Here is a 278,695-nt window from a genome sequence, read left to right on the forward strand (position 1 = left end):
TGTGTGTCCCTCTCATTGCCCTGCGCTGGACTGGTGTCTTGGCCAGTGTGTGTCCTGCCTTGTGCCCGCTGCTTGCTGGGATAGGCTCCGGCTCCCCTGCGGTCCTGAACCGGAAAAGCACAGTTTGAAAATGGAGGGCTGAGTCATCGCAGTTTCCCAGCCCCCCCCCCCCCCCCCCCCCCGTCCATTCTGCACAAGCCAGCGATGACGGTGGCTCTCGCCCAGTGCCATCCAGAGAGGAGCAAAAGGATGTGTTTTTTTTTTTCTTGGACATGCGATTGTGAGAAGGTTTCTTTTAAAGAAACCCTCCGCCGTAGTCGGCCCCTGGCCGCCCGCCCCCGCCTGCCTTCCTTCCTGTCTCATTAATGCGCCAGCCTGCTGCCGTGACTCAGCCAAAGGGTGTGCAACGGGTACTTTTTTTTTTAAAAAGGAGGAACAATTGAGCGCCAGGCACCTGTTTCCGGTACAGCTTTGACCTGGAGCGCACACCACAGTTCCCGCGTGTTGGCCTGTGGGGCAGGGGCTGGCCAGCTGGCCCTGTTTAACTTAACTCTGTGTTTTCCTGAGTTTCACTTTCATCAGCAACACGGACCGCAGAGTGGACTAGATCAGACAGAAAGAGCTGCGTGTCTCGCAAGGAACAGGTTTAATAGTGCATTTTAAGTTTTAAGAGCAAGCAGTTGCTATGGATTGCGTTATGGGACTGTAAATGTCAGGCTGAGGGGCGAAACAGTTATGCAGGTTAATATGTAACGTCAATCAATTCATCTTTTAGTTTGCGTAAGTGTCCTTTGCCACACACTGCCACAGAGCCCTTCCGCAATTATAAAACGTCTGACAATGTTGAACAGCAACGGAAGACCAGGTGGGCACGAAGGAGAGGAAAACACTCTGGGGTCCCGGGTTCGATGGTTGCACCAGTGGGCACTGCCAATTGGCTTGTGGTGCAGCCATCCCCTGTGGCGTGAGCCGTCTCTGCGCTCCTGGGTCTGTCGTCGGGGTCATCCGAGTGAAGTAGTGGATCCCTGCTGGATCTGCCATTCCCTGGGTCCAGCATTCCAGGTCCGGATTTTTTAAAAATCAAAATATACTTTATTTCCATAGCAACACCTCACAAAAGAAATCTTTTCACGAATTTGGTAAACATTCTGACTAGGTATGCACTTCACATGCAATAAAAACATTCCAAACGGGGGCGATTGTCCATTATCAATCCGTGCAAGTGGATGATGGGGCCGGATTTGCGCAATTAAAGGGTCCCTCCAGGCCCCACCACTTGCTTTTGTCCACGAGTCCCTGTACAGGGGCCACAGTCCCCTCCAGCGCTCCCTCGCCGTGGAGAAGCCCCATTTGGCCACGTCGCAGTTCGTCCACCCTCTGAGGTCCGCCAGGATCCTCTCCTCCAGCTCCGTCGCTCCCCACTATCCTGTGTGCCGGATGAGAGTGGTCCTTGCGTTCCACAGTCCTTCTAGGTCCGGACGCCACAGGATTGCTTGGCATAAGATCGCAGGGCCGTGACCCACGATCCAAGCGGTTGGGAAGATGGAAAGATGGGACAGGGTTGATCGCCAATTCAGTTACAGGACACCAGTGGGAGGAGACCCCACAAACAAAGGACAACAGTTTTATCATACAGAGCTGGGTGGTGGGGAGCGGGGGGGTCGGTCCTGTTCAGGAATGGGGTGCAGCGATGATGGGGGGGGGTTGGGGGTGAACCCCAGTTCTTCACCCCACCACCACCTCCGATCCCTCTCATCACTCTCCTCTGGCACGAGCGGTCAACTTACGGAATCTTGGAAAATCCCCATGAAATCCAAACTGGGAGGAACAAAATAAATGGCAGTTCCTGGAGCTCCTTCCTGGATATTGTGTGTGTCCAGGAGTGACGCACAATCCTGCTGGCTGTTCCAGAGTTGTGTGGGAACACTGACTTTTCCTGCAACGCCTCTGGGCTGTGGGAAGATTGACTAACTGTGGAAGGGCAAACAATGGACACCCTGTTCCTTTGGACAATAATTCCACAATAACAGGACTAATGGAGAGGGGGCCAGTTTCATGTTGAGAAGTGCTGATCAGCTCACATCTATATTCAGGTGTGAGCCTGGCCAGTACCTGGATGGGAGACCTCCTGGGAAAGCTAAAGTTGCTGCTGGAAGAGATGTTAATGGGACCAGTAGGGGGCACTCACCCTGCAGTCTGTGTGGGTCCTAATGCCCCAGTATAGTGACGGGGACACTATACTGTAACAAAGAGGCTCTCCTTTGGATGAGCTGTAAAACCGAGGTCCTGACTCTCTGTGGTCATTTAAAATCCCAGGGTGTTTCTTGAAAAGAGTTGGGGTGTTACCCGGGTGTCCTGGCCAAATTTCCCCCTGGTCTTTACCAGTCATGGCCTCCTAATAATCCCCCTCTCTGAACTGGCTTCATCACTCTGTTCTCCTCCCCACTGAGAGCTGGTGTGTGGGGAGAGTACTGGTGTATCATCCAGGTGGGGCTGCACACTGGTGGTGGTGGAGGGGAGCCCCCATTACCTGTACAGTGCTTTGAGTGGAGTGTCCAGAAAAGCGCTATATTAGTGTAAGAGTTGTTTATTATTATTAGCATGAGGTTAACTAAGTAACCAAGGGACGCTGAAGGTATCCTGTGAGCCGTGAGCTGTACGAGTTAGCACATAGATTTGACCAACAGCTCAAAAGACAGTTCTGTGCTCCTTTTCTTTGTTTTCAAATTTCCAGTTCAGTTCGGGAATTTGCATGTTTGAAAAAAAGGCGCTCGAGAGTTCTTTCTCCGGACCTCTCGGTATCGACCTCGCTCGCTAACAACATCAGTTTATTGTCATTACCGTGTTCCTTGGGGGTGTGTCTGGGATGGTGCCTGCTTCCCTTGAGGGCACCCTATACACAATGGGCAGGAAACAAGGACGGGGAGGGAGGGGGCGTTAAAAATTCATTTGAAAAAAAAAAAGGCAAGAGGAAGCTCCCATTGGCCAGTGGCCCGATGACCTCACACCTGCTTCCTAGGCGGACAACCGAGGTGGAGGTGCAAGTGCATGCTGGGAACAGGATGTCACGAGGCCCATTGGACCCATCCAGCACAGCCCACCCTGTGCGGGGAGCGCATCCTCTCAGAGCCGTGGAGTCACTGTCGGCTGACGCCTTCGTGTCCTCACAGAAGAGGGGGGAAGTTTTACATCGGTGTTCCACATCAGAGCATCACCGAGGCCCACGTGAAGAGCTCTGAGGGTGTTGATGAGCTACGAGGGAGAACGAAATGTGACTGACAAACAAACTACAAACGGGCGGCGCGGTGGCACAGTGTCTGAGCACTGAGGCCCTGGGCTTGACACCAGGGGTGCTGTCTGTGGGGAGTTTGCATGTTCTCCCCGTGTTTGCATGGGTTTCCTCCTCCTTTTGCTCCAGGTTTCTCCCACAAGTCCAAAGACACGATGACAGATAAACTGGATTCTCAGCGAACCGGCCCTGGTGCGAGTGTGTGTGTCCTGTGATGGGCTGGCGTCCCGCCCAGGGTGTGCCCGGATTTGTGCTCCAGCTGGGATGGGCTCCAGCTCCCCCACCACCCTGAACTGGAAAAAAAACAGTTTTAAAACACGGACTGGTGGACAAACTACAAAAGAGAAGAGCTCTGATGGGCTCACAGGTCGGACTGGATTGCTCCTAGCTCATGCACCTGATAATCTCGTTCAGCTCTTTCTTCGGGGGTTCCCTGGTAACACAGCTGTCCCTACAGTCATTAATACTGAGCTGGCTTTACACAGAGTGTGGTGGGGGTGTGGAACAAAGGGCCTGCCCAGTGGTGAGGCCAGCAGGAGCAAGACCAACAGCCTCCTCTCTCATGCAATAAGACAAGGAGGACACCACCCCTGGTCCCTGTGAGCCAGCAGGGCCTGCAGGCTGTGGAGACTTCGCACGCACCGGGGGGGAACAGCTGAACAAGTCACTCAGTCACGCCATTAACAGCCAGTTGAGACCCCTAAGTGCGACAGGGGATGGGGACTTCTGTGTCAAACGATCTCTGAACGGACTTTATCGACTGGGCAAATTACTTGCCTGAGCGACCCAGACGGATCCGTTCCCGAGGGGTCGGGAGCTGGTGAGCTGAGGGCGGACTGTGCTGGAGATATGCTGGAGGCTGGGCTGCCAGGACGTGTGTTTCCATCGCCATCTAGCGGCCCGGGCGCGAACTTACAGCTCTCGGACAACAGCTGTAAGCGGCCAGCCTGGTCAATATTCACAGCCTCTTTGTCCGTCACTGGGTCAGTCAGTGAAATCCAGTCCCGCTGCGGAGGTATAAGCCGAGCGCAGACGAACTCATTGTTGTTCCAGTGCGTTCTGTTGAAATGATGGATTCACTGGTGCGAAGACGATCTACAGTATTTTAGTATTTCAATCGTTTAATTACATACATTAGAAGCAGGGACATATAAATACTAAGACTTTTGCTGTGCTTTTATACATAAACTCTCCAACGACACTTCAGAAGGAAGTGAATATATAATATTAGAGTACGAAGTGACACGGTTACTAAAAAAAAACTGTTCACTTAACTAATTCGTTGTACCTTTTTATACCATTTGCTGTTTATGGGTTTGGGAATTTTTTGGTGCATTCATATGATATGAAAGTACTTCCGACAAACCCCATCACCCGAATGTTTTACATCACTTCACCAAGAGGCCGATGAGTTAAAACGCATCATTACTGCCGGTGTCTTCTGGCTTCCGCGAGAGCGGCTCGCAGGTTCCCCACTCGTGAGCGCGCGGCGGCCGGGGCTCACACGGGCATCAGGCGCCGGTTGGGGCTCGCGAGGCCCGTTCAGGGGGTTGAAAGCTGTCGTGAACGCCTTGAAAGTGCCCCCCTGTTCTTTTTTTTAAATTGTATTTTACAAAGAGACCTACCGCTGCCAAAGGCCCTAGTCGCCCTCTAAAAGAAACAAAAACAACAAACTGTGACGAGCTTCAGAACAAATCACGAGCGAACGCGTGGACCGGGTCACGTGACCCCCTTCCTCTTTCATTTTGCAAACCTTGTGTGTGAAAGAGCAGCGGCGGCTCGCCTGTCGCGGCTGGCTGCGGCCGCCGACCCCGCTGGTGCAGGCGTGCAGACAGGTAAGGGGGAGACGGGGGTGACCGTGCGGTGAGCGTCTGACGCGTCTGGAACAGTAATGGCGAGCGACCGTGGTTCGTGCGGGCAGTGCCACGGGCAGCTGGAGTGGCGTTCAGGCAGCCCTGCTTGCGAACGTGTGCAGTCGGGCGGTATTTTTATTATAAAGAAGGTGGAAGGTTTGGCTTGTTGGGTGGCTAGCCCCGGGCACAGGGCGCCTAGGCTTGAAGACTGGGGAAAGTGGGGTTAGCAAATGACCCGCAACATTTGATTGAACAACCAGAACGGGCCCGGACACCTGAAATATCGAGCGAGGGTAGTTCTGGTTGCGACAGCGACGCGCTCGGCTCAGCCGGAGGGAACAGGACCATCTTCCTCCCGCTGCCTAGCAACGCCGGAACGCGCCGATCGCGCGCGTCCGCCAGCAGAGCCGCGTAACACATTATTGTATCCTTTGTTTTTTTTTTAAAAGGAAATGTGCGTCGTTTTATTGCGTCGCATCCTTTTTTTAAAGAAACTTTTACATCTCTACAAACAAGAACCCCTTTTCGAACCCCTGTGCCCGTTTTCTCTTCAAACGTATGGGATTTTCTTCTACTTAGGCAACGCGATTGTCCAAAGGTGAGCTCCCAGCACGTGTCAGAGCTGGCAGCAGTCCCGCAGCTGGTGTTAAAGAATGCTTTTATTAAGAACAATTGTGGGATTAAGTGGGACGTGGGCTGGAACCAAACCCGGGAGGCGTGTGTGTGTGTGCGCGCCTCCAGGACCAGGACTGGGAAACCACAGTGGGCTCATACGGGCTCGGACCCGTGCCTCCCCGGGCACACCTTCCCTGACCCAGTCACCTGGGGGGAGAAACCTTCACCTTTTTTGGGGGACAATTTCCTTAAAGGGCTCTGGACCAGGTCTGGGAACCAGCGGTTAAATGGGTCACTCACTCCATCACAAGGTAGCAGGACAGGTTCTGCTAGTCCAGATAATAAAGACTCTGCAGCACAAGGCACTGTGCTGAAACGCTCAATCGTCAATTGGTCCCTATTGTCTTTCCCTCAGATATATTTTGATTGTATTTAAAAAATGGTTTGGATGTCTGTGCTCCTCTCGATTGCGAAGGGTCTGTACGGTTGCAGAATCGGGGAAACAGCGGGATGGTTTGCGCTTGTTGTCAGGGGGCGTGCCTTACAAGCTCTGGACGGTCAGCCTATCACAGCACGAGTGACCTGCCAAAAACACACTGCGGGGCGGGGCCGCGAGTTCAGCTGCGCCACCCGGTTGGTCGGTTCGGCGGCGGGGGGAGGGGCTCCGGGCGAGGTGCTGGCAGGGAGCAGAGTTCGACAGAGCCGCTGTCACACCGGGACAGTTTCCTGCCGGCTCCAGCACGCCTGCTGCCGGAGCGCGGAGACCGAGGAGGCAGGTGGGCGGGCAAAACGCCCGACAGGTCTGTAACTTGTTCCCGCTGAAAGGTACATCCTGCTCGCTTTCACCCGAGATTACGTGAGGCTCTTTTTTTTTATATATATATAAAGATTCCGGTTGTGGCGCAGCACGGAGCAATACGATGATTCGTTTTACTTTCCGTGCTCCGGGGAAGCGGTACGCTCGCACAGAGGCGCGTACAAAGAAACAACAACGAAATAAGCGCTACTGCTGTACGTGCTGGAAGAAGAGGGAGGCTCTGGGACCGGCAGGAAAAGCGGTACATGTCAACCTTGTTCAGCCATGGAGAGGACAGGTGGGAACAGCGGAAGACGTGGGCGCAGTTACACTCTCTCTCACTGCGTTAGATAAGATCTCTTTATTGGCCATATGCGATTTCATTAGGAGTTTGTCTTGTCGCAGACCCCAGCTTGCTCTCCATGAGACACACAGACAGGGAGAGAGAAGCTTGGGGTCAGAGCGCAGGGTCAGCCATTGTATGGCGCCCCTGGAGCAGCTGGGGTTAAGGGTTTTGCTCAGGGGCCCAACGGAGTAGGATTCCTCTGCCGGCTGCGGGATCTGAGCCACAGAGCCACTGCTCCGCCCGGAGTTAGTGCGTCTCACTCGCTCACTGAGCCTAGGCGATCCACTGTTGCCCAAAGTGGCGCAAACCGTTTCTCGTTTAAACAGCGCTCGTTGGCCCCGGACACTTAGAAGCCACCGAGAGGTGGGCGCTGGGCCGGCCCGGCTGGTGGCAGCCACAGGGAGCGAGGGCTGGCTGTGGACCCGCAGCGCCAGGCGGCGCCGAGCTCTAACCCTAAAGGGGATGGACTTTGACCCCGCGGTGTCGCGGCAGTGAAGGAAGAGGGGGGCGGGGGAGGTGAGCCGGTCTGAGAGCGGCGCCTGCGGACTCCCTCAGAGATGGAGGGCCTGTGCCACTTGCATGCTGGGATACTGGGATAGGCTCTGGCTTCCCCACAGCTCTGAGGTGGATGAAGCAGTTGGAATATCATTATTATTTCAGGTAGGTAGCTCTGTCAGCACGGTACCTACACCTGAAGGAGGCTCCACAGCTCATCTTTTCTTTTCAGCGTGGAATAAACCTTTACTTGTTCCTTTGCATGATAATAATCATGTTTAGCACGCCAGGCAAGCAGGGTCGTGGATGGGCAGAAGATGAAGATCTCCTTCTGTGTAGGTTGGCGGCGGCTGCCTCAGGCGCTGGACACTGTAAACACGAGCAGCGATGACGGCGCGGTGGAGTTTGGCCCTGGGACGTGCGCAACGCTCGCTCGTGTGGCTGCGGCCAGCTCCTCACAGGAGGATGACGAAACCGCGGTTCACGGGCTCGGGTCACGGGACAAGGTGCACGATTGGTCTTGGCGCTGCCAAAAGCGACCGTGTTCTGCACTCTAGGGCAAAGAGCATCGGATCCCCGCCTCATCCTCAAGTCCGAGCTGGACAGAACGGCTCCCTAATAGCAGCTGGGCTCCTCCGTCCCCCACATCCAGCTCTGGGCTGGCCGACCAGGACCGACGAGGGTCCGAAACGTCGGATAGGACAGCGAGGAAGGCTTTGACCTTCCGAGGCCTGGCGGAGCTCAGCGGAGTGTGGAGGGGCGCGGGGGTGGCGGCGGAGTCCTTGACCTTCAATATGAGAGCTGCGTCGCCGTCGCGGGCTCCAGTGGACGACTCCCAGCCGGCATGATGGGCCCCCTCTCGCGGCCAGCGCCCGTGACAGCCGAGGGCGCGGGGTACACTCCGATGCTCGCCACCAGAGCCTGTACCCTTCGAGCAAGTCTGGGAGAACCGCGTTGAGAGAAAAAGACACAAACCAGCACTGCGCGGGAGCGGGACCTTGCGGGGCCGGTACCGTAAAGAACTGGACCCACGTCTGTGGAGACCAAGGAGACCATGGCGTGGAGGGACTGAAAGTGTGATAGCAGCAGAACAAGACCAGGCACTGAACACCAGATGCCATCAAAAAAAACATCTGAAAGGGCACAGCCAACAGCAGGAGTAGAAAGTGCAGCAAAGCCAAAGAAAATATTAGTCATGTAGCGGTGAGCTGCACAGCGCTGGCACCTCCAGAGGGCGTGACTAGACATAGTAGGCAGCTTATCTGCACTAGTCTGTTGTGTTCAACCTAGGCAGACGCACAGTCACAATGACTTTGCCGAAACCGAAAGCGTGAAGGATTGAATTGCTCGTTAATGTGAGCTGGGCAGTACAAACGGAGCTTTGGAAACACAGTGTGTTCCAGAGGTTTCCCTCGTTCCTTCTCTTTTTTTTTTTTTGTCGTTGCCTCATTGTTTCTCTGCTGTTTTGACGGTTTGGCAGTTACATGGCTGCCCCAGGGAAAACACAGGGTGAAACCTCCACTGCTGGTCTTCCCACGTGCAGTCTTGTGACACTTCTTGTGTAAGGAGTGAGAAGCACTGCTGACGGCGGAGACGTCACTTCCCCTCTGGCCTGGAGTATGAAAAGTTTCCGAAGGAGAAGAAGCGGCTTGGACAGCCGTGTTTGTCTGGGTGGCAGCAGCTTGTCGGTCTGAGTGCCGATTGCTGTCCGACTCCAGCCGCGGAGCTCCGTGGTCACTCGGAGCCCGGGAGCAGCCAGGACAGACAGTCGAGGTGTGAGTCTCGAGTCCGTGTGCGGATTGCGCTGGTGTAATCGGTCACGTGCCGGATGGGGCCTGACCCAGCCTGCCTGAGGGAACCAGCATCGATCTGCCTCTTTATTTGTCAAGGTTAAAACCTACTGTACATTGCTCATTTGCCACATGCGGTCCTAAGATCTTTCTTATGTAAGGAGTGAGAAATACTGCTGACGCAGAGATGTCACCTCTGCTCTGGCCCGCACAATCTCGGCAGAAGTGTCGATTTGGACAGTCATTGATTGGCAGCTTATTGATGTCAGGATCTCATCTAGCTGTTTTTCAGAGGAAATGGCATGGGCCATGTGGCTGAGCAGACACCATCCCAACCCCCCCCTCCCTCCATTGCTCTTCTGTCGGGCTGTCACAGGCTCTGAGCACGCACAGCGCCACTCCAGCTCCCTAGACAGCGGATTCGAACCCAGTCGCTCACAGGCTCTGAGCACGCACAGCGCCACTCAGCTCCCTAGACAGCGGATTCGAACCCAGTCGCTCACAGGCTCTGAGCACGTACAGCGCCACTCCAGCTCCCTAGACAGCGGATTCGAACCCAGTGGCTCACAGGCTCTGAGCACGCACAGTGTCGTTTCCTAGACCATGGGTAACTCGGTCAAACCCCAGGACCTTTTTTAAGCTTGTCTTGCTAGTTGCTAATTAACAGTGGGAGGGAAGGTGGTGACCCACAGTGGGGATGACCTGCCCCAGGCTGTGTTCGGCACAGTTGTGCACTGCCCTTCCAGTCGTCCCAGCTAAAGTTGGCCTGGCTGTAACCAGAGACAGCTGCACTGTAGGCGAGTGGGTGTCTTTGCTCTCTGAGTCACCCTGAAGCCCGTTATAATAATGCCTTTCTGTCTGGAAGGTACTGTAGCAGGCGGTCACCATTGGCTGAAGGTGCCGAAAGTTTTAGGTCGTGAACCGAGAAGATTATGAGGGGACCTGATACAAGTAATTCAAAATCTTCAAAGATGCTGGTACACTCAACCCAGTCTGATTTCTTCAGAAAGAGCAGTGATACACGCACCGGAGGGCAGGAGCGGAAACTACGTGGAAGTATATTTTTAAAACCGAGAACAGGAGGCACTTCTTTACGCTAAGGGTGGTGGGAGTCTGGAACAAGCTACCTGGCCGTGATGCTGAAGCCGATCCCCTGGTTTCTTTCAAGAAACAGCTGCATGAGATCCTGGGGTCGATTAACTAATCGCTACCAAACGAGCTGGATGTGCCCATTGGCCTCCTCTCGTTTCTCGCCTCTCTTCTGTTCTGATGAAATCTGGTGCCCTTGGCCGTGTTGTGCCTGATGATGTTGCATACTGTCGGGGGCAACTCGCCAGTCCCACCGATCAAACTGAAGCTCCCTGCTCCCGTGGGTTGAGCTGTAAAGGACACTGCAGCACCACCGACCGAGGACAGACAGCGGCTGCAGTTGCATTGCTGTGCGAGTCCCGTCTTGTCAACTTTTTTTCTGTTTTCTGTGCTTTGTGCAACCAAGCGTCGCTGTTAGTGAAGGAATTAGGTTACAGGTACAGGGCGGGTGGTACAACTCTCAGGGGAAGCAGATAACGAGGCTGTAAGAAACCGATCAGGACAAAACCCGCTTTCCAGTCGCAGCGGAGTGTCAGCTGTGCTTGATGTGCCCAGATGGCGCCAAGTGCCCATAGATTGTAAAGCATCAGAACTAAGATCCTTCTTTGAGCCAGGGAATTCTTGGCCTGTGTTAGGGTTCCCTGATGTAAACTCATAATTAAACGGAAATATCATGCATTTTATCAGTAAACAAAGATTCTGCCCAAAGCATTATGCAGTATCATTGGTCTTTTCTGTGAGACTTCTGTAGGACGCCGGTGGTACTGTACCCACGAAGAAACGGCACACTAGACTGACCCGACCGCAAGGGAGGACTTCCAGGAATTGGAGCTTAAAGCTGTAATCCGAGTCTCCGAAATGCTTCCCGTCTCCAGCAGGTTCCCTCCCAGCCTCTCGGCCTCGGCGTCAGCTCCCCCGGAGGGCTTGGCTCGGAGTGGAAGAAGAAAAACAAGCCCTCGCTTCTGGCAGCTCTCAAGCTTGGGGACATGTTTGTGAACAGGTTTCTGGTAATTCCGACGAGGGAGAGGTGAGCTGGTGTAGGAGGGTGTGGCTCCTTCCTGGGGGAGGGCGCTCTTGGCATGAGCCAGTCGCTTTCCTGTGCTGGGCCCGGCAGATCTGGAACAGGCCGCACGAGCACTGTATATCCGGCAGGGAAGAAGAGCGGAGGAATGCTCTCTGTCTCCACCTGCCTGCCGGCTGGTGAGGCACATCCAAGCGCAAATTGCCATACAGATGTTTATTTCTTCCCAGATTCGGATATCGTCACTTCCAATTTGCTATTTACTGGGCCAGGAAGCCTCTGGAGTATGTTCCAGCTTTCCGTCACCCTTTGTGTACAGAAATGCAAAGGCTTAAATGCCCTCATCCTCGGATTCATGTTTTGCTGTGGAAACCAGCCCACGGGCCTCCTGGACGTGCGTCAGACCCTCCGGCCGGCCTTCGCCAAGCGGCTGTTAGGATACCTGGAGTTCACAGGGCGGAAGATGGGAAAACGAGGGAAGTGGGGACAACCCTCGCCCCAAGCCACCTCCCCTGGGCGCTTGGACGAGGACGGCAGTGAAGTCGAATTGATGCCGGGTGTAAAAGGACAAACCGTTAACAGGCGATTCATATCCTTGCTAAGCTGCAATGGCTGTGGGGAGTAAAGAACCGTTTGAGAACAAAAGCCAGAGAGGGAGTGGGATTCAGAGCCCATGCTTTATTTATTTAATCCACTAGCACAAAACATCTGATTCTTTAGCCCAGAGTTAGCTCTGGTATTACACGGCAGGTCATGCGAATGGATGCGCTGGTCTGCTGTGGTACCAGCAGGTGGCACTCTTCCCACAAGAGCAGGAAGGCCAGGCCAGCACTCGAGTGGAGGAACTGGGAACACTGTAAGAGGAGCCCATCTGCAAGAGGAGATGCTGCACTGAGGTCCTGACTTCCTGTAGGCAATGAAGGGGCCATAGGCTTGTGTGAACAGAGTAGAGGTTCCAGTCTGGGTCTTTCTCAGTCTGCCCATGTCAGACGTGTCTTGTCCAGTTCAATTAAAGTACTTTTTCCACCTAGTCTGCTGGGTGAAGGAGTAGATGAGCCCCCACCCAGCTCTACAGTATTCCTGGGATTCTGATGAAAGAAAAGGAACATGTAAATGCAAATGATCATCTTTATGTTTAACAGTTTGCACTGAACTGGGTTAAAGCTAGATTTGGATGAAATGTGCAACTTTGGTTTCATAAAAAGGTTTTCATTAAATTAGATGCAAGCGTCACTCACTTGACAGTTGCACAGTCTATTCATTGTTCCTGTCACGGATGTCGGAAGGGATGAACCGTGGAATGGCAGAAGAGCGGAGAAAGATCCTATACGAAGTGGTGGAACGGGGAGTTAGCCGGGCTCAGTAAAGCAGGAGTTCAGAAATTGCCGTATAGAAACCTACGCCATCAGGCCACGGCCGGAGCGGCAACCTGGTGCCTCCCGGGTCTCAGGGCATCCGAACGTCAAGGACGGAAGGACAGCAAAGCAGAGGAAACTAGGGACAGGACAGAGTAGCAGTACCCCCCCATCCCAATGTGCGGCTCCTGACGCCCATACAAATAAATGTGCTGCACAGCACTGGGGGGAGGAAAAACCTCATTTAACTGAAAGGAAACCTCCAGGAGTCCACGGCTGAGAGCTGCCCCCTCCTCCAGGGTAAAAACCTTTATTGGGTAGAGGAAGGGGGGGGTGAAATAGAGCTCCAGAGGCTTAAAACAAAAATAGACATACACCAGCACAAACCACAAAAATAAACCTGGGAGACCAGGGTGACAAACTACAAAAAACAGATAGGAACCAAAAGTTCCACGACACAGAGGTTAGGGGGACCAGAGAGAAGGGGAAACCAGGAAGTGAAAAATCAAAACACCAAGCAAAAACAAAAATACAAAAACCCGGGAAAAACACCGCAGACCGGGCAAAACACGTTCAACATCCTATCACTGATATCGGAATAGACAAGCCGAGGAGAGCCAGGCACTAGACCAGCTCTCAGGCACCGATGTCCAGAGTGATATCCAGCAATAAGGATAGGAGAGCCAGCTCAACATTCAATCACGGAGACAACCCGAGGAAAGCCAGGATTCGAAAGCGGATGTCGGGACGGCATACCACTGAATGACCCGCTCACAGGCACGGAAGTCAGGAATATCATCCCGCGATTAGAATAGAAGAACTGGGAAAAAAAAAGCCCGGCGAAAAAAGAAAAAGCAGTGGAAAGACAAAAAGCGCTGCTCGCGGAGTCGGAGATGGCTCGGCATTCTGTCACGGATGTCAGAAGGGACGAACCGTGGAGAGGCAGAAGAGCAGAGAAAGACCTTATGCGAAGCGGCGGAGCAGGGGGTTAGCCCGGGCTCAGCAGAGCAGGAGTTCAGGAAATGCCGTATAGAAACCTACGCCCTCAGGCCACGGACGGAGCGGCGACCTGGTGCTTGGCGGGTCTCGGGACATCCGAATGTCAATGCTGAGCGAAGGGGAATGAGTGACCCGGAAATATATAGCCCCAGAGAGAGAGACACCAGAAGGACAGCAAAGCACAGGAAACTAGAGACAGGACAGAGCAGGAGCGCTCTCTGGCTGCAGAGGGTGTAACAGTTCCTTAAGCAGATGAATGATCACCTCAAAACGCGTGTAGGCCCATGTGACAGATATCGTCGTGTGGGTCTTAAAATGACTTGGAGGCTTGAGATCGTGGTATCCAGTTTGGTAGTTTTAATTCAAATAAACATAAAGATAAAATGTGACAAGACATCTGGGAAAAAATCAAAGCTCTTGTATTTAATTTGGCAACACACACACAGCTATCTTTAACTTCTTCGATTCAAGTCACGAAGGCTCCCCTGACAGCCTAATCACAGTCGGCCTCTAGAGCAATTAAATAAATGATTTCCCAAATCGGTGAGAACCATTTTCATCCAGGGCTGTCAAGGGGGTCAGTGTGTCTCTCCAGGTCTGTTTAAAGCAGGGCTGTCCAGTCCTGGTCCTGGAGGGGTCAGTGTGTCTGCAGTCTCTCCAGGTCTCTTTAAAGCAGGGCTGTCCAGTCCTGGTTCTGGAGGGGTCAGTGTGTCTGCAGACTCCCCAGGTCTCTATAAAGTTGGTTTATCTGGGTTAAGGGATGAGTTGCAATAAGAACCCACAGACACACCAGTCCTCCAGGGCCAGGACTGCCCACCCCTGCTGTTTAATCAGACTGAATCCGGTTTCGGTATACGGTCACACCAAAACGAAAAAGGTAACAGGTTTGTTTTGGTGGTTTGAGATTAAGCTGTTCATTCTCTCCCTCCTCCCTCCCTCTCGACCACGCCGTCTCCCTTCTCCTCGCCAGCAGCAGGCCGGTGCTTCGCAGGCGCTGTCCTCCCCACCTCCCTCTCGCTGTGTCCCGGTGGGTGAACCTGTGCCCTCGATTTCCCTCTCTCCGTCTGTCCGGCAGGGAGGGGGATGCCCTCTGCTGTGCGGCCCCAGGCCCCCCCGGACGGAGGCTGGGGGTGGGTGGTGGTGGGCGCTCTGTTCGTGGTGTCGGCGCTGGTGTTCGGGGTGATCCGCTCCTTCGGCGTCTTCTTCGTGGAGTTCGTGGATTACTTCGACGAGAGGGCCGGCACCGTGTCCTGGATCACCTCCATCGGAGTCTCCGTACAGCAGCTCGCAAGTCAGTGTGCGCCGTCTGGGGGGGTGGGGCGTGGGAGGAGGGAGAGTGAGTCCCAGCACGTTGCAACATCCATCCACTTTCTCGCCACTTTATCCAGTTCAGGGTCGCTTGGAGGTCGGGGTCTATTCGGGCAAGCAACGGGCACGAGGCAGGGTTCACCGTGGACGGGACGCCTTTCCATCTCAGGGCAGACACACACACTCAACAGTTTTCCCAGAAGCCAGTTCAGTCTTTGCACTCTGGGAGGAAACCAGAGCATACAAACTTGCAGATAGTGACTCAGATCCGGAATTGAGCCCGGGACCCCCAGTGCTGTGCCGCTGTTGCAACTGTTTTGTTTAAACGTAAACTAGCCTCCCACCTCTCCGAGACAGACAGGCTTGGCTTCATTGGCCCCTCTGAGTAAGCCCTTTCTGGTGTGGGGGGCAGCCTGGGGGAGGCTGGTGTTGTTCGCAGTCCTGTAGGACTATAACGAATTAGACCTAAGGGATCTCTGCAGGCTGAAGGGCCTCCCTTCACCTGTGTCTCCCCTGGTGTTGTGAAGACCAGGGCTGATGGACAGAGAGGCCAACACCGCGGGTCACCTGCAGGAACTTTTGTGGAAAGTGGGACAGCGGATGGAGAATGGATGGATACGTAGAAGGATGCATTGTATTCCATTTAGGGCACAAGAGGAGGAAGACCAAATCTCTTATATTAATAATCTAAGGAGAATCCTAGGGAATTTAGGGATTTTATTTTACGTCCTAAGTGATCCCGTTTGTGACAGGACTTCAGAGGAGGCTGGGGGCAGACATTAATCACAGTTATATTATATATGTGTCTGCAGTTTGTAATGTTAATAAGGTCAAGCGATGTGAATACACTAAGAAGACCAGACGGAACAGCGAAGGCAGGTGCAGCCACGTGTTGCTGGGAGAACAGGAAAGAAGGTGTTTTCGGGCGGCGGGATGGCTGGGCTTGGCTGCTCCCCGCTGCCTGCTGCGACAGAGAGGGCACCGGGCCGCGGTGCGGATACGGGGCGGGGCGAAGGCCGCGGGAGAGCGCGTCACTGGCCTTCTGCATGGCCTTGACATCAGCACCCGGCTCACGTTTCCCACGTCTCTGTCTCCCGGCGCTCAGCAGGGTACAGGTTCCCAGGCTTATCAGCTCCCGGGCCGTTACACAGGAAAGCCGGGGCTAACATATTTCAGATTGTTCGAATGCCTTTTGATCCGTCAGAAGCTTGTTTTGGCCTTTTAAGAACCGTAAACAGCTTAAAGCCTCGGGTAACTGGTGTGGGCTTACAAAAGGAAGACATGGAGTGGATCGCACTGCTGTGCAGTTTTTTCATGCCATCGAGGCCGGTCTATTAGTTGTCCTGAATTCCAGACTGTGTTTTCGGAATGACGGGGCACCCGGAGGTCACTCTCCCAGGTTCTGGAATTCCCTGCCTGACCTTAGTGGAAACTCGGAGTCTGGTGGAAGAAAGTGGAGCGGTCTTGTATCCTGTTAGGTCTTGTTTCAAGAGGAAACTTTAAAGAGGAACTGCAATGCTATTTCAATATTGTGGGGTTAGAAAGAATCGGCACCTAGTGCATTTCAAACCACGATGAAAGGACAATGTAAATTGGAGGTTTTACACATTGCTGGGTACATCATAAAATAGCCCAGAGTTTCGAGGTATGCTGTCGTTGTCTCTGATTCAGAATGAGGCAACAAAACGTCCGGTGAGGTGAAGTGGCCCTATAACATTGTCAACAGGCGGGTTTGTGAATACATCTCTTTTAATGCAATAGAAGTATTACTCTCGACTTTTGAGACCGTTTTGCTGACAAATACTACTTCTTAACTCTGCTTGCAGATCACATTGGAGCATTTCTGCTGCAAAACCTGTATTTATTTGCTTGGATGTCACATTACATTGCTTAATAATACTAATTGCTTACACTTATATGAACTGAAGGACGGCGCCTTTTTACAGTATAGCGTCCCCGTCACTATACTGGGGCATTAGGACCCACACAGGCTGCAGGGAGATTACCTCCTACTGGCCCCACTAACACCTCTTCCAGCAGCAGCCTTAGTTTTTCTCAGGAAGTCTCAGGAACTTTTGCCAAGATGGCGAGTATGTAGTGTTTTTCACAGCGTTCACGATTTTGTGCTTAATTTGGAATTTGTAAAATTTTGCAATGCCTCCAATTAATTAATTTGTTACCGAGATTTAATAACTGATCTGAGTTTCCCAGTTGCGGTTCCCAGTTGAATTGCACGCTGCTCTGGGTCGGCGGTGTCTGACATGAAGGTGTTGTTTGTTTTGCTTGCCTGTCAGGTCCAGTGGCCACTGCTCTGTGCAACGCCTATGGGCCGCGGCTGGTGGTGATGGTGGGCGGCCTCCTGTCAGGACTGGGCATGATCCTGGCCTCGCTGTCCACCACGCTCGTCCACCTCTATTTGTCCGTGGGGATTGTCTCAGGTGAGACAGCATTCTTGACCTCCCTCAGATGACCTCTGGCCATAAAGGCTGAGCCTGGCCACCACCGAGCCAGTCCTCTTGACGTTCTCCCTCAGATGACCCCTGGCCTCAGAGGCACGGTAAAGGCTGAGCCTGGCCACCACTGGGCCAGTCCTCTTGACGTTCTCCCTAAGATGACCCCTGACCTCAGAGGCACAGTAAAAGCTGGGCCTGGCCACCACTGGGATGAGAGACCTTCTCCCAAGAAAGCCAAGTATTGGCGAGACCTTTAGGGACGCCAGTGTATCACTGAACCCTGGCAGAGATGAAGGCAGAGAATACGATGATTGAAAAAGAGCCTTTGAGACAGATTACGTGTTTGTGTTTTTGGTTTGATTTGTCTGGAGCCCTGATCTGATCTCCCTTTTTTTTGGATGAGCGCACTTACTCAGCAAATCTTAAAATTCATGGCTTGATCAAAGTTCGTCCCAAATCTCGTGAACTAAACATTAACCGTTCGCACAGTGTGAATTTTGCTTGCGGGAGGCAGAGAGCATAGGCAGGTCACGGAACAGAGCGGTGGCCTTTCTCTGTCCAGGCCAGGGAAACCGATCCCAGGACTCGTTTCAGGCTGTACCAGTCACATCCCTGTCCTGATGAAAGACAGTAGAACAGCTGCGTTTTTAAACGCCTGTTCAGTGGTTCTCAGACAGACTGCAAGCTTGAGACCTCCAGCTTTTGGTTTAAATCCAGGAGGAGGAATAATTGTCAATGTACTGGGGCGTCGGTTTGTAAATTCTGGTCCAGAGGGAGATGCGCACCCTACTGGCCCACCAACACAGTAGAGTGCAGCGATCTCTGCTGTCTAATGAGATCATGCTAGAAGGTGGTAATGCTACTACTAAATTGGTCTAACTGACAACTCTGTAAAACGCTGAATGGATCAAACTGTTTTTGTGGCGGGAGTGTGATTCACAACACTTTCAGACCTGGAGAAGATCAGATGGCTGTGCATCTGCCCCGTTGTCCAGGCTTTGAAGGATGTGTTTCTCCGCACGAGGTCCCGGACTGGGGGATGGTGGTGGATCTCCCTTCGCCTCCCTCTCTGTGGTGCTAATGATGTCTCTTGCTCCTGTTCCCAGGCATGGGCTGGGCCATGGTTTTCACCCCCACGGTGGCCTCCGTGATGCAGTACTTTGAGCGGCGGCGCTCCCTGGCGATGGCCCTGGGCTTCACGGGCGTAGGCCTCTCCTCCTTCGCCTTCTCCCCCCTCTTCCAGCTGCTGGTGGAGCGCTACACCTGGAGGGGGGGCCTGCTCATTCTGGGAGGGCTCTGCCTCAACATGGTGGCCTGCGGGGCCCTGATCCGGCCCCTGAGGCTCCGGGAGGAGGGCGGCGAGGTACGTGCACGCACACGCGCGCGCTCGACTGCAGACAGGAGCCACGGTCCTGCAGGTTTCACAGGCGCTTTTAACGGCTGCCAAAAGCTGCAAAAGGCCCAGAAGTGAAAAACAGAACGGTCCCTTGTTCCACAGGTGCAGAAGAGCCAAAAAATAAATCACAGATTGCATGTCGATGGTGCGCCCCCGTCATGTCACGCGTCTCCTGTCTCCTGTCTCCAGGGCGGCCCCGAGAGGAGGGCGTCTCTGCCGGGGGGCTGCCTGTCCCAGGCCCGCGCTTACCTGGAGCTCTCCCTGCTCCGCCACCGGCCCTTCCTCTGCTACTCCCTGGCCGTCACGCTCTTCAACGCCGGCTACTTCGTGCCCTACGTCCACCTGGTGGCCCACAGCCGGCAGGTGGGCTTCAGCGAGTACCAGGCGGCGTTCGTCGTCTCCGCCACGGGCGTGACCGACCTGGTGGGCAGGGTGGTCTCCGGATGGGTCTCGGACCTGGGGCGCCTGCGGCTGCCGCACATCCTGGCGCTGTGGACGGGGCTGACGGGGCTCTCCATGGCGGCCATCCCCCTGGGCACCACCTACCCGGCCCTGCTGACCATCAGCCTGCTGTACGGCTTCTGCGCTGGCGCCATGACACCCGTGGTCTTCTCTGTGGTGCCCGAGATTGTGGGCATGGAGCGCCTCTTCGGGGCGCTGGGGCTGCTGCAAATGATCGAGAGCGTCGGGGGTCTCCTGGGGCCCCCACTGTCAGGTAAGACGGGTTGGGGTGGTGTGCAGTTAAAGTTGAGATAAATCTCTGTTTAAATTTCCATTTGGAGGAGATCTACCTGGTTTTTAAGTCTGTCTGTACTCGCCCATGTTGGAATTGTTCACACCATTGACTACTGCGCTGCAGGGGAAGAAGGGAGGATTTGCAGAACTGCTCCTTGGTAATGCTGTCCTCCCAGAGACACTGTGAGCTGTCCAGCGCCTGACAGGAGAGGGGGTGCTGCCTGGAGGAGTGGGGTGTCTCTCCCTGACACAATGTGAGCTCCGGTACCTGACAGGAGAGGCGATCCTGACTGGAGGAGTGGGGTGTCAGGGGTGTCTCAGATCAATCAGAGCAGAGCAGATCAATCACAACCCTACCCTAGTGGCACTGATCCAAGTCATTACTGCTTTCATGAGAAGCTCAGCCACAGCTGGCAGGTGCTGTGACCCTGGTTCCAATACAGTTACCTGTCCATCTGCCTGCTGCTGAAGAGACCCAAGGCACTGTGCGGACACAGGACGCTTTTGCAAAACTAAGGTTAAAGCACATGCAAATTAATTATAAATGTACCTAAAGGCACAGTTTTATAAGAGATAACAAAAAGGCCATTGATCAGATTTGGTTTTGCGTTCGGCCGTTTGCGGGAGTCGCCCAGGGTGACCGTGATTTTGCGGTGACTTCGGTGAGAGAGGCGCCGCCCCTGCAGCTCACCCTCTCTCTCCTGCGGGGCACTGAGACGCTCGCAGCCCGGGCAGCCGAGAGGCGGGCCGCGTCCGAAGACGATTCGCCGGCAGAGCTCAGGCGCCGCAGCAGCGAGCAGAGCGGACTGGGTGGGTCCGACACAGAAAAGCAAGTGCATGTAGATGTTAGACAAGAGCTGCGCGCTGCCTGCCCTGACTGGAAGAGTGCGGCTCTGTCCTGATGGCGGCGCTGTGTTGCCCTTTACCCCACAGGCTTCCTGAAGGACGTCACCGGCAGCTACGTCATATCTTTCCTGGTGGCCGGGGGGTTCCTCCTGGCGGGGACGCTGATCATGGGCACGCTGCCCCAGTTCTTCTCCTGCGCCAACCCGCCGAGCCAAGGTCCAGAGCCCGGGTCTCAGGCCAACGGGACCGCCCACGGGAAGACGGAACCGGCCGTCACAAAACCCAAGAGCCTCGTGAACGCCTCGGAACCGGAGCGACCTGTGGACTTCCTGAATCACCAGGGCCAGGACGGGCTGGCCGAAGCCCAGGGGACGACCAGGGCCATCCTCGGTGGAGAGGCGAACTGCTGATGATGGCAGCCAATCAGAGGCAGGACCTACTCAGGGCCAGTAGCCAATCCCAGCCCTCCCTTCCCTCAAAGAGCCAATGGGAACAGCTCGTCAACTACTCAGGGTCCTTTAATGGGGCTATAAAGAGGTTTAATGTGAGGGGAAAGCAGGTTTGATATTTGTAGACAGGGTTGTGGGGTGTGGTAGGGGGAGTAGATTTTTACAGCACTTTAGGAACAAACAGGAAAGCAGGACTGCTGGACAAAAAGGACAACCTCATGCGAGAGCAGTGCAAACCAAGGTTCGGTATTTCATTATTTGGTGATCGGCAAGGGGGGAAAAAAGGATTATTTTAGGAACGTTAATCCCAGGGGGCGACTAATGCAGCACTGAATAATTGCACTATGAAGTCTTTTTCTGCGTCTGCGGCTGAGCGTCTTGTGAATCAAAGTGGAAGAGCCCCCCCGTTCGCACGACCGTCTCTAGAGCGCACAGCGTGCCGCATGCCTGCACCCCTGGTCCGGCCATTCTCCGCACCACCTCACAGCTGTTGAAACGAGGAACATCTGTGTTCTCTCTCTCTCTGCGTACTGTGTGCATCATTGCAATTCCACCAACAACGTGATCGTCTTCCGGGTGAGGGGGGTGCTAATTTTCACACTGGAGGCTTGTCTCAGGGCTCCTGTGTTTGAGATAAATAAGCCCCCATGCCTGATGTTTTTCCCAGCTATCTGCTTCCTCTTGGGAAGGGTGTTTTTGTGCTTTCTCTGGAAGGGGTGGTGTCTTTCCTTCTGTTGAGTGTTTACAGGCGAACATTCAGCCTTAAGAGAAGCAGACTGTCTCTCGTCAAGTGAGGAGGGAATGCTCGACGATATGTTGATGTCTTAAAACTGACTGCTCTTTAACTTCCTGGGAAAAAAAACGCCCGTTTCCATTTTGTCTTATTTCCTGCTGTGGCAGAGCCTTTATAAAGATCCCATTTACCACAAAACATATTCTGCAATATGGTGCACTTACCTAGCAGACCTCAGAAAGATGTGACTGGTCTGTCTGGTATTTTGTTTTGGTTTAACGTGAGCAAACACGTTTGCATCTCCATGCCTGTTTACTGCTGGCTGGATGGTGGTGATGTGATGTCATCAGTTTGTACCCTGCTTGTAGGTGCAGTGATGTCCTTAGTTCAAACTCATATTCTAGTGGGGGGAGGGGGGGCAGGGAGTGGCTTCTACCTGCTATTGAGGGTCTAAAAAAAATCAGCTAAACCCTGGAGTACTCAGCAGTACTCACAGTATTGATGATGGTGTGAAAGAGTTATGGAGGTGCAAGTCCTGTTCTAAAGCTTCAGAACTGACAGTACTGTGACTGGAATACTACAGCAGGGACAGGGTCATACTTCCTGCAGCAGGACGTCTGGACTCAGCTGGTGCTCTCCAACACCGGCAGAACGGCATTGCGGCCCACCAACACTACATCCATTCTCTTGACGATGCACTGGGACATGGGGCTGGTGTAGTAGTGTTTAAAAAAAGCCAACAAACACCCTCTTAATTGTCCCTGTCTGAATCCCAGAGCAAGAATTCACAGAACCAGATGCGTGCCGGAGAGATCAGCCAGCCCCGCGGCTGTAGGGTCCGCAACGAGAACTCCGGCAGCCGCTGTGGCCCGGAAAGGATGCCACTACCTGTGGCCACAGCCCCTTACTGCAAGTGAGGTTCCACGGTGTAGCGGTGATCATGTCTGCTCTACACACAGATGGACCTGGGTTCAAGCCCCAGTGCAACCTCCATTCTTTCTTTGCCAGTGCATTTAATACCAGGAACAGGAAGCACTTACATAAAGAGTGGTGGGAGTGTAGAACAAGCTACGCAGCCATGTTACTGAAGCCAATTCGCTGCCTTTCAAGAAGGGTCTATGCGAGATCATGGGATCAATTAGCTAGTAATTTGTTCAGATGAGCCAACCAGCTTCCTCTTGTTTGTCACCTTTTTTCTGCTCTTATGGGTGTTCTTACTCCATGGCCATTAGGGTCTCGCAGAAACAAACATCCAGAAAAGTGATTTCTTACCTTTTGTAAACGTATTTTTTACTGTGTCTGTAGAAAATAAACCTGACAGTTGTTAAGTCTCGTGTTGCTGTTGACCCTTTCTCCAGTAAGCAAAGCTGTGGAAGACGGGGAGCAGTTCAGCAGAGGGGCGGACGAGTGACTGCATGCAAGTAGAACACAGTGAAGGACTGGCCATAAATGCAAATATTTATTTTTAAAAAATGTACATGCACAAAACAAAACTGACAGTAAAGCTCACAGACAATAAATAAATCAGCAGAACTATACAATGATCAACCGAACTGAGTTCATATAATAACTGTATTGTAGGAGAACTGGGGCCATTGTGGCTCCGGCAGGGTGCCCATACTGTACTCTCCTCCTACTACATACACACGTCGGTGGAGCCGAAATGGCAGACATGGGGCCACAGTGTCATATATTAGTTCTATAAACCAGGGTGGTCCACTCTCGATCCCGGGGAGGCCACAGGTGGTCATTCCAAATCAACTCTCGTGACCTAATTCGGAACATTACGAGCTACTCTGGATCAATTAGGCCCTGAAACCCGCAGCACGAGAAGGTCGATGGGAGACAGTGAGGTCTTGGTCAAGACCCAGACGAATCCATGTGAACTTTGCGGTACGCACTCCCCTCTCAGTTCTCCCAATTTGTAAGAGACAATTTCAGTTTGTTTTTCTGTGAACTTTACACCCAGAAAAATGTAACTGCTCCAGTCTTCCTTGCCGGGACAGCTTTTCATCCATGAGGCTGAGGACCTGACGGCATCTGTAGTAGCTCAGCACACAATGATCCTAATTTCATGAAACCACTAAATCACCTTTTAAAAGTTAGCATTTAGGCCCCTTTGATTCTCCTTTTCTCAATTTCTTCCACGTTCCTGTTTTTCAGCGATTACCTGATTCAGTCGTCTGGAAAGAGTTAACCTTCCCAGCAACTGGTGCAATTACTCACCAGAAGATCTGGGCCTCGTGCTTCCTAAGGAAGAGAGCTGACAGTTAAAACAATGCTGTTTGTCAAGATAGTCAGGCCACACTCACGGTTCTGATAGGGAGGTGAGAGCACAGTGCTCCCTTTATACAGCAAGGGCTGTTTCCAGCCCTGAATGAACCTTAACCCTAGATAACCGCCTTGTACTACGACAATCTCAGCACAGCAGCACGGAACAGTGGTGCTCCATTAGCATTCTGAACGTTACAGAACAGTGCAACAACACCTGTGTTTTCTTTCATTCTCTTTGCATAAACCTGAAAACAACAACAACAAAACAATAAAAACAGCAGAACTCTGATATGTATATACAGTATACAGTGCAGAACTCGCTTAATAAACTTGCTTGTTTTTCACCAGTCTTAATTTTGTAGGATTGTGGCTCTCCAGGACAGGATGAAAAATATCAAGCATTTAGAAGGTTTGTTCGTTAAAAATCCTAATGCCTCGTTGCTGCGTACTCCATGTGTCCACTCTTGTTAAAAAGCATCTTTTGGAACGTCATCTCCTTTCACTGGTCCCACTCAGGCAATCCTAGCCTTCACTTTGGTACGGCGTCAAACTGTTCCACTAAAAAAACTCCCAGGTACAGAATGTGTTCGAGGGTAACACTCAGCAGCTGACACACGGCTCCAACCTGCAGCCCCTCAGAGCTGGCAGAGCCTGTGACATACAGGGTGAGACAAGCTGGGCTCTTCCTCTCTCTTCCAGGACCTCAGCCTGTGCTCCATTTGCATAAGTGATCCTAAATCAACATGAATTAGTTATCTAATACATGTGAGCTTCTGCTGGAGAGGATGTGATAACAGGGGTTAGAGGGGTGGCACAGGGAGTCAGAAGCAGAACCAGAGGGAGGGAGGAGGTTCTGATAATGAAGTGTTTATTTTGACAGTGGGGGCCACAGGGGCTCCTCTGGTTCACAGTTCTGGGCATCAGAGATCCCCAAAGCCTCCAGGGGAGGAGCTGGGACAAATTCTCAATGTAGTGAAGAGGAAGAGCCCAGATCAGCCACCGCCTGCACCGCACGGGGCCATACATCCGAATCTGAACCAAAAACCCAGCAATCTGAACCACCTGCCACGGAGGCAGGGCGGGAGGGGTAGGGGTGTTTGATCAGCAGGAGACCTCTGACAGCCGTCCGATCAGAACGACCTCTACCCCGCCTCTACCCCCACCCACCTTCAACACACACACACACACACACCCCCCCACACACACGTAACCGGGCTAGGGCGTCTTGAGGTCGGTGCTGCGGCGGTTCAGTTTCTCCGGGTTGTTGGAGGCCATCTGGGAGAAGTCGCGGAAGATGTCGTGGTACGTCTCGTCCCCTGCGAGCAAGAAAGGGAGAGATTTAACACCCCTGGCGAGTGAGGACGTTTGCAGCCCAGGGGTAAAGAACAGCGAGGCAGGGCAGGATACTCCCACTGTCTCCGCAGTGTAAGAAACCCATCCTTTGCCTACTCCGACACCGATGCCGAATGTATTTGTGAATATGTAAATGTATGGTTTTTTATACAAATGCAGGGGCGTGTTCTGTCGCCCATGGAAACATGGGTTTCCATGTTTAAAGCGGCCGTGTTTTTCCATTTTTCCATGTTTCTGCCCGGTTCACAGGCATGGCCGGCAGTCCAGGACTTCCTGAGGGTACAGTGCCTAGCTCCCGTCTGCGGGTCTTTAGCGGTGTCGCTGGTTATTAAAGCGGCGCACCAGGTGACCGCTGTCCTGCGGCTCTGCGCGAACGGGGGCACGGGCACATGAGCGAGACGAGCGTCTCCGTCGTGAGACAGGTTAGTTTTACCCCACTGAGGAGGCGCGGTTGCAATGGCCGTCCTGCTCAGTACGAGAGGAGGAGCACGTTCAGACATTTGGTGTCTCTGCCTGGCTGAAGAGCCGTCTGTGGGATTATGACTGAACGCCTCTAGGTCAGAATCCCCCCTTAAACAGTGCTGGTGAGCTGCTGACGGGGGAGCTGTTCCACCTGGGCCAGAGCCGGCGTGGCACCTGTTCAGGGCGCAGGACGCGGGCGGCGGGAGGCGGGAGGCAGGAGGCGGGGCCAAGCGCAGTGTTACCTGTTCGGGACGCAGGACACAGGGCGGCGATGGCGAAGCTCACGAGTGCTGCGGCCGGCAGACATCTCGCAGGCCAGCAGTGGCGGACGCACAAGGACAGACGGACAAGACACACAGACAGCAATAATGAGCGCCACAGCGTCACGTAGCACCGCGAGATCGAGGCCGCTGTTTGCACACGGCGCGCTGTGGATGCACGTACGGAAAATCCGTTACAGGCGCAGAACGCACTTTTTATCAGTGAGCGAAGGCTGGCAGGCAGCAGACACGGCTGGGCAAGCAGCAGGCTCCTCATTCTTCCGAACGGCGCTGTTGTAACAGGAAGCAGTAACACAGTGGCTCACACGTGTATCTACGCCACATGGACGCCCTTATTTTTCAAATGGTCCAAAACTCTCTTAACAAGGCAAGGGGAAGCAGGGGAGGCAGGGGAGGGCCCCCCAGGTTGCATCAGGGATCCTGCGAAGGGCCCAAATGCTGAAGGTTAAAGCCTAAGCACCTGTAGTTTGGGGGTGCTTCTTGTACAACGCTGCCCCCCCCACCCACTGTCTGAGACAGGGAGGAGAACGAGGAGCGCCCATGGATCCATCCCGAGTCCCAGTAGGGAACCCAAACAACAGCAATGCAGGGACCAGATCCCCAGAAACTGGGGCCCTGGGGTGGCAGTCTAAGCCAGGACTGAATCTCATGGGACCTCCCTCTTTAGGGATCCAGCATTTACTAAGCGTTTAGGGCACCCTGTGAAAATTGGAGCCCCCCCCCGTCCTTTTCCAAGGAGGGAGACACCCCAACACCATCCGGCAAAAAGGAGAGTGTTGGGGCAGAGGTGTTACGGGAATCATGTGAGCGATGAAGTAGTGTGCCAGTGTGCCACCAAAAGGCCAATTTGTGCAGAGCTGCAGTGCACTAGGAGCACAAAGCAGTTCAGGTTAAAGTTCGTGACAGCATGAGGCCATACACAGAGCGGAGAGCTTCAGGCAGCGGGACAGTACAGCATCAGAAACAGCATTATCCCAGACAGGCTTTTCAAACTCCAAACTGCTTTGCAAATGCCCTTAGTGTCATAGCTGGTCATGATTATATAAATATTGAAAATATTATACAAAAGCTTTTACAGAAAGTGCAAAATGGATTGTGGGCTCAAACGTTCTCAAAAGTGCAAAGTAAGTTTCCCAAGACTGGGGCGGGACTTGGCATTTCTGTTCCGCGAGCAAGGACATCCAGAACAGAGGTCAGCGGGGAGGCTGACCGGCCCTGACCCCAGAGACAGGCCTTGGCCGGCTGTAACCGTGTTAGCTGACCGCACAGCGGCTGGACGGGTTAGGCCCCGTTTCGTCTGAACAGGAGAAAATAAAAATCAGCCCAGGACTTGAGAAACGCTTTTTAAAAAACTTCTGTTCCTCAGAGGCTCCTGCCACCCACCGAGTGAGTGGGCCGGAACTAGGACACTTTCATGAACAGCAGGCAGCAGCACGTCATGCAGGAAAAAGCAGGGCGATTCTTCTTTATCATCTAGATGTTTCAGACGTTACTGCTGCCCCCCTGGCCATTCAGCAGCTGTGCTATTTCAGCAAAGCATTATGGGTCCGTTCCTGCTATGTAGGACTGTCAGTTTCTCAAAGGATTAATGCTCAACTTTATGCATTGAAAGTGCTTTTAAAAGCCTGAAGAGATCAGGCCATGTGGCAGCTCGGAGTCCACAGCAGAGGTGACTTTGGACTTTAAACACTTAAACACTCACTCATTAAATCATTAAATTTAAATCGCCACATCCAGGTCATCCTGACCCTGACCCCAGATTGCGCCAATTCCCTTTCACCTGCAGACCGAGGTTTCGTTTACTTCAGTCAACCGAGACTCAACTAATTAGCCAGTTTCCTGAAAAGTGATTTTACCTCCCCCCTCTGAGATTTGATGTCACAGAGATGTAGAGTAACAACCGGCACCTATTTTTTATAAAAAAGTTGAAGAACAACCTTAAGGGGTTTCACGTTAAAAATGATCACTGTGAACGGTGAGAACGGGACTCTAAGAGGGGCTGCATGTCACAAGAGTCAGAGCTGGGAATTCCCAGCTGCTCGTGCAGATAAGGATTTGATGAGATTGTTGTGTTTAACTGATGTGAAGCTGCTCAGAGCATGCGCACGTGGAAGCTGAGGGTTTCAGGAGGGCGCAGGGGAACAGCGGTGTTTGTGGGAGTGTGGGGCTAAGCAGAGAGGTAAAAGTCTAATTGCTCAAGCCCCCCATGGTCCATCCTGTCAAATGGTTCCGGAAGGCCTGAAAGCTCTTCCTGGACACACCCCCACCGCTTGAAGGGACCTCCCTCTCCCTGCATTGACCTGATTGGCCGTAGGCGCCTTCCATTTCCCGCATCATTTCCTCCTTCATCTTGGCAAGGCGGAGCCTGTGGGCAGAGAGGGTGGAGTCAGACAGCACCAGTCAACAAGGCCACTGTGATCGGGTAACGCCCACAACACACAGTGTTTGAGAACCAGCCGTCTTTACTTTAACATGACACAGGGGAAGAGAAGCTCCAAGACATTGCTATCAATAAGGAGCCCTCAAAATAAACTTGATACCTACAGTACGTGAAATAGCTGTTATCAATAAAGCCGCTACTTGTTATCCAGCATAAAAGACTGAATTTCAAGTTAAAACATTTAAGCACTTTAAGAAGAGTCAGAGCCAATCCACAGCATGAGTGTGCTGGTTTCCCACACTGGTAACAACTGGTGGAAAACATCTCCCTTAGTTTCTGAGGATCTCAAGGGGCTCCAAACCCTCATCTGACAACCACAGATGGAACATACATCCACACAAGCTGCACAGGTGCAGATAATTTCAGGAAATCACACCTCATTAAAGAACGCATGTCTGTCAGTTGCATTGAGAACATGTTGCACTTCCAGTCCCTGAATAACTCACTGTATTTCATGGAGAATCTTCATTTTTATACTGCATTCTAATGCCTACAACATTCTTACTTTTTTATTTTGCACCTGCCCAAGAGAGTGGCAAGAGAGTGGACACAAAGACACGCCCACCTCAGTAGCCATTCGTTCTCTGACATGCTGCGAGCTCCACCGTGAGCTCTGATTGGAGGGGTAAAGTGTCTGTCAAGTTGCCGTTGGCTGTGCTGGCTGGGCTGCAGAGAAAGAGCCCTGGAGGATTAACTCCAGCCCTGATCCAGCTCACGGAGGGCAGGAGCTGGGCCATCCTGGTCTCAGCTGGACCGGGATGGGTCTCAGGGCTCAAGAGGGAGAGGGCCGTGGAGCCCCTGTTTTGTCACTTTCGCGAAACCTGTGCTGTACCTGTGTTGTAAAAGGAAATCGCTCTTCCCGCAAAACCCCCCCTCGTGCCCTGTCCTGTACCCCCAGCCCCTCCCCCTCCCAGCGCGGGCCACGGCCTGCTCTCACAGCGTGACGATGTCGGCGTTGGCGTTGTCGATCGCGATGGTGAGGGGGTCCTTGTCATCCCGATCGCGGGCGTTCTGGTCCGCCCCCCTCTTCAAGAACAAACACACCAGCCTGCAGGGCGGAGAGGGGGAGAGATGAGGGTGCGCATACACACACACATGCCCACACTCACACTCACGGCCACACACACACACACCAGAGTGAGGGCTGGTAGATCCCAGCATTAAACCTTCTCATTGTCGACACCATATCTTCATCAGCATTCTGGAAAAACATGTTCTTTGCTGATCCCATATCAGCAAAATAATAAACAAAATGAACTCTGTTGGTTCTTTTGAAGCTGTTTTCAGGCACTGTCCCACAGGCACACACATTCATTTAAAGAATTAACTCTGAACCATCTGGACCTAAGGGAACCGAGTCAACCCCTCCCACTGTCGTTACCAGTGGGTGTAGTGCCCCCTGCCTGTCACTGTCTGCACAGCCGTACCCTGTGTGTCCCAGGATGGTGGCATGGTGGAGGGGGCCTCTTCCCTTGGCGTCGGTTTGGTTGACATTCGCCCCGTTCTGAAGCAGGAACTCACAGGCAACAAGGGAATCCTGGGATAGAGGAGGACCAAGACAGGGTGGCTGTAGTTGAGTCACAAACAATAAGACAGAGGAGAAGGGAACAGCCGAAGAATGGAGAGGAGAGGGAGAGATACAAGAGACAGGAGAGAAGAGAAAAAGGAGAGGGGGGTTCTCACAGAGGACACAGCCTGGATCAGGGGGGTACGGCTCTCCTCGCTCGTGTTCACCCAGTTGACATCAGCACCATGAGCCAGAGCGTCGGCCATCACGGGAAAGTTCTGCATCACGGCAGCCCGGTACAGCAGAGCCCCAGGGTGAAGCCCACTGAGGTCATCTTCCTCATCTTCGTCTGGGGACAAGACTGCACTGTCACTGTACATACAGCACTGCACTGTCACTGAGTACTGTATACAGCACTGCACTGTCACTGAATACTGTATACAGCACTACGCTGTCCATGAATATACAGCACTGCCGTCACTGAATACTGTATACAGCACTACGCTGTCCCTGAATATACAGCACTGCCCTGTCACTGAATACTGTATACAGCACTGCCCTGTCTCTGTATATACAGCACTGCACTGCCACTGAATACTGTATACAGCACTGCACTGTCACTGTATATACAGCACTGCCCTGTCACTGAATACTGTATACAGCACTACGCTGTCTCTGAATATACAGTATTCAAAACTGTCACTGTCTACAGCAGTCTGCACACAGTCCACAGTTCACAGCTGGGCTTTGTAAGGACTGGGTGAGCCCTCTCACCTTTCTGGGAGCTTGCCAGGGTGCCGGAGTCCTTGCCGAAGGTCGCGTTGCTCACATCACTCAGGGTGAGACCTGGGGGTGGCGGGAGGCAGAGCATCACAGCGGACCCCCGACAGCCGGCCCCTCCCCTCAGCCCCCTGATTCCCCGCGTTCTCGAGTGCTACTGTGCGGGCGGGCGTGATCACCTGTGAGCCGGGGCAGGGTGGCACGGTTGGGCTTGGGTTTGAGAGGGGGCCGGGCGGTGGTCCTCTCCAGGGTGTTGCCCCGGTTCCTCCGGGCACTGGAGCGGCGCAGGGGGCGCCCCGTTTCCGGGAGCTTCTGGATGAACTTCTTCTCCACGTACTTGGAGCGAATCCACGACTCCTTCTCTTGCCTGAGAGAGTGTTGTGGGGGGGGGGGCAGACAGATGCACAGCAGGGGAAAAGAAAGAGACGAGAGGAAGAGATCAGACAGGGCAGCACTACCCTGCAACCCGCTGATTTATTTTAGAAGCTAAATCTGCATTCAAGTCTGAGAACAGGAGGCACTTCTTTACACGCAGAGATGTGGGAGCTGGGAACGAGCTACCCAGCCATGTTGCTGGAGTCGATACTCTGGCTTCTTTCAGGTAACAGCAGGGCGAGACCCTTGGATCAATGAGCTACTAACAAACCCAATGGGATAGATGGGCTGAGTGGCCTCCTCTCGTTTATAATGGTTCTTGCGGTCCTCGGTGTGCTGGCTAAGCTAAAAATAGGGTCAGTGGATGTGACATCACAAGAGGCCAGGTTGATGCAACACTGAAGGCAACAGCAAACCTGGCTAACTGGTCACTCCAGACAGCCTTAAGTGTAAAATTGGCAGATTGGCAGAACGATCTGTGAACATTTAGAGCAGGGGTGTCCACCTCAATTGCTCAATTCCTGGAGGACCTCCTGGTGTCTACTTGGTTTTGTTCCATCTGAGCTCTCAGTTACAGGGCTCTTCTAATTATTTAATTAACAGCATAGTTTTAGCACATCTAACTAGATTCAAAGATGTTTTACAGGATAGTGTGCATCTTGAAGTGCTCCTTTTCAGGTACATACTGTGAAAGACCTTAAGACACATCCTAGAGTGATCCATCTAAATAGGAAAATAGTTAGGTTAATTGTTTTCATTGACTTCTCAGGTTGGATCAAAAAACCAGAAGACGTGACTCAGCATGACTTGACTCAACTCCGCGGGGCTGAGTCTGAGAGCCCTGGTCTGCTGGAACTGCTGCTGTAATAGGTCACAGCTGCAATCGCCCCTGGTGGTGAACCAGCCCGCTATAAGAGGCATTTTCTCATTTTCTGGGTTTGGCAGTGTACTATATATTAATAGAGCCAGGGCTGAGTGTCGTGCCCGGCACGTCACAGTCTTTAAAATCACAGACCGTGCTGCGATCAGGATCTGCATGCATGTGCTAAGGCACACTGCAACACAGAACCACGCGGTCATGCGCTGCGTTTCCCCTGGAGACGCTATTGTTTGATGCACGCCCTTACCTGCACAGCTTCCTGTCAGGCTTGGCAGGGGGAGAAAGACAGAGGAGAGAAGATGTTAGGAAGCAGGCAACCCGACTAAAAAGATAGAGACCCTCTGGGACACCCATTCCTATAGCTAAACCCAGTGCCGGATTTCCCATGAGGCACTGTAGGCCACAGTGTAGGCAAAGTACCTAGGGCCTGCGAACTTCTTAGGGCCTACGAAGGAGGGAAACACTAGTGACTAATGAAAAACAGGCTGAAACGACACGCTTGTGATCAACTCTAGGTGCTGCAAGTCAGTAATCACGTGCTCTCTCTCAGCTGTTCTAGAAACTAGAAGTATGGAAGTGATGGTCACTCGACTCGCTCCATCAATCACGTGGTTCAGCATGAGAACAGCTGAAAGTGCATCATGTCAATCAACATCATTCAATTGGCATTGACCCCTCTTTTTGCACATTTCGGTGTGCAAGCAGCCATATCACCCTGCAACCCAGCTGGCAGCCCCACTGAAGCTCAGCAGGTGTGAGCCTGGTCAGTACCTGGATGGGAGACCTCCTGGGAAAAACTAAGGCTGCTGCTGGAAGAGGTGTTAGTGGGGCCAGCAGGGGGCGCTCACCCTGTGGTCTGTGTGGGTCCTAATGCCCCAGTATAATGACGGGGACACAATACTGTAAAAAAGGTGCCGTCCTTCAGATGAGACGTAAAACCAAGGTCGCAGTGACGAAAGCTTTTGAGTGATCTTTTAATCATTGACAGGCTTTACACGCATGCAACAAACGTGTGTAACTTTATATCTAACGTATGTATTAAAAGTCACACCACTTCTAATTATGCAATTGATAAGTGACCTTCATGCAAACTGTGTTGAGTGTACTGTCCTGTATATACAGACAGTAATTATAAATAGGGAGGATGAAGAGCTGAAACAGCCCACGTCTGAACCGCAAAAACATCATTCTATGGGCCGTGGCGACACTGACTTTGATACTTGGGGATGAAAGGGAACTCAAGTAATTGGACACAAGAGGAAACATTCTCGCCGTGTGAAACACCCTCTCACGAGGGGCTAGATCGCAATCAGCACTGATGCTTCTCGGGCTCTATAATAAAACTGGGAATCAGTCCTGCTGTGAATTGCATGCCCTATTTAGATTAGCCCCTGTAGATTTCATCCGACATTTCCAATGGCTTTGCTGCGGCTTCTCTGTGTTTTTGATGTGTTTTACCATATCTCTCTAATCCTTACTTCACTTCGATCTGGATTTCACTGTGCCTTACCACTCTTCACTGTGTTTGTATCTTAGATTCACTGCTCTTTACTGCATTTTACTGTCTTTTTACCATGATTAGCTGTGTTTTACTGTGATTTCCCATTATTTCACTTTTTTTACTTACATTATTTTACTACAATCTTTTACTACACTTTACTCTGCTTTTATCCCAACTTCACTGTATTTTACTGCACCTCACAGAGCTTTTACCCTGATTTCACTGTACAGTACTTTACTGCACTTCAATGAGATTTTAACCTGATTTCACTGTGCTGTACTGCACTTCACTGAGCTTTTAACCTGATTTTACTGGGCTTAACTGCACTTCACCGAGATTTTACCCTGATTTCACTGGGCTGTACTGCACTTCACCGAGATTTTACCCTGATTTCACTGGGCTGTACTGCACTTCACCGAGATTTTACCCTGATTTCACTGGGCTGTACTGCACTTCACTGAGATTTTACCCTGATTTCACAGGGCTGAACTGCACCTCACTGATCGTGCACCGTAACCTTGCTGTCAGACCTGGGACTGCTGGGATGTGGTTTCTTGAGGGTGATCTCGTCGATGCGTGCCTCGTAGATCCTGTTGATGGCAGTGTTCCCCAGCTCGCACATTAGCTGAGGGAGAGAGACAGAACCATGCCAGGTGAGTAGCACATCCACAGGTGAATATTCTGTCCCTCCTTACTGTACATCTTACAGAAAGGACTGGGAGGGCCAGGGAAGGTGCAAAAAAGCCCTTTTTAGACTTTTTTTTCACTAAAGGAAAAATAATAAATGAAGGTGCTCGACTGACTTTTAGGAAACAGGGTCCCCAAAATAGCACCTCTGCAGACTCCACCCACAAGTGTTGTCGTATGGGAGAAATGAGAGAGGGATCTCAAAGCACTTGCACTGCAAAACGATCTCCCCCCACCCCTGCTCCCATGATGAGAGGAGGGCCCTTAGAAACTGTTGTCCCCACCTTGATCTCTTCACAATATGCCCATATAATGATGTATAGGTATAGGCTCTGTCTTGGCACTGAAATAAGAGGGGACACCTAGGGGGTTAACCCACTGGAAGCTGAAGAAAAATATCCCACAAAGCAGGACGGAGACGCCCGGAAAAGTACCTTCATCAGCTCTGGTTCCCAAGAGTCCAAAGTCAGAGAACGTACTTTGGAGAAGTGGACCCCTAAACTCCTGAGAAACAGAGAGGGACAGGAAGGAAGTGTCTGTTAAATGACTACTGGAATTATTCATGATAAAAGCAGTAGCAATAGCACTTGCAGCAGTTCTCTTTATAGAAGTAACAGCAGTAGTAACAGGTAGTAACAGCAGCAGCAATAGGTAGTAATAGGTAGTAACAGCACTTCAGTTAGTACTAGCTGTAGTACAGCAGTAGTACTAAGAGTAGTAACAGGTAGTAGTAGCAGTAACAGCAGTAGTACTAAGAGTAGTAACAGATAATAGTAGCAGTAAAAGTAGTAGTACTAAGAGTAGTAATAGGTAGTAGCAGCAGTAACAGCAGTACTGACAGTAGTATTAGGTTGTAGCAGCAGGAACAGTGGTACTTTTCAGTACCAGTAGTAATAGTGCAGAGGTGGTTGGAAGGTCTTATAGGACACTCTTAAATCTCCAAACTGTAAACATCTGGAACCTTTGAGTGGTCATCAACTTAGTAAATGACATGGACTAATTAAATCAATATTGGTTAACTGTGGTCCTTGAGAACTACAGGCCATTGGTATTTACAGTTCAGTGGTGATCTCTACCCTACTTAACAGATCAAATGCTTCCGAGCTCACAACACAGTTGTCTCAAGACTTCAGAAATTCACAGCCACTGAGTGTTCTGGTGAACCTTCCTAGTTAAGGCTGTCCTGGACAGAGACTGTCCACCTCTGAAAGAGTGGATAGCAGTAGCTGTAACTGTACTCAGAGCAGAGCACGCTGTGGGGCCTACCTGTGGATGCCAGAGCAGGTGATGCACAGGGTGATGCCCAGGTTGATGCTGGCCCAGTCGGGATTGGGCTCCCCGCAGTCGCAGCACTGCCCGTTCCCAGGGATCTTCTGCACCTGCTCCAGGGCGGCCTGGTCCACGCTCGGTCTGGGCGGATCCAGCATGTTGCTCGTCGATAAGGTGCGGACCGGGCCCCTCTGAGACACCACACACCGAGGACAAGAGTCAGAGCAGCTCGTGTGGCACGTGTTCCCATCTGACCCCCGTGTCTTACAAGAGCTAGTACGCAGAGGTTCCAGCCTTGGTCCTGTGGGGCTTGTGCGTCTACTGGTCTTCATTCCAGCTAAGCTGCTTATTTCTGGTGCTAACTGATGACTTTCATTGACCTGCTCGCCCATCTAGACTCTTGTCGACTCATTAATGAGTGTCAATCCTTTCTCCAAGTCTCTGAGCCGTCTCAACTTGCTACATAAGAGTGCTCTCCACGATTCCCATCTCAGTGGCTCTCAACAGGCGACCAGTTTCTGCTGAATGGATAGCGGGAGTGAAGTGGTCCCCCACGCTCCTAAAGAAGCGCCTCTCCTTGTCTGGAGGCCCGGCTGGCCACTTGTCCAGCTGACGCACCTGAGCGAGGGCATGTCTGCTGCTTGGGGAGGGGCACAGAGCTCAAAGCAATTCTAAATCCCATTCAACTCCACGAGCTGTGGGCAGATTGAAAAGACAGGCTTCAAATAGAAAATGGAAATCAATCAGCCTGGGTTGAAGAACGTGGTTGGACCAAGAACTAGAGGACACAGGGAACCTCAAGCAACGTTTGTCTTCCCACTCCCTCCCCCCTGCTTCAAACCACATACAGCCCTCACAGAACCACAGGATAGTCAGCACCTGTGTAAAACACTACGTTGTCCAGCACTTCATCACGTGGTAGCCGTGCTGTCAACAACCCTACAGGCATGAGTAAATGAACCAGAAAGAAAGATGCTCCATCTGCACCGGCTGACTCCGAGATGTTCGTGTGTCTGTGTGGCTCACCGGGCCCTGTGGTTCCTCTCGCCGCTCCTGGAAGGCCGAGGCAATGCTGCTCTGCACAGCCAGGATCCAGGCCTGCTGCTGCCGGTCCGAGTCTGCCTGCAGCAGGCAGTTCCTGTTAACACAGCACCAAAGTCACTGCACACATTCTACAGCACAGGGAATCTTCAACATCAAGGGCAGAGACCCTTTACTGCACAGAGACACTGTCACTGCACAGCCACACTCTCACTGCGCAGAGACACCGTCACTGCACAGCCACACTCTCACTGCGCAGAGACCCTTCTACTGCACAGAGACACCGTCACTGCACAGTCACACTCTCACTGCACAGTCACACTCTCACTGCACAGCCACACTCTCACTGCACAAAGACACTGTCACTGCACAGAGACACTGTCACTGCACAGCTACACTCTCACTGCGCAGAGACCCTTCTACTGCACAGAGACACCGTCACTGCACAGCCACACTCTCACTGCACAAAGACACTGTCACTGCACAGCCACACTCTCACTGCACAAAGACACTGTCACTGCACAGCCACACTCTCACTGCGCAGAGACACCGTCACTGCACAGCCACACTCTCACTGCGCAGAGACACTGTCACTGCACAGCCACACTCTCACTGCGCAGAGACACCGTCACTGCACAGCCACACTCTCACTGCACAGAGACACCGTCACTGCACAGCCACACTCTCACTGCGCAGAGACCCTTTACTGCACAGAAACACTGCCACTGCACAGCCACACTCTCACTGCACAAAGACACTGTCACTGCACAGCCACACTCTCACTGCACAAAGACACTGTCACTGCACAGCCACACTCTCACTGCGCAGAGACACCGTCACTGCACAGCCACACTCTCACTGCGCAGAGACCCTTCTACTGCACAGAGACACTGTCACTGCACAGCTACACTCTCACTGCGCAGAGACACTGTCACTGCACAGCCACACTCTCACTGCGCAGAGACCCTTCTACTGCACAGAGACACTGTCACTGCACAGCTACACTCTCACTGCGCAGAGACACTGTCACTGCACAGCCACACTCTCACTGCGCAGAGACCCTTCTACTGCACAGAGACACCGTCACTGCACAGCCACACTCTCACTGCACAGAGACACCGTCACTGCACAGCCACACTCTCACTGCGCAGAGACACCGTCACTGCACAGCTACACTCTCACTGCGCAGAGACACTGTCACTGCACAGCCACACTCTCACTGCGCAGAGACCCTTCTACTGCACAGAGACACTGTCACTGCACAGCCACACTCTCACTGCGCAGAGACCCTTCTACTGCACAGAGACACTGTCACTGCACAGCCACACTCTCACTGCGCAGAGACCCTTCTACTGCACAGAGACACCGTCACTGCACAGCTACACTCTCACTGCGCAGAGACACTGTCACTGCACAGCCACACTCTCACTGCGCAGAGACCCTTCTACTGCACAGAGACACTGTCACTGCACAGTCACACTCTCACTGCGCAGAGACCCTTCTACTGCACAGAGACACTGTCACTGCACAGCCACACTCTCACTGCGCAGAGACCCTTCTACTGCACAGAGACACTGTCACTGCACAGCCACACTCTCACTGCGCAGAGACACTGTCACTGCACAGCTACACTCTCACTGCACAAAGACACTGTCACTGCACAGCCACACTCTCACTGCGCAGAGACCCTATTACTGCACAGACACTGTCACTGCACAGCCACACTCTCACTGCACAGAGACACTGTCACTGCACAGCCACACTCTCACTGCACAGAAACCCTTTTTCTGCACAGAGACACTGTCACTGCACAGGAACATTTTTATTGCACAGCAACACCACTGCAAGACAGCACTGCATGGCTATACAGTCACCTATAGGTGGAATCATTCAGAACATTCATCACATACATTAACACGTTAGCGAATAATCTTGTTTCCGGACGTACATCGTAATAGCCAGATCCCAAGGAATCTGTTTCGGCAAGGTGACTGGCTCGCTTGACCATCCACACAAAGACATGCCAGTCCGAAATTCACATCCTTTCACTCTTCACTTCTTTTCGATTCGCAGGGCCAGGGCTAGCCGCCCCCGGCCCGCCTGACAACCCTGCTGCTCCCCACTCACTTGGAAGGCGACACCACCTCGAAGCAGAAGCGCCTCTCATTGTCAGGGCAGGGCTTGACTGTGCACAGCCGCAGGTCCTCCACCACCACTGTCACGGGATCCTGTCGACAGCAAGGGCAGTGCAATGTGGGGCTACAGTCCAGCACTCTTCCAACACAACCTCCGAGCAGCCGAGGACAGAGTATACAAGCATGGTGAGATACTGAGCCCAGTTCTGTTCCCTTCCCTTTGCCAAAAATGGGAGGACAGCACCGCTCGGGAATGAGGCTGGAATACTTCCTGATCTCCGAATGCAAACTACAGGGCTCACAAGCAATGCAGTGCAGCCTGTTCATTGTTATCTGGAGTACTAACACACAAGACATGATGGATGGATGGACTTATACCCTCATTCATTTATTTCCTTTTTTTTAATTATATAATGTTAGCATGCCCAAAAGGGTTGGGCAACCAGATGACCTTGGACCCCCTAGAGGTTTTTTTTCTCCTTACTAAGGAGTTTTTGGTTCCTCTCCTCCGTTGTCTTCTGGTCTTCTGTTCTGTACTGACACAATGTATGGTCATCTGTATTGTTAAGCGCCTTGAGGCAACCTTGTTGTGAAAGGCGCTATATAAAAAATAATTGAATTGAATTGAATTATTGCTCAGCATTCAGGTTGAGCCCTGTGGTTAAGACATTGTTGCTACTAGTTTGAGCTCTGTGATCCAGTGCAACAGCAAGTGTCTCTGTGATTGGTTTGCAGCCAAACTGGAGATCCCAGCCTGGGGATCCGTGTGTTAAAGTACAAATACCTGGTGATGATAAATTGTTTAAACACATAAAAAGGCCTGTCATGCACATCCAGGTAACACTAAATGAACTTTGGCAATAACTGATTTAATTCAATCATTACAAGCTCAGAGGGAAATTTGAAATGAAGGTATGTAAAAAAGCATCCTCTTGTTGTAGTAGTGTACCATCATAATGGTTTTGCAGTACAGGAGGAAATCATGCATTCCTGGGCCTCCAGAGTCTTGAGAGCATCAGTATTAGATATCACCCTAAGTAAAGTATATCTATAGATTGTGGAAAATGTGTAGGGAATGTGTCATTCATTCATTAACTTATGCAATGTGTAATCCTTGAGATATGAATTGTGCTCAGATATTCCAAAAAATCTTCAATTTATTGAAGAAATCCACCCATCTTAACTGATCACAGACAAACTGTTCTTGTCCTTTTTTAAAACGCAGGATTTGATGGTTGAAGGGGTGCCTGTAAAACCAGCTGCAGACACCAGAGTTATCCTCACTGTAGCATTTTACATTAGCATTTCAGGTGTGGACCTAGAGCCAGCCTCACCTTCAGCTTCTTCTGGTAAACCAGCTGATTGTTCTGGATGGAAAACCAACGTCTGGGAAGGGAAGACAAATCATTCAAGGAAGCAGGAAGAGGGGAGAGGAAGTGGGTTAAATTAATATTAGATCAACTGAACCGAATGCAAAGCGCTTTATCGCCATGACAGATGAATTACAGCATTGCAAAGCAATAACATTCAGCAACATATTTACAACACTCAAATACTATTTGTTGGGAGGCTGCCTGTGTCCAATTTCTATGTCCAGACTGTGGTCAATGAGCCTGACCTCTCTGGGCAGCCAGGTCTGTGTCCGGTTTCTATGTCCACACTGTGGTCAGTGAGCCTGTCGTCTCTAGGCAGCCAGGTCTGTCTGTCCAGTTTCTATCTTCAGATTGTGCTCACTGAACCTGACCTCTCTGGGCAGCCAGGTCAGTCTGCCTGTGTCCAGTTTCTATGTCCAGACTGTGGTCAATGAGCCTGACCTCTCTGGACAGCCAGGTCAGTCTGCCTGTGTCCAGTTTCTATGTCCAGACTGTGGTCACTGAGCCTGACCTCTCTGGACAGCCAGGTCAGTCTGCCTGTGTCCAGTTTCCATGGCTGGGCTGTGGTCTCAGTAATAAACTGCGATTTTCTTTGGCTACACTGCAGCTGATCTGTCACGCCAATATAGCAGTTAGAGTGGAACTTGACGGAAAGGGGAGGAAGAAGAGGAGTGAGAAAGAGCAAGAAGCCAGAGGAGCAGTTGGGGGGGGTTGGGCTCACCGACTCCAGGTCTTGAAGGCGTTGCTGGCTCTCTTGTACAGGTAGCCCTCCATCGCGATGCCGTTGAGGCTGTCGCCCGTGAACTCCATCATGGAGTCGTCGTACGAGATGTCCTGCAGACGAGACAGCAGAGGTCTCAGGACCACGCAGGAAGCACGCTCAAGGTGCGAGCGCTCATCCATAAGTGCTGACATTCCAGCTTTCTGTTTCCCTCTGTGGTCTGACTGCTCTCTGTGTAAGCAAAGGCCTGTGGCAGAGGCCAGTTCCCCTGCTTCCTCTTCCTGTGCCAGTTACCTTGTTCTTGATGGTGGTGTGACGCTGCTCCATGTCTCTCTTTTCCCGGGCTGAGTTCAGGACCAGTTGAGTGTGCTGAGAGAGACACAGGGGTGAGGGGAGGTGAGGGATTTTCATTCATTAGGTGGTAGATGTGTTCAAGGCAACACTTTACACATACAGAGATACACCGTAGTGAAGGTACCAACTTTCCGTCTCTCTTAATCTCGGTCAAGGCTTAAAGACTCCACTCTCGTCCCTCCTTAGGAAGCTCTCTCCTGATTTCACTCAAGACCGCATTCTGATCTCTCCTCTCTCTCTGTCTCTCCCCATCACTGCTCTAACTCTGCGGGAGGGGTGCAGCACTGGGAGGAATCACAGCATTCCTCCTCTGTACACACGGATGCTCACTCCAGAGCCCATGGAGAGAACTGAGGGGATGGGCGGGGAGGTAGTTGAGCGCAGAAAAGCACAGAGGATTCCAAACCTGCATGAGTTTAACTGCAGGATTGTGGAATTTACACCCAATACAGCAATCCTGCACCCATAATGTGTTTGGCCCTTACTGTACCGTTTCTCCACTTGTAAGTATTAAGGTATCAGCAAAATAGTATTAAGCAAGACCACTGTACCTCTACTGCTGCTAATAATGCTACTGCAGCTACAATTGCACCTACTGTTGTTAGTATTACTGCAACTACCACTGTTGCCAGTACTACTGGTACTGCTGCTTCTACTGTGACAGCTGCTATCGCTATTGCTCTAATGCAGCTATTACTGTTAAGTCTGTTACTGCTGCTGTTAATAAACCACTATCGCTACACTTCACAATCATAAGAATGGCTGCAGCCACACGCATAATAAAATAATATTAATAGGTACAGGACCTAGCAGTTGCTATTTCCTGTCTGTCATTTGCTCACACAGGAAATAAAGGCAAGTTGAGCCATTTCCTGGAGATGAGAGGAAGCTCAGAGGAGCAGTAAGAGGTGTCAGGCTAGGGACAGAGAAACTGCCTCTCTGTCCAGCCCCTCGTCTCCCAGGTAACACGCCCATTCCCTGGGACAGCTTGGGACTGCAGAGCCTGTACAGCTGCATCTCTGTATCTCTCATGAAGACCAGAGAAGCAATGCAGCTCTCGACAAATGCCAGATCACAGGTGCTCTAGGAAAGTCCCTCAGGGGCACATGGTCTGGCAAGCTGGGCACGCCCATACTGACTCAAACGCACCTGGCCCTGGTGGCGCACAGATGGTTGGGTGCCATTAGATGCAGGGAATGCCAGTCACAGTGGAGCTCATGACAGAGCCTAGAATTTAACCCAGCATCTCTGCACCATCTGGGCCATGGGGATCAAGCAGCACCCCTGCCATACTGTCCCTGTACAAAACCTTAACTTGAGCAACGCTGCCAGGACCTGTTGCTCAATCACTGCTGAAATGCTTGCTGCCGCTGTGTCACAGGAGCAGAGGAGCTCAGAATTTTGCCTTGTTCAGGCAGACTGATATCTGAGAACAGGGACAGATCTGAGAGAGACCCCATGCTTGTAAAAATGTGGTAAAAACTGTTCACAGATTTTATGCCGCACAATAAACTGTCTGTCCCTCACTGCCTCTGTTTCTCTTTCACCGAGTCCTCACCTCCCTCTCGCTCTTTGTCCTGCTCGGACTCTTCCTCCCACTCGCTACAGGTCTTTCTATCCCTCCTACATTTCCTCCTTCCCTTCTGCCCTCCCTGCTCTCCCTCTCTTTCTTCCCATCTCTCCACGGGTGGCGGTGTGGCACAGCGGATAAGGATCTGCACTCTGCGGGGTTGTGGGTTCAATTCCCAGGTCTTGTTCCATTACACAAGGTTCTGTACCCAGATGGCACTTGCACAAATTAGTGCCCGTGTTTGGGTGTGAATAAAATTGGAAATTATAACTTTAGTAAGCTGCTTTGGATAGAAGCGTCACCCAACCAAAACGAGTAACGGTATTTCAGAGTAATCTCTCTCTCCATTCTCTTTCTCTTCTTCCTGCCCCACCCCTGCTGTCTCTCTCTCTCTCTCTCTGTCTCTCTCTCTCTCTCCTGTGAGCACTCACATCCTGTTTTTTGGCCACACTGCTGGACAGTGTCTTTCTGAACTGCTCAGCTCTTCGCTGAACTTCACGCACACACAGGCCTGCACGTCCACACACACACGAGACAGTACGAGTGTAGGTACCGCACACTAGAGCTGAAATCCTCCTGCATGCAAACGCGCTGCTGCAGGTATTTCTGACACAGGACCTGCACGCTCAGAAACCCTTTCTGTGCCGCGGTCGCTCACCTCCTGAGAAAGGTTCCTGCGGTAGTCCTCCAGGTCCTTGAGGGACTGGTGGCCCTGGTCGAAGAACATCGCGTGGGCGTCCATCAACGACAGCATCTGCCCCCACAAGAACACACAAGAGCACCACGACAGGTTGAAAGGTCGCCGGCGAGGCCGTTTCTCACTTGCTGGCTGGGTGGTAATAGCTCAGGCTGTAGATCTCACCAAAAGCAAAACCCCCAGCCCCCCCCCCCCCCTTCCCCCCCTGCAAGAGTGACCTGAGCTAATGCTGAACAGGCTGCGGAGTAGGTGGGCTCTTCCATTCCCTGCTGGGGTCCGCAGTAAGAGGACCCATGAAATCACAACAAAAGTGTCCTGCCTGGGAACAAATTACTTGGCAGTCATGACTTTCATACGCTTTATGGTGCTTTGTAAGATACTTTTATGACTGGTGCCATCTGAAATAATGTTACACCACTCCGGAATGCCTCCATTGATCTCACTGTTACAATAAATAACAATTCGGGCATTTATATAGCGCTTCTCTTTGCAAAGGAAATCAAAGCACTTCACACATAGAAGAGGACCCATTTCATCCCCCACAGAACCCACATCCAACAGCCCAACTACACAGCGTCTGCTCGCCCTCCCGCCAGAAACAAAACAGACCAGTTCAACTCACAGCTGACAGGATGTCGGTCTTCTTTTTGGATTCAATAACATTGATCTGGAAAACACAAATACCGTTTAGATACATACCCTGCACATTGTATACAGTCTTTCTTCTATATATTACTCATTCTTGGAAAGGCTTCGAAACGACTGAAAAAAAGTCTTGGTGTGAGCAATGGGGCAAAAGAGAGAGAGGAAGGCACTTAATGGAGAAAACAATCCCACAAGTTCCAAGTGCCAAACAGCCTTTCCCCGCTGGTGTCACCAGACCGGACGTGTGGCTCTTCTATGGGGAATGTGGGGCAGCGCAGCAGTGTTGACCTCCCTGCCACCAGGGGGCGACGCGCTCCTCACCTGCAGCACGTAGTCCAGCGCCTCGTTGCGGAAAGCCTTGCGCGCAGTCAGGAGGGAGCTGCTGGCCTCCTCCACTTCGTGCTGGCGGTTACGGGCCGCCTGGGCGTTGCGGTTCAGGGTCGCCTCCAGACTTTCGCTGCACTTGTCGAACTCTTTCTTCGTGTCCTTGAATCGTTTCACATCCCTGCCAGGGCGGGGAGAAAGAAAGGGGTTGACGCTGTTTTCCGTATGGAGTCTGACGGGATCAGCAGAGGGTTCAAACTCGGTCCTGATGAAATGGGAGTGCCCAGTTCTCATCCTGAGAACCTGCTGTACCTGCAGGGTTTCGAGCTCTAAGTCATGTTATTAAGCCCTTCAATATTCATTTTACCTCTTTTTTTAAAGAAGTAAATATTAGAGGTTTCCTTTTACCTGTTATATACATTCTATGCGTGAAAGCAGTAGGAAAAAAGAAAGGTCTTTTGACTCGGACCACCACAGGAGTGTTCTCTAGTGCAAAAGACTACAGCGCAGCTTCTGTGGTGTTAATAGATGGTGTCGTCAGGAGCTGCTGGAATTGGATCTCAGTCTTATCACGAATCTCTCTCTCCCTCTTGGCTTCTCTCTCGCACATCTCTCTCCACCTCACCCCCACGCACACAGACAAGCACACACGCGCCTGTGCAACCAAACACCTGCCTGTAGGCACACACACACACCCTCACACGGAAACACACTCTTGCACACACAGTCACAGATGCGGACACGCACATTTTAACACACGGACAACAAAAGGGCGCGCGGGCACATTTCTACGGCCGCATAGACGCACAAAACAAGTGACACCATCTTCATGCACACACAATCTTACACAAGCCAAGACATACTGTACATGCCAAGGCGCACGCTGATGTGTGCCTGCGCAGATACAGACACGGCCGCTACAGATACTCACTCCTTCACGAAACTCTGTAGCTTTAACTTCACCAGTTTCTGGATGCTCTCGATGAGTTCCTGCAGGAGAAGAGATAGCATCAGAGCCGAGCACCTGGCTAAACAGAGCCATTGATCTGAGCTACGCTTACATTTAGACTCCCAAGTCGCCTTATAAGGTCTTACAGATTCTACAGAGAAATGAATATGCCAACTAAATCTGCAGATTCTGTGTAACACGTCACCCTTAAGAAATGACGTGTTCTGCTATGGAGCATGAGGGGGGTGGGTGTGTGCAGGTAGTCAGGAAAATAATAATAATAATTGGTTACACTTATATAGCGCTTTTCTGGACATTCCACTCAAAGCGCTTTACAGGTAATGGGGACAAGCCATAGTGCGCCAGAACGCTCACCACACACCAGCTCACACCTGCTGAGCTTCAGTGGGGCTGCCAGCTGGGAGTTGCAGAGAACCAGGGGCCATGATATGGAGCTGGCCAGCTGGGCCACAGCCTCACCGCCTTTTAGCACATTCAATATTTCACTAGGGTCAACAACTTCCAAGAATTGGATGCTTTGGGAATATCTGGAATACTTGGCGAGACAGGTTTGGCTTCACCTGCTTGGCTAACGGGTAGCCCCCTGGCCACAGGACAAAGAGGCACGAACCCCATTCAGACTGAGTGAACCGAGGGGCAGCTGCCAGGCGGAGATGGGGGAGATGAGGGATGCTGGAGACGGATGCAAAGGGGGGCATTTGTCTTTGTTTTATATAATAGCTACTTTCATAATGATGGTGACTAGGTACAGCTGAGCCTCATTGACATTTTGTTCTTATCCCTCCTAAACTTCGGTCAGTAACTTCCATTTAATACCAAGAAAATATACAACTGTCCCTCCAGTTTAAATCACAAAGCTTGCTAACTAGTGAACTCCATTGGTGCTTTTGACCTTTTGATCAAAAGGTACATAGTACATTGGCTTTGCCACGCTGCCTGGTACACTTGATCACAGCGTTACTTTTGGACCTGCACCACCAGGATTTTATCCTAGTGATCCTGATGATGGTCTCTTGCTCACACAGTTGAAAATGTTACTGGGCATGAGAAGAGATGCTGGGAACAAGCCCGCAGTGGAGGTCACTATAACACCAGTCATGTGGGTGATGAACGAGGTGCCCAAAGCGAAGAAGTGTATTTGCAGAGGCGCATGAGTTTCCGATGCAAAACACCTGTGGACACACCAACAGCAGAGAGCACCCTGTTGTGTGCAGAATTACCTGCGCTCTACAATCACACGGATGCGACAGATTGACTTGTAGTCTGCCTGCTGTTAGTGCCTAACCCAGACAGACATTACTGAATCTGCATGGCTTTTGAATCAGAGAAATGACTGCAGAAGGACATTCTTTGGAAAAACTGACACTGATGGAAACAACAGCACCATGAGATCACAAGGAAGATCGTGCCAAATGCTGGTGAGTGTCAGTACTTCCTTTTTCAATTGCTGTACTTTTTCTGTGCTACTGCAGATAGTGTGGTTGTATTTCATGTCATTGTTTCAGAATTTTTGTTGTGCTTTATGTTTTATTTTATTATCCTAGTAACTAAGAAATACATAGCTAGCATATTAATCCTGATCAGTTCTGCTACAGTATGTACTGTATTCATAGCTTTGTGCCACATGCTGATAATGTAAAGCAGAAAATGCTTTGGTAGGCAGGTAAGGGCTGGCAGGGAGGTTGGGACCCTAAATTAAAAGGCACACTGTGGTCCATGATTACACCTCACATGTAGGAACCTTTACCACAGCCCTGAAAGCCCTGGTTCTTGCACACCACGTTGCCTAATACTCAATACACTTGCTTTGCCATGTTGCCTGGTACACAATACACTGGATTGCCAAGCTGCCTGGTACACAATACACTGGCTTTACAATGCAATCTGCTACACAATAATCAGGCTTTGCCATGTTGCCTGGTACACAATACACTGGATCGCCAAGCTGCCTGGTACACAATACACTGGCTTTGAAATGCAACCTGGTACACAATAATCAGGCTTTGCCATGTTGCCTGGTACACAATACACAGGCTTTGCCATGCTTGTCCTCGTGTCATGCTTTACCACTTTCTCTGAAGCTTTAACAGACTGCTCTCTGCTGTTACAGCAGGACACCACAGTGGGTTTTGTACATCACTGAGACACTCAGTGCCTCCTGGTGCTGTGGTCGGGTCTGTCTGCCTTTTTCCAAGACAGCCAGCCTGCCCGAGCTCACACATGTGACACCGAGCCATTCCCTGGCATCTCCAGTGCAAGTGGTGCTGGAATCTGTCAGAAACTATCAAAAGCAGCACAAGTACTAGTACTATGAGAAGCAGAAGCAGAACTAATATCACTGGGACTCAAAGCAGTATTAGCAGCAGTAACAATATCGGTAATATTACCAGTAGCATTAGTACCAGCAGTAATACTTACAGTAACACTAGCAGAAGCAGCAGAAATAGTAGTAACTGTATTATTTGTACCAGCAGCAATAACAGTAGCAGTACCAGTAGCATTAGTAACAGCGGTAATAACAATAGCAGTACCAGTAGTATTAAGTTTGAAGAAGGCTCCATGGCCGAAACGATGTGTTCTCTTTCTTCTTTTTTTCAGCATGGAATAAACCCATAACTTGTTCCAGTAGTATTAATACCAGTAGTTGTAACAGTAGCAGTACCAACAGTATTAGTACCAGCAGTAATAACAGTAGCAGTACCAGTAATATTAGTACCAGCAGTAATAACAGTAGCAGGACCAGTAATATTAGTACCAGCAGTAATAACAGTAGCATTACCAGTAGTATTAGTACAATCAGTAAAAACAGTAGCAGTATGAGCAACAATAACTGTAGCACTAGCAGTAGTAGTAGTACCAGCGGCAATAACAGTAGCAGTACCAGTAGTATTAGTATGAGCAACAATAACAGTAGCAGTACCAGCAGCATTAGTACCAGCAACAGAACAGCAGCAGTACCAGCAGTATTAACAGTAGCAGTACCTGTAGTATTAGTACCAGCAGTATTAAAAGTAGCAGTACCAGTAATATTAGCACCAGCAGTATTAACAGTAGCAGTACCAGTAGTATTAGTACCAGCAGTAATAACAGCAACAGTACCAGTAGTATTATTACCAGCAGTAATAACAACAGCAGTACCAGTAGTATTATTACCAGCAGTAATAACAGTAGCAGTACCAGTAGTATTAGTACCAGCAGTATTAACAGTAGCAGTACCAGTAGTATTAGCACCAGCAGTAATAACAGTAGCAGTACCAGTAGTATTAGTACCAGCAGTAATAACAGTAGCAGTACCAGTAGTATTAGCACCAGCAGTAATAACAATAGCAGTACCAGTAGTATTATTACCAGCAGTAATAACAGTAGCAGTACCAGTAATATTAGTACCAGCAGTAATAACAGTAGCAGTACCAGTAGTATTAGTACCAGCAGTAATAACAGTAGCAGTACCAGTAGTATTAGCACCAGCAGTAATAACAATAGCAGTACCAGTAGTATTATTACCAGCAGTAATAACAGTAGCAGTACCAGTACTACTAGTATAAGCAGTAATAGAAGCAGTAGTTGTCATAGTAGTAGAAGTAGCAAAACGTAGTAACTGTAAAATCAGTGGTGGTATTAATAACAACAGCAGCAGTTGTTGTTAATAAGATAATGAATTAAATGTTTCATCCAGGTTCATATTTCTAACTCATTTAAAATTGTGTCTAAGAACAATACTGTTCTAAAGCAACTCCAGACATGAAGATACAGACAGTTTAGCCACAATATCAGCACCCCTGTGCCCACAGAGTGGCTGAAGACCTATAAATCTGCAGCACTACTGTAGCTGCTCTTCCTGTAAGTGAGGCAGCAAGGCCCAAATAATCTCGAAATCTAAAGACAGTGACGCAGAATCAAACATGCACACTTATACACACTGTCACATCCTCACACACACGATACACACTCACTTTCAGAAAGGACTTCCTTCCTATAGCTCTCACTCTATTTCTGTTTATTGCTCTATAACGTGAAGGCAGTCTCCAAAAAACAATCTGGCACCAATTAGAAGACACCAATTAGCTTCTAAAAAAAGGTTGTCTGCAAGCACCAGTTTCTCAGGAGTCCCCGTCTTGAAGACGACGTTCTCTCAAATCTAGGCCTGACAAATGTAGTCGTGCCTGCGCACTATCACGCACTCGCACTCCCACACATGCACAAGCACTCACCGTCACACAAACGCTGTCGCACACAGTCACGCGCTGCAAAGTAAAGTGGGCGCCGGTGACAGGGAGCTCCCTCTCTGCTGTCCACTGCAGGCCTGGACCAGCCACACGCTGACCCCTTGACCAGCTGGAAGGGCGCAGGCGCTCTGCCCCGCTGCCTGCAGCCGAGACGGCGTCTGACCAGCCCCGACTTCACCGGCCATGTTAACCGGTTGAAGTCCGCAGCAACCTGGGGCGGCAGGGTGGCACAGCAATTTAGTGCTGCTGCCTCCCAGCTCCAGGGGTCCCAGGTTCAAATCCAGCTTGGGGAGCCTGTTTCTATGGGCATAATATTTGTGTGTGGGGGGGGGGGGTTTGCCAGATGTTTCTGCTTTCCTAACCTTTTCCCAAAATGATGCAGGCTCAGGTTAACTGGCTGTGGTTCTGAACGACTCCCTCTCTTTGGGTGCTTCAAGAGGTCTCCCACATTGGCGCATGTGTTCTGCCAATGGGTCTACAGAGAAAAGGACCATATGGGCATGACAGGCCAAACGGCCTCCTCCTCTCATCTGTAGCCTCTGAAGCTCTGAAACACCGACATTTAAATGACATCTCTAGAAAGCGTGGGCTTAGGGCTGAGCTGTCCAGATGACATCGGACTGTCTCCAGGACCAGGGTAGGCGTACTGGGGCGGAAAAATGACTGCAGGACTTGGAAGAAGCAATTTTGTAGGCTCTGTAAATTTATCATGCAGGAATTTACTTTAAAACTGTTTTGTTTTTTTTAGCACCACAGCACATATCATTGATGGGGGAAGTTTCGGCTAAGCTGTGGAGGTGGTGACTTGTAGGGAAACGTAGACGGTTTACAAGCGGTGCTGTCGTTTGCTCGGTGTTAAAAGGCTGAAAATGTGTGTAAAAATGAGCACAGTGGCTGGAGCTGCTGTCACCTCAGTTCCTGTCTGTAGACGTTTGTAGGTTTCTAATTGCAGTGTGGGGATTTTCGCTCTTGAGGAAAGACCGGGGTGGACAGTAAGAGGAGTAAATTTAGCACGCTCCGATCTGTCTTGGACCTGAGAGTCTGACGCCGCCCGAGTGGGAGAAGCCACGCCTCAGACCGCTGGCCTGCCCCTGCCGAAATTAGACCTGGATCGGCTCGGCTGTAACGGGAGGCGGCCCGTTCCTCGCGAGCTGCTGCGTTGGAAAAGGGGGGCGCTGGGCCCGGTCAAGGAGCGGGAGCGAACTCACCCCGTGGGCGTCGATCATCAGGGACAGCTTGGCGGAGAACTTCTCCAGGCAGTCCTGCGGGACGGAGAGGGAGCTCGTTAGCACTTGGTACTTGGCCTCAGCGCGCCCCGGCCCCCGGAGTGTGGGACCGCGCGCATTCCAGAAGCCGGGCAATTTTATTTTCCCCTTTTTAAAAAAAAAAGAGCTTTCAGGGAAGTGTTTTTCCTCACTCTATGCCCGCCCCAGGGCGGGATCACCAGCTGTGACAGCTGTCCGGCTGGAGGGGGCAAGGGGGGGGGGGAGGGAAGTGCGAGTGGGGTCCCCAATCGTGCCCAGTCCGACTGGGGCTCTCAGGGCTGGTCGCGCTGGGAGGTCCACGACACCTCGTGGGACTTTGGAGCAACACCGCACCTTGACCGTGCCCGCCACCCTGCAGGCACCCAGCCGTCGCAGGAGGGAGCAGAAGGGGCCCTTGCCCGCTGGCACCCACCTTTCCTCGGTGGCACCCTACCTCCAGAGAGGGTATCCCGATAGGCGGGTAACACCATGGGAACCAAAGGGAACTGCACTCCCTAGTTTTCAGAGCGGTTATTACATCTCAAGTCACAAAAGAAATTCACTGACATTCTGGAAATAAATTGCAGCTTTCGAATTCAACGCAAAATTGTGAGCTTTGCGAAAGTACTGTAAGTCGCAATGCTGCTGCAAACTCGCATTCGCGTTCCCAAGAATTGTGACGTGAAACGGCCCTTCCTGCTCACTAGTCACTGTGACGACTAATGTAAGGCGATGTACAGTACATGCAACTAAATACAGGGGTGGTGCTACAGACATTTCCCCGGGGAAAATGTTCCAACGTGATCTGCATGCAGAGTTAACAAGTCAGTAGTATTTGTCTGAAAAACTGTCTTGAAATCGAGAGCAATATTTCTATTGGGTTAAAAAGAGGCGGGTTCACAAGCCTGCTTGTTTACAATATAACCGGGCCGCTTCACAGAGGTTGTGTCGCTTTGTTCTGAATCGCAGACTCCCGACGCACGTGTCGGGACAAGGGGGTGGGATGCATTAGCAATCCCACGTCTAGATAATGCCGCCGTGAGACTGTTAATGACCAGCTGGCATCGGCTACGTCAATCAAATCACTCTGCTGTAGCAGCTGCCTGCGCCACATTCCCCCCGAGGAACACGTTGCACGCTCTGGCATCCGACCGCCCCTGCTGTCCAGAGAGACGCCAGCGCCACGCGCAGGCCAGGGACGCCTCCACTCACCCTCATCCCGCTGTCGCCGCAGGAGTACTGCCCGAGCTCCCGGATGCCCGTCACGAACTGCCGGCTGTTGCTGCAGTACGTCTTGCCCGCCTCGAGCATGCTGTGGCACTGCTTCACCAGCTGGGGGGGAGCACAGGGAGAGGAGAGGCCAGAGCGGCGGTCATTTAGGGGCTCAGGCACAGGCGGACCATCTGCGCGGCCCACTCACTGGGGAGGCGAGAGAAACGGCAGGCCTTTATGGTCACCCGGGAAGCGAGCAGGGGGGGAGGGTCTGGTATCGCTTTGTTTCAGCTGTGCGTTCTGAGGCACGTGTTAAACTGGGCGCTGACCCAGTCCGCTGGACGGGCTTCTACAAGGAGCCAGGGACAGACGTGAAAACGGAGGTCAGGGGCGTTCGAGGACAGAGAAAAGGGGGAAAAAAAACAGCACACGAATGACACCGAGGGATGCGTCGTCATGAACCGCTGAGCTGCTGGCTAGCAAACAAGCAAGATGGGCAGGTTAGCCGTCCGGCCTCTGACCTCTCTGATGCAAATCACAGGGGGAAAGACTGGCAAAGCCCAGCCGACGCACAACGCAAGGATGGTGAGACCAGGAGAAGAACAGGTGCAGCTTCTCAATGTAAAACGTAAAGGGTTCCCCCAGACACGGCTGCTTTGTGACAAAACAAAATAGGATACTGTACAGATTTACTGTAGGATGTCAGTTAAGGCTAAGTTCTGCTTTTTATGTGCTTAAAAGCTTCGGTGTGTGCCAACATGTGAGGTGAGCCTTTGAAGCCTCCCTACTTCCTTAATTCAAGTTCCCCCCTCTCTGACACAGACAAATCTCTTTTTAGGAGAGTGTCACCTTAATGTGTCGGATTTATTCATGAACAACCGTTTAATAAAACCAGAGGAGGATGACGAAAAAGAGGCACAAGTCATCAGACCCTTTATTTCATTCATTAAATCAGCAGCAAAGCTTGTAAAAATTGCAGGGTGCCGAGATTACGGTCACAGGCTTCAGTCTTTCACAGCGATGCAGAATAACATCTGCGGAATGAACTGTGCAGATCTGCTCGGCTACTTAGATTTCGGTGGTGAAATCTAAGAGACGTGTGAAAAAAAAAACACCGCATAAAAGACAAGGAGCACTGAGCAGGGCAGGGAACGGTGCTCACAGACCGATCGCTCTCACCTTGTCAAGCTTGGTCTCCAGTTCGCTGACATCGCTCTCCACACCTTCGATCGCAGCCCTGACAGCAAGAAAAAAAAGTGTTAATGCACGAGGATTAGTGTTGCGTGTCAGTTACTTAAACCAAGTTGAACTGCCAAGACACGCAAATCGGGGGAAAAAAATTTGTCGTTTAAAGGTTCACGATTTTGTTCATTAACCAAAACTAGTTCCAATTCAAAATCGAACAGCAGGTCCGACTGTATCAGCCGCAACTGTAACAGTAACCGTAAATGAGGAAGAGGGAATGAAAACAGGAATGAAGGATGTGGGATGCTATATGGAAGCTATTCAATGTAATAAAATATCTCAGAAGGGTCGATGCACAATTTTGCATCTTGCCAGCTATTTGTTACAGAGCATACTTCACGCTATTCTCCAAACACCCTGAGATAACCCACAGCCACACAGCTACAGTATATATGGGGATTCAAGATGGCAGCCATCAATGCACGATCTCTAGGGTTCATAAACCTTGAGTGCTATTGGATGTTTTTACATACAGAATTGTAATGAAGGGAGAAAATCAGACTACTGTGCAATGGAAATCTGATTATCAGCATTGCAAAACCTGGAATGGATCAGACTGATGTGCAATGGGAGTTTGACTGACAGCACTGTAAAACCTGGAGAGGATTAGACTGCTCTGTAAAGGACGTTTTACTGAAAGGACAGTAAACAAGGGTGTTAGGCTTATGTGCATTTTGAGTTTGACAGCATTATAAACCGTGGAGAAGATCAGACTGCTTTACAATGGGAGTTTAACAGTGGGGTAAACCCTGGAGTGAATACGACTGCTGTACAAAGTCTGACTGACTGCATTGTTAACCCTGGAGTAGACTGAATGCTGTGCAATTGGAATCGGATAATCAGCACTGTAAACCCTGGAACAAATCAGAATGTTGTGCAATTGGGAGTTTTACTGAAAGCATTGTAAAATCTGGAGAGGATCAGACTGCTGTGCAATGGGAGTTTAACTGCACCGTGAACCCTGGAGTGGATCAGACTGCTGATTGATCAGATTTCCATTGCTGTACAATCAATGTGCCAGCAGAATAGGATGGTCAAGCTCATTTCCTGGAGAGGCAGAATGTCTTCCTGTTTCCTTTTCAACTCAAGCTCTCACTTAACTCCTCTGATTTTATTAGTGGGTTACAGTTTGGTTAAGGTCCTGTAAACCTTATGGTTTGATGTACTTGTTTCTAGAACTCTGAAGCCATAATCTCATCACTTCTGAGCAGAACAGTTCAATCTTTCCTCTTAATTCAGTATTTTGACACTTTATTTGTAAATACTATATTTCAAAGCTACTTAGCATCCATATAAACACTGAAGTGTGTTTTTACCAACTGAAGGACACTGTGGTTCGCTATATCAGGTGGAGTAACCAGCGGCCATGTGTAAGGGCTTGTCAGGAGGAAACCGTGAAGAACAGATGAACGTGAACAAAGCCTCTGTGACTTTGCAGCATCAGTTCTGCGTCTATTTTTAGCCAGATATGTCAAGAACGAACAGATTTTAAAAAGCTGTACAGCACATATTTTGACACTTCATCTTTACATCATTATGACTGTGCACGGGCTTTGATTAGAATTTACATCTGAGGAATAAAAAGCTTTTCCCCCCCCCTGAGATTCCTCCAATATAGCATCATCCTTCCCCACACCACTCTGTGCTCGAGTCTGGTTTGTAATTGATCTTTCTCTGCTCTGCTGCGCTCAGCCCTGCCTTTACTGGGCTGTACCGGGGCTGGGCTTTGACAGCTGGCCATTGGAGGAGGGCCCTCGATGTGCTTGCAGTCAGATCAGGGAAAAGGGCCTGTGTCACGGAGAGGCTGGTCAGTTGGACTGGTGACAGAGGTCCTGTACCTGCTGCACCTCCCACACAGCAGAGTAGCTCAGGAGGTTCCAGCCAGCAGGTAGCACCCATCCCATTCCTGTTCATTGCATGTGCTGGAGGTACAACCCTCCCCCTTTTCCATGGTCTGATTCTAAACAGATCGGGTCCCACACGCTCCGATCCAGATGAAATCAAGCCCAGCTCGAGGTTCCGGGCGCTGGCTGCAGCTCCAATGGCGGAACTGAGTGCCTCGGCCTCAGCCCCGCCCGTCAAGTCGCTCAGAACCTCTCTGCACCTCGCAGATCACATCACACACACACACACCCACGCTCGCACACACGCATGCACGCTCACGCACACACATGCACACTCGTGCGCACCCAAGCTCGCACACACGCACGCAGGCTAGGGTGCGCACCCACGCATGCACGTTCGAGTGCACACACGCACGCAGGCTAGGGCTCGCACACACGCATGCACGCTCGCACGCACCCACGCTCGCACACACGCTCGCACGGCTGGGCCTTCTGCAGCACGGTCGGAGCTGCTTCCTGCCGGGCCTCGGTGACGCTGCTCGTTCCGGAGAGCGAGGCCCACGCACGTCCGTGCACGGCGGAAGACATGAAGGTTCCCGAAATAACAGAGGACGGGAAGGGGGAAAAAAACTAATTTGAAGAAACTTTTTGGTTTGAGACAGCTGGCGTGGGGGGGGGGGGGGGGCAGACAATGACAAGGGAAGGGTAATTACCTGACTACCTCCCATTGTTCTGAATATTTCTACTTCTCTGCGGGGTTTTTCAGAAGGAGCCTGGTGTGGGGTGTGTGGTGTAAGGGTTATTTAATCTGTTCCCTATTTTTGTCATGGCCTCGGTGTGCTTCTGCTCAAGCATGACACCTCACTCTCGACCTGTTCGTTGACAGACCGTCTCTTACTCACTGCAGCCATCACACCCCCACCTCCAACACACACACAACTTCCTGTCTCCTTTTTATCATTTGCTGCATCTAAAACTGTTGACTTCCTGTTCACTCATCACTCCCCCCTCCCAGGGTTGCATGGCAACCGGAGGCTGTATCTGCTGCAGCGGTTCGAACTGTCCTGAATATTTCCTCTAGGCCTGCCTGTCTCCTGTTGGGGGGCTTCTTTTTTTCCCCTCTCATGTCCAAGGATTAAATCCAACCCAGGGTCTGAAAGCGTGAGGTGACAATAAAATCACAAATAAAGCACATTTTTTCCAACAAGACAAGGCCAGACTAAAGATAACAGGACAGCTTTGAATAAGACAGACACAGTCAATTGGTGAATGTCTGAATCAGAGCACATCCTATTGAACTTGACCACAGCTCACATCGCTCCCCTGTTCTTCCATTAAGAAAGCACTTTGTCTCTCATGTCTGCTGAAAACGTGGTCTAGGAACTAGTCGAGACCGAGACAAATCGCTGCAGAGCGACCTGGTCTCGAAACCCCCAGAACAGTAAACGAAAAACCGGGCTTCGCCGCTGCGAGGGCCAAACTTTCTGATGCGAAAAACCTCCAGAATGTTTTTATGACTGAATCAGAGGACCCTAACCCCTCCTTCCAGCCTAACCGCTCCCCTGTCCACCAAAAACAAACATAAACTTTTTATTTTTTACTAGAGTAGCTTGCTAGTCCAGCCAGTAACTGAACACAGTAAGAAACAAACGTCTGGAAAGCTGTCACAAACGCTGCATGTCGGCACAGTCTTCCCCTGAACCGAACACAGACACCCCAAAACCACGATTCATCACCTGTTGCCTTTCCCGAGCAACACCTGCCTTTCCGCCTTAGAAACACGTATCAGTACATCCAGCGTGTGGTGTCGGCCAGCCCAGGAGTCTCCTGCCACTGGAAGAGCCCGAAATGGATCGGCAGGAAGATGGCGGCCTTTCACTCTGCGTGACGACGTGGATGAGCCAGATCATCAGCAGCCCGGCCGGGTCACGTTCCGACTACACGTGGACTTGCCACCAGTCTACCTGACTGGCCGCTGCACCAAACCCATCTTCACCAAGACCTTGCTGTGCCCCCCATGACCACACCTGTGCCAATTACACGCCAGTCATGGCCACCAAGACCTCAGGTCACCTCTTAGCAATTTTGAACGTGTAGAGAACAGACCAGCATTGCCTCCTCTCCTGTGTTTTGTTTTTTTTTCCGGAAGAGAAAATCGGAAAAATTGAGATTCCATTACGGAAAGGACACCAGAACGGCTAGAAATGAGAGGAGGCGTTTGGGCTAATCTCGCTTGCAGCCAACTGATGCCTGAATGAGACCCTATATTTCCGCAAAGGAGCCAGAGAAATTCCTCAGAACGGCTGGACAGTTTGTTCCAAGTACCCAGTAGTCTGGAACCCATCCAGCAGCAACAGAAGTGCCTTCGGTTTCCAGTCACAAATACCCTTACTCTTGATTTCCATGGGTTCACCCCCCCACGACAGGCTCCTGCAATCAGAAGGTAAATATATATTCTGCTTCTAAAGCAGGTAACAGTCAAATACCAGATCTTCCAGTGCATTCCAGTATAGGATTTATGTCCAGCCAGCTCTTTGATTGTTCAGTTGGTATAATAATTCATTCAGTTCAATCAGGGAAAGCCTGTGTATACGCCACTTCTCTCAGCAGTGTGTCAAAGGCAAATGGCTCTAATAGGTGAGTGTGTTGGAGCAATCAAAGAGCTGGCTGGACATAAATCCTATACTGGAATGCACTGGAAGATCTGGTATTTGACTGTTACCTGCTTTAGAAGCAGAATATATATTCAACTTTTGATTGCAGGAGCCCGTCGTGGGGGGGTCAACCCGTGGAAACTTTCTCGTTTTCAGAGCAGAGTAAAGTAGCAAGTCTCCGCCACACTGCATCTTCCTGTAACTCGGTCATGTGAACTCTCTCACATCCTATAACGTGTGCTTTTGTGGGTTGGCTCTCTCACTGCTCGAGTCAGGGCTGCAGGGGGAGGGGGACCCATTTCAGTGTGGCGCAGGTTCACACCTCCTCCATCTGCCCTGAAGTGCCCCCTCCCCCCGCCCCCCAGGTGAGCAGTTAGGTGTTGGGTACCGCTGGCCAGCTCATCCCTCTTAGCCAAGACAATTGAATTAAGCGCCTGACCGCAACAGCGAACTGATTGCAAAAAGAACTCGCTGTGCGGCGGCGTTTCACCCCAACGAAGGCTGACAACTCAGGTGTGAATTTCACAGAACAGCAGCAGTGCGCCCAGTGTCGTTTACAGGTGCGTACAGAAATGACGCGATTTCGGAGCCATCACTTTTTCAGCGCATCTAGTCTATAATACCCACACGGCCTCATCTGGCAAAGCAGTACCAACAACGAGGAGAAGCTGGGTGCAGGCCCTCCAAAGATCTGCTTTGGGCACAGCGAGAGGAATCGCTTCAACAAAGTGGAGAACTGACTTTTCTGGGGCGGGGGGGGCCTGGTGTCCTTTATAGGTGTTTGTGATGTTGGCTGCGCACTCAGCGGACTTCAGCAGTGACAGTCACGCTAATTCCTCACACTTCATCCCATAAGATGCTTCCTGGAGGCACCGCGGCTCCACCGCACAGCCCATCCCGATAGAGGCGAGAGAAACTGCTGCTGCTCCGCTTCAGTCAAGAGGGACCTTAAACGGCCTGGACTGTTCAAGTCCCGAGTGGGGCGGGGGGTCAGCCAGGACACTGCAGTTAACACCCTTGCTGTTGCTAGCAGCGTCACGGGAACTGGAAGGACCAGGCAGTCAGGACCTCGGCTCGGCGTCTCGCCCGAAAGGCAGCGCTGCGTCACCAGACTGGGGCACTGGAGGGGAAACGCTGGCGACGCTGTTAAAAATATCGCGTTTGAAGATAATCGGGCAAAGTCACGGCGTCGCTCAATTGCGCGCCGACTGGCCCGGCGCTGTAACGCTTCCTCCGTCTGGTTTGACCTCATCTTACCTGGTGTGGGCAAGTACCAGTCCGCACGGCGCAGTGCGGAGCAGCTGAGCCCACGATGCGCACGACGCGATCGTTTCCTGCTCTATCGGGCAGCTGAGACGCCTCTACTTTTTGGTGTTTCAAACTTTTTAAAACCTCTGCTGTTTTCGCCCGCGGTCTCGGCAGGCCAGGTACCCTGATCTTGTCCAGTACCGCGTCTCCTGACCTCGAACTCATAACCTACTACCCAGCATCGAGCTTAGCCCCTTTTAAACCGCAGCGTTAAAACAGCAATTAACAAACTTGGATGTTCGGAAATTGGTTTTTTGTTTCTTCCGCTGTTCTTACCTGAAGCGTGGCGAATCTTTTAAGCATTCTTCAAAATCCAGTTTCACCGTCATGCTTAGTGGCCGGTTTCTTTCCAAAACTTTGATTGCAGCGAAGAAGGAGAAAAAAACCAACACTAAGATTTAAAAGAAGAAGAGAGAGATTCCGCGCGTGGACTGCTGTTCCGGTGAGGAGACGGGTAGTTTTCCACTCGATTATTCGTCCCCTCTGCGACTCCGTCGGAAAATAAATCGGTTATCGCATTTGCGTTTCAGTACAGATTGCAGAGTAATGCAGCGTAATCGCAGAGCAACACGAGTACCCTGCCGGGCAAGGTTTTAAACGTACTGCACACGGAGAAATATTTATATTCCAAACTTCGCGGGAGGATTTGATTCCGAAACCAACTGAGAGCAAGGCGAATTAAATAAAAGAATAAATTCGGACGTGTTCGTTCATGTCCACGGGGGTTGGCTCTCCCGGGGTCCTGTCCTGCGGCTGTCTCTCGTGTCGCTGTCACGGCTCCCCACTCGCAACACGGCTGAAGAAGCCCGCGTCCCCGCAGCAGGGGATAAGGAGGGCGTGCTTTCCTCAAAACACGGATGTACGGAGATGTGAAGTTCAGGATACGAGGCGGTTATAATGCTGTTTGTGTACAGGAGCAGAGAAAGCCTTGGCGAAGCAGGGCTGTCAAAAAAAAAAGAAAAGAAATGAACTGCCGTTCCTTCCTCTCCTCTCGTCCGGCGCCCCGCTCTCCTCTCAAACTGGCAGCCGGTTTCCGGGTGTGTGCGTCTGTTGTGATGTTGCTGGGTGTGCGGTGAAGTGACGGGTTTCGCAGTTGCAAATTAAAAAAAAAAGAGAGAGAAGGCAGACAGACAGAAGAAAGAGAGAGGCGGGTGACGGATTGGGAGAGGTGGCATCTCTCTTCGCTCAGGCGAGCTGCCTTTTTTTTTTAAAAAAAAAAGAGAAAAACTCCGCCCCGGAATTTTGATTGCAAGAGCCCGGGCGACCGCAGGGCGAGTTGCACAGCGCGCGGTTGCCTGAAAGCACTAATAACATTTTATCCTATAATGACGACGAGGAGGCGTCCGGCCGAGGGCAGAGACCAGCCACTCGAGTTTAGCGTGTGCGGGCAGTTTTGTCCCTCCAGGCCGCGTGAATGGCTTTACTCGCGTGAGCCCACGCACAGGTTCGTGAACGTGGAAAAGACACTTTTCACATGCCCAGTGAGGGGTGCCGCAGTCTTTCTACTGTTTGTGATGTTACGTATTCCCTCTGGCGTTGCCATGGTTTGAAAGGAAATGACAAGCGGTTTTGGCGGCGCAGGGGCCCTGGGTTCAATCCCTCGGGTGCTGTCTGTGTGGAGTTTGTCTGTCCGTCTCCCTCTGTTCGTGTGGGTTTTCCTCCCACAGTCCAGAGACCTACCAGCATGGTAGGTGAACTGGCTTCTGGGAAAACTGGCACTGGTGTGAGTGTGTGTCCCTGTGTGCGTCCTGTGACGGACTGGCGTCCCATCCAGGGTGTACCCTGCCTTGTGCCCGTTGCTTGCTGGGATAGACCCAGGCACCACCGTGACCCTGAACTGGACGGAGTGGTTAGAAAATGGGTGGATGAAAAAGTCGTACAAGGGGTGTGTAGCGCACGCACAGACCACAGAGCTGCAGCAGGCAGTGCGATCTCTGGCCACTGACCTCCGTGTGAACGGATGCTTTGTGCTTCACCCCTACACAAGATGTGACGCTTAAGGTGAAAACTAAGAGATGCTTTAACTCAAAGTGATTGGATATGCACAAGCGTCGGCTATCCAGGAAACACAGGTCAAACCAGAGATGAGCCTGGCGCTTCTAGGCTTGACGTCTCCCATCTCGATGGCCGTCGTGATGGAAGACGTACAGGCCCGTCCACTCCTTGAGTGATGTGGTTGTCCTGCTCTGCCTGGAACATCAGTCCCGGTCAATGTGACGACGAGAGAATCGGCCTAGAGGGAGACCTCTTGTCGGGAACGTGCAGAATCGACCCAGGGGACAGCTCTCTGGGCCCCCTCTGTCAGGGATCCTGCAGGTGGTTTTCCCGGGGATCCTGTGCGAAGCCGTGAATTTTGCGGGACGCAGAGGCAAACAGTACAAAATCGGAATCCAGAAGCAAGGTGGGAGATGGGAGAAGCTGGAGATCAGTTAACCGGAAAGAGCGGAGACAATCAGAGAAGACGAACCGAAAGGCGAAATCCAGGAGACGAGATCGAAAGGGAAAAGTTGTGTCCGAAAACCGGGAAATCCAACAAGACAAAAAACGTGCACTAGAAAACTCTGAAGGAGGCTTTTCAATAGTGAGCAAGGTTTGGTGCGTGAGGGAACTTTAAATAGTGAAGGGAGAGGGACGTGGTTGGAGAATTGGTCCAGGAGTGAGAGTCTGTGGAATCTGGTGCCTGTGAGAATGTGCTGGGTTCAGTTAGGAATGAGATTGTGAAACAGTTGCGTTTGGGAATGTAATAGCGTTAGCGAGGGCGAGAGCAGGGCGTGACACCCTCCCGCCCAGCTGCAGCTGATCAAGAGCTCCGGGCTCCTCCAGGACCCGTTTGACCCCTGGCATGCTGGGAGCTGTCGGAAAGCATGCGGACCAAAGGGCTCACCCAGCACCGGGGCTGTGCTGTGCCAGGAAAGAACATGAACACAGCCGCGATGATGAAGGTGGTGACCATGACACACACCTGAGGTGCACCTCCATTCTGTGTGTGGAACTCCCAATAACGGCCGGCCAACATCTCAAAAGTGAAGTGAAAACTCCGACGAATTGTGCCTGACGGTATTTGCAGACTGCACTCTTATTTGTTTCCTTCCCCAGATTAAACATCTTTTCCAAAAATTCCCACGTTCGGGAAAGGAGAGGTCAGCGGTTTCGCGTGTACGTCTTGCGTGGCAGCGCGGCGATAAATTAGGCGTGGTGACGTCACGGATGAACCGCTCGACGTCAGCGGGGGTGTTGCGCAATCCCAGACGGCGAGGTTCGCCGCGTGCGCCGAGCATCTGGATTGTAGAAGTGCGAACCCGCGCGGGCCGCACTATAGTACATCAATTCCAAAACGCCCCGGGCTCCCCCTAGGGGTTTCACAGCGTCACGGCTGGGTGCCTCGCTGGAGACGCAACTGCTCTCACCCAGCCGTGGGTCTGAGGCTCACGGAGCCTGTGGCTGGAATCCCCCGCGGGCGGCCGGCAGCGGGAGTCGGAGCGGTTTCTCAGATGGGCGGGCAGGGGTCGGCTGGGGATTTCTGGAGCTGGGAGTTCTCCGTGTGGCGTCGCGGGGATTTTCAGCTGCGGAGAGAGCGAAGGTCCGGCTGGAGTCGTCAACAAGAAATCACCTGGAAAAGTTTTTGTTGCTGTTGTTGTTGTTGTTCTATGAAGTGGGGTCAGGTTTCGAAGCCTCCCCCTCGGTTTCTGAGGAATGGTGTAAGGGACTTTTTTCGGGAGTCCCGATGGAAAGACCCCTGTGAAATAAAGTAATAAGAAACAAGAGACGACTTTTGAAAGTCATACCAACAGAAGCGGGCTGGGGGCCACAGGGGGGCATTCGGACCGTCTGGCCCCTTAGTTAGTAATTCATGAATCGGAGGATTTCATCCCCGTCCTTTCTTCAAGGAAGCCGGTGTGGTTTGTTCCACACTCCCCCCACTTTTGGTGTAAAGAAGCGCCTCCTGCAGCCCTAAATCCACGTTAGTTTCTGAAGTTCTGTGAACCAGACGCAATGCCATGCAGGATTTGAAAAAATAATAATGATATTAATATGTGATATACGACGTAGCCCCTCAGGGTCATATATATATATAAAGAATTTCTAGAGTGATTTTCAAGTTGGATGGCATTCAGATTTCTCCGTGAGGGAACTACAGGACTGTGTGAAAAGCGACTTTAACGGAGTGTTCCTGTGTGAAATCTTCGCCTACCGTCTGTTCTCGCGTCTTTGAAATCAGAGCGAAGCTGAATTCTTCTCCGTGGACGTAATTCCCGTGAGACGGGTTACACTGAGCTCGTGGGGGAACGAACAGCAATAATGAGCCCATATCGCCTTAATGAAATAACTAATCGTCGTTAAACAGAACACGGAATGAGGCAAACGGAAAGGATTTTTTTTTTAGGTTTCTGCTTTTGTCATTCCCGTGATCTTTTCCAGTTGCGACGGCACATCGTTTTAATCGCTTCTTCCTGAAACGCAGCGCGACGGATCCCACGGGGGCAGCCTCGGCGAGCCGAGGAAAAGGAGAGGGGCGAAAATAAAAACCGAAACAACGCGAAAAACAAACAGGACGAGAAGGCGTATGAGTGTGTGTGTGTGTGCGAGTGAGTGAGCGACGGGGAGAGAGAGAGAGAGGGAGGGGGGAGAGAGAGATTGATGTCTGGCTGCTGCTCGGACGCGAGTGCCGAGCTTCAGATAGAGGAGGAAATTCAAGACGGATCCACCGCCGTCTTGAGCCCGCAGGTTCAAAGCCAGACGCCCCGACAGGTTTAAGACACCGCGTCTCCACGCCGCCCCCTCCTCCTGCTCCCTCCGCCGCTGCTGCGCTCGGCTGTTGATCCCCGGACACGGGCGAGCTGGTCGCGGCTGCGGGGCTCCGACCTCTGCGCGGCCACACGGCAGGGCAAGACGGCGGCCGGCGGCGGCGCGGGAAGCCTCTGGACCATGGCCGGCAGGAAGCACCGGGACCAGCAGGAGATCTGCTCGGGGCGGGTGAGGGAGCTGGCCCGGTCCAGGGGGAACAAGCAGTGCTTCGAGTGCGACCAGCCCGGAGTCACCTACGTCGACATCACCGTGGGCAGCTTTGTGTGCACGTCGTGCTCCGGAATGCTGTGAGTAGACCAGGGGAGGAAGGATGCAGAGCTGCTGTTGCCGCTGGTCTTATTTTTTTTTTTATTACAGTTACCATGGCTGTTTTTACAGTCTGCGTGCTGTCAGCACGCGTTTACAGCTGACAGAGGGCTGCACATAACTGCGTATGCGAGGCTGTGGTGTCGACGCGGCTCCTCCGTCGCCAGCTCGGAGCGCCTCACAGCCGCTGTCACAGGGAGCCGGAGGCGAGATGAATCATCTGCCCGGCTGTACCTCTGGCGGTGGCTTGACGAGCCTCACGACAGATAGGAGCCCCGGCAGGGCCGTGTAGCGCAGGGGGAGAGTTCACGCCGCGCGTTTTTCCCACTGGAGTTTCGTGTGTGGAACTCTTATCCACTCCAGACCCCGCCGCTTCCCAAATATTCATTAAAAAATATCGATAGACCCCCCCCCCACACCCCTTACAAAATTAGGACATCCTCCCAACAGGTCGCCGTGAGGGGACCGCTCGCTCTAACGAACTGTTGTGGTACTGGGCGATTTTTTTTAAACAATTTTCTAAATCTTTTTTTTTCTCTCGTTGACGTACTTCCTTTATTATTGGGGTACTGTAACTAATTGCCATGACCGCCCCCGCCGTCTATGGTTTATCCGAGGGGACGGGGGTCCTGTGACCCCCAGACACGTCTTCATCAGTTAGTTTCCGAGTGGAGCGGGGTTCTGATCTCTTGGGACCTCCGCTGACACCTCCGGTTACCCCGAAGCCGTATTACAGCAGGCCTGACCGTCGCCCCCGCCGCAACCTTACTAAAGGCGCCGGAAGGGACCACATTTCCCCGGACTCCTTTTCCCAAACTTCGGGGGCACCTGTGGCCCAGCGGCAGCCGCAGCGTTTGCAACGCGGGGCAGAAACAGGAGGACGGCGAGGCCGGGAACTTTTTAAAAGCCATTTGGCCCCAGGTCAGCTCGCCGCAGGCCGTGCTTTCAGCTGTCGTCGCGTTTCCCTGTTGCGACGGCGGGTGGAATTTGTCCCGAGAGGCCCGCCAGAGAGCCTCGGGCGTGTGTTTTAACCGTGTAATCTGGCGGTTTATGTAACGATCTGGCAACGCAGTCGGAACGTCTTGGCTGTGTCCGCGCAAGAGCAGATGACGCTGCAGCGTGTGTTGGTTTGTTTGTTTTCTTGTTTTGTGTGTGTGTGTGTTTGGCAGCGCTGTTCAGCCCTAATCGGTTCATGTGTTTCTCATTCTAAACCCGCTCTGGCCCAGACCTGTTACTCCGTCTCTTATCTTAAAGTGGCACCAAACATGACCTCCGCTTGGTGCCTCTTTGCAAACGAGCCCCTGTCGACTCGACAGCTCATGCGTGGGCTCTCCATCGTTTCGGACACTTCTCTCTTGGGACAGTTCTTTCCTGCTTAATGAATCTTCGACCCCCCCCACCTCTTCCCTTCTCTGGTTACTTTAAACTCCTTAACCCTCAGAGACACATCCAGCAATTTCCCGAAGAACCTCAGCGAATCTGCTCAAGACTAGAGCTGGGCAGCCCTTTGCAGACCACCAACACGTGCAAGACAGTGAGCCCTTTTCCAGATCTGAACACTCCACCTGCCTAATGCAGGGCCGCGGGGGAACGGGAGCCTGTCCCGGCAGGCAATGGGCACAAGGCAGGGCACACCCTGGGCGGGACGCCAGTCCATCACAGGGCAGACACACACGCCGGCACAAACACACCCTCACACCAGGGCCGCTATTCCCAGGAGCCAGTTAACCTCCCGGCATGTCTTTGGACATGAGGTGGGAGGAAACCCATGTGAACACGGGGAGAACATGCAAACTCCACACAGACAGGACCCCAGGACCCCAGGCCTGCAAGGCAGCAAAGCTCGCCACTGTGCCTCCCGGCCACCCCCTAATTAATCCCAGTTTCATGACTGAGATCGGAGCTCCTGTTGGAAAACCCGAATCAAATCCCCACGGAAGCTATTCCAGACTATAAAGGTTCGGGTATTTTAACCCATCTTATCTTTTGGGGTTTTTTTCTACCAGGAGGGGGCTGAACCCCCCCCACCGGGTGAAGTCCATCTCCATGACGACCTTCTCTCAACAGGAGGTGGAATTCCTACAGTGCCATGGAAACGAAGTGAGTGAGGATGTCTGATTGGTTGGTGACTGAGGGATGGGATGAAGGGGGTTGGGTTAATAATAATGATGATGATAATAATAATAAAAATTCCTGACACTTATATAGCGTTTTCCTGGACACTCAACTCAAAGTGCTTTACAATTAATGGGGATCCCCTTCACCACCACCAGTGTGCAGCCCCACCTGGATGATGTGCCAGTACTCTCCCCACACACCAGCTCTCAGTGGGGAGGAGAACAGAGTGATGAAGCCAGTTCAGAGAGGGGGGTTATTAGGAGGCCATGATTGGTAAAGACCAGGGGGAAGTTTGCCCAGGACACCAGGGTTACACCCCTACTCTTTTCAAGAAACACCCTGGGATTTGTAATGACCACAGAGAAATACTGTAGGACCTCGGTTTTACGTCTCATCCGAAGGACGGCACCTTTTTACAGTATAGTGTCCCCGTCACTATACTGGGGCATTAGGACCCACACAGACTGCAGGGTGAGCACCCCCTGCTGGCCCCACTAACACCAGTTAGTGTTAGCAGTAAAAGAAGATTCCAGGAGGTTTCCTATCCAGGTACTGACCAGGTTCACACCTGCTGAACTTCAGTGGACTACCAGGGTGATATGGCTGCTGTAGTTGTCTTTTCATACTAATTTGTAGTGTTCAGTTTAATATTTTTTCAATTGCGCTTGTGTCTTCAGTTTGCCTTGGTAAACGTCCCTGGTGGAGCCAGTGATGGCATCACAGTGGTTACTGTAAGATCACGGTTTTGATCTGGCAGCTGTTTGGATTATTGAACTACTGTAGGTCTGCTGAACAACGGAGAGACAGACTGAGGAAGTAACTAAGATTCCAAATCATCCCCTTCGCTGTGAAGCAACACGAGTGTTAGACTACAGTTAGGTAACTGCGAGGCCTGGTCAAGAGGCTCCTGGGTGGCCTGGTGCTGTAGAGGGCAGTGCTCACAGGGCAGATTGACCCTCTAGCCCCGCAGACCGGGGTCCAGCGTTGGCCAAGTACGAGTATGAGTTTGAGGTTTGGGGGGGGGTTTATGGAGTGAGGGCCTCACAATTGGGGTGGCCATATTTCCCCGAGATGAAAGCAGGGCGTGTGTCTGTGTGTGTGTGCCCTGTGAGGGACTGGCATACAGGGTGCGTCCCTCCTTTACTCCCGTTGCTTGCTGGGATAGGCTCCGGCTCTCCCACGGCCCTGAATCGGAAGCAGTGGTTAGAAAATGGATGGATGGATGGATGGAAGACAGGACGCCTGGGTTTGCTGCTTTTTCTGCGAGAGGGAAATCACCTCATAGGCGTCAGACCAGAGAGGCACATGTGACTATTACCGTGTCCAGAATACTGGCATTCCAGGACTTGGATCTCACCGGCGCGTCGACTAATGCATTGACCCTTAGTTGTTAAAATTGCTCATGAGCTCTCCAAAAAGTGAGGATTCGTTTAAAAAAAAAAAGATTTAGAAAGCAATCGAATGCAGCTCTCTCATGCCGGTCTGCATTTAGCAGGGTTGAGCCACATTACTTCATGCTGGGGAATCCCTTTTGGCAGAGACAGAATCTGCATTATCGACAGCCGGTGACAGATAGCAGACAGCGACACACGCTGAACTCCCACCCCAGGCAAAATTGTTGTCTGCCGCAAAGTCAGTTTTTCCATGCAACAGGGAGTAAAAATGCTATTTTATTATAGTTTTGCTAAAACCTGCCATTTTGCAGCAAGACTTTTACTGCCTCCCCCATCAGGACAGAACAGTTGTACTATCCTGTTGCCGTAGCCCAGTTCTGTACTAGGACTGTTCTGTTGTGCTTTTACAATTGGAACCTAGTTGTAACAGAACAAGAAAGAGGTTTATTCCATGCTGAAAAGGGAAGAAAGAAAACACAACGTTTCGGCCGTGGAGCCTTCTTCTGGTGTGAGAGAGCCAGGGAAGTCAGCAGAGATTATACGGCGTAGGAGAAAACGGTTGTAACAGTTGTAACAGGACTATCCTAATATATTGTTATAGAAGCTTCATATGATAAAATTGATAGTTGTTCTGCTTTTTTACTATGGATTTCCATTGTGGCGCAACATCTTTACAAGACCCCCTGAGGGAGCAGGGTTCAGAATAAAGCGCTGGGCGATGGGAGGGCTTGTGGGTCAGAGGTCAAGGGCTGGGTGAGGCCCTCCTGCCTCTCTCTCTCTCTCTCTCTCTCTCTCTCTCTCTGAGTCGCCGGGCACGACTGGGAGTCACCGGGGGGCGTGGTGTGGCGTGAGGCGGAACAGGGCTCGCCCGCATTCCTGCTGCAGGGGGTGGCGGTGCAACCAGTTGGGTGACCAGCCCCCACCCCCCGGGAGATCTGGTTGAACTGAAACGCGCCCCCCCCCATGCTGTTCCACCTGTCTCTGCCGGCTGGCCCCGTCTCCTCTCTTCACCTCCTTATCAGGGCTCGCCGTCGGAAACCGAGAGTTTTTGTTGGCGCGGGTGTTCAGTCAGGATCCTTGCGAAACCAGAAACTCCAGGTTTTTGCTCCTCCTGAGCCCTGACTGACTTTACCACACCCTGAGCCGAGCCCAGATCACCCAGCTCGCTGATCGCAGGCTTTTAGTCTCTTAGAAAGCTCTTGGGGTCTTCAGCGGATTGGGGTTCCCTTGGGGTGTGTACAAGCGCAGTATTAGGGGTCGTGCTTGGGGGGGATGGCCCACACATGCAGGAGAAGTCGATAGGTTTGGTCTCAGAAAGGGCACAGAGATTTTTCCCTAGATCTAACCTTGACCCTCAAATTTATAACGGCTTCCCCTCTTCTTGGAGATCAGTATTGTACTGAATCTCTTTGACCCCTCCCAACCCCCAATACGAAAACTAGCCCACACCTTGGTGGTGTGAGTCAGGGGTTCCCTATCTAGCTCTTGGGAAACCCCCCACACCTGGGTGCGAACCCAGCTCGGCAAGATCTTGTTCTGCACAAAGGCTGTAGAGACTGTAAATTACTCAAACGTTAAAAGCAGCCCTTCTGCATGTTAAGCAAATAGAACCATGCAAGGAGTTCACATGCAACTTATTCTAAGTCCTATTAATGGATTGATTGCTCGTCTGGAACAAACAACAGCAAGTGTGGGGGTCCTCTGTAAGTCCAGGCACACCCTCACAGTTTTAAAGATAAAAAGTATCCAAATTGTCCGGATTGAGATTTTCATCAAGCACAGTGACTGTAGAGAGCTCTCTCTAAAGGTACTGGATACTTCAAGACTGCCATCTTTTACATCTGTTTTAAACACTGGCTTCTTTTCAATGCTTAAACTGCCTGTGTTTCTATTGACTGATAAGTTGTACTGTGCTTCAGGGTAGAAGAGTATAAACAGTTTTACTATAATTATTATCTTCAGTAATATGATCCCCCAAATCCTTGATATTGATGATATCCAAGCGCTTTGAGAAGCCATCTTTAAAGGTGCTATATAAAATAAAGTTTTATTATTATTATTATTATTATTATTATTATTATCATCCATCCATTATGACAAAGCTGCTTATGGTGAGGGTCTGCACCAAGGTGGGAGTATCAGTCTAACACACACAGGTTACACACACACAGTTTAGAGACACCAGTTAACCTAGGCAGCGTACCAGAGCACACAGAAAGCCACAAGAACATGCAAACTCCACACAAACTGATGCCCTGGTCTAGAATCAAGTACAAGACTCAAGAAGCAGCAGCACCGGCTCTCAATCCACCATGCTACCAGATTCAAAAGGTCACTTCCACTCACGCTTCTTCCTGTGTTTCCAGGTGTGCAAGACAGTGTGGCTTGCCATCTATGAGCCCAGGCTGGAGGGGGTTTTCGACCCCAGAGACACCCAGAAGCTGAAGGAGTTTCTGCAGGACAAGTACGAAAAGAAGAAATGGTAAGAACAAACCTTGGCACGATAGCACCACAGCAACAAAAAAACGGTCTTTGGGCTCCACAGAGGAAAGATTAAGCTCAGATGTCAGGAGATCCCTGGTTCCATCCTGGACTCTGTCATTAACTGGCTGTGACTGGTCACCAAGAGCCTGGTCATCTGTGATCTCTCAGCTGTCAGTGAGAGCTGCGTCTCTCCTCCAGTAGAGCTCACTCTGTTGTGATCTCTCAGTGCTGTCAGTGAGAGCTGTGTCTCCTCCAGTCAGTGCTCACTCTGCTGTGATCTCTCAGTGCTGTCAGTGAGAGCTGCGTCTCTCCTCCAGTCAGTGCTCACTCTGCTGTGATCTCTCACTGCTGTCAGTGAGAGCTGTGTCTCCTCCAGTCAGTGCTCACTCTGCTGTGATCTCTCAGTGCTGTCAGTGAGAGCTGTGTCTCCTCCAGTCAGTGCTCACTCTGTTGTGATCTCTCAGTGCTGTCAGTGAGAGCTGTGTCTCTCCTCCAGTCAGTGCTCACTCTGCTGTGATCTCTCAGCTGTCAGTGAGAGCTGCGTCTCTCCTCCAGTAGAGCTCACTCTGTTGTGATCTCTCAGTGCTGTCAGTGAGAGCTGTGTCTCCTCCAGTCAGTGCTCACTCTGCTGTGATCTCTCAGTGCTGTCAGTGAGAGCTGTGTCTCCTCCAGTCAGTGCTCACTCTGTTGTGATCTCTCAGTGCTGTCAGTGAGAGCTGTGTCTCCTCCAGTCAGTGCTCACTCTGCTGTGATCTCTCAGTCCTGTCAGTGAGAGCTGTGTCTCTCCTCCAGTCAGTGCTCACTCTGCTGTGATCTCTCAGCTGTCAGTGAGAGCTGCGTCTCTCCTCCAGTAGAGCTCACTCTGTTGTGATCTCTCAGTGCTGTCAGTGAGAGCTGTGTCTCCTCCAGTCAGTGCTCACTCTGCTGTGATCTCTCAGCTGTCAGTGAGAGCTGCGTCTCTCCTCCAGTAGAGCTCACTCTGCTGTGATCTCTCAGTGCTGTCAGTGAGAGCTGTGTCTCTCCTCCAGTCTGTGCTCACTCTGCTGTGATCTCTCAGTGCTGTCAGTGAGAGCACCTCTCTCCTCCAGTCAGTGCTCACTCTGCTGTGATCTCTCAGTGCTGTCAGTGAGAGCTGTGTCTCCTCCAGTCAGTGCTCACTCTGCTGTGATCTCTCAGTGCTGTCAGTGAGAGCTGTGTCTCCTCCAGTCAGTGCTCACTCTGCTGTGATCTCTCAGTGCTGTCAGTAAGAGCTGCGTCTCTCCTCCAGTCAGTGCTCACTCTGCTGTGATCTCTCAGTGCTGTCAGTGAGAGCTGTGTCTCCTCCAGTCAGTGCTCACTCTGCTGTGATCTCTGTGCTGTCAGTGAGAGCTGCGTCTCTGTCTTTGTTGCAGGCACATCTCGAAGAGCAAGAGGACATCTGTCGACGGGCCTTGGAGCCCCGCAGTCCCGCCCCTCACCTCCCCCCAGCAGAGCAGCTCGGCACCCCCAGTGCCCAACACCCGTCCCACCAGGACGCAGGTGAGACATTTGTACCGTAAGGCTGGGCAGCTCTGGTCTCTGAGGGCTTCAGGGTCTTCTGACATTCGTTCCGCCTTCAGCCTTAATTATTTCATTGAAATAGTTAAATATGGATAAGAAGCTGAATCATTCTGAATCGCTGTGAAACCTGCAGGAACTGGATCTTCCCATTCCTGTTTCATAGCCTTAGGCCTCCAGTGAACATTAGGTGCAGCCATTATTTTCACCCAGTGGGTAAGACCTCCTGTAAGTGGGTTGGGTGTGGGGGCAAAGGTCATGTCAATCTGTTACTGAGGGCTCACGCCACAGCGTTTTCAAGGATTCAAAACTCACAGGAGGTACAGACTCAACCTAGGGATTACCTCAGGCTCAGCAGTGATATTAGACTGTCTCTTGGGATATCTCTGGCACCCTTTGGGAAGCTGCCAGACAAGATTCTCAATCCTAAAAGACTAAAAGTGCAAGGCAAGCCTAAAATAGGCTATGAGGTTTCATTGGCTGAGGAAGTTCAAGTGGGTAGCTGCGACAGCCTGTTCAGGGTGCAAAGGAACAGGTAAAGGTTTATTCCCTGCTAACAGGAAAAGGGAAGAGGCGCAACATTTCCACTGTAGAGCCTCCTGCAGACACAGTTTCGGCTGTAGAGTCTTCTACACACCTGAAGTTAACTTGATGCAAATCCCAGTGTGCCCCAGCGTGTCCTTATATGTCCTAGTGTGTCCCAGTGTATCCTAGTATTTCCTAGTGTGTCCCAGTGTGTACTGGTGTGTCCCAGTGTATCCTAGTATGCCCTAGTGTGTCCAGGTGTTTCCTGAATGAAGCCAGCAGTGTTGTACCATCCTCTTCTTTGTCCTTGCAGTCGCAAACACAGCCACCTTCCTGGGAGAGAGGGCCCCCTGTGTCCCCCACCGGCCTGCGCACTGAGGCCTACACTACTCTCCCAAGCCGCTCCCAGAGTTTTCGGGAGTCACCCAAAGGTGAGCCAGGAGCCCCAGAATGCCCTTCTTGTTCTTGTCCTGCACTCAGTCACAAAAAAAGCTTTAAGGTAAGGTTCCCTTTACCCTGACATCTGAGTTTAAAGTTGTTGCACAAAGCAGCTTGTAGGGCAGTGAACATCTCACATTTTATACTTCAGGTTTTTAGTACTTAAAGTCTTATTTACCTGCATGGCTTCTGAATAACATAACCTCAAGCGCCAGAAACAATTGCTTAGAAACCCTGTGGAGTCCAGTACACTGACACAGCCCAATCACAGGGCTCTAGACTCTTACAGTCCCTGTGGAGTCCAGTACACAGACACAGCCCAGTCACAGGGCTCTAGACTCTTACAGTCACTCTGGAGCTGATTGATAAGGTCCAAAGTAGTTTTGTTGTTCGGTATACATTTTGTCATGTTAATGGTTTTGTATACGACAGGGTGAGATCAAGTGTCATCCAATTTCTGGAAGCAGAGAACACTTCGAATGAAGATTCAGTCAGTATACCTATATTTATATTCTAAGGAGAGCGTTGTAAAACCCAAGCTCTTCTCTTCTGCTTTCTTTGAAATAAAGGGTTTCTGTGGCGCTTATAGTAGTTGTGTTTTAGCCTGGTGGGAGTCATGTTTTCCATGAAAACAGCGATAGGAGCTGCCAACTCCTGTATGCAATCATGCTCTGCTGCAAGAGCCCTCTTGTGTCATCTCTACTGCCCTCTCGTGGTAGTAAGCCTTTACTACAGGCCTGTTGAACTTGAGAAGTGGACAAGCTGTTTTCAATACACAGCGCAGTGACAAACCAGCATGTAAAATGAGCTGATCTTCCTCACTATGTGGCAGTACTGCTGTACGTATTGCATTGCAAGACTGTGTTGTGTGCGCATACGTGTTAATTTAACAGGCATCTCTCACATTGTTCCCTGCCTTGACGTGCTTTCCTTCTCCTTCCCTGTGTCTCTGCCACATCACGGTAATTCCATCATGTACTATAGTGAGAACAAGGGACGTCACCCTAACGAGGTGGTACTGCAGTAACAGCATTATCACAGCTGTGCTGGAACCCCAGACAACCTACTGTGCAGAGCAATGGGACGGCACAGGAAGAGTTCAAACCCTTGCGAAGAAGGTTTGGGTTAAAAACTGTTATCTCTTTCCTCTCGCAGACTTGGGATTTCTGTTGTCCGGATCCGATAAGCTCCGTTCTGCACATGCATCCCCGGGAATGGGCCCCAAAAGCCAGGCTCCCGCCTTCCCTGCCCTCCCGCGCCCCTCAGGTAACGGCACCGTCCGAACCAGCTGAGCCTTCTCCTGCTTAGCCCACAGCCTTACCTGGGACACGAGCCGGGACCCCACCCTGACTCCCTCCTGCTCTCCTGGTCTTTGCTGGTAGCCCTCCGAATCACCTGGAGGACACATCTGAGTAAACTGCAGTTTTAGCAGACAGACCTAACAGTCTGCTGGGAGTTAGAGCAAATCTTTCGAACCTGGGACCCTGCCACACACAGAAGGCTGCCTTACCCTCCGTCAGCCCGAGTCCTGCCACAGTTACTGTGACTCACCCCTTACCCCAGAACACATAGACAGCCTTGTCCCTCAACCCCAGCCTCTCCTTCCTGCTAAATCTGTCCTTTCCAATTGATCCTAATCCTTTATCCCTAACCGCAAGACTGAGCCCAGCCTTACAGCCAGGCCACACAGGTGTGTACTCCTGTGTCTCCTTCACCAGCAGGGGTTCCAGCTAACAGCAGGTTCTGCAGGACGTGAGGCTGGGGCTTTGGGAGCGAAGCTGCAGAGAAGGAATGCAGTCGCACTCTGCCGTAAGAGTAGTGGAGGGTGTCTTCGCTTTGTACCCCACCCCCATCCCTTGAACGCCCCTCCTCTCACCCCCTCCAGCAGCACCTCGAAAAGCAGCCTCGCTCGGGGCCTGACCCACGCGTGGCTGTGGTGTCGGTGTGTACCCCCTGTGCCCGCGGGGGTGCCCTGTTTCTCACTGCCACGTCTGCGCCCACGCTCATGTGTCAGTGGACGCCGAGAGGCTGTCCGTCTGGGGTGAGACCGTGCACGTCTGCTGGATGCGTACAAGACCGGCGCTGACACTACTACTGTGGCGCTTTTCTGCACAGTACTTGCGGGGGTGTGAACCCCCAAAATCCCGGTATAAAGTCTGCCCTGCTTAACACATCCCCTGCCTTAAAATGAGTGACCTGGAGCTCCTGTGTAGCTCCTGGGTCCTGGGTGTGTCCAGTAATTGAGAAACAATGTTTTTTTTAAATCGATCGAAACGTTAACAACAGATAAAAACACGTGCAGGACATGGGAGCTCACTGATTGATCAAAAAGGGGTTAACTAAACAGGTTATTGAGATAAGAAACTGTCCGACCAGGCTGTTGAAGGTTTTGCACTAGCCATGTGTATCCAAGTAGTACCTTTTTTCCATAAGGACATCAGGACAGTGTCATGCCAAGGAATACACCTGAGAGTAATCTCAGGGGGCCCTCATCTCCGCCCTTCCTCGGAAAACCATATTCTTTATACAGCAGAAATGCCCCATCAGTGCCCCTGCCACAGCCAGCGCCAAAAAAGCTGGCAGCCCCAGTTCCCCAGTTTTGACTCGGCGAGACAAAAGCTCAGGCCTGAATCCGCCTCAGGCACGACAAACCATGTGCCTCGGCCGCACATCAGTCATGCTGTTTCCTCCAGATCTGTGGGTTTGCATTTAATGAAGAAGCTCAAAAGACTGGATGAAAGCTCTCACTGTGTCTTTATTTTCTAATTGACTTTCCAGTGCTCAGAGCAACATCTGGTCTTTTCATGGAGCAGGAGCTCAGCTTTCAGAGCATGTGCCTGACAGGCAGGATATCTTGGATTCTGGTGCCATTCCCATAAGCTGTCAATGACGTCAGGAAGTCTGGGCTCTTGTCTGTAGTCAACTGAATGCAGAGCATTAATAACACCGATCAGCTACTGCACACTCTACAGAACATCTCAGTTTAAGATGATGTCTCGCTTGCTTGTGGGTTCCTGGATTTGGGGGGGTAAAACGTGGTTCTGGAAAATGAGAGCTGCCCTCTTTCACCTCTGACCTTTGCGCTTCCTTCTGATTGGTCCAGGGCGAAGCGCTTCTTCCTCCTCCTCCTCCTCGACGGGCCCAGGGCCCTTCCGCGCCTTTCCCAGGTCCTCCAGTGTGGACTTCGGCGGACTGACCTCTCCCCAGCAGGCCGCCTCTGGCTCCGCGTTGCCCCCGCGGGACAAGTACGCCGCCCTGTCGCAGCTGGACGGCGTGTTCGCGGAGAATGTGCCAGGCGCAGGTAGGCGCAAGCGGGCAGCGGGGCAGACAGAAAACACCGGTCTCTCAGTCAGGTTGTCATTTTCCACAAGACGCTGGCTGGGTTTTCCAGAAACCTGGCTCTGGCGGGGTCATTACTCCTGATGTACAAAAATGATTCTGGATTTCTTAAGGTTTTTGAGTCAAATGAGAAGAGATTTCCCCTTACAGTGATGACCTGGAGATAACCAGCTCTCTGTAGCTGGATATTGTACTGAAACAAGTGAATTTCATTGCTCCAGGATATAACAACAGTGCCACATCCAGGAATTGTCACCTTCAGCTTTTGTATGTTTATGTCCAGACCCTGATCCACTACTTCCCACTGCTGAAACCAGCAATTATTTGATTCTGTGCCCATTGACAGCGCTAACAGAAACAACTGACCTCTGACTATGTGCTTTGCCTGTTTTTCTCTCACACTACAGCGCCCCCTAACAGTATGTCTCAGTACAGCAGCCTGTTTAGCAACAAGCTCTCCAGTAGCTCCACCCCAGGAAGGTGAGTATGTTCATCAGTCAGTCCATCTGCTCAGAAACCCACCAGGAATCTCTGTACAGAAACAGTGCACAAGCACAAAGTCCTTCCTGATCAGAACTGTGCTTACAGTCGCTTTCCTACCCACAGTCCTCTCTGTGTCCGTGTCTCTGGAAAAGGAGATCTCACTTTCACTGTATGTTCTTCTCTCCATCCATGTTGGTGCCCAGCTGTTTGGGGCCTTGCCAGTCCCCTTATGGACCCATCTGGTCACTGTAAAATAAACATTGTCTGCAGGGCCAGGCGTTATGGATCTAAACTATGGCGCCCCCTTGATGTAGATAGAAAACACCAATATAACTCACTGTGCAGCTCATCACCAGGGTGTTACAGCTCTTCTGTACTTGTGACGTTTATAATTAATTAACATCACTTTATTAACCCTGTACAATTTCTTGCATTAGGAATTATCTTTTCGCATACCCCAGCTTGCTCTCCATGAGACACACAGGCACACAGACAGGGAGAGAGCATGGGGTCAGAGCACAGGGTCAGCCATTGTACAACACCCCTGGAGCAGTTGCAGTTAAGGGCCTTGCTCAGGGTCCCACCGGAGTAGGATTCCTTTGCCGGCTGCAGGATTTGAACCGGCAACCTTCCAGCCCCAAGCACAGATCCTGAGCCACAGAGCCACCGCTCCGCCTGCAGAACAAGCTGCAGAACAGAATGTTTCTTTGATGATAGTGTCTGACAAAAAGAAAGTCGAATAGTTAGCATGTTGACTGAGTAGATAATATTTTTTTCTAGGCAAATACTCATTTTTGTAAGCAAGCTAAAAAAATCTCATTTTTCTAAGCAAGAGAGATCTGCCTCTTTATTTTCAAAGCCCAGCAGTCCCCATCTGTATAGGGGCCACTGTCTGTAAGGATTGCTTGGTCCCTCTGAAGGAGAAAGGCGAACCTCAGTTGAACGAAATCCGTGCTTTTCCCCAGCTGCATCTGACTTAAAGACGCATTTCATTAAACTATCATTTTTAAGAAGGGGTTTGAAAAGTTGGGCGTCACATTGTAACGGCGCCTCTCTCGTCTGCCTTGTTTGTCTTGCCTCTCCTGTCCTGCAGCTCTCCCGGTTTCCCGAAACCCGTCTCCAGCCCCCCCGTCCTCCCAGGTAAGGCAGAGAACACCGCAGGGGGGTGGGGGGGGAGGAATAAGCAGAGCTTGTTTGTCAGACTGCAGCACCAAAACAGCACTTCACAGTCACCTGGGAGGTAGATAAATCACCTTTGTAAGACTACTGAAAGTAAGAAGAGGTATGCTCTCTTCAGCCCACCTTCACCGAGCTTCTCTGCCAGTGAACAAGAGGGCACAAGTGGAAACAAGTGGGTTTAAAACTGGGAACTGGAGGTACCGCTTTACACTAAGGGTGGTAGGAGTATGGAACAAGCTGCTGTTGCTGTTAAAAAAACGGCAAGAAACAGCTGGATCAGATCCTCAGATCAATTCGCTACTAATTACCAGACAGGCCAGATGGGGCGAATGGCCTCCTCTCATTTATAAGTGGGTCACGGAATCCCATGATATAGCATGATAAATGTTTCTCAGGTACAGTTGCTGTTGGGAACCTTAGCATTCCCACTGAAGCACAGGGGAGGCAGTCTCAGAACTGGAGCTCCTCGCCCCAGCAGGATTCACAGGTCAGCTTTCAGCAGTCTGTCACTGGGACTAGGAGCTGCTGGCCACTGGGAGTTTTGTAATCTCTGGGAACAAAAAGCACATGTGTCCTGCAGCCTGCTGGAGCAAGACCTGCCTGCTCCTCACTCACACACACAATTCCACCGTTCAGTCATGCAAGAGCTTTAACTTCTTAAGTCTTTATGAACTGGGAATTCAAGGAGACCTACAATCCCTCCTGGACTGGGGTGCTCCAGGATCAGGCTTGGTCTGTGAGGACCGATGGGCAGAAACTAGGAGTATAAAACTGGTCAGGCCCTGCCAGCAGTGAGAGTGAAACTAGAAATTAGGGAGATCCATCAGAATTCTTTTTTAATACCTTCAGTTCCCCACATGGCTTTCTTCTCCACAGACTTTCCCAGTCCATTTAGCACAACCCCTGCTGCACAGCCTGCCTTCTCCGCCAGCAACCCCTTCAGCAGCAACAGTGCCCCTACAGGTAAGAACTGGGACAGACACCTGTATTCAGAGGACTGCTTTGGAGTTCTTGTCCTTTCACAGTAAGGGAGGTAATCTTTGAAACAATCTTTGAGTTACACCAGTGTGAGAGAAAGCATCGGAATTGGGCAAATTATAAAGAATGTCTTTAACTAGCTTTGTATTTAGACTGAAAAGAAAGAAGAGAAACAGCAGTACCTAACTTTGCTATTTAAAGGAAGAGCCAGTTTTGACCTGAAAAGGATAGATCTGTTCAAGCATGTGTGACATCAGTGTCTCCAGGCAGGCCTTCATCAAGGCTGTAAGGAGAAAGTGTGTTGCTACGGAGGCCATTTAGGAGTGTTAGTAGTTCATCATTGTTTTCAGCATCTTCTTGGTTTCTGATTTGTACATTGTTCTAACAGGGGATGATTCCAACCGTTTCAGTTCCTCCTCTTCCCAAGTCTTCCCCCATTCAGCGAGCTTCCCGCCTCCGAAACCCCAGAATGCTTTCCTCCAGCAGCCCGCAAGGAATCAGCACGCTAACGGTGAGGTTACTGGACCTCATGAGTGCAGACATGGGCCCATGCAAGGTGTAGACATGGGCTCATGCAAGGTGTAGAGATGAGCTCATGCACGGTTTAGACATGAGCTCATGCAAAGTGCAGACATGAGCTCATGCAAGGTTTAGACATGGGCTCATGCAAGGTTTAGACATGGGCTCATGCAAGGTGTAGAGATGAGCTCATGCAAGGTTTAGACATGGGCTCATGCAAGGTGTAGAGATGAGCTCATGCAAGGTTTAGACATGGGCTCATGCAAGGTGCAGACATGAGCTCATGCAAGGTGTAGAGATGAGCTCATGCAAGGTGGAGACATGGGCTCATGGAAGCTATACAGTAGGTATGAAAGTCATGGAAGGTGTCATGGTAGAGTCATGGAAGCTGTTGATAAAAGGGGTTGTGAAACATGTAGACATGGACTCATGGAAGGTGTAGATATGGGGTCACAGACCATTATGTACTGGGTCTATTTTTTAGAACTCCAGTCTATAACTCACTGGTTTTCCTGTTCTACTTTGTCTGTAGGTGAGCCATCTCTCCCAGGGCCAAAAACAGCCCCCAGACCCAATGTGTCCATCAACCCCTTCACAGTGAGTATGACTCCAGGTGACACATAGAGCCACATCACTAGTTCTAGAAAACCTTAGCTTTTAGAGAAAAAAATACAGCCCATTTCCCAGGTCCATTTCCCCTTTCCTGGAGCGCTGAGATTTTATACCTAACCACCAGGGGACAGCAGATGATACATTTTTCAGCTTCAAAGTACTATACCATCTTTTAACAGAGCTCCTGTTTTTCTGAGCTCTTTTTTTTTAATCGGTTTCTTTTAAAGATTTTGTATTGTTTAACAGGCACCTTAAATATCTGACTTTTGTCAGTGCTTTCGCTTTGAATGTTACCTGTCCTGAGTGTAGGTGAGAATAATGTATTTTTTGGTCTTTTCCTGGATCTGTGCGCTGTGCCTCGTATGAGTGAAAGAGAAGATTTATTCATAACCCAGATGAAGTGGGAACAAAAATGATCTTATAGCTGAATGAGTTATAAATGATCATTTTCTGAACGTGTGAGTCACAGTCAAAGTTCTACTGTATTCATAATAACATTGCACATAATCCAATTTGTCATAAATAATTAACTGAATTATGGATAAAATGCACGGGGAAAGGGGGTGAAGAGAGCTGAAGACGGATAACCCTTTCATACGAGATCGATAATCTCATTCGTGGTCCAGAGCCTGGGGCCTGGGTGCGTAACCAGGATGGATGATTCCCAGTGATCTGTAACATGGGGAGGGCTCATTGACCTCATTTTAATACAAAGCAGCTACATTACAGCCCACATGTAGAACAGTCTAGGAGGGAAAAGCCGGTGGCAATTCAGTGAATAATTCTTTAGCATCTAATTAGGGGAGGAGGCCAGGAGGCCATGTGGCTCTCGAACACAGGTCACGGAGGTCACTGGGCTAGTAATGTGTGGCTCTCAGCTTTGTAAGTCAGCAGGCTTTTGTTGGGCCTGTCCTGTCTGTGGTCGACTGCGGTATCCAGTGCCGTCCTGTATCTCTCTCTGTCCTTTCACAGGGAACCGTCTACCCTAAAGGAAGATCAACCCGAAACCCTTTCATCTGAGGCGAGACTGGTCCCTGTCCATCTTCTCTCCCTCCCTCCGCAGGGATTCGCAAGCTGGAACGGGATATTTTTGGGGAACCAAAAAGGGCGCGCTACCCCCCCCCCCACCAAATTCGTCTGAACTGCCTCAACCACGTCGGTGGGGGCACAGGTCAGGCAGCAGGTCATCTCACCACCTCATTTCCTGCACCTCTATGTCTTGGGGGGGGCATTGGAAGTAATTCATCAACCCCTGAACTGAGCTATTGATGAGCTGCACCTTCAACCCCAAAGGATCCCAGCGACTTTCACTTATGGGAGGGGGGGCGCACATTGGCCGACATCGAAGTGCAGCACCCACCAGGGAGATTTCCTTGGTCCTGCGTCCCCCCTGCACACACACCTGCTGTAAGACTCCCTGGAGACATGCTGATCACAAAAGGCATTTACACCGCACTGAGTTGCAATCTGCTTTCCCTATCGGTCTTATTAAGACAGGGCAGCAGGGGTCGACAGGCTTTGCCAGTAGTGACGGCCGACAGTAAGCGCTCACAAGCAGCTGGCCGCAGTTTCTCCCGTCCTCCTGTGGGGGGCGTTGTGCCGCCTGCTCTGCCAGCAGTTCCACTGACGCTTCAGGACAGAAGCTGCTGTGCTGCGGTTGTCGCCCCTCCCTGCCCCCCCCCCCCCCCCCACCCCCTGCGACTCGGGTTGAAAAGCAAGGGAGGAGGAACACAGCCAATCACGTGAAGTGACCAGTCTGTCCACCCCCGGGGCTGTTCTCTGAGGTTTATTTCCCCAGAACACAATTTTCCCCAAATCTGCTGAATTCGTTTTTTTGGCGAAAACAATTAAGAGGCCTCATTAGGTGAGGAAACAAAAATGTGATTTTACCATTTAATTTAATTTGCAAGTTTTTGCAGCGGAAGTGCTTCTTCAAGATGCAATACACCATTTGAACAGGTTGATGCTTATTGCTGACAATAATTGCAAACTTTAAGCCTAATCAATATCTGAAGCACTGCTATGGGCTTAAGCGTACGCTGTCTGCATGAAGCTTTGTCTTTGTACCAAGATCAGACCCTACGCTGGCTCTTGTGCCTAACAGTCTGTCTTTGGAAGTACCTTGAACAAACACTGGCTATATATGCAAGTGTGCAGCCCTCAGTCCTGCCATAAGGGATACTATGGGAGAGACACAACACCTGGCATGCAACAGAGGTGGCACAAACAAGTACTGCACCAGTACAAGAGCACGGAAGGAAAACTGGGCTGTCCTGCTTTGATAAGGGGAGACTTGTTCCGGAAACAGCAGGAGCGCTGTATCACTCTGTGCTCTGCTTTGCACTGCGGGGAGTTTCAACATGTGAATTCTTCTGTGGCAAAAACACAGAGCACTGCTCTAGTGCTACAGAGGGGTTCTCCTTAGCCCTGCTTCACAAGCTGGCAACAAATATCCCAAAATAAGTTTACCCCCACCCTCAGGCCCCTGAGACAGGACGATGTCTGGGAGATAGATTTCCATCGCCTCCCTGGCCAGCACTGTCTTTCAGCGTTCAATCAAGCAACCATCCGAACCCAACACACTGTTGCCCCTCACAACCCCCTCCGCAGGCCGTCCTGCCACAGGGATGGGATAGAGCTTTGGGGTATTTTGGAAGAACTGGGGTAGAGGTTTATGGTATTTTTTTAAGAACCGGGAATCAGAGAGACGATGCGACATTTCAGACATATGGTCACGTTATTTGTATTTCTGTTTAAACCTGGAAGACGACTCGTCCCTTGGATCGAGCCACGCCCATCGCTGGACACACCGGGTGAACCCATGTCTTCCCGCAGCTGGCTGCCATCACAGCCTGCCTTCTCCTGGCAGGGTGTTCGGTGGCCTGCTGTCTGAAGACCCCGCTGATCTCTGTACAGCTCCTGGCCAGTTAACGTCAGGCGCCTGTAGATGAAAGCCCATTGCAGTCAGACTAGGTACAGCAGGTGACTGACAAAGTCCACTCCAATCAGGCCTTCAAAACAAACCCCTATCTTTTACAAGAGCACCAACCTGGCTCTTAAAAGACCTAAAAAAAAAAAAACGCTTGACGCAGGACGCGGGGTCTCTGCACGCGCATGATGTTGGGACAACCACGGGGATGGAAAAAAAAAACCTGCCATTTTATTTTTACTCGTTTGGATTTTTTGGGATGTGTAACCCAGATCTCAGGATGCATGTGTCCAGAGGTTCTGTTGAATGTACAGCACTGTTGAATGTAACAGCGAGGCCAAAAACAAGGCCTTGCAGCTGTAAAAATTTAGCAAAACAGGTACAATGTCCTCCAAATGTTCCAGACCAAATGTCATATCCTGCTTTTCTGTATCGCAAAGCACAGCAGAGCCCTTGTGTTGTCCTGTTTTGTATTTTTGTTCTACAATAAGACTGCAACTACAGCATACATGTTTACATGCAATTTTATCTAAAGCTCTATTTGCTTTAAAAATATCCCTGGCAAATATAAAAAAACAGGGATATTTGCCAGGGATAGGGAGCAGAGAATTAGTGAAGACTGATGTATTTTTAGAAACTGGGGTATTATAGCATACATGGATTCTGCAGTCACTGACTGGAGTATTTGCCCCCTCAATTTGAAACAAGGTTTTTCACTAATTTATTGCGTGTAATAAATATTAATCGTTAAGGTGTCCCCATTTGCCAATTATGTCTCTCCTACAGTAAATCAGAAGAGCACACATCTTACAAACAAGGAACTCAATCAGGGTCCAAGTCGTTCAGTTGCTAATTGTGTTTGATACAAGGATCTCATCAGGCCTGCTCTTGGATCCCAAAGGTATGAACATAAACAAATAGGCTGTGTGGCTTGTTTTAGACACCCACCACCCTTTGTGTAAAGTCTCCCTTTCGCTTCATCTTTGGTTCCTCTTGCGTCCTCTGCTTCACGTTTCACGGTTGATCTTCTTTCTGAAGAAATGAAGCACGAACCAGTGGACAGCTCTGACTGAATGATCATTCATCTTGGCACGTCTCGGTCAATCCAGTGAATGAACTCATCCAAGACAGTAGTGTTGGCCCTCTGTGTCTTCAGTTAGTTACAGTTAGTTATAGCTGCTGGTTGGTATTAATGTACTTCGGCTAATAGTAATAATAATTGTACCAGCAGTTCTGTCACCCTGCAGCTCACCACTAGCAGTCCACTGAAGCTTAGCAGGTGTGAGCCTGGCCCGTACCTGGATGGGAGACCTCCTGGGAAAGCTAAGGCTGCTGCTGGAAGAGGTGTTAGTGGGACCAGTAGGGGGCGCTCACCTTGTAGTCGGTGTGGGTCCTAATGCCTCAGTATAGCAATTGGAACACTATACTGTAAAAAAGGTGCTGTTCTTTAAATGAGATGTAAAACTGAGGTCCTGACTCTTTGTGGTCATTAAAAATCCCAGGGTGTTTCTGGAAAAAAGTAGAGGTGTAACCCCGATGTCCTGGCCACATTTCCCCCTGGTCTTTACCAGTCATGGCCTCCTAATAATCCCCCTCTCTGAACTGGCTTCATCACTCTGCTCTCCTCCCCACTGAGAGCTGGTGTGTGAGGAGAGTACTGGTGCATCATCCAGGTGGGGCTGCACACTGGGCGGGGGGGGGATCCCCATTACCTGTAAAGCGCTCTGAGTGGAGTGTCCAGAAAAGTGCTATATAAGTGTAAGGAATTCCTAATAGTAATAAAACACTCCTATGAAAACGTGCTTTTTAAAGCAGAGGTCACTGCCAGAGCTCTGTCTTTCTCTACTTCAGTGCCTGCGACCCAGCAGCAGGAATGGCCAGCTCTGCTGACACTCTGGAAACTTCAGAGTTTCATTCTTTCATTGTGGTTTGAGCTCTTCCAACCATTATCCTGGTCAGACGTCCGGCCGGCCGGACAGACAGCGCATGAGGGAGGCCCGGCTGGGGGCTACGGAGGAAGGGTCCAGAGACACCAGCCCAGCCTGGCCAGCGGGTCTGTGGGAGCTGGCAGGAAAGAGGAGGCCGCAGGGAAAGACCAGGAGGGAACATGCAAACTCCACGCACATAGATACCTGAGGGTGGCACTGAAACATGGTGGAATCTGGAGCAGTAAGGCAGCAGCTGTAACCGGCCACGTCACTGAGTGAGAATGACCTGGTTGAGCAAGAAGACCTTAAGAGTTAAAAGCTCGTGTCTTATTGCCAGGAGGCTCCTGGTTCAAGATCCTGACCCCGATATATCTGTGTGCCCTCTCTGAGCCCTGTCCTTTGGCTGAGACTATTTTAGACCGAGAACAGACAGTGTTTGTTCACACTGGGGGGGAGTCAGGGACAAGCCTCCATCTGTTGTCAGTTGTTATTCAAGCTGGTAGCCCGGGGGCTCCTTCCAGAAATAGCTAGGGGTCGAATAGCATGAGCAGAAATAGCACGGGTCTCATCAGCCTGGAGAACCCTGATTTACCGGGGTCTTCACGGCAGGGGTGGTCACCCCCGCTTTATCTGAGGAAATTCAACTTGGCTTTCCTCGTCTCTGCGCCTTTGTAAACGGTCAGCAGTCGAGCCCCTCGCCCTCACAGAGAAGAATGGTCGAGACGCTACCTTGGATAATTCAGGTGGGGAGCTGCGTCAGCATGCGTGGGCCGCAAAGGATACTCAGCCGCTTTTGTCCTGCACCGGCAGCGCCGTGGCTAGTAGCGGAAATAGGAGCCACACTTCTGTCGACGTCCCTTAACACACATTAGCCACTAGATGTCGCGGGTGGGTCGATGATACACCTGCCGCCCCTTCTCACAAAGCCGCAGACTCCCCGACCCGGGGATCGATCCACCGACGTGTATTTCTCAAATGCACAGCAATACAGCGTGCAGCAGTAACTGCTGGCAATGAAACGTCTTCTTCCGCGAGCTCACCCGGGGGAGATCAAAATTTAAAAAAGGCTACATAATAACAGTGCAATAAAAACATAACTCAATATAAACAGAACTGCGACGTTTCCGGGGTGTATGCAATACATTATGTCCAAGGAGTGCAATATGCAGTCTGCCAAACACAATGGAAAACTGCATGTCCATGTAACCTGAACGTTTAACAAGGACCATTAGGGTGGTTGCTGAAGGTGACTGACGCTTGGCTGTTTAGCAGTCTTATTGCCTGGAGGTAGAAGCTGTTCCATAATCTGTTAGTCTTTGACTGAATCCTTCGATACTGTTTACTGGACAGTAGGAGAGAAAACAGTCTGTGACTGGGATGACTGGGTTCCTTGAGAATGGACCTGGCCTTCCTCAGACATCTAGCTGAGTAGATGTCCTGGATGTTTGGTAGCTCACAGCCGGTAATGAGCTGCGCTGACTTCACCACCCTCTGCAGTACTTTGCGATCCCGGGCGGAGCAGCTCCCATACCAGTTAGTGATGCAACCAGTCAGGATGCTCTCCATAGTGCACCTGTAGAAGTTGGCCTGGATAGGTGATGGCATGCCAAACTTCTTTAGCCTGCGGAGAAAGAACAGGCGCTGCCGTGCTGTCTTGACCAGGGTGTCGGTGTGGTGGGTCCAGGTTAAGTCCTCTGTGATGTTAACACCCAGGAACTTTAAACTGCTGACTCTCTCCACTGAAGTCCCATTGATGCAGATAGGTGTGTGACCTCCTCCCTGATGTTTCATATAATCAAACTAGACTCCTGCTGGAGGGCCTAGTGTTGTCTGGGCCTAGTTCGTTCCACCCCGAGCAGACAATTAAGAAGAGTTAACCTAAATACTTTCATGTGATTTCTAAAGGTCTTTTACTGTTAATTCTGGAAAACATTCACTTTATTAAAGGTATGGTTACCTGTGAAACATTAGAAGCCTAGTTGGAAGTATGAAACAAATTGTATAATTAGACCTCAGGTGGAACAAAGAGCAGAAGACAGTGGGTCAGGGTCCTGGAGGAATGCTCTCTTCAAAGCAGCAGCAGCTTTAGAGCTGAGACGGGATGTTTAATTGTTTAATACTGCAAATACTGCAGACACACTGACCCTCCCCCCAGGACCAGGACTGGACACCCTGCAGACACACTGACCCTCCCCCCAGGACCAGGACTGGACACCCTGCAGACACACTGACCCCCCCAGGACCAGGACTGGACACCCTGCAGACACACTGACCCTCCCCCCAGGACCAGGACTGGACACCCTGCAGACACACTGACCCTCCCCCCAGGACCAGGACTGGACACCCTGCAGACACACTGACCCTCCCCCCAGGACCAGGACTGGACACCCTGCAGACACACTGACCCCCCCAGGACCGGGACTGGACACCCTGCAGAGACACTGAACCCCCCAGGACTGGACACCCTGCAGACACACTGACCCCCCCAGGACCAGGACTGGATACCCTGCAGACACACTGACCCTCCCCCCAGGACCAGGACTGGACACCCTGCAGACACACTGACCCCCCCAGGACCGGGACTGGACACCCTGCAGAGACACTGAACCCCCCAGGACTGGACACCCTGCAGACAAACTGACCCCCCCAGGACCAGGACTGGACACCCTGCAGATACACTGACCCCCCCAGGACCGGGACTGGACACCCTGCAGACACACTGACCCCCCCAGGACCGGGACTGGACACCCTGCAGACACACTGACCCCCCCCAGGACCAGGACTGGACACACTGTAGACACACTGACCCCCCAGGACCAGGACTGGACACCCTGCAGAGACACTGACCCCCCCAGGACCAGGACTGGACAACCTGCAGAGACACTGAACCCCCCAGGACTGGACACCCTGCAGACACACTGAACCCCCAGGACGGACGGTCAGTCAAAAGGTTTTCCATCCAGCTGAGCTCTTTACAACCTGGTTCAACCTGGTTTTGACAGCGTCTCCAAGCTCTCCAGCTGCTGCTCCTTGGAAGAGACCCTGCGGGTACTGCAGCCCTCCGGGGCCAAGACTGGGGGCCCCCTGTCTCGGCTGCTTCGCTCTTTCCTCCTCAGAGCACGTCGATGTTCACTCCAGGTGCAGATCTGTGTTCCAGCCTGGACACTGCACCAGTCCGTATCACCACTGTTTCACAAGAGGATTAAAGTGGCTGATCAGGATCTAACCCTGCACCTGAACACAGTATATTCAAGTTTTTTTTTCCATATAGCAAATATATTTTAGTGATATTTATCCAACAGCTTCCATTTTGCAAACAATTATTGTTTCACTTGTGTGTTTTCAGGTAGAGGCCTGGCTGAACTGGGGCCACTTAATAAATCTAGGTCAGAGCCATCCAGTCCTGGTCCTGGAGGGGTCAGTGTGTCTGCAGTCTCTCCAGGTCTCTTTAAAGCAGGGCTGTCCAGTCTGGGTCTTGGAGGGGTCAGTGTGTCTGCAGTGTCTCCTGGTCTCTTTAAAGCAGGGCTGTCCAGTCCTGGTCCTGGAGGGGTCAGTGTGTCTGCAGTCTCTCCAGGTCTCTTTAAAGCAGGGCTGTCCAGTCCTGGTCCTGGAAGGGTCAGTGTGTCTGCAGTCTCTCCTGGTCTTTTTAAAGCAGGGCTGTCCAGTCCTGGTCCTGGACGGGTCAGTGTGTCTGCAGTGTCTCCTGGTCTCTTTAAAGCAGGGCTGTCCAGTCCTGGTCCTGGAGGGGTCAGTGTGTCTGCAGTCTCTCCAGGTCTCTTTAAAGCAGGGCTGTCCAGTCCTGGTCCTGGAAGGGTCAGTGTGTCTGCAGTCTCTCCTGGTCTTTTTAAAGCAGGGCTGTCCAGTCCTGGTCCTGGACGGGTCAGTGTGTCTGCAGTGTCTCCTGGTCTCTTTAAAGCAGGGCTGTCCAGTCCTGGTCCTGGAGGGGTCAGTGTGTCTGCAGTCTCTCCAGGTCTCTTTAAAGCAGGGCTGTCCAGTCCTGGTCCTGGAAGGGTCAGTGTGTCTGCAGTCTCTCCTGGTCTTTTTAAAGCAGGGCTGTCCAGTCCTGGTCCTGGACGGGTCAGTGTGTCTGCAGTGTCTCCTGGTCTCTTTAAAGCAGGGCTGTCCAGTCCTTGTCCTGGAGGGGTCAGTGTGTCTGCAGTCTCTCCTGGTCTCTTTAAAGCAGGGCTGTCCAGTCCTGGTCCTGGAGGGGTCAGTGTGTCTGCAGTCTCTCCTGGTCTCTTTAAAGCAGGGCTGTCCAGTCCTGGTCCTGGAGGGGTCAGTGTGTCTGCAGTCTCTCCTGGTCTCTTTAAAGCAGGGCTGTCCAAGCCTGTATTTCTGAAGGTTTCCAGGTCAAGTCAGAACAGCTGTGAGAAGCTATTAAATTGCTGCCAATACGCTCATATTGTGCTGTTTGAGTTCATTAAGACTTGAAATCATGCAGACACACTGACCCCCCCCCAGGACCGGGACTGGACACCCCTGCTCTAAGTCAGTGGACAAATAAAACATTTTTGCGTTTGGTGCATCGTTAGTTTTAAGCCGTAATCATGGTGCATAAGAGGTAATTTTACCACTAGCGATGGAGACCCCCAATTGACCCTGCCCTGATCCGATTTCTGAACACAAGCCAAGAGAGTCTGGGCAGATACTCGGCGGTCTTAGGACCCAGAGGGGAGGCAGCCTCCTTTTGCAGAGCTCGGCTTGCTCGTCCAATGAAAAGCGCTCGCTGCACCCCGCGCGCCCGGTCGCAACCCCGAACCCCAAACCAGTAAAATCACCCCGACACGACCGCCACCCCCCCGACACTCGCTCACACAGGCTCGCGACAGTGACACGGAGGAAAGGGCTCGAAACCCCCTCCTCCCACGCCGCGAGGCAGCAGTGCACAACCCACACTATTTCTAAAAGACGAAACGTATAAACGAGTTTTTTAAATAAATTATAAGGCAAGACATATAGCATCCTCAAGTCTGCGAATTTAGAGTTAAAGCAATTTATGCACGTTTTTTTTTAATAAATACGTTTTGATTTATGTTTTAAAACGTTGGCCACGCGCTGCTTGACCTAGGAGCTCTGAGGCGTTCGCGTAGAGCGGGGGGCTTCTCTCCCGGAACAGTTTGTTCTCTTAAAGCCCGTCAGACGAGCCGTTTAAGCACCAAGTGCTGCACCCGAGGCCATGATCACTTGTGTTTAAACAGTATCTTGACAGAATTATCAGGGTGAATTTGCGATACGAAGAAAAGTCTGAAAGCAAGTTCCCAAACAACTTCTGAATCGATGTTTTTAAACGGTCAATACGCTAGACGGGTGATTTTAAACTCCTGCAAGTATTAGTTTCTGTGAGGGAAGAAGTAAAGGTTTATTCCACGCTGAAAGGAGAAGGAAAACAATGTTTCAGCAGAGGAGCCTTTTTCGGGTGATAGTTTGTGCTGGCGTTCGTGTTTAGATCGGCATGTTTTTAGTGCACCGGCTAATCTTACGAGTTAATGGATTTTTAACGCAAGCGAGAAGTGTTTTCCTAAAACTAAAAAAAAAAACGTAGTTTAAAGGCTATGGTGAAACGCTCGTATATCGAAGAAGGGGAATGTGCTGAAAACTATTGAGTAACACGCGCGTGTGCTGCTACTCAGCAATTTTTTTAAAAAAAAACAACATGTGTGTTTGGGAAGATAACAAAGAGCTGGAACTTTTTTTTCCCCGTGTGTGTCGTGTTGTGTAAACGAAAATATTATCACCCCAGATCTTTGAGGGTTTACAGTTTGCACAACAAGCTTGCAAATACACGTGTCAGCATCGCCCCCCCCCTCCTCCTCTCTCCTCCCCGCCTCTCCTCTCCACCCTCTCCGTGTGTTTTCAGTAGGTGGACCTATTAACTTCTGGGCTCGCTGGACTGGACTGAACGGCACGGCGCGCTACCAACGCGGTGCCTATGCGGGCTGTCTCTCTTCGACACAGCGACATGTCTGGAGCACAACTTCACAACAGCACGGGAGGGAGGGACCGGCGGGCTCGGAGCGGCTGAAGTAGCAGAGTAAGACTTTACAGCACAGCGAGCGCTCCTGCCTAGCATGTGGGTGAACGCGCGCCCGTGTGGATGGTCCGGAGCGGCCTTTTAAAAAATTAAAAGGCGAACAATCTCTGCCTTAAAAAAAAAGGCAAGAAAACAAGCAGATCGCAGCTGGAGGCAGAAAGAGAGAGAGAGTGTGTGTAGCAGCCTCTTCAACGGGATTGACTGCAAACACGGGGCGAGGAGAAGAAGAGAAAAAACAGGACAAGAAGGGAAACGCCGATGGAGAACCAATCTCCCGAACCGTATTACGAGGACGTGAGAAAATGCGGCTATCTCCGGAAACAGAAATCCATGCACAAGCGCTACTTCGTGCTCCGAGCGGCCTCGGAGCGCGGTCCGGCCCGCTTGGAGTACTACGAGAACGAGAAGAAATTCCGGGGCAAGACCGCCAACCCCAAAAAAGTCTTGAATCTGGAGACATGCTTCAATATCAACAAGAGAGCCGACGCCAAGAACAAGCACTTGATCGTGGTGTACACGCGGGAGGAGAGTTTCTCCATAGCGGCGGAGAGCGAGGCGGACCAGGGCGACTGGTACCAGGCCATGGTCGAGCTGCAGTGCAAGAGTAAGCGAGCCGCTGGTCGGCGTGTCTTTGGCGGCGACAGTTCTGCGGCGCGCCGCAGTGAAACGCGAGACGAGCTCCCTTGCATGTGTTAACGCGTGCGACGCCGGTAGCCGAAGCGCCGGTCGTGCAGAGTTGTGCAGAGGGGCGATTCTGAAAGGATTTGCTCGAAGATCCCGCACACGCCTGCAGGAGAGTTACAAGGATTCTGTATTTTTAGCTGCCCACAACGTAGACGCGCGTGTGTGTGTGTTATTTTGTCGCGACAGAACGCATGCATATGCTGTCAGGATGGGACCTCCTGTGTATTACATAACAAGGGCAAAAACACCACCCCCACCCCAAAGAGTGGGGAGAGTGTTGTGCTATGTGCGTTGCCCGGGTCGTGTGGTAATGGGGAGGGGGATGACAAAACCGCACAGTTGTAGTTGACGCGGTGTCCACTGCAGTCTGGGAGAGTCGGTGCATGTTGTGCATATTGAAGCGTGTGCAGTGTGTGCAAGCGAGCCTACGGCGTGTGCATTGTAACCTTACGTAGGGGCACTCGGTCTGGGAGCGACCGGCTCTGCTGCCGGTGCCTTTGCGTGCTTCTGACGGGAAAACACCCTCGGCCCCGCGTGAGGACGTGCGGTCGGGGGCTGTACGGGTCTCACTAAGCCGGCGGGGGCTAGCAGGAGCTGGCTTGTACACCTCACATGCTGACGGGCCGTTTTGGTGTTTAGGGTGCAGACCCAGTGCGAACGCTGTCTGATCTGCGGTCTCGTTTTCACTCCCGTGTTCAGCTCTGTGCGCGGCCGTGCATGGGCGACACAGCCGCGGGCGGTGCAGCGAAGCACTAACGGGGCCAGCCCGGACGAAAAGGCGCAGTTTCTCGGGGGCAGAGCGTGCCCGGTCTCGGTCGGTCGCCGGAGGCCTCAGGGCGAGAAAGCCGGAGCGGAGAAGCTGCGCAAGCTCCCGGAGATCGTGATGAAAAGAAAACAGCCGCCTTTATCAAAGCGTCTCCCCTCTCCTCACCTCGCCCAGTACCCAGAACATTTCAACAACAACAACGACGACTTCCACACCTCCGAGCCGGGAGCGGGGGGGGGGGGCAAATCGTGGAAGTGTTGAGGGGACCCAAGCAGAGCGAGGGGGGAGCGGCACGCAAAAAATACCCGAAACACGGAGCCCCCACGTATATAACACGCAAAGCGTTCGTGGGAAGCCAATTCGGAAAAGAGTGTTTATTTTAAAGACTTGGGGGTCCCCAAATTCGATTGGCATGCGTGACATCTGGATAGCACCCTCAGTCTCTTTGCATCGGAGGGGGGGGGGGCAGGAGGGAGTGAATGAGGGGGCATTTGGAGACGCTCACAGTACTCTGGTGTCCCAGAGGTCTCACAGCTGTGAGCAGTGAGACATGTGAGCAGAACAGTGTTCTTGGGGGAGTCCTGTTTTGACTGTGTGTGTGTGTGTGTGTGTGTGTGTGTGTGAGGGACTGTTCACAGAGTGGCCCTGCAGCGGTCGGGGGGAACAGCTGAAGAGGCAGCTGTTGGGGGTGTTGGCGAGCCTGCTGCTGGCACCCCAGTGTCTCCTGGGAGGTGATAAGTCAGACTGACCGTTGAGTAGCACCGTATCTCATCACGCTTGGTTCAGGGGCTTCTGGGAAGCTTGGCCCCGGTGTGAGTGTGTGTGCCCTGTGACGGACTGGCGTCCTGTCCAGGGTGTACCCCGCCCTGTGCTCATTGCTTTCCGGGATAGACTCCGCACTCCTGTACTGGATCAAGGGGTTAGGAACGGGGATGAATATCGGCAGGTACCCGGGTGGCTGGAGCTGTGGAGGGCGGTGCTCCCAGGAGCCTCTAGTTCAGCACATGTCTCTGCTGTTTGAGGACGGTGGGTTAATGGAAGGAGGGTCCCACCACTGGGGTGACCACATTTCCCCAGGATGAAAACCGAACAAGGGATAAGGGTTAGAGATCTTGGTGGATGGTTGATCAGTGACTGAAGCTGTGTGTCTATAAAGCTGATTAATCCTCAGAAACGGGAGCCGCCGCCTTTGTTTTCTCATCCATATGGATCTTTGTGGTTTGCTGCTTTCTTCCTGGCAGACAGAACTCCCCCCCCCCCCCCCAAAAAAAAAAACCTCAGACACCCCAGCACAGCCATCCTATTGGTTTAGTGGAAAAAAAGTAGAGGGACTTGCGGTATCGGCTCAGTTCTGCAAACAGAAACTCCGATGCCCTTCGAAATACAACAGCGCTGGAGAACCTGAGGTTGTGACAGACACGGCACGGAAACCAGCACACAAACCTCTATTCACCATGACTTTCCCATGCTTAAGAAAGCCGGACGTCATCAATCGTAGTAGTCAGCAGATGGCTGTAAAGATATTAAATAGGCCACATTTTCCCCTTGAACAAGACGTTGACTCCGGTATTAGCTGTGGACTCTGTCTCCTTCACCAGGCAGCTGACTTCAGTATTAAACTCGGGTTCTGTCCCCGTAACTACAGTGACCTTAACCCGGCTGCGGACTCTGGATCTTTCCTCTCGGGGGGTTGTCCGGCCGCGCTGTGCAAACCCCCTTGTGCTGCAGAAGCACTCCTGGGGAAGAGGCGCCCGGGTTGTGTGTGGTGTGTGGTGTGTGGTGTGTGGTGTGTGGTGTGTGGTGTGTGGTGTGTGTTGTGTGTTGTGTGTTGTGTGTTGTGTGTTGTGTGGTGTGTGTTGTGTGTTGTGTGTTGTGTGTTGTGTGTTGTGTGTTGTGTGTTGTGTGAGGGGGCCGGAACAGATCGGAGGGGTTGACTGCAGAGGTGCTCGTTCTTCTGACCCGGTCAGGGCGTGAAAGCGAATGATTCCGCTGGGGTGGGGGGGGTCCGATGTGTTTGGTCTGATCTGGTTCGCTGGATCTTGGGTCCCCCTCCCCACCACTCTTGTTGTACTGCTTATCCAGAGTCCCCGAATCTGTCTGCAGAAGTGGGAGGTGCTGGATTTCACAGCCCTTTCTGCAGTGGGAGCAGGGGGGAGGGGGAGGGGTCAATGTGAGTTAAGCTCCAGGTCCGCGGGCGACGCCTGTCTCTGGGACGGCCCGAAGCCGCCCACCTGTCTCTTATCGCGGGGGGCCCGATAAGATCTCCCAGGCGCAGCAGTCCGAGCCGCCTCAGGTTTGGCGCGAGTGGCAGAACCAGCTTGGCGAGAGATTTTGCGCTGAAGGGAGTAGAACAGGTTTCGCCTTTTAGAGGGTTATAAAAAAAAAAACAGCCAGTTGACATCCCTGAATTTTCCCCCAAAAGGCAGTGTTATGTGCCGTGAGACACTCCTGGAGGAGAGTGACCGCTGTGAAAGTGTTTTATAGTATTATTTATTTCTGATCCAGAGTTTATACTGCAGCGCTGTATCCGTATTGCAGCCTTTGACTGAAATCCTCAAGCTTGCTGTCTTGGAAGTACTTCTTTAGTTTTAGTATTAAGGGCTTTAGGTTTTTCCATGTTGCTTAATGCATTATGGCTGGAGGCCTTGGAACAGGTCAGAATAACCTGAGGAAGGTTACAAACGAGAGGTAACAACAGCATTGCAGGGCGGCTTGTTCCAGACCCCCACCCCTCTTGCTGTAAAGAAATTAAGTGCCACCTTTTCTTAGTTCATCTCGTGTTGTTTTGTTGCGTTTGTCCCCTTTCTGCCTCTTCTTTTTCCGTCAGGAGCGTATCTAGGGAATGGCTCTTCCCAGTTCTGTGCTGTACAGGTGGAGCTTGAATGTTGTTTGTGTGCGGCTTTCATTTCTCCTCAATCTCAAATTAAGACACCTTCTGCATGTTGAGTTTAGTAAAAGCACAGTTTCTCCTTTTTTGCTGGATCTTTCGGGATCAGAAGCAAAGCTCAATGCCCCGATCACAGGATGTGGAAGAGGTCTGTCTCGGTGGGGTGGAGAACTCGGGAGAGGAACGGTTGTGGCTGCAGCGATTTCCACCAAAAATCAGAAAATCAAATCTGCCTCTTGTTCCCCCTTCCTTCTTTCCCTGCAGAATGTCTTTTTGCCTTTGTCTGTGGTGTGAGGTTGTCAGCCATGGCAGTGTGAACAGGGGGATTCCACTCCACAGGTTCTGGGATTATTACGAGTCCTGTGCCGGTTGTGCTGATAGTTCTGGGTGTGCCGGGCATGCCAGGGGTGTCGGGTGTGGTGGGTGTGCCGGGCATGCTAGGGGTGTCGGGTGTGGTGGGTGGGTGTGCCAGGTGTACCGGGCTTGTTGGTTGTGCCAGGTGTACTGGGTGTGCTGGGCACGCCAGGCATGCCACTCAGCTGGTGGCTGGTCATGGCATGGCTGTGGGGGTCAGGTTTGATGGCGGTGCCTCCACTGTCCCTCTGCAGGACAGGCCGCTGCCAGCTCTTCAGCTCCTGCGCCCCCGTCTGCGCCACCCAGTTCCCCCTTAATCACTCCAACCCACAGTGGGCGAGCAGGGCTGCTGGGAGGCACATGACCGCATCTGTAACGAAAACTCAGGGAGCAGCTGTCTGCCCCCGAGACTCGAGCTGTCCCCTCTCGCTCGCTCAGAGTGCCGGTCGAGATCCAGGGCTCAGATGTAGAGTTGGACCCAGTGTCACGCGCTCCGGGTCGGGTGTCACTAGGACCCCCCAAGCGGCAGGCATGTCTAGCCGAGTGCTGCACTGCGGAAGGGAGGAGTTGCGGTTGATTAGTTGCTCAAGACTCTTTCCTGCAACTTCCGGGACGCCTGTGACATCAATGAGAGACGTTCTGGAGGAGCTGTAACGCTCCTGTCTGGTGCTGAGGAGCTTCCCTCTTCTTTACACAAAGGGTTGCGGGAGTCTGGAGCAAGCTGCCCAGCTGTGTTGTTGGAGCCGATATCCTGGTTTCTTTCAAGAAACAACTGGATGAGCTCCTAAGATCAGTTATCCAGCATTTGTGACCTTTTTTATGATGCAGGAGGATGTCACACTCAGTCAGGAAAGAAAGGTACAGCCAGTGACTGCAAACGGGATGACAGAAAATGAAAAAATGCAATCAAAGGAGTGTCTCGGTTTGTGCCTAATAAATAGTTTGTCCTGCAGGGTAGCAGAGAAGGTGGAAGGTGGTATGACAATCACAGACTTTTTAACAAGCCTGTTGCTTCTCTGATTCAGAAAAATGCATGTTCTCAATAAGGTGATTTTCCTTAGTGTGTGTTTGTGGGTGTGACATTGTAAGGGGTGTCTTTTAAGGACCTCTTTATTAAAACCTCATGAGAGCCTGTCCTGTTGAGCTTTTAGGCCTGATTGAGGGGAGACTTTGATCAGCATGTATTTTCCAGATTGGACAGTGCCCTATACAGTAATAAGGGGCTGTGCTTCTGGGGGTTTGATCATTCATGAAAGATCAGATTTAGGTTTTAATAGATCTAAAATGCCCACTTTATCCCCCTTGGGTTGTTCTTTTGGTTTTTGCACAACTGTCTCCTGCGTCAGCTCCAGCCCTTCAGCTCGTGTGCAGAAGGCTCCGGGACGCCCCTCTCTAATGGGTGCCTGACAGAACATGGTTTTATTATTGCTGATGAGTCTCTGTTGCTCATCTCTCACGGTACCCATCCTTGTCTGCCTTTATCTTGGATTTTCTCTCTCTTTTCTTTGACCCATCCAGATTCACAGAGCTTTATTGGCGTGACCAGTGAATTACAGTGTTGCTCATGCAATAGCAATTACTGAACGGTTACAAGCCTTCGGGACAATGACATAATGTTATTATGAGACAGGCGCACTGTCTGTGGCTCAAGCTGTGACAGGAGATCACACACTGGGCTGCAGCTGTGTTGAGGTTCCTCCCACTGTAGGACTGGAAGCTTTTCTGATTCTGGCAGGTGTGTATTTCTTGCAGTGCAGTAGGAAGTGCATCTCCATCTCTGCCTTTACTTGCAGGCAGCCTCCGGGCAGCCAGGTCTTTCCACATCCAGGCTGTGGTCACTGAGTCCTGTCCTCTCTGGACAGCCAGGTCTGCCTGTGTCCAGGCTGTGGTCACTGAGCCTGTCCTCTCTGGACAGCCAGGTCTGCCGGTGTCCAGTTTCTTTATCCAGGTTGTGGTCACTGAGCCTGTCCTCTCTGGACAGCCAGGTCTGCCTGTGTCCAGTTTCTTAATCCAGGTTGTGGTCACTGGCCTATCCTCTCTGGAGAGCCAGGTCTGTCTGTGTCCAGTTTCTTAATCCAGGTTGTGGTCACTGAGCCTCTCCTCTCTGGACAGCCAGGTCTGCCTGTGTCCAGTTTCTTAATCCAGGTTGTGGTCACTGGCCTATCCTCTCTGGAGAGCCAGGTCTGTCTGTGTCCAGTTTCTTAATCCAGGTTGTGGTCACTGAGCCTCTCCTCTCTGGACAGCCAGGTCTGCCTGTGTCCAGTTTCTTAATCCAGGTTGTGGTCACTGGCCTATCCTCTCTGGACAGCCAGGTCTGTCTGTGTCCAGTTTCTTAATCCAGGTTGTGGTCACTGAGCCTCTCCTCTCTGGACAGCCAGGTCTGCCTGTGTCCAGTTTCTTAATCCAGGTTGTGGTCACTGGCCTATCCTGTCTGGACAGCCAGGTCCAGAGCAGACCTTAGTACATAAGACCAGGCCATATGAGTCCCTCTGTCCCACCCTGAGCCGTAGCTGCTCTTTTTGATATGCTTTTGTTAGTAAAAAAGGGTTTTTACATGCCAAAGTCTTGGGTGAGATAAAGACACTTGTCTCTTAACACATTGTTTCATCTCACGCCCTTCCGGGCAAAGACGAAGTCCGCAGGTATTTCTCCCGTGTTTTACATTACAAATTAGGCGGCGGTCCTTCGTGCTGTTTATGCTGTTAGAAGCCCGGAGGCCGGCAGAAGAAACTGCTCACCTTTTACAGCTGGGAGCTGAGTGTCAGTTGAGCTCGGCGCTGCCAGCTGGCTCCAGGCCAGCCAGACTTGGTGTGCTGGGCAGAGGCTTACGCATTGCCTCCAAATTGAAATGAATTAATGCATCACTGGAGCAGAATGAGATCAATTGATTTGTTCTCTTTTTGCCCACTAGAGCTTTGTCCAATCAGATGGTATGAGCAGTTGATCTGTATTACTGACTTCCTGCATAGAGCCTTTGGAATAAAAATATGGCACTGTGTGAGAAAGGTCTGTTCGGATATTGGGGTGTTGCGTGCACAGGGCCGGTGGGAATAGAGGGGTCCTGTGTGCACAGGGTGTGTTTGAATATTGGGTCACTGTGTGTGCAAGGTCTGGGTGTATAATGGGGTGCTCTGTGTGCACTTTGTGTGAAAGTTTGGGGAGCTGTGCATGCATGGTCTATGTGAAAATTGGGGTGCTGTGTGAACAGCGTCTGTTTAAAAAATGGGGTGCAGTGTGTGCCTGGCTGTTTTAAAACTGGGAAGCTGTGTGCACCAAGCCCATAACAGTATTGTGGCGCAGGGTTGGTGTAAATTACATATTCATTCTGAGCACTGTGTCAATCAGCAGAGTGCAAAAGCAAATAAATCATGTGAGCAAATGCAGGATCAACACAATGAAAACCCCAGGGGATTTCTTGACGTTCTGGACAGCCAGTGTAGTGAAACAAAGCTCCACTCTGGATCAGGGACGCAGAGTCCCAAGCTGTAGCACGACCCTCGGAGGCTGGGAGTGGCGTACGAGGAGGGAATCCGTGTTTGACACAGGCCCAATCGCAATAAATGGTCGATCTGACTGCCAGGATCCCTTGTTTGGCATTTATGGGAAGCTGTACACAGCACAATTATTGCCCCAATAAAAATTCCACCGATAATCCTGCTGAGAAATGCAATTTTGCTGACAAATGTATTTGTTGTTGCATCTAAAAGGCTCTCTCAAGTCTGATGTCCTGTGTAGGCTGGCTCTCCACCTTGTTTCCAATGAGCTTCTGTTCAACAAAGACCTTTATTTAATTGATAGTTTTGCTTTTCCATAGAATAGCAAAGCCTTTCTAAGCCGGCTGTCTTTGGCAGTTCTGCTGTGACTGACGTTACATGACGTAAATGAGGATCACTGCAGAGGTTGTTGTTGAGGGGCGTTGTGTTCGATTGATCTTCGTCATCTGACTGTCAGCAGCATGCTGCTGGCCTGAGGTGCTGTGGAATTAGGGGAAATGGCTTCGGCATCCTTCCTTGCAAAGTCCATTCTTCTTTGCGTACCGTGTTCTGAAATTGCGGAAGGGGATGGAGGACTGTACTTGCACTTCCTGTCCAGTTGGCGTAACCTGTGCGACTTCAAAAAGCATCCCCCCGGACATCAGCTCTGCCGCATGCAGTAAGCAGACATGTCAGCTCCTCCTAATTAAGCAACTGTTGGGTCCAATTAAGTCCTGGAATTAAGCAGAACTGGAATGAAAACCGGGAGGCACTGTGGCTCTCCGGGATCGGAGTTGCTGGCCCATGGATGGAGCTGTACAGTGCAGTGAAGGCGTATCGGGATTTCCATGACTCCCAAGAGCTGTAGGGCTTTTTTTCTTCCCAGTCCATCCCTCACAATTCAATTAGCCTGTTTCATTAACTAGAAAAATTAAGCATGAGCGTGGCTGAAAAAAATAGTTTATACCTCAGGAGCATCGACTTTTAAAAATAAAAGACCGTGCAAGGAGCAAATTAAATAGCTGCTGACCTATTGCAGCTGATAATTAGATCAGCAGGGTTAATTGAGGAAGATAAGTTGGAACCAAAGCAGAGGATCCTGATGAAGACGGAATATGGAAGGGGGGCTGGATCCTGCCGTCTGCCTGCTGCACTGAATCGTGCTCCTTCTGGGTAGCAGCCCAGGTTTAGAGTCTCCGCAATTCCCGGTTCCCGTCCTCGAGATTGGGGAATCTAGCAGGTGTTCTGTAAATCTTCCAGCAGCGGAAGTCTGTGGAAAACGGATAAATTGGTCTGGTGAAGCCTTAATTGGATCACTTTAACCCTTCTCCGGTCTGCAGCGCTGTGGCAGCTGCCAGAGACCTGGAAAGCCGGCCGGATTCGAGATTGCATGGAGCGGGGTTGGGAATCCCTGGCCTGTGCAGTTCACCCAGTCCTGCTCCAGGAGCCCACCGGTTCCTTGTTGGGTTTTCCTACGAGCTGAGCTCTCATGACATCGCTGTGCCCTTAATTAACCACGTAATAGGATTAATTTGATTTTTTAAAATTGTTTTGAGCTCTTGAACATGAAGGAGGCTGTTAACTGCTATTTATTGGAAGGGTTTTAAAATCTCCAATAAAAAACAATTAAGTAATATGATGGACTGGGAAAAAAAACAGGACCTGATCTAGGAACCCCCACCCTACACACAGCCGATTGTAGCAGAACCTAAAGATTAGTGATAAAAATATTTTTTTTATGGAGAGCCTTGGGGCGGAGGGGTGGCTCTGTGGCTCAGGATCTGCGCCTGTGGCTGGAAGGTTGCCGGTTCGTATCCCACAGCCGGCAGAGGAATCCTACTCCATTGGGCCCCTGAGCAAGGCCCTTAACCCCAACTGCTCCAGGGGCGCTGTACAATGGCTGACCCTGCGCTCTGACCCCAAGCTTCTCTCCCTGTCTGTGTGTCTCGTGGAGAGCAAGCTGGAGCATGCAAAAAGACAAATTCCTAATTTAAGAAATTGTATAGGGCCAATAAAGTGATGTTATCTTCTCCTTAGTTTGTCACAGATGTCCAGCTTTTACGTAATGCAAGCAAATCGCTGAGTGTTTTAGATTTAAAAAAAAAAAAGGTAATTCCTAAAACAGTCAGGATGCAGGTCGGGTCTCAGATCCCCTGCTCCTGCTGGACAGCCAGAGGCCTCTCCTGTAAATCCGAGGCAGGAGGTCTGTGTGTTCACTGCCTCCTCAAGGCGCTAGTTTCAGTAATGATTATCGTTCGGGCTCCCCGCATTACAGCTGCAGACCGTGATGGTCGTCACTCCTCCCGGGGAACGGATTTGCAGGCCTTGGGTCAGGAGGGGGCTGGCCGGTCTCCTGTGCGTGCCCGGCCGCTGACCCACACAGGCGCGTTTTGCTGGCCACCAGCTGGTATTTAGAGGCACCTGGCTGCTGCGGGGAATGGGCACCCGCGTGCCGGTCTGTGTGTAGCCTGATAGGGCGTGTGACCGGATTGTCCACGTTATCCTCGCTGCTCGGCTGTCGGCCTGGCCTGCGTGCGCTGCACACGCCTTGAGCTTCAAGGAATGGTGTGCACTCTCCTGCTTGGAGACTTGTCGTTCAAGCCTTATTCCACGGACATGCGACGGGGAGGGGCGGATGTAACGCCTGTCCCTGCCATTGCCTGCTCACTGACAATGGGACTCTGATGTTCTGTCTGAAGGGCTGGGGCGCACAGAGGTTCTGAGACTCGCTCTGGGGGAGACGCAGCTGGCCCTTGACCACTGGAGCCCCCGGCCTCCGTGGCTTCCTGCCCTCGGTGTCTGTCTGCTTTCCTCCGCCTTCCTGTCTCCCCAGTCCCGCAGTGCCCTCTTGTTTTCACTGTTTCAAGCTGTTTTGTTAATTGAGTCAATAATTGCAAATTACCAAATTACGCAAATTACCGCTACATATGGTGTTGTTTCAACAGATTCAGGGGGAGGTCAAAATCTCACACATCTGCACTCCTACATGCTGTATAAATATGCACCTACAGCCCACAGCTCTCCGCTCATTTTTTTAAGCTCCTCTCCAGGTTCACCCATGTAGCTGCCTCCCTGGCTCATTCCTCTTAAGTCATAAGGATCTTCTGTCACAATCACACACACATGGTATATTGGAGACAGTTTTAAGAGACGTCACTTAACCTAGACAGCATGCCTGTGACCAGGGAGAAAAAAAAACGTCTCACCAGGAGCCTGGCACAGCAACACGTCAAAGGGAAGAGCATGCAGACACCACCCAGAAGGTACCCCTGGCTGGGATTGAACCCAAGACTTTCAGGCTTGTGTTTAAAAAACAAAAAGAGTGCTGAGACAGGATTGGGAAGTGCCTGGCAGTAACTGAAAGGGTCAGGGAGCTCGATAGCCTGGGCAGCAGCAGAAGAGGAAGCAGTCTCCCAGCATTCAGAGGCTCGCTTCCAGAACTGAAACGAGGCCAGAGTCCAAAGAGCACCAGCGCCGCGTGGGCGTGCTGGGAGATAACAGCTCGCCGATGTAGTCGGGAGCCAGAAAACCGCTCGAGTCCCTCAAGGTGAGCGGCTGGATTTGAAGTTTACCCTGAACTCCATAGGGAGCCAGAGCGAGGAAGCCCGTGCGTTTCCGTTGTAGCCCAGACCCGAGCAGCCGATGTCCGAGCAGCCTGGAGAAGGCGAGGGCGGGTGGGTGTACAGCCCCCGTCAGCTCCTCTGCCCGAGACACAACGGCTCAGGTGGCCACAAGGCTGAGGGGCTGCTGAGGTGTAGCGCAGGCAGGAGAAGAAACGGAAACGCAGAAAAACAGCAACAAAACAGAGAGGTAGGGTGGCACGGTACAGCGGTCTTGGCGTGTGAGGCTGGGCTCGGCCGAGCGGTTCTCCCCTCGTCGGGCCCTCAGAAGCCAGCGGGGCGTGCGGTTTGGTACAGGCATGTCGTTTCCGCCTGGGCGGGGTTGGCGTTGTGCACTGGAGAGGCCCCTCCGGTCCGGGCCGCCCCAGGCGAGCTCTGCGCTCCGATCTGAGTTGCTCCCGATTCCTCCGGTCACATCCCACCTGCTCCCTCTCTCGGAGGAACAGGCGAAGGTTCATTCCCAGCTGAGAAGAACAGAGACGCATTGTTTCGGCTGTGGGGCTTCTTGACACCTTAAGAAGGCTCCACAGCCAAAACGTTTCGGTTGGGAATAACCCTTTGCCTGTTCTTTTACAGCCTGCGCATGCTGACACAGCTCCCTGCTGGAACTTCTCCTCCCTCTGTCATCTGCCTTGTGTTGGCCTCCCTTCAGAGGAGCCACCCAGACCTTCTCCGCCAGCTGCGCCTGCGCACTCCGAACCGCCGTGACTCTGCCCCACAGGCTGGTCGTTGTTTACATTCGTACGCCGGGCTCGGTGCTCGGAAACGCCGAAGCCGTTGGCTGGATGAGATGAAACAGCTTCCCGGACCAGTCCTGGAAAGCCCTGCTGGCTTTAATTCCAGCTGAGCTCGTTACTTAACCGATCCCTGAACGAAACTTGATCGGAACTTTTTCTTTCTTTTTTTTATCTGTTCCAAAAGTTGGAGATCTGAAGGTTATGTAACGCAGATTTAAGACACCAAACGCATTTAGGTGACTGAAAACCGTTAAAGAGTTCAGCGTAATCCTATTATTTGGCCAATTTGGGGTTATTAGTTAATTATGTAACCAGTGGGCATGGCTTGTGGGTCACACTCTTTCGGCAGTTTCTGGTGCTGGAAATCAGGAGATTGGAAAGAAAAGTTTTACACCATCCAGCAGTTTCTCCCGTTGGCCCCTGCCATCTTCATGTGCGTTTAAAGGGGAAAAGTCATTGGAAATCCCTTTAAATTGGTCTAAATCGCAGCTGCTGGACACCAGATGGTCACTGCTGGCCAAGTGATAATGTACTGTTTGTCCTTCACTGCAGTAAAGGTGGCGTAGAAACCCTGCTGTGTTGCAGCAACACAGCAAATCACGGGGCACAAAGTGGAGCACGCTCAAACACACCACTGCTGTGTGCATTAGCAGCACCAGAGTCTTATGTGATGTGTGTAGGGCCTGATGCAGACGATCACACCGAAGGCTTAGGTCCACACTGTGTCAGTTGTCTTAAGATATGTCCATAAGAACATATTAGAAGTTTATATAAGTTTCCAAGATCTAGTATGTGGTTAGATTTTTTTCTGAAGGCAAGAGTTTCGGGAGAATAGCTCATTTTACCATATAATTGTGTTTGAGGAATGCGCCCACCGCATGCTGTGAGATGGTGGGTCCTCTTTTCCCTGAATGTTTTCGATATGCCGTAACCAAGGCTTGAACAGAGAAGCCATTCTGGCTCCTACACACACAATAATAGTGATTTATAAAATGCAAGTTTCCTATTTCGTGCCTGGCTATTTTTACAGCCTGATCACAAGTCTAATCCTGTCCAAGAAGACTGTCCTCAATTTGTACATGTGCTGTAGTATACATATGGTTCTGATTGCCTGTTCTGTACACTCAATTCTGCAAAGAGAAATAATGCTTTTATTTACTTTTCCCTTATTAAAGAGTGCCTGGAGGCTGGCTCAGAGCTCTGAGAGTGCAGAGTCTGCATATAGGATCGGTTTTTCTAGTGTTTTCACATCTAGTTCCCAGATTTACCTCATTCATGGTAGCACTTTCCAGAGTGCGTGAAGTTTCAGATCAAAGGTGGAGGCTTAGAGATTGGAGATCCCTGAGTCACTCAGTTTGATCCAGAGGATCTTCTCCTGGGGCTTCTTGAAGGGATCCCAGAGGAATCTGATTCAGCAACAGCCCGCCATTCCACTCCCCCACCACCCTTTGTGTAAAGTAGCGCTTTGTGCCCTCGGCTTTAAGTTCCGTCCCCCTTGCCGTTTTTACTGTCAAAGCCAAAATCTGCCGGAGAAAATCTGCTGGGGTGACTTTTCTGGAAAGAAAGGGAAAGACGTGGGCTTCTCCCATCTTCAGATGCGTTTGAAGGGAAAAGTCATTGGAAATCTCATTGAATTAGTCTAAATCGGAGCTGCAGGACACCAGATGGTCATCTCGGGCCAAAGGGAGATGATGGACTGTTTGTCCTTCCGTGACCTGAGCATTCCTGCATGAAGTCCACTCCCTGTCCTTTCTGCTGCAGGCCAGAGAGGCCTCTAGCTTCCAGGCCTGCGGAAGAGCCGTACGATCGCACAAGTGGCCTCTCCGCTGTGTAGTTTTTTTCCCCCAAGAAGCCAGGGGGAGATTCCAGTCTGTTGCTTGCGGCCGTCTTGACTTTGGGGGCGCAGGAGAGACAGATCTCGGCATGGGCAGCGTGGTGCAGCTGTGGGGGGCCGAGGGGCAGTTTGCTGGCGTTTGGAATTGAGGATTTATCCTGGTCTCGGGCAGGGACAGCCGCGGTGCTTATTTCTGCTTGCGCCCGAGCGGTTAATGGCGTAACTGAGCCAGTTCAACGATCAGCTGACTTCGGCCACCCCAGCGCTCGTGAGTGCAGCTGCGGCCGTCATTTGGCTCTCTCGGTGGGGGGGGGGTTCGTTCATGACCTGACCTGGCTCGAACCCGCGACACCTGGGTCCCGAGAACGTTCCTTGCCCTTTCAAAAAGACGGGGCGCCCGAGGCCGCCGCCGATGGGGTGCCCATTGCTCGGCGTGAGCTTCAAAATAAACAACCCAGAAGAGAAGTGAAAAAACAAACAGTTTGGGATGTTTGGAGCCAAAACGGGCAGGAAAAAGCCCCTCCGCTCAGGAAGACCTGTCAGTTCGTTGCGTCTTGCCCATTCTTCCTTGCAGGAGAAGAAAGGCAGTGAGTTTCTGAAGCGTTGCAGACCACTCGTGCGAACAGGGGGCTGTTTTTGGCTCTTTTGTCTGCGATGGGTGCTCTTATCACAGTAGAGGTCTGTTCCTCTCAAATTCAAGTTAATCACTTTATTAACCCTGTACAATTTCTTGCATTAGGAATTATCTTTTCACATACCCCAGCTTAATCTCCATGAGACACACAGACAGGGAGAGAGAAGCTTGGGGTCAGAGCGCAGGGTCAGCCATTGTACGGCGCCCCTGGAGCAGTTGGGGTTAAGGGCCTTGCTCAGGAACCCAACGGAGTAGGATTCCTCTGCCGGCTGCGGGATTTGAACTGGCAACCTTCCAGCCGCAGATCCTGAGCCAAGGAGCCACCACTCCGCCCCGGTTTATTGTCATTGTACTCGTACACAGGTATATGGTATAACGAAATGCTATTTAGCTAGCTCTCAGATGGTCAGTAGTACAAAAAAGAACAAAACAACAATCCAACAACAGGCCATGTGCAAAACAACATCAGTTGTGCAAAATCATACATCAACAGACTGAAATAAAGGGTAGCAAATGCTGGGGAGTGAACTCTCTCCTCCCTGTCCCTGACTGTTCCTCCCGCTGTGTTTTCCAGGCAAGGTTCTCGGGGAGAGCCCGGAGTACGGCGCGCTGTCTCCCGGCCCGGCCTTCAAGGAGGTGTGGCAGGTGAAAGTGTGGCCTAAGGGCTTGGGCCAGTCCAAGAGCCTGGTGGGCATCTACCGGCTGTGCCTGACCGACAAGACGGTCAACTTCGTCAAGCTCAACTCGGACGCGGCGGCCGTGGTGCTGCAGCTGATGAACGTGCGGCGCTGCGGCCACTCGGAGAACTTCTTCTTCGTGGAGGTGGGCCGCTCGGCCGTGACGGGGCCCGGGGAGTTCTGGATGCAGGTGGAGGACTCGGTGGTGGCCCAGAACATGCACGAGACCCTGCTGGAGGCCATGAAGGCCCTGAGCGAGGAGTTCCGGCAGCGGAGCAAGAGCCAGTCGTCGGCGGGCGCAGGCGCGGGGGCCGGGGGCGGCTGCTCGGCCTCCCACCCCATCAGCGTGCCCTCCCGCCGGCACCACCCCCACCCGCCGCCCAGCCAGGTGGGCTTCGCCCGGCGGCCCCGCACGGAGACCCCGGGGGCCGGCAGCGCCAGCACCTCGCCCACCCCGAGGCACGGCTTCCCCCGGGCACGCACCGCCAGCGACGGCGCCCGCCCCGGCCAGGAGGACGCCCCCCCCGCGGGCGGCGGCAGTCCAGACAGATCCGGCTCCGTCACGCCGACGCTCCGGCCCAAATCGGCCCGCGCCGCCGCCGCCGCCGCCACCCCGGCGGCCAAGACCGCGCTCGGCCCGGCCAAGTCCGCCCTCGCGCCCTCCCCGGCGCCCAGCCTCTCCTCCAGCAGCGGGCACGGCTCGGAGGGCGGGGGGGGCGCGGGGGCCTACCCCAGGGCCGCCCGGGGGGCCTCCGTCTCGGGGTCCCCCAGCGACTACGGCTCCTCGGACGAGTACGGCTCCAGTCCCGGGGAGCAGGCCCCCCTCTCCTCGCAGGCCCTGACCTCCGACCCCTGCGGCGGTGAGGACGCCTCCAACTACATCGCCATGGGGCGGCGCGCGGCGGCGGCGGCTCCGCAGGCCCGGAGGGTGCTGCGGCGCTCCTCGAGCCGGGAGAGCGAGGCGGAGCGCCAGCTGCTGAGCAAGCGGGCCTCGCTGCCTCCCATGGCCCTGGACAAGCCGGCCCCGCGGCGGGGGCCCAGGGCCGGGGACGAGGCCGAGGAGGACTACGCCGTGATGGCGAGGAGCGCGAGCCGGGAGTCCTGCGCCCTGCGCCGCAGCTCCTCGGGAGGGAGCTACCTGGAGCTGCCGGGGGGCGGGCACGGCGCGGACAACGGGTACATGGCCATGCTCCCCGGCGTGGCGGCCTCCGGCTCGGGGAAGCCGGACGACTACATGGCCATGACCCCCAACAGCAGCGTCTCCCCGCCCCAGCAGATCCAGGGCCCCCGGCCCTCCCCCTCCGACGGCTACATGATGATGTCGCCCAACAGCAGCTGCTCCCCGGACCAGCGGCTGGGCGGCGGCAGCGACTACATGAACATGTCGCCGCTGAGCGGCCGCTCGGCCAGCAGCACGCCGCCCGAGCGCGAGCCGCAGGCCGAGCCGCCGCCCAGGATGGTCTACTCCTACTACTCCCTGCCCCGCTCCTACAAGCACGCCAGCAACCCCCCCGCCGGCTTCGGGGAAGCGGGGGGGGGGGGCCGGGGGCCGTCGGCAAGCGGCGGCGGCGGCAGCGGGAGGGGGCTCAGCAACGGGACCGGCCCCCCGAGGAGGACGCAGGACCGGGGGCCGGAGGGCAGGCTGCTCTCCTCCTCCTCGTACTCCTCCAGCTCGGCCAGCAGCGAGAGCCTGGGGGAGGGAGACGAGCGCCCCAACGGGAGGGGGGGCGGCGTCCAGGTGGGGGGCGGCGCCCGCGCCAAAGAGGGGCCCCAGCGCCGGGCCGGGCAGCCCAGGAGCCGGCCGGTCAGCCTGTTCGTGGACGTTTCCAAGGCCAACACCCTGCCCCGCGTGCGGGAGGCGCCCCTGCCGCCCGAGCCGAAGAGCCCCGGGGAGTACGTCAGTATCGAGTACCGGGGAGGAGGGGTGCCTGGGATACCTCACCCGTCGGGCCCCGCCAGGCCCCAGCAGCGGCCCGGCTCCTGCCTGGGCAGCTTGCACGGGCACAGCTCGCCCGAGCCCCACGCCTCCGAGTACGTCAACATGGACCTGGGCCCCCTCCTGGCCCCGCTGGGCTTCCCCGGCTACCCCACCCCGGCCGCCGCCCCGCTGGCGTTCGATGAGCACCGGCCGGACCTGGAGCCCAGCGAGGAGCCCGGCCGGGGCAAGCACGGGGCCTCAGTCCCCGAGGAGTCGCCCACCTTCGGGGATTACACCGAGATGGCCTTCAGCTTGGGGCCCCCGTCCCCCCGCTCGGCCTCTCCGGGGGGCGTGGCGAGCGTGGGGCTCGGGTTGGACTTCCCCCTGTCCAAGCCGACCCCCAACCCGGACCAGGGGGCGAAGGTGATCCGGGCTGACCCCCAGGGCCGCAGGAGGCACTGCTCCGAGACCTTCCTGGCCACCCAGTCCCTGCCCCCTTCCTCCTCTTCCTCCTCCTCCTCCTTCTCCCTCTTCCCCGATCACGCCCAGGCGGCAGCCCGGAGGCTCGCGTTTGACGGCGTCTGGGGGAAAGGGGGCGCCTGCGACGGCGCCAATGAGCCCGCCCCTCTGTGCGCCATTCCCGGATCGCCCGCTGTCCCCGTCGCCCAGGCACCCCCCTCCTCCTCCTCCTCTTCCTCCATGGAGCAAGGCCTCAACTACATCGACCTGGACCTCGCCAGCAAGGACAGCCCCCATGCCACCCTGGAGGCCGCCCCCTCCGCCCAGGTGGCCTCCCGCCTCTACTCTTCGGGCCTCGTGGCGGACGGAGGCGGCTCAGCCGCCGTGCCCAACACCTACGCCAGCATCGACTTCTACAAGTCGGAGGAGCTGCGGGCGCATCAGAGCAGCAGCAAGGAAGGCACAGGTGATCCCGGCCGGCCGACGGGTGGTTCCTTGGTTTACGGGGGGGGGTCAGAGGTCACCCACGTCCCACGTGGAATTCTGGGAGGTGCCCTGGTGCCAGCTTAGCTGTTCTTGGCTGAGGGTGTTGCAGCAGAGCGCTTGCACACGGCAGCTGTCCCGAAATGAAGACCGCGTTGGCGGTGTGGGTTCACTGAACGTGTCAGTTTGGGCTCAATCAAATGAATACCTTCCTCTTGAGCACCTTAAGCTTTAAGCCGGGCGTCTCCTGCTCGGATCCCAGGGAGATCCCAGTCTAGTCGGGGTTTACCGATTTCTAAAAACCGGGAGCAACTTAATTGCTGTCGGTTAAGCAGGTGGTTTTGTAAAGTAAATCACTGAGGACCCTTGATTGAACAGGCAGCAAGTCTCTTTAGAATGAAATATAAGAAAGAGGTGAAGAAGGCTGGTTTTGGACCACACAGAGGCAGGACATGGCGGGGGGGAGTCTCAATGGATCAGCACACCCTGACCTGTCTGAGAGGATGGGCTCTTCCCTGGAGTGATCTGAAAGCAGCCCTGGCGCACTGGCGACTCAGCCACCAGTATTATTTCACCTCTGTGTCGTATCTCCTTCTGATGAAGCGTGCCGCCTGGCCGCCTGGCTCCTTACCCAGAGCTGTCGATCAAGTTCCTCCCAGGTGGAGCTGGCTGGAGTCTTCTGGCAGAAAGGTGGGAGGTGTTCAGGTTGTGCTTCCCAACTCATTTGTTTTGAACTATTTGGAATCGATTGAATTTACTTTCTCGCGCTAGACCTGTCATTTTCTCTGAGCTGTAATTATCGGGCTTTTCCCCTGGCGAGACGCCAGTCTGTCACCACCCTTGGACTACTTAATAGTATAGCTTCTGTTTGCAGTCTGTGTGTGTGTGTCTGGGCCTGCGTGTACTTCGTGTCTCTGAGGCAGTGTAACCTGTACTATAGCCCAGGGCCTGTGAGTATTCTTGTGTGTGTGCTGTCCTGATGGAGTAGAGTAATATACACATAGTGTGGAGTTTTTAAAACGAAAGAGTTAGAGCCGATGGGAACAGTAAGAAGTAAAATAAGTGCAAGATACAGAGATTGTGGGAGTTGTGTGAATGGATGATAGGCTCTGCAGGTGTCAGTGTGATCAGGTGGGTCTTCAGAAGGGGGATCAGCAGACTGTAGATCCCCAGGTGTCAATGTGATCAGGTGGGTCATGGGGAGAGGATCGGCAGGCTGTAGATCCCCAAGTGTCAATGTGATCAGGTGGGTCATGGGGAGAGGATCAGCAGGCTGTAGATCCCCAAGTGTCAATGTGATCAGGTGGGTCATGGGGAGAGGATCAGCAGGCTGTAGATCCCCAGGTGTCAATGTGATCAGGTGGGTCATGGGGAGAGGATCAGCAGGCTGTAGATCCCCAGGTGTCAATGTGATCAGGTGGGTCAAATGAGAGAGGATCAGCCTATTGTAGATCCACAGATGTCAGTGTGCTCAGGTGGGTCTTCAGGAGAGGGATCAGCAGACTGTAGATCTAGGTGGGCCTAATAGCCTGTCTGTTGTAACTCTCCTGGTGTTTTCCATCTTCACGGCTTCTTGAAGTGCCTGGAAAGTGCGTTCTGTGGATTGGTTGACAGGAACGGGAGGGGCTTGCAACAACACGCCTGCCCGACTGAGCACTGCCCATGAATGTGCTGCTTGGAGACATGTGGCAGTTGAATGACTGAAAAAAGCATACAAGAATGCAGTTTTTTTTGCTTGTGTGGAGGATAACTTGCCGAGTCATGCGGGCGAATGGAGTGCGGGGAGATGGCCGGCTCGTTCCGCTCCAGAGCCAGGTAGTTCAGGCATGTCCGAGTTTCGCTCTGGGAAAAGCAGCCGTGTCATGTGGGCTTTTGTTCAAGCAGCTCAAGTTAGTCTTCGCCCTGAAGGGCTCTTCGGCTCCTAACTTTGTAGCCAGTTTATGGAAGCAGCAGATAGGTTTCAGGCTTGAAGTGGGAGGTTTGCTTCAGAATGAGAACAGTAGTCGCTTCCTTACACAAAGAGTAGTAGGGGTCTGGAGCCCGCTGCCCAACTGTGGGTTTTCCCCTGCTTACGGGGGGGACCCCACTGAGCGATGCCAGCCTGTCCTGAACCCCTCCAGGACTGGGTCTCGGTGATGCTGGTGGTTCAGATGGAGCAGGCCGCTCAGTGAGTCTGGAGGTTTTCCAGGTCTCTTCCAAGCAGCAGGACCTGAAGACCTGGGAGGGGATGTCAAATTTGTCCCGTTAAGCCAATAATGAGCTGATTGAGCTCATTAAGAAATTAGTTGGAATGAAAACCTGCAGACACACTGACCCCCTCAGGACCAGGACTGGACAACCTGCTGATACACTGACCCCCCCAGGACCAGGACTGGACACCCTGCAGACGCACTGACCCCCTCAGGACCAGGACTGGACACCCTGCAGACGCACTGACCCCCCAGGACCAAGACTGGACCTCCTCCCAGGACAGTCGGTCAGTCAATAGGTTTTCTATACAGCTGAGCTCTTTACTGGCTTAACTGGACCAGTTTTGACAGCGTCTCCCAGCTCTCCAGCTGCTGCTCCTTGGAAGAGACCCTGCGGGTGCTGCAGCCCTCCGGGGCCAAGACTGGGGACCCCCGTCTCGGCTGCTTCGCTCCTTCTTCTTTAGAACTGCCCACCTCTGCTGTGTTGCTGATTGCTCAGAGGCTGCAGGGCTTGATGTGTGTGGATCTGCAAGAACCTGCCAGTCACAAGGAATCGGTCCACCCCGGTGCTTTCCCCACAGTGTTACCCTGGCGTATCATACCTCAGTACTGTTTGGCATGGGGGCAGGAGGTCCACATGACAGAACCGTCCTCTGATCTCCCCAGCATGCTCGCACAGCACAGCCACGCGTTACCTAGACAGTCTGGGAGCTAATTACAGTGCAGCGCACTCAGGAATTTACTGCGGGACAGGTGGAAGGTGAGCAGACAAGCACGGACTCTCTTCAGCGTGGAGGAGAGATCGGATCCTGGTTCTGCCCGGGGGGGGGGGGGGGGGGATCAGAGGGGTTTTTCCAGAGCCGGGCCGAGCCAAGGGGGTGCTTGCAATCCCTCCTGGGTTGAGGCTTGCACGCCCCCCCCCAGTGCTGGAAGCAGGAGCGCGGCAGGAACACGTGGCCGTTCTTCCCGGGAGAGGAGAGGGGCGGGCCGGGTGTCTGACAGTGAAACAGGGGCAAACCGGCTCTTATTATCCGAGCGGAGCATGGAGAGCTGTGCTGCTTTAAGGAAGCCACGGCACGCGATTTCTCCTGGAACGAAGGCCCTTGTGGGATAGTGGCATCGGAATAAAGCTTTGATCCCACACAGATCGGGGGGAGGGGGGCAGTCGTTTTCCCCGCCTGATGTATTATTCCGTGGTTGAAAGGGGTTTCAAGCACTGCGGTTTCGAGTGCGAGGAATGCATCCCAAAGAGTCTTCCCGGAAGAGGTGGTCACATGGTCCCCTGTAGCTGGGGGTGTTAGAAACGGACTCTCTTTCGCTCCGGCATTCGCTTAGAAAGAGGTGTCCAGGTGGCCAGATATCCAGTCAGCAGAAACAAGAGGCTGCCACTCTTTCACGCTCTAAAACAATGATTACATGATTTTTCCTTGTGTCCTGCCATCAGGCTTCAAACGCTGCCCTGACGCACACAGCACTTTCCCTGGGTAAAGCAAAACACAGGGGTGTTTACAGTGGAAACTGTGGTAGCAGCCTGGTGAAGGCGCTAACCATGAAATCACTGGTAATTTGCCTGTACTTTTTCTCATGTCGCTTCTCATCTCGCCCTTCTCGAAGAGGGCTAGAGTGGCAGTCACAGATCAATACTGTACATCGCATCGCAGATCAATGAATCCCATTGATCCTCCGGCAAACGAGGCCAGTGTTCCTGATCAGCCTGGCCCTGGTATTCTTACAAAAGTATCTGAACATATGGGCGGACACCTGCTTCTCTGCGATATCGCTCCGAGAGCAAAAGGTGAATGTGACTCCAGCAAACGGGTGCAGTCGTCCACGTCAGATGTGCCGTTACCTGTAAGAGTGTCAGAGCCAGGAAAGAGGCTCTGTTGCCGAGGGAATCCGAGTATGAGGACAGGGAGATGGTCATGACTCAACCGCTGTGAATGAGTCTGATCAATAACTAAGTGAATAAGCCAGTTTTTCCTTTTGTTGTCGATTCGGGGTCCTGCCTGGGCTTTCATGCACTTGCGCTGGAGTGACACTTGCATGAGCTGTTTTTCTGATTGTCGTCTCGCACTGATACTCAGAATACAGTTCTGTTGTGATGACAGGAGAGCTTGACTTTAGTTTGTCTTTAACCATTAATGTTGTTTTTGTAATCAGAATATTTAAAATGATACTTTGATTAATGTTATGCTGTTTTATTAAATTCGTATGAAATTCATTACAATTTATTTACAATACCTTTAATATTTATTGCACTATAGGAACAGTATGCTGTGTTGCTGGAAACAAGGTGCTGTGTTGCGGGAAACGAGGTGCTGAGATGCAGGAAAGGAAACAAGTTGCTGTGTTGCGGGAAATGAAACAAGTTGCTGTTTTGCTGGAAAGGAAACAAGGTGCTGTGTTGTGGGAAAGGAAACTAGGTGCTGTGTTGCGGGAAAAGAGGTGCTGAGATGCAGGAAAGGAAACAAGGTGCTGTTTTGCTGGAAAGGAAACAAGTTGCTGTGTTGCGGGAAAGGAAACAAGGTGCTGTGCTGCGGGAAACGAGGTGCTGAGTTGCAGGAAAGGAAACAAGTTGCAGTGTTGCAGGAAAGGAAACAAGTTGCTGTGTTGCGGGAAATGAAACAAGTTGCTGTGTTGTGGGAAATGAAACAAGGTGCTGTGTTGCGGGAAATGAAACAAGTTGCTGTTTTGCTGGAAAGGAAACAAAGCGCTGTGTTGCGGGAAACGAGGTGCTGAGATGCAGGAAACGAAACAAGGTGTTGTGTTGCAGGAAAGGAAACAAGGTGCTATTTTGCGGGAAAGGAAACAAGGTGCTGTGTTGCGGGAAAGGAAACAAGGTGTTGTGCTGCGGGAAAGGAAACAAGGTGCTGTGCTGATGGAAACGAAGTGCTGAGTTGCAGGAAAGGAAACAAGTTGCAGTGTTGCAGGAAAGGAAACAAGTTGCTGTGTTGCGGGAAATGAAACAAGGTGCTGTGTTGTGGGAAATGAAACAAGTTGCTGTGTTGCGGGAAAGGAAACAAGGTGCTGTGCTGCGGGAAACGAGGTGCTGAGTTGCAGGAAAGGAAACAAGTTGCTGTGTTGCGGGAAATGAAACAAGTTGCTGTTTTGCTGGAAAGGAAACAAGGTGCTGTGTTGTGGGAAAGGAAACAAAGTGCTGTGTTGTGGGAAACAAGGTGCTGTGTTGCGGGAAACGAGGTGCTGAGATGCAGGAAACGAAACAAGGTGCTGTGTTGCAGGAAAGGAAACAAGGTGCTATTTTGCGGGAAAGGAAACAAGGTGCTGTTTTGCTGGAAAGGAAACAAGGTGTTGTGCTGCGGGAAAGGAAACAAGGTGCTGTGTTGCGGGAAATGAAACAAGTTGCTGTGTTGCGGGAAATGAAACAAGTTGCTGTTTTGCTGGAAAGGAAACAAGGTGCTGTTTTGCTGGAAAGGAAACAAGGTGCTGTGTTGTGGGAAAGGAAACTAGGTGCTGTGTTGCGGGAAAAGAGGTGCTGAGATGCAGGAAAGGAAACAAGGTGCTGTTTTGCTGGAAAGGAAACAAGTTGCTGTGTTGCGGGAAAGGAAACAAGGTGCTGTGCTGCGGGAAACGAGGTGCTGAGTTGCAGGAAAGGAAACAAGTTGCTGTGTTGCGGGAAATGAAACAAGTTGCTGTGTTGTGGGAAATGAAACAAGGTGCTGTGTTGCGGGAAATGAAACAAGTTGCTGTTTTGCTGGAAAGGAAACAAAGCGCTGTGTTGCGGGAAACGAGGTGCTGAGATGCAGGAAACGAAACAAGGTGTTGTGTTGCAGGAAAGGAAACAAGGTGCTATTTTGCGGGAAAGGAAACAAGGTGCTGTGTTGCGGGAAAGGAAACAAGGTGTTGTGCTGCGGGGAAGGAAACAAGGTGCTGTGCTGATGGAAACGAAGTGCTGAGTTGCAGGAAAGGAAACAAGTTGCAGTGTTGCAGGAAAGGAAACAAGTTGCTGTGTTGCGGGAAATGAAACAAGGTGCTGTGTTGTGGGAAATGAAACAAGTTGCTGTGTTGCGGGAAAGGAAACAAGGTGCTGTGCTGCGGGAAACGAGGTGCTGAGTTGCAGGAAAGGAAACAAGTTGCTGTGTTGCGGGAAATGAAACAAGTTGCTGTTTTGCTGGAAAGGAAACAAGGTGCTGTGTTGTGGGAAAGGAAACAAAGTGCTGTGTTGTGGGAAACAAGGTGCTGTGTTGCGGGAAACGAGGTGCTGAGATGCAGGAAACGAAACAAGGTGCTGTGTTGCAGGAAAGGAAACAAGGTGCTATTTTGCGGGAAAGGAAACAAGGTGCTGTTTTGCTGGAAAGGAAACAAGGTGTTGTGCTGCGGGAAAGGAAACAAGGTGCTGTGTTGCGGGAAATGAAACAAGTTGCTGTGTTGCGGGAAATGAAACAAGTTGCTGTTTTGCTGGAAAGGAAACAAGGTGCTGTGTTGTGGGAAAGGAAACAAAGTGCTGTGTTGTGGGAAACAAGGTGCTGTGTTGCAGGAAAGGAAACAAGTTGCTATTTTGCGGGAAAGGAAACAAGGTGCTGTTTTGCTGGAAAGGAAACAAGGTGCTGTGCTGCGGGAAAGGAAACAAGGTGCTGTGCTGATGGAAACGAAGTGCTGAGTTGCAGGAAAGGAAACAAGTTGCAGTGTTGCAGGAAAGGAAACAAGTTGCTGTGTTGCAGAAAATGAAACAAGGTGCTTTGTTGCGGAAAATGAAACAAGTTGCTGTGTTGCGGGAAAGGAAACAAGTTGCTGTGTTGCGGTAAACAAGGTGACGTGTAGAAACAGTCTGGGAATGGGATGTCCAGGTCCACATCACTGGTTTTGGAAGCCCCTGTATCTGGGGTGTGGTTGTGTATAACTGTGCATTAGAAGGCAGATGTGTTAATAATCTGGGCAGTGTCGGTACAGTGTGTCCGTTGTCAGGGGCTAGGGCTTGTGTCCACACTGTGGCCTCCTCCACTTCGGATGAAAGGCGCTATGCAGTTGCAGGGACGTTGTTTGCAGGAAAGCGATCCCACGGCTACCTTTCTTCAGCAGGCCTGCAAGGTTTCCTGCTCCTTTCCCCTTTTCTCTCCTGTGCTCAATTATCTGCCTGTGTGGGCATCTTAAGCTCATCTATAAAACTAGGTAGACTGTAATTTGCCTATTTTGAGATGTGCTTTGCTGCTGCTGAGGAGGGGGGGTGATTTCCAGGTCTGGTGGTTGGGTTCCATGTGTGGAACAAATTCCGGCTCCGGAAGTCAAGGAGGAGTTGGCGTACATGTGGATGGGGGGGGTTTCTAATAAAATCGCTGCTGCAGAGAACAGCCAGCTCCTGGCCTCTGTTCAGCTGAGCGGTGTGCCTGCGCTAGTGTCCACGCAGCTGATATGCGGGTGGAAAAGTCAATAAATGGATCGGAGGCGCTCTCCAGGCTGTGCGTGGACGTGCTTCTGGGTGCGGTTCGGGAGGGGCTGGGAAGCCGGGGAGGAGCGCGGTGTGGTCGGGACAGAGGCCCTGCAGATCCGGAGTACAAGGAGAGCTGTGCTCGTGAAGGGCACTTCAGGAGATTTACAAGGCCTGGGACTGGAGAGCATTGATGGTGGCGCTGGCGAGCACCCAGTAGAGCTCTCTGTGACTCTTGCCAGGAAACCCATTTCATGTTCCAGTTCTCGATTCTTCCCATCTCAGAGGGGTGCATAACTGCAGGTGAGCTTCCGAAGGAACACTTGAAGCGTTTTTGTCATTGAGAGCTGTGCCAGTCCCCTCTTCTTCAGCTGTAGTACCGTAGCTCCACTCCAGTGTCTGGGCTCTACTCCAGTGCCACGGTTTTCGATCTCCTTCTGCACCTCCGCTCCAGTTTCAGAGCTGTAGTCCAGTGCCACAGTTTCAGCTCTCGTACCACAGCGCCGCTCCCGTTTCAGAGCTGCACTCCACAGTTTCAGCTCTGGGATTGCAGTTTAATCTGGCGTCGGGCTTTGCCAGCTGTGAGCGTTAGTACAGATTGTCCCAGCAAAACAGTCGTAACTCTTGCGAAATTCACTTTTATATCTCCTGGCCCTCACACATCTCTCCTATCCCTGTAGACTCCTGTTGGACTGTGCGGTTTGAAACGTTCTGCACCCGACTGCACTCTGTAGAAGCCTGCTTGAATGCAACACTCCGGTGAACACGAAGAGCACTTTCTGTGCCTGGGTCGTAAAGCCCCGAGCTGGTGGCCAGCGGGGCCGGCAGACCGATCGGCGGGCGCAGCGGACAGAAAGGAAATGGGCAGAGGGAATCGGGGCCCGGCTTGGGGGTGGGCTGGGCTCCGAGCGCGTGGAGCCGGAGTGATTTCGTCGGAGGCGCGCGAAGGAGAGAGAGCTCTGCGGGAGGAGGGGGAGACCCTGGCGGCATGCCCGGTGTGGTCTGGCCCAGGCCTTCCTTATCGCCGCGGCGGCTGGTTAAAGAGCGCTCGCCCGGCCGGCGTCAATCATTAACTACAGCACAGGTGGCGTCCCTGCAGGTCAGCGGCCTGCCTGTGGTCGGGAGAGGGCTCTTTATCTGCCTCGATCTGCGTCGGGATCGCCGAAACCCCTGCATCAGGAGATCTGCTGGGTTTTTTTTACTGTGGCCTGATAGTTTTAAAGGTCTTACCTCTCACCCAGCAAAAAAAAGAAATCTCACGAGTCATGCTGATCCCCGTTCCCTGCTTTTATTCTTGCTCACTCGCTCGTAAGTGACTCGGGCACATTAGAAACCCTTTCATTGGAAGCTTTTGCTTTTGATTTCTAGTAAGTGGGATAGAATTAATAATTACACAGCCTCCAGAGTGGCTCAGAGTGGTAATTGTGGGTTGTGCTCGGTGATCACGGGTTCGAACCTGGGTCATGCCACCAGCTGGCTATGCCTGGGATTGCCCAAGTGGTGGCACACTATGGGCTGAGGGCTGCTAGGAGCAGGGCGGGTTTACTTGGCCAGGGCTGTAAGACACAGCGCCCCCTACTGCCGGCAAGCACGCAGTGCAGGCGGTGAGGGACACGCCCCTCCTCCCATTGGCCCTGATCCTCTGTGATATGTTAAAAGGCGATTGGCTTGAAGGTGGGCGTGGAGGAGGAGCTTGTCTGCATTTCCTCATCCTCCAGGTACCTCCCCCCGCTCTGAAGGGGGCACCAAGGCAGCAGTCGGGCAGGGAGGACTTGGGCCCCTCTTCCACTTTCCCGACCCCCCCCCTCCCCTCCAGCCGGGCCGCACGCTGGGATTTCACACTGCTCCTGGTCGCTCGCTGTTCAGCATGTCCGCTGTTCCCCCCCTCTTTGTCAGCAGCGGCTTTGTGTGCTAATCCCTCCCGCTGAGCCCCAGCGGGGAGAGACGAGGAAACGAGTGGCTTTCACAGCTTGGCGGTTTTATTGGGGCTCTAATCCCTGCGCGCCACACCAGGCCGAGCTGGGGGGGGGGGGCGTCTTCCCGGAGAGGGCGAGTCAGAGTGGCAGGGGGAGGGCAGGTGGTGCTGCAGAAATATGCCTGAGTCCCTGAGGTTTCCGAGTGGCGATTTAGCACTGCTGCTGATCGGAGCTGTACCGTGTTCTTGATTGCTCTGGGTACCCCTGTGCCACCACTTGTACCCACAGGTGGCACCCTTGTATCTGCTGTGCCACCCCCTGTACCCACTGTGTCAGCCCCTGCACTGCCTTTTGCCAACCCTTTACCAACCCCTGTACCACCTGTGCCACCTCCTGTACCCACAGTGGTGCCTCTGTAGCTCCTGTACCACCCCATTGTGACATCCCTATACACACCTTGGCACCCCATGTACCCTTTGAGTCACCCCTTGTACCTACAGTGCTACCCAGGAACCCTCTGTTCAGCCCTGTACCCACAGTGTCACCCTCTGTACACACTGTACCACTCCCTGTACACCCTGTGCCACCCCCTGTATCCACAACGCCACCCCATACACAGTCTGGCAGCCCCTGTCCCCACACTGCAAGCACGCCGGTCTCTCCTTCAGGCTGTCGGAAACGCCATTCCCTGTCGGTGTTGAATGTTTGAGCGCAGGTTGTTTAGCTCTGGGGTTTAGCAGGCTGGGTATTCTACAGACCCTTTCCCTCAACGGTGCAGGCCAGAACTGGTGACAACAGGGTCAGGAACATTGTTATTTTGAATGTCTTTTGAAGGTGGGGAAAAAAAGAGAACTTCTTTCCTGAATAAAATGCTCCGCGTACTGTTCAAACGCTCCTCTAGTCTCTAGGCAGACGTTGAACTTGATTTCTCTGTGAACTTTCCAAAATTCTGATTCAGAATCCGGGTCTGTTTCTACTTTCGAAATTTCTTTCATGAAGCTGAGAGATTATTTTTGTATTTAAGAGGGACGGGGCTTTGGTAAAGGTGCTTCTCTTTACCTCTGAGACACCTGCTTGGGAGAAATCGCCTCTCGTGATGGGGGTCACCCCAGCATGCCCAGCCGGGGTGCTGAGGGGGTCGTGGCGAAAGGGCGACTCTGCTTGCCCGATGCACCAGACTGTATTGTCCTGTTGCTGACCGGCAGACGGAAAGGAAGGGACAGAGCTCTCCCCGCCTCTCTGCGATCACATCCCGGTTTTCCTGCTGCCCGTGGTGCCGGTGTCCGGAAGGCTGCGGAGCTCCAGGTTACTGGTGACGCCAGTGAGAGGGAGCGCTCCTATTTTTGGACTCCGGTGCTCCTGCCCTCAGACGTGGCGTTTGCTCCGTTACCCCGGAGACGGCAATCGCACAGCTGTTTTGCCACGTTCTCTCCCTGCCTCACCGCGCCTCAGTCTGCGTCTCCCTCTCTGTGCAGAATATTCATGGGGGGTTTTATTGCACACTGTGGAAGGACGACGGGCAGGGACATGTGTGTGTGTGTGTGAGAGAGAGCTGCAGTGTCAGGAGGAAAGATGGGAGCTGGGATTTCTGTATCCGTGTGGACACATACACACACAGACACACAGACACACAGACACACAGACACACAGACACACAGACACACAGACACACAGACACAGACACAGACACACACACACACACACACACACACACACACACACACACACCAGACACCCTGAACCCCTCTCGACCCTGTAACCCAGACCCTACTGGGGTCCAAGATCATGAGCAAGCAGCAGGGACATCTGATGTCACGCCTGCTCCTGCTCTTTTCTTAACTGAACTAATTGTTGGGATGCAGAACTGAAGTGAACTGGCTTTTATCCAGATAAGAGTTTGCTACCATAAACCCAGCAGGACTCCTGGCCTTCAAGCCGTTTGTGGGGGAGAAGCATGTTGGTACCCCACTTTGGGCTTTCAGAGTATGTCGGCTGGACAGGAGGAGGGGGCTCAGGGCAAATTTGCACCCCTGTAGAACAGCAGTTTCTGGCCCAGCCTGTCTCCTGGGCATTGCTGCATATGTAAGGAAATCGTCTGAACGATAAGCTGACGGGAAAAGACAGGTGAAACTGTCAGAAGAGGAAGAGCATCTAAAACGGTGTGGAGGAGGCACCTCTTTACACAAAGGGTGGTGGGTGTCTGGAACAAGCTGCCCAGCCAAGTTGTTGAAGATGATGCCCAGATTTCTGTCGAGAACAACTGGACAATGGATAATTTAGCCACAATCAAGCGTGTGGGTGTATGTGGGCAGACTGCCCCCCCCCCCACCATCTGCTTTGCGGCCTCTCTGCCGTTCGCATGTTGTTTGGCTTTCGGCTGGCGGCGAACCGGGGCAGAACCGCCATCGTTTTTTATGTGAGAGACCTGAAATTCTTCATTCCTCTCCTGGCGTCATGGGGATGGCAGTTCACTCGGGTGGAAAGATGGCGCAGGGCCGGGCGCGTGACGCTGTGACGCCGGGAGAGGTGCCATCTCTCATGTGACCATCGTAGAGCTGACGTCTGACCTCACCGGCCAGACTGGAGCTGGAAACACGGGGGAGCTCTTTCCTCGCAGGTGGGTGGAGGCTGTCACCTCTCAGGTGGGCCGTGCTGCCCAGCTAGCGGAGTTCTTCCAGTCCCAGGCTGGTTTTATCATTCATTAGCAGTGTAGTTTAAACCTGTGGCATGTGAGATGCACTCAGATGACCCGCGTCTTCAGCAAGAGCATGGGCTCCTCAGCCCTCGTGAACTTTCACACACTGCACTGTGCCGTGGGCGGGCGAGGCCCCTGGCTAACACACCAGGCGGTGCACGAAATCGGGCCCTCGTTCGCCCCGGTGCGCCGCTGCCCCCTTTCATACCCTTCCCTGCGCCATCCTGCGAGTGAGTCCAGTGTTCAGAGAGGAGCGAGAAAGACTTTTGCGAAGCTTTAATTTAGCGCGCGGTTGCCTGGGAACTTATCGTCGACTTGGCCGGAGTTCCATCGGCCCTGAAACGATACTCCAGACTTTAAAGCCTGTGGCATGATCCTCCAGCCCATATGAGTCCCTGCCAATCTGTCAGCACTTTCAGGTCCCGCCTGCAAACTCGCTCTTCTGCCCTAGCCATTAATTCGGTGTAATCTGCTGTGCTTGTGCATACCTGTCTCTTTTGTTGTGTTGTAAGGCACCTTGAAACGATTTAGCACGAAAGGCAGCATTTCAGATAAAGGTGTTTATTGTGAAATGTATGCCACATTAAATCCAAATGGCCTGTTTCCTTCTCCGTCAGCATAATGTGTAATAGGACAGGAAGCAAAAAGAAAAGCTTCTGGACACCTTTCTGATCCAGGCCTGTGCTGGCCGGGGCGGGCCCCATCAGCTAAGAGCTAAGCAGCCAATGTCCGGTTAGCGCCTTTAATGAACGCAGTCGCACTGTTTCCGCTTTTAAATGACTCTCTAATCTCTGAACTAATTCTCTGTGGGTGTCTCTTTACCTCACATTGCCCTGGGGAACACTTGGGAGTAAAAATGTGCCTTTGTGCGCTATAATCTTCGCCCTCCCTTTTTGGAAGCGTTCCAAGGCGCCTGAGCTGGGAGCAGTGGTTGGGAGCTCCAGACTCCAGATTGGGGGGGGGGGGGTTGCGGGTTCAGATCCCAGATGGGTTCTCTGCCGCTGTTCCCCTCAGCAAGGAGGTGCTTTACCCAGACTGCTCCAGTGAAGCCCAGCTGTATGAACTGGTGCCAAAAAATGTGTGTGTGGCTAAAGTCAGGCTGTTGTGCCGGCTGTAGATCACTTTGGGGGGGGAACTAAGTGAGTAACGAGAGTGTTTAATGAGCACATTTAGAATGAGCTCGCTCAGCTTATAATGTAAGGAGTACAAATATGTCTTTCCCGTCACACGCTGGTGTACAGCAGGGGAAGAGGTTGCAGACGAATGGGGTTCTCCTCTCTTCGGGGGTCCAGGTTCCTGTTGCCGTCAGGACGAGCCCCTGTTTCCCTCCCGCCTTCCTGCTGGACTGGTCCCCCCAGTCCACACACACAGATCCTCACACCTACTCACACTCACTCGCGCACACACAAAGAGACGGTTCAGAGACGTCATTTAACCAAGCAGACTGGGCTGTGGGTTGGGGGAGGAAACTGGGGCATCTGGCTAAAAACCTGTGCAAATGTGTGGACACACCATGCAAACTCCCCACAGAATGCCCTCAGCTGGGAACACAATCATGCGGCCCCGTATATGTATTTATACAGCTGTCTCTTGCAGACCGGCTGATATCTGCAGGTCTGAATCTTGCACGTTCCTCACCTCCCTAAAGATTGTGGTGGGCTGTTTCGAGTTGTCGTAGAAACCGGCAGCTCCTACTTGTGGGATATCTAGCAAGAAAGGCAGTTCCTTATTTAAAGGTCAATAACAACAAATTAATAAGGTATTGAGAGAGGGGATGCAGAGTTTGTTCAACTTTTATGTGAAGTCGCAACTGTATAAACCACCTGGAATGTTCCTCCGGCCAGGACTGGTGCTGGCGGGTGTCGTGTCTGGGGCAAGTGCTCTTGGTTTCGGAACTCGATCCGCCTCTGTAATATCCGCGGCACCAGTGCATCCGTGCCGAAGGCTCCCCGGGAAGCAGCCGGAGCCTGGAGCGGTGTCTGGCCGCCCCAGCACACACCCCCTCGCTTCACCCCGTCTGGGGGAAAGGTGTGAGAGAGCCAGCTGCTGAGAGATTTCGACACGCTGCTGGAGGGCCTGGGGCAGAGGACTGGGAGGCTTTTCACTGCATTCAGCGAAACAAGCGATTTCTTCAATCCCATCATTTAGAGCTCGTTTGGATCTAAATACCCTTCAGCCCCAAAGAACCAGAGCTCCGTTCACTGAAGCGATTGCTGCTTTAATCCCTTAGTTATTTACAGGCATCGACCAATCTTTCGAAAGCTTAGCACTGTCTGCAATTGGGGTACCCCAGGACCAAGGATAGAACCCCTCTTGCTCTACAGATGATGCAGAGCCCATTTAGTTTTAGAACAAATATTTTTACGGGTGTGGGGTTCCGTGGCATTTCTGCGTTATGGTCCAAAGCACTGGTTCGTAACTGTCCTGTGCCCCGGGTGTCAGTAGGGGCCTGGAAGACTGAGCCCCCTTGGATCCTTGTGTTTTAAGAGGATACTTCCCTGACCCTGAGTTGTCAGGATCCTGTAGAGACACAGGGTCATCTGCCTTAGCATGTGGACCAGTACCGTCATACTCTTGAGTCTTACTACCTGCAGTAGCAACACAGGATATAACCACACTCAATAATCAATTCTTGCTATTGCTTATTCTTGCTATTGCTGTAAATGTTCTGGCATTAGGTTGCCGTCCAACCTTTAATTAATTTATTCCTTACACTTATTCATCACTTTTCTGGAACCTCCAGTCAAAGAGCTTTACAGGTAATGGGGGCTCCCCTCCACCACCGCCAGTGTGCAGCCCCACCTGGATGATACACCAGTACTCTCCCCACACACCAGCTCTCAGTGGGGAGGAGAGCAGAGTGATGAAGCCAGTTCACAGAGGGGGATTATTATGAGGCCATGATTGGTAAAGGCCAGGGGGACAGTTGGCCAGGGCACCAGGGTTACACCCCTACTCTTTTCAAGAAACACCCTGGGATTTTAAATGACCATGGAGAGAGAGTCAGGACCTCGGTTTTACGTCTTGTCTGAAGGACGGCGCCTATTTACAGTATAGTGTCCCCGTCATTATACTGGGGCATTAGGACACACACAGACCACAGGGTGAGCGCCTCCTACTGGTCCCACTAACACCTCTTCCAGCGGCAACCGTAGTTTTTCCCAGGAGTCTCCCATCCAGGTACTGGCCAGGCTCACACCTGCTGAGCTCCAGTGGGGCTGCCAGCTGGGAGTAACGGGGTGATACGGCTGCTGTGCCTTAATCACATCACCCCTGAAGTGGAGCGTTTTTTTTATGTGAGGGAGCAACGCATCTGGGCCATCGAGTGGCACTCAGAGCTCCTGCGAAAGAGAATCGCTGTCAGCCAGGTCACTGAAAGAAGGAGTTTTAAAATGGGTTGCGAAAAAAAAATAATGAAAGAAAAGCCTGCTAATTAAGTAGGAGTAGGAGGCTGAGACGCTCCAGTGCCAATTATGATATTGTGGAGCGGCTGAATTCATCGCTCTCAGTGGATGGAAGACATGTCAGAGAAGGAGAAGCCTGGTTTTGTGCTCCTGTTTCTTTGTAGCCTGGGGTGCGACTGGCTGTCTGTCTGAGTCCTGATGAGCTGTCCCGGGACCCTGGGCCCTCACCCAGCTCGGGCGCTGCTATGTGTTCATGAGGCCAGTGCCCCCGCGCCCCACAGCTCGGCGGGCGTTTGTCCTGGCGCGTCGCGGACGGGGCAGAGCAGAGCTGCCCGAACGAACTCGGTTCCCACGGGCCTGTTTTATCCCTTGCTCTTGAAAGGCTCGTGCTCTTGTAGTCCCAAAACGTAGAATGAGGTTAGCGTCCGGTCCCCTTCACGAGCTTCCGCTAGTAACGTAGCGCAAACTTTGTTAGGCGTTTTCACGTTTACTGTGGTGCTTTTGCACTTTTACCGCAGGAGGTACTCTGAGCATTCCTGGGACTGGGATTCTCCGCACTGGGATCGCCCTGGGTGTACGATCACCGCGGTAACCAGCACCTCTGGTCACGGCCCGGAGAAGGGGTGGGGGGTCACATTCAGGTTTCCTGGGGGTGAAAGTGCCTTGCGGTACTCCAGTCGGGGTGCAGACGGCGCGAGGGGGCGGTACCCTGCGGCTGGGCACGGCTCCAGCTCGGGGGTGGCGTCATCGTGTTCTCCCCTTTCCCTGAACTCTGGAATCTGCCTGGGGGCTCTAACGAGCTTATTAGCTCGTGGTGCTGTAACACGGGGAATCTGATTAACGAGTCTCTAAGCGAGGCTTTCTGCACCGCGTGGGCGCCGGTGGGGGGGCACGGGGAGGTCACCGCCGGGCCAGCAGGCCGGGGCAGGAGCCGCCGTCCCCTCTGAGCCGGGACGTTTTTGAAACGGGACAGCCCCTTCCGTAGCGCATCTGGGCCGCGGGAGGAGCAGCTGCCTCTGTCTGCCGGTGAAGACGTCCTGCTCTCCTTCCTGTTGTTCTCCATCCCAGGGCAGTGCAGGAGCCGCTCAGGAGATGTGAATCCGGAAGGCTGGTCTCAGACTGCGATTGAACCTCACCCTTTCAATCCGGGAGTCAGAACGTATTAAGCGCGGGAGCTGGGACCCTACTGGTGGGGGTTCCCGAAGTCCCCATGTCCCCCCAGGAGGTGGGCGCAGTCCTGCTCCTACTTCCTGCTCCTGGATCACCGATTTCCCGTGGGGAATTTTTATTTAAAAAAAGGGAGAAAAGGGGAATCGCTAAATTGCTGGTGTCGGACTGGTGTCGTGGCAGGACTCTGATGAGTGAAATCCCACGTCTGTCCGGTCTGGGATTTCACTCAGAGAGGGCGGGGGAGGGGGTAGGGTGGTTTTTTTTAATGACCTGTAATTGGACTTCAGGGCCTGTTTGCTGTACTCTCCCCCTCCACTCTGACCGCAGGCCGGCGTTGCTTCGGAGCTGCAGTGGCTCCTTCCTTTATCGGCCCCTGCGTCTGCTCCCCGTTCTCGACCTGGGGCAGGGGTCCCCAATAAAGCGGGGTCCCAGCAGCTCTCTTCCAGTTCGTGAGCAGCTCTGCACCCGGGGAAGAGCTGGACTGAACCAGTCAGGGCTTTAACACCCCTGCGCTGCCTGTTTAAGAGACGGGGCAAACTGGGATTCGGACACGCAGGCCTGGAGCGGGGGATTTTTGTGTCAAGGGCCAGCACTTCGCACTGTTTTTAGTTTTTGGAATTTACTTGGGAATACACACCTGGGGACGGCAGAGTCAGAAATAGCGGGAATGGAAGGGAGAGAGTTCCTCTTGGGATTCTGTTTCCAGTTGGAAGAACTACCCGGAGTCTGGGGGAAAAAAGACAAAAGAGGAGCTTTTTAGAAAAAGAAAAGCTAAAGAATGCTTGGAGAATTGCTGACTGGGTGCTGGAAGTAAAGTCCCTTAAAAGTGGTGCTTCCTGGCCAAGACCACAGCCGTGACTTACCATGTGGAGACCATCAGTAGAGCAAAACACAGGCCTGCCAGCGCAGGGAGCCGGACTCGGTGACCTCTTACCGCAGCCCAGCCCAGACTTCCCAATCTGGCTCGACCACAAACAGCATGGCGGGCGAAGGCTGCTCAGGAGGGACAGGAAATGGGAGAGGAAGACCGAAAGCAGTTTGCTCCGAAATGTTTACTTTGGGGGGGGGGGGACAGTCCTGCCTCCCGAAGCTTTACCTCAGCGTAGCAGCAGGGGTTCAAGAGTGTTCGCAGGCTGTTCACGCCCCAGGGGTGCCCCTGGCAGGAATCAGACAGTCACTGCTGTGCTGATGTCTCGGGCAGCTGGCTCTGTTCGGCTCGTTTGTCTCCCTGCTCTTCCTTCTACATGCGGGAACGCCGGGCTGTGGCGATCTCCTTCTGAAGTTGTTTTACAGTGACGTTTCGTCTGGATGGATCTGTATTTTGTAGCACCAAAAAGGAGCCTTTGAGCGTTAGAGATGTGCAGAGCAGAACAAACGTCGAGACAGAACCAGAAACGTAACAGTGCCCGTATTCGATGGGTAAATACGAAGGCTTTGTTAGTACAGCACTGGCTGTCTTGTACTGTTGCAATCCTGCTCTGTCCCCCAGTCTCTGTCTGCACTCAGAGGTCCAGTTCCATGTGCAGTCTTGCCCCGTCAGTGTATGTGGTGGTTGTAGAGGCCCCCAGGTGCATGTCTGTGTGTATGAATGGCAACAGACTCCTCTTGCAAAGCATTTTGTACTAAATCACATGAGCTACAGCCTGTTACACTCACTGCTTGATTCCCCATGCTCGTTATCTTAATTGTTGTAAATTAAAACCTCATACATGCTATGCTGATGAAGCAGATCGTGTACATTTAAGACTATTTCATCTCCATGCATCTGTCTGTGAATGGATGCAAAATAAGGCACCAAATATCCAAGCAGAAAACTCCAGCGCTGTGCATTGGTTCTCTATAACCGGCTCCTACAAATCCTGGAGTGGACTAGCCTGCAATGCAATGGGAGTCTGATTGGGAACACTGTAAAACCTGGAGTGGACTAGCCTGCAATGCAATGGGAGTCGGATTGGGAACACTGTAAAACCTGGAGTGGACTAGCCTGCAATGCAATGGGAGTCTGATTGGGAACACTGTAAACCCTGGAATGGATCAGGGTGTGCAACAGAGGTTCACTATACAGCTGCTGGGAATGATCTCCAAGTTTGAAGTACGCAGTATTGTGCAAGAAGGTTCATCGGCACGGTTCTTGTAGAGAATGTCGCTGTCAGTACTGTTGAAATGTGGAGAGGGCTTTAGCTCCTTGTTTGCAAATGATGGTCCAACTAACAACGGCCTGGTCGATATGAAAGGTAACCTCCCCGCCAAATCCTCCTCAAAACAACGAGAGATGAAGCAGTCTACACCCCTTTTCTGGAAATGGGGTCACAGTTTGCATCTTAACAATACCGTCTTGCTTGCTGCAAGCCATTTACGCTGGGAAGGGAGGGGGGGGCTAGAAGATCAAAATCTCCCAAGATTCTTGGGTTATAGATACCCCGACAAGTGCAGCTCATAAATAAATGTTTGTCATGCCTTGTAAGGTGTCGCTGGCCGTAGCCCTGTTCTTGTTGCAGCATTTCTGAGAAGAACCTTCCTTCCAGGGGCTAGCATTACAGCCTGCCTCTGAAACATAAAACTGACGGGGGGGGGGCTCTGGCCCTGTGTTAATGATTGGCTAGTTTCTCCGCACTGCCAGTACTGCCACTGCAGCCTGGAGATGCCGAGACTCTGCGAGTCGAGCTCTGGCTATTCTATCACAAGTGCGCCAGACGGTTTCCGTTCCTGTTACCTACAATCTGTGTTGAAGAAACGCAGTTTGTGCTCTGAGGTTTCACAGGTGGCTGTGTCAGTGTGATATAGGGACGCACCTGTAATTTGCATCATAAGAACACTAATATCCTTACACTTACATAGCGCTGTTCTGGACACTGCACTCAAAGCGCTTGACAGGTGATGGGGACGTGTAATCTCTTAACGACGTCTTCATGACGATACTGTGACTCACTGCTTCTGGTACAGAGTGGGACAAATGAGCCGTATTCATGGTCTAAGCGTTCCCTGTGGAAATATAAACTCATGGTTATGTAAGTGGGAGGTGAGAACCGCAGGGTTAGGATTCTTGGGTTCATGAATACAGTGCTCCGGGGATCCAGGAACGTTTGAGGCCTGCTTTCGGCAGAAAACAGAGAAGTGCCTCTGGTGTGGTTCCAGCGGAGGTGGCGGCTGTGTTGGTGCGTGCTCCTTTTTGTGATCAGTGTTGTATCGCCTCTGTACTTGCTTCTGCGCCAAGCCTGCTCTTTAGTGGGGGTTTTTATAAGCCATTCACCCCAAAGATCTCCCCGGTGAAGGGAAGGGGGGGGCAACAGCACTGGGGGCATTTCTAAAACTGGACCAGAGGGCACTGGGCTCCGTATTTGGCACTTGTGTGGGCTCCTCCTCAGACCCTGGGTCCCGCTGGCTCCCAGCACAGGACGTCTCGCATGGAGACCGGCCCCACCCCCTCCTCTCTCCGCAAGGCGTTGGGAAATCCTGAAGTGTCCCAATCCCCCCTGTCAGGCTTGGACAACACAAACGCGTTTTTGAACGCTTTGCTATGGCTGTTGCCCAACAGTTGTGCGTTTCGTGTCGAGGTGAAGAGGAGGCTGATTTCTCGAGTTGGGTGGGGGAGGGACGGGGGTCCTGTTTGATCGCAGCAGGTGAGTTTGGATGTCGTGTCGGTTCAGGAGGCGGGTTTGGCAGAAGGTGGGCGCTGCTGCTGGGAGTGCTTCTCTTTTGGAAGAAGACTGCAATTGAACACCTTCTCCTACAGTCCCTGCGTTGTCCTGTGGCGTTCAGGCAGCTGGGAAGATGCTGTTAGGGATGTTGTTCCCAAGTCGTTTGCTTGATGGACAAAGGTTGGCGTGGTGGTGCTCTGTCCGGTCCTCAGTGGACGATGCACGGGTTTCACCAGACACTGTCCACCCCTGTGCCCGTCTGGTGACTGTGCAAAACAAAAAACTTTCTGTAAATACAGAAATACCCCCCCCCAACACACACACACACAGGCTGTGATTTAGTAGGAGGGGCTGAGTTAGCTCAAGCGTGAATCCTCTCCGGAGCCGGTAACCGCACAGGGCCGGTCTTGTTTTCTCCCAGTCCATTCAGTTCTGCGAGCAGGCAGTCCTGCGCTGCTTTTTGTGAATGGAGCGCTATGCGCGGAGCAGGCCTGGCCGGGCTGCCCGGGGCGCGGGGCGGCGGCGATGCTGCAGGCAGGCCGGGCCGATGGGTACAGAGTGTGCTCTGTGATAATTATAGCCCTGGCCGCGGGTATAAATAGAGGCGCGCGGTGCCAATTACAGAGCAGCGCGCACGGGGCGAGAGCGGCCTCGGCCCGCGCGGGGAGCAGACCGGGGGAGGAGGGGGCAGCGGGCGCTGGTGTCTGCTCTCCTCTCTGTCTGCGGCTTGTCTCTCTGTCCGGTCTCGTCTTTTTCTTCATCTTTCTTTCCTCCCTGCCTCTTCGTCTCATTCCCCCCTCCCCTGTTTTTTTTTATTTTCTTCTCTTCGCCTCCTTTCTCCCCATTTTCCTTCTTTTTGCTCCCTGTGTTAGTCTCCTCTGTTTTCGCGTTCTCCGTTATCCCTGTCATTCATCTTTCGCTCTTTCGCTTCACCCCCTCCAATTCCGCCTCTCCTGACCCTTTTTCTTTCTTTGATCAGATTTTCACGGTCCCTTGCTTTCTTCGACCTCCCTCCAAATTTTTTTTTTTTGCCCATAGCCCCGCCACCTGCCCTGACTCTTTTTTCCCTTCTTCGTTTCTCTCCTCTTTTAACCACCCCCGTCTGTCCCCTGAGCCTGTGGAGTGCTCCCTTTATACAAGATATGTCCTGGAACACGAAAGAAAAAAAACAGGATAATAGCCACTTTGCTATTTAAAAAAAAACTCACACTGAAAACTACTGAAGAACCTGTCGCTGTTCTTCGTCACGGTGACGTCAGGCCGCCCCTTCAGCACTCGGATCCCCAGCCTCAAGCCCTAGAAATAATGCGACGCCCCCGTACGAGCTCTTAATAATAATAATAATAATCATCATCATCCTCCGAGCATAACGAGCATTTAATTACCAGGGGACACGGCGTACAAGGGGACGGTGTTTACAGCTGCGAACAACTGATTACGCCCCCCCTCCTTCGCCCTTTTCAGCGCTGGCCGGTTTAAAATAACTGCCGAGTGTCTCTCGCGCTCGTTCTGTACCAATTACCGGGCCGCGAGCGCGCAGGCGGTACCGATCGGCCATCGAATTTTCCTGACTGAGGCAGCGCCGATGTTCCCAGAGGCTTCTCGGCATCCAGGAAATCCGAAGATGGAGGGTTTTTTATTTTCTGTTGCCGTTGTTCTTGTTCGTCGGTGAGGGTGTTCGGTGTGGTTGTTGTTGCGGAGCCATTAGGGAGCGCGGGGTTGATGAAGATCGAAGTCATTAGTTGAGCAAGAACCTCTTCTGCGTGTTGCTCCGGTCCGCTCTGCCAATAAACTGTGTGAAATAAGAAAGAACAGCCCAAGTCCCTTGCCTTTGTGGTGTGTGTGTCGCCTGTGTCAGGTGTGTGTATTGTCTGTGCCAGGTGTGTGTGTATTGTCTGTGCCAGGTGTGTATTGTCTGTGCCAGGTGTGTGTGTGTATTATCTGTGTCAGGTGTGTGTATTGTCTGTGCCAGGTGTGTATTGTCTGTGCCAGGTGTGTGTGTATTGCCTGTGCCCGGTGTGCATGTATTGTCTGTGCCAGGTGTGTATTGTCTGTGCCAGGTGTGTGTGTATTGTCTGTGTCAGGTGTGTATTATCTGTGCCAGGTTTGTCTGTATTGTCTGTGTCAGGTGTGTATTGTCTGTGCCAGGTGTGTGTGTGTGTATTGTCTGTGTCAGGTTTGTCTGTGTCAGGTGTGTATTATCTGTGCCAGGTGTGTGTGTATTATCTGTGCCAGGTTTGTCTGTGTCAGGTGTGTGTGTATTGTCTGTGTCAGGTGTGTATTGTCTGTGCCAGGTGTGTATTATCTATGCCAGGTTTGTCTGTGTCAGGTGTGTGTGTATTGTCTGTGTCAGGTGTGTATTATCTGTGCCAGGTGTGTGTGTATTGTCTGTGCCAGGTGTGTGTGTATTGTCTGTGTCAGGTGTGTATTGTCTGTGCCAGGTGTGTATTATCTATGCCAGGTTTGTCTGTGTCAGGTGTGTGTGTATTGTCTGTGTCAGGTGTGTATTATCTGTGCCAGGTGTGTGTGTATTGTCTGTGCCAGGTGTGTATTGTCTGTGCCAGGTGTGTGTGTATTGCCTGTGCCAGGTGTGTGTGTATTATCTGTGCCAGGTGTGTGTGTATTGTCTGTGCCAGGTGTGTATTGTCTGTGTCAGGTTTGTCTGTATTGTCTGTGCCAGGTGTGTGTGTATTGCCTGTGCCAGGTGTGTGTATTGTCTGTGCCAGGTGTGTATTATCTGTGCCAGGTGTGTGTGTATTGTCTGTGTCAGGTTTGTATTGTCTGTGCCAGGTGTGTGTGTGTGTATTGTCTGTGTCAGGTTTGTCTGTGTCAGGTGTGTATTATCTGTGCCAGGTGTGTGTGTATTGTCTGTGTCAGGTTTGTATTGTCTGTGCTAGGTGTGTGTGTGTGTATTGTATGTGCCAGGTTTGTCTGTATTGTCTGTGTCAGGTTTGTCTGTGTCAGGTTTGTGTGTATTGTCTGTGTCAGGTTTGTCTGTGTCAGGTGTGTATTGTCTGTGCCAGGTGTGTTTGTATTGTCTGTGCCAGGTTTGTCTGTGTCAGGTGTGTGTGTATTGTCTGTGCCAGGTGTGTATTATCTGTGCCAGGTGTGTATTGTCTGTGTCAGGTGTGTATTATCTATGCCAGGTTTGTCTGTGTCAGGTGTGTGTGTATTGCCTGTGTCAGGTGTGTGTGTATTGCCTGTGCCAGGTGTGTGTGTATTGCCTGTGCCAGGTGTGTGTATTGTCTGTGCCAGGTGTGTATTGTCTGTGCCAGGTGTGTATTATCTGTGCCAGGTTTGTCTGTGTCAGGTGTGTGTGTATTGCCTGTGCCAGGTGTGTGTGTATTGTCTGTGTCAGGTGTGTATTATCTGTGCCAGGTGTGTGTGTATTGTCTGTGTCAGGTTTGTATTGTCTGTGCCAGGTGTGTGTGTGTGTATTGTATGTGCCAGGTTTGTCTGTATTGTCTGTGTCAGGTTTGTCTGTGTCAGGTTTGTGTGTATTGTCTGTGCCAGGTGTGTGTGTATTGTCTGTGCCAGGTTTGTCTGTGTCAGGTGTGTGTGTATTGTCTGTGCCAGGTTTGTCTGTGTCAGGTGTGTGTGTATTGTCTGTGCCAGGTGTGTGTGTAATGTCTGTGTCAGGTGTGTGTGCTGTGTATGTGTTCAAGGGGAAAATAGCAACATTTTGCAAAACCAGTCAGCAGTTACTGACAATTTTGGACCAGTTTAAGACTCAGAAGAACCAACGTCTAGGATTTTGGTGTTTTCGTACAATTACTTCACAATTTTCGTGCTATTTATTAGGCAGCCACTCCTCTCCCTCCTCAGCAGTAGGCTCTCTCAGTGTGGAGGGCAGGGCTTGGTTAGCACGTGAACAGCTGCAAATATTTCAAAACCCTTGTGGGATCCATCTTGTAATGTCCAGTTCAAGCTGTTTCTGCCGTTGGTAGAGACTCCGGTGTTGTTTAGTGGGCAGGGGACTCTCAACATTTTGGTGAGAGTATTCAGCTAAACATAACTGTCTTGCGGTTTAGAGGGGTAATTCCCTTAGTTGAATGAGCTTGTGTACAAATGGGAGAGATTTGTTAATAGAACTTGCATTATGATTTTTGCTAATTTATCTTCTGTCTCTCTGCAGAATGTTGACAGCCCAACTGAGTTCTGGGAAACTGGAGGACCGAATTTGCTGCCTCTGCTTTAGATCTGCCTCCTCTACCCTACATCCAAAAGTGATACATGAGGGGTGGGGCTAATGCCTTAAGAGGAACACCATTGGATGTCATGCAGAGATCTTGGACACGCCCCCCCAAAGGAGCAATTTGTGGATTTCTTTTGCTTTCTTTTTATTGGTGGGTACTGAATTAACGCAACCAATGGGAATGCATTGGCTGCTGAAGACTTGGCAAATCAGACTCTTTGACAGGAGAACACGGAGCCAATCGGTAAGGAGCAAAGATCATCAGCTTGCCAAGCAGGAGCGAACGACAATTGTCTTTTTTCTGCTTTGCCAGGAAATATAAGAAAAACAAAAATAATTGTAATCTACCGGGGATGAAACTAAATCTATATACAGAAAAAAATATATGAATCTAAGGAAAAAAGTGCCTCTTGTTTTATGATTGTAGCCATTTTTAAGAAACACAATTTTTTGTTAATACAGGACTGGTCTTACAAAGCAATTTTTTTCTCCATAGTATCAACCAAGAAAAACAATCATAGAAATGGCCTTCTTGTGTTTCTGAAAGTTGTTAGAACGTAGCCTTTTTCAAATCTGTTGCAGTGCCTCAAGCCACATGTATGCTACTAGGAGATCTTTTTCTCCCACAAGCTGAACTTCTGAATCTTGTGTCTGGGCTGTGTCTTGGCTCCAGCTCTACATTCCTGCACCCCTTCTCCCTGCACCCCAATCCCCAAACCCCCCTTGTGGCAGGAGCGCTGCGGTACCTCTGCACAAGGCCCTGACCTGGTGCTGGGCTGCTCTGAGACGGGCAATGCGGGCAAATTCTGAGCAGTGTCCCTCTGCCACCTGCTAAACCGGCGTCCCATGGCAGTCTGTGGCTGTGCTGTCTCCCTGTGTGCACAGATCGCTCTCGTGCCCTAGCCTTACAGGAACTTCAGGGTCTCACAAGGGTTAGGGAGGAGTCTGAGGCCCTGCCACTATTTCTCCAGCTCTCTCCCCTAACTCCACCCCCAGCACCGGCAGAACCCCACTAACCTCATCCAGACCCCCGGGCGTCGTTCACTAATGCCCCTTCGCCTCCCTCGCTGGGCTCTGAGCCTGTGGAACCCGCTGGCGAGCACAGCACCTGTTGGTCAGGCCGGCAGTTTCACTTTTCACTTTCAGAGGCGGATCTGAGCCGTGGGCGTGTGGCTGCTAATTAAGAGGGGGTCACCTGGGTTTCTGGGGTCCCTTCCTCCAGTTCTCTGACTGTCCTTACCCTTCCCGCGTGCCTCCGTCAGGCTCCGCGCCCCGCGATCCGCTGTGACTTGATTTCTTCGCTCCCTGGGAGGAGTCACAGTGTTGGCGTTGGTGGCTGGGAGACGTTCGCCCAGTGCGTTGCCCCTGTCAGCTGGATGGGTTGACCCCCCCCTCCCGCCGTCGGGTCTCAGATGGGGGCTTATCGCCAGCAGCAGCGTAGAAGAGCAGGGTTGGGTTGCTGCTCTGGCAGACGGACAGCAGCTGTCCAGTCCTGGTCCTGGACCTAGAAGAGTCTGCACCTGGTTGCGCAAGTTGGGCAACCTTGCTCCACTGATCCATTTAAGTCTGTAACAAGCTGACTGTGGTCGTTAAGTGGTGTGCTGGCGTGGAAACCAGCAGGAGTGCCAGGGCCTCTTCAGGAGCAGGATCGACTGCTCCTGGCTGAGGTTCTGCTGGAGTTCAGGAGTCTCGCGCAGAGCAGCTGAACTCGCTGCAGCCAGGGGTCCTAGCAAAGAGAAAAGCGTAGCAAACCGCAAGTGTATTTATGCGACCCATCCGTGGCCTGTTACAGCTTACCCTGGCACCACGACGCCCCGCCAGCTTTCATGCCCTTTCTATTGAAACGCTTAGCCGAAGTACGGCCTTGCTCTCAGCTGTGCTAAATGTCTCACCTGTCAGGGAAGGATTATCCCTTTGTGTGATAGTGTGCCAAGCTGATTTCTCGCGCCAGCTTTCTGTCGTCAGCTGACCTGGTCCTTTCTTCCTCCCCCTGTGGACGTACAATGACGTGCAGCTCAAGGTCGGTGTTTGCAAGACCGGAGAAGGTGCCTGGTACGGCGGGAACCGAGAGACAGATGACTGCGAGGGTGATGGATGATGTTTTTGTGACTGACGTTACCCATGACGGGCAGGCAGGCGGTGAATTCCCAGCGGGCCACAAGACATGTTGCGCACGCCCCTGTACCTTTGTGCCAGACAAAGCATTAGAGGGCAGACTGTCTCACCCCAGCTCCTCACCTCCGACTGTCGACTCTGTGTAACGTCAAGTCACTGGGAATTGTGCCCAAAAGCCATCAGATAGAGTTTTGAAGAGGGGGGCACCTCTCCCTGCTTTTATTTAGAGGATCTGAAGGGGTACCCCGACTTTCTCGGCGCCTGTCTTCCCATCTGCTCCTCGGGCAGCGGTATAGCAGTCCCGGAATGAATTTGCCTGGTTGTCAAAGGCCTGCAGGCGACTGATCCCTGGGAGGCTCGCGGTGCTGAAGGCGGGCAAGCTCTCGAGCAGTCGTGAGGAGTGTTACTGCGAACGCCTTATCCTTCCAGATGAAAGCAGAGCCCGAAAACTAGCGTCTCTCTCAGCCTCCTGAGACAGCGGTGCACGTGTTCTCAGGATGTGGAACAGGGAGCGCAGGGAACTCTGGGAAAACGGGCTGTGCATCAGCAATCACACTTCGAAGTGCCTGTCTGTGCGCAAGATGCTGAGTTAGAGCTGTCTGTCTGGGCTCCCGGTGGCCGGGATGTGTTCAGGCGGCTGTGAGGAAGAAAGGACTGATAAAGGGAAAGACCCTACAAAAAAAATCTTTTTGGTCTGTGTTTTTTTTTCCACCTGTTTTAAAATTTTCTTCTGGCATGTTTGCGGGGGTCTTTTGTCTTTACCTGATGTTGAGCAGACGTTTTGTCATTTTGTGCGTTTGTGAATGAGAACAACTCCCGATAATGGAAAAACAGAAGTCAAAACGCGCACACTTGTGTGTCCTCCGCCCCCGCCCCCGGCCTCCCTTTGCGTTCGGAGGCTTTGCTTGCAGAACCTCTCCCCCTCCTCCCCTGGCTCCGCTTCAGTCCTGAGAGTGCCGGGTCTGCGCCTGGGTTTCTGACTCGACGGCAAGCGTCTGTGTCCGTTCGGACCACGGGCCAGGCAGGAGGGCCTTGTGGGCCATCCTGACGGCTGTTCGGGTTAACGGCACGCTGGCCTGGCTGTGCTACCCTGCTCTCTATCCTGATGTTGTTTACGTCCCTCTTGGTGGCTTCTGCGCCGATCTGTGTCAGTCCGAAATCTGGGTGACCATTCTTAGAAAACCTCAAAAATCGCTTGTCGCTGAATAAGCTAACCTAACGCCCCCCCCCCCCCCAAAAAAAAAAACTGAACCGTTTTATTTAGCAGCTGACATACGAAACTCATGGCAGACAGCTATGCCCCAGGGGGATCTTCATCGCTGTCGTTATAATCTGGTCACCCTTGGGAATCTGTAATCTACTTTCGTTGTCAATTAGCATCTTAAAACATCTCCAAGGTGTGTCCTGCGCACGTGTCTGTCTGTTTAGTTTCTCTGCTGTTTGTGTCTCTGCTGTGGCCCTGTCTTGCCTCAGGAAGAGAGTCCTGTAACCATGACGACCACTCCATCAGGAGACTGCCAATCAGACAGGAGGTGTTAAAGGACTGCTAACAGAAAGGAGAGAGAGTCGTGAGGCAGGTGTGGACAGCGGTGGGGGTAACGTCCTGTATGTATTGTTCAGAGTGCTGCAAGTAGCCTTCTTCTGTACAAGCTGCCTGAAGGTCAGGCACCGTGTCAACAATGTTAACAGCAAAACCATTGACAATAATTGCCTGTGATGTAGACATGTCACGTCGTTGCTTGGAAAAAAAATGAAAATGTGAAAAAAAAAAGTTGAAAAGTGAAGGAGTCATTGTCTTTCTTTTCTGGGGCCGGGCGGTTGAAGGGTGGGGTGCCGGTTTCTGAACTGAGGTGGGTAAGGTGGGGGGCTGGTTTGTGAATTTCCACCCTCTAGCTTGGCTTTCCCATCTCCATATTAATTCCGGGATGAGCTCTCAGGGGCTTAATTGAGCAGCTGATTTCAGTTGTTAGAATATTGTGAAACTGTACTCGCAAAAGTTGAATACTCCAGCAGCACAAGAGCTAGAAGCATAGTGCTTCCAGTTGATCCGAACGTTAGTTTAGTAAAGGGCTCCGATGAAGAGCTCTGCTGGATGAAAGGTCAGGGTTAGTGGGGTCGTCAGGAGTGCCGCTGTTTCATTTGTATTTGTCTCTGGATGTTTCTGAAGCAGGGAAGGTAGACAGCAGTGTCCTGTGTAACAGACAGAACAGTGTAACAGACTTGTTTTATTACTGGGTAGGAAGATTGTTACAACATGTCATTAAACATGCGAAATAAATAGGCTTACAGGCTAAAGGGGGTCACTATGCCAGTCTAACTCATTTGGTGTAGTTCAGTTCAGATAACGTAACTACCACCAAACCCACCAGATGGTGAGATGACTGGCCTCTTCTCAAGTATACTGTAAGTGTTCCTGTGCTCTTCAGTTACTGACTGGTGCTTGATCCCAGGATCTCATCCAGACATTACTTGCAGGATACCAGGGAATCAAACAACAGTCTGTTCACAACACCCACCACCCATTGTGTAAAGGACAGGGGGGGGTCTCCAGTTCTTGGTTTCAAATGCACACCCCCCCTTACTCTCCCTCTGTGGTTCGTGTTCCACTGTGGCTCCTGCAGGAGGACATGAGTCAACATGCACTGAGAGAGAAAATCAGCCACAAACACTGCCTTCCCTCCCAGGGCCTGAAACACCATGCGGCTGTTTGCATTTGTTGCAGGTATCTTTAAGAATATCGCGATGGTGAATTGTTCATGGGGCGGCGCAGTGGCGCAATGGTTAGCATCGCTGCCTCGCAGAGCGGGGGGCCCCCAAGTTTGATTCTGGGGGTGCTCTCTTTTTGTGTTCGTGTGGTTTTCCTCCTGCAGTCCTGCTCACGGGGTTTCTGGGGAGACTGGCCCGGAGATGAGTGTGTGTGTGTGTGTCTGTTTCTGCCCTGCCGTATACTGGCGTCCCATCCAGGGCGTACCCCGCCTTGCACCCATTGCTTGCTGGGATAGGATCCGGCTCCCCTGCGACTCTGCGTTGGGTGAAGTGGTCAGAAAGTGGATGGGTGGAGTTGTTCGAAGCTCAGCTGTCCGGTGGTGCCTCCTGTCTGCTGCATCAGGGAAAACAAGACTCCTCCACCAGGCCCAAGGTTTGGGGCCGCAGTCGTCCACTGTCACGGGACAGGCACGCGGTGCTTGATCCCAGGATCTCATCCAGAGTGTGTCCCTCAGCGAGTGGCAGGAACCACTGGGCCCCTCGAAGGCTGACCTGACCTATCGAGCACTGCCCCCTTCTTGAACCTGTGACACGTGTGTGGTGTGGCTCCTTCACTGCGGGGGACGCTCTCGGAGATCTCTGGCTAGAGATCCCTGTGTCCTGTTTCTGCCGCCTGCAGCGCTTGGCTCTCCCCCTTCTTCTCCCGCCTTGCTGTTGCCACTTTCACTTCAGGCCGGGCTTGAGTGCTGGGACAAGAGCTCAGAGAGGAAGTCATTGGCGTTCATGGCTTCCTCTTCGGCTCACAGGCAGGAAGTTGTTATTCAGAGCCTGAAACGCCATCCTGCCCCCATCTACACACACACTAACCCTATCACACACAAGCACGCACAACTACACACCAATAACACTGCCATGTGCAAACACACACCACAACGCCACCACACACAACACCATTCACAATAAGATAGCCGTATACAAATATGCACACCCACACACACAAGCATGCACAACCACACGCAAGAACATTAACAAGCACCAACACACACCTTTACACAATAACACAGTCACACGCACAACCACACCACGGCACAATAAAAGAGCCGCACACAAACGCGCACAAAACATGTGCACTCCTGTCACTGTGATGACTTCGCTTTGACTCTCACTCTGTCTTCTGTTCCCAACCCCACTCAGGGTGAAACCGGACCCAGCTGTAACACTCTGGGCCCCTTTGAGCAGGAGAAAAGCTGCCATTCGGTTCATTAGGGAGTCGTTTCTACTGTGAGGACGCCAGCCCATCGCCTGCCTGCCATATTTTCCACATCTTGCCCCATATTGGCAGAAATGTGTACACACACACACACACACACACACACACACACACACACACACACACACACACACACACACACACACACACACACACACGCCTCAGCCTCTTTCTGTCTCCCAGAGCATTGTGGGAGCCGAGAGCAGTACTCGCTGCAGGCTGCTTTTTCTATGGCTTCAAAAGGAAATCAAATTCCTCCCTGTTGTTAGACAGGCATGTCTTAATTTAATGGTGTCAGTCTAGCCAGAGACACTGCAGGAACCGTCAGAGGAAAATGAAATTAATGTACAGCCGCATCTGTCAGCGCAGGTTCTGAGATTTATGTCCTAGGCTCGGACGTTTGGGAATTGCTCTGGATTTGAGAAATCTTCCCTCCCTCTTTTTTTCCTTTTGCGTCTGTCCTCAGTCCCTGAATCTTGTTCACCCTCCATTTCCCTGTGCCTCTCTCCTCCCTCCCTCTCTCCCTCTCTCTCCTCTGAGTCAGCGCGGAGCGCCGCTCCTCTCTGCTTCGTGTCTCAGGTAGTCTGCTACCTCACTCAGACTCCCACTCGCACACACACACACTCCAGCTGCCGGAGAGCAGGCCCTCCCTGCCTCCCTCACTCGTTCTCCGCGTGAAGAGCAGCTGCAGGTCACCGCACAGCACTCCGGCCTGCCGTGTCTGTCTGTCTGTCTGTCTGTCTGTCGGCTACCTCGCTGCCTGTCATCTCTCCATCATCTCTCTGTCCATATCTCATCATCCCTCTGTCTGCCTGTCTATATCTCATCACCCCTCTGTCTACCTGTCCATATCTCACCATCCCTCTGTCTACCTGTCTGCCTCTCATCATCCCTCTGTCTGCCTGTCTATATCTCACCATCCCTCTGTCTACCTGTCTATATCTCACCATCCCTCTGTCTACCTGTCTGCCTCTCATCATCCCTCTGTCTACCTGTCTATATCTCATCATCCCTCTGTCTACCTGTCTGTCTCTCTATCATCCCTCTGTCTACCTGTCCATATCTCATCATCCCTCTGTCTACCTGTCTATATCTCATCATCCCTCTGTCTGCCTGTCTATATCTCACCATCCCTCTGTCTACCTGTCTATATCTCATCATCCCTCTGTCTACCTGTCTATATCTCATCATCCCTCTGTCTACCTTTCTGTCTGTCTATCATCCCTCTGTCTGCCTGTCTATATCTCATCATCCCTCTGTCTACCTGTCTATATCTCATCATCCCTCTGTCTACCTTTCTGTCTGTCTATCATCCTATGAATTGGCTACATTACTCTGCTCTCCTCCCCACTGATAGCTGATGTGTGGTGAGCGTTCTGGCGCACTATGGCTGCCGTCGCATCATCCAGGTGGATGCTGCACATTGGTGGTGGTGGAGGGGAGTCCCCATTACCTGTAAAGCGCTTTGAGTGGAGTGTCCAGAAAAGCGCTATATAAGTGTAAGCAATTATTATTATTATTATCCCTCTGTCTACCTGTCTATATCTCACCATCCCTCTGTCTACCTGTCTGTCTCTCATCATCCCTCTGTCTACCTGTCTGTCTCTCTATCATCTCTCTGTCTACCTGACTGTCTCTATCATCCCCCTGTCTACCTGTCTCTCTATCATCTCTCTGTCTACCTGTCTGTCTCTCTGTTATCTCTCTACCTGTCTGTCTCTCATCATCCCTCTGTCTACCTGTCTGTCTCTCTATCATCCCTCTGTCTACCTGTCTCTCTTATCATCCCTCTCTTTGTCTACCTATTCGAGTCTCTTTCATTCCTCTGTCTACCTGTCTGTGTCTCTATTTCCTCTTTCTGTCTACCTTCGTTCAAACTGTTTACTTGTTTACTTGTACATTGTCTACTGTTTGCTTGTATATTGTCTTGATGCACTGTCTGCACTTTGTGGTTTTACACTTGTTTTAACAATTGAGAGACTTTCTGTCAGTAAGAATTCCATTGTACCAGTACGTGTACCGGTTACATATGGCAATAAAGTTCAAGTTCAAGGTCAAGTACCTGTCTGTGTCTCTATCATTCCTCTACCTGTCTGTCTCTCTATCATTCCTCTTTCTGTCTATCCTTCATCTGTCTGTCTATCTGCCTGTCTCTCTATCATTCCTCTGTCTACCTGTCTGTCTCTCTTTCTGTCAAACTCTCTTGTCCTGTGAAACGGTCTCCCCCTGTCGCTGGTCCCTGGAGCTGGCCCTGATCAGACCAGGAGAGGGTGAGGGGGAGAGCTCGGTGGAGGAGAGATAGCGGACAGGGAAGGGAAAAGAAGGCACTCTTTTAAACGTCAGCCCTGAGCTGCCTTCCTCCCCCTCCCCCTCCAGAGTCCTGCTCTTTTACATCATTTCCCAAAGCCGCACAAAAAGGCCTTTCTCTCTGTCTCCCCCTCTCTGTGAGTAATGTGTGCGACGGAGTCTGTGGCTGTCGATGGGGGCTGTGCCAACACACTGTGTGTGTGAGAGTGTGTAACAGTGTGTGTGAGAGGGTATGTGTAACTGTGAGAGACTGTGTGTGAGAGTGTAACAGTGTGTGTGTGAGAGTGTGTGTAACTGTGAGAGACTGTGTGTGTGTAACTGAGTGTGTAACTGTGTGAGTGTGTGTAACTGTGTATGCGAATGTGTGTTAGAGTATGCATGTGAGAGTGTGTAACAGTGTGTGTGAGAGGGTTTGTGTAACTGTGAGAGACTGTGAGAGTATGTAACTGTGTGTGTGAGAGGGTATGTGTAACTGTGAGAGACTGTGTGAGAGTGTGTAACTGTGCGTGTGAGAGTGTGTAACTGTGAGAGTGTGTGTGAGAGTGAGCAACTGTGTGAGTGTGTAACAGTGTTTGTGAGAGTGTGTGTAACTGTGAGAGACTGAGTGTGTGAGAGAGTTTGTAACTGTGTATGCGAATGTGTCTGAGAGTATGCATGTAAGAGTGTGTAACAGTGTGTGTGAGAGTTTGTGTGTATAACTGTGTGAGACTGTGTATGTGACAGTGTGTTTGTGAGTGTACGTGAGAGTGAGAATGTGTGTGAAAGTGTGTGCACGTGTGTGTGCGAGTGTTTCACTCTAAGCACGTGTGTGCTGGCACGTTTGAGTCCACTTTCATTTCGATTCTGGGTTTTCTTCAGCCTCTCTGGCGTGTCGGAGGGAGCGCTGTCACAGGGGACGGGGCTGAGAACAGCAGGCAGCCGAGGACACAGAAACACAGCTCCAGGAGGGGCTTGCAAGACAGAGCTCACCACCCTGAAACAGACCAAACCTGCTCAGATCCCAGAGAGAGAGGGGAGAGAAAGACAGAAAAGTGAGAGAGAGGAGAGAGAGACAGGCAGACAAAATAAAGTAACTCTCTGGTCGGAGAGAGCAGTGCAGGAAACAGAGAGAGGGAGCAAAACGGGAGGGAGGACTGAGGGGCCTCTGTTCTGCAGTTTCCTCGAGAGCGGAGCGCAGACCGCAGACGACACCCGCACAGAGACTCCCCTTCATGCAACACATGGGGGGGGGGCAGCAGGAGGAACACTGGAGGAGAGCACTTCGGAAAAGGCATCCAGTGCTGGAGAGAACAGACTGGGGAAAAGAAGGAACAAGAAAAAGGGGGAAGAAAAGGGTTCGGGGGGGGGGGGGGGTTGGGAATGAAATTAGAATAAAGGGGGCAGATGAAGAGTTCAGCTACAGTACCTTGCTGTGCAGCTTGTTCCAGACACCCACCACACTTTGTGTAAAGAGCTGCCTCTTGCACAGCCTTTTTCTTTTTTTTACTTTTTTTTAATAATGAAAGGATTTACAGATTGAACATATTAAAAAGTAAAATAATTTACTGGTTTCTTTCATTTCACAAAAATAGCTGTTTGTTTGTATATAGTGTAAATACATTATACCAGCATACTGCAGACGGGAGGTTACATGTAGAAAGACAAGCTGCAAAAACACAACCAACAACCCACAATCCACGCAAAACAAAATGACTTCATCCTCTTTCAAAGAACAAAATCAGGTCTCAGTAGAGCCACAACCCCAGTGCAGGCTTGCCAGTACGTGCTGGACCTCTCCACTTGTCCTCAGTCTTCAATGCACAACCCTGTAGTTTCCTCTTGTCCTCTGGTTCGTCCTTCACTGATGGTCCTGAAGTTGTACTTAAACACCAAGGAAACAACTGGATTTGGACAGTGTTTGTAAAACAGATGTATAGTCAGACATACTAGCACTACTACTAATAAATCCTGATACTTATACAGCACTTTTCTGGACACTCCCCTTAAAGCACTTTACAGGTAATGGGGACTCTCCTCCAGCACCACCAGTGTGCAGCCCCACCTGGATGATACGCCAGCAGCCATAGTGTACATTATTATTAATAATAATAATAATAATGGGAAAGCTAAGGCCGCTGCTGGAAGAGGTGTTAATGGGGCCAGCAAAGGGCGCTCACCCTGTGGTCTGTGTGGGTCTTAACGGGGACACTATACTGTAAAAAAGGTGCCGTCCTTCAGATGAGATGTAAAAGTGAGGTCCTGACTCTCACTGGTCAATAAAAAACTAAGGGTGTTACCCCTGTGTCCTGGCCACATTTCCTTTACCAGTCATGGCCTCCTAATAATCCCCCTCTCTGAACTGGCTTCATCACTCTGGTCTCCTCCCCACTGAGAGCTGGTGTGTGGGGAGAGTACTGGTGCATCATCCAGGTGGGGCTACACACTGGTGTTGGTGGAAGGGATCCCCATTACCTGCAGAGCTCTTTGAGTGGAGTGTCCAGAAAAGCGCTATATAAGTGTAAGGATTATTATTATTGAGGCTTCTCCTTCACTGAACGGTCTTTGGCTGCCACCATCTGGTCAAAGATAGCATAACACTCAGTTTTTTATTACAATGTTAGTACAGTAGTACCGTATTAGTTCAGGTGGGTAGCTGCGTCAGCATGCGTAGGCTGCAAAGGAACAAGTAATACGTTTATTCCATGCTGAAAAAAAGAAGAAAACACAACGTTTCGGCCGTGGACACCTGAAGAAGGCTCTGAAGTACAGAATGAAATAAGAAAAAAAAAGCCTTTGAACAAATATTTCAGCAGAAGATTTATATCTACCCTTGTGTCATGCATGGTGAATCTGTAATGACTTGCCAGAGATATCTTTAATAGCCTGTCTTCCTGTAAACGTGTATTTGGAATGTGAAGTCGGAGCTGTGGCTGCCGTGCTCCAGCGCTGCCTGGGTCTGACTCGCCGGTCACCAGTAACGGGTCCCCCGGCACTGACGTCACTCTGTAGGAGAGCCCGTGAGCGCGAGAGCGGGCAGCTATCCCACCATCCCTCAGAGCCGCTGAATTCGTCTCCATGACCACGAACAGACATTACACACTCTCTTTTCGTCTGGGGTCTTTCTTGAAGGGCGTGTGGACTTTCATTTCAGCAGAGTAGAGTACAGTAAATTACATAATGAAAGTCAATGGGAAGGTCGGACCGCTACAGAAATAAAATGTGTGCTCGTGTAAGTGGGGTGTAAATGATTATTGTGTTGTTGTCTGTATGAGTAGTTTTATCTGAGAATGTGACTTAGGTTGACAATGGTTGCGAGTGTGTGTGTGTGGTCGTATGTGTGTAATTGTTTAGTTGTGTGTGGTTGTGTGATTGTAGTTGTGGTTGTACGGAAAACAAGGCGGAAGGGGCTCAAACAATTTGATTACTGCTCTCGGGGACTCGCGGAAGCCGGAATCGGACACTATTGATTTAGACGGTGGATCAACTTCACACTTGTTGAGCTCCAGAACTCGGGTCTGAGAGCGCAGGATCACGTGTGTGTAACAGAAGGGATAAAAAAAAAATCAACTCTGAATAAAAAATTGTGATTGAGCTGGGGAGGGGGTTTCGTTTCGTTTTCCTTTTACCACACGGAAGGCGGACTTCGAGAATCCGCGGACCCGGGCTCGTGTGTTTCTGCTGGGCTCGCGCGGTGCCGAGAGTCATGGAACGCGCCGAATAAACTTCGCGTCTTCGTGACGTTTTGAGGAAAAGACCCAACGAAATACGAAACAATGTCCGAAGAAAAAAAAAACGTTTAAAAAAACCGAGATTAAGGCTCGAATGCGGTGCGGGCCGCAGAGCGCGACCGAACCGCGGTTCCCAGACGGCACAGCAGGCGGCGCCCTTACGCTGAAGTTATTTGTTCAGAGAAACACATTCCACCGAAATAAATCCTTTTATAACCGGGTGTAGATTTAAAATGTCGTTGCGTATCTACGATACAACTGCACAACAGGTTGGTTTTTTTTAATTCGTTAAGTGGGACATTTTCTTAACGTAAGGCGTTTATATATTTAGGTGCGTAGCTGCGTCAGCATGCATAGGCTGCAAAGGAACAAGTAACAGGTTTATTCCCTGCTGAAAAGAGAAGAGAGAAAACACAACGTTTCAGCCGTGAAGAAGCAAGAAGAAGGCTCCACGACCGAAATGTTGTGTTTTCTTTCTTCTATCTTCAGCATGGAATAAACCTATTGTTTATATATTTAGTTATAGTTTTTGCATATGGTCGAGTTCTGATCGGAGCAACCTTTTTCGGATTGTGCTGTTGTCGTAAAAGCAGACTTTTTTCCAGCACCCTGCCTTTTTTTGTGCCTATTAGTAAAACAAGCCGTCGACGAGGATGGGATTCGAACCCACGCGTGCAGAGCACAATGGATTAGCAGTCCATCGCCTTAACCACTCGGCCACCTCGTCTGGTGGCGCTCTTTTCCGCACCACTGTAAGGACAAGTGGAGAGACGCGGGCGTAGTGCTCGATATCCCAAATGAAGGAACTTAAAACCGTAATGTATTCTTTAATGGCAGAATTCAATATTGACTTTGTCGATTTTCTGCAGTGATATGTACGATTGGTGTCTAAAAGGAAGCTTGTGGCAGCGGTGGGATTCGAACCCACGCCCCCGAAGAGACTGGAGCCTTAATCCAGCGCCTTAGACCGCTCGGCCACGCTACCGCACCTCCACGTCTGTCCTCCACACCGGATATGTATCGTATTCAAGCGTTAATGACAATTTCTGGAAAAGTATATATTAAAAAAAAGTGGCTTTGACGCTCCGCGCTCCTGCACCGCCCCCTGTGTTACCGCCATAGCGCTTTGATGTCGTAGGCGAGCCTTTCGGGACTTACTGTATAGAGCGGAGCATCCCTAAGCTTTATTATATCTTGAGCTCTATCGGGATGTACAATTGTGACCTTTACTTACTGGTTTACGTGCAAGAAAACCCATAAAGATGCATTTTAATCATCTCGTTACAACCGAGGAGGTAAATAAAATCTACAAACAGACCATGTGTGCTGTTTACTTAACTCTAGAACAAACATTGACTACACCCTACACAACATGAAAACTGACCCAGGCGAGAGAGACCAGGAATTGGCAGAATATAGGACCATCAGGTGACACAGTTCCTGTCTGGTGATCCACATTGGCTTAAAGCGCTACGTATTATTTTTTTAACCTTTAGCTAGTAAAGAGCATGGCTTCGCAACGCTCAAATCAATAAAACTCTGTGCAAGACTTCTCTTGCGCTGTCCATGTCGGTAGAGCAGGATACAGTTGGAAAACTGCATCCAAAAGAACTAGTGCCTGAATTCTCAACATTCAAGGCAAAAAAAAAAACAGTATGAGTCCTGTTGTATCTATCTTGTAAATATATGTCAACGTTCACTGAAGAGTTTTCTTATTTATTTCTATATTTATGTTTGGGCATAATATAGATAAAACATGCTAGTCTGTGGCGATTTTCGATGTGGAATAAATAATATGGTTAACATTCTGAAATATTATCAATCAATCAATCAACCAATCAATTCTGAGAATATTTTTTTTTTACCTCAGAAACAAGAGAGAAATGGACGGACAAATAATAATAATTGCTCACACTGTATATAGCGCTTTTCTGGACACTCCACTCAAAGCACTTTACAGGTAATGGGGATCCCCTCCACCACCACCAGTGTGCAGCCCCACCTGGATAGATAGATACTTTATTGAGGGAAATTGCAGTGCAACAGCAGCTTAACACAGACAACACAGCCACAGTGTAACGAATTACATAATAATAATAGTACAAACAATCAGTACAGTGAGGGGTGCACTAAAAGAGTTACTCACAGTCCAGGACACACCAAGAACAAGCAAGAACAGAACAGGATGCAGGATGCTGGGAGCTGCAGGGTGATAACACAAAATGCATAATTAAAGTTCGGTTTTAGAAATGTAATGGAATGTGTTACCAACCTCTTTAACAAGGGGAGGAGGGGTGCCACCTGCTGGTCGCTGTTCTAGACCCGCCCCTGCTGCCACCCCTGCCTGAAGACAGTCCACGTAGCTGCTCACTGGAGCTCCACTCCAGTTCTCTTCCTGAGTCATTTTAACTCGCTGTCATTTCCAGATAAATTGCCATTAACCCGTATACTGAAAGACACTGGGGAACAAGTTGCTCATCCCAGCTTTATTCAAAATTCTCATCGTTACCAAAACATACAAACCGGTGGACTTTCTGTTCTCTAATGCAGTGTCTAATCCAGCCCCAGCAACCCCAGATACAACTGAGCCAACTGAAAAAGGACAATCACCCCTGAAGAACTTTTGTGAGAGTTTTAATGTTATGTTAGAGTTATGTTAGAGTGTGCACTCATGGTACTCATCTCAAATGCAGGGATTCCTAATACTGGCCATGGGGACCCCCACACCTGCTGGTTTTTGTTCAGCCTGAGCGCTCAATTAAACAATCAAACATTTTAACAGGAGTCATAATAGGTTTCAATTGGTCTCTTCCTTTCCAGTTTCTAAACACGCAAAAGGTCTCCTTTTAACTATTGCGAGTTGTAAGTAATTTAATCTCTACAGCGGGCTTTCAAAACCGGTCTTTTCAGAAAAAAAAGATTTGATTGAATTGGTGTCTGTATCCGTCTTACTTTTTAATGACCATGAATTCTCTGTTGTACTTCCAACCGGCTTGTGTTGCTTCTGTGCTTATTTTATCGTTTGCTCGTCTTAATTTTTTTTTTGTTTTAACTATAAAGCGCTTTGAGATGTTACTTTCAAAGGCGCTATATTTCAGTAAAGAGCGCGGCCACAGCACCCCTGTTGTAATGTTTCACCTCTCTCTCTCTCAATTTCAATTCAATTCAAGGTGCTTTATTAGCATGACTGATGGGTACAATCAGTGTTGCCAAAGCAAATGAAAGTAATGATATTTACATTAAACAAAACAAAAAATAGAAGTAAAATAAAATCTACAGACATATTACAGACATTTACAACAAAGACATATTATAAAATATTGACATTCTGTAGGCGGCTGGAGCATTATTGGGAGACAGACTCACTGTTCCTCAGGCTGTGACAGGAGATCACATACTGGGCTGCCAGTTCAACTGAGTTCCCTCCTCCCTCTCCCAGTAGGATTGGGACCCGTTGTGATTCTGGCAGGTGTGGGAACTCTGGGATTAGATTTCTGAATTTCGGGAAGAATGTTTCTCTAATCCCAGAGTATCTGTCACTGTGCAGTAGGAAGTGCACCTCTGTCTCTATTTCTCCCCGCTGGCAGTGAGAGCACAGCCCTCTCTCCCTCTCCCTCAGGAGTTCACCCTCATTAGTTGTGTGAATCTCTCTATCTCAAAAGTTTTGCCCTATCACCCCATACAGGACCAGCGACACTGTGCCATAAGGAAACCAGTTACAGCAGATCAGCGCAGTTATTTTAGTTATTTTAGACATCAGTCATGGAGGGTTTTTACGGTTGACTACACAGATGTTACACGCACCTACTGTATATAGATCAACCCAGAGCCTGGTTCTAAGTATTAAAATGTTGCGGTTAAAAGTAGACCAACTGTGTTGGTCTACTTTTTAAACTCCAGAAGACACCGGGCCCTACAGGAACTGCGTTTGTCACGCGTGTCGTGAGCAAACACCTCCCTTTGCTCGCACCTGGTTTCTTACAGTACCTCGAACTGAACGAGACGAGAGACGTCACTCGCGAAAAAAACATTTAACCTAACCTGTCTAATCTAACCTGTCATAAAGATTTTAGCTGAGGTAGCGCATCACTGGGCGAATCTGACGGGTCCGTTCGTGATTAATGTTGGACTAAAAAGTAGTCGTGGCGTCTTTGCTTATTTTTTCTCATTCCTCACTAATTGTGGAACGAATTTTGTGTTCCTCTGTCGGTCCCGCATCTTGGAAGAGGTGACAGGCGCAAAGATTTTCTTCCCGGGAGTAAAGAGAAAATCACTTTCTGGAAAAAAACACCTTTCAGAGGTAAGGGCAAGACGTAGATGTTGTAGTTCTGGAAAAAAAATTTCTGGACAAAATATTGACACATTCGTGCAACTGGGTCGTTTTTCAAAACCATTAGCAAATCATTTATATTGATAATTAACCAGTCTGTCATTTTTTTTTGTGTGCGTGAACGCAATAACAGATATTTTTTTATACAAATCAATTAAGTGATGCTTTAGGATTTTAAACGTCTAAGGTCGTCTGCATTCCAGCATGTAGAGAGTCAATTTCAGACCTGTGAAATAACGACGCTGGTTTCCTGACTTTTCCAAGAGACTTCTAAAGACCCGTGTTGAATTAATGTGTAAACTTGTGGCGATAGCGACAAATGAATAAAAGGCAAAACAAAAGTCTCATTGGAGAATGTAATTATTCTTCAATGATTGAAGCCTGGCCAGGATTCAGTTGATTAATGTGTTTAATTAGGTAATTGGTCTTGTTTGCAACACTTGTGTGAGCCTAGGGGAGGATTTTAGGGTTTTAAAGGAAGAGGCGGAAAACAGGAAGGAAGTCTTTTTTTAAACTTTTTTATTTAAGCACTAACAACAACAAATAATATAATACAAACAGGAGTACATTTAACATTTCAAGAGAAAAGCATTGTCGGGGGCACACATTCCAAAATAAATAAGACAAATTAAATCAAGATAAACTTCGCACCGCTTTCATAGTTTTACCATTTGAAATAGTTTCCTTTAAACGGAATGGCGGCTGGCTAGACGGGGCCAAAAAACAGTATTCCAGTTCGTGTCTTCTTCTCTTCTTCTTCTTCTTCTTTTTCACAGCCTTAGTCCCAGACTGTCCTGGGGTCAGCTGCTTTGGTTGCTCTTCTCCACTTGTCTCTGTCGAGCACATCTTCCTCACTCACTTCACATACCTCCATATCTTTTCTCACACAATCTATCCATCTTTTTCTAGGGCTGCCTCTTCCCCTGTTACCTTCCACCTCAAATTCCATTACCATCTTTGTTACTTCCTCAACGTCCCTCCTCATGATCTGTCCATACCACCGTAACCTCGCCTCTCGCATCTTCTCAACCACATCCACCACCCTACAATGTCTACGGATTTCTTCATTTCTGATCTTATCCTTCATTGAAATCTGCAGAATCCATCTCAACATCCTCATTTCAGTTCTTCTCATCAAGTTCTCTTCCCTCTTTCCAACTGCCAAGCATTCAGCTCCATATAGTAGTACAGGTCTAATCACAGTCTTGTACATTTTGCACTTTAACTTTCTAGGAATTTTCCTGTCGCAGATTATTTCAGTTATTTCTCTCCACTTGTTCCATCCAGCTTTCACTCTTTGTTTTACTGCCTCCAGTGTTTCTCCTCCCTTTACCAGTTTTGATCCAAGGTATTTAAAGCCATCAACTTGTTTCAGTTTTCCTCCATTTGTCTCCTCAACATTGGTCATAGTATCTCCTCTTCTCTCCATTACCGTTATTTCAGATTTTTCTGCATTCATTTTCAGTCCACCCTTTTCCAGACTCCTCTGCCATTTGAACACTTTCTCCTGTAGTTCTACTTCTGAATCTGCCATCAGTGCCACATCATCAGCAAAGATGAGTTCCCAAGGCACTTCTGTTCTTACCTCCTCTGTCAGTGTGTCAATAATGTTTATGAAAAGGAAAGGACTTAGTGCTGATCCTTGGTGTACTCCAACTGTGATTTCAAACTCTTTTGTCTCTCCCCGTTGTGTTACCATCTTCGTAGTTGCATCTCTATAGGTTGCTTGAACTAACTTCACCATGCTTTCTGGTACTCCTTTCTTCCTCAAGCACCAATACACCACCTCTCTGGGCACACGGTCATATGCCAGATTGAATCTTATACTGCAGGGCTTTACGGCAGCTGGGCTCGTGCCTGCATTTGCGGTTGCACCTCTGCACAGTGACCGCGAGATAGCGCCGGAGAGCGCGGTGTGCTGCTACAGACGGGCCTGTATTTGCTGTCGGGTGGCTGCAGTGCCTCAGATGCACCAGGACGTGCATAGCGCGTAGAAAATGAAGAGGAACAGATAAGAGTTTGTTCCACGCTGAAGATGGAAAAGAAACACAAAATGTCGGCTGTGGAGCCCGAAGAAGGCACCTGCAGAAGCTCCGCGGGTGCCCCCTTGCTTCTTTTCTTCTCTCTACACCGTGGAATGGGCTTTGACCTGTCCCTCTGCAGCTGATCTGCACTACAGGGCGGTGCCGGCGGCTGCCTCACCCACCTCTGCAGCTGGCCGGGCAGATAACTGCAATAGCGATGCATTTTAGAAGCATCAAAACATCAGCGCGGAAAAACGAACTGTATCTTTTAAAGCCTGTAGTATGAAAGCTGGTGCCCTTTTAAACCTGAACGTGATGTGTTCCTAAATACTGTTTTAGGTGTGTGTATATATAAATAATGTAAAGTTTTATATTTTTTGACTCAGTTTTTTTTCTTTGTGAAAAAAAATAAAGCTCTTAAAAAATTTGGGGGAAAAGAAAAAAATTACTCCGGGTAAACAAGCGGCTCGATCAGCTGGAGGAGAACTTTTAAAACAGTCCATTAAAAAAGTGCAGTCCAGCGAGAGGAATGCCACAGAAATGATATAGACCAGAGGTTTGAGAGTATTCAAGTGTCCGTACAAACTAGTAGCGCCATTAAAAAAGAGGGTGATGGAATGTTTGAAGGCAGCAAAATGGGAAAGCGAATGGAAACGGTCAAGCAGGGCTGCACGTACCCCTTGTCATGGTACCGTCGAACCTGGGTCTATTTTCAAGCCCGGTGAAGTTCAAGTTCAAGTTTATTCGTCAGTCCAACCATATACAAGTACACAGAGGAGCGAGATGTAATTCTCCAGGTCTACGGTGCGAATACAGACAAGACACTGCTATAGGCAGTGTAGACATAGACATTTCTGACAGGGTACAGGGTACATAAAGTGCAGTGTGCATAGTGCAATTTACTTTACAGGATTGTGCAAAGAATACATCAGACAGTTTACCTGACATCAGAACCAAGTTTTCCAATTTGGAGTAGGTGCAGTAGGTACCGGGGTGTTGAGGAGCCTGACAGCCTGTGGGGGAAAAACTGTTACGGAGTCTGGTGGAGCTGGCCCGTACACTGCGATACGTTTCACCACATGGTAGGAGGGCAAAGAGGTTTCAGGAGGGGTGGGAGGGATCGCCCACAATACTGGAGGCTTTGTGTGTGCAGTGTTTGTTTGTAGATATCCTGAATGCACGGAAGGGAGGTGCCAGCGATGTTTCCTTCCGTATTTATAATTCATTGCAGGGGCTTGCGGTCTGAGGGCTTACAGTTCACAAACCAACAGATGCAGTTTGTTGGTATGTTCGCAATGGTATCTCCAGAGAATGTGGTTAGTATGGAGGGGAGGGGGAGGGGGGTTTGCCCTTCTCAGTCGCTGCAGAAAGTGGAGCTGTTGTTGCGCTCGTCTAGCTAGGGAGGTGGTGCAAGTCAAGATTCCCGATTTCTTTATTTGCCATATACAACAAGTGCATTGGAATGCTTACTCGTTCAGCTGTGCCCAGTTACATCAGGGAAAGGAAAAATAAAGAAAAGTCAGGTCATCTGTGATACAGACACCAAGAAGCGTTGTACTGCTGGCTGTCTCCACAGGGGAGCCGCTGATGTGCAGTGGGGAGTGATCAGAGTGGGCCCTCCTGAAGTCAGTTATCGTCTCCTTTGTCTTATCGACATTCAGAGCCAAATCGTTGTTGATCCAGCAGTCCGCTAGTTGCTGCACTAGTAAAAGAGGCTGTGTCTGTCTGGTGGTGACGGTAGATTACTATACACAATGGGGGGAAAGGCGTGCTCCTCGAAATAGCAAAACGAATCAAATAGCACTTCCACTATCAGAGGAAGCCTTCAGTCCTTGGGGAACATCGAAATATCTCGTTTCAGATGGAGGTCCTCAATTTACTAGTCAAATCCTCTCAGACGTGTGTAACCACTGGGGGGGGGGGTTATGCAAAAGCTGACCACTAGTTACCGTCCACGAACTGAGAGGAGAAATCGTACCATTAAAACTACGAGAGTTGGGCCAGTCTCGTGGTCAATTTAGCATTTTTCAATTGACGACCGTGTTTATTTTATCATCATATTTTTGGAAGTTAATATTTTGTGCACAGTTCAAGTTCCTCTGTGCGCTGATTGTATAACCCGATTGCCCAGCCTTTTTTGAAGTAAGTTCTGCTCTTCAATGATTCAAGACTGGCCAGGATGAAGTTGATTTGTTTAATGAGGCAATTGGTTCTGTCGTTTGTAACATTTGTACAGCACAGGGGAGGAGCTTAGGGAAGTCTCTTTTCAGGGGGCGAAACAGAGAGCAAGGAAGTCAACAGAAGGGTAGTCAGTTAGACAGGAAAACTGCCTGAGCCACAGCCACAGCTACACCTGCCCAAGGGCCAAAAAACAATATTCCAGTTCGTGTCATAGCAGGAAAAACCTTGCGAAGATAAAGTTTTGCCGTGGTTATATGGAATAAAAGAAGTAAGGACTTTTCACAAAGGAAGAGGGGATCTTTGATGCTTCTAGATGGATTAAGGTACTGCCATTAAGGACCCAGGATTTACAACCTCTTCCAGGACAGTAAAAGTATAATCGTGTTTAGTTGCTGCGAAGTACAAACTGTTTTAATTATTTTAGACAGACTCCTACTGCCTACATTTTTTTCGCGGTTGTTTTAAATACTGAATAATACTGTTTCTTTGTCATCTGTTTCGCCTTCCGAATTCCGAATGTTGATTAAAAAAAATGTATAAACTTAAGAGATACGTTTCAGAAACCTGCTTCCCTCGAAATCCTTATTAGCTGTAAGCCGATTCGGGCGCTGACAACGTTCCCTCTGATTTCTAATGGCCTGTATGCGAGAGCACAGGTATCTATGATCGAGTAGCAGTAATAATGCACACAGCCAAGCAGAGCCTCTCGCAGACACTCTCATTGGGTCAATTTAGCATTTTTCAGTTGACGACCGTGTTTGTTTTATTATCATATTTTTGGAATTTATTTTTTTGTGCGCAGTTCAGGTTCCTATTTGCGCTTATTTTCTAACCTGATTGCCCGCACATATTAGAGGGAACAATGATGGGCAGTAGTTATCAGGTCGGATCGTTACAAATTCAAGGTTGACATTTCTAGCACATAAGAGAGTTCATTACAGTATATAGGCTACAAGTGTACTGTAAGTTTCAGTGTTGTAAACTCGGATACATTCACGCTTTGATGTGTCGAAGTAAACTTTGTTCCTCAGTGTTTTGTTTTAAAGTTTAAACGCTGCAACACAGCAGCTACATTTTTAAGAATTATTTTTAAGGCTCCATCCACGTACTCAATTGTCATTAAACCTGTAAAGCAGTCTTTCTGTATTCATGTCTTCTATCAGTGAAAACGAGCACGTTTTTATTCCGCGGATCAGTCTTCTTCTACAGTGTGTACACTCGCTTGGGAGACGGTTCATTAAAACTTCAGAAAGCCGCTGTTCGGGAGTCTTACAGCAAAAAGATTAGTCGATAAAAGTATGGATGTTTGCAAGCGCCTGCTTTTTAAGAGGGGGCTTCAAAGGTCGCATCGGCAGAACCCGGCGGCGGTGAGAACTGCGCTCGACTTGAGTCGACCATTGTCAAAAGTGACTGTGAGCACATCAGCACAGCTGCGATGCCATCACTAAAACGAAAGCACGTGATTCATGCTACAGTGAACACGTCGTGTTCCCCATTTTAGAAAAAAAGAATATACTTTCTTAACGTGAGCACTGGCACTGAGAAGCTTCCCTGAGAACGTGTTGACACTGCTGATCATGTCGATGACACTTTCATTGTGTCCCTGCAGCTCGACATTCAGCAGTTCAGTCGGGTCTGTGAGGAATGCTAAATCCAGAAGGCACTGGTCATCCTCTAATTGGGCATATTCACCACGTTTAGACGACTTGAGAAACTGCTTTCAGGCAACAACTGTCTGAACCTCGCCAGAAAAGTCCGCAGCCTCAGCAAACGGTTTTTTATTACGTCTCGATCCCTGAATGACTTGTTGTGTTTTGCCACGACGTGGCTCACACGATGCGATGATTGCCGCTTTCCCTCTTGTATTAGGCCTCGTGAAATCCGACTGCCGCTAGCTATTTTAATTTTTCCACTATTTCTTTTCCGTAGCTCACTGTTAGTGGGAAAGTCCACATCTTACGTTTTGTGTGCGGTTTCGAAATGTTGTTCTATATTTCCCTTTTTCGCTTAGGCGCTAGCAAGGCCGATTTCAATGCGAAAGTACAAAAAAATAATCATGCTCCCATTCCGGTAATGTTTCGGTCTCTTTGCTTCATCATTTTCGCTCAAACACTACAACTATCAAATATAGGCAATCAAACTCATCACACTGTTGGCGAATTTGTCGCGGCCAGTCTGTTTCGCTCCACTATGCACAGTAGCGAATGTGGGGCTCGTGCGGCAATAGCCAAGAGAAGGTTCTTGGGTAGCGCACACAACACTATTTACGGAGCTCCTGGAGCCTTTTTTTCCAGTGTCAGCCAGCACTCAGGGAAGAGACTTTTACAGCCCATTAGACAAGGGTTAAACACTCACAAGGGCAGTAAAATGTATGATATTACATGCACAGATCTGAATTAATTTTTAGGCGATCGAAAGAAGTAATTACCCAGTGGGCAAAAGACGTATAATATACGTCTATTAAACGCATACATTAGACGTCCGCAATTCGTCTAGAATGAAATTCTAATATACGTCTATTGTTATACGTCCATGATTAGATGTTCATTATACGTAAATGGTTGGAGTTCTATTATACGGATAAATTTAGAGGACTATTATACATATAAGGTTGGAGTTCCGGATAACTTTAGAGGACTATTATACGTATATGGTTAGAGGTCTATTATACGTATATGGTTAGAGGTCTATTATACGGATAACTTTAGAGGTCTATTAAACGTATATGGGTAGAGGTCTATTATACATCAAAGACAGGTTTTACAGGTGTAGAAACTAGTAAATCAAGCCAATGATTTGGTTTAGAAATTTATTCTGAAAATACACATTCACACCTGAAAAATATGTATTTCAAATTATACACTGTATACAATCAATCAACAATCAACATATGGGCAATAATCATAAAAAACACAACTAGTCTTAAACTTCAGCTACAAATTCTGGTAACATGGTAACACAAACAGTATAGTAATGACAAACACAAACTAATTACATTAACACACTATCTCAAAACCACATTTTGATTCAAATATACATTTTAAAATGTACAACTTCTATATTTCCAAGAAAAAAAATATTACAATGGAAGTTAAGACGATTTTTGTCCACTATTCGCAAACCCTGTCTAATTGTCCTAACAGTTAGAACCAGAAACCTATTATTTTCAGTGTCCAGATCTCCTGGCCCCCTGCCTTGCATATGCATTCTTCAAGTAACACATTGCGTGCTCCTTTATTTCTTATTCTGTTGATGTAGGGTGGGACTTCATCGCCGCAGCTAGGAGAAAATTATATAATATTACTTCCCAAATAAATGATGATTAATATCTTCTTTAGTATAATCTAAAAAATGAACGGTTTACTAAGCTCAAAGCTGAAATAAATGTATAAAATTTGGCTTGCATCATAGCAGTTGAGCAATAAAGTCTGTCCTAATTAAAGAGTACCCAGAGTTTGAAAGTACAACATAGAATAAGAATAGAGAAACGGCAAAACGATTTTGTGTCATCTTCCCCATTCACACTATTTTATGTGCCATTTTTTGCTTATTCACGCACTATTTTAATCAAAATAATATTAAGAAAGATCTGTATGTACTCAGATAGTATTATTATTATTATTCATACTTACTTGTCAAAAGAGGATTGCTGAGATATTTGCGGATAAATACTTAAATCTTCTACATTTGAAAAACGTGTCCAAAATGGTGACCAACGAATACTAGCAATGCATTGTGGTATATAACCGGAAAATATGCTGGGTTAGATATTTTCTCAACGTATGCGTTTATTAATGTTGTCGATATTATGGTTGAAATTTAACATTGATAATACATCGCGGCTATGTGCCCCCTGCTATGTGCTGATGTGCAATTTTAACGCATGCAGTTAGTAAGGATAGGTCACTGTTGTATGGTATTATATATAATGACATTATGGAATAGGATGGGGACAGGCCTGGCATCACGGGGGTAGGGAGGAGTGTCGCCTCTTCAGTTTTGGGCAAAAAGATTTACCTAACTTAATTTGCGCCCTAAAAAAATAGTTGTACTTTGTCAATGGTCAGACAACACTACTCGGACTGTTTGATGTGCAGGAGTGCTATCCGTCCAGGAACTGCACATATCACTGATATTATAGTGCTTCATGATAGAAGATAACGACTAGCAATCTGGTATTTGCGATGAAGTTCAGTTTCACATTTTTCGTCACTCTCGTGGTTTGTATTGCCTGGAGCGAAAAGTACCATAAGCGTTCATTTTTGCAGCTACATGGAGGTTCTGAATCGGTAAGAAAAAATTGTTGTAAAACCAACAGAAAGCACAGACTGCTATAACTAGTCCTAGTTATATAACGATTTTAAGTATAATGATAAACTACTGCAAGGAATCGGTCCACCTGAGCAAATAGGATCGTAATATCAGTGTCGTTATTGAGTTTCAACATTACGATCCTATTTGCTCAGGTGGACCGATTCCTTGCAGTAGTTTATCATTATACTTAAAATCGTTATATAACTAGGACTAGTTATAGCAGTCTGTGCTTTCTGTTGGTTTTACAACAATTTTTTCTTACCGATTCAGAACCTCCATGTAGCTGCAAAAATGAACGCTTATGGTACTTTTCGCTCCAGGCAATACAAACCACGAGAGTGACGAAAAATGTGAAACTGAACTTCATCGCAAATACCAGATTGCTAGTCGTTATCTTCTATCATGAAGCACTAATCAATGACATAGCTGCGAGATTTCATTTGGGTAGCTGCACCGTACATCTCTGTTTCAACAGAAATATCACCCCCCCTTAGAATTTCAGACGCCCCCCTACAGATATTTCCCCGGGCACCGCGCACTGATGGGGGACGGGGTGTCCAGGAAATGGTATCAACTTTTCTCAAGAAAATAAAAATAGAAACTCTATAGGCACTCAAGCATTTTACTGTTTTTTTCAGGCAGGTGGCAAGACCCCCTCCGCAAAACCCTTGTATGCCAAGCTGTGGGCATTGATTCGTCGAATATACGTATATTCACAGCGAAAATACGGCTATACGTATATATACGTCGCCGCAACGTATAATCAACGTCGAATTGCAACCGTAAAATCGACGACAACGCATATATAACGTCGAAAACACAACTAACACAGTGCCTGAGGCTTTTTACTGTATATATCGTGTGTGCCGCAACTAGGAGTAATCGGCACTCTGCACAGTGTACGAAGTAAATTATTTTCGCAGTAATTAATTTATTTACACGTGTATAATAAATATAGTAATACATATAATAAATTAATTACTGTCGTATACTCCTAGTTGCGGCACACACAATATATACAGTAAAAAGCCTCAGGCACTGTGTTAGATGTCTTTTAACCAGAATAATAACGCACATTGAGATGAATTCTCGACATTGCCGGCTCTTTGTTTATCAACAAACATTTGAAGTGTTTTCCAATTGGCTACTCTATTTTATTGGGCTGTTGAATAAAACTCCGATTCACCCTTTAAATACCCCTTTGTATCCCCACTGAACATCTTTATCCATTAAAAGCCGTGAAGGGTATTCGGACTTACTGTATCAAACTTTTCTTTTTCTAGTGCCCTTTTTTTTTAAAGCGTGGTAAAGATCCTGAAACTTTTACAGCCACAAAGTCGAAGGTATTGCAGTCCTGTAGCAATACGGTAACCTTTCTGTACCGTTACCTGTGTAAGTTTGGGGGGGAGAGGGGGGAAACGAAATATTCGGGATGAATTTTTGCACTTTAATAACGCTTTTTTTAAAAAAAAATCGTCTGCTATCATTTCTATTTCATAATAGGAAGAAAAGAAGAAAAAATGAAGAGAGTGTGCATTCTGTCGATCTTGGCGATCCTGAGTTTTGTAAGTATACGAGACGCATTTTTGCAGGTTATTCATTCTCCAGCTGCAGGGCTCAGTACCAGCTAGTTGCAAAGTCCGGGTCACAAGGTGCCAGGAACGCTCGGGCGCTGTTCCTGGTTCACAGCCACCAAAGAACAGTAACCGAGTCAGACACAACGGCAAAGCAAATAGCCCCCATAAGGCAGCCTAGAACTGTTTGATCGCCAATGTTTATCACGGCAGGACAAGATCAAAACTCAACGTTATCCCTTCTCCAAACATTCCCCTGTTCTCCGTATGTCCGCTCCCGTCTTTACGTCATCACGTCTCGGCAGCTCATTGGCTCGTTCTGAGGCCATTGGCCCAATAGCAGGGATGCTGTTCCCCCCGAACCAGGGAGTGAAATCTCCTCGTGTTGTATGTCGGCATCTCTAGTGGCACAGAACCGCTCACAGACAAACCTCCTGGGATCTCTGAAGTACAGTACATTTCTCAGGGAACTTGAACATCCAGGAACTGTCCGCATCCTCGTGGCTTGTGAAGTCCGCACAATGCGGATCAGTGGCTCAAAATGAGCTCTGATCTCAGGGTGAGGTCTCAAATCGTGTGACATATCCTTTGACAGTTAAAAGATTCAGCCTGGGGAAATCTGGGAACTTCATGACACGTCTTGGTTTTGTGAACCCTAACTGCATCTCTAACTCCTGACTTGCACATTTGTAATAAGGAAAAGGCAGGATGTGAACAGATACAAAATAAGAGGCTTGTTAATAGTGGATGAATAGCACCCCTGTATGACAAGCAGTGTATTATGTTGTGCATTTGCCCTTGAGCTCAGATAGACAGAATATTAAAAACAAGGCAAGCAAAGTAAAGGAGTTATGTTAAGTATGTTATGTTAAGGTGGTAATAAAGTAGCAGTACACATCACTAGGGAGTAGTTCACATCATAACAGGGAGCGCTTCTTTACCCAAAGGGTGGTGGGAGTGTGGAACAAGCGGCCCAGCCATGTTCAAGAATGGGCTGGATATGATCCTCAGATCTATTAACCTCAAACTACCAAATGGTTTTGATCGCTGAAATGACCTCCTGTCATTCGTAACCTTTTTATGTTCTTAAAACTACGTCTTTCCACTGTGAAGAGCCGAGGAAGCACCTAGCCAGCCATCAAGAAGGAGGTGTTCATGATGATATTTATACTGATCTGACATGTGCCTTACCAGTGTCTAGCCTAACCAGCTCCTACAAATGGGGGATAACGGAACTGGTGAAAATCGGGAATTGCCCGAGCAGTTTAATCAATCAGTGAAATAATTCATAATCCCCGACTTGTAAATGATTTCTACACCCGAGTATAATTAGAGGCACGCGAATCCTTTTTTTCTCCGGCACAGAGAAGAGTAATAATCTAGGCACACTTGGCTAACACAAATATTTATTACCATAAACTACACAAGATACAAAACATACAACACACCAAGTTACGTTATATTGTTACAATTGGGGCTGAACATGTTTATTTTATATACAGTATTTACAGACAAGGCATTTCAGAGGCCTAACATTCTGGTCACCCAGAAAACCCCAGACTGCTACTAAGCACTAAACTCTTAATTTGCCTACAGAAGCCACACAAGAGATGAGCTGCCTTCTAACTAAATAAAAGGTAACCTGCAGTTACTGTAAATCTCTCTTTCTGCACCCAGGATGCCACAAAATAAACGAGAGCCTATATCCCTATCCATAAAATGACTAATCAGGAAAGACGTTTCTAACTGAGGTACAGTACCAGGAAACCCACGTTCCCTAAAAACACAGAAAAGCACGCTCTCTCTAACAAGGTTTGAAGTCACAAGTTTGTGCCTGGCACAAGCTTCAAGTCCCAACTCCTCTGGACTCTTTCCCCTGTGCTCTTAATGTGTTCTCATATTGTGTCTTTCTGCCCTACTCCTTTGCAATCATTAATTCTCAACTTGCCTAGGCATACTAAGAAACTTTAAAAGGAACAAGTAATAGGTTTATTCCATGCTGAAAAAAAGAAGAAAGAAAACACACCGTTTCGGCCGTGGAGCCTTCTTCTGGTGTCACACCAGCTGTAACACTGGCCATCAAGAAGGAGATGTTCATGATATTTATACCGATCTAACATGTGCCTTAGTGGTGTCTCACCAATCAGTTCACTCACAGCCCTAAAGCAGTACAGGAACAAGGAGACTTTGCAGCTCTAATGGAGAGCACGCAGATGAGCATTAATACTCACATGATCTTCTCTTGTTGCTGTTCTGCTGTGTCTTATGTCTTATCAAGGCTTACCTGTATTATTGGGGGAAGGTGGCACAGCCGTTCAAGAGGAAACAACCGAGTCTGTCAATCCCACTCAGCCTCCAGGGCCAGGCTCTGCAGAGAGGGAACCGGTTCACTCTGACCCAGACTGCGGCTGTCCCCACCCGGACTGCCGACCGCGATACCCTGCTCAGCCCGGAGGAATGGGAGAGACTACGAGAAGCCATCAGCTGGCCCTCTCCAGACCGGGCTGTCCCGTCCCTGAACGACAGCACTGACCCAGCCCGGTGCTCCTACCACGTGCCGGGCCTCCGGGCCAACTACACGGTCGGGGACAGCCTGGAGGTTGCGCTGGTGGCCAGGGATTTCTCTGGCAGGCCCAAGCGCTACGGGGGTGACTTCTTTCAGGCCAAGCTGCACTCCCCCGAGCTCCGGGCCAGCACGTACGGCTCAGTGTCGGATCACCGCAACGGGAGCTACACACTCCGGTTCTCCCTGCTGTGGCCCGGCCCGGCCCGGATCGCCCTGCGCCTGATCCACTCCAGCGAAGCCGTGCAGGTTCTGCGCGGGCAGAGGGATCGCGACCCCAACAGGGTGTATTTTCGGGGATACTACGTGGAGGGGGGCATGGAGGAGGACGTGGTGTGCAACGCCCAAAAGATTGGGAGCGCCCCCTACTGCGAGTACAGGGATCCTGCCACGGGGGAGATGTGGTTTTGCCAGAAGCCGGCCCGGCTGCCCTGCCACGCGCTGGTGTATCACAGCATGGGCGGCTACCAGGCGAAGCTCAGCAGCCTGGAGCAGGCCCTCCTGAGCAAGTAAGATCCCCACTGGGACCCCCGCTGTCCCATCCTAGCTTTACAGAGCTTCGGGTCTCTGATGCAGTTCGTTTCCTACATTAGCGCAGAGAGGAAATGACAGCTTGAATGAGCAGGAGCCGGGGTCCTGTGGCGCAGGATTATTTTAATGTTACACATGGTAACACACTGAGAGAAGAAGCAGTATAACAGTGGGTAGAAACGACAAAGTCCTCATTTACCTACTGAATTAGCTTTCGCTTCCATGTCCATCTCCCTCTTCCTGCAGAAAGGTGACGGACATTTGGATACGAGGAGACGACGTGAAAATCACTGTTCTTCCACCTGAAGCAGAGAACCGTGGGTGTTCTGTGTGCAGCGCCGGTGCCGCTCCTCTCTCTTGCCCTCCCTTCTCTGCCTCTGTGTGCCTGCTTGCCCATTTCTGCCGCTTAGAAAAATGATGCATCTGGGTCGCAGATCCTGACCCGCACTCTCGTTAGGCCGCTCAGGAGCCCCAGCTGACGCTGGTTTTTCTTTTAGCCTCTGCCTGTGGAGTTGCAACCCCCTCTTTGTCTCTGACTCTAGTCCCCACAGAGAGAGGAGGTTAGGCTGAACCATAACTCAGGACACATGCAAATGAAACAGCCAAAGCACAACAGACTTCGCCATGATCTGCAGCAGTATTCGTACACAACCAGGGTTCTGGTCTCGTGTGGCAGGGCTGGGGAAAACGCTCACGCAGTAAGATCTTCCCATGTGCCCTGAAGCGATGCTCAGTAGCTTCTATCCCACAATGCTGTGCACTGTACCGGTAGCCCTCTGTCCTAGCTGTGATGAATTGTGCCCACAGGGAGGGGATTAATATGATTTTGCTGGACTCTGTTTTGGGTTTGCTCTCCAGGAACGGAGCAGAGATGCGTTCCTGGACTGGACACTCCGGTTCCAGCTGGGTTCTATTTCCAGGACCGCTGGACCTCCCTGGTCTGTGCAACGCGGAGCTTCCCCAACCCTGAGCAGATATCAAGCTGCCTGCGCAACAAACAGCTGTACATGATGGGCGACTCCACGCTGCGCCAGTGGTTTGAGTACCTGGAGAGAACTGTGCCCAGTAAGACCCGTCTGTGTGCTTCCTCTCGAAAGGGCGCAGCTTGTTAGTTCTGCAGGGATCTGCTGAAATACCAGCCGTGTTGTTTTCAGCTAATCTTGAGGGCGAGATGGTGGTGAGTCAGGTAGCACTGCCACCTCACTGCTCTTTGATCCTGGGCAATGTTCCCACACAGGTTACGAGATCAGCGCACATAGGAAAGTTGGCTGTGTACATTATTATTGCTACTTGATCATCGATATCTGTGCTCTCGTCGTCTCGTACCTCCCTGCTCATGCTTGCTCCACACTCGGTCTCCACGACTGGGCTCGTTGAATTGCCGTTCCGGTCTTTTGGATCTCTATGCTTCTATGAGAGTGACTATATTGACAAAAAATAATTTCAGGCTTACAATTTTACTTACACTCAATTTAGTGCGCACAAGTTTTTGTCACGGGGGGAAAAAAATGAAAATTTGAAAAACTTGAATTTTTTGCACACACAGGCCATTAAAAATTAGAGTGAACATTGGCCCTGGGCCTTGATTCTGGGCTGGAGCACCTTCTGTGCGGAATCTGCATGTTCTCTCCAGGCCTGCTCTCTGGGTGTTCCTCTTTCTCTCCCAGAGACAAGCCCGCTGGCTTGCCCGGCGCCTCTCACTGTCGCCCCCTGCTGTTCCTCTCCCAGCTCTGAAGCAGCTGGACCTGCACACCTCCTCCCAGTCGGGGCCCCTGATGGCGGTGGACCCTGGTAACAACGTGGTGCTGCACTGGCGGGCCCACGGCCTGCCCATCCGGACCCTCAAGGTGCCGTGGGTCAGCCTGCACTACATCGCCAACGAGCTGGACGGGCTGGCGGGGGGCGCCCAGACCGTGGTGGTCTTCACCCTCTGGGCGCACTTCACCACCTTCCCGCCGGAGCAGCTCGTCCGCCGGGTGGCCTCCGTGCGCCGGGCCGTGGTCTCGCTCCTGCACCGCAGCCCCAGCACCCTCGTGGTCATCAAGTCGGCCAACACGGGCTACAAGGACGTGTACGGCAGCGACTGGCTGTCCCTGCAGCTGGACGTGCTGCTCCGGAGGATGTTCCAGGGCCTCCCCGTCGTCCTCCTAGACGTCTGGCAGATGACCTCTTGCCACTCCTCCCCGGACAACATCCACCCGCCCCCCACCGTGATCCGCAACGAGGTGGACATGTTCCTGTCCTTCGTCTGTCCTCCCTGATGCCCCCCCTGCCCGGCGCGGCCCCTGCGCGGCACAAGGGCCCCGTTCAGCTCAGGATCTCAGGCCTCCGGTCAGTACGGTCGGCTGCTGGACGCCGTGATCACTTATGTCCTCTGTCCCCTTCGCTCTCCAGCCCCCACCTTCACCTTCCTGATCTCTCAGCCAGGCCCATCCCGGTCGGCATGCACAAGGGACGAGACCTTCGGCTCCGCGTTTACAGGAATCCTGAATATTCGTCGGCCCTGGCGCTGATGGCCGGACACCTGCGCGTGTCCCTGCGCCGATCGCTTCCTGGGGAGCGGAGAGAGAGACCCAGGCAGCGGATCTGGATCCTGGGAGGAGGATCCTAGGAGAACACCTTCGCGGTCACGGGCGAGCGACGGGACCCAGGCTCGAACCCGCGACCTACAGCTCACAGGGACTCTGGGGTACAGCATTACCAGCTGGACCACTGAGGAGGCCCCGCTAGGCCCAGTGGTCACCCCCTGAGAAGACAGAATCCTGTGGAGGACTGTCGCCCCGATGATCTGTGGGGTACCCCCCCAGAGAGGGAGCTCGTGGGCTTCGGGCCTTGCGGGGGGTGGGGGGGTGTATGGGGAGTACGTGACCCTGGGTGACCCCCGGTGAGCAGGAGATGGACAAGCAGGACAGAAACTCCGTCCAGAAGCTTCCTGGTTCTCCGGGCTGGCCCCACGGACACCCCACAGTTGCCACACAATAGGGGTCACCCCGAGGATCAGCACTCAGGGAATGGGCTCACCTGCAGCCACGACAGGGAGGCAAGGAGAGAGACGCTCCTCTCCCAGGACCCCCAATTTTAAAAACAAAAACTTTTTTTTATTTATTCAGGTACCCACACTCTATTGGGAACAGCCCAATCTTTAAACATTTGACTTCAATAAAAAAAACACTCAATCCTATTATTTTATTCTTAATCCTGTGCTCTCATCCAGCTGTGCTCCTGTAGAAGCCCAGGGATGTGGCAGGTTGTTCCAGCAGGTTGTGGAAAGAGCGGTCCATCGTAGTTCTTTCCCACTGCATTAGCAAATGGGAAAGAGGTGGTGTGCTGTCCCAGGTCTTAACCACAGGATGGCTGATTTCAGTTTGCTGACTGAGTTCTGTTGTGCTTTGTGAGCCGCCAGCTCTGTGTGAGAATACTGTCTGCTCTGCAGAAACTGATCACCTGCTGAGAGCCGGTAAGTGAGAAACAAGGTAGTAAAGTCTTAACTAGCAGTTTGAAGAGGGAGCCCCTGTAGGGTCTTTTTAAGATCAAGGACTGGGTGGGAAAACAAGTCTAGATGAGCGAGCATCTCAATTAAAGGCATTAAATAGCGCCACGGATCACCAGCTGAGGTGAAGTAAAGACCAGCAGGCACTGGGGTCCCCCTGTAGCAGCCTCCAGCTCCAGAGACAACGGTCTACTGTAGGTCAAGTGTCTTAGACTCAGCTCTTGGAGAGTCGGGATATTTCTGGACAGTAGACAGTTTTCCTGGATTTGGGTTATTGTCAAATAAATGGGATTAGCTATTGAATAAAACTTGAGCCACTTTTCTTTGCATGAGCTATGCTACCATTGTGTGGATAAAAACTGTTATTACAGTGTTTAAATAAAACTGCAGCCAATAATAATAATTCCTTACACTTATAAAGCGCTTTACAGGTAATGGGGATCCCCTCCACCACCACCAGTGTGCAGCCCCACCTAGATGATGCAACAGAAGCCATAGTGCACCAGTACTCTCCCCACACACCAGGTCTCAGTGGGGAGGAGAACAGAGTGATGAAGCCACTTCAGAGAGGAGGAGTATTAGGAGGCCATGTCTGGTAAAGGCCAGGGGGAAATTTAGCCAGGACACCGGGGTAACACCCCTACTCTTTTATAGAAACACCCTGGGATTTTTAATGACCACAGAGAGGCAGGACCTCAGTTTTACATCTCATGCGAAGGACAGCACCTTTTTTACAGTATGATAATAATTGCTTACACTTACACAGCACTTTTTCTGGACACTCCACTCAAAGTGCTTGACACCACCAGTGTGCAGCCCCACCTGGATGATGTGACGTCACTATACTGGGGCATTAGGACCCACATAGACCACAGGGTGAGCGCCCCCTGCTGGTCCCACTAACACCTCTTCCAGCAGCAAGCTTAGTTTTTCCCAGGAGGGTCTCCCATCCAGGTACTGGCCAGGCTCACACCTGCTGAGCTCCAGTGGGCTGCCAGCTGGGTGATATTGCTGCTGGCCTAGTGCATAATTAATGCTCGACTTTAAAATGTATTGGAATGTGTTACCAACCACTTTAACTAAGAGGGTGAGGGAGGGGTAAGCCTATGGCCTGGCTGCCCCAGACACAACCCCTGTCTGAAGACAGTCCGTGCAGCTGTGCACTGGAGCACCCACGGGGATTTCCTTCCACTACTCTTCCTGAGTCATTTTAACTCATTGTTGTTTCCGAATAAATCGCCATTAACCCGTATACTGAAAGACGCTGGGGAACAAGTTCCTCATCCTAGCTTTATTCAAAATTCTTATCGTTACTAAAATATACAAGCCGGTGGACTTTCTTTTCTCTAATACCCAATGGACCAACCAGGGACCTTTGTAAGGATTTTATTTGTTGACTTCTCCTCCGCTTTCAATACAATACAGCCACTGTTGCTTGCACAGAAACTCTCAGAGCACTTCAATGTGAATGGTAACTTGATAAGGTGGGTGCTAGACTTCCTAACAGGTCTCAACAGGTCAAATTGGGGAAGTGCTTAACTGACATTCGCTGCACATCACTGGGCTGTGTCTTGTCCCCTCTGCTGTACGTTGGGTACACTAATGATTGCATAAGGAAACACACAGATAGACATCTCATTAAGTCTGCTGATGACACAGCCCTGGTCAGTTTATTAAAGGACACAGACTACCATCATGGGCCCATTCTAAATGATTTTACTAACTGCTGCAACAGAGTTCTCCCTGAAGTTAAATGTTTCAACTGGTTTTTGATTTTAGGAAAAATACCACACCCCCTCAACGCACTAGATAGATAGATAATACTTTATTAATCCCGTAGGGAAATTGATGGGGGGGGGTTATTGATGGTCAGCCTGTTGAAATTGTCGATGACTATAAGTACAAATGTCGGACACTATAAAAAAGGCCAACAGAGACTCTTCTCAGGAAACTCAGCTACTTTAAGGTAGATAAAACTATTCTTACACTTTTCTACAAATCATTCATTGAAAGGGTTGTAGCGGCAATGCTTGTTAATAAGACGGAATTAAGTGTTGCTGTGCTTTCCCAAATGAGGCCCCATCTCTCTCTTCATCTCTGTGGTGCAGCCATAGAGAAACTATTCATGCAGGCTGATTTAAAGATGTTTTTTTTTTTATAAAGGACAGCTCCCAAATGGGGATGCACTTAGCTAAGCCTGGCTATCATGATCAATGGTCATCCATTGGCGCCTATCTGTCTAGGGAGTGCCAGATGGACATCTGGACTGCATTCCTAAGTGGCAGAAGTAAGTGACTCATATCTCACCTTGATCAACCAATCAGGGACTGGTAGGGCCGAGTAACCCACGTGGGACTTTGATGCCCATGGAACTTTCAGCCAATGAATTGTCACGGACGTCCAAAGGGACTAACCGTGGGGAGCAGGAGAGCGGAAAAAGACCCATATGCGTAGCAGCGAGACGGGAAAAAGGCCCGGGCTCATTAGTGCAAAGAGTTGAGGAATGCCGTATAGAAACCTATGCCCTCAGGGAGCGGACGTGGGGCGCCCAGGTGCGGGTCTCAGGACATCCGAACGTCAATGCTGAGCCAGGACTGAGTGAAAGACCCGGAAATATATAGCCCAAGGGAAAAAGAGGGACCGGAAGGACAGCAGACCGGAAAGTAGGGACAGGACAGAGAAGGAGCGCCCTCTGGCTACAGAGGGCATGACATGAATGAGCTGAAGTTCCTCCAGGTAAAAACAGGCAACACAGAGCTCCGAGACTATTCTAAAGACTTTTCTAAGGAGAATTCATCAGGGATGCGAGACAATTCCAGGGCAGGACAGCCCAGGAGCAGAAAGGCTCCCAAGGGCAGGACATTCTCGCAGTGCGCCTCCTGACCATCCTGACCATCCTGAGCCCGGACAACCACGGAACGGCCAGTGTGTCCGAGTGCCAGAACTTTCCTCTGTTCTAAGAGTCTAGAGCGGAGGTTGCCAGAGATTAACCAGAGGATCCACCCGAGGTTGGCATCAGCAGCAAGCCTCGTGAACAGGTCGGAACTGTGGACAGCTGAATCAGTATTCAGAACTAGCGCTTCATCAGGAACGAACCGGTCTTCTTCCTGACCTGCTGGGACCCACAGTCATCTTTTCTCCTGAGCACAACTTTACTAGTTAAAGCCAACACTAACTAGCCGGTCTTCAGTGAGCATCAGCAGCGCACCGTCGCAAGCGGCACAGCACAGCCTGGCACGGAGCCAGAGAGCCCGCAGGAGATCTGAATCCCCAGAGATTGGATGAGTATTCAACTTCAATGCATTACAGCTCGAGAATTCAATTGTTATCCCAACCAGTTGATATCAATTTAATTCCTAAGAGTTATGTACTTGTTTTGAGTATCCAATGTAGAAGTTATAACCAAGTGCATTTACGAAACGGTCTAAATGAATGATATACTGAACGTATGTCCTCTTGATATATGTAACTCTTCGTAACTGACTGAATATATATCTTTTGTATTCTGATAACCCTCACGATAAGATCTGTTAGGTTTACATGCATATTCAGTGTATTAATAAATGTATCATCGTGTATTAGTACCTGTGTGTGTGCGTTGTTTGAGTTATATCGCATGGTTGGATTCTAAAGCCATTAAAAGAATCAATTTTGTGATTTATGGCTACAATTAATAATTGTCCCCATAAATGCCCAAACCCTACAGAACTGGTGCCTCGTGAGAGCACACTACGGGTCTTAACATCCTGCTTCACTTGTTGGTTTGGCAACATAAGTACCGGCTGAGTAAATTAGTGAATGGCAAAATAATCAGGAAAAATCAAATCAACTTGAGTATCCTTTACAAACAGAGGGTGAATAAGAAAACCAAAAGCATCATGGAGTGTGTGTCTCTTACCTCCTATAACATTACTGTGCTTTTGGTGATGTCTATGTGTCATTGTGTTGTGTTTCCTCCTCCCTTTGAGGTCCGCCAGCATGCTCTCGTCCAGCTCCCTCGCTCCCCACTCTGTGTTGTGCCTGATGAGAGTGCTCCTCGCCTTCCACAGGCCTTGTTTCATCAGGGACACCAGCAGCCAAAGCAGGAACTGTGTCCCTTTGTCCAATCTGGTAAGTGCTACTCCCAGTAGGGTGCTCTGGTAGTTTAGCACTGTTCTCACTCCCAGGAGTTGCTCAGTGCTGTCCATTCTGCCCCTCACCGCTTTGGCGAAGGGGCAGCTCCAGAACACGTGCTCCTGCGTCTCCTCGCTGAAGCACGTGTCCCGGGGGCCGTGTGGGTTCCTGTTGAGCGTGTGTCTGTAAGGAACCTCTCTGGTTGCCAGCCTCTGGTGCACGGCCATGCAGTTGAGGTCCTTCGGCTTGTTATCCTATTCCTTTGGCTGCGTTCCCAGACATGTCATAAAACAACAAACATGGCCGTGTGCTAACTTGACCACATGAGACTGGCTGCGAGAGGCCCAACTTGGCTGTGTGCGTTATTACTGCTATTCGATCATCGATCTCTCTGCTCTCATAGTCTTGTACCTCCCTGCTCATTACTCATGCTTGCTCAACACTCGACGGAAATGATTCGATTTAATACAGCCGGAATCGAAGGTCTTAAAAAGTTCAGGGACTGTGTGTTTAAAGAGGTCGAGGACTTAAAGAACGAAGTAAAAGTTCTTAAATGAGTCAATACTGGACAAGAAAATCAGATTAAAGACCTTGATTGAAAGTGAACGATGCAGGAAGCTACCGTCTATGGTGGAATTAAAAATCATTTGGAGTTAAGGAGGAATGAGATGAGGACATTGTTGCTACTGTGAAGAGTATCTGTAAAAGGATCGTGCCGGACCAGGAGGATGTGGTTTTGGTCATTGACAGTGTTCACGGGCTCGGAAGAGCCAACGTGTCTGGGCAAGTGCGCCCAAGAGCGACCATGATCCAGTTTACAAAGAGCGGTGAGAGGGAAAGAGTATTTGAATGGGAATAAACTGAGATTTGCAGAGGACCTGTCCGCCGCGGACAGGAGCACCAGGAACCAGCTGTGGCCCCAGGTTGAAGCTGCCAGAAGAGAGGGGAGGAGAGCCGACTTTGTGGGAGCGAGGGCCTTTGTGGACAGCTGCCAGTGACTGCTCAGAAGGCTCCACGCCCGAAACATTGTGTTCTCTTTCTTCTTTTTTTCAGCAAGGAATAAACCTGTTACTTGTTCCTTTGCAGCCTACGCATGCTGACACAAGTCCCCACCTGAACTAATGATTGTTATGTTTGATTATATTTATTGCGGCAGCATGTACCTAGTGTTTATTTAGTGTTGGTTTGGAATGTTGTAGTCCTGGTTCTTGAAAAGCTCAATCATTTAGATCATATTAGAGTTATTTGCTTTTGTGTTTGTCTTTTTTATTTTTTTATTTTATGCCAGAGGTATTCGGAGTGTTGTAAAAAGAAAAGTGATCTTTTTGTTTTGTAAAATAATTTGTGTATTTTATACAGATGGACGGATTTCCTTTCTGGTTTTATAATTGATTTATTCTTTTACAAATTACACGCATATAAGGAATCTTTGTAAACCCCATTTTGTCCCACCTTGTTTATCATTCTGGAATGCAATGTTTGAAAAAATAATTTGGAAAATTAGTTTGGACAGCTCCTGATAGAAATTGTGTTACAAATAACGTCAAAGAGATATCGTTTAAAATTGTTCATAAGTTTTATCCAGTTAAAATAGCACTCTCTAAATGTAAGCAGGAGCAGGATGATTTTTGTGTTTTTTGTCGGGCTGATAGGGAGTCTTTGGTATTTATATATAAGGTAAGGTAAGGTAAGGTGTATATCTGTGAAGTTGTTTTGGATGGACTTGCAGAGTTTTGTTTGTAAGCATTTAAAGGTGTGTTTTAGATTTAAGGATTCTAATATTTTGTTGTACTAAGAGAAAATTTGGGGAAAAAATAATGTATTTATAGTAAATTAGTCATTCTAGGGAAATTTCACATTCATAAATTAAAATAGACCAATAATACTTCCTTTTTTAGTACTTTTAAAATGGAGTTGAAACATTTATTTTAATTCTATAAAAATTTTGAAAAGTGCAAAAGCAAGATAACATTTGATATATGTAAAAATTAATTTGGTCACATAATTTACTTCCTTATCTATGGCAGTTAATTGTTTTTTTTTCCTGATTGTGTTTTTTTCTCTTGTATCTGTTTCTGCTCCTCTAGTTGTATTTGTATTTGTAAATTCTTTATATATTTAATTTAAAAATAAATAAAAAAGGGAAAAAAAGACAAGAAAAAAATATTTTGGCTCTCTATGCTTCTATGAGAATGGCTATATTAACAAAAAATAATTTCAGGTTTACAGTTTTACATCCACTCAATTTTGTCACTGGGGAAAATAATTTGCACAACTTGAAATGTTTGCGCACACAGGCCATTAAGAATTAGAGGGAACATTCGTCCCCAGCACCAGTGTTGGGAACCCCTGTTCTAATGTTTTGCCTCTCTCTCAGGAGTTCACCCTCATTAGTCGTGTGAATCTCTCCATCTCAACATTTTTGCCGTATCGCCCCATACAGGACCAGCGGCACTGTGCCATAAGGAAACCAGTTACAGCAGATCAGCGCAGCCTGTCTCGGCTCCAGGAGTGCTCCCTGTCTCTCTTTGTCTTTGACCCAACCTACTGTAGGTAGTCAATTGAAGAATGACACTAGTTATTTTAGACATCAGTCATAGAGGGTATTTTACGGTTGACTACACAGATGTTACACGCACCTACTGTATATAGATCAACCCAGAGCCTGGTTCTAAGTATTAAAATGTTGCGGTTAAAATTAGACCAACTGTGTTGGTCTACTTTTTAAACTCCAGAAGACACAGGGCCCTACAGGAACTGCGTTTGTCACGAGTGTCGTGAGCAAACACCTCCCTCTGCTCGCACCTGGTTTCATACTTCGGACTGAACAAAACGAGAGAAGAGACGTCACTCGCGAAAAAAAATATCTTACCTGTAAGACAGATTTTAGCTGAGGTAGCGCATCACTGGGCGAATCTGACGGGTCCGTTCGTGATTAATGTTGGACTATAAAGTCGTCATTGCTTTTTTTTCCTCATTCCTCACTAACTGTGGAACTAATTTTGTCCCGCATCTTGGAAGAGGTGACAGGCGCAAAGATTTTCTTCCCGGGAGCAAAGAGAAAATCACTTTCGAAATAAAAAAACACCTTTCAGAGAGGTAAGGGCAAGACGTACAGTAGATGTTGTAGTTCTAGAAAAATCTCTGGAAAATAATTAATGACACATTCGTGCAACTGTGTCGTTTTTCAAAACCATAAGCAAATCATTTATATTGATAATTAACCAGTCTGTCCTTTTTTTGTGCGTGAACTCAATAACAAATGTTTTTTACACAAATCAATTAAGTGATGCTTTAGGATTTTAAACGTCGAAGGTCGTCTGCAATCCAGAACATAGAGAGTCAATTTCAGACCTGTGAAATAACGACGTTGGTTTCCTGCAGGTGAAATTACCTGGCTTTTCTAAGAGATTTCTAAAGACCCGTGTTGAATTAATGTGTAAACTCAAGGCTGAAATTTATTGAACAAAAACTAGAACATATATAAATAAGAGATATAGGTCATTACAGTATATAGGCTACAAGTGTAAGTTTCAATGTTGTAAACTCGGATACATTAACGCTTTGATGTAAAAGTAAACTTTGTTCCTGAGTGTTTTGTTTTCAAGTTTTACCGCTGCAACACAGCATCCAATATTTTTATGTTTTTTATTTTATAGAACAAAACAAAACCATTTTACATATAAATCACCATTATTCAGCCTTAGTTTTGCAATACACTTTCGATTATACATCCCAAGCAAAAACGGTCTTTTCCTGTTTGTTCCCTTAGTATTTTACAAGTATATATCTTTTAATAAAACTAAATACATTCAAAATGAGGAAGATTTATACATTTATGAATATGAAAAGGGAGGAGACTATATAAATGTACCTTTTTAAATTTCAGTTATTTTGTCTCTCAGCAAATTCCGACCTTAAAGGTTCAATGTACTGAACCCATCTAGACCAATATTTGACACATTTATTCATTTGTAATTTTATTGAAATTTTTATTTTTTTCCATTATATATATTTCCTTTATTAATTCAATCCAATAATTCATTGTTGGTAGATCTGTGAGAAGCCACTTTCTTGTTACAGCTTTCTTACCTGCTGATATAAAGATTCCAAACAAATATTCGTCACTTTCCCTCCAATCAAAATCCAGTTCGCCAAAATATAAAGCCTCAAATGTAAAGGGTACATTCCTTTCAGATATAGTTTCCAGGGCCTCATGTAACTTCTTCCAGAAAAGCCTTATTTTAGGGCAGTTCCAGAATATACGCCAATGATCACCTTGGTTTCCACACTGTCTCCAACATTTAGAGTTTTCCTCAGTATGGTGCGCCTTCTGACTCGGAGCAATGAAAAATCGAACAATGTTTTTCCAGCAAAACTCTCTCCATAAATGTGAGTTAGTACATCTCCATTGAAATTCACAAACATTAAGCCACTCTTCATTTGAAATTCTAACTTCACTTTCTTTCACCCATTTATCTTTTATATGCTCTGTAGAATATGATTTCATTTCCATAAAACTTTATATAATCTAGATATAATACCTTTACTTAATTCTGATTTGTAGGTTTCTGTAACTACTTTCACTACCCCATCATTAACAATATCTAAATCTCCCCTTATAATCTCCTGGCGCATTTGAAGATATCTATAAAACTCTGAAATCTCCAAATAGTGTTTCTCCTTTAAATACTGAAAACTTTGTAACCGATCCCTTTCCATTATATTACAAAATGCAGTTATTCCTTTTGTGATTTTAAATCTATTATCCACTTTATTTGGTTGAAACTCTGTATCATAGGCGCACCGTCTGAGTATCTTCACTGCTTCACATAAATTATACTCTTTTATTTAACTCGAGGTGCATAATAATATTTCAAAATTGGTAAAGCCATTACCCCTTTATCTTTTGAAAGTTGTAATGTTTTGAATCTAATTCTAGGTTTTCTCCCCTGCCAAATACTGTAAACCTAGAAATCATCTTATCCCATTCTGAAAATATTTTTGCAGAGACTTCTACAGGGAGAGCTTGAAATAGGAAGAGTAATCGGGGCAGTAGGTTCATTTTTAAAGATTCAATTTTAGAACTAAACTCATAAAGGGGATTAGGTTCCATTTCAATGTACCTGTTTTAATTTTAATTATAAGGAGTCCATCATTAATTGTTGCTAATGTTGAGATATCTTTTGGTAAATAGACTCCTAGATATCTAATTGAATATCCCACTTAACTTTGGTCCCACTTAACGTGGTATTTGCTTTTATTTTCAATCGGGAGGGTTGTAATTAAGGGTACGAATTTATGCTTTTTGAACATTTAACTTATAGCCTGCCAGGAAGCCAAAGCTATCTAAGAGTTTCGTTAGTTCTGGAAATGAACTAGTGGGATCCTCCAGATATAACAAAACACCATCTGCGTACAGTGCTATCTTGTGTTCATTCCCTTGTATAGAAATACCTTTTATTTTGCTATTTTGCCGTATCCACCGGGCAGGTGACTCCATACATAGAGCAAAGAGCAATGGAGACAAACGGCAGCCTTGTACAATCGCCTGCTTTTTAAGAGGCGGCTTCAAACGTTGTGACGCACGTTGTCTTAAATTTCCCAACAAAAGAAGACGTAAATTTCACACTTTGACGTGAGTACGTGTAGCCTGTACGGCGTCTGCGAGCACGGGGCAGCTCGGTGGAGATCATTTCCAATGGAGCCAAGTGAAAGGCTTGCGAGATTTTGGGTCGGGGACGAAATGTCATATAAAATCTGATCCGAACTGCCTCTGCATTTGTAAGACCAAGTCAGAGAACACGTGGCTTCTAGTTTATCGAAAAAGCTCTCAAAATAGAACAGAACGGTGAGAACTAACGGGGGTTGAGTCTTTCCACGCACAAAAGGCGCTTCAGAGCGGTGTCCGGGGCGAATACAGGCTCTGCGCTCTGCCGCCGTGTAAAACAGGGGTCACCGGCGCCACCGCTGCAGAGAACAGTAGCTCACGTTTAGAACACTCTACTTTAGAAGGCAAAAAAATATTATTTAAAAATGCCACACCCATAAGAGTCACTGTCAACCCAAATATAAAATCCTGGTGGTGGATTAACCAGAATAATAACGCATATTGAGATGAATTCTCGACATTGCCGGCTCGTTGTTTATCAACAAACATTTGAAGTGTTTTCCAATTGGCTACTCTATTTTATTGGGCTGTTCAATAAAACTCCGATTCACCCTTTAAATACCCTTTTGTATCCCCACTGAACATCTTTATCCATTAAAAGCCGTGAAGGGTATTCGGACTTACTGTATCAAACTTTTCTTTTTCTAGTGCCCTTTTTTTTTAAAGCGTGGTAAAGATCCTGAAACTTTTACAGACACAAAGTCTAAGGTATTGCAGTCCTGTAGCAATACGGCAACCTTTCTGTACCGTTACCTGTGTAAGTTTGGGGGGGAGAGGGGGGAAACGAAATATTCGATTTATGCACTTTAATAACGCTTTTAAAAAAATCGTCTGCTTTCATTTTTATTTCATAATAGGAAGAAAGGAAGAAAAAATGAGAGCGTGCATTCTGTTGATCTTGGCGATCCTGAATTTTTGCAGGTTATTCATTCTCCAGCTGCAGGGCTCAGTACCAGCTAGTTGCAAAGTCCGGGTCACAAGGTGCCAGGAACGCTCGGGCGCTGTTCCTGGTTCACACCCACCAAAGAACAGTAACCGAGTCAGACACAACGGTAAAGCAAATAGCCCCCATAAGGCAGCCTAGAACTGTTTGATAGCCAATGTTTATCACGGCAGGACAAGATCAAAGCTCAACGTTATCCCTTCTCCAAACATTCCCCTGTGCTCCGTATGTCCGCTCCCGTCTTTACGTCATCGCGTCTCGGCAGCTCATTGGCTCGTTCTGAGGCCATTGGCCCAATAGCAGGGATGCTGTTCCCCCCGAACCAGGGAGTGAAATCTCCTCGTGTTGTATGTCGGCATCTCTAGTGGCACAGAACCGCTCACAGACAAACCTCCTGGGATCTCTGAAGTACAGTACATTTCTCAGGGAACTTGAACATCCTGGAACTGTCCGCATCCTCGTGGCTTGTGAAGTCCGCACAATGCGGACCAGTGGCTCAAAATGAGCTCTGATCTCAGGGTGAGGTCTCAAATCGTGTGACATATCATTTGACACTTAAAAGATTCAGCCTGGGGAAATCTGGGAACTTCATGACACGTCTTGGTTTTGTGAACCCTAACTGCATCTCTAACTCCTGACTTGCACATTTGTAATAAGGAAAAGGCAGGATGTGAACAGATACAAAATAAGAGGCTTGTTAATAGTGGATGAATAGCACCCCTGTATGACAAGCAGTGTATTATGTTGTGCATTTGCCCTTGAGCTCAGATAGACTATTAAAAACAAGGCAAGCAAAGTAAAGGAGTTATGTTAAGTATGTTATGTTAAGGTGGTAATAAAGTAGCAGTACACATCACTAAGGAGTAGTTCACATCATAACAGGGAGCGCTTCTTTACCCAAAGGGTGGTGGGAGTGTGGAACAAGCGGCCCAGCCATGTTCAAGAATGGGCTGGATATGATCCTCAGATCTATTAACCTCAAACTACCAAATGGGTTTGATCGCTGAAATGACCTCCTGTCATTCGTAACCTTTTTATGTTCTTAAAACTACGTCTTTCCACTGTGAAGAGCAGAGGAAGCACCTAGCCAGCCATCAAGAAGGAGGTGTTCATGATGATATTTATACTGATCTGACATGTGCCTTACCAGTGTCTAGCCTAGCCAGCTCTTACAAATGGGGGATAACGGAACTGGTGAAAATCGGGAATTGCCCGAACAGTTTAATCAATCAGTGAAATAATTCATAACCCCCGACTTGTAAATGATTTCTACACCCGAGTATAATTAGAGGCACGTGAATCCTTTTTTTCTCCGGCACAGAGAAGAGTAATAATCTAGGCACACTTGGCTAACACAAATATTTATTACCATAAACTACACAAGATACAAAACATACAACACACCAAGTTACATTATATTGTTACAATTGGGGCTGAACATGTTTATTTTATATACAGTATTTACAGACAAGGCATTTCAGAGGCCTAACATTCTGGTCACCCAGAAAACCCCAGACTGCTACTAAGCACTAAACTCTTAATTTGCCTACAGAAGCCACACAAGAGATGAGCTGCCTTCTAACTAAATAAAAGGTAACCTGCAGTTACTGTAAATCTCTCTTTCTGCACCCAGGATGCCACAAAATAAACGAGAGCCTATATCCCTATCCATAAAATGACTAATCAGGAAAGACGTTTCTAACTGAGGTACCAGGAAACCCACGTTCCCTAAAAACACAGAAAAGCACGCTCTCTCTAACAAGGTTTGAAGTCACAAGTTTGTGCCTGGCACAAGCTTCAAGTCCCAACTCCTCTGGACTCTTTCCCCTGTGCTCTTAATGTGTTCTCATATTGTGTCTTTCTGCCCTACTCCTTTATCCGCAGTCAAACACTGGGCCCAAGGCAGAGAGGCGACCGAAGTTCTACACCCACGCCGTCAAGTGGAGCAGGAGGTACAAGGCCACGAGACAGCCAGAGCTCTGCACCAACCACAGAGCTCTGTACAAAGAGGTGAGGGGGCATCTGGTCGCTGACGAAAGGCTGCAAGTTCCCAGACAAGTCTGGGAAAGGACGCAGCCTAAACAACTGGACAATCAACTGAAGGACCTCAACTGGATGGCCGTACACAAGAGACTGGCCACCAGAGAGGTCCTCTACAGACATTCGCTTACCAGGAACCCGCATTGCCCCCGGGACACGTGTTTCGTCGAGGCGACTCAGGAGCACGTGTTCTGGAGCTGCCCCTTCGCCAAGGCGGTGTGGGGCAGAATGGACAACACCATGCAACTCCTGGGGACGGGTGCGGTGCTCAGTTACCAGTACATTCTGCTGGGGCTGGCACCTACCGGATTGGACAAGGGGACGCAGTTCCTGATGTGGCTGCTGCTGTCCCTCACAAAAAAAGGCCTGTGGGACGCGAGGAACAATCTCATCCGGCACAACATCGAGTGGGGAGCGAGAGAGCTGGAGAAGAGGATCCTGGCGGACCTCAGGAGGAGGATGAAGCGCGACGTTGCTAAATGGGGTTTCCCCACGGCAAAGGAGTGCTGGAAAGGCCTATGGACCCTGTACAGGGATTAATGGTTAACAGCAAGTGGTAGGGTTTGGAGGGACTCTAATAATAGCGCAAATCCGCCCACACTTGCAAGGATTGATAACGGACAATCACCACCGTTCCGCCGTTGTTTTAATTATGTGGAGTGTTAATGTGTGAGATGTTTCCTTTTGAGATGTTTTTTTTTCGGAATAAAGTATATTTTATAAGAAAAAAAAAATTCGTACACAACCAGGGTTCTGGTCTCGTGTGGCAGGGCTGGGGAAAACGCTCACGCAGTAAGATCTTCCCATGTGCCCTGAAGCGATGCTCAGTAGCTTCTATCCCACAATGCTGTGCACTGTACCGGTAGCCCTCTGTCCTAGCTGTGATGAATTGTGCCCACAGGGAGGGGATTAATATGATTTTCCTGGACTCTGTTTTGGGTTTGCTCTCCAGGAACAGAGCAGAGATGCGTTCCTGGACTGGACACTCCGGTTCCAGCTGGGTTCTATTTCCAGGACCGCTGGACCTCCCTGGTCTGTGCAACGCGGAGCTTCCCCAACCCTGAGCAGATATCCAGCTGCCTGCGCAACAAACAGCTGTTCATGATGGGCGACTCCACGCTGCGCCAGTGGTTCGAGTACCTGGAGAAAACTGTGTGTGCTTCCTCTCGAAAGGGCGCAGCTTGTTAGTTCTGCAGGGATCTGCTGAAATACCAGCCGTGTTGTTTTCAGCTAATCTTGAGGGCGAGATGGTGGCGAGTCAGGTAGCACTGCCACCTCACTGCTCTTTGATCCTGGGCAATGTTCCCACACAGGTTATGAGAGCAGCGCACATAGGAAAGTTGGCTGTGTCCATTATTATTGCTACTTGATCATCGATATCTGTGCTCTCATCGTCTCGTACCTCCCTGCTCATGCTTGCTCCACACTCCACACAATTTCAGGTTTACAATTTTACTTACACTCAATTTAGTGCGCACAAGTTTTTGTCACGGGGGGAAAAAAAATGAAAATTTGAAAAACTTGAATTTTTTGCACACACAGGCCATTAAAAATTAGAGTGAACATTGGCCCTGGGCCTTGATTCTGGGCTGGAGCACCTTCTGTGCGGAATCTGCATGTTCTCTCCAGGCCTGCTCTCTGGGTGTTCCTCTTTCTCTCCCAGAGACAAGCCCGCTGGCTTGCCCGGCGCCTCTCACTGTCGCCCCCTGCTGTTCCTCTCCCAGCTCTGAAGCAGCTGGACCTGCACACCTCCTCCCAGTCGGGGCCCCTGATGGCGGTGGATCCCGGTAACAACGTGGTGCTGCACTGGCGGGCCCACGGCCTGCCCATCCGGACCCTCAAGGTGCCGTGGGTCAGCCTGCACTACATCGCCAACGAGCTGGACGGGCTGGCGGGGGGCGCCCAGACCGTGGTGGTCTTCACCCTCTGGGCGCACTTCACCACCTTCCCGCCGGAGCAGCTCGTCCGCCGGGTGGCCTCCGTGCGCCGGGCCGTGGTCTCGCTCCTGCACCGCAGCCCCAGCACCCTCGTGGTCATCAAGTCGGCCAACACGGGCTACAAGGACGTGTACGGCAGCGACTGGCTGTCCCTGCAGCTGGACGTGCTGCTCCGGAGGATGTTCCAGGGCCTCCCCGTCGTCCTCCTAGATGTCTGGCAGATGACCTCTTGCCAATCCTCCCCGGACAACATCCACCCGCCCCCCACCGTGATCCGCAACGAGGTGGACATGTTCCTGTCCTTCGTCTGTCCTCCCTGATGCCCCCCCTGCCCGGTGCGGCCCCTGCGCGGCACAAGGGCCCCGTTCAGCTCAGGATCTCAGGCCTCCGGTCAGTACGGTCGGCTTCTGGACGCCGTGATCACTAATGTCCTCTGTCCCCTTCGCTCTCCAGCCCCCACCTTCACCTTCCTGATCTCTCAGCCAGGCCCATCCCGGTCGGCATGCACAAGGGACGAGACCTTCGGCTCCGCGTTTACAGGAATCCTGAGTATTCGTCGGCCCTGGCGCTGATGGCTGGACACCTGCACGTGTCCCTGCGCCGATCGCTTCCTGGGGAGCGGAGAGAGAGACCCGGGCAGCGGATCTGGATCCTGGGAGGAGGATCCTAGGAGAACACCTTCACCGTCACGGGCGAGCGGCGGGACCCAGGCTCAAACCTGCGACCTACATCTCACAGGGACCCTGGGGTACAGCATTACCAGCTGGACCACTCGGGAGGCCTGCTGGGCCCAGCGGTCACACCCTGAGAAGCCGGAATCCCGAGGAGGAGGACTGTCGCTCCGATGATCAGTGGGGTACCCCCCCGGAGAGGGAGCCCGTGGGTGTCGGGCCTTGCGGGGGGGTGACCCCGGGTGAGCAGGATATGGACAAGCAGGACAGAAACTCCGTCCAGAAGCTTCCTGGTTCTCCCGGCTGGCCCTGGGGAGCCCGACGGACACCCCACAGCTGCCACACAACAGGGGTCACCCCGAGGATCAGCGCTCAGGGAATGGGCTCACCTGCAGCCACAACGACAGGGAGGCCAGGAGAGAGACGCTCCTCTACCTGAACCTGAACCACAACTGACTTTTATTCTGTCTACATCTTTTCATTTCCCTGAAAATTGTTAGTTTTAGAAATGAACAGATATAGGGGTATTATGATCTCTACATGTCCTCAAACACCCTTCACAGATGGGGTGGCACGCTTGTTTTGATGCTTTCTGGGGTTTCAGGCATGCCTTTGCGGAATTCCTGGGTGCCTAAAAACAACAGGGGCCTGTTAACAGACCAGGACAATGCTGTAAATCGGTGTGTGAAACCTACAGGATTGATAGTCTTTTTGGGGTTTTAGAAAACATTAAAAAAACTTAGTCCCCCCCCCAACAGGAGCACAGAGTATACCCATTATCAACCCACAAACTTAATTACACCCTTGTGAGGACGGGCATGAGCAGAAGTGAAGACCAGCAGGCACTGGGGTCCCCCTGTAGCAGGGATACGCCTGATACTTTACTCCAGCCTCCAGCTCCAGAGACCATGGTCTAGGTCAGGTGTCTTAGACTCAGCTCTTGGAGAGCTGGGATATTTCTGGACAGTAGACAACTTTCCTGAGTTTGGGTTATTGTCAAATAAACGGGATAAACTATTGAATAAAATTTGAGCCGTTTTTCTTTGATTGGACTATGCTGCCATCGTGTGGACAAAAATGGTCATTACAGTGTTGAAATAAAATGCAGCCAATAATAATTAATAATTAATATTTACATAATAAGGCGCTTTACAGGCGATGGGGACTCCCCTCCACCACCACCAGTGTGCAGCACCACCTGGATGATGCGACACATCAGCTATCAGTGGGGAGGAGAAGAGTGATGAAGCCAATTTAGAGAGGGGGATTATTAGGAGGCCATGATTGGTGAAGTCCAAAGGGAAATTTGGCCAGGAGACCGAGGTAACACTCCTATTCTTTCTGTGAAACGCCCAGGGATTTTTAATGACCACAGAAAGTCAGGACCTTTACATCTCATTCGAAGGACAGCACCTTTTTTACAGTATAGTGTCCCTGTCACTATACTGGGGCATTAGGATCCACACAGACCGCAGGGTGAGCGCCCCCTACTGATCCATTAACACCCCCTCCAGCAGCAACCTTAGTTTTTCCCAGGAGGCTCTCCTATCCAGGAACTGACGAGGCTCACACCCGCTGAGCTTCAGTGGGCTGCCACTCCAACTTGAGAGGTGGCGATGTGTAAACCATCCATTCAGCAGGAAACGGCTTATTCCTGGTGAAGATCGTGGCAGAAGCACAGGGCGCTACATCCAATGCGAAATTTATAGAGAATTTAAGAATCTGTTGTTGAAACACAACACCAGAATCCCAGAGAAAACATTGCCTTGAAGAAGTGTCCCAGGAGCTGTGAGGTCAGAGCATTCATTGCACCTGGTAAGTTAAAGACCCTCTAATACAGGTTTGACGATCTGTCTGCTAGATTTTGACTCGATTCTATTTCCACTGGAGACAGTGGCAGGTAACTGAAAAGTAACGACGCACTGGCTCGTACAGTATATTTTCAATGCGGCCAGATCCAGCAACACCTCACAGGCCACAACACAACTGTTCCCGCTCTAAAAACCCTCATCTAACGCTTTCAAACGCGGTCGTTTCATGAGCTTTTTCCGATTAACTTCACGCTGGTTCGGTAAAACACGCACCTTCCGCCTGTTCTTCCCGGGCCGAGGCTGTAAATCATATTCCGTCAGCCTGTTCCCTCGCCTCGAGAGGCTCCTGCGGCCGTCGCGTCGCCGCGCGTGCGCTCGGCTCTTCCCGCCCAGGAGGATGGCACCGCGCGCGCCAGGAGGCAGACGCACGAAATATCTCGGGGGCAGGGAGCTGCGTCCGCGAGCGCAGGCTGCAAAGGAACAAGTCGAGGTTTATTCCGGAATAAAGAGCATCTATTTATAATAAATGAATCATTCTGGGTAGATTTCATATTTATAAACCAAAATGGTCCAATAATACTCCCCTTTTTAGTACTTTTGAGGTGGAGTTGAAATATGAATTCTATGAAAAACTTAAAACATTTCAAGTATACTGTAAACAGGCGCCGTCCCTCGGATGAGACGTAAAACCGACGTCCTGACTCTCTGTGGTCATTAAAAATCCCAGGGTGTTTCTCGAAAAGAATAGGGGTGTTACCCCGGTGTCTTGGCCAAATTCCCATTGGCCCTTACCAATCATGGCCTCCTAATAATCCCCCTCTCTGAACTGGCTTCATCACTGTTCTCCTCCCCACTGAGAGCTGGTGTGTGGGGAGAGTACTGGTGCACTATGGCTGCCGTCGCATCATCCAGGTGGGGCTGCACACTGGTGGTGGTGGAGGGGATCCCCATCGCCTGTAAAGCGCTTTGAGTGGAGTGTCCAGAAAGGCGCTATATAGGTATATGCAATTATCACTGCGGGTCATGGAGCAATACTCCAGAGCCTCGGGGTCGAAGCTCAACCGCCGAAAGAGCAAACTGAAGTTCTTCGGGCCCTGGAAGCACAGGACGACGGTGCCGGAGGGTCTCGAGCTCTGCACGGAGCCCCTCAAAATACTGGGGGTTTCCTTCCAGAGCCAGGACAACGAGACCAACAACTGGACCGAGAGGATCGCCAAGGTGAACGCGAAGCTGGGTCTGTGGAAAACGCGGTCGCTGTCCTGCACAGGGAAAGTGATGATGCTGAAAGCAGACATCCTGCCGGCTTTGGTTTACCTGGCGGGGGTGTACCCGCTGCCGGCCAGACTCAGACGAGCGCTGCAAGGGATGATCTTCGGCTTCGTCTGGGGCGGCCGGTACGAGTGCATCACGAGGAACCGGATGTGTCAGCCGGTCGAGGAAGGGGGTCGAGCTGTCCCACATTTCCCCCTGAAACTCGACTGCATCTTCTTCTGCAACCTCTGTCGGGCGCTGCGGGAGCCCATCGGCCACAAGTACCAGTACTTTGTCAGGCTGTGGCTCTCCGTCCCGACGAGGCACTTGGTCCAGTGGTCAAACACCGGGCCCAAGGCAGAGAGGCGACCGGAGTTCTACACCCACGCTGTCAAGTGGAGCAGGAGGTACGAGGCCACGAGACAGCCAGAGCTCTGCACCAGAGCCCTGTACAAGGAGGCTGCAGGTTCCCAGACAAGTCTGGGAAAGAACGCAGCCGAAAGAACTGGACAACGAACTGAAGGACCTCAACTGGATGGCCGTACACAAGAGACTGGCTACCAGAGAGGTCCTCTACAGACACTCGATCTCCAGGAATCCGCATTGCCCCCGGGACACGTGTTACGTCGAGGAGACTCAGGAGCACGTGTTCTGGAGCTGCCCCTTCGCCAAGGCGGTGTGGGGCAGAATGGACAACATTATGCAACTCCTGGGAACGGGTGCGGTGCTCAGTTACCAGTACATTCTGCTGGGGCTGGCACCTACCGGATCAGACAAGGGGACGCCGTTCCTGATGTGGCTGCTGCTGTCCCTCACTAAAAAAGGCCTGTGGGACGCGAGGAACAATCTCATCCGGCACAACATCGAGTGGGGAGCAAGGGAGCCGGAGGAGAGGATCCTGGCGGACCTCAGGAGGAGGATGAAGCGCGACGTTGCCAAATGGGGTTTCCCCACGGCGAGGGAGCGCTGGAAAGGACTTTGGACCCTTATCAGGGATTAATGGACAACAGCAAGTGGTAGGGTTTGGAGGGACTCTCATAATCGCGCAAATCCGCCCACACTTGCAATGATTGATAACGGACAATCACTGCCGTTCCGCCGTTGTTTTTATTACGTAGAGTGTTAATATGTGTGAGATGTTTCCTTTTGAGATGTTTTTTTTTTCGGAATAAAGTATATTTTATAAGAAAAAAAATGCAATTATTATTTGATGTATGTAAAAAATATTACTTGGTCACATAAATACTTTTCCTCCTTACCTCTGGCAGTTAAGTTTTTTTCTGTTTCATCTTTCATCCATTTCCTCTCCTCTATTTGTATTTGTAAACACAAATTTGTTTACACATTTAATTTTTTTTTTAAGTTACGTTTTATTTCCTGCTGCAGAAGAGAAGAAGAGACTGTGGAGTTTCCTAAAAACGGAGGTATAATGACTCTATTAAAATTAAAAAGCGACAGACAGAAGGTAATTAAATTTTTCCTTCGACAACGACTTCAGTGTAATTAGAAGATTTATTTGCTAAACATAATTAATCAGAACAAGTAAGATCAACGAAGCTTTAGTACACTTTATCTGGATCAACAGTTATTTTCTTATATTTAACAAATAAAGTTGTTTTGATCGTCAGTGAAAATCAGAATGGAATTAACGAGGGTGTTGCATTCCTCATCAATTGTGAGATATTAATCATCATCTCATCTCTCCCCATTCATCATGTTCTGAAACTCCATTGCTGGAGTAACAGGTAAGGAACTACCTCACTGACGATGCCGTTTAAGTGCTAACGCGGAGTTAGTCCTTTATGTTTCGGGTCGAACCGGTCATGGTAAGAAACGACAACTGGCCCATTTTAAACTTCAATATTCGACCGTACAAGCAGCAGATAATGTCGATGAGAGTAGGAAGTAGTTCCCAGGCTCTCGAGGCAAAAAGGATTCAACAGCCGTATTAAACACGTTTTATTTCAGTAAATCGTGAGCGGTTCATTTCCCCCAGAAACCCTTGCGTAAGTAATTTACATATCGTGGTAATTAAGGCGTTCCTAGTGGTTCGGCTGTCAGTGTCTGTTAGCAGAGCAATACAGTATATAGAGCAATATCATGGTGTGTTTTATACACTTTTTGTATATCATGGGTTAAACACGGTTGGATACATACACATTTATATGTGCTTCACAAAAGGACAAGTGAAGGAGTTGATGGTGATGGAGCTAGTTCTGATCTAATCAAAAGTTTTAACAAACATGTGGCAAAAGAAAACTGTCCTTGTTTGCTACAGTCTGGAAACACACGCCCGCTCTGTTTTTAAATCTCCACTTAAGTCTCCAATTTTTTATTTGCTATTTCGTGTCACTTCCGCGATTTCCTTCGTCACCCTGTAAACGTCACCTCGCAGAACGCGAGGCTTCTCGCGAGAGTGCGCGGAGATCTGTTCAGTTGCTGTAGCAACGACAGCGGGCGGCGTGAGTGTCGATTGTTTAGTGAGCTGTTGTAAACTATGAAGCCTAATTTCAGATTTTTAAGCATAATTTGTGCTTTCATCTCATTTTCCTTTTAACTCCAAAAGTGTGTTGTTTTTGTATTTTTGTTTCATTGGTATCATATTTGCGGAGGGCGCTGGATTGTATTTGTCGGTTTGAAAATAAATCATAGCTCCACCGTAACGGTAAGAAACGAACAAATTGTTTTAAAATGTGTTAACTCTTAAATTAACACAAAAGACGGGCACCGTGTGCCGTCCTGGGTGTTTTGAAGTATGTAATACAAGTCCAGCGGTGTCGGTAATAATTCCACTAGATAATGTTATCTATTGTTGTGCAAAAAAAAAATCTGTTTTTCCTCATTCCTAAAATACTCGGTGTTTGTTTTACGAAACATTAAGAAAAACGTTCATGTTCAACCGGGTTTAATAAAGAAGTGAGGAGGGACTTCATTAGTGGAGTACGAGCGTAGTAACTTGCGTCATTTTAACATTTTGAGCTTCTAGTCACGAATAGTCACATATATTATCCTAATTGTTAATCTAAGTGATATTAAATGTAGTTTTCTTAATCTGTTCTTGTTCGCTCCACTTCTCAGTAGCAGCAGCAGCAGTAGTAGGGTGTCCGGTGAATCTTTCCTAGTGTTTGAGCCCTCGTGTGGAAAGATGGGGCCGGATCTGTCAGACGCGCCCGGGTGAAGGAAAAGAGTCCAGTTTCAGCTCTGCCCTGTCCTTCTGTTCTTCCTCTGCAGGTCCCGGCGAGCCTCGGTGCCTCTGACCTCTGACCTCGGCCCTGCCGACCCGGCCTGGCCCGGCCCGGCCCCAAAAGTAGAGATGTCTGCTGTGAGCAGCCTGGTTCCGGCCCGGTTCCTCACCCTCACTGCGCACCTCGTCATTGTCATCACAATATTTTGGTCCCGGGTACGAGCCCGCACTTCCAGCAGAACCAATTGTCAGGCTACCCGTACGTCTTAATAAGCAAACATTCTTGCAAAATTCTTAATAGTTTTCTAAGATCTCTAGTGGCTTTCAGCTTCAGTTAGTCCTTCCAATGGGTCTCTTACCACTGCCCTGTGCTGCATGGCAGTGTAGTCAGGGCTAAGCTCTCGTAACAGGAAAGTTGTGGGTTCAAATCCCAGGTGACCCGCTGTACTCATGGGTACAGATATGTAAGTGGGAAATAAATTGGGAATCATAAATGTTGCTGTCCCTGAAGATTGATAGCGATGTGGGACTGAGTGCTGTGCCTGGTGAATGCACCCCTGATGTTTGGCCTTCTCCCTAACTAGTGTGTCGGTGTGTTTTACTCTCAGGAGAATAACGTCCTGGCCTGCCTGCCTTTAGAGTACACACAGGAAGAGTACAACAGCCAGGATACACAGTAAGTCCAACGGAATTTCGACATCATGTTTAAGATCGGTTGTCTGCCACAATATTAGGGACCCCCATTGCGAAATGGCGGCAGCCCAGTCCCATCCCTTTCACTCGAGTGTCTGTGGAGGGACAGTGGTGTCTGGGATTGACCTGTATCACTGGTTTCACAGCAGGATGGAGATCTGAGAGGTTGTTCTGGCCAAGAAAGGTGATGGATGGATGGTGTCTGATACCTGCACCCTTTGTTCTGCACACAGAGGAAGTGTAGTGATTTCACTGCGTGGATCCTAATATTTTGGTTAGTGAGTGGGCACTGTACCACTCTGTATTGTATGTGTGTTTCTGTGAAAGTGTTGGTGCTGCCTGTGTGTAAATATTTACCAATGCATGGGAAGAACTGTGTGTTAAGTGTCAGTTTCGGGGTTCTCTCCCACTACAAGCCTTCTGACGTTTTGTGGGCGGTTGCTTCTCTTTCCGTGTCGCAGGCTCGTCGTGGCCCTCTCCGTGACCCTCGGCATGTTTGCCATCGAGCTGGCCGGCTTCTTCTCCGGCGTGTCCATGTTCAACAGCAGCCAGGGCCTCCTCTGTATCCTTCACACGCTGCCCAGGACTGTGGCCCGGACCTCCCTGGTCCCTTCACAGAGCTGCCCAAGGCTGATATGCTGTTCCCAGTGCAGAGTCTGGTCTCCCACCTGTTGAATTTTAGTTGGGAAGCATGTGGAGCTGTGATGGACAGCCCTGAAGTTGACAGGACCGACTTCCCCTAGGGGCAGGGAAATACAGAAAGCAGTTGGACACTCCGATCCAGCTGAGGATGGGTTGATGAATATCGGAGAGAGAGCAGGCACAGGCAGGGTTTAGCCGTCAGTGTGTCAGGCAGGGTGTCCTGAGAGTAGCGCAGTGAACAAACAGGGAAAGATGTCATCTTGCTGTGACATGTGAGATGTCCTGGTATGAGTGTATCTGAGATGGGTCTCCACTGCGATGGAGTGGCTTCCTGTCCAGGGTGCATCCTGCCTTACATCCAGCAGCTAGGAATCAGGTGGCTGGAATTAGAGATGCATGTTTCGTACGGTACGCAGCTGAATTTCTGTTTTTCTAAGAGCCGATAAAGTTGAAAGTGCTCTGATTAAGTGAGCTGTAGGTTCAGTGAAGAGATCAGTTAAGAGACCTGGAGCTGGCCGACGCTATGGGGTCACCAGGACCAGCAGTGGGGATCCCTCTTTAAGGCTCAGGGAATCTGGGTTTGACTGGAACGGGTTCTCGTGGCCATAAGGGCACCCCGTGAGCGCCTGGGGTTACCACTCCCTGACTCAGCCACTGCCCTCCAGCCACTGCGGCCCACGCCAGCGCCGGAGTCGCGCTCGTCTTCTTCCTCTTCGAGCAGTGGGACTGCGGCCTGTACTGGTGGATATTCGCCTTCTGCAGGTCAGTGACTGAGCGAGTGACGGCACAGGCAGACCGATGCAGTAACGGGGGGGGGGGGAGCGCTTTAGGTCTGTTTTTGGGACTCGCTCAGAGGGAAGACCGAGCCCTCTGGTCCACACGGTGCTGGTTTCAGCCAAAACAGTAAATGTTGGTCGCCCACAAGACGTGGCAAGTAACTGACTTGGCAGTTTAGTTGTCCAGGGTTCCCCCCTTATCTTGAACGCAGGTAGTAGGATACTAAAAAGTTTTAATTAGGTTTACCACTACAAAAATTATAATTGTGTTTAAGGAAATTGAGTTGTGATTTTTTTTCCAGAAGGAAACACTTTGCACTAAGGCAGGGAGTTGTGAAATAAAAAATATTTTTAGAATTTAGAATTGTAGATCTTCTCTGTGTTGCAACTGTAGGTTGATTCCTACCTTAACTAAGGCCTCCTTGAAGAAAGAGCTAAGTCTTAACGCAAATGTGTGATGTGAGCACATGTATTTGTTGCCACATCTCTGAACACAGAAGGAGTTCCTGTTGAAGACAGTTATCCCTTTTGAAGACTTTAAGTGAAACCGGCTGGTGCTTACAGCATTGATAAAAACAATGAGAGCATCCCCCCCCCCCACCCTCCCCTCAGTCTGGTTTGGTTGTTTTTCCCTGACTGGCGCCCCCTGCCAGCCCTGGCCTGTCACTGCAGCGCCTCTGTCTGCCTGTCCTTCTTCGTGTTCCAGAAGTGGGAGTGCTGGACCTACTGGTATATTTTTGGATTCTGCAGGTAAAGTTGCACGTCCTTGCAGCTGTGGGATTCGGTGGGACGTGGGCCTAGGGGTCAGTCACAAGTCGGGGATGTACAACCCTGTCCTGGACAGTCACACTGTGTCTTTCTCCTCTTATTTCTTACTAAGCCCTGAACGGATGAATTGGGTCGATATCTCACCTACTATTAGCCCTATCAAGGGTTTGATTATTGAGCACTCAGGTGGACCAAACACTGCAAGTGTGTGGATCCCCAGGACAAGGGTTGGGACTATGATGTATATTCAGACTGTAGTGTAAGTGGTATTGATTCCTGTGTTCTCTGTTGTGTTTTCAGCGCTCTGCCTGCTGTTGTGGAGATCTTCCTCTTCATCGCAGTGTTTGGGCTGAAGAAGAAGCCTCTGTGAGCCGGGAGGCAGACTCACAGTTAGGGCTGCCCTCCTTTTAGCTGAACCATGAACCACGTTCCTCCCCTCCACCCAACTGGAGAAAATTGAACCCAGCACAAACCCCCCCCCCCACCCCCTTCAGATTTCGCCTTGAGGTCGTTCCATGGGAACACGCACATGCCGGCAGGACGCCGCTCAGCCCGACCGGCTCGTTCGGTTCACGGCTTTACCGACGCTGTTGCTGCTTATTCGGAAAAACCAGCCACACCCGGTCTACATCTCCTCTCGTGCAAAAAATAAAATCAAAGAAAGGCAGGGAGCCAAACCGGAGCCACGCAGTGCCCAGCGGTTCCTGTGGCCCCAGGCTGTGTGTCCCTCCACTGCGGGTGCTCCGGGTGCAGAAATACAGGCCGGCTCTTCGCCAGGGTGAGCGCCCGCAGCAGAGAGAGAGCAGGCCGCTGCCGGGTGAAGAGGAAGAGGTACCTTTGCTGCTGGCAGAGCCTGGCAGCTGCTGAAGGGCAGTAAATGGGTCAGCCGGCAGGGGCTCTTGATCTTTTTATATTTTCTAAAATAAACAGCCAACTTGACAATAAGCAGTCTGTGATTTTTATGCTGGTTGCCTGTTAGGTGTTGTGTGTGTGCATAGCAATTTTATTGTTTTCTGCCATGCTTTTTTTTCCCCCTATTATTATTGAGAGGAAAATAAAGGTCTTTTGCTGGCGAGCAATGTGCTGACCTTACAAGGCAAGTGAGGAGACAGTGGAAGGCAGTGTGACTGACATTGCTCCTCTGCTGTCAGGCTTTGCCTTCTGCTTTTAGATGGGGGGGAGGGGGGGTCTTGTTGGAGCTGCCCAGCTAGCTCTGCAGAAAAGCACAACACAGAATGATGCGGTATACTGTACATGTCTCCATTGAGGATCACATCTCTGTATGCAACTCAAAGGTTGGGGCAGACTTCCCTTAAAGATACATGCCCGACTCCAAGAAGGACAGGTGTATGCTTCAGTTGAGTGACTTCCACAGCTCTTTTAAAGGCTAATTTCGTGATTTAATGATCCTGCTTAATCGTGTCTCGCACTTTTTTGTGCTGAATGTTTTAATAAGATGTGAACTGGATTTTGGATATTTCTTTGTCCCAATGTTTTTTTTTTTTCTGGTCAAACCGATGATTTTATGGTTGACATCTACGCTGGAGGAAGAAGACGAGGTTGTAATATTTGAGCGGTGGGCGTCAAGCTCTCCTCGGAAGGCGTGCTTCTCACTGGGCAGTTCAGAAAAGATTGTCATCTCGAGTGCCCAATGAGCGTTCCTGATGCCGGCTGTGTGGTTACCGCCCTGGCCAATCACAAGCTCAACCTCTCGTTTGGCTAGTCCAATCAGACGCCGGTTTGGATTTAAACATTGGCGGTCACGCTCGTGGGGGTTAGCAACTGGCTGTAGAAGCAGGGAGCAACAGTGCATATGCAGGTAAAAATGTAATTAAAAAAATATATATTATTTGCGATTATATTGGGAGACGTTTAATAAATCCTTTTCTGCGCTGGCTATGCTAGTTGTTTTTGATTTGTTGGTTTCGTTAAACATCGTATCTGACGTGTTTTTTTGTGGAGTTTTGTTATCGAGTAACGTTTTAAAGCATTTTACCCGTCTTTATCTTTTCACTTCGTGTATAGCAGCTTATCTCCCTTTAAAACGATTCTCAGACGGAGGTAAACCACAACCCGAGGTGTAACTTTTCAGCGGGTAGTTAGTTTAGGTAAACAAAAGGCAAATCATTTGTAATTGAATAACTGTTGGTGTATCGATCTGTGTTAATTTACTGGGACCCTTTCCGGAATCGCCTTGAATTTAAAATAAAACTGCCGGGCGTTTATAATCCGAAAACCCAGAGGCAGGACACGAAAGGAAACCGCTGGATGCCGGTTTGGGGGTATCTATATTCCACACCCGGGTGGTACAGCTAAATGGACGTACAGTATTTAATCAACTCGATATCACCCGTGGTTAAGCACTCCTTCGTGGTAGACTTGATAAGGTTATTGTAGTAGTTCAAGTAAGTAACTGCGTCAGCATGCGTAGGCTGCAAAGGAACAAGTTCTTGCTCCTCCGTGCTGAAAAGGAGAGACACAACGTTTAGGCTGTGGAGCCGCCTTCAGTGTGTGTTCAGGTCTCTTGTTCCTTCACTGTCACTATAGCTGACCTCTTGAAAGCCTCCAGCGCACGGATTTCGACAGGATGTACAGTCGTGCTCAAACGCGTCGTCTTTAAAGTGCCTCTTCTTGTGTTGCACCTTAACGCTTGTGAGACGCTGCAGTGAACCTTTTAAGATGGCGAGCGTCTTGCCCGTAACTCAATTGGTGTTGATCTTTAAGATCTGACCGGCTCGTAACTGCAGCAGCTGTAAAATCGCCTTGTGGACACAACAGGTTCTTGTTTTGAGCTTTTTGTCCTGTGGCGTTGCAGAGCCCTTCAGTAGACTACTTTTTTTTTCGGTGTAAACTGCATTTTAAATGACCGTTGGGGGAGTCTTCTCGATTTTCTGTCTTCTGGTAGTTTATCCATCAAACGCCCGGTGATTGGTCCTTTAAAAAAAGATGTCAGCAGCTGTAGTTCCTCTCCCCGCCACCAGGAGGTCTCTAAATGTAGTTAAAATTAACTTATCCGCTTTTATAAATGGCGCGTCTCACCCCGAAAGATAACCAGAGTGACTCGCATATATGTAGGAGGGAGCTGTCTTCATCCATGGTTTTGCCGACACCTTTGGAAGGCGAGCTGAGAAATTGCTTAAGCTTTTGACTTTAATTATAATTTCCCAGACTGGGGAGATGTCCAATAAAGAAAACCAGGAGCCCAGATCTGCTCTGAGACAACCGGTAAGTTCTGAACTGTTGGTCTCCTATTACTAGATTCTACCCCTCCAACACTTTTTTTGTGAGCTGTTGTGGTGTATTGATTTGCATGTATGTTATGCAACAATCAAAATGCATGTTTGATATCTTGTTGCCCCCCCCAACCAAAACTGAACCAGCGTGCGTGTATTCTCCTGCATTGATTGATTGAAAACGGGTGACACTATCTTTACGCAAAGGGGGGTGGGTGTCTGGAACAAGCTGCCCTGCCTGGCTGAGAGCTGATGGCTTAGTGTCCTTCAAGAAATATCCTGGTTGGATCCAGGTATTAAAGAGCTATGGAGCAAACCAGGTGAGCTAGATGGCTCTCAGTTGTATGCTCTTAGTTTTTAACAAACGCCCCCCACTACAGGTGTACTGGGCAAATCCCACTGGGAAGAGAGCCAGGGCAGATCCCGGACGCTGGCGGGGGGTATACCTATCGGCTGGCCTGGGGTCACCTGGGAGTCCCACGGGAGGAGCTAGAAACTGTTTCTAGGGAGAGGGTAGTCTGATCTGCACTGCTCAGTCTGTCACTGTGCGCGTTATTAACCCTTCCGCTTCTTATAAGCTGCACGTAATTGTGTGGCTATCTGCATTGTATGAATTACAGAATGGGACTGACACTGGTGTACACCCTGCTCTCCAGACAGTGCTGAAGTTGTTAAACTGGCCTGATTACGCCTTTAACTGAACTGGAATGAGAACGTGTCGAGAAGCTGGATCACTCCAGTCGTACCTATTGTGAGCTTGGTGTTCAAAGTCTAAGGTGGCAGAATTGGGTGTCCTAGACGGCAAGGCAATTTCTTGTTGCAGGAATGTTGTTTGAAATGAAAAAGCGTTCACAATTTTTTTTTCTTTCTCATCTTCCCTGCCAAGTTTGGAACTGTGCCAGGAACGATGGGGCCCCAGCGAGTCCTGAGAAACCCAGTTTCTGAAGCCACCAGCCACAACTTAATCATGGGTCAGTATTAACACACTCATGAGTGGTGTGAAGTGATCACTGACTAAAGCATATTGTGGCAATTCCTTTCTTGCTTTATTTCCCAAGAGGAGCATTTTGACAAGTAGCCTTAAACTGCAATTGAAGGCCAAAAAGTGCTTTTAATGTTTGCTGGGTTATTAAACACTGACAACTGCAATTTTTCTCCCAGGCCCGGGAAGAGTAGCCGTCTCCAGTAATCAAAGCAGCTGCCTCCGGCCAGCGTAAGTATCTCTGCAAGTAGTCTTAAGAGAAAATAGAGTTCTGGGTTGTACATAAGACAATAACGGGGTGAGGGAGTATTTCACTTAAAAAAGACACAATGGTTTTGTAGTTCCATGCACGAACACCTGAAAAATACAAATTGGTGGTCTGTCAAAATTGAGCGGCAATAAAAAAAACCCAAAAAACACACGAGAGCTCTAAGTTATTTTTAATTATTCTCTCCGGTGATTAAATTGTAAAGAGATCGGATTTCAACAAACGATCAGGCTGACTCGGGAAGATGTGTTTTTAAATATAGCGAAGAGCACAGGATTTTTGCTGGTTTAAGAATGCGCGTGTTACACTTCTGTTGGAACCTACCGTTTCAATGGCTGGTTGGCTTTCCAAAAAGAGGAAAAATTGGTAGCGTGAGCCTTTACCGGAGTCTGTTTAGTTACAGAAGTTGTAATTTTGTTCACGCATTGTGGCTCCAAAGGTATAGTATTTTTGTTCCACTTCAGTCTTCTCCTCAAGAGCTGAGTTGCTGTCCCCTGCCCTATGCTTTCAATTGGTATCATTTTATACTTTACAAACAGTATTTAGCCTCTTTATGCCTGTTTAACAAGATACGTAGCCAAGCCAACCCACTTGGGTTCAGAATAATAATCTAGCAGCTGTATTCACGACGCCTATGAATAAGCATGTATGTAAATCGCAATTTAAGGTGGAATTTTTTAATGCATGTTTTATTCATGTTGTAATTCATTTGCCTACTTGCATTATTTGGATGAAATTAGTTGTTGGATAATCAATTAAAAATAGTCGATAGAGTAATCGTTAGTGGCAGCCCTGAAATAGTTTCACCTGGGTGCCGCATTACAATCGGTGGTATGAAGGTCAGATTTTAGCTGAATAAAAGGAATGGCTCGTTTCTTTTTCTAAGAAGGTACAGGTGGTGGTCATTTTGGTACGTAATTGATATTCATTATACCACTTCAATCTACTGGCTTCGGTCACAGTTTGTTCTGGGCCTCCGCACACCTTTGTGCAGACATGCCTTGTTCTTCTCGGTCTAGAAAGGACTTCCTGTTTAGTTTCCACGTGCCTTCTGGTTCAGTTCTTGCTGATCTTGAAACCCAGTGGGTTGTAATGTGGGTCTGAATACCCAGGTCTCTGTCTAGTTCAAATCTAGTTTGCATCTGGTGGCTCCTGCGGCGAGATCTGTCCGTGTGGGTCATTCCCGTCCGGCTCCTTCCACTCTAGCGTTCTTGTTGCTTCGCTTCCCAGCAGGAAGCGCTTCAGCATCAAGGACTTCGACATCGGGCGTCCGCTGGGCAAGGGCAAGTTCGGCAACGTCTACTTGGCCCGGGACCGCAAGCTGAAGTTCATCGTGGCGCTGAAGGTGCTGTTCAAGTCGCAGATCGAGAAGGAGGGCGTGGAGCACCAGCTGCGGAGGGAGATCGAGATCCAGTCGCACCTCAGGTCAGCGGAGGTCACACTGGGGTTCTCGGGTAGGGGGGTGGGGGTGTCCTGGTGTCTGTGGGCCTCCGTTCCAGCTCGGCCCCTTGTTACGCCCCTTTCCTGTAGGTGCTGGTAGTTGCTTAGGACTTGCAGGCTGGGAGTGGAGCCTGTTCAGTGGAAGGATAGTGAAATCATCAAGAGCTGAAACATGCGGAATAGTTCTGGCCGTCGTGGTGCCCCAGAGCGGAATGAAAAGCGGGGAGATGCTGGGGACACTGGGATTGGAAACTCCTGGTCCTAATGGCTCTCTGCCCCTCCCAGACTGTCCCTCGCACAGTTTTTCAGATAAACTGGGGGAACTTCCCAGGTCCAATCAAGCCTGTCTGCTGCAGTTGTGACCTCTCCAGAAAGACTGTTATCTTGCGTCCTTGCATACTCCAGCTCCAACCTTCCCAGGTTTGATAACTGACACCCGCTGAGTCGTACCCACAAGACTCCGGCTATATTCAAACGTGCACATTGCCCTCTGGTTAGTTTTCTTTAAGCTGTTTGTGATAGATTGTATGTGTGCTTGTGCACTGCAGTCCCCACCTGCTTGAGCACACCGTAGGAGTGTTTGAGCTTATCTTGAATCTACATGTCCGACGCAGGTAGGAGGGGAAACTTTCGAGCTCGTCGCTCATCCCCTTCCTCACTCTCTCTCTCCAGGCATCCCAACATCCTGCGCTTCTACAACTACTTCCACGACCGGACGCGCGTGTACCTGATCCTGGAGTACGCCCCGCAGGGGGAGATGTACAAGCAGCTGCAGCGCTGCGGGCGCTTCAACGACCAGCGCACTGCCACGGTGAGGGGGGCGGGGGTTGGGGTTGGGGCCGGGGCCGGTCCTGGACCATGCTGGGAGAACCAGTCCAGCGTTTGCTCATAGCTCAGGCTCAGCCCGGTTCTCCTAGTGTTGCTGGTTTTAGTTCTGGGCCAGGGTCTGCTAGGTCAGGGCAGCTTGGATCAGCCACTCAGTTTTGGTTGTGCAGTGTTTGCTGAGCTGGAGGTGCACCAGTGCCTCGTGGTGCTGCTGCCGTGCAATCGATCGATCTCCCGGGTCTCGGCAGGCGGGCTGCAACTCCGCCCTGGTCGGAGCCAGCGGAAACAGGGTCTCTGCTCTGAGGGTCGGCACGCCCCAGCTGATTGGCTTATTCCAGGTTGCCCTGTGGGTGACGGCTGCCTGTCCCTCTCTCTCTCTTCCCAGTACATGGAGGAGCTGGCGGACGCGCTGCAGTACTGCCACGAGAGGAAGGTCATCCACAGGGACATCAAGCCTGAGAACCTGCTGCTGGGCTTCCGCGGGGAGCTGAAGATCGCGGACTTCGGCTGGTCCGTCCACGCACCTTCCCTGCGGTGAGTGCTGCGTGGGTTCTCTCCATCCACCGCTACAACGCTCACTTCTGTTACTCTCCTCCACCCTCATGCCTGCTGACACCATTATAAGCTCAAGTTAGAAACGCTAGCCCTTTAATTAGCAAGTGATCAATTATTATCTCTATCTAGCTGTTTTTTGGAGACGGCAAATCTCATTTTCGGTTAGAAGGGAACTAACCATCTCCAAGACTGTGGTCTTTGCCCTTGGATTCATGTGTTATTTCCCAACAACCCTAGCATTGTGCATATGGAGAAAGAGGTGAAATTACGGGGGAAATATCTCCCTGTACCCACTTCAGCCAATCGATTTGTTTAGAGGAGAGGCCTGGTACTAATGGCTTCTTGTGCACCGTCTCTGATCACGGCTATGTGCATGGTGGTACACTGCTCTCCTGTGGTGAGCTGTGAGCAGTCAAGCCCCTAATGGGGTGAAGAGGTGTTTCTGTATCTGCTATAGAGTCTGTGAAAGATCCCCATGTTGGGTAGCTTGGCTTTCTCCTTATGAAAACTCCATATAGTCATTGATGTGACTCAAATCTCCAGTTTAAGTGTGGATAAAGGTTGATTTATTCAGAAATCGCTGATAATTATACAAATAGAGCTCCTATGACACCCCTTGCATTCCAGGTAAACAGCCTGCATCCACAGGTGCTTTATAAAGAGTCAGCAACTTCTATTTACAAATGTAAAGCTGCCCCACAGAGACTTGAGCAATACAAGTCAGTTCCCTTGTGAAGTACCCTGCCACAGTTCCAGTATGCATTCGTTGGGTGCCTCTTTGTAAATCTAAAAATAGATGATTTTTTTTGTGTTTGGGAAAATTGCTTACTACTGACGTCTCTAGGGAGGCTAGTTTTCAAATCCTTTTGTTGCAACTGCTTGTACCAATTCAGCCTGTTGTGTGAAGGGATCCGCAGTATCAATGTTTAACGTTGAACCGAAAGTCTGGGCTTTGAATTTTAGGTCCAAACATACAGCCCGGGCTTGTAGTCAAAATGCCTTTCCTCTGCAGACGGAGGACGATGTGCGGCACCCTGGACTACCTGCCCCCCGAGATGATCGAGGGGAGAACCCACGACGAGAAAGTGGACCTGTGGTGTATCGGGGTGCTGTGCTACGAGTGCTTGGTGGGGAACCCCCCTTTCGAGACCTCCAGCCACACCGAGACCTACAAGAGGATCACCAAGGTGGGGGTCGAAGCCCTGTGGTCTAAGGGCAGCCCAGGGGCGTAGCTGCTTGGCCTTTGCCTCTCGGCTGACTGCCCCCTCTCTCTCTCCAGGTGGATCTCCACTTCCCCAAGACGGTGTCGGAGGGCGCGCGGGACCTGATCTCCAAGCTGCTGCGCCACAGCCCCACCATGCGGCTCTCGCTGAAGGGCGTGCAGGAGCACCCCTGGGTCAAGAGCAACTCCCGCCGCGTGCTGCCCCCCGTCTTCACCCCCAAGAAAGCCTAACTGGGGCATCTGCCGGAGCCTGTGGGACGCATCGTGGCCTTTCTTGCGGTCTGCACGCCTGGCTGGAAAACGAAACCCTGCTGCTGTCCGAATCTCCACTCCAGGGAACTGCAGCTCTTTGTGCAGAGCCTCTCCAATCCAACCTTCACTGAACCTCCACATACAATACAGCAGCGCCCCTGCAGAAAACCAACCTGCCCCTCTGGAGGTGGGGGTGGGGGGGCTCGTCCTGATCTGCAGTCATTTCTCTCGAACCTCAGCTACTTTTCATCCCTGTTCCCTCTGCTCTGTGGGTTTTAGCACCTGTACCATCTGTGTGGACTCTGCTGGAAACAACTGGCTGGCGCCCCCTGGTGTCGGGGAGGTGGAGGTGTTCCTCAGGACCTGAAGCCTTGGACCTCAACAGCAGGACAGGATCTTTGCTGTGAGGTTGTTTGAAGAACAGGGACTGTCTTGACCGGTCTTTTAGTTTTTGGAGTTGTAGTCACTGTCTCCGTTAATAGCAATTCCTGGAACTCGTTATTCTGGCTGAAATTTTTTTTTTTATGCAGGTTTATGAAAAGTCTTCCACGGTCAAAGGCACAGTATGCCGTTCTTGTATGTCTTGTCTTATATATGTTGTCTGAATGTTCTCTCTTGTATCCCAATGTAAATAAATTATACTGGAGATCCCAGCATGCTAAGTGTTGGCCTGGGGGTCCTCAAGATGGCATTTTTGAATTACAGCTGTTTTGAGGAAGCTTTGCAGCTGTCTGTAAGGGAAGAATATGCAATTTTCTGCCTTGAATTGTCTTGAAAGGAGTTAAGACAAGCTGGCTCAACCTGCCTTTTTTTAGTACGGAGACTGTGACCGCCTTTTCTGGAATGTAGAGGCGCTCGGACTGCTTCAAGCAGTGCTGCCCAGCACCAGACCTAGTGCAGCCTGTAGGTTTTTATTTCAATTAATGAATCAATTGGCTTCATTGGAGCTGTATAACAGCTGCTGATTGATAGGTGATGCTTTATTTGGCGAATGAGTTCTGGTGCCAGTAAGCTGTTCTCATAGGTTGGGATTTGGAAATATTGAGGATTAGCGTGACTTCTTTTAGACTGTTGAAATCTACTGTTTTTATGTTTCGTCACCACTGGGATGTATTTTAGAAAACCAATAAATTCTTTATACAATGTAAGGTGCTGGATGTTTCTTTATAGCTATTTAATGTGGGCTTTTAAAGGGTTTTCTTTTAACAGTGATGCAGGGCACGAGTAGAATAAAAAGCTCACAAGAGGTGCTGGACTGCACATACAATGTTATCTCTGCATTCAATTCCTGTGACTCCAGGAAAAGAGTGATCTGGTTTCCTGAGCCATGCTGCCATTTCCTGCTCTGGTTATTCCCCTTCTAGTGAGCAGGTTCACTGGTTTCTGCTGATCTTTTATCCATCAGTTGGCTGTCGTTCTGTGCCATATGTTTTGCTCCCTCTTGGGAACATCCAGAAACATCTCACCAATCCGTGTTTGAGTGAGACGAGGTTAAATTAGACCCAGTCGTGGAAGTTGTCGTGGTTGGCTCAAGACCATTCCCTTCATCTTGCTCGGGTTCACAGGGAGGGGTTTGTGCCGTTTCTCTTGTGATGAAACGGCACCTCCAGTGGCAGGTCTGTCCGTCGCTGCAGAGCTTCAGTCCTGTGTGCAGTGCCGGGCTGTCTGCTCCAGGCTTGGGGTGTGCTGCACAAGGACCAGGAAGGATCTCGGTCTCTTCTGGGCGATTGTGCTCTGATTGGCGTTTGTACCTGTTTGTGTCAGACCTGCTGTTTTTAATAATCTGGGACTCTGCATGATTTCAAACCAGGGAGAGATTTCTTCACAATCGCTGAGCATTTTTTCCAGCTATGGTGGTTTTGCCAAAAAAGAGTGACTATAGAAATTGCTGAATGTCTAGTGCTGGGATAAGTCTGACTTCCACCACACTTCAACTTGTAGTGTTTTAATTGGCCTGATTTCATTCTTGAGATCTCTTTGTTGTCCTATGTGCTCCTAGTAACGATGAAGCTTTCAGCTGGCTTTTGATATGTAAAAGTTAAATGCTGCTTTATGCAGAATAATTCAAAAAGTTTGCAGTGGGTCAAATTTATTGGTTGAAAGAGGGGATTGGGGAGGGGGCGTCATCAGGAGTGTGGTTGCATAGGGGGGTCCTAAAGGCCTGGATTGGGCCAATGGCCTGGTTTGGGATGCAAGCAGAACGCCAGGTCTTTTGTTTGTGATTTAAAGTATACAGTTAAAAAATCTCATCTCGCCTCGCCTCCCCTCCACCCCTTCTGATGCTGCGACTGGCAGAGCACTGTGCCACTTTGAATTCCAAGATGCTGAAGGCGCTGTCGCCCGCTTGCTGCCAGCCTAAAAATAGCTGCCGTCAGGCCGGCACGGGCGGAGAGGAGTCGGGAGATTATCCGATGCGACAGTGGCAGCCCCCCCACTTCTCACACACGTCAAGTGCAGCAGTGTTGAGGGTGCGAAGTGGGTGCTGGGACCTAATTAACACCTGGGCCTGGTGTGAGAGCCTGGCTGCCTGGAATTCTTTCAATCCGAAGTTGAGGTGTTTGTGTAGGAGAGAAGAAGGGAAAAAAAGAGGCGAGAAGCAACTATCTTGTTGGCGATTCCCCCAGGATTCCTAGAGAATCCGTAGGCAGTGCAAGCACAGAAACGGGAGACGTGTGGATCCGTTTCGAACCAGATTTATGTTTATAAATCTTTTTGTTCTTGAGCTCTCCAAAGATGTTCAGCATTTTGGGTGCTTTGCAGTGGCAGAAAGAAGGAACGATGATAATTGCTTATGCTTATATAGTACTTTTCTGGACACTCTACTCAGAACACATCACAGGTAAAGGGGACTCCCCTCCACCACCACCACCACCACCCATGTGCAGCCCCACCTGGATGATGCAATGGCAGCCATAGTGCACCAGTACACCCACCACACACCAGCTGTCAGTGGAGAGGAGAACAGAGTGATGGAGCCAGTTCAGAGATGGGGATTATTAGGAGGCCATGACTGGTAAAGGCCTGCGGGAAATTTAGCAAACACCCCTATTCTTTTTGAGAAACACCCACACAGACCACAGGGTGAGCGCCCCCTGCTGGCCCTACTGACACCTCTTCCAGCAGCAACCTTAGCTTTTCCAGTAGGTCTCCCATCCAGCTACTGGCCAGGCTCACAGCTGTTGAGCTTCAGTAGGGCTGCCAGTCGAGAGCTGCAGGGTGATATGGCTGCTGGTAAGCAGAGCCGGGAGAGAGCTTTCCTCTCAATGCATTGATCTGGTGCCCCAGGAGATCATTACTCAGGAGTAATGGGGAACAGATTCCATCACCAGATCTCCTCCAATTTCCTCCTACTCCCAGCTCAGATCCTCATTTTTTCTACCTGCTATTGACAGACACTGCCCTTCCTTGTAACAGCTGTCCGAATTAATCTTGTGGGCTACCAGAGAGTGTCGGTTTGTATTAAAGAGCTCAAGAGTGGAGACCGATCAGATGAGACCACTTCAGCACTTGTTTCTGATTTGTACATTAGAAGCTCATCCAGAGTTTTCCTGAAAGACTCCAAGACGATAGTTTTGGTTTCGTAACTGGGCAGCTTGTTCCAGACTCCCACTGCCCTTTGTGTAAAGAGGTGCCTCCTACTCTTGAGTGTCGCATGCCGGCGACTTCGTATTCTCATTTTTGTTGATTGCTTTCAGTTATGTCAATTTATTTAGCAGAATTCAACCCTTATCTATTTTCTTATATATTTTTCGCCATCAGCATTGTAACTCGGCCAGCGCCTTGCATCGTCTATCTCTTAAGTGTTGTTGTTACGAATGCGACTGCGCCAGGCGGAGAGCGGGATCTGTGTTTTTCTGATTTACCACATATGGTAAAGGAATGGTACACGTCTGGATTAAATCGATCCTTTCCCTGGCAAATACTTTGTGTCTTAAAGAATTACGTCTTCTGCCCAAGCAAGATATTATGATGCCCTAATGTTTAGGTGCAACCCTTTTGCGTGAATAACTGGTTTGCTGTGAAATCCGAGAGAAATAAATAAAATAAAGTTTGGAGTAGGCGCAAATAAAGTCATTCATACTTTTTCAGAGACGGCTCGTATGGTAGCGTGGCCGAGCGGTCTAAGGCGCTGGATTAAGGCTCCAGTCTCTTCGGGGGCGTGGGTTCGAATCCCACCGCTGCCAATAATCCATTTTAGTTTAAAATAGTTCAGAATTAGGATAGACAAGGAGATACCATCTGTGGTGATAGCAGTTTTACAGACTGTGCGGCAGCTTTGCTCATTTTTCTGCAGATCCCTAGCGTGAAGAAGCGCGGTCAGATCTGAAGTCCCAGCTCTCTTTCCACATGCTCAGTCTGCAGGCTCTCGAGCTTGTTGCCTTCGGTCCAGTTAAGCAATGTTTTGGGGGAGAACGGGTGGAGTGTAGGGGCGGGGAGAGGGCTGTCACGGAAAGGTCAATTTTTTGTTTTGTACCTGTTCAGATTTTATTTTCACAAAGCAACACACCCCGCTTCGGACGATTTGAATTCATCGCTCAGCCTTCGTGACGCGCTGAAACGTTCTAGAATTTGAGACGCGGGAGATGGATTTTATTTATTTGTTTGTTCAAAAAAGAAGGCCACGCTACGAGTTAAAAGTTGGGCGGCATCTTTCTGGCGCTGCCGACAGGTCCAGAAGCCAGAGAGCCAAGTCACTGCGCCGCCATTTTGTTGTGCCTCCCACGGTACCCTGGCTCTCTTTCCCGTCTTTCTCCTCTCTCGACATCGTTTCTCTGAGGCGTAAATACACCCTCCCTTCCCCGGTAACACTCCTGCGTTTAAAATACAGGACGCCCCTTCGTCTTTTTTCCAAACAATTCACGAAAATGAGACTTTTTGCAAAATACAGCGCCATGTATATGTATGGCCGTTATGTTACAGCGCCATCTTCCCTCATCCTCGTCATCTATTTGAAAAGCTGACAGGAAAACATTCAGGGGGAAAAAAAAACTATAACATGTAAACATTAGGACTAAGCCGTGTAATGAGAGCCGGGGCTTTGTGCGAGTGTGCGGGGGGGAGGCGGGGTGGGGCGACTCTTAACAATGTGCAGGGAATGCAGGACTACAACAACAGGAAAAGATTTTTAAAAACTTTCCGACAATTAAGCGTTTTAACAAAAACAACGCCGCTGTTCGACTGTTTCGTGAGGAAACAGAAAAACGCACCCCAGGATAGACAGTTTGTCCCCTGAAAAAGCTGACATTAATGACAGACACAACTAAAAAAAAAGAAAAAACACCCCTTTATGAACTTAGCCTATTGAAAATTCACCCAGACTGCTACTACACTGTTAGTTCGTGTTCTGGAGAATAAAAAGAAGAAGCGCTAGTTCAGTAGATATTTTAAAAGTTTATTTTTTCCCGTCAATATAGCACGATTCCCAGTATATTGCCTACAGGTTATGCGATTCCAACCCCCCGCCCCCTCCATCTCTCCAGCTCCCCGGAGCTGCCCCGGATGACGGATGACGTCAACAGGCCATCTTTGTTCTCAGAGCCCAGCGCCTGTGTTTTTTTTTTCCCAATATCCCTACAGCTCGAGCGCCTGGACCCATCCGCGCGCGAGGCAGCCATCCTCTCCCATCGATTTGCACGGTAGAAACTGAATAAATAAGACGGAAGACGGGGACAGGACCACCGCCTACAATATAAAGGGACACATCAGCGACCGCAGCGGGGGAACATAAAATACAAACATCGACAAAATCTGAACAGAATATTTAAAAAAAATATATTGACACCTATTCACAAGAAAAATAATCTAGAACGCCAGAAGCATATACTTAACAGACCACAAACGAGATGTGAGTACGAATAATTGGTTTTGCATGTAGGCGTTAGGTATAAAATATATATATATATTTGTATTAAATTGTCTGCTAAATGAGGATTTTCACAGGCGGGCGAGATGCAATGAATACACCCCAGGCTGCCCTACCCCTGCCCTCTCTCCGAATTGCCAGAAAGGGTCAGATAACGGGGCGGCAGAGTGGATATTTTCCGAGTGTCCTTTTATTTCACCACCGTATGAGAGGACAGAGAGAAATAATGAAGCGTCTTGTTTAAACGCAGTACTGTGTCACTCCGGACAGAACCAGCCCTTCGCGTTGTGTTGTACAGGAGCCGAGAAATGTTTGTAATTATTGTCACTTTTAATTTTGTTTTCCCCCTAATCATCTCTTAGAAATACGCTTTCCTTTCGGCGAACAACACAAGCCTCTCTCGCCATCTCACGTGGGTTGGATGTAAACCATTTGTGTCGGGTTTCTAGCCGATTTTCTTCGGCGTTTTGAGTCGCAAAACAAGCGGCTTAGACGACTCCCTGCGCTGGTTTGCGAGAAGCGAGCGGGGGTCGCGGTTTTGGGTCAAAACGTTGATGGCGTTTGTGCCGACAGCGCTGTGGTTCCCTGTCTTAGATGGGGGCGATATCCCGGGGTAATCGCGGCGCCCGTTCGTGGGCTTGTGTAGGGCTGTCACGGGAGGACGGAGAGGGGGCTGGGTGTGCGGTTCTGGACGGTCCGGGCGCCAGTGGACCGCATCCCCACCGAGGAAGGACTCCGTGGGTCCCGGCCGATCAGGGCCGGCTGCTGGGTTTTCGGGATGGCGATATCACCCCCGGTCTCGACAGGTTGATCGCGACAGGGGAAGGAAAAGCAGTCTGGTTTGGATGCAGCCCGGTGCTCCTGACTGCGATGTGTTCGCCCACAGCTACACTGTAATGTAGCTCGGAAGGATGGACAGAAGACTCGACCCGACAGGTTTTCCGCTGCCCGTCGTTGTAATAAGGGATCTGGTTGCTTAGGCGTCCACTCTGATATTTGTTTTTGAAAGGGAGCAAACATGACTGTTTCAGAGGCGCACGATTTATATAAGATGTCAGAAATATGGAGGATGAGGGTGATGGTGATGACGATGATGGTGATGATGATGACGGGCAGAACGCTGTCATTTATAGCGCTGGCGACCGGGGGCTCGTGTCGGTCGTCCGCCGCCTCAGGTGACGGATCGGGAGCAGAGAGCGGACCGGCGGCCGGAGTCGGTTCTGTGAGCTTCACCGATCCAAAACGAGCGTGGAGCCGCAGGGATCGGGCGTGATTATGGAAATTTAACGATTTTTTTTTTAAAAAGAGGGGGTATTTTTGTATTCAGCGCTTCGTGAATGTGATTGTAATGTGATTGAGCGTCCAGGGTTTTTTTTTTGATGAATCACGCTTCTCGAATGAGCTACCCCCCCCCTCCTCCTCCTCCTCGCCCCCCCCCCCGTCTCTCTCACCCTCTCTCCGGTTTAACGGAGAGGTAGGGCTCCACCATCCAGCCCACGACGCACTCGGGTGTATCCGCGCCGCCCCGAGAAGATGAGGTGTTGTCTTTTTAAAACCGGACACCCGAGGAGTACACGGGGGGGTCGCGCCGGGTGGGCGGGCGGAAAGAGCTAACTTGTCATTCTCAGGTCCCGGGGTGTGAGTGTGCGCAGATCCCCCCCATCTCCGCGTCCTGTCCCCTGCCTCCTGCCTCTCGCCTCTTCTTGCGTTGTAGCTCTCTGTCCGTCACTTACACGCCACTAATCTGCATGCAATCACAGCAAAGACAGGTTGCTCTTGCCTGGTATGTTCTCTGTGCCTTTGTTTACATGTGTCCATCCATATCTCTCAAAATATCAAGGGTGCCCTGTCTCGAATACACTTGGGCGAGAAGATCGCCGATATGTACCTGCAATACACACCTGAAATGCCGCACCGCATTTTTTTGGTTTTGTTTTCGCGGTGAGGTTGCGGCGTGTACTTCTGTATAAAAGCAAACCTCTCGTTCTGGGGATCCGTCTCTGACGTGACGCGTTCCTGCGTAGGGCACGAGAGCGCAGCTCGCCTCTCGCCTCTCGCCGGCGGGCGGGAGTGCGCGCCCGTGCGCCCGTGCGCGGCGCGTGTTGGCAGGGCCAGGCTCCGCTCTTCCAAGATGGCTGTGGCGTCAAACCCCTTGAGCAGCGCGGGGAGGAGGGGAGGGGGGGTGTTGTGTTTTTATTTCTTGGAAGAGGACGGATTTGCCGTCTAAAAATAGCTCGAGACGCGAATAGTGGTAGATCTGGAATCAAATGAAAGCAGAGGAATGAACACAATTTTATCAGAAGTCCAGTGGTATAACCCATGGCTATTTCACTTGGGGATTTCCGTATGAGCAGCATCTGGCTTTTGAGCAACACACCACAGAAGAGGTTTAGTGTGGATTTTACACAGCACGCTGCACTGTGGGATTAACGTGACACCACTTAGAGGTGACCTTTATTCGGAATTCTGTCTCCCCCGGCTGGCTGGACTGTGTCATGGCGGGTCTTGCGCCAGAAGGCTCATGTTTACCATATTAATCACACAGCCAGTTGTCTGATGTTTTATTGGTAGTCACAGTCACAGGGATAGACTCTTACAGTCCCTGTGGAGTCCAGTACACTGACACAGCCCAGTCACAGGGCTCTAGACTCTTACAGTCCCTGTGGAGTCCAGTACACTGACACAGCCCAGTCACAGGGCTCTAGACTCTTACAGTCCCTGTGGAGTCCAGTACACTGACACAGCCCAGTCACAGAGCTCTAGACTCTTCTAGTCCCTGTGGAGTCCAGGACACTGACACAGCCCAGTCACAGGCTCTAGACTCTTACAGTCCCTGTGGAGTCCAGTACACTGACACAGCCCAGTCACAGGGCTCTAGACTCTCACAGTCCCTGTGGAGTCCAGCACACTGACACAGCCCAGTCACAGGGCTCTAGACTCTTACAGTCCCTGTGGAGTCCAGTACACTGACACAGCCCAGTCACAGGACTCTAGACTCTTACAGTCCCTGTGGAGTCCAGTACACTGACACAGCCCAGTCACAGGGCTCTAGACTAGATTTATATAGGGTTTGGTTATTGTAGGTCCATACTTCCAGTGGAAAAGCCAAATTCCTGCCATCATTTTATGCTTTAAAGAAGAGAAGAATCCAAAGGACATTTACAAACATGTTTTTAGAGTGTTCACAGGTATCCAAAAGCTTGACCAGTTTCAGGCTTAGTTGAAAGTCATGAATGTTGCTGACTCTACTTCATTTTTCCAATTGACAAAGAGGCCCACTGCTTGAATGGGAGTAGTGGCTTCTTCTGGTTGCCGCTCCCTGAGATGATGATGATGATCAGTTTGTGCTTTGACTGGGCTGGCATTCTGCTTCCATGAGAACGTCTGTTCTAACTGGTTGGCAGGCTGTGGTGTGGCTCTGCTGTGTCCTGCGCGAATGTGTGATAACCCCTGTTTTGACTGTTTGATTGACAGGTCTGCCCCGGCTGCCGCCCCAGCTGCTGCACCTGGAGAAGGGGGAGCTCCACCTGCCCCCCAGCAGCCCCCCAACCTCACCAGCAACCGACGCCTGCAGCAGACGCAGGCCCAGGTGGACGAGGTGAGCGGGCAGACGAGCGCATGGGCTGGCCGTGACAGACTCGCCCCCCGACAGGCTGACTTGGCGCTCCTTGCTTTGACGGTCCTTCACGAACGCGCTGGCGGATCTCGCGTGCTGAAACACCCGCAGATGTATGGGGATTCGCAGACACCAACAGACAGACTGAAGCTCTGAGCCATGCACTGATACAGAGAGTTTAGACCCAGTCAGATGTGCGGAGTGCTCAGATGCACCAATAGACCGACACAGGAATTGTCTCGAGTGGGAAGGGTGGCAGCAGTAGATCCTGTACTGAGAGATTTGCCACTGTACACTGACACAGCCCAGTCACAGGGCACTAGACTCTCACAGTCCCTGTGGAGTCCAGCACACTGACACAGCCCAGTCACAGGGCTCTAGACTCTCACAGTCCCTGTGGAGTCCAGTACACTGACACAGCCCAGTCACAGGACTCTAGACTCTTACAGTCCCTGTGGAGTCCAGTACACTGACACAGCCCAGTCACAGGGCTCTAGACTCTCACAGTCCCTGTGGAGTCCAGTACACTGACACAGCCCAGTCACAGGGCTCTAGACTCTTACAGTCCCTGTGGAGTCCAGTACACTGACACAGCCCAGTCACAGGGCTCTAGACTCTCACAGTCCCTGTGGAGTCCAGTACACTGACACAGCCCAGTCACAGGGCTCTAGACTCTTACAGTCCCTGTGGAGTCCAGTACACTGACACAGCCCAGTCACAGGGCTCTAGACTCTCACAGTCCCTGTGGAGTCCAGTACACTGACACAGCCCAGTCACAGGGCTCTAGACTCTTACAGTCCCTGTGGAGTCCAGTACACTGACACACCCCAGTCACAGGGCTCTAGACTCTCACAGTCACTCTGGAGTCCAGTACACTGACTATGTGCAACTTCATTTTAATCTAAGTGAGCAAGAGTCACAAAGGGTGGCAGGAGCAGTAAACAATCTGCTCAGCCACAATGAGACCCTGGTGTCCTACAAGAGACAGCTGGAAATGGTCCTCTGATCAATTAGCTACAGACCACAAAAACTGTCCGGAAGTGCCGATTGGCCTCTCGTATGTGTCCTGCCTTCTTGAGTCGGCGGCTGCATCACCAGCGGCGCTCTGCCTCTCCGGCTGTCCCCGCAGGTGGTGGACATCATGCGCGTGAACGTGGACAAGGTCCTGGAGCGCGACCAGAAGCTGTCGGAGCTGGATGACCGGGCCGACGCGCTGCAGGCCGGGGCCTCGCAGTTCGAGACCAGCGCTGCCAAGCTGAAGCGCAAGTACTGGTGGAAGAACCTGAAGGTGAGGGGAGCCACTGTGGCAGGTGATAGCTGATATAATAATAATAAAGCCTTACACTTATACATATATATATATAGCGCTTTTCTGGACACTCCACTCAAAGCGCTTTACAGGTCATAGGGATCCCCTCCACCACCACCAGTGTGCAGCCCCACCTGGATGATGCACCAGTACTCTCCCCACACACCACCTCTCAGTGGGGAGGAGAACAGAGTGATGAAGCCAGTTCAGAGAGGGGGATTATTAGGAGGCCATGACTGATAAAGATCAGGGGGAAATGTGGCCAAGACACTTGGGTTAACACCCCTACCAGATTCGAGAAACACCCTGAGATATCTAATGACCACAGAGAGTCAGGACCTCGGTTTTATGTCTCATGTGAAGGACGGCGCCTTTTTACAATAGAGGGTCCCCGTCACTATACTTTGGCATTAGGACCCACACAGACCACAGGGTGAGCGCCCCCTGCTCGCCCCACTAACACCTCTTCCAGCAGCAGCCTTAGCTTTCCCAGGAGGTCTCCCATCCAGGTAATGACCAGGCTCACACCTGCTGAGCTTCTGTGGGCTTCCAGTCGTGAGGTGCAGGGTATTATGGCTGGTGTCAGTTATGACCCCCCTAAACTAAAGTCCTGCCAGAAATGTGGTCGCGCAAAGCAGCAAGCAGGGTGGCTGAATGTCACAAAACCACTCGCGCTAGAGATCAGCTGAGCCCTCGTCTCTGCCCTAGAGCAGAGGTTACTGAAGCAGCAGTCACGCTGTATGTCTTGTTACCAGGAGGCAAGGTAGCTGTGGCCTGGCTTATCCCAGCTGTCTAGCTCCAGAAGATCAGCTTCTCTGCATTTCTTTGGTTTTGACTATTTGTGCATCTTAGCAGAATAGTGTCAACAGTTTTCAAAGAATGGCTTTGAACAACCAGTTTTTTTTTCCCCTCTCTTAGATGATGATCATTCTCGGGGTGATATGTGCAATTATCCTCATCATCGTCATTGGTAAGAGTGCACTGTTTCTTGTACAGGGTGACAATGAGAGCAGAGGGACAGCAGTGGCTCTAGCAGTGTCTACAGTACAGTCAGGTGTGACAGTGTGTGTGTGTGCTGGTGAATTCAGGGGGAGTGTGAGAGGAGAGGGAGAGCAGTGGCTCTAGCAGTGTCTACAGTCCAGTCAGGTGTGACAGTGTGTGTGTGTGCTGGTGAATTCAGGGGGAGTGAGAGAGGAGAGGGACAGCAGTGGGTTATTTCTAACCAAACGTGAACTGGATTGAACCGTCACTCCCTTCTCTCTGCAGTCTACTTCAGTACCTAGTCTGGCTCCCGTTCACTGCTCCCATCAGCGATCTCTTGTCTTGGAGAAAATCTCGCCGGAAAAAACGAAGGAACGAATGACTGACCACCCGACCGACCACCAGAATCTTCCACGTCCCTCCCACTGCCCCCCGAAATCTCCTCGGCTCTCCCAGCCCAGCGTGTGTCTCTGTGCACCCCTGTCCTTGTAAATATCCCCGCTTTTCTTATCTATTCGTATTTCCAGAAAAGAAACAAGGTAATGACCACAGCGATTATTGTTATATATGAAATATATATATATTGTTTTTTGTAGAGTCTTATTCTTAGATAATGTTTCTAGAGGTGTATTTTTCTTTGCATCAGAGTTGACTGCCTACTAAGTCTGGATATCTCTTGTTTTCTCTTCCTCTGGTTGGAGAAGCTGATGTTCCTCACTCTCTGTCTTCTGCTGTGTACTGCGTTCACAGGAATTGCGTTAATAACTGCCTTTTGTTCTTTTCAACTGAGGTAGCAGAGGCTTTGGTTAATGTACCAGCGATCTGTCTTTCTCTCTCCTCTCTGTCCCTCTTTCTCTCTCCAGAACTTTTGGAAAGCTACCATGCTTTTCCTGTCTTGTTTCAGACAGCGTCTATCTGTCTACCTACTAGTCTTTGGAAAGAGATTTCTCTCTCTCGTTCTTGATTCATTTGAAACTGCCACATTAGAAAAAGGACCAATGTATGTAGCTGATTTTTTTTTTATTTGAATTCCGTATTTGTTAATAGATTTTTGTGGTTTATATTTTTCTGTCTCTTATCTCTCTGACATTCCTCAATAATGGTGTGATATGCTGTCTATATATGTATAAACATGTTTTAAAAAGAATATATATATACACACGGCGAAGGAGTGGAAACTCACAGTCACTGCAAAGGCAACACCGGCTGTTCACAGCGAGATCTGAACCAGAGCCCCGCCGTTCTGCACTACAACAGCAAACGGAAATAAATAGCCCCCCCCCCCCCCACCCCCACTTTTCATGTCCTGGGGCCACTTCAAACGAATGAAGTGTGTGTGGGTGTGGGGGGAGGGGGGGGGCACGTTCGGAATCCGAACCCCTCTTTTTGACAGCCAGAGGCAATTGAGACTCCATCGTGTCTCGGCGACCTCGTTGGCAGAGCTCCGCAACCCTGCCCCCTTAACGGAGCCAATTGAAAGTCCTGTGCGACCACAGACAGGGGTATCTATATATGTATTCAGAAAGCTAAAACATTCCTGTCCACAGCTTGTGACCTTATAGATGAAGAACATATATATATATACACACCAAGACTCACTGAGGTGGCATAAATACTCGTCACCACCTGTGCCTAATTGTACAACACCTGCGAACGGCATCGGTGGATTCATCTATTGGTTCGTGGGAGGGGGCGCAGGGCGACCTTTGGGGGTCAGCTAGCTCCTTGTTACTTCATTGAGCCCCTAACTGATTGGAACGGACACTTATCTGAAACAGCCAGGAGTCCAGCGCAGACATAACTATAGCCCCTCTCGTATCTCACGCTGGGATCCTTGCTCGTGCATTAAGGGTGAGGTACACGGCGTGTTCAGCTGTACTTGCCAGTGAAACCTCTTTGGAGGATTGAGCAGCGATAGTCTAGATGTTGTAGGGAGATGACTAGCTTGTGTCAGAGAGCTCACTTCAAGTCCCGTGCGGTAATGTGGAGCCCAGCCGGAACGACAACCAGGAGGCCCAGGGTCCTCCAGGCCTGGGGTTGCCCATAAATCTGCCCGAGAGAGATCTGTGGGCGGCCGTAAGTCTAAAGCACAATGAAATCATGCTAAAAGCATGGTAAAGGCCTGGAGGCGGTACAAGGTGCAACCCACAAAATCAGGACTGAAACACTGGGGGGGGGAGGGATTTAATGGAATAATCGATTTTTATTGATTTTTATTGATCATTACAAAGTTGGATCGGCTGCACACCAGGACTGAAATGGTGCACCTCTGGGTTTAACCGAGAGCCACAAACACAGAAGATCTGGCCATTCCTGAGCCCCAGGCAAGGAACCTGTACGTTCCAGACAAGCCCTGAAGCTGTTCTCACTCGCGGTGGTAGTGCTCCCTCTGCTCTCTCTCCCCAGGAACAGATTTTAGGATCCCCAGTTATTTTTGTTGTGCGCGGGCGAACGGACAGCTCGATCAGGGAGCCCGTTATTTTTGGACTTGCCGGTAGCCTGTTGGCTGTTGTGCGGGGCGGATACACTGCCACTGAGCTGGGGAAAGACGTGTCATCGAGGAGTATGGTCTCTTCTTGCTCCTTTCACCCTTCCGGGTTCTCGTCTTCCCACATCCGTCAGTTTCTGTTTCCGTACGGCCTGGACATTCCCGTCACCTTCATCCTTCCTCCACGTCCTCCACGTTGCCGTCGCCATCCTCGCCCGTGTCTAGGCAGTGTGGCCCTGAGTTCCATTTACTGCAGGCTCCTGGGAGGAGGAGGAGGAGGAGGAGGGGGAGAGACATAGTTCTTGATAGGTGATGACAGAGGCAGGAAGTACACGCAGTGTTTACACTGCGGGAGGATTTCTCCGAAGGATTCGTTGAGAACTCCCTGGAGTGCCATTTGGGATTGTTAAGAAGATGTCTTTGGAGGAACTGTATAGGATGCCTGTAGCAGTGAGGAGCCTGTTGGCATGTCTGGTAGCTTCCTTGAGGATTCTCCCAAATAAAAACTGACTTCCTGCGCCGGGCTGGCGTGACCTGGGACCCGCAAATGTCCTATAGCCGGCCCTTCTGCGTTGTCTCAACTTTCTTTCCTCGGTCTCTCCATCTTTCTTCTGGTGGCAGGAAATCATTTCCTCTATCCCTCTCCCCTGCTCAGCAGGGCTCTGTATCAGGAGAGCGCAGCAGTCAGATGTCTGTACTGACTCGCTCTCTCTGTGGGGGACGTGCCACAACACTGGCTCTCTCGCGTTTGCAGTGTGAAGCCTGCAGTGCCTCAGAGCTTGGCAGGCAAGGGTATGGAGTTCCCATGACAACCAACCGGGATCGCAGGAGGTGGGGCTGGGGGCGGGAACAGAAGAGCTAGTAGCCAATAAGAACTCTCAAAAACAGTGGAGGCGGGGTTCTGTGCCTGCCCACTCTCCCTGCCCATATATAAAGCACATGTCCTGGATTATTAGTGATGGAGCACAGAGGAAGAGGGTGGACTCCTACTCTGTTTACCCCCTAAGGCTTCATATGATGCCCTTTTTAGAAGACTACTCTTCCTCCCATTTCCCCTCTCCTGTGTTTTGTACTCTGCCCTTCTCGCGCTCTCTCCCTGGCTCTGTCATTTCGCCTCGCCTCATTGGCATGTTCCTCTTGGCTGCAGGCTGTCACCAAATCTCTAACTGCACTACCAACAGCCACCAAGACGTTGTGCTCAGTCTGAAATATATATATGTGTTCTTCCGTTAAGCTGTGGACCCCTATACTTCAGGATTTCTATCTGTGACTTAAATTGCTGAGATCTTGCATGTTTTTTTAGATTTTTATTTTTGTAGCGTAGTGACAGACGAGCCTGCGGTCGGGCGCGGCCTCACTGCCTCTTTCAGCCAGCGCGGTTTTCGGCAGGGGCGGGGTCGCTCTGGAGGGGCTGCGGCGAGACCGACGGGGCGGGACGCCGGCCAGCGAGCGGGTGGGGGTGGGGGGTGATGGGAGCAGCAGACTGCGATTCCTGTCGCGGGCTTCGCGCGGCGTCCAAGCTTCCGAACAGCGGCTTTTAACGGTTTGCGATCGGAGAGATTCCGGGAATGACGCCGACTCCAGATTGGGGGGGGCTGGGGCAGCCTGCCCGATGGCACCGACCGCGTGGCGGCACTTGTAACCGGTTCCGGTCTTGGAGTGCCGGGGCTGGAGAGAACCCGCTCTCCAGAACTCGGAATCGGGGGCCCTGTTGGACTGGAGGTGGGATCGGGATGGAATAGCTGGAGGTGGGATCAAGGAAAGCCGGAAACTTGTGAGCGCAATCCGGTCTGGGCATTGTGTGGAGGAGTTAACCAGTGTCAGCCTGACAGGAAGTTAACAAACAGCTAGACTGATAGGTTGGTTGGGACTGTCAGTCGGATCCCATCTGCTCCAGGAAGCAAACAGATACAGATGCAACCAAACTTGCTAGCTGTGGGATTTGCTTCTGATTTAATACAGGAGTCGAGGTTCTCGGTTGCACTGCAGAGCTAGCTCAGAAGGCCCCATGTGAAAGCTTTCGGCTTTCTCTTGAAATCCCATTACCCTACCTGGGCTCTTACTCCTAGGGTACCCATCAGTCTGATATTTGACGTGCGTCCTTCCGTCTGAACCAGGGGCTGCTGCCTTCTGAGGGTCAGAGCCACGTGATCGCGTGCTGGTTGGTCTCACGCCAGCAGAGGAGTAAGTTGTGTCAAGGTCTTGTGGTTTTAAATTGACCCGCAGGGATTGATCGATAGCGTCAACCTTATTAAAGAGTGATGATAAAAGCATTCCAAAATCGGACAGCGTGGATTGTCCCAGCTGTAATGTGCTTGTATACCAGTAGGGGGCGCACAAGCAATTACTACATTGCCTGTCTATGGCTGATCCGGTTGCTGACGTGGTGGGAGTGGAGACGGAGGGGGGGTTAGGGGGTATTGGCGTTACTTGCAATCCAGCTCCAGAGCGATCCCTTCGGAAAACAGCGCAGGCGTCCGGGAAGACGCAGTGACACGTTAGCCCTCGGAAGTTTGTCCCGGAAGCAGCTGCACTTTCCAAAAAAAAACCGGAGAAAGCCAAACTGAAATCGCGAGCTTGATTCTGCTCGAATTAAAAACATGAAAGTTGCAACGGCCATACGTAACTCTCATATCAAACCGATTACCTGTAAATGAAACAATTGCGATCCAGTCGAGGGACACCTGCTCGTAGTGACAGTGATAGCACAAACCTTATTACCCTGGATCCCTGTGTGTGTGTGTGTACGTTATGTTACTGATGGCAACAGCAACACCAAACGTGTCCTAATCTTCGTCGCTGTTCAGCAAAACACAAAAAACAAAAAAACTGTGTGTATGATGTTGTGTTGTTGGGGGGGAGGGGAGGGGTGGGTATTTGGGAGGAGCCCCGGTCTTGTCTGGAGGGGAGATCTAAAAAAAAAAATCCCAAGATCTGTAGTCAGATCTGTAAAAATAAGGAAAATCAACATGGAAAAGCATAATTCAGACAGGCAAATAGAGGGGCTCCTCGCGGGTCTTTCTCATCTCAGGCTAAGGTGACGTAGGACCCGAGCAGGTTCCTCTCACAGATCAGGGGTTGTCCTGAGTGTGCTTGACGATGGGGGGGGGGGGGACGTCTAAAACAGAGTTGATGTATTTTTGTGTCTCAGTGTGTGAGGGACAGAAACAGGTTGGCGGATGTGGTTCTTTTACCCCTGACTGGAAGAAAAATTCCTAGCCTCCATGATCTGGAGGGAAACCACTGGAGGCTGGGAAAATGGATCCAGAGGGGTATGAATTCCGCATTCCTCATCTGTTACTGTTTATTTTTATTATTATTTATTATTTTTACAATGGTGTGGGTTTATGCTTTAATGCTCCGACATACAGGTATTGCTTTTCGGGGGACACGTGGTTGGATAGAAGTGTGGAGACGAGTTTTACCTGCAGAAGTCCAGATGCTTTGTTCGCCCCAAGGACGCATTGAACTGCGTCGCTTGTGAGCCCGTATGAATGGCGCAGATTTAGCCTGCTGACCGGCACCCGAACCATCTCTGCGGCCTTGAAACCATTTCCTGGTTTGCGCTGAATCCCATGACGTAACGATGACGTTGGTGTAGCGGTCAGGAGCGCCCGACCGCGCTCGCCCCGAACAAGCTTCGGTCGTAAAAAAAAAACAGGAAGCCGGTTTAAGATTGACGCAACACTGGTAGAAAAGATCAGCGCAAGCCTTTGGGACTAAAAAGAAATAGCAAACGTCTATCGTTTCAATCCAGAGGTCCCTAGCAGCGGGGACCCTTAGGGTGACCACTGGTAGCCGGTCAGCAAGTGAATTTGGCTATCCGCGAGATTATATATTCTTCTTTTAATGTCTATGCCACAATGCATTCTGGTACTTGTAGTGTCTTTTACAGAGGGCTGTACGCATTTTGTGAATATAAAATCTTGTTTTGAAAACTGGAGCTACCATTGCCATTTTGGTGTGACTGTATTGGTAACTGTTGTTATTTATTTTTACTTATTTTGGGGCTTAAAGGGCATTAGCCTACATTACCCACAATCCCTTGCCTTCAAGGAGGGATCAGGCTAGAGGGTTCTGGGTAATGTATGTTTTTAGCTTTAGATTTTCTTTTCCCTTTTGGGTTGGATCTTTAACACAAAATATAACCGCAGCAACAACTTAATACAGAAATGTCAAAACAACACAAAAGATATTTGATGAACAGACATTTCAAATAAATGAGAATCGTGTCAGACAATGATTAATATCAAGAAAAGATTTAAAAATATATATATAAATACAAATGACCTGTGTTTATTGTTATGAGTTAGAAAAAAACTGTATCTGTAACAACAAAAATAAAATGGTGTGTGTTTGAAAACAAATGGAAAAATGAAATAAAAAATAAAAATCAATTAAAAAAAAGACTGAAGCAGCCCAAAATGCACCTGAGTCCTGATTTTGGATCCTGATAGAGCAGAATCACACCGGAGTGAAATCAGTGGGATTTTCTCACAGCTGCTACAGGTAGGACACAGCACCAAGCACAAACCTGAGCACGCACTAACACCCCAGTGCAGCGTGTGCATCATACAGTGCCTGCTGCTGAAGCTTGTGCAGAACACATTCGGGGTTGCTGTGGGGAATTCCAGCTCAGGGTGCTCCCCTGTCTGTCTCTCTCGCTCACCCTCTCTCCTCTCTCATTTCCATTTCAAAGTGCTCTGTCGGCCTCTCCAGGTGTTCCCAGTCCTGGGCCTGGTGGCCCCAGCTTACCTGCTGGGTTTTGCTCCAGTCCAGCTCTCGGCGACACAACTGAACCTTTGGTTGGAATTATGTCTCCGCCTCTCCTGTCTCAAGCACAGGAGCACAGGCTCTCCTTTCGGTATTGCTCATTTCGTGTGTCCAGGCTGTGGTCACTGAGCCTGTCCTCTCTGGACAGCCAGGTCTGTCTGTGGGTTTCTTTGTCCAGGCTGTGGTCATTGAGCCTGTCCTCTAAGGGTTTTGGACTCGGGGTTCTCAGTCTGGCACTGAGACAGGATCAGTGCTGAAGCTCAGAGCTCTCAGTAGCTGGAGATGAGGCTGGATCTGCAACTCGGGATCCTCTGTATCTGTAGCTGAGGCTGGTTCAGTGCTGTTACACTCAGGGCTCTCTGTGTCTGGGGCTGAGGCGGGTTCAGTCCTGTCAGACCCAGGGCTCTTGATCTCTGGGGCAGTATCAGGTGCATTGTTTGTGGATACTGTCAAGAGTCCCTGCCCTGTCTCTCAGTGTTCAGGCATGGAGGTTTTCCAGGCTCAGCACTCCTGGCCCATGGGCTCTCCTGCCTACCCACGCAGACCTTGTCACCATCAATCACTGATCAATCAATTTGATCAGCAGTCAAACACTGCCTCTAAACCGGATTCAGATCTATACTATTTTGTATTAGCAGCAGCCTAATGCATACCTCTGTTAATATGTGTCCCAGCCTGTGTTAATACTAATCGGGTACAGATGGCTGTAGATAAGATGGGAGAACAGGAGTGAAACTCTCTCTTCGTCTGTGCGTCTCCCTCTGTAAGGCAGCTGTGTCAGCATTATTAGAGAGGATGTTATTTAACTTGTTGCGTAACACCTTATAACACTACAGCTCAGCCAGAGCACAGAGGCGCACCTACGCCGGAGGGCGGGGGGAGAGGGGTGAGACTGCCAATCTGAAAGAGACGTGCCCGATTGACACATTACCCCCATTATTACACATCGATTTATAGGCTGCGGTTCTAGGGCGGAAATCGGACGCAGGCGTGCAAGTGCACGTATAGGTAAAAGACCGCAAGCGTAGCGTGAGGCTCCGCGCTGGCAGACCAGCCTCGGGAGGCGCTTGCGTCCGTCTGTCGCAGGGAGCGTGAGCTAGAGAGCGGCCTCCAGCGGCAGCCGGGTGCCATTACAGCCCTGCTCTTCATATAAAGCAGCTTTCCCGGGGAAAGAGCGGAGCAGAAACGCGCGGTTACTTAACGGAATCCTGCACCGCACCTCCCCAGGGAAATCAGTCCGTCTGTCCACCCATCCAGCAGGTGCTGGCGCAAATTGAAACCCCCCTGGCCGTCCCTCTGATCCGCCTCGGGCTTTCACAGTGCTGTCAACCAGACTCCTTGCATCGCAGCGGTCTGATCCAGTCCGGGTTTTACTGCCCTGCCCGTCTTGACTTCCAAGGCCCAGCGCTTTGCCGAGATGAGAAGGACCGCGGTGAAGTAGGAGGCCCATTAACTGTCCAGCGGGACCACAGCTGTGGAGTTTAGTGGAACGGGCGCGTCGGATGACCTGCAGTAGACAGTGGAGGGCCCGGACAATTTGGGAAGCACTGAATAAAGTGGAATTGTCCTGGGAAGGTCACCCCGCTGTAGAAATGCGCGTCACTGCACCCAGTGAAGAACAAGCCTCCTACCCAGTGCTTCCAGTCTACTGGGATCAGGTCCTGCTCGGTGTAGCTGCGTGTTCAGGTACTGACTTGGGTTTTTTTTTCCCAGATACAGCCAGTGAATTTATTGATCTCCCTCCCAACTCCAGCCTGTCATGCCAACACACACACACGTGAATTTGATTCTCCTGCGCGTCGTCCTTTGAGCTCGAACCTGCTGCCAAGGGGTGATCAGACAAAACCGCGAGGAGGGGGCAGATCAGACCGAAAGGAGGCGGGAGGAAAGAGAAACATCGGGGGGGAACAAGCTCAAACACAGGGAGAACATGCAAACTCCACACAGACGGTGCCCGTTTCACGGGCAGAGCGGTGGCTCTGTGGCTCAGGATCTGCGCCTGTGGCTGGAAGGTTGCTGGTTCGTATCCCACAGCCAGCAGAGGAATCCTACTCCGTTGGGCCCCTAAGCAAGGCCCTTGACCCCAGCTGCTCTAGGGGTGCAGTAAAGATGGCTGACCCTGCGCTCTGACCCCAAGCTTCTCTCCCTGTCTGTGTTTTCTCATGTGTGCCTGTTCCTCCTGCAGTCCACTCTTCCACAAAGGGTTTACTGCATTGATCCTGCTAATCAATGAGATCATCAAGGCAGGAGGGAAATTGGATTGGGGCGGGGGGGGGAGCCCGGAGCTGGAGATTTGAGGGTCTCCAAGATGAGACCCTCACACGTGCTCTAATTGTGGGCATTCGTGTTCACACTGGGGCTTGAGCTAGAGTTTCTGCCTGTGGAATCTGTACTGCAGCGGCTCTCGTGTAAATTCGGATCCTCCTGCACGTCAGTTCCATCCATTTCCGGTTTTATAAGGCTGTCGGGCAGACTCCTGTTTGGCAGCAGTCGGATCCAGTCCGGGTTTTACTGCACCGTCGGTCTGACTTCTAAAGCCCAGCTCTTTGCACCTGAAGCCGGTGAGAAGGGACTGCTGTGAACTGGGAGGTCCATTAACGGTGCAGTGGGACTAGATTCTGGTCCTGAAGGGTCCGTGTGTCTTCAGCGGAGTTCTTAATCTCACTGAGGCTTCAGTGAGCCGTTTGATTTATCCTCCTTGATTATCACTTTCAAACCTGATGCCGTCTTCAAGAAACGACTCTGCTGCTTGACTCACTGTTGTGGAGGAATTTAGAGGACAGACCTCCAGCTTGCTTGCCAGACAATGGGAATACTTGTGCTTCCCTCTCTTGTCCCTGAAGCGCTCTTGATAGGAGACCAGTTTGCGATGTCCAGTCTCACGCGGGAATGTCCTCGCACTCCCAGACATGGGAAAACGCAGCTCTGTGGTCTGCAGCATTGCATCCCACACATCAGAATGAGGGTAAGTGGGAGATCCTGAAACCAGGAACCCTGGTTGAAATAAACAGATGTAAAACAAATCTCTTCTCTGGCGCCACCTTGAGGTCAGAGTGGCATAATGCGCAGGTCACTCAAGGTGAAGACGATCTGTAGGGTTAGGGCTTCAGTGGTGATGGTGACCCCAGCAATCTGCCTGTTTTCAATCCAGCTGAAGTTTCTGGTGCTCAGTTAAACCCTTCACTAAGCAAGTAGTTGCATTAATTAGCTCCTTTTCTCTGCTGATAAAAAAGTTAATTCACAGAGGCCTAATGCCTAAAATATGGTTTTAATTAGTGGTTCAATAAAGTAATTAGGTGCTTGGCTGGAACACAAACCAGCAGACAGGAGAGTTAGGAGAACATGGACGTTATGAAGACCAACCACACGGGCGCTCCTCCCGGCCAGTCCTGCCCGGCTCCCAGTGCGCCTGCGTTCACCAGAGCACTCCGGCGTCCGCGTGCCGCCAGCCGGTGGGCTGGGATTGAGCGGTGACGTCACCCAACGGGCCCGAGGTCTCACGTGGAACTCTGCATGCTGAGCTCCTCTCCTACCGTATTCACTCGAAGAGCAAGGACCACCAACGGCTCGAGGGTTGCGGTAGCTCCAGCCCAAACACAAGAAAAAGCAGGTAAAAAAAACTGGCGACTTTTAGGGGTTTGTATGCAGTGCGTCTTAAATTAGAACAAATGCAACAGAATAAAATACTTGGACTAATTTGAGTCTTCCCATATATTCATTATTACTTTTCTGAAGTAATGCAAAAACGTGGTTTTCCTTTTCAGAAGAGCAACCATATCGTTATTTTAAGCTATATGCACGTTTTAAGTTGCTTGCCTAGTCTTTTACACTAACCTTTATAATTAATAGCAGGTTTTAAGACTAATATTTAAAGTTTGAAGATGCAGTTGCTGTTCGTACGACCATTAGTGACTACCATTAAAAATGATTACATTATATATAGCGCCTCAGCTAAAATCCTTTGACCGTATTCACACGTTGGGGGTGACTGTAAACCTCGTCTCGTTGCTGTTGCTGGGATCAAATTGTTTCGAGTTTTTTAATATGCGCCCGTTTACGAAGCATTACGGCGTGTGGTCTGACAGACCTGCTCTCCAAATGTAGGGCTATGCCTTCCAGCAGGGCTCCGGTGCAGGCAGGCTGCAACGTGACACACACAGCCCAGCACATGCCGCACCGCCCCCGCCGACCAATGGGGTTCCTGGGGGGCGTGGCGAGGCCGGCCTAGGGCCGCGGGGGAACCAATAGGGATGGAAGAGGGCGGGGTGGAAGGGTGCATTCACGTGGAGTTCTGCGTGTATTGTGGCGTGGAGGAGCAGTGTGCTTGTTGTGGAACAGACACTGAAAAGGTGTTACTGTGGAAAGGAGCTACGAATGCGCTTGGATGCTGGACGGTGACCGAGTTTTATAAAACACACATATACTGACCCCCCCTTCGAGGACCGAACGGGACACAGAAGCCTGGTGTTTAACGCGTTGAACACGAAGGTAAGCGAGATGGCTTCTGCGCTTGCAGTCTGGGTGTTTACTGCAGAAATGTTTACGATTTCTCCAGGACAGTTTCGCTGCGCTGGTGGCAGTTTTTTTCTGCTTTTGTGATAAACGTGTGTGTTCGGAAGAGATCTGCTGGGGGGGGTGACTTAGTACGGCCTCCTTCTCGGGCAAGAAAGCAGTGGGCTTTATGTGTTAACTGATCGCTAACTATGCAGACTGCGTTTGGTTTTGCTGCTGGGAAGGTTCCCTCGCCTCTTTCTCGATTGGGCGGTGTAAATAACTGTGTCCGGGCACACGGCCATTCGCGCAGGGTCCAACGGGACTGTGTCGCTTAGGGAGCGGCCCCTAGTCGTGTCCAGTCACCCCTGGCAGCCCGGCAGATATTACACCCCGTCAGCACTGCAGCGCCTCGCTGCGTAAGCTGGGAGAGCTTGGCTCGGTGTCCGGTTGGCGCTGCCGCCTGTTCTCATTAGGCGCAGGAGCGGAATCCAAGCTTGTTTTTGTTTTCTTCAGGGGGCGGGGATGTGTGTGTGGGGGGCATTCTGTGTCGTGCCCAGTGGCTGGAGGCTGCAGGCTCGGCGATCGCCCCGGTTTCTGGAAACAGGAAGTGACCACGCCGCCGCGAGCTGCAACCGGATCGCGAGCGACTGCCCCTCTTTCCCCCCCCCCCCGCGAGTGTTTCTAAACACTTTCGGCTTCGCGTTCACAGCAAAACCATGGCGGCGGAGATGATGCCCGGACCAGTGCGGCCTGGTTGTGTCACTTAGGCCTACTGTCAAACCTCTCCGACAGGAGGCGTCAGCTGAGCGAGTTTGGTTGTAGTTGAGCGAACCGACACATGAGATCGCTGGAGATAGGAAAGCTCGTGCCTCGCAGGTGTTTCAAGACGTGCGGTCCTCTTCTCTTTGTCTCGCACAGACCCTCGTGTGAGTCACCAAAAGGTCATATGAGTCAGCATTTAGGAAGCGTTTTAAAAACAAGACGGCGAGATCGCTTGGTGGTGGTGGTTGGGGGGGGTGGATGTCCCGGAACAGCCTAGTTTCCTCCAGGTGGCACCTTCTGCAGCACGCCGCGGTTTGCTGCGAGGGTATATGGTCATCATCATCGTCACTGGGTGTTAGATTTGGTCTAAGCCTTCTACTTTGGACAAGCTTTTAAGCTGTCGGGTGTCATTCTGATGCGGTACAACGTCAGGTGTTCTCCTGAAGGTGCCCGGGCAGTACCTGACAGGTGTCAAGTGTTTCCCTGAAGAACGAAGAGATGGCTTGTTATTAAACGCACTTATAGTAGACTAAATGCTAAGTAACCAGAGGTCTCTTTAAAGCAGGGCTGTCCAGTCCTGGTCCTGGAGGGGTCAGTGTGTCTGCAGTGTCTCCTGGTCTCTTAAAAGCAGGGTTGTCCAGTCCTGGTCCTGGAGGGGTCAGTGTGTCTGCAGTCTCTCCAGGGATCTTTAATGCAGAAGCACCTGGACAGGTGGGAGAGGGTGTTAATTCGGTCCAGTTAGGGCTGTAACCTGCTGGCACAGTTCGTTAGGAGCTGACAGCTGAGATGGAATGAACACCCGGAAACACAGCACAGCTCCAGGATCAGGACTGGATTTGCAGAATGTCACCACTTCCAGCGCGACCACTCCAGTGCGATGTTCGGGCAGAGGTGTTCAGGTCACGCCGCGGATCTCCAGATGGTTCGTACGCGCCGTCGCGGTGCTCGAGCCCTGGGGATCTGCTGATGCATTGTGGGAACCATTTCACCTTACCCAAGAAGCGGGGTTGTTTCCGTGTGGAAAATCAAGAAGCCCGCGACTTGAGAAAAGTTTCTTTTGGCCGTCTGGATCCCGCCTTTGTTCTCCCATCTGGTTATAGGCGTGCCTTGATTGGGGTGAGATCTGTCCGCCTCACCTTTTTACACAATTAAAAATAGCCCTTGTTTCAGTCTTATTGGTAGAGGTGGCTACAACTCTCCAAAGTTGCTTCTCACCCGCACCGTGCAAGACTAGTACCTTGATTTCCCCACGAAATGGTCTACACACGTCTCTGATCGGCGGGACGCGCTCGTCTGCCTCGGGTTCCTGCACTTATCCGCCAAGGGGAGGGGCGACCTGCACCGCAGTGACGTCATGCTCGCCCTTGTGGCTGGTGTTCGTACACGAGACACTGCCGCCAAGCTGTGCGAAGCAGTTAATTCGGTCACCGCGGCTGATAAGCATCTGTGACCCGCAGTAATTCGGCGAAAGTCGAGAATAATTTCAAGAAAGTGTGCCTCGGGGCACACTGTCATGCGCCAGTCATATTCAAGAGTTTCTGTATTAACAAGGTCGCAGAGAATACTGCAGAAAACTAAGAATCTTTACTGGTTCTTAGTATGACTGGGCTGCTGGCTTGCAGTTGATAGCTGAGTTATTGTTACCGAAATCGCAAATAAACAGTTATAGCTTGTTCTCCTGAGCTACGAGATTCTCGTGCAACCGCAACTAAAACAAAAGTGCAGTTTTAAGGTATATGAATAGGTAAAACTACGACTATAATTACTAATTATTTGAAGTTGTTTAACAGTGGAGAACAGCCCGATATATTGGCAGTGCCTCCCGCAGTGCTGTGGTTTACGAATTGCAAAGCAGCTCAGAACTGTTCTGTAATTAGTTATGTAACTTCTTACCGAAAGCGATACTCTGGAACCCTGGATGGCCGAAATCGCGGTTAAAAATCTACATATATTAAGGGGAGGCATTTGAATTTGAAAGTAGATTGTAGGTGAGACTGAAAGCTCAAAATGTTCCCCGTTTTAAGATCCGCGGTTGTCCCGCACAAGCGCGCGCTCATGCGTGATTCTGCTCATGCGCGGTGGCTGGCGATGTCACACCCGAACAGCGGGGATCAGGCCGTGGTACTGCCTCTGGAAATCACAGCGCAGCGCTGACGTGCCTGATCAGTTTCACTACTAAGGGTCAGCACAACACGTAGAGGCCTGACCCTAACAATAATCATATCTGAGAGATCGACTCGGTTCCAGTAGATCACACGCTGGGCTGCTGCTCTCCTGAGGTTGCTCCCCCAGTAGGACTGGAAGCCGTTCTGATTCCGGCAGGTGCGATCGCTGCCTGGATTTGTAAGTCGTGGAAGTGTGAGAGAAAGTTAACGCCTGAGCACGGTGACCCAGAAATACTAAACTCAAAGAAAGATGAGTCTTCCTGAATATTTCCCTCGGTCCGCTCTCGACCGAGTGCCCCCGTCTCCTCCGCTGCAGGTCGGCGGAGCCTCCGCTAGAGGGCGCATCGGCTCCAGTTCAGATCCAGAACCAGCAGGTTTGCTGTGGGTTTGTGTGAAGGCGTTTGCCATCGGTACCGCGGTGTGATGTGCCAGTGCAATTCTTTCTTCTTCACCAACGGGGGGGTCAGTTTATTGTGGATTGAGATTTTTGTCAAAGTCTTTTGACTGGCTGCTCCTGTGATGCGGATTGTCACGCATGTGCACCCAGACCATGTCAGGATCAGGGTGGATATGTAGGAAATTTGCCCAGGGCGGCAGTTAATTTATTCAAGTTTGCCGGAACGGATTGCAAGATGCCCCGTGTGTCTCGAGGTAGAGAGGGGACCCCGAAAGGTCCCTACTGGGTGACCTCGCCATCATGCTTATGGTGTTGCTGTTGCCCCTCGGCGCCCACCTTGCGTCACATGTCCGGGACACCCCAATGCTGGAGTCACCTCAAAACGCCCCTCCTTGAACCTGGCACGCCGTCACGGGCAGCGCAAACCCGGAAGGAGAGAACGGGTGTCGTCTCTGTGCGTTGTCTTGCAGAGAGAAATAAAAAGAAATTGGAGAGCAGTGCACGCGTGTCCGGGTCAAAAACCCTGCTAATTCAGTGGGTGATAAGTACAGGGCCGCGGAAGAGCACTTAATCGCCACCCCCCCGGTAGGACCATCACGGCCGCACCGGCGCTGCTATTCCCGAGGGGTGGGTACCCGTGGCGGCTGCGTACGCAGAGGGATATTCGCGGAGACGATTAATAAAAATAGAGCCCTCGATCCCTCGAGCTGGCCGGACACTGACCGGGGAGGAGGGGGGGGGGGGGTTGACGTCACGCCTCTGCGGGTCCGCGCCGGCTGTTTTTTTGGTTCAAGGTTTTGGCCTGAGCAGTACGTAACCTGTTTTTTACTGGTACTCGGGTTCCTGGGTACAAACACGGCAAAAGTGGACACACACACACAGTGTTTCAAATCTAAAAAATGGGAATCCCGCCCAGAATCCTGAAAAAGTCCGAAGGTAAACGAGTTCCCGTTTAGCACCGGCCGGAAGTCCTCTCTTCTTTTTTTTTTTTACAAAACAAAAATTCTCAGGCTATAAAAAGAAACTCCTATTTTAAGCGACTAGTCGTGTCTGGGAATGGGCTCCCCCCTGGCGCGAGAAGGAAGTGGGGGCGCTGGCGTGGCGGCCCGGCTCGAGCCGTGAAGTGGGTTGAACGAGGTTATGTAATCGCGTCCGCTCCCGAGGAAAGGGAGAAAATGATTTTGTCCTCGGAGATCCATCACGCAGTCCCGTTCATAATATTTTCGGAAAGGAGCAAAGACCCCGTGTCTCTGTGTTACGGCAGAAACTGTCCCCCTCGGGGCCCGAAACACCTCGGAGCTCAACGCCGTCGGCCAAGGAGGGTCGTGGCGGAAGCTGTATTTTTGGAGGGCGCTCTGTGTGCTTGTGAATGATGACTGACATTGTCATCCATGTAATCTCACGGACAATCACCCCCGATCGGAAAGTGTTTGCATGCCAAGTTCATACCTGGCTAGGATGTTTACGGATTGTGAGAGTGTTTTATTGTGAGATGTTGCTTTTGGTTAATAAAGTATATTTTGATCGAAAAAAAATGTAATCTCTTGCTCTGTCCACTCGACGTCCTGTCCCTCTCTGAGACACAGCTTTATGTGACTGGCGAATCCAGGTGCTCCCAAAGCAATAAGAATTGGCAGGATTTTGACAACAGGATCGTTAATGTTTTATATTCTTTGTTAATAGCAATGTTTGAGAGGCTGACCCTGCTCCCCAGGCTGGGACAGGGGATCTGTTGGGTTTCCTCCCCCAGTAGGATTGGGAGCTGTTCTGATTCTGGCAGGAGTGGGGATTCTGGGATTAGATTTGTTATTTTAGGGAAGAATGTTTGACTAATTCCAGAGTGTTTTCTCACAGTGCAGCAGAAAGTGCACCTCTGTCTGTGACAGTGGGAGCACAGCCTGTCCTCTGTGGGCAGGCGTGTCTGTCTGTGTCCAGTTTCTATGTGCAGACTGTAGTCACTGAGCCTGTCCGCTCTCGACAGCCTGGTCTGTCTGGCTGACTAACCGCTCTCACTCTGTACTGCTGGTACACGCAGTGCCCGACGCTGTGAAGAACCGCATGCCTTTTTTTCACACGCAGGAACACGCACACGCCACCGCACAGACGCAGTGACAACTGTGCGACATTTACAGTTCTGCGCAGCACCTGTAACTGCGGCATTAATCGTGTAATGATCATAACAAGACGAGAGCTAACACTTTCCGAATTTTTCGGAGGAAAAAAAAAACAGAAAAATAATGAGCTTTTCGAGCTTTTCCTATTGGCTGCCGCGCTCGACCAATGAGGGGCTGGCAGCCGGGTGTGCACGTGCGTTATGTGTACACTGAACTGGGCGGTCCCTCTGGCGACAGCGGCCAATCAGCGGGCCGGCCCGGCCCTGGGGGGGTTATGCAATCGAGGGAAAGACGCCGGGCGCGAGGCGAGGAGCCCAGCTTTAGAACATGAACGTTTCCGCCTCCCCGAGGCTGGTTTGCGCGTGTTCGAGCCGGGGGTAGACTGAGGCATTAGCAAAGCAGGGATAATAACGTCCACCCGTGTCTGCGACCCACGCACCGCGTCTGTATCCTTGAATCTCGGCTTGCTCCTGGTACGGAAATGTCTTCTTTTTTTTATTCGTTATATTGGCATCGCCATTTGCGTGTGATCTAATCCCCGCAATAAGTTCTCTTTGGAATACATCGCACTTCAGAAATGCCGGGGGTGATCTATTCTTGCTGCGACGGGTTCGTAGCATCGTCTGTGCTTTTCCGCTGCCCCTTGACCCTGCTGTGCGTCTCCCTTGGTAGGAAGCACTTGAGAGGTGTCGCACGGTTAAAAACGCGGAGTTAGAGCCCATCGGAAAATGTAGTTCTGTCTTTTGCGTTTTTGCGCGGCTCTGCGCATAGACTTGTCGCTGGGACTCTTATTGTCCTCGGTAGCAGTTTCAACAGGCTGCCTTGAGAGACATGTTGCAATGAGACCGAAGCCCGTTGCTCGGGCGCAGTGGGCGTGTTTGTAACTGACTTGATTGTGTAGTGGTTGCACTTTTTCCGTGTAGCGGCCATAGTGTTTTATGAAGAACTCTAGATTCTGCTAATACATTGTTCCGAATCTTGATCATACTGCCACAGAAATGCAAAATCTAAAAGACGTTCGGGTGGGGCGCTGTGTCAGGTTGCGACGACGGTGAAGGAACAGATACAGGTGTATTAAGCGCTGAAAGGATAAGATGAGAGACACAACCTTCCAGCTGTGCTCTCTTCACACCTGTGGAGCTGCGACACATGAAGGAAAACGTTGTCTCTCTCTTCTTTTCCCTTCACTATGGAATGAACCTTTCCCCATCCTGTTGCAAAATGTAAAATTTCGCTTCATGACATGAACGTCTGATCCACTCCAGGTTTTACGGTACGCCCTGTCAGACTCCCACTGCATCGCAGGTTAATCCACTACAGATTTCACGAGCTGCAGAGCTCTTGTGAAAATGATACTAATGCAGCAAAAAACGACTCTAGAGCCATACCAGCCCCTTTTAATAGTGTGTTCTGTCTACACAGATGTGTTGCCACAAACATTAAAACCTGGAGTGCATCAGACAGCTGTGGAGTGGGAGTCAGACTGACAGCACTGCAAATCCCAAAGTGGATCAGGCTGCAGTGGAGTGGATTTTTTCAGCTTTGATTGGATTCTTAAGGTACTTTGAGGTGGCAGGGATGTGTGTAGTATTCTTCCACCATAAGTGAGTCGAAGTGTGTGGATGAAAAATATGACCCACGTTTGCCCCCGAGAAAGACTCTTGGGCCCATTTGTAAAACAGTCTGTTGCTCTGGAACTGCATGGCCGCATGATCCCAGGCTCAACCGGGAAATCAGCTTAAACGCGAAACAGCCTGGTGGTTCAGCTTGTTCCATACTCCCACCACCCTTTGTGTAAAGGAGTGCCTCTCCCTTTCCCCCGTTCCCGGTCGTATATGTGCTTCCTCTTCCTCTGCAACCACTGGGATGACTGGTCTTGCGGGATTTTAAATAGTCCTGAGTTTCCACCAGTCAAGACAAAAGAGACAAGGTTCCTTCTAGATGTCTGCCGGAATAAGCTGATTGATCCTAACTGTCGGGTGGTCCAAATGAACTCCTCTCCTTTGTAACCTTTCTGTGTTTTTTTAATGTGTTTCCTTTCCTTGGGCTCGCATGGAGACACTTGGGAGCACTGTTTTTTTGGGTGGGCTTTGAAGGAATGCTCAAGACTGCCATCCTCTGGCTGACTGAGCTCACGCCGCGGGGTGGATGGTTTTAACTGGTCTGGTCTGTGTCTGCCGCAGAAGGAAGGCACCTCCAAACAGACTTCAGGGAATGTCTCGTTTCCAAAAGGAAAATAAAGAAGCTCTCTCGTTTTCGTTATATCTGGCCCTCATTAACTAACCGGATTAGTGGAGACGAGCAGGATAAATGGAACAGTGGGTTATAAATACCCATACTTGCAGCGTAATGGTCAGATCCTGATTATCTCGGTACAAAATAGTCTGTTCAAAAATAGTGATGGTGATGGCCACACCCCAGAGGGTACAGGACAGCGTTAGGCACAGCCCCCTTTGTGAGCGGACCAGATCTCACTGCTCCACCCTGCAGCTTTTCTTGAACCGGGGTGTCAGTGGAGAGCAAACTCTCATTTGTGGTGACGACCGAGGGAGCCCCCATTTCTCTCATGGGCCGGGCACTCGAGGCCTTGGAATGGGGTGCCTTGCTCAAGGGTGAATGATCCCCACACAGGATGAATCCCAGCCCCCCATGCTGGAATCCAGCGTCCTGGCAGCCAATCCCGAACTTTGCCGTGTGCAGATTTTCCCCAAAGGGAGCCAGCTTGGGAAGTGTGTGGCGGAATGGCCAGCCAGTGTCCGGTCTGGTCCGTCTGTCTCGCGGCCCTGTCACAAGGTCCATTCAACGTCTGGACCTTGACTCTGGAATATATGGAGAATGGAGTTGTGGGGTCGTCCCAGGACAGTTACGAATTATGAGGGACGTGTTCTGCCCAGAGGGCGGCAGAGATGTGTAGTGGTGTGCGCCCCAAACTCCCCCCACCCCAGATAACAGGCAGGTTGCAGTTGGGTGGAAGGGGGGCGCACCACTGAACCCTGCTGCCCTCTGGGCATAACATGTCCCTCATAATTCGGAACTGTCCTGGGACGACCCCACACCTCCATTCTCCGTACATTTAGGGAGAAAGTGACAACAGGTGTGTCAAGGGAGCAGAGCCTGTGAGATGAAGAGCGAGACATAGGGACACCAGCACCCGGAGGGAGAGGGAGACAGCGACACAGACAGGGAGAGGCGGACACGGAGACGGACAGGGATTTAGAGGGACACGCAGAGGGAGTGGGGAGAGTCAGTCTGGACACTGCTGTCTTCTGTCTCTCTCCCAGTCTCTGGCTTTGAAGTGAAAAGGTCGTGTGTATTTGAAGTTGGCTGTTTATGGGAGCTTGGTTTGTTGCCTTAGGGAGGTTGTGTGCATGTGGGGGGAGGGGGCAGTATTTTTAGGTACAGTTTTGTGTTGGGGGGGCAATAGAGGGATCCCCATCGTTTGACTCATGGCTGCAGTCAAACCACAATGTAATGTACACAGACCCACTGCATAAGCACTCGACATGGGCACACACACACACACACACACACACACACACACACACACACACACACACACACAAGCTCAGCTCGTTAGCAGAGAGCCAGAGTGCTGCACATGGCCGAGCGGGTGCTGAGAGGGTTTGTGGGGGTGTCAGGGCTGTGCAGAAGACAGACGTTCCCTGTAAGCGTGTTTCTTAAATGATGCGTTTCAGTTTGAAGCGGTTTCTGATTTTAAAACCTGTGCAGCGGATTTTGGACTGTCCTCCAGCTGGACAGGGTGCATCACAGTCCTGCCTCGTGACCAATCGGCTCTTATTATGCCTGGTGACATCCTTTTGAAACTGGACCGGGATGAGAGATGCTGGCCGTGTTATTGTGAGGCAGTATAAAATCGTAACCTGTTTTGGGCGATGCCCACCAGCCGAAGTGACTTTCAGGAAACTCTTGAGGAATCTCGGAGTTCAAGCATATGACCAGAACTCCTGCTTCCAGCGGGGAATGAGGTGGAGGTGTCACACACACAGGCGATCTAAGTAAGAACCACATGTGCTTAAACAGCCCTCTCACAGTTTTGTGTTTTTTTTTGTCTTTTTTAGGAGGATTCCCCAAGTCTGGTAATCTTGTAGGCCCCCCATCTGGAGAAAGATCGGATCTACTCAGAACAAATTCCAGAATTAGGGAAATAAAGACCTTGAAAAAGGAAGATAAAGAGGCGTGAAAAAAGAGAGGATCCATATTTTGATCAATTCCTCTGCCCATTCTGCAAAGCTTCTCCTGAAGGAGTTCTGCACCCTCCAGCTCTCCGTCTCTTTCTCACTCCATCTGGTATTGCGATCCGCTGCCAGATTGAAGATTTTCAGTTTCCTGGAGACAGCCGAATTTTTGTTGCTCTGGTGTCAAGTTTCGCAAGTATTTTAAGTTTCTCCAGATCCATTTTCATATTTATCAATTTAAAATTCAAACTCTGCAATGGTTCACTCCGGTGGACAAGACTGCCCCACCTAGTGTGGAAGCAGAGGTACTGCCACCCTTTGATTTATTCATCGTTATTCTTAGTATTATTATGAGTGATGACAATTCTGACTCCGCCCCCAGCCATGCTGATGATGTGCACGGGGTGGGTGTGTCCGGGGAGGGGGCGGGGCCCAGGACGGGCTCTCCTGGCTTGAGTGGCGGCTCGGAGACCAACAGCCGGAGCAACAGCAGCAGCCCACTTGGAGGTGGGGGAGGAGCCAACATCCCTGGGGGCGGTCCTGGGGGGCGGGGCTCAAGAGCCCCCAGGAGCCAGGGAAAGGGGCCCCCGCAGGGCCCCCAGGGCTCCTCAGATGATATGGACGCCCACAGCAACGGGAACTCCAGTGGGAACGACTCTGCTGTGCTGGAGAATGAGTCGCAGGGGAGGCAATCCACCAGGAGCTCTCAGAGCAGCTCCAGCCACAACTGCAAGGACTCTGGCGTGTTGCTGGAGACCACAGAGAGCAATAAGAGGTGAGGGGCATGAAGGAAGGGGGAACAGAAAGAGAGGAGGGGTGTTCGGATGGAGAGCTGAAGGAATTGGGAAAGAGAGGGGGTGGGGTGGTGAGGGAGAGGAATCTGAGTCTTTCTGTCTCCTTATCTTAATTCTCCATCCTGTCTGTCTACAGCTCCAACTCCCAGAGCCCCTCGCCTCCCAGCAGCTCCATCGCGTACAGCCTGCTGAGCGCCAGCTCCGAGCAGGACCACCCCTCCACCAGTGGCTGCAGGTAACACGGCGCCCCCTGCTGAGTCCTGCTGGCACTGCAGCACAGACATACACATGACCAGTATCCCGCAGGAGTCGGTGTAGGCTCTTTGCGTTTTCAGTGAATGGATCTTACTAGCATAAGTGATTTGAGGTTGTGGAAAAAAATCATATTTTTTGCATTTCTTTAGCAACTTTGCATCCCAAAGATCTCAGAGTTCTTTACATATAGCAGGGGGCCCATTTCACCCCCCACTGCAGTGCTGCCCCCACCTGACCAAGACACAGCAGCCCCACTGCACAGTGGATCAGGGAGAGGAGAGAGAAACCGCTGCGCCAGATGAAAGAGCCCAGACTGTGCAGCCCAGAGTGAAACTTAACCAGATCAGCAGGGTTAATACTCTCTTAGGAACAGTGCCCTGGGATCATTAATGAGCAAGGAGGACCTTTAATGTCTCATCCGAAGGGTGACGGTTCCTACAGTGTAGTGTCTCTGGTCACTATCCAAGTGCACTAGTATTAAATTGCGCTCTGGAATGAAGAGCGCCTCCTACTGGTCCACCAGCTGCACATGCAGCGCCCCTGCTTTGGTTCTTGCTGTATTAATGAGTGAGGAATGCATCGGCACCCTCTCCTGCTTGGCGCGTGCTGGGGCTTGCAGGCCCCGACCTCCCTGACCTCTTCTGTCCCCGCAGCTCGGACCAGTCCGCGCGGGTGAAGACCCAGAAGGAGCTGATGACGGCCCTGAAGGAGCTGAAGATCCGCGTGCCGGCGGAGCGGCGGGGGAAGGGGCGCTCCAGCACGCTGGCCGCGCTGCAGTACGCCCTCACCTGCGTCAAGCAAGTCCGAGGTCAGTGCCTGCGGGGCAGGGGAGCGGGCGCGGGCGGGCGTTCGGACTCGCGGGCTGGGCTGGGTGGCGCCTGCAACTGCACGGGACGAGCAAGTGCAAACTAAACGCACGTGCACGCTCACTCGTCGCCACAGGCCACAGTTGGTTTTTAATTATCTCATGAGGCGCAAAGAATACTGCGTGCATTTGCACAAACCGCGCACCTTCGCGCTGTGCTGGCATGCACACGTGGAGCGAACGGCTGTGTTCGTGCGTCAGTGCAAGCAGTGGAATGCGTGTAAACGGGTGCGTGCTCGCGAGAGGTTTCTGTCAGGCTCAGGCTTGTGTCTCTCTCCAGCCAACCAGGAGTACTACCACCAGTGGACAGTGGACGAGGGTCAGAACTGCAGCCTGGACCTGTCAACCTACACCATCGAGGAGCTGGAGAACATCACCTCCGAGTACACCCTCAAGAACACTGTAAGTACTCCCTTGGCTTCTTCCCTGCCACCCCGCCATTCCGGCTCTCCCTCCATCCTGTCTGTCCTTCCCAACAGTGTTCCTCTTGCGTCTGGATGAACCTCTGTCTCCCTGTCTCCCTCTCTTCACGCCCCTCAGGACACATTCTCGGTGGCCGTGTCCTTCATCACGGGGAAGGTGGTGTACGTCTCCCCCCAGGCGGCCTGTATCCTGCGCTGCAAACCTGAGCGCCTGCAGGGGGCGCTTTTCTCCAAGCTGCTGGCCCCCCAGGATGTCAGCGTGTTCTACAGCAACACCGTGCCCTGCCGCCTGCCCGCCTGGTCTGCCTGTAATGGCACAGGTGAGCTCTGCATACCTGACTATTGTAGGCACTGCTGTCTCTCTCCTCTCACACTCCCCCTGAATTCACCAGCACACACACACACTGTCACACCTGACTGTACTGTAGACACTGCTAGAGCCACTGCTGTCCCTCTCCTCTCACACTCCCCCTGAATTCACCAACACACACACACACTGTCACACCTGACTGGACTGTAGACACTGCTAGAGCCACTGCTGTCCCTCTGCTCTCACACTCCCCCTGAATTCACCAGCACATACACACACTGTCACACCTGACTGTACTGTAGACACTGCAAGAGCCACTGCTGTCCCTCTCCTCTCACACTCCCCCTGAATTCACCAGCACACACACACACTGTCACACCTGACTGGACTGTAGACACTGCTAGAGCCACTGCTGTCCCTCTCCTCTCACACTCCCCCTGAATTCACCAGCACACACACACACACACACACACACACACACACACACACTGTCACACCTGATTGTACTGTTGACACTGCTAGAGCCACTGCTGTCCCTCTCCTCTCACACTCACCCTGAACTCGCACACACACTGTTCCTGACCTCCGTGTCCCATGTCTTTTTAGCTACCTCACCCCTGGATTGCACCCAGGAGAAATCCATGTTCTGTCGTCTCAGGTAAGAAACCACAACCGGTTGATCTGTGTGCCGGAACGCAGGAAAATGGCATCAAATGTGACCAAAGGCTGCAAGAACAGCTGAGGTTTGAGCAGCACAGCCAGCGGCAGAGGGAAAGGAAGAAAGGAAGAGAGGGGGGTGGAGGGCGAGAGAGTTGAAGTGATTTACTGGAGGCCTCACCGCAGGATTCTGGGAATCTCCCAGCAGTCCGTACACGCGGCGCTCACCAGCCCTAATGAGCTCAATTACAGGGTAGCGAACGCCGTGTGCTGGTAGCGCTGCCAGATTCCTGTTTTCTCCTTCCCCGCCTCTTTTTCTTCAAGCCTCAACACTCCATGCTCTCCTTTTTTGACAAGTTTTTTTTTTTCCTCACTCTCTTCCATCTGGCTCTTCCACACTTCCCCCTCCCCCTCCTTCTGTGCCACGTCTCTCTCCTTCACTAAATCTGGCCCTGCATCACAGTCTCGATCCCGAGTTGTAGCGCCGGGCTTCTCCCTTCTGCTCCGTCTGCTGTCTGTTTCCCTCCTGACACCTCAGCCACCTAATCGGCCCTTGAGATGATCCGTTGGGATTTTATTTTGTTAATTGGCCATGGCGTCGTAGTATTCTCTCGGCTGTTTTGAAATTGTGTTTTGCTAGATCTCTAAAGGACTCGATTCATCTTTTAGTACCAGCAGACACAGGCTTTCCCCGGTCACAGAATGTCCCGTCTCGTGTTGATCAGTCCTCTAGTCTTTACTGCGAAGTGTTGGCCTGGGGGTCTGCAGTCCCCTGTGCTGGTGTAGTGTAAGGGTCTGCCCTTCAGACAGTATTGTGTGCTGTTGGTAACGCTGCATGTGCCGGTGGTTAACGATGTGCTTTGCTGTCTCCCGTGGAGTGGGGGCCGGGAGAGGGAGGGAGAGCTGCGGTACTACCCCTTCCGACTGACGCCCTACCAGCTGACCCTGCGCGACAGCGACCAAGCCGAGCCCCAGCCCTGCTGCCTGCTCATCGCAGAGCGGGTCCATTCTGGATACGAGGGTATGAGTCCCCGTCTGCCTGCCTGTGTGCTCTGTGCCCACACGCATTTTCACACGCACTCTCTCTCTCAGTGCAGTGTTAATGGACTGTAGTGTCCAGTGTGTCTGTATTAACCCCTCTCTCTCAGTGCAGTGTTAATGGACTGTAGTGTCCAGTGTGTCTGTATTAACCCCTCTCTCTCAGTGCAGTGTTAATGGACTGTAGTGTCCAGTGTGTCTGTATTAACCCCTCTCTCTCAGTGCAGTGTTAATGGACTGTAGTGTCCAGTGTGTCTGTATTAACCCCTCTCTCTCAGTGTAGTGTTAATCTACTGTAGTGTCCAGTGTGTCTGTATTAACCCCTCTCTCTCAGTCCAGTGTTAATGGACTGTAGTGTCCAGTGTGTGTGTATTAACCCCTCTCTCTCTCAGTGTAGTGTTAATCTACTGTAGTGTCCAGTGTGTCTGTATTAACCCCTCTCTCTCAGTCCAGTGTTAATGGACTGTAGTGTCCAGTGTGTGTGTATTAACCCCTCTCTCTCTCAGTGCAGTGTTAATGGACTGTAGTGTCCAGTGTGTCTGTATTAACCCCTTTCTCTCAGTGTAGTGTTAATCTACTGTAGTGTCCAGTGTGTCTGTATTAACCCCTCTCTCTCCCCCTCAGCTCCCCGCATTCCCCCAGACAAGCGAATCTTCACCACGAGCCACACCCCCAGCTGTCTCTTTCAGGAGGTGGATGAGCGGTATGTTTGTTCTGCCATGTGACCGTAGTAACTTTGTACGACTGTGGTCGTGTATCATTGCATGATGGTGTGCTGTGTGCTGTGTAAGTTTGTGTAATGGTGGTTGCCTATTATTTTTCAGTGCGGTGCCATTGTTGGGGTACCTTCCTCAGGACCTAGTGGGGACCCCAGTTCTGCTGTACCTGCACCCCGAGGATCGGCCAGCCATGGTGGCTGTTCATAAGAAGAGTGAGTTTCCTCCTGCGCCCGCCCTCTCTTCCTCTCCCTGCCTTTGTCAGGTCAGCACTGACCATCCGCCTGGTCAGACTCTCCCACTGTCCATCACACAGGTCAGCGCTGACCCCTCAGTCTGGTCGGAGTCTCCCTCTGTCCACCACACCACCACAGGTCAGCGCTGGCCCCTCAGTCAGACCCTCTCCCTCTTGCAGTCCTGCAGTTGGCCGGCCAGCCCCTGGACCACTCCGCCATGCGGGTGTGCGCGCGCAGCGGGGAGTACCTGACCATCGACACCAGCTGGTCCAGCTTCATCAACCCCTGGAGCCGCAAGGTGGCCTTCATCATCGGCCGGCACAAAGTCCGCACGTGAGTGTTCCACAGCTACCCTTGCAGGCCGTGCCCCATGTGGGTGCCAGGCTGTGTGTCAGTGAGAGACACCCCAATCCTGCAGTAGGAACCCCCTCTGCTTTCAGATGGTGGGGGGCTCACAGTCTGTCAGTGAGAGAGACCCCACTCTTCCAGGCAGCACCTCCTTTCCTGTCAGGCACTGGGGGGCCCACAGTCTGTCAGTGAGAGGCACCCCACTCCTCCAGTAGGGACCCCTCTCCTGTCAGGTGCTGGGGAGGCTCACAGTGTGTCAGTGAGAGGCACCCCACTCTGAGAAGGAGCAAGGAAACACCAGGGCAAGAAGGGAGGGAGAGTCTTGACCTCTGTGCCTGTTCCCCCTGTACCCCAGGAGCCCCCTGAACGAGGACGTGTTCACACCGCCCCTCAACGGGGAGGTGCGGTCGCTGGTCCCCGAGATCCACGAGCTGAGCAGCCGGATCCACCGGCTCCTCCTGCAGGTGAGTCTGAGTCTGGGGCCTCGGTGTGGGGCGGGGGGTCAGTGGGGGGTCCCACAGGCCTGAGTGAGTCTGGGGCCTCGGTGTGGGGCGGGGGGTCCCACAGGCCTGAGCGAGTCTGGGGCCTCGGTGTGGGTCGGGGGGGGGTCCCACAGGCCTGAGTGAGTCTGGGGCCTCGGTGTGGGTCGGGGGGGGGTCCCACAGGCCTGAGTGAGTCTGGGGCCTCGGTGTGGGGCGGGGGGTCAGCGGGGTGTCCCACAGGCCTGAGTGAGTCTGGGGCCTCGGTGTGGGGCGGGGGGTCAGCGGGGTGTCCCACAGGCCTGAGTGAGTCTGGGGCCTCGGTGTGGGGCGGGGGGTCAGCGGGGGGTCCCACAGGCCTGAGCGAGTCTGGGGCCTCGGTGTGGGGCGGGGGGTCAGCGGGGTGTCCCACAGACCTGAGCGAGTCTGGGGCCTCGGTGTGGGGCGGGCGGTCAGGGGGGGGTCCCACAGGCTAGGGAATACCCCTTTCTTGAAACCTTATCCTGGTCAATTCATGTAGTCATCTTGGTTTTCCACTGGTGTCCACTCGGATTCGGCCCTTCTCGGCTTTTTTCCCAGGGTTTTGTCCTGTCTTGGTGTAATCGCCCTCTGGACGTCTTGAGGAATTGATTACTGATGGGTTGAATTTGCTGATCAAACCCTCTCTCCCTCCCCAGCCTGTGCACGCCACCGGCTCTCTGGGCTACTGCAGTGTGGGCAGTAACGGCTCCCATGAGCACTACCTCAGCATCGCCTCGTCCAGCGACAGCAACGGGGCGCCCGCCGACGAGACACTGCTGCACAAGCCGGTAAGCCAGCGTGGGCTGATAGCGGCCCAGAAATTGCCCAGCGAGTGTGGCGCCATCTGGCTCAGTCTTCCCTGTGTTACAGTGGACTGTTCCCATGCAGCAGCTGTGTCAGTGAGTCTGTTGTGCATTATTCCAGCCTGTCGCAGGACAGGTTGCTGAGAAAGCCTAGACTGGAGCGCTCGGCTCCGTATTGCCAATCTGGGACTCACCTCCTTTTCTCTGCCTGTCTCCAGATGACGTTCCAGCAGATCTGTAAGGACGTGCACATGGTGAAGAACCACGGCCAGCAGGTCTTCATCGAGTCGCGTAGTAAACCGCTGCCCCAGAAACACGCCAGCGCAGGTAAATCCCACGCTGCCTTGCTACTATGTTCACTACTATGTTCGATGCACATAGTCCGGCACATGCTTGGCATGTTCTGTTGTAACAGAGAGAACTCGGACAGAAACAACTAGGGTTAAAGGGTCATAATTAACCCTAATCAACTTTAGGATGGGAAGGCCAGTAGGTGGCGGTCTTCCCCACCCGGCATGTTCCTGTGTTTCCGTCTCTCAGTCTCTCCTCCCCTTGGCCCCGCCCAGGTCCGGTGCTGCCGATGGCTAGCAGCGCAGCAGTGAGGCCAGCTGGGGAGGTGGCCAAGGAGGCAGCCTCTGCCCAGCGTTCCTCGGCTCCAGAGGAGGCAGTGAAGAAGGATTCGCCGTCCCCGTACTCCTACCAGCAGATCAACTGTCTGGACAGTATTATCCGGTGAGCACCAGGGGGGTGAGGGCTGCACGAGTGCTACGCTCCCAGTGGGACTCTTGCTTTCCTGTGCTTGTTTCCCAGCTGCCCACCACCCCCTGTAGACAGCAGTTAAATTTCTCTGAGTCTTTTCTAGATCTCAGTTTAATCTGAGTGTACAGAATCTCCATTCAGCCCCTCTGTTTGGTTACCAGCAGCTTGTTTACAGGCAAGACGAAGAGCCCTAACTGAGGCACTAAAAGAGAACCACACGGACTCTTGTGTAAAATGTCTTCTGCTGGCTCCATATATCTGTGGCATTTGCACACCACTCTCATCTCCTTTTGGCATTGTCAAACCATGAATTTAAACCATACAGTTTTACTCTGAACTGTGAGGCGGCACTGGTGCGAGAATGGTCTTCAGGCAGGTGAGCACAGTGATAGTTTAAAACTAGTTTAAAAATCAGGACTGGAGCAGGTGTGCCCAGTGAGTGTTAGTTGAAAGCTAGCAGGGTCTGCAGGCGGGTGTGCACAGTGAGTGTTTAAAGCTAGCAGGGTCTCCGGTCAGGCTTGCACAGTGAGTGTTTAAAGCTAGCAGGGTCTCCGGTCAGGTGTGCACAGTGAGTGTTTAAAGCTAGCAGGGTCTCCGGCCAGGTGTGCACAGTGAGTGTTTAAAGCTAGCAGTGTCTCTGGCCAGGTGTGCACAGTGAGTGTTTAAAGCTAGCAGGGTCTCTGGCCAGGTGTGCACAGTGAGTGTTTAAAGCTAGCAGGGTCTCCGGCCAGGTGTGCACAGTGAGTGTTTAAAGCTAGCAGGGTCAGCAGGCGGGTGTGCACAGTGAGTGTTTAAAGCTAGCAGGGTCTGCAGGCAGGTGTGCACAGTGAGTGTTTAAAGCTAGCAGGGTCTCCGGTCAGGTGTGCACAGTGAGTGTTTAAAGCTAGCAGGGTCTGCAGGCAGGTGTGCATAGTGAGTGTTTAAAGCTAGCAGGGTCTGCAGGCAGGTGTGCATAGTGAATGTTTAAAGCTAGCAGTGTCTCTGGCCAGGTGTGCACAGTGAGTGTTTAAAGCTAGCACATTGTTGACCGCTCCTCCCTGCATTGTCACTTCCTCAGCTACCTGGAGAGCTGCAACATTCCCAACACAGTGAAGAGGAAGTGTGGCTCCTCCTCCTGCACCGCATCGTCCACCTCCGACGACGACAAGCAGAAGCCTGGAGAGGAGGCCTCGGACATGAATAAAGGTACCTTTATCTGTTGAGGGAGGATTCTGGCTTAGAGCCATTCAGTCATAATCCCATTGAAGGTAGCTTCACACCACTGGCTCCTCGGCAAAGCACAGACACCAAATACCTGAACCCTGCAGTTCTGGGGCAGTGTCGTACTGGTGCGTGACGAGTCCTAGTTGTCTTCTCCTGGACACTGGGCATGCTTGACTACACCCCTCTGTCCAGTCTGACTCTCCCTTTGTCCACCACACGGGTCAGCTCCGACTCCTCTGTTCAGTTAGACTCTTCCTCCATCCACCACACAGCTCAGGGCCGATCTCTCAGTCAGCCTGTTCTCTGTGTTATAAACCTTATGATGAGCTTCACTGAAGAGTATAAAGGCCTTTAAAAGCACAGATTTCAAAACACTTCTGAAAGCAGGAGCTGGGTATAATATTTTATTTCAGATAGCTTACAGTACAGCCTCACACTGCCTCCACATTGAACACATTTGTACTGCCCTCTGCACATCGGTAGACACACTGGGACACAGAGCTGAGCTCACCTGGTACTGCACCCAGCGCAAACGTACTGTGCCTACTGGGTTAGTGATGCATATTTATTTTTTAATCGGTACTCCTTATTTTTCACCTACAAGTCTTTTGAGTTTACTTGAAGGTGCGTTCATCCCGTTCATAAAGGCTTATAGCATCCTAAAATGTGTCTGGGGCTAAGGTGTTAAGTGTGGGGAAACCACCCCAAATCCTTTTCCTCTGCGGTTTGAGCCACTTCGGGTTTTACAAGTACTTGGGCTCCATAATGGTCAATAGCAGGTGATGGCAACTTCTAGCTTGGCACTGTGCTTCAAGGGAGTTTGCACAGACAAGCAGATGGAGCTGCAGTAGTGGGAAATCGGAGTTGCTGTTCTGCTCTGCCAGGATAATTGATTTGTTTGCGGGCCACAAAAAACGGAAATGGATCGCACTGCTGTGCATGGGAGGGGTCTGATCTTGCTGTGCATCATGTTCTAGGGGCGACGGTGTCTCTGGGGCCTGTAGGGGGGCCGAAGGGGGGACCTCAGGGGCCCGCTCACCCCCTCACGCCCCTGGCGCTGCACAGCAAGGCAGAGAGCGTGGTCTCCATCACCAGCCAGTGCAGCTTCAGCAGCACCATTGTCCACGTGGGCGACAAGAAACCCCCCGAGTCAGGTACCTGCAGGCTGGCTGGCAGGCTAGCTGGCACTCTGTCCTTCTGTCAGTCTCTCGTTGCCAAGCCTGCCTGAGACTGTCAGTATGTGGCTGTTTGCTGTGTTTCTCTGAACCTGTCTTTAATATTAATAATAATAATATTAATAATATTAATAATAATTTGCAGCACTATTTTAAGTAATATCTCATATATATAATATGATATAATCTAATATAATATACTATATCTAATATAGTTTCTATCCACCATCTGTTCATCAGTTTATATTTCATTTGGTTTGTGGTAGTGGTCCAGTCTTTTTCTGGTGGATATCCGCCTTCCTCAGGCACTTTGAAGTAATGTTCTCTTCCCCTTTGTTCTCCAAGACATTGTGATGATGGAAGAGGCCCCTCCCACCCCAGCCCCGCCCCCTCCCTTGGCCGCGCCTGTGGCCCCGCCCCCGGATAAGGACCCGAAGGACCCCTGGCGGCGGGTGGGGCTGACCAAGGAGGTCCTGTCTGTGCACACGCAGAAGGAGGAGCAGGCGTTCCTCAACCGGTTCCGCGACCTCAGCCAGCTGCGGGTCTTCGAGCCGCCAGCCCAAGCCGAGCGCCGGCACAGCGGGGTGCCCCACACGCGAGGTAGGGTACCAGGAGAGGAGGGGTGCACGGCGGGCAACCAGGTTCACGCTGAGGAATCGGGAAGGAATCGAGTGAATTTGTTGGGGTACAGCAGTGTTGGACAGCAGACGTTAGTGGGATTTGGTAGTCAGAACTGAACATAGTGGAATTGTAGTCAGAACTGCTGTTTCGAGTGAGATAATATGTGATAATACGCTAACCTCAGAAGCAGGTGGCTCTAGGAGGGTGCAGAAGGGTGCATTAGGGTTGTCTAATTGTTTGTGCAGCTGGGTTTGTGGATGTGGTCTTGACAGTGTGTGCCTGTGAGCGAACGCACCTGATTGTCTCCTGCAGGGTCAGCATTCCCTCTCCCTCTGGAAGGAAGTCCAGCTCCTCCACCCTCTCTCCGTCTTTGCCTCACTCTCCCTCCCCAGCTGTATCTGTCTGTCAGCATGGTTCCCCACTCCTAATCGCCCTCTGCTGCACTGTGCTCACGCGCGGCCTGTCCTGTACACCTCTCCTGTGAGCACATCCCAATTAATCTCTGCATCTGACCATCTGCACCCTTGACTCACGAGGCAAACGCTTAACCTTTTCTCGGTGCAAGGCCTGGTGGAGTCTGCCTAGTTACGAAGATGGGCTGACATGTCTTCCCACTTCCAGTCTCTGTCTCTCCCGCTATCCCTCTCTTTCTCTTCTGCCCTGTTTTCGCTCCACGCCTGCGCAGTGTGTATACGCTGTGCACTGACCTACACCTCCCATCTCTCTCGCCCGTCCCAGGGGTGCGCAGTTCCAGGGACTACCCAGCAGGGGGCAGCAGTGGGCGGCGGGGCACCGGACGGGGGAGCAGGTCGAAGGCCAAGAGACTGAAGCACCAGGAGCCGTCCGAGCACGGCAGCTCTGTCGGGATCGGGGGGGTCTTCCCAGCATCCAGCAGGGCCACGACCACCCTGTCCCCCCCGCACCTGCCTCTGGGACCCCCGACTTCGTCCTCGTCCTGGCCCACTTCCATCGGCTCCCAGGCCAGCCTGCCCCCCCTTCCCTACCACCCTGGCGTCCTGCCTGCCTACCCCCTCTCGGTCTACCCGCCCACTCCCAGGCCCCAACAAGGCCCCCCCGACCCCCAAAGCCTTCCCCCCGGCTTTCCAGGTGCCCAGCCCACTGGCCTCCACTATTCCCCTCCCCAGAACCCCGCCCCCATGCCTGCCCCTCCCCCTCTGGTCACCCCCATGGTGGCATTTGTGCTGCCCAACTACATGTTCCCCCAGCTCAACGCCCCGGTCCTCCCTCAGCCCTTCTTCAACCCCACCTCCATCTTCCCCTTCCCAGCTGCCTCCGCCCCCACAGCCCTCCTGCCCCAGAACCTGGGGCCGCCCCCCCAGCTGCAGGCCACCACCCCCTCACAGGAACCCCTGCGGGCCCCCTCTCGCTCCAGCACCCCGCAGTCCTCCAGCCCCCCCCTCCCCGACCGCGAGGGATCCCAGACACCCCTCTTCCAGTCCCGTTGCTCCTCCCCACTCAACTTACTTCAGCTAGAAGAGTCTTCCAGTAACCGACAGGAAGTGACTTCGTTGGCCGTGGCCGCCGCCCAGGCCCAGCAGACCACACCCACAGGGGGAGTGGCTACACAGGAGTGGGCGGAGCCGCAGGGAGGGAGTGGAGGTTTGGCCTCACCCACTCGGCTCAGCACATCGGGGGACAGAAAAGACAATGAAAACGTCAGTGCTCTCCTATTTTTTTCATTAATACAATATTGTATCGCAGTTTGTGACATCATTATTCATGTTAAATAATATTCATAGTATAACTTAAAATACTTTAACTGTGGCTCTCTGCGCTGAGAGAGGATCTTTTTTCTGGATTAAAATGTACTAATTTTTCCTCCATCTTCTCCCAATATTCCAGGTTGAGGCCATTGAGTCATCCAATCAGGATGCCATGTCAACTTCCAGTGACCTGCTGGATCTGCTTCTGCAGGAGGATTCCCGATCAGGCACTGGCTCGGCCGCCTCTGGCTCAGGGTCCTCGGGCTCTGGGTCCCACGGCTGCAGCACATCAGGCAGTGGGACCAGTGAGTGTTGGGCTGTCCACTCCGCTGCCGGTCTAAATTAAATCATGCCTGTACTGCCTGTGTTCAAACTACACCAGTTATTGTAGGGACTTCCTATTACATTTCTGGTAGATGGTTTATTCACAGGTAAGACAAGTTTTATTGTGCTTTGCACTGTAAGTTAACTGCGTGCTATGGACTAACCTTGGAGTTTCACACTATACACTCTGGGTTTTCTAGGAGCTTGTTATGCATTTTTAAAAGACATACACTTTATTTTTTTGCTAATTTCATTGGCCATAAAGTCAGCAACAAAAGAAACTGTGATATTACCAGTCCTACGATTTGTAATTATAAACGACAACAATACACCTACTGGCCAAAGAATTAGGAACCTGCACCAAATGAAATGCTGGGGCTCAAGTGAGCAGGATGTGAGTGTGTGTACAGGTTTTGAAATTATTGCGGCACCAATCCCATCGCGTTCTCCTCTAGTGGGATCACCCTGAGGTGGGGTGATGGTCGAGCTTGAAGTCCCACCAGGTCATGCTGCTCGGGCTCAACCACACACCTTCATCCTAATGCTCTGGACAGTGGGTGCTCTCCTAGCAGCAGTCAGACGAGAGATGACAGTGTAGCGGATCAGTAGATTCAGAAGCTGATCTGGTAAATCAAGTAATTTCGTAGTAATGTACTGTTGGTCTGAAATCATAATACTCCTCAGCCCTCAAGGACCAGGGTTCTCTTAGTAGTACAGATTACTTGCCTGATACATTCCAGGTGTTGACAATCTGTACAAACAGGTGACCTGTAAGACTAACTGGATGGGGGTTCCTCACGACCAGGGCCGGAGCCCCCCCTGATTTAGGGTGACCTATAAGACTAACTGGACAGGGGCTCCCCAGGACCAGAGCTGGAGACCCCAGCTGCACCATCACCCCCAAGCCCCACAGCAGCGGTGCAGGTAGTGATAGTAGCAGTGATTAAATTCCTCCCCCCGACTCCCCGACACAGGAAGCAGTCAGAGCAGCCACACCAGCAAGTACTTCGGCAGCGTGGACTCCTCGGAGAACGACCTGGCGGGCAAGAAGCAGGCGGGGCTGGCGGCGGAGAGCGAGCAGTTCATCAAGTACGTCCTGCAGGACCCCATCTGGCTGCTGATGGCCAACACCGACGAGAAGGTCATGATGACCTACCAGCTGGCCACCCGGTGAGAGAGCGACAGAGACGCAAACGTTGCCTTGACCGCTCGTGTCCCCGCCGGTTCGCCTCCCTGCTTGGCCCCCCCTCTCTCCGCGGTTTCGAAGCTGCAGAGCAGACGGCGAACGGCTGGTGTCCGTTTGAGCTCATTTTCTTCAAAGTACTTTTCTGGGCACTCCACTCAGAGCGCTTTACTGGTAATGGGGATCCCCTCCACCACCACCAGTATGCAGCCCCATCTGGGAGATACACCAGTCTGCTCCCCACACACCAGCTCTCAGTGGGGAGGAGAACAGAGTGATGAAGCCAGTTCAGAGATGGGTTATTAGGAGGCCATAGTTGGTAAAAGCCAGGGGGAAATTTGGCCAGGATGCCGGGGTAACACCCCTACTCTTTTCGAGTAGTCCCTAGAACTGCGCACCCCTGGGACGGGCGAGTCAGGACCTCGGTTTTACATCTAAATGACAGTGTAGTGTCACTGTCACTATACTGGGGCATTAGGACCCACACAGACCGCAGGGTGAGCGCCCCCTACTGGTCCCACTAGGACTTCTTCCAGCAGCAGCCTTAGCTTTCTCAGGAGTCTCCCATCCAGGTACTGGCCAGGCTCACACCTGCTGAGCTTCAGAGGGGCTGCCAGCTGGGAGTTGCAGGGTGATATGCCTGCTGGCTGCAGTACATGTGAGGCCTCAGTTCCTCTGTGGACTGACTGCCTGTCCTAATTCAGTCACTGTGGAGTGGGGCAATCCTCTCACTGTGGAGGGACCACGGTGTGACTGCGTGCTTCTGCATGCTCCTTACAGGCTCGGAGTTGATCCCCAGTGTCCGAACTGGACAAAATCTGGTTGTTGACCGCCAGTCAGTGCCTTGGCTATGTCAAGTGCTAATGGCCATTTCTGGGTGATTTCTGGGGGGTGTGGAGGATGGTGCAGGAGCAGGAGGAGTGCGGTGCACCTGCACACCTGGGGAGGGGCCCCTTGCCCGTCTGACGCCCCCCCTGTGCCCGTGTCTGTGGCAGGGACCCGGAGACCGTGCTGCGGCAGGACCGGGAGGCCCTGCGCGCCATGCAGAAGCACCAGCCGCGCTTCACCGAGGAGCAGAAGAGGGAGCTGAGCGAGGTGCACCCTTGGATCAGGACCGGCCGGCTGCCCAGGGCCATCAACATCCCGGTGAGCCCGAGCCGCGATCGGAGCAGAGGCCTGCTGCGCGCGCTGCAGTCTGCACCCCTCGGGCCCTCAGAATGTGCTCTCGCACCCCTGATCACGAATCGTCAGAGTAGCTCAGATCTTTAGGCCTCAGATATATCATCACTGTAGAATGAGAGAGAGGGAATTATGCATTCATTTCAGTTTCTCAGTGAACGTATGAATACACGCTTACACGCCTCTTTTTTTCAGTTTACCTTAAAATAGCCCGGTTGATTAAAACCAAGTGGCTGTGCTGAATTAGTCTTCGATGATTTACCTTCCGAAGGAATCTGGGATGTCTCGCACCCCCCCCTGGGGGGAGGGAGGGTATGCACCCCTGGTTGCCCGTAAGGCAACAGCAGCCCAGGCTCAACACTTCCTGTAACTGCACGGCATGAAACGGGGTTCTGCCCCATCTCCGCCCGGAGGGTTTCACCCTGGTCTCACCCCGATTGCTCTGCCTCTGCGCCCCCTCTCTCAGCCTCGGGGGTGTGCCCGGCGCCCCAATATTCATCCGCCTCCTTCTCTCGCAGGCATGTGTGGGGTGCGGCTCGTCCCCTCCGTGCCCGGGCCTGGCGCCGCCCTTCGACGTGGAGCTGCACGAGATGGAGCTCGGCGGCGTGCCGGGGTCGCCCGAGGATCCCGCCGGCAAGACGCTCTCTGCCCCCGAGACGGCCATGGAGGAGGAGGCAGGACCCGCCCCCGCCCCCCACGCCAATGACCAGGAGATGGCCTCGGAGGAACAGGAAGTGACATCGCAGGGAGGCAAGGCAGCGAGCACAGCGGTGACAGACATGACGCCATGACACCATGGCACTACCGCGCTGAGACAGGACCGGGGGCCGGTGGTGGCTCTGTCCTGTCCGTTCTGAGGTCTTGCAGCTAGGCCACACCAGCAAGTCACTTCATCTGGCAGGACGTTTAATTGATTCATCAATGAATTAATTGGCTCCATCTTCACTTGCACCGGCGTGGCAGACTCTCAGTGCCAGCGGTGTGCCAGTCCCTCAGAAAGCTGGGGGGTCAGAGTGCCCATTGGGCACACATGATCAGCGTGTCCTCCGTCTGTCGGTCCCTCCTTGCTGGGATACAAGTCACGCAAGTTTTTCATTTATGACTCAAATAAAGGTTGTTGTGTATATATGTACTATATATATTTGTATAAAATCCAACAACAAAAAAAACTTTTTAGCCAAAAAAAAAAGATCATTCTGAACACAGAAACGCTATTTTTGAGTAACAAAAGAAAATAATAAAAAAGTCCTTTTTTTTTTTTTACTTTTTAGCTTATTTTTGTCATCTTTACTTGGTGTTTTTTATGCTTGGTTTCTGCCTGAGGATGGGAGGACTTTCTAATTAAATGGATGCAGTAACGATAATTTCTGTAAAAAACGGGCTTCGCTTCCAGAGGCTTGTGTTAAAACCTTTGATCAGATTCGTTCTCTGTGATGTCACACGGCTGTGTGTGTAATTACCTGTGTTCTCTTCATGTTTTTCCTTTTCAAAGCAGTTCTATGATTGTCTAGATCTGCGCACCAAAGGAAGAGTTTGCACTGTGCTTTTTGTAGGAGGGCACTCCTGTGGAATTAACCTCCTGGGGCCAGGAGCTGGGCTCATTTAATTTTAGCAAGTCTGTGGACAAGATTATTTGCTTTGCAGAAGAGTGTTTGTTGGCCTGTCTGGGGAGCCACATAATGAGCAGGGGAACGTTCTCGAAGCCGAAACGGAGTCATAGGTGAGCACTGTCACCTCGGAGGGCTTTGGCCTGTCCTACCGACGTCCACCAGAGGGCGCTCACGTCCCTGGCCAGATCGGGATCGCTCAGGGAAGTCGGCGGTTCGTACCTCTGTCCCCTGAAGGGGGCGTTGGGGTCTTAACTTAGTGTTTTCAGTTCGGATGGAAAATCCGTTAACTGCTGCGAACTGCCCACTCGGAGGGACCAAACAAAATGACTCCGCTTCTTGCTGGTTGAGGGCTGCTGTGTGGCTCTCTGGGATCTTGGGGTGGGATTGTGACGGCCTCAATCTGAGTGTCCGAGGACAGCCCAAACTTGGGGTGGGGGTGGGGGGTTATGGGGTTTAAATTCCAGCAAGCAGTGCCCCCCTCAAGGCGTCCATAGAATCATTCCGACGCCTTGGGGTGGCTGAAATTGAAATAGCCCCCCGACCCCTTGTGGGTGGGTAACCCCTGCGTGCCCCAGACAGAATCGCAGTGGTGCCCGATGGCCGACGCCAGACTGGTATCGGTTTTCAGCACGGCGGACAGTTTGCCTGGAGCTGTGATCTGGGCCCGTTTCCGTGTGGCGTCGGCCCGGCAGGAGTGTCGCCGGCACCGCGGATCGGCACCACTGACCCCCCCCCGGCCCCGCTCTCCGCGTTCCGAAGCAAGAATGTCATTATTCCCAGCTTCTTTATTCTTTTTAAAGAAAATGCTTTTATTTTTTTTCCTTTGGGGAAAAATACAGAAGAAAAAACCCCACATCGATGGTGAATGTGCTAAATATGGGTCGCTTCGCTGTCCCAGCAGGGCTCCTTGTCTCAGGTGCGGGTGGGAAGGACCCCCACCCAGTGGTGTCGAGGGGGCCCGAGCCCAACCAGAACCTTGGCCCGATTTAGAAAGCCAATACTGGGCGGCACCACTCTGGGGATGCGTGTTGCAGGGCTGTGCACGGTGTTTAAAACTGAACAGTTAGCATGTCTTTACACTGGGGGTGGCGGGTGTGTGGAACAAGCTCTCCTGCCTTGTCTTTGAATCTTATACCTATTTTTTTGGTCAATAACCGACTGGATGAGATCAATCGGATCAATTGGCTGCTAACTATAGAATGGGCCGGATGAGCTCAAAGGCAGCAGGCTCTCAAAGCACCCCCACAACTTCACTGTGTAAACTCAGTGTCCCAGGCTGGGCTTCGGTTAATGTGCTGATGAAGTTAACTTTTGGGGCCTGACTCCAGGCAATCCAGTTGCGTGGTTCAGACGTACGGATCACCGTCTCCTTTGCGAGTTTTCTTGGAGCTCGGAGCATGCTGGGTGACATTCACTAGCCCCAAGCGTGACCCCAGGACCCAGACGAAGGAGCCCTGCTTTTGGTGACACCGGTCAGCGAAATGGCCTCCAGAATGTGCTTGAAACCTTTAGACAATCTCTCAGCTCTGCAGGTCACAGTGCTCGAAATGTTTGTAGGAAAGTCTGGAATTCTGTTTGGATTAACCTCACAGTATTTCCAAATTGTATTTTTTTATTTTAAAAAATTGTTCTTCAGGCCTGCAAGGCCGATTTAATTGCAAATGTAAAAATAATAATACAACCTTTTTGGTGGTTTTTATTTTTGTACTTAAAGTTGTCTTGTGTTTTAGCACTTACACTAAACTTTGAGTGTGATTTCTGTGTCGGACACGCAGTCTGAGGAGTACATGGCACGTTCCCATGGTAACGGCATTGACTCTCGAAGAGTGAATTGTGATGTCACAGGTGGGTGGACACCACAGGGACCTTTTCAGTGGCTGAACACGCATGGATGCACCCCATAATATTCTGGATACCGAATTTTGATTGGCTGAGGCCGATTCTCATCGGCTGCAGTGGGAACTTTCCATTAATTTTCTCCGATGACGGAATTGAGTTTTCACTGACTGTAATGTGACGGGAAGATACAACATTGTGGCGTGTGCAGAATTCCCACTGGCTGAGCTACAGGTTTGGTTGTCGGCGAATTTTCATTGGCCGAGATGATCATGGAGACAAAAATGTTGGCAATGCAAGGCTTCTCCAAGGCGCCTTCATGGAACCCCAAGGCCGGTGTGGGGTGGACTGTGGAACTGACTTGTTCACTGTACTTCTCAACAAGCAGGCAAGCAGCGCGCACACCTGCTGCTGTCCTATGAATAGACGTGGCTTTGTGACATGTTCGCCTCCCGGAGCACTCAAAATTCACGTTTCCAAAACTATGGTACTGAAACAGAGTGGAAGGGATGGCCAGCTGTGGACAGTGGGGTGGGGATCGAACATGTGGACAGTGGATCTTTTGCAGGCCATGCATGTAGACATAATTTTCAATGTATCACCTGTGTGGGCTGTGTGAATATGTCTTGACAGGGGTTTTGCAGCTGTCAGTGGACAGCCTTGTTCCTGCTTAAACTCTCTTGATCAACAGGTTCTGGAAAGCCCGTGTGTGCATTGCCAGTGTTTACAGTACACGTGGACAGAGTTGGACCATGTTGTTGGACAGTGTTTTTGGAAGACCTGTTGAAGCTTTTGACCATGTTTTATAGACGGTTGAGGACAGCCCACGTGCACACTGTTGATTGTGAGTGAGTGCGCAGTGTTTTCAATGATGGTGTGTGAGAACAGTGTTTCCTGACTCTGTGCCTGTGTGTGTGGACAGTGTTTCCTGATTCTGTGCCTGTGTGTGGACAGGGTGCGTGTGAGGACGGTGTTTCCTGACTCTGTGCCTGTGTGTGGACAGTGTTTTCCGACTCTGTGCCTGTGTGTGGACAGGGTGTCTGTGTGTGGACAGCGTTTTCTGATTCTGTGTCTGTTGTGTGGACAGGGTGTGTGGAGCGTGTCGGCGGTCCTTCAGCCTGTATTGAAGAGTCTCCTAATCTCTGAGCACCTCCCTGTGGTTCTCCCCTCTCTGTAACCCATTCTGTCTCAGTGATTCTTTGATGTGATGTATTGTTTCATTGCATCAGTGTCTGAGAATTATACCGATTCCTTTTTTTTAAATAAAGTCAATTGACATACAGGTAATTCTGTTTGCACATGTTCAGTTCCGTTCTTGCAGTTTCCAGGATGATTTCTGATCAACAGAAATGGTTGCCAAACTATTTGTGAAGTCTTTTTAGATTTTCTGTGTATTAGTGAGTGAGTGAATCTGTTGATCTGCCTGTGTGGGATGCTGTTTCTGTTTAATCTGGCTGTTTATAGTTCAGTACTTGGCTCAGGCCAGAAGTACTACAGTCCTGTAGAACACCTGGGGTTTGAGCTTAACGCACTTCCCAAGTTATTGCTGGGCTCTTGGCACTGTAAGTAACCAGTTAACGAGTCCTCCCTTAAATCCTTCATGTGATTTTTTTAATGTAATTTGAAAACTTGCTCCCAGGGGTTCTGTCTGTCCTTAGAGTGCCGGAGGTGTATCTAATTTCCTTTCCAAGGCGGCGGCGTCCCCAGACACCTTTAATAAAGAGCAGGAGATGTGCTCGAATGTCAGGACCATAACACCAAAGAAAGATTTATACCTCTGGCAGAGACGTTTTTTTCATGCAATTCAGCTTCTCGTCTCTGGTGGGTTAAACCTAAAACGCTGTAGATTTCTGCTGGGCTGGAAGACACAGAGTCCTTTATGGGGACAGGGACCCCAGACTCCGGAAGGGGTGCAGTTCCAGGCACTGTGCCCTGCAGGACAGACTCCCAAGGGGTTTCCCAGTGCACTGTCTGATTGAGAAATGAGAGAGAGCCGGTAAGCAGGAAGGAGCCCCAGGCGAAACCAGAGACCCCACAGCTATCATCCCTGTCCTGCCACCAGATTGGTTACAGCTCTTGTTACACCAGGAGATTCCTGGTTCAACCGCCCCCAGGCAAGCCCCCTCCCACCACCTCTACGCAAGTCCGTGTGTCCCGGTCCGGGCGTGTGAGACATCAGGCCCGTCTGAGGCCACCCCCCTTCCCTCCCCTGGGTTCCCCAGGCTCAGCAGACGGAGATCAGCAGAGCAGGACCCGCAGGCTGGCCAGCCCGGGCGCTGATAGCGGCTCGGGGGGGGGCAGGGGGCAGGGCTGGCCTAGCTCAGCCGAGCCCGGCCTTTCCTAGCTGAGCCCAGGCCCTGCTCCGTCTTGGGCCGGGCTCCGGGCCTGTGAACAGAACAGCTGCAAGCACTTACGGGAGAGCGAGAGAGAGAGAGAGGGCGTGAGCTGGCAGCGGCCCAGCCGCGGCGGTCACTGGCGGCTCGCCGCGGCGAGCAGGGGAGTGAGGGGGACGTGTGTGGAGGGGGGTGTTTTTACAGGCCCGCGGGGAGCACTTCCTCTAGAAACAGGAAGCAGAGACCACAGGGGACAAAAGGGCGGCGACCGCAGCCCTGAAAAGGAAAGGGCGCAGGCTAGCAGGAGCCCCACAGCGGCTGCTCTTCCTTTAGTTACGGCAGTGGCCCTAGGGGGCCTCAGTACAAGCCAGAGGTCATCACCCCGTCAGAGATAGACCTCTACATGTCAAACCAGAGATCCTGTTTGTCCAGCCTTCAACTAGGGGTCCTCAGAGGCTGCCTCTGGGGTGGGGGGTTGCCCCGAGAAACAGAGGCATGCTTTTCACACACACGCCTACCCCAGGCCAGCTCCCCTTCCTGCCCCCCGCCTCTGTTACAGGGGGGTTGAAAGTGACCCCTGGGATGACTGGCGCGACAGTGTGCATTTGTCTTCTGCCAGGTTTGTGTAAGTGCCCGGCAGCTCCGCTGGTGACACCAGTGAGTGACGCCCCCTGGAGGCTGCTACAGGAGCCTGGGGCAGCTCTGAGGTGGGCATGTCAGCGGAGCCTGATTGCACATCCTCACCCAGGAGCTGTACAGCAGGGGCTGCTGGGAGCCCAGGAAATGCCATTCCACATAGACAGCTTAAATAATGGTTCAAGAGAAAGTGACCCTAAGCTGCTCTGAGCTCCTGCCAAGATCAGTGGAAGAGTTAATGAGCAACTCTGCTAGAGGGCCCTGGAGAGGGGGGATTGGGAGAAGCAACTTGGTGGGAGGGGCGGTACTGGAGGGGGCGGCATTGAAGGGGAGGGGGGCCTGGGAAGGCCAACACAAGCCTAAAATCAACAGCAGCTGTTCTGGAAGGGCAGGAATTGCACAGGCCCAGGAAATGACCGGCCAGATTTTGCTTCTAAATTCAATTATTTTAAAAATAGTCCTTGAATGAGTTTTCCTTTACACTTGGAGAGAGAGTGACGGAGATGGAATGGGGGCGGTGGAGGGAGGAGGAAGAGGAGGAGGAGAAGGAGAAGTTGGGGGGGGGGTAGAGGGCAGAGGGCAGTACGGACCAAGCGTTGACCCTGCGCCGCGGCCAGCCTGGAGACCACCTCGGACACACGATGGATCGGGAAACCAGGTTTCCGGAGCCGCAGCCACCTTGGACTCTGGCACGCGTCGCTAGCGCCCCGCTGGGGAAGTGGACAAGTTCCTCCAGATCCCCTGGACCTTCGGTTTCCAGAGCAACGGGGCACCCCTCCACCCGCCGTCTCTACCTGCTTACTCCAACAGAGGGCGCCAGTGAGCTGGAGACTGACCTGGCAGACAATGGGCACAAGGTAAGATCCAGCCTGGACAGGACGCCAGGGTACTCGCACAGCGGTGGGGCGAGAGATGCCAGTTAACCTAGACAGGATGTCTTTGGACTGCAGGGGGATACCAGACCACCTGGCAACAACCCCATAGCTAAGGGGCAGAACATGCAAACTCCCCACTGAAGGTGCCCCAGGCTGGACTTGAACCCAGGACCCAAGAGCTGTGAGACCACAGCACTAAGCCCGAGGCCACAGTGTCACCCTCTTCACCACTAACACCAGTGTCAGTTATTGAGCAGGTAGCAAAGTGATTGGTCCAGTCAAGGGAACTACGGCCCATGAGGACTGTGGGACATTTGGATTGTTACTCTGCACAGTTTTCAGCAGCTAAGAAGCTGTGGGTTTTAAGTTACTGGTTGTAATAGTCGACTTGAATGCAGTTTGGAAGGTGAAAAGCCCACCGATGTTGCTCTTATTCCAATTAGAAGTTTAATTTAGGGCTCTTGGGGAGTTGGGACTGCCCCCTGCACCTGCTCGACCCCCTGTTTCCGAGCTGCAGCCCAGTATCTGATACTTAAACTTGAATTGATCTAACAGCAGTTATTTTCTTGCTTAGACATCTGTCACTGTCTGCAGCAAGCAGAACGACTGCAGGTTTTGTGTCACCTTGAAAAGGTAATAGGTTTTACCCCAGAATGTAGCAGGTTGCTTTTCTCTGGGCGGATTCCAGAGCAGCAGTATCTTGACTACACGCTCGTGGCCAGAACAACGCACAGTATTGTGATAAGTGAGGCCTTATCAGTACATGAAGCAGTATTAATTTCAGTTGTCTTTCCCAAACCTTCCACATCCATTGTGTTCCACACTCCTGGACTCCTGGTTCTTATCTAGTCCAGTGATTTGTTTGCTGTTAATGGTTGAGTGGCTGTTGGAGACGGCATGAGAGGCATGTGTGCTCGGGGCAGAGAGAGCGTCCATGTCTCGGAGGGCAGGATTCCCAGTGTGTGCTCGGGGCGGACTGCGTCTGGGTTGGCGGAGGGCAGTGGGATTGTGGCTGCAGGCGGATCGCCAGCGCCAGGGCTGTGGGCAGGCCGGAATGCTGCAGGGTGTCTCCAGGCTGTGGGATCTGTAATGACAGAGCAGCCACACCGCAGAGCAGAGCTCGCCAGAGCTCCCTTTATAGACACAGGCAGCCTGCTCTTCCAAAGACAGCAGGCATGCATTCCAGCACATTCCAGTACATTCCAGTTCAGGGCGACCAAGTGACCCCCGACACTACATGGGACATTCTGATATAAAAACAACCATTATCAGGAAGCTAGCTAAATCGTGGAAGGTCCATTCCATAAACACATCACAGCAGAGTGAGCACTGACTGGAGGAGAGACGCAGCTCTCACTGACAGCACTGAGAGATCACAGCAGAGTGAGCACTGACTGGAGGAGAGACGCAGCTCTCACTGACAGCACTGAGAGATCACAGCAGAGTGAGCACTGACTGGAGGAGAGACGCAGCTCTCACTGACAGCACTGAGAGATCACAGCAGAGTGAGCACTGACTGGAGGAGAGACGCAGCTCTCACTGACAGCACTGGGAGATCACAGCAGAGTGAGCACCGACTGGAGGAGAGACACAGCTCTCACTGACAGCACTGAGAGACCACAGCAGAGTGAGCACTGACTGGAGGAGAGACGCAGCTCTCACTGACAGCACTGAGAGACCACAGCAGAGTGAGCACTGACTGGAGGAGAGACGCAGCTCTCACTGACAGCACTGAGAGATCACAGCAGAGTGAGCACTGACTGGAGGAGAGACCCAGCTCTCACTGACAGCACTGGGAGATCACAGCAGAGTGAGCACTGACTGGAGGAGAGACACAGCTCTCACTGACAGCACTGGGAGATCACAGCAGAGTGAGCACTGACTGGAGGAGACACAGCTCTCACTGACAGCACTGAGAGATCACAGCAGAGTGAGCACTGACTGGAGGAGAGACACAGCTCTCACTGACAGCACTGAGAGATCACAGCAGAGTGAGCACTGACTGGAGGAGACACAGCTCTCACTGACAGCACTGAGAGATCACAGCAGAGTGAGCACTGACTGGAGGAGAGAGGTGCTCTCACTGACAGCACTGAGAGATCACAGCAGAGTGAGCACAGACTGGAGGAGAGACACAGCTCTCACTGACAGCACTGAGAGACCACAGCAGAGTGAGCACTGACTGGAGGAGAGACACAGCTCTCACTGACAGCACTGAGAGATCACACCAGAGTGAGCACTGACTGGAGGAGACACAGCTCTCACTGACAGCACTGAGAGATCACAGCAGAGTGAGCACTGACTGGAGGAGACACAGCTCTCACTGACAGCAATGAGAGATCACAGCAGAGTGAGCACTGACTGGAGGAGACACAGCTCTCACTGACAGCACTGAGAGATCACAGCAGAGTGAGCACTGACTGGAGGAGAGACGCAGCTCTCACTAAACTAATCAACATACAAATCATCATCTTTCTGATCAGGGGGCCAGTTAGTGTGAATGTGGGGATGTTATCAACTTGAATATGATATAAAACCATAAGGACATTTGAAAATGATAGAAGGCAATTCAGCCCTTTTAGTTAGATGGCTAATTAGATAGCTAAATAATCGACCCAAGGGTAAGCAGCAAGTTTAATTCAATATAAATTAAAATACAAAAAGACATTTCCATTTCTTTCAGTTCTCAGGAGCAATTTTAAAACCCTGCTTCATGTCCCATGTATTATAGGCCCAATGCTCATCTGAAATCAAGTATGGCCAATATGCTTTACTCCTTGCTCACCCACTCCCCCTTGTGGCAAGAGCTTGTAAGTTCAGGTAATGGCAGGTCTTGGTTCAAGACCAACACAGGGCCAGGTGAGGGGGTTTTGTCACAGGATGGGGTCAGATCCCATTCTGGGGTTCACCTGTGTTATGGCCAAGTTGGGCCTGATGTAGAGTAGCACTTCAAAGGGCTAACTGAATAATAAAATTAATTCTGCTACATTGAAAGACCCATTCCATTATTGAACCGATTGAAGGATGATCAACTCATCAAAAAAGGAGCAGATTTGTGGAGGATCCTGTATTTGTACAGATTTAGTGAGTTGTTTATGTTGTTCTTGGTTGGACGGTTTATCTGAGTGATGACCCATTAATTCAGCCTACAGTCAGGTGATGGTGTACGTCTGTTGAAATATCTACCTGCTTGTCTGCACTTAAGGAGCTGCAGTGGGTGGGAGAGGCCAGGCACTCTGTCCGGCCTGCCTTGCTGCTGACCAATCGGAGAATCTTGTCCGGCTGTTTCCTGAAGGACTGCAGGAGTCTGGGCTTCCACAACAAGACTGGGCAGTTAGCTTGAACTAGTGGCTCCAGTGTTCCTGCGATTTCTGTACGATGCACAACATATCAGGTTACCCTGCGTTGCCCGCAGTGTGTGCGCTGTGTGTTTAAATCCACAGAGAAGGCTATGTGGAGGAAATCAGATTTAGCTGGGCAAAATGACACGGCGCATGGTTCTCTGTGGTCAGGATGTTGTTTAAAACAAACTGCGCTGAGAAGTAGCTATTATACAGTGTAAACAGACACACACTCTAAAGACTGACACGTACACACACAGGCGCAGCTTGTACACACACACACACTGAGACTCAGTCATACACAGTCTGAGCCATTAGGGGTAATTTTCCTGTTTTGGACTGTTTATCTCCCACTCCCTTCTATCCCAGTCCTGTTCTGTCTCTGTCCCACTCTCTCCCAGTCTCCCCCTCTTGACCTGTCTCTCTCTCATCCTGTCTCACCCTCACATCCTCTCTCTCACCCGGTCACTCTCTCAACCTCCATCTCCCTCTCATCTTGTCTTCTTCTCCTGTCTCCCTCTCATATCTCACTCTCTCTCCCTGTCTTACTCTCATGTCTCACTTTCTCTCCCTGTTTCACTCTCTCTCTGTCCCACTTTCTCTCTGTTTCACTCTCTCCCTGTCTCACTTTCTTTTCCTGTCTCCCCCTTCTATCACTCTCTCTCCATGTTTAATTCCTGTCTCACTCTCTCCCTGTTTCCCTCTCCTGTCTCACTTTCTCTCCCTGTCTCACTCTCCCTCTGTCCCACCTTCTCTCCCTGTCTTACTCTCCTGTCTCACTCTCTAGCCCTGTCTTCCTCTCTCTCCCTGTCTCACTCTCTCCCTGTCCCACTTTCTCTCCCTGTCTCACTCTCCTGTCTCACTCTCTAGCCCCGTCTCCCTCTCTCTCCCTGTCTCACTCTCTCCCCGTCTCACTTTCTCTTCCTGCCTCCCTCTCCTGTCTCACTCTCTAGCCCTGTCTCCCTCTCTCTCCCTGTCTCACTCTCTCCCCGTCTCACTTTCTCTTCCTGCCTCCCTCTCCTATCTCACTCTTACTTCCTGTCTCACTCTCCTGTCTCACTCTCTCCCCCCTCTCAGAAATCTGCCCCCCTCTCTTCCACACTCAGCTGTTTGGAACCTCCAGCCAAAGTTAATACACAAGCTCCATCTGGTAGTAATTAAACCTTCCCTCCCCCCGTCCCCTCCCTCTCTCCCTCTCTCCCTCTCTCCGATCCCAGACATCGTCTCCCTGCACCTCCCTCCTCCCCAGTGCCTGCACGCTCTCTGCCCCTCTCTGTCCTGGCCGTGCTCTCTCGTTCTGAGGGTCCTATGAAGAGCAGCATGTTTCTGCGGGTGCTCTCAGGAGCTAGCGTTATCGTGCTCGTCCTGCTGGGATGTGCCGGCGCTCAAAGTCAGACGACACAAAGGAGTAACTTCACGCGGTGAGTCTGCCCTGGAGCCTCGCTGCCCCTCTGCTCAGCGCAGGTTCAGCAGCGTGTCCGGACACTGGGCCTGTCCGCCTGTCTCCTTATCTGTCTTTACGGTACAGGTCGGACATCTGTAGTGTCTGCCTTTACTGTGCCTCCTCGTGTGTCTGTATGGAGTCAATCTGTCTGTAGTGTCTGCCTTTACTGTGCCTCCTCGTGTGTCTGTATGGAGTCAATCTGTCTGTAGTGTCTGCCTTTACTGTGTGCCCATGTCTGTTGTGTTTCCGTCTGCACTCATAGTTGTGTCTCCCTTCTGTCTGCCTCTTTTTATTTCCCTGTGCATCTGTTTTATGTGCTATGTGTCTGTCTGTTTGTGACTTAACCGTGTGTTCCCGTCAACGCATGTGTCCATGCTGAAGTCCTGTGTGCACTGCATGTCTTTTTGAACTTTACTGTGTGTCCCTGTCTGTGCTGAAGTCCTGTCTGCACTGCATGTCTTTTTGAACTTTACTGTGTGTCCCTGTCTGTGCTGAGGTCCTGCCTGCACTGCGTGTCTGTTTGTGACTTTACTGTGTCTCCGTGCTGAAGTCCTGTCTGCACTGCATGTCTTTTTGAACTTTACTGTGTGTCTCTGTGCTGAGGTCCTGCCTGCACTGCTTGTCTGTTTGAGACTTTACTGTGTGTCCCTGTCTGTGCTGAAGTCCTGTTTGAATGTCTGTGTACAACTGACAGCTATTTGTATATATAATATAAGGAATTAAAAGACTTGTTGTTTTGCCACATTTTCAAGATTGTAAGGATGGTTCACCCCACAGTTCGGGATTATTTTTCCTCTCTCAGTGAGATCCTTCCAACCCATCAAAATAGAATAAGTGGTCAGCCTGCATATCTGTTAATGTCCCTTTTCCTAAAGTGATTAAGTCTTCTACCGCTAGCCAGGACCCGAAGCTCTTATCTGCAGTGACTCGTGGTGAGAGAGAGGAGAGGAGCTGAGCTATGACATCACCTCTTACTGCAGGGCCCCTGGTCCCCTGCCTCCTCTCTGGGGGGGGGGGGGGGGGGTTTCATGGGGAATCAGGGAGTCCAAACTGGGGGCCAGTCGGTCACTTTTGTGCAGGACATTTGAACAGACTGAGTTGCTCTCGTGCCTTTGGAAGGGCTGTGGCTCTGGCTGCAGTCTCGGAGCAGGAGGGACACTGCTCTTTGGTGAAAGTCTGGAGGTTGTGCAGACAGGGAGGCTGGCGGAGCATCGTGCTGGCGCCACGGCGGCAGGGTCAGGGTTATGGGAAGAAATAAAAACAAAACCATCCAAACATGCTCACTTTGACACACTGACTGACACATCCTGATTGAGAAGCTGACTTACTGTCTGACACACTGGGTGAAACACTGACACACTGACACCCTGACACACATACTGACACTCTGACTGTCTGACACACTGACACCCTTACTGTCTGACACTCTGACACTCTGACACTCTGACAAACTGACACATAGACTGACACCCTGACTGTCTGACACACTGACACACATACTGACACTCTGACTGTCTGACACACAGACTGACACTCTGACACTCTGACAAACTGACACATAGACTGACACCCTGACTGTCTGACACACTGACACACTGACTGACACAATGACACCTTGCCTGACTGATGGATACACTGACCAACTGACCTATTAATTGACTGACCGACTGACCAACAGCCTGAATATCTGACTGACCAGGAGCACTGCCCTGCAATACGTGGACAATGGTAGTTACTAGTTGAGGAGGGTGAGGAGTTTTAGGAAAATCTGTAAAGACTGTTTCTGCTTATAGTGCTGCAGATATTTGGCAGTCAAAGCCTGGGCAAATTTCCACCCTGCAGAAACAAAAGCAGTTTCTCTTTGTTGGGGGTTTTAAGTGTTTAAACAGAGCAGCTGAAGGGTGACTCAAGGACTCTGAAACTAACAGTGCTGAAGAATGCAGGCTCAGACTGAGCAACACTGAGTCTCTGACCGCGCTGCGCTCAAGAAAGCCTTGTGAGAGTCTCGATTCTCACACTGTGACCCGGATCAGGTGGAAACCGCTCGGAAAAATGCCTCTGGAGTCTTTCGGTCCGCCATAGCAGAGTACACTGCTAATATTCAAGGCTGCCTTCTGCTGTGGTTTACTTTGTTTTCAGATCGATCTCAGTGAATTCTGAAAATTATGTTGCCTTTGATTGGCTAATGAACTGTACTGAAGAGGTTTGACATTTTTTGTAGATTGCTGCACCATACTGGAGTCCAGTACACTGTGCTATAGAATTCTGGATTTTAGTGAGATTTCCTGCACTTTATCGCAGTTCGTGAGATGTGGCACACATTACTGTAGCTCAGATCACTGCCCCACAGAGACAGCTCCCTGCTTTGTGTGCCAGTTGTTTCTGTTCCTGTACTCCTGATTACCACCCTGTTCTGTAGCTTGATCAGTCCTGTCTGGCTGTGTCTGTACAGATCTGATTTCTGTCAGTGTGTGCGTGTCTGTGGTTGAGTGTGTCAGTGTGTGTGTGTCTGTGTTTCAGTGTGTCAGTGCGTGTGTTTTTTGCATGCTCTGTGTGTCAGTGTGTGTGTTTTCATGCTCTGTGTGTCAGTGTGTGCGTGTCTGTGTTTGAGTGTGTCAGTGTGTGTGTTTTCATGCTCTGTGTGTCAGTGTGTGCGTGTCTCTGTTTGAGTGTGTCAGTGTGTGCGTGTCTGTGTTTGAGTGTGTCAGTGTGTGTGTTTTCATGCTCTGTGTGTCAGTGTGTGCGTGTCTGTGGTTGAGTGTGTTAGTGTGTGTGTGTGTTTCAGTGTGTCAGTGCGTGTGTTTTTTGCATGCTCTGTGTGTCAGTGTGTGTTTTCATGCTCTGTGTGTCAGTGTGTGTGTTTTCATGCTCTGTGTGTCAGTGTGTGCGTGTCTGTGGTTGAGTGTGCCAGTGTGTGTTTTCATGCTCTGTGTGTTAGTGTGTGCGTGTCTGTGGTTGAGTGTGTCAGTGTGTGCGTGTCTGTGGTTGAGTGTGTCAGTGTGTGCGTGTCTGTGGTTGAGTGTGTCAGTGTGTGTGATAAGGACAGTGCTGCTCTGTGCCATTTGGGAGCAGGCAGCTCTTCTTTCCAGGAATCTCAGCAGTCCAGAAGACTCCGGAAGGCTGGAATCTGTGGAATGTGCTCTGTGATGACACCCCCGCACCCTGTCTCTGATCTTTCTCAGCGGGTCCTGTCTCCTTTATCTTTCTCTTGCCATTTCCATTGTCTAACAAGACTCTGGATCTGTCAAACCCAAGGAGGACAGGAAGTCTTTAGGATGTCTGTGTGTATTGTGTCAGGGTTGTGCGTGTGCAGTGTGTCAGGACTGTGTGTGTGTGTGCAGTGTGTCAGGGCTGTGTGTGTGTGCATTGTGTCAGGGCTTTGTATGCAGTGTGTCAGGCCTGTGTATGTGTGTGCAGTGTGTCAGGGCTGTGTGTGTGTGCATTGTGTCAGGGCTTTGTATGCAGTGTGTCAGGCCTGTGTATGTGTGTGCAGTGTGTCAGGGCTGTGTGTGTACTGTTTCTCAGGTCTGTGTTTAAGCTGTGTTCAGGGTGTGTGTATAATGTCTCAGGGCTGTGTTCAGCCTGTGTTCAGGGGCTCAGGTTTCTAGAAGAGTCGGGGTCAAGACTGTGAGCTCATTGCCCTCCTCTCCACTCTCTTTTCACACAGAGCCCCGTCTGTCTGCAATATCCTGTTTTTCCCAGCCAGACCTGTGGATTTAAAAATCTAGATTAAAAGGGGGTTTCTTCCTCTGGCCCTGTGAGGATTTTCAGTTCAAGGCTCTTAATTCAAATTTAACCCGAGCTCCTAATGGACTGGTTGTTCCACTGGCGTCCACTGGGTCTTGTTCACAGCTGATCCTGAAGAGTTCCACTGGGTCTCAATGCCTTTGAGGATGTTGAGTACTTGAACTGAGTCCCAGAATGCAGGGAGCCATAACAACAGACAGGAGGAAAGTGAGATGTTGTTTGTAGTTTTTCGCCAGACCCCTGCTCTCCAGTATCTGATCTCCTCTCCCTTTCCACAGACCGGTGTTTAACTGTGGAGGCGAGCTGATCGCGGACTCGGGCTTCGTGGGCAGCGAGGGGTTCCCCAGCTACTACAAGCCTGACCGCAAGTGCACCTGGTACATCACGGTAGGACATACGCACCGCACAGCCGGGGGGCTCGGCTCAGGCGGTCTCGCACGTCTGGCAGGCTGTCCAGGGAGCAGTCTCTTTCCCTTCCCCTCCTCCTCCTCCTCCTCCTCACGTCCTCCCTCTCTCTTGGCTGGCAGGTGCCAGAGGGTCACGTGGTCATGCTGTCCTTCCGTGTCTTCGACCTGGAGGCCGACCCCCAGTGCCGCTTCGACTACGTGGAGGTGTACAACGGCCACTCCTACACGGCGCAGCGGCTGGGCCGCTTCTGCGGCACCTTCCGCCCCGGCGCCCTGATCTCCACCTCCCACAGGATGATGGTGGAGATGGTCTCGGACTCGGGCACGGGCGGCAGGGGCTTCCTGGGCTACTTCAACGGAGGGAAGCCTCACGTGGACGGTAGGAGCACCCCATCTCTGTCTCGCTCCCCATTTCTCGGCCTCTGTTTGTCTCCCCCCCTCTCCCCCATCTTGGCCGGGGGGCGCACTGTGGTCTCGCGGTGACCTCGGAGAGGGCTGCGCCACCCCTCCCTCCACAGGCTCAGCCCGGCCGTGGGTGCTGGAGCGATCACTCGGGAGTGGGGGCGCGGGAAGCAGTCGTATCTCTCCGTGCCCGGCCAGCGTGTCCGTGCTGGGAAGGAGGGTGGAGTGAGCACACGTCGCATCTCCGTTGGGCCACCACCCCTGTACGCAGAGACGACAGCTCCCATGTTTTATAATGATAATTCCGTATACTTACACAGCGCTTTTCAGGACCTCGGTTTTACGTCTCATCTGAAGGACGGCGCCTTTTTACAGTATAGTGTCCCAATCATTATACTGGGGCATTAGGACCCACACAGACCACAGGGTGAGCGCCCCCTGCTGGCCCCACTAACACCTCTTCCAGCAGCAGCCTTAGCTTTCCCAGGAGTCTCCCATCCAGGCACTGGCCAGGCTCACACCTGCTGAGCTCCAGTGAGTTCCAGGGTGACATGGCTGCTGGCCATGTTTTTACACATGCACAGGGCTTGGGGGGGGGGGGGGGGGGGTCATATCTGATGGGGTGCAAGCAGAATCATTTCCAGTGTGGAAATTAAAAAGGAGCACGTCCTCCACTTCTCTGACTCCTCGCACTCTCCGTCCCCCAGAGCACCAGTTCTGTGGCGGCAAGCTGACGAAGTCACAGGGCTCAGTCAAGACCCCCAACTGGCCCGAGAAGGATTACCCAGCAGGCATCAGCTGCTCCTGGCACATCATCGTCGAGAGCAACATGGTAAGAATGGTGCAAGCGACCAAAAGAGCAGGAATTCTAATAAACTAATTAACTGAGTATGAACCAAACAATTAAGTGATTGCCATATCTGTGAGACAATTAATCAGCACTGGTTTTCTTTGAACTACTCTATATTGTAGTGCAGTCAGGTGTGACAGTGTGTGTGTGTGCTGTTGAATTCAGGGTGAGTGTGAGAGGAGAGGGACAGCAGTGGCTCTAGCAGTGTCTACAGTACAGTCAGGTGTGACAGTGTGTGTGTGCTGGTGAATTCAGGGGGAGTGTGAGAGGAGAGGGACAGCAGTGGCTCTAGCAGTGTCTACAGTACAGTCAGGTGTGACAGTGTGTGTGTGTGCTGGTGAATTCAGGGTGAGTGTGAGAGGAGAGGGACAGCAGTGGCTCTAGCAGTGTCTACAGTACAGCCAGTACAGCAGGACATTGCTGTGTGGACACTGTGTTGCTGTATGGAGCAGTATTGTACTGTGCTGACACTGGGCACTGGGGCTGTAGTGAGCAGTGTCCTGCTGTGTGGACACTGTGGTGCTCTGTATGGGGCTGTAGTGAGCAGTGTCCTGCTGTCTGACACTGTATTATCCGTCTGTGCCAGGTGATCGAGGTGACCTTCGACAAGTTCGATCTGGAGCATGACAGTTACTGCCGCTATGACTATGTGGCGTTCTTCAACGGCGGCGAGTCCGACGACTCGCGGCGCATCGGGAAGTACTGCGGAGACATAGCGCCCGGGTGAGAGGAGGAGTGAGGGACTGTGTGTCTGGGTCTCAGCCAATGGAGAGGAGGAGTCCAGTGGTGACCTTCTCTGCCCATCCCTCCCTCCCTCCTGTCCTTCATGTCACACTCTCTCCTTTTTCTCTGCCCATCCCTCCCTCCCTCCTGTCCTTCATGTCACACTCTCTCCTTTTTCTCTGCCCATTTCTTGGCCTTCACTTTCGCTCCTATTCTCTCACTCTCCTCTCCACTTCTCTTTATCTTTATTCCTCCTCTCTCTCTCCGTCACTGTCCATCTGTCTCCATTATTCTCCTCCCCTCTCTCCTCTGTGCTCTTCTCTCTCACTCACTCTCCTCTCTCCCCTCTGTGCTCCTCTGTCTCTCTATCACTCTCCTCCTCTCTCTCGTTTCTGCTCCTCTCTCTCCATCACTCTCCTCTCTCTCTCCTCACTCTCCTCTCTCTCTCTCCTCTCTCTCTCATCACTCTCCTCTCACTCTCCTCCTGTCTCTCTGCAGCACCATTGTGTCCAATGGGAACGAGCTGCTGGTGCAGTTTGTGTCTGACCTCAGTGTGACCTCTGACGGGTTCATGGCCACCTACACCAGCATCCCGCGGGGATCCAAGCCCAGCACCGTGGCCGGGGAGGAGAACGGGCTAGGCCCCCAGTTGGTACCGGAATCAGCCGCCAAACCTCCCTCCAAACCCGGACCCAAACCCCCGGCTAAACCTGCCGTCACCAAACCCGTCAAGCCCAAACCCACGCTCAAACCGAAAGTCACCCCCGCGCCAGGGTCCAAGCCCAAGACCACTGCCAAGGCCCCGGTCAAGCCCTCCCCCAAGCCCGGTACCAAACCTGCTGGCAAGCCCACAGCCAAGCCCACAGCCAAGCCCGGGCCCAAACCAGCCGTCCGACCTGGACTTAAACCAGCCCGAAACGGAACCAGGGTGGTGTTGAGACGACCTGGCCCCAGCGACAAGAGTAAGTGCATGACTGCGTTAAGACTCCAGTGAGCTCGTCACTCCAGGGTCTCTACCAGTTCAACCATGAAGCAGCCGAACCAGTCGCTGCATGACTGAACCGGGGCCATTGTCACGAGGCGTTCGATCAGGACCCCGTGCAGACAACACAATCCAGGGAGGAGTGAGGAAAACACGGGGGAAAGGGCCTGTTAGGGGCTGGAAGGAAAACAGGGGGGCGTGTCCGTGGTGCGCTGGTGTTCGGGGGAGGTGTGGCCGAGGCAGACAGTCCAAGGGAGTCCGAGGCAAATCCATGAACGTAGCAAATGTCCCAACCGGGAGATCCATCCAGACACAGACAAACAGAGTTAAAAGCCGGAGCGGGATCCGGCGGAGGGTCGGGGAATAAAAGGGGGTAACGGGACCAGACGCTCCAGTCCTGGACCCAGAAGGTCAGGATGCCGTAGAAGCCGATGCCGCCGAGTCGCTCCTGGACTCGCGGGTAGGCGGGCTTCCGGGCGCCCGTCTTCCAGAGCTGAGCCCAGATTGGCAGGAAGCCTGGCTTTTAGAGGACGGGGGGCAGGAACCGGAGGCAGGTGCAGGGGATCGGTAGAAAACAAGGAAGGGCTGGAGCGTCCTTAAGAGGAGGGGTTTACGAGCGTGACAGTCACGCAGTGTCCCTGCAGCAGCAAGCTGCTGGTGCTGCAGTCCCGCACCCTGGCCGGTCTGGACAATGTCCAGAACGATTTCTCATTGTCTAGCCACAGCGCACTGAGGCCAGAGTTGAAGTCACACCCTCTGTGCCCACTATTCAGGCTCTTCAAGCAGATACACCTCCCTCTTTATCAGGCTGCCGAGACTTGGAATATGATACCCCTGCAAGGTTTTGCAGGCTCTGTAAAGCGCAGGCGCAAGCACACTCTGACATGCCCTGCAAGTGTATCAGAGTTCATCTTTTGCGTTGCGTCGCCCGCAGGTCTTTCATGTCTCGTCTCTCTTCCCACCCTGTAGGTGGCGCCGCTAACCCGCTGTGTGCTCAGGGCTGTAAGAGGACCGCGACCATCCAGAGCAGCTTCTGCTCCAGCGAGTTCGGTGAGGAACCTCTCGTTTTCTCTCTCTCTGCTCTCGGATTCACGTTCTCAGAGCTGTGTCGGCTTGACCCACAAATGACTGTGTTGCCAAAGGACTGGCAATTAAGAAAAACATACTGTGATTAGGCATTTACCAAAATGTACAGTATTAGAGAGGCTGACGGTCTGTTCCTCAGGCTTTGGCAGGAGATCAAGCAATGGGCCGCAGTAGTACTGGGAGCTCTACTGATTCTGGCAGGAGTGGGAATTCTGGGATTAGATTTCGTCGAGGACGAGTCCAGTGTGTCTGTATTAACCCCTCTCTCTCTCAGTGCAGTGTTAATGTACTGTAGTGTTCAGTGAGTCTGTATTAACCCCTCTCTCTCTCAGTGCAGTGTTAATGGACTGTAGTGTCCAGTGTGTCTGTATTAACCCCTCTCTCTCTCAGTGCAGTGTTAATGGACTGTAGTGTCCAGTGTGTCTGTATTAACCCCTCTCAGTGCAGTGTTAATGGACTGTAGTGTCCAGTGTGTCTGTATTAACCCCTCTCTCTCAGCGCAGTGTTAATGGACTGTAGTGTCCAGTGTGTCTGTATTAACCCCTCTCTCTCAGTGCATTGTTAATGGACTGTAGTGTCCAGTGTGTCTGTATTAACCCCTCTCTCTCTCAGTGCAGTGTTAATGGACTGTAGTGTCCAGTGTGTCTGTATTAACCCCTCTCAGTGCAGTGTTAATGGACCGTAGTGTCCAGTGTGTCTGTATTAACCCCTCTCTCTCAGCGCAGTGTTAATGGACTGTAGTGTCCAGTGTGTCTGTATTAACCCCTCTCTCTCAGTGCAGTGTTAATGGACTGTAGTGTCCAGTGTGTCTGTATTAACCCCTCTCTCTCAGTGCAGTGTTAATGGACTGTAATGTCCAGTGTGTCTGTATTAACCCCTCTCTCTCTCAGTGCAGCGTTAATGTACTGTAGTGTCCAGTGTGTCTGTATTAACCCCTCTCTCTCAGTGCAGTGTTAATGGACTGTAGTGTCCAGTGTGTCTGTATTAACCCCTCTCTCTCAGTGCAGCGTTAATGTACTGTAGTGTCCAGTGTGTGTGTATTAACCCCTCTCTCTCAGTGCAGTGTTAATGTACTGTAGTGTCCAGTGTGTCTGTTTTAACCCCCCTCTCTCTCTCTCAGTGATCACAGGGAAGGTGACGACAGTGGCGACAGGTCCCAGGGACAGTCTGTACGTTAGTGTGTCTTTGATTCATGCCTACAAGGCTGGACGCCTCCGCATCACCCAGGCAGGCAAAACCATGTCAGTCAAACTGGTGTCTGCCTGCAAGAAGTGTCCACTCATTCGCAGAGGTAGGGAAAAACTGCCTATATACCCACACAATACACACACTGTGCATAATATACACCTATAGTACACACACTGTGTAAAATATACATCTTCACTTCATACACACTGCATAATATACACCAATACTATACACACTGTTTATAATATATACCTTCACTACAGACACTGTGCATAAGATATACCCACACTACATACACTGGCATAAAATACACCTTCACTACACACACTGTGCATAATATACACCTTCACTATAAACAAACACTTGTATAACATCCACCATATACTGTGTATTCATTCTTTCAACATGGAAACAATCGTTACGTGTTTCTCTATCAAACCTATTTTTAGGTTCAGTTATGGATTTTGTTTTGCTTTAACTGTATAAAAGTGACTTGAAAACAGTATGAGGGGCTCTAATATTAATTCTGTACAGAGTATTTACCCTAGCCTCTGTTTACAGGGAGCTCATAATGTGAACTGGCATATTGTACCAGCTGCATGGTAAAAACTGCACACTGCATCAAGAAAGTTTGATTCTCACACGGTCATGAGAATGGACAGTAACAGCGACCACTAGAGGGCACTAACTTCAGCAGTACCCAACCACACCATGAGCTGATGTAGCGCCCCCTGGTGTTGGCTGTCATTGTGCATGGGGATGTGCTACAAAGGAATGTATTACTGCTGTATTAATGTAGTACTGCTGTATTATTGAAAGAGTGTATTCACTATCATGTTCCAACCCGTGCAAGGAATCTTTCAGCAGGATCAAAATGATTTTAAAAATTTTGGTAAATCGATTTTAATATTTGCTCTCCCTCCCCCTCTCACAGGCGCTAACTACATCCTGATGGGCCAGGTGGATGACGAGGGGCGTGGCCTCCTTTCACCCAATAGCTTCACTCTCCTCTACAAAGCCCCACACCAGAAAATGCTGACCAATCTGAACAGCAAGCCATGCTGACCTCACTAAACCGACCAATCACGTGGCTAGAGAACGACATTCCACAAAATAACACTTCCCGCTCCGGAAATATAGGCATCAGAAGCCAGACTCCTATGCAATCACAGAATTCAGTGTCATGATATTGGAACCTTTAGAAGAGAAAAAGTCTGAAGCGTGTGTTTGGTGAAATAGCCACCTCACAGTTCCTTACAGACTTTGGTCACAACGAGCACCATTTAAAGAGGGGCTCCCCAGTCCTGGCTCTGGTGACCCCAGTGCTTTCTGCCTGTATTCCAGTTGATTTCTCTTTGACTTTACTGAAACCCTTAATTGAAGTAAAAGTTTAGTAAGTGGGGTGAGGCAGACTTGACACAGCGATATGTGTTGTGGTGTAATAATAATTCATAGTAATTCCTTATATTATATAGCGCTTTTCTGGACACTCCGCTCAAAGCGCTTTACAGGTAATGGGGACTCCCCTCCACCACCACCAGTGTGCAGCCCTACCTGGATGATGCGACAGCAGCCATAGTGCACCAGTACTCTCCCCACACACCAGCTCTCAGTGGGGAGGAGAACAGAGTGATGAAGCCAGTTCAGAGAGGGGGATTATTAGGAGGCCATGACTGGTAAAGACCAGGGGGACATTTGTCCAGGACACTGGGGTAACACCCCTACTCTTTTCCAGAAACATCCTGGGATTTCTAATTACCACAGAGTCAGGACCTTGGTTTTATGTCTCATCTGAAGGATGGCACCTGTTTACAGTATAGTGTTCCTGTCGCTATTCTGGGGCATTAGGACCCACACAGACTGCAGGGTGAGTGCCCCCTACTGGTCCCACTAACACCCCTTCCAGCAGCAGCCTTAGTTTTTCCCAGGAGGACTCCCATCCAGGTACTGGCCAGGCTCACACCTGCTGAGCTTCAGTGGGGCTGCCAACTGGGAGTTGCAGGGTGATATGGCTGCTAGCGCAGTGTAACATGACATGGTGTGGCACGATGCAGCGTTATGTGACGCTGTGTGGCGTGGTACGGTGTGACCCAGCACGTTGTGGTGGCGTAGCTTGGTGTGATGTAGCGTAGTGTGCTGCTGCTGCTACACTTTCATCTCCAGTTCGCTGTCCTTCATCCCAGCTTTGCTGTCAGAAAACTCCTGCAGGCAAGGAAGGGGTTGAGGATGAGGATGGTGCATGTCTTCCTCCTAATGGATCTGCACTAAGCTGCAGTGTGAAAGCCACTGATTAGAGGAACAGTGTAACTCTCTCTGACTCACCTCTGCCAGCTCTCTGCCAAGTGAGTCTCGCTGCTCAACAGGGGGCACTGTCGAGCAGTGAGACAAGGATAAGCTGGTCATCTCCAGGCCACCCAACCCCCACTGCACCCACAACATCCTCTGGTCAAATGGTCCGGATATAATTTTATTTTTGAATTATAACATTATCTGTATTTCAGATTACCTGCCATACAATTGGGGAGCATCAAATCCACAAATTGTTTACAAATCAAAATGGATTGAAAAGGTCAAATTAGTTACACATTTAGTATAATTAAGGGTTGAGAATTCAGCTGGAAAACAACCAGCACACACAATACAAAAAGCTCTGAAAATGCTGCCCTAGGTATCATTTTGATTGGCTGTATGGCTCATCTTTCTGCAGCAGTGAACAGGAAAAGGCGGGACAAAGATTCCAGAGGTATGCTGGGAATTGTAGTTCCATCAGTGAAACGCCCCTGCCCTGATCCCCCTCATCTTCCATTATTATTTTTGCATTATAGTCAATGAACTGCCATGAAAGACAGGAAACAGATGGCCCTTACTTTAGTTTCATGTCTGAAACATTTTGTACTGAGTATTTAAACCGTTATATTGATTTTATTTTATTTTATATTTGTCCTTTTATCTACATGCAGATAGGACTCCCTCTGTCTGTAATTTATAATTGTCTCTAATTAAAGGGATTATAACAATCCACAGCTTGGGTTTGTTTGTTTTAGAGGGCCGACAGACAGCGGACATGCCCTTTCCTTTATCCAGGCACTGGATGATGGCTAGCGAGCTCGGTCCCTGTGTGGGGAGCCTGCTGGACAAGCTCGGTTCTGTGGGTGAGGTTTGTCTCCTCTGCTGCTCAGTGTTTGCGCTGCGTGTGCTCTGCAGAGGGCGCTACGGTCCCCCGCCTCCTGGAGGCGCTTGCTCGGCGCCCCCCTGCTCATTCTGTGCGAGGCCGGCCCCAATAGCAGGAGCGAAATCCTTCTTTACCGCGCGTTTCGTCTGGATTATACAAAGGCACACCAGCTTCAGGGTGGCATTGCCTGTCTTCCTGGTTCAGGGATAGTTATCCTAACAGCTGTAATAAGTAGTCTGCTTGCGCCTTGATAAAAACGAGCCGTGCTGAACAGCGCCTCCTGTAGGTCGGGATAGGCTCTCGCGCTTGCCTCCGGGCTCCTGGAGGGGAACGCCTTGGGTCCGATCGCGAGGCTCGTCAAACTGATGCGTTTCATCGCAGCCCGGCCGCGTGGCACCAGGACAGCTTGAGACTGGAGAGGACTCTGAACTGGATGACGGGAGCGTTTCGATGGAGAGACGCAGATCTGCTGAATCAGGTGGACGGCTTGCGTTGGCGTTTGAGTGTGTAGAAACCAGACATTTCACCGCAGGAGCGTTCCAACTCGATCTGCAAGTGGAATTAACTAGTAAGGAGCGTTTGTCAGCAAAACAATCTCAAATGCGAGAGCAATATTTCTGTTGGATTAGAAGAGATGTATGCACAGGTCCGCTTGTTTACAATGTAATAGGGCCATCACCTTACAGGCCAATTTAATGCCAAATTAATGTTTTATTGCCTCATTCTGGATTGCAGAACTTGGTGCTGTGCATACCTGGAAATGTAATCTATTTTGCTATGTTAATTGGAGGTTGTTCAAGTTACTGTGTACATCGGACTTTTACTGTGGTTTGAAATGCACTCATCAATGCCGATTCTTTCTCACCCCGTAATATAAAAGCAGTGTTGCAGTTCCCCTTTAATCAAGAGGCTTGTTTTGCCCCCTTCAGAGGCAACAGAGCCATCTGGTGTGTGTAGGTTGGATTACAAGCCATGCTGTTTGAAGCTTCTCATATGCTCTGTCTACAGTGTGCATAGCAGTATGGGGCTGCTATTGCCCTGCAATCCAATCCATTTCAGGTTTGATCTGCAGCTGGGTTTTAGTACATGACTCAATGTGAAGCCTGGAAAAGACATCCTAATATCAGCCCGGAGAGGATCAGACTGCAGTGCACTGAGTCTGACTCCAGGTACTGCACTGCAGAACCTGGACCGGACCAGAGTGCTGTGTGTGGGGAGTCTGATCTGTCTTTCTGCACTGCAGCAGCAGAGCCACGGCACGTTAAAATGAGCAGCCTTTTCCCAGAGCATGTCCACGTCCACATACGTAAATACTTCAATGTACTGTCTCGGGTCACGTGCTGGGACGGGCTGTACTCTGTTCAAGGCCCTTGGGCAGGCTGTGGGGGAGTGGGGCTCATCACAGCTGGAGATCAGACCTGTGGCAACTTGGCCAGGACTTTTGGCAGAGAAAGAGTAGGTTGTGTAGAAAAAAAGAGGCTACCATGCTGGGCCTGGAAGTTCCTCCACACACTTTGCATTTACACTGCCTTGTGCCAGCCTGCTTCTCCATTAATAACAATAGCAGGACCCACCCAATTTCTAACCATATCTTCCAAGAGCCTATCTCAGCAAGTACCAGGCACAAAGCAGGGTGCCCTGGCAGGACCCCAGTCCGTAGCAGAGCACACACAGACCCACACACCAGCACCTCTTTCTCCACAAACCAGTGACCTACCAGCATGCCTCTAGACTGCAGGAGGAAACCCAGGTGAACATGGGGAGAACATACAGACTCCACACAGACAGCACCCCAGGGCTGGAATTGACCCCAGGGCCCCAGGGCACCAAGGCAGCGATACTGACACCATGGTGCCACGGTGCCACACCCAGCATCGCCCTTTTCCTCCCCGGTCCTTCTCGTTGGTGAGGATCTCCTGTGCGTCTGAGGTCAGGGGCCACAGGTGGTGTGACATTAACCGTTTCGGCTGCTGAATTTAAAAGACTAATATGGACACGGCTCTGGCTGAAAGGCGCTATACAAGAGTAAAATGGATTGATGGGATTGATCATCCGCAGCTGGGCAGGTGGGGAGGGGAGCTCGGCGCCGGGCCCAGGAAGAGACGTGCCGAGCTCCTCCCCTCCGGAACGGCCCTGCTCCGAGCCACTTTCGCGATTCCGCGGTCGTCTCCCACAGATAGCGGATTCGGGGCGAGAGGAGAGCCGCTGCAGGGCCTGCGGAGCCTCCTGACGTGTGAGTGAGGAGCCGGGTCTGTCCCACAGCAGGGAGGGGAATCTGGTCACGCCTGACTGTCCATCTGTCCACCCATCTTTCTATCTGTCTGCCCATCTGTCCACCCATCTCCCTGTCTGTCCTGCTGTCTGTCCATCTCCCTGTCTGTCCTGCTGTCTGTCCGTCTCCCTGTCTGTCCACCTGTTTGTCCGTCTGTCTGTCTGTCTCCCTGTCTGTCCATCTATCCACCCATCTGTCTGTCTGTCTCCCTGTCTGTCCATCTGTCCGCCCATCTCCCTGTCTGTTTGTCCATCTCCCTGTCTGTCCACCCTCTGTTCACCTGTCCACCTTGCTGTCTGTCCACCTATCCACCCATCTGTCACCTGTCCACCTTGCTGTCTGTCCACCTGTCCACCCATCTGTCTGTCTATCTCCCTATCTGTCCACCCTCTGTTCACCATTCTGTCTGTCCACCTGCCCGTCCGTCTCTGTCTCTCAGTGCCATCACAAGAATTGACAGGAGGAATAAAATGAATCACTGCGCGGGTTTAATCGGGCGAGAGGGAGAGCCCGACCCGGTCCGGGTGAAACCCGTTCAGGAGCCGTACAGACAGGGGGAAGAGCGGCGCTGGGCGCGCCTGCAGGCGACCGTGGACGGGCGGGGGGTCACACGTACTCGGATACCGGCGTCGCTGCTATCGACTCGCCGAATTCACAGGGGGAGCAACTGCGAGCCAGTGGCCTCGAAGCCTCCCTTGTACGAAGCAGTGCGTGACGATGATGATGCTGAAGATGGTGGGAGACCTATGGCGGCGCTGTGGTCCACAGGGTTACGGGAACGTGTCCCGCAGGTCGCTCAGAATGTCAGACTCCGTCACTGAGCTGCGGTGACAAGTGACACGTTGTGTGTGTGCGTGTTTGCGGTGTTTACATTTTTGTTTGTACACCAACCTCGGGACAGCCGGCGAGTCTCTGAAAACAAACGCGCCTCGCTGGATTAGCGCTGCGCGGCGCCCCGAGCCCTCTCTTGTGCCTCTGGCCCCGGTCCAGCAAGCGGGCGGGTTATTTCGAGACTGCGCCGGGACCGCAGAGGGACGGAGAGAGGGAGAGAGGGGGAGACAGAGACCCGGGTCGCCCAGCGCGGGGGGAGCAAGGTCACCCTACCTACAGTCACATCGCGTTACACACAGCCGGCTACAGCGGCCGGGTACAGTTCAGCGCAGTGCGCCAAAGACGCAGAGTTGTCTCTCTCTCTCTCTACCTCACACACACACACACTCACTCGTGAAGTCTCGCTGTCTGCAGCACCGCTCCGGCTCCCAGCTCCCGGCGCTGCAACCGTGTCCCGCACGCGGATTGTGTTACACGCGGACACACAATACACCCTCCGCGTGTCTGCGGGACACACACACACAGGAGCGCGCGCGCGCGTGCGAGGTGAGAGATCCCGGGGGTCTTCGGGGGGAGGAGGAGGAGGAGGAGGAGGAGGAGGGAGAGGGAGCCGGAGAGAAGCTCTCCCGTCGCCCGGTCGGGACCGATCCTCGGCCGCCGTCAGGAGCCCTCACCACGGCGGGCGCAGCAGGCACGAAAACCGACCTCTGGCACGGAAAGAGACGCCCTGGAGCGGCGGTTACCTGATCGCGCCCGGACAGGTACAGTATGTGTCCTGCGCCGCTTGTGCAGCGTGTTTCAAAGTCACGCGTACCTCGCTCTCTTCAAACCGGGACCGACTGACCGAGTTACAGCTGTGCAGGACGCCCGGCCGGATACATGATTTATGAGCGGCCATGAATAATAGATGAGGACAGGCGGGAGATTAAGAGCCGGGAACGCAGGACGCGGCTCGTCGGGGTCCGAAGTCCGGAGTCGACTGACCTGGTTTTGAAGCCGAGCTCCCGTGCGGAAATTCTCCCAGCGAGGAAAAAGACGGCGACAAAGAAGTATTATAACATCAGGAGCCCGTGCGCAGCCGGAGTTATATTCGCTATGATGTAGCGGTTTTAAACACTGAACCACGAGGTTCGTTTCCACAGAAATAAGAGCTTTCATTCCCTCCCCCCCGAAGGCATTTCGTCCCGGACTCCACAAGACCTTCACACGCTCACGTCAGCGTGTTACAAGATCGCCTTTGCGGCAGATGCTCAGCGACCCGGGACCCGCGGGGGGAAGAGACGGGAGACACAGGTGGCGAAGGACGGAGCGGATATGAACCTGCTCTCCGCTCGCAGCTCCTCTGCAGGCGCTCGCTGACCCGTCGGACTGGCGGACCCCGGCAGACACGGCCCGATCCCGGCGGCCCCTGCTTTTGCACCAGAAGCCAGTAAACATCTCCACGGCTTTCCGACTAAGCGCTTTTGGGCCAGGTCAAATTCCACGCCGGGCTTCGGAAGACAAGGTTTTCCGGCTGCAGAAATCACGTCACGGTCACGGTCACGGTGCAGTGATCGGGGGACACAGGGGAGCCCCCCCGGACCTCTACTGCTGAAGATATCAACGCTCAGGTAACCCCTCTGTCTGCACACCCAGCGTCCGAGTGTGGGGGGGGCTTGCTGAGTCTGCAACTTCCTCCTTGTCTGGATCAGGGTGGGGGGGGCTGAAAAGCCGGATTCCCAGGTTCGAATCCACGTCGGGCTGTGCCCCCACGCGACGGGCCGCAGGCTCTGGTGTTGCCACCTGGGGGAACAGCCCCAAGTCTGAGGAGGAGCCTCAGACCTGCTGTCCGGAGCCAGCGGGCAGGTGCCTCCGGTCGAGCTGAGAGGAGGAAGAGGAGGAAGAGTCTCGCCCCCGAGCGCGAACCCGCCGAGCAGAGCGCCGGCCATGGCGTTCCGGCGGAGGCCCCGGCAGCTCTTCCGGCACACGGACGTGCCGGCCCGGGTCACCGAGAGCTTCATCCTGTCGGGCTACCGCTTCCCGGACTGCAGCTTCTCCGAGTGCCTGGCGTCCGCCTTCCGGCCCACCAACGAGACGGGCAACTTCTGGACCCACTTCCTGGCCCTGTTCGTCTTCGCCTTCCACTGCCTGGAGCCGGCCGGCGGCGGGCAGGCCCGGGCCCTGAGCGACCCCTTCTTCTACCCCTTCTGGACGTACGCGCTGGGCGCGGCGGGGCTGCTGGCGGTCAGCAGCCTGGCGCACCTCTTCAACGCCATGTCCCTGCAGGTGCGCGAGATCTGCTTCTTCGTGGACTACGGCACCATCAGCGCCTACACCGTGGGCTCCTCGCTGGCCTACTTCTACTACATCCACCCCCGGGCCGGCCTCGCCCCCGCCGGCGCCCGCCGGGGCAACGCCTCCCAGGCCTGGCCGCCCGCCGCCGGCCCCTCCCCCCCCCGCCCCGCCCGCGGCTTCTTCGACACCTTCTACATCCCCAGCACCTGCCTGGTGGCGCTCATCTGCACGCTGGCCTGCTGCAGCTCGCGCCAGCGCTGGCGCCGGCACCGCTACGTCATCCGCACCCTGGTCTTCCTGCTGCCCTTCGCCGTGGCCTCCGCCCCCATCTTCTACCGCCTCTACGCCGGCCCCCCCGGCACCCTG

The 278,695-nt window shown here is 51.1% G+C and overlaps 11 protein-coding genes, 3 long non-coding RNA genes, 4 other non-coding genes and 1 pseudogene across 30 annotated transcripts in view; 13 read left to right on the forward strand and 6 right to left on the reverse strand.

Moving 5' to 3' along the window:
- The first annotated feature begins 5,988 nt into the window (after window positions 1-5,988).
- Window positions 5,989-22,896, forward strand: slc16a13 (solute carrier family 16 member 13). Of its 3 annotated transcripts, none has more exons than XM_088628213.1 (6): window positions 5,990-6,557; window positions 14,724-14,939; window positions 17,251-17,394; window positions 18,516-18,772; window positions 18,995-19,520; window positions 20,474-22,896. In XM_088628213.1, the coding sequence occupies exons 1-6, from the start codon at window positions 6,197-6,199 to the stop codon at window positions 20,794-20,796; spliced, it is 1,827 nt and encodes a 608-aa protein (XP_088484339.1). In that variant the 5' UTR covers window positions 5,990-6,196; the 3' UTR covers window positions 20,797-22,896. The 3 variants fall into 3 exon arrangements, with proteins under 3 accessions (XP_088484340.1, XP_088484339.1, XP_088484341.1); XM_088628215.1 differs by lacking the exon at window positions 5,990-6,557 and adding an exon at window positions 6,603-6,851; XM_088628214.1 differs by lacking the exon at window positions 14,724-14,939 and having other exon boundaries at window positions 5,989-6,557.
- A 112-nt stretch (window positions 22,897-23,008) lies between these two features.
- On the reverse strand, window positions 23,009-59,983 carry acap1 (ArfGAP with coiled-coil, ankyrin repeat and PH domains 1). Of its 2 annotated transcripts, XM_088628212.1 has the most exons (24): window positions 59,217-59,983; window positions 53,069-53,126; window positions 51,890-52,009; window positions 50,642-50,695; window positions 45,169-45,227; window positions 44,235-44,418; window positions 43,891-43,935; window positions 43,230-43,325; window positions 40,942-41,016; window positions 40,648-40,760; window positions 39,888-39,939; window positions 38,546-38,646; window positions 36,404-36,515; window positions 35,375-35,568; window positions 34,543-34,612; window positions 33,952-34,046; window positions 30,845-31,032; window positions 30,660-30,731; window positions 30,062-30,234; window positions 29,806-29,915; window positions 29,316-29,426; window positions 28,239-28,303; window positions 25,900-26,208; window positions 23,009-25,158 (listed from the first exon to the last, which is right to left on the reverse strand). In XM_088628212.1, exons 1-24 carry the CDS (start codon window positions 59,267-59,269, stop codon window positions 25,058-25,060), a joined length of 2,610 nt encoding a protein of 869 aa, XP_088484338.1. In that variant the 5' UTR covers window positions 59,270-59,983; the 3' UTR covers window positions 23,009-25,057. The 2 variants fall into 2 exon arrangements, with proteins under 2 accessions (XP_088484338.1, XP_088484336.1); XM_088628210.1 differs by lacking the exon at window positions 25,900-26,208 and having other exon boundaries at window positions 59,217-59,979.
- A 3,304-nt stretch (window positions 59,984-63,287) lies between these two features.
- On the forward strand, window positions 63,288-83,337 carry agfg2 (ArfGAP with FG repeats 2). 3 transcript variants are annotated; one of them, XM_088628230.1, is made up of 13 exons: window positions 63,288-64,033; window positions 66,059-66,152; window positions 69,931-70,046; window positions 71,440-71,566; window positions 72,423-72,540; window positions 73,703-73,813; window positions 75,651-75,848; window positions 76,294-76,366; window positions 77,463-77,509; window positions 78,425-78,511; window positions 78,915-79,037; window positions 79,578-79,642; window positions 80,630-83,337. In XM_088628230.1, the coding sequence occupies exons 1-13, from the start codon at window positions 63,867-63,869 to the stop codon at window positions 80,675-80,677; spliced, it is 1,374 nt and encodes a 457-aa protein (XP_088484356.1). In that variant the 5' UTR covers window positions 63,288-63,866; the 3' UTR covers window positions 80,678-83,337. The 3 variants fall into 3 exon arrangements, with proteins under 3 accessions (XP_088484356.1, XP_088484359.1, XP_088484358.1); XM_088628233.1 differs by lacking the exon at window positions 63,288-64,033 and adding an exon at window positions 64,220-64,973; XM_088628232.1 differs by lacking the exon at window positions 63,288-64,033 and adding an exon at window positions 65,004-65,586.
- Window positions 83,338-89,713: 6,376 nt separating this feature from the next.
- Window positions 89,714-137,560, forward strand: LOC148672477 (insulin receptor substrate 1). 2 transcript variants are annotated; one of them, XM_088628235.1, is made up of 3 exons: window positions 89,714-91,149; window positions 106,109-109,054; window positions 133,602-137,560. In XM_088628235.1, the coding sequence occupies exons 1-3, from the start codon at window positions 90,804-90,806 to the stop codon at window positions 133,607-133,609; spliced, it is 3,300 nt and encodes a 1,099-aa protein (XP_088484361.1). In that variant the 5' UTR covers window positions 89,714-90,803; the 3' UTR covers window positions 133,610-137,560. The 2 variants fall into 2 exon arrangements, with proteins under 2 accessions (XP_088484361.1, XP_088484362.1); XM_088628236.1 differs by lacking the exon at window positions 89,714-91,149 and adding an exon at window positions 102,940-105,578.
- On the forward strand, window positions 115,007-115,664 carry LOC148672478 (uncharacterized). Its single transcript, XR_015935787.1, has 2 exons — window positions 115,007-115,454; window positions 115,504-115,664. It is a non-coding gene; the product is annotated as an uncharacterized LOC148672478 (long non-coding RNA).
- Window positions 137,561-146,411: 8,851 nt separating the features above from the next.
- On the reverse strand, window positions 146,412-146,493 carry trnas-gcu (transfer RNA serine (anticodon GCU)). Its single transcript has one exon. It is a non-coding gene; the product is annotated as a tRNA-Ser (tRNA).
- Window positions 146,494-146,669: 176 nt separating this feature from the next.
- Window positions 146,670-146,751, reverse strand: trnal-aag (transfer RNA leucine (anticodon AAG)). The gene has a single exon. It is a non-coding gene; the product is annotated as a tRNA-Leu (tRNA).
- A 3,031-nt stretch (window positions 146,752-149,782) lies between these two features.
- On the forward strand, window positions 149,783-166,464 carry LOC148672481 (NXPE family member 3-like). Of its 2 annotated transcripts, none has more exons than XM_088628238.1 (6): window positions 149,783-150,066; window positions 160,119-160,180; window positions 162,468-163,261; window positions 163,530-163,600; window positions 164,142-164,348; window positions 165,012-166,464. In XM_088628238.1, the coding sequence occupies exons 2-6, from the start codon at window positions 160,136-160,138 to the stop codon at window positions 165,542-165,544; spliced, it is 1,650 nt and encodes a 549-aa protein (XP_088484364.1). In that variant the 5' UTR covers window positions 149,783-150,066; window positions 160,119-160,135; the 3' UTR covers window positions 165,545-166,464. The 2 variants fall into 2 exon arrangements, with proteins under 2 accessions (XP_088484364.1, XP_088484363.1); XM_088628237.1 differs by lacking the exon at window positions 149,783-150,066 and adding an exon at window positions 154,327-154,624.
- On the reverse strand, window positions 157,097-158,052 carry LOC148672482 (uncharacterized). Its single transcript, XR_015935790.1, has 2 exons — window positions 157,934-158,052; window positions 157,097-157,580 (listed from the first exon to the last, which is right to left on the reverse strand). It is a non-coding gene; the product is annotated as an uncharacterized LOC148672482 (long non-coding RNA).
- A 14,121-nt stretch (window positions 166,465-180,585) lies between the features above and the next one.
- Window positions 180,586-183,175, forward strand: LOC148672483 (NXPE family member 3 pseudogene; annotated as a pseudogene). 2 transcript variants are annotated; one of them, XR_015935788.1, is made up of 2 exons: window positions 180,586-180,670; window positions 181,265-183,175. The product of XR_015935788.1 is annotated as an NXPE family member 3 pseudogene, transcript variant X1 (transcript). The 2 variants fall into 2 exon arrangements; XR_015935789.1 differs by lacking the exon at window positions 180,586-180,670 and having other exon boundaries at window positions 180,919-181,867; window positions 181,960-183,175.
- Window positions 183,176-186,843: 3,668 nt separating this feature from the next.
- On the reverse strand, window positions 186,844-186,978 carry LOC148672484 (U8 small nucleolar RNA). The gene has a single exon (XR_015936238.1). It is a non-coding gene; the product is annotated as a U8 small nucleolar RNA (small nucleolar RNA).
- Window positions 186,979-187,629: 651 nt separating this feature from the next.
- On the forward strand, window positions 187,630-192,218 carry LOC148672485 (transmembrane protein 107-like). 3 transcript variants are annotated; one of them, XM_088628242.1, is made up of 6 exons: window positions 187,630-187,875; window positions 188,442-188,610; window positions 189,003-189,070; window positions 189,549-189,649; window positions 190,395-190,491; window positions 191,574-192,218. In XM_088628242.1, exons 2-6 carry the CDS (start codon window positions 188,524-188,526, stop codon window positions 191,641-191,643), a joined length of 423 nt encoding a protein of 140 aa, XP_088484368.1. In that variant the 5' UTR covers window positions 187,630-187,875; window positions 188,442-188,523; the 3' UTR covers window positions 191,644-192,218. The 3 variants fall into 3 exon arrangements, with proteins under 3 accessions (XP_088484368.1, XP_088484369.1, XP_088484370.1); XM_088628243.1 differs by lacking the exon at window positions 190,395-190,491 and adding an exon at window positions 191,159-191,255; XM_088628244.1 differs by having other exon boundaries at window positions 187,634-187,672.
- Window positions 192,219-192,897: 679 nt separating this feature from the next.
- aurkb (aurora kinase B) lies at window positions 192,898-201,198 on the forward strand. 2 transcript variants are annotated; one of them, XM_088628241.1, is made up of 9 exons: window positions 192,898-193,092; window positions 194,442-194,498; window positions 195,393-195,477; window positions 195,668-195,719; window positions 196,990-197,181; window positions 197,869-198,007; window positions 198,407-198,555; window positions 199,589-199,763; window positions 199,856-201,198. In XM_088628241.1, the coding sequence occupies exons 1-9, from the start codon at window positions 193,087-193,089 to the stop codon at window positions 200,027-200,029; spliced, it is 1,029 nt and encodes a 342-aa protein (XP_088484367.1). In that variant the 5' UTR covers window positions 192,898-193,086; the 3' UTR covers window positions 200,030-201,198. The 2 variants fall into 2 exon arrangements, with proteins under 2 accessions (XP_088484367.1, XP_088484365.1); XM_088628239.1 differs by having other exon boundaries at window positions 192,911-193,092; window positions 196,987-197,181.
- Window positions 201,199-204,152: 2,954 nt separating this feature from the next.
- trnal-aag (transfer RNA leucine (anticodon AAG)) lies at window positions 204,153-204,234 on the forward strand. Its single transcript has one exon. It is a non-coding gene; the product is annotated as a tRNA-Leu (tRNA).
- Window positions 204,235-205,566: 1,332 nt separating this feature from the next.
- On the forward strand, window positions 205,567-218,714 carry vamp2 (vesicle-associated membrane protein 2). Its single transcript, XM_088628245.1, has 5 exons — window positions 205,567-205,895; window positions 209,388-209,511; window positions 210,659-210,817; window positions 211,757-211,808; window positions 212,105-218,714. Coding segments are annotated over exons 1-5 (354 nt in total). The 5' UTR covers window positions 205,567-205,893; the 3' UTR covers window positions 212,122-218,714.
- Window positions 218,715-223,357: 4,643 nt separating this feature from the next.
- Window positions 223,358-253,053, forward strand: per1b (period circadian clock 1b). Its single transcript, XM_088628246.1, has 23 exons — window positions 223,358-223,568; window positions 233,092-233,983; window positions 234,139-234,237; window positions 234,911-235,065; window positions 235,403-235,524; window positions 235,663-235,864; window positions 236,461-236,512; window positions 237,390-237,532; window positions 238,174-238,252; window positions 238,374-238,480; window positions 238,681-238,834; window positions 239,205-239,313; window positions 240,006-240,137; window positions 240,371-240,479; window positions 240,719-240,884; window positions 241,969-242,096; window positions 243,092-243,268; window positions 243,635-243,889; window positions 244,649-245,586; window positions 245,774-245,939; window positions 246,933-247,128; window positions 248,137-248,287; window positions 248,839-253,053. Exons 2-23 carry the CDS (start codon window positions 233,559-233,561, stop codon window positions 249,109-249,111), a joined length of 4,338 nt encoding a protein of 1,445 aa, XP_088484372.1. The 5' UTR covers window positions 223,358-223,568; window positions 233,092-233,558; the 3' UTR covers window positions 249,112-253,053.
- Window positions 253,054-255,566: 2,513 nt separating this feature from the next.
- pcolcea (procollagen C-endopeptidase enhancer a) lies at window positions 255,567-272,797 on the forward strand. The gene is made up of 10 exons (XM_088628250.1): window positions 255,567-255,592; window positions 260,169-260,372; window positions 264,421-264,529; window positions 264,670-264,928; window positions 265,659-265,783; window positions 266,388-266,524; window positions 267,023-267,486; window positions 268,476-268,556; window positions 269,713-269,883; window positions 270,715-272,797. Exons 1-10 carry the CDS (start codon window positions 255,582-255,584, stop codon window positions 270,843-270,845), a joined length of 1,692 nt encoding a protein of 563 aa, XP_088484376.1. The 5' UTR covers window positions 255,567-255,581; the 3' UTR covers window positions 270,846-272,797.
- On the reverse strand, window positions 272,683-277,237 carry LOC148672491 (uncharacterized). Its single transcript, XR_015935791.1, has 2 exons — window positions 276,799-277,237; window positions 272,683-273,501 (listed from the first exon to the last, which is right to left on the reverse strand). It is a non-coding gene; the product is annotated as an uncharacterized LOC148672491 (long non-coding RNA).
- Window positions 275,918-278,695, forward strand: part of paqr9 (progestin and adipoQ receptor family member 9) — a 6,350-nt gene continuing 3,572 nt past the window's right edge. The window contains exons 1-2 of the mRNA XM_088628251.1: window positions 275,918-276,816; window positions 277,230-278,695. The exon at window positions 277,230-278,695 is cut by the window's right edge and continues 3,572 nt beyond it. Coding sequence (XP_088484377.1) covers window positions 277,982-278,695 — 714 coding nt within the window. The 5' untranslated portion in view covers window positions 275,918-276,816; window positions 277,230-277,981. The remainder of the gene's footprint in view (window positions 276,817-277,229) is intronic.

The sequence above is a fragment of the Lepisosteus platostomus genome, chromosome 4 (assembly GCF_059453375.1).
Source record: "Lepisosteus platostomus isolate fLepPlt1 chromosome 4, fLepPlt1.hap1, whole genome shotgun sequence".
Classification (NCBI taxonomy): domain Eukaryota; kingdom Metazoa; phylum Chordata; class Actinopteri; order Semionotiformes; family Lepisosteidae; genus Lepisosteus; species Lepisosteus platostomus.

Bases quoted from the DNA above. Each gene is read 5' to 3' on its own strand.
- vamp2 (XM_088628245.1), top strand. The intron at 209,512-210,658 runs GTGAGCGGGCAG...CTGTCCCCGCAG, and splicing joins CGCAGGCCCAGGTGGACGAG to GTGGTGGACATCATGCGCGT. The intron at 210,818-211,756 runs GTGAGGGGAGCC...CCCCTCTCTTAG, and splicing joins ACTGGTGGAAGAACCTGAAG to ATGATGATCATTCTCGGGGT.
- slc16a13 (XM_088628213.1), top strand. From the start codon at position 6,197: ATGGTTTGGATGTCTGTGCTCCTCTCGATTGCGAAGGGTCTGTACGGT. The intron at 17,395-18,515 runs GTGAGACAGCAT...TCCTGTTCCCAG, and splicing joins GTCCGTGGGGATTGTCTCAG to GCATGGGCTGGGCCATGGTT. The intron at 19,521-20,473 runs GTAAGACGGGTT...TTTACCCCACAG, and splicing joins CCTGGGGCCCCCACTGTCAG to GCTTCCTGAAGGACGTCACC.
- LOC148672485 (XM_088628242.1), top strand. From the start codon at position 188,524: ATGTCTGCTGTGAGCAGCCTGGTTCCGGCCCGGTTCCTCACCCTCACT. The intron at 188,611-189,002 runs GTACGAGCCCGC...TTTTACTCTCAG, and splicing joins TCACAATATTTTGGTCCCGG to GAGAATAACGTCCTGGCCTG. The intron at 189,650-190,394 runs GTATCCTTCACA...ACTGCCCTCCAG, and splicing joins CAGCAGCCAGGGCCTCCTCT to CCACTGCGGCCCACGCCAGC.
- LOC148672481 (XM_088628238.1), top strand. From the start codon at position 160,136: ATGAAGAGAGTGTGCATTCTGTCGATCTTGGCGATCCTGAGTTTT. The intron at 163,262-163,529 runs GTAAGATCCCCA...CTCTTCCTGCAG, and splicing joins GAGCAGGCCCTCCTGAGCAA to AAAGGTGACGGACATTTGGA. The intron at 163,601-164,141 runs GTGGGTGTTCTG...TTTGCTCTCCAG, and splicing joins TCCACCTGAAGCAGAGAACC to GAACGGAGCAGAGATGCGTT.
- pcolcea (XM_088628250.1), top strand. The intron at 264,530-264,669 runs GTAGGACATACG...CTTGGCTGGCAG, and splicing joins AGTGCACCTGGTACATCACG to GTGCCAGAGGGTCACGTGGT. The intron at 264,929-265,658 runs GTAGGAGCACCC...TCCGTCCCCCAG, and splicing joins AGGGAAGCCTCACGTGGACG to AGCACCAGTTCTGTGGCGGC.
- LOC148672477 (XM_088628235.1), top strand. From the start codon at position 90,804: ATGGAGAACCAATCTCCCGAACCGTATTACGAGGACGTGAGAAAATGC. The intron at 91,150-106,108 runs GTAAGCGAGCCG...TGTGTTTTCCAG, and splicing joins GGTCGAGCTGCAGTGCAAGA to GCAAGGTTCTCGGGGAGAGC.
- acap1 (XM_088628212.1), bottom strand. From the start codon at position 59,269: ATGACGGTGAAACTGGATTTTGAAGAATGCTTAAAAGATTCGCCACGC. The intron at 34,613-35,374 runs GTAGGCCCCACA...TCTGTTTCTCAG, and splicing joins ACCTGCTCTGGCATCCACAG to GAGTTTAGGGGTCCACTTCT. The intron at 28,304-29,315 runs GTGAGAGCAGGC...CTCTGCCCACAG, and splicing joins AACGCCGACATCGTCACGCT to GCTCCGCCTTGCCAAGATGA.
- agfg2 (XM_088628230.1), top strand. From the start codon at position 63,867: ATGGCCGGCAGGAAGCACCGGGACCAGCAGGAGATCTGCTCGGGGCGG. The intron at 78,512-78,914 runs GTAAGAACTGGG...TTGTTCTAACAG, and splicing joins CAGCAACAGTGCCCCTACAG to GGGATGATTCCAACCGTTTC. The intron at 79,038-79,577 runs GTGAGGTTACTG...CTTTGTCTGTAG, and splicing joins AAGGAATCAGCACGCTAACG to GTGAGCCATCTCTCCCAGGG.
- per1b (XM_088628246.1), top strand. From the start codon at position 233,559: ATGAGTGATGACAATTCTGACTCCGCCCCCAGCCATGCTGATGATGTG. The intron at 233,984-234,138 runs GTGAGGGGCATG...GTCTGTCTACAG, and splicing joins ACCACAGAGAGCAATAAGAG to CTCCAACTCCCAGAGCCCCT. The intron at 243,890-244,648 runs GTAGGGTACCAG...CGCCCGTCCCAG, and splicing joins CGGGGTGCCCCACACGCGAG to GGGTGCGCAGTTCCAGGGAC.
- aurkb (XM_088628239.1), top strand. The intron at 195,478-195,667 runs GTCAGTATTAAC...TTTTTCTCCCAG, and splicing joins CAGCCACAACTTAATCATGG to GCCCGGGAAGAGTAGCCGTC. The intron at 197,182-197,868 runs GTCAGCGGAGGT...CTCTCTCTCCAG, and splicing joins GAGATCCAGTCGCACCTCAG to GCATCCCAACATCCTGCGCT.